The following is a 222,146-nucleotide window of genomic DNA, read 5'->3' as shown; positions in this document are numbered from 1 at the left end:
AGACTCTCCGTCTGGGCTCCATGATATGAGGGGCCACATTGGAAAAGCCACACAGCAAGGAAAGGCAGGTGGCACCTAGGACCCTGAGATAAGCCAGCCAAAAGCCAGCAAAAAAAAAAAAACAGAGGCCCTGGGTCATAAGGCTGCAAGGAGATTGTTTTCTTGAATCACCTGAGGGACCTTGGAAGCAGAGCCTTCCCCAGCTGCCCCTTGGGATGAAAATGTGGCCCAGCTGACACTTTGTTCGCAGCCACGGTAACACCCCCAAGCACAGCAGAAACCGTAAGTTTGTATAAATGTGTGCTGCTGCCAGTGAGGTTTGTGGCAACTTGTTATATCAGGAGAAAGTCAGTACCTTCAGGGCAATAGATTTACCACCTTGTCTAAGTGTAAAAAGGGTGCGGAAATAGCATGGGGTTATTGTGCAGATTAATGAGTAATATATGCAAAGTGCTTAAAACTGTGCTTGGTAAAACATGGTAACTGGCTAAAAAATTGTATCGTTATAGCATGTAATTAATACAAACAAGGACACGATTGTAATCCCCTGTCCTTTGAAAACTGCTTTTTCAGTGAGGCTGCAGCAGCAAAGACAAAGTGAGTGGTGGTCAAGGATTATGTGGTATCTTGTGTATATGAGCTTCCAGGACATCCCGAGTGTGTCTTTGAATTTACCTCAGTAAACGTACAAATGCTGCTAGAGTCTATGTGGCTTCTTGTGTTAGGTTTATTCACTAAAGAGACCTATCCCAGTGTCTCCGGGTTACAATGAAAAGTGGAAAAATACGTATCTATCTTCACTTTACAGACAGGTTAGTTGAACTGTGGAGGAAATGACTTGCCCATGTTATAAACAGAATTGAAATGTAGCGACTGGATGCAAGCTGAGGTCCGCAAACACCACAGGCTACGTGGTACGTGGCACCAGACAGGTTCAGGTAGAGGACTGAGTATAAACAGGCGTCTCCCAGTGCAAATGTCAACACTTGCTTCTTTCTTCGGTCTGCCCCTCTTAACCTGCCAACCATCCATCCCCCTCCCTTGACAGAGACTTTATTTGGGGCCTAGCCAAATGGTGCTTCGGATCACATGCCCTCCCTTGCAGGTAGGCACAACGCAGAAGCAACGGCAGGTGTCTGAGCCCTTGAGTAGCCACAGGCTGGCTGCTATCATGATAGAAAATTAGAATGGGACATGAATTTGGCCCTTTTTCCTGAGTCTTCATTTTTTGGTTTAGCCCCTTCCTGAGTTTTCATGTGCAATGCAGTCCGACCATTAACTTTCTGAGTATTCCTGCCATTGTTTGTCAGTACCTTTCTATTGGAATGACCTTGTGTATTGTATTTAAAATACTGTTCAGATACTTGTAACTACAGTGCCTTTTCAGGAGACTTGGCTCTGGCAGCTCCTGTTACATTGCCCTTTGTTTTGATGCTCACCGTGCATTCAGGAGTGCTTTTTGTTCTGGTCCACAAAAGACACTGTATTTGATTCTTGGCAAATACCACCGAAGAGGTCACTCTCTAATTGAACTTTCACAAATCACCCTCTGCTACTGGCAACCAAATTCACACAGAAACTTTTTCTAAGCCACTGAAGGACGAGATAAGGCAACAAGTTTATCTCTCTCAGTCCATGTTTTACTTTTCATTCCTTATCGACTAAGGGGTTAGGTTTGTTGCTAATGCAAGTGGATTTTCTCGCCTCAGTCTGCGGCTGAGCTGTGAAAACGGCATGTCCTCAGACAGTCAAGGAAACATGATAGAATATATATTTTTTTCTTATTTGTTAATCAGTTTAACTTGTCAGTCTTGATGCCTACAAGTCACATCTCAATTAATGACAGGTATCTGTATGTAATAAATATTTATTTATATCCTTGCATTTGAAGTCTCTGGATTTCTAATGTTCTCTAACCCTGAGACGCCAACATCACTGACAATTTTTTTTACTGTGTTAAAGGATCATGAGAAGAGAATTTTTTTAAACCCACTTAAAAATACTTGATTTAGGGACAGTAAAAAAAGGTGAGCATAAACTTTAGGTCTGTATTAGGGCTGAATATATCTAAATAGTGCCAAAACAATACAATGATGATGATAGCTATACCTTCTTTTAACTTAATATGAATCCAAGTTAGTATGTATTCATTTTTAACGACTGTGTTAGAAAAGCTACATGACAAAAATGTTTTAAGAATCTTTCAAAGACAATGCTCCAGAATAATAAAGATATTTTGAGATAATAGATTTTCCATGAAAAATCTTTCACAATCAGTGTTTTCATGGTATCTTGACTAAGAGTGGGACAGTTCCTTTACACGAGGGAACCTTAAGTCAAGGAGCTTAGTTACACAATTGCGTAAGAAACACAGCACAGGTACCAAACCTAGACTACATCGTATTTGTTTTCTGTTGTGCCTTGTGGTGAACACCGTAGAGACAGCAGGGGCCGTAGACGGGATAAGGACAGGCAGTGTACATAAGCACAGCTACATGGTGGCAAGAGAGTGGGCGCACTCGGGGAAGCTCCACTCTGCTCAATGCCCCACCCCTGCCCCAGGGACCTGTGCACACACCAACTCAGCAACTGCAGAAGTAACAGATGACACAAAATGGGACCTTCAAGACCCAGCTTTAAATCAGGGCAAAGGCTGTCCCCGTGGTTCACTATTTTGAATGTTACCCAAGGATACCATTGTTTAGTAAGTATTTGTGATGCCAGTGGAGTTTCAGTGACATGTAGATGTCTTTAAAAGGATTGTGACCTGGCCCTGGCAGGGTGGCTCAGTTGTCTGGAGCACTGTCTTACACACCAAGGAAGGGGTTGTGGATTCAATCCCTGGTCGGGGTACATGCATAGGTTATGTGTTCGATCCCCAGTCAGGGAGTGTGTGGGAGGCAACCTATTGATGTCTCCCTCTCTCTCCCTCTCTCTCCCCCCCCCCCCCCCGCTTTCGCTCTCTCTCTCTCTCTCTCTAAGTCGGTGAATATATCCTTAGGTGAGGATTAATAAGTATTTTTTAAAAAGGAGAGTGGTATATCTTCTTTCTGTTGCAGTGTGTTTTATTACCTTTTCATCTCAAACTCTAAAAATGTTCTTCTGCTCTGAAAAGTTCTAACCTGGAGAGCTACTTTTATGGAATCTGATAACTGAAAATCTGAATACCCAAATGGGGCTTCTGAAATGCTCTAGCTGAGACAGGAAAGGGAGATAGAAAAGAAGTGGTGTCTCTACATACGCTTTAAAGCAGTGTCTGAGGAGAGCAGAAATATTATCAGAACAATTCCTTCGAGGGTGCCAAGATTTGACTACATAGCTGTGAAGCTTGCTGGTTATGATAAGCTGGCCTCAGACACACAGGAATGAAGAAGAGTTTGTGATCATCACTGAAAGATATAGTCTGTGATTCGAGTTTGATAAACCTCATGAGTTGTCTTTCTTTACGTGAGGGAGGACTAGAAACAAGTTAGAAATATCTACAAATGAACACCCTAGTCTTTCTGCTGCAACGCTGATATGACATGGTTAAAGCAACATTTCATGTAGTGAAGATCCACCATAAATTTCTAACATTTCCTAGATGTCTCCAGTGTCAGACGTTCTTAGGGAAGGAGGCTGCAGATGAAAAACTCAGATGTTATCTGTCTCAAAGGCTGTTCAGAAATGCTATTAGGTATCTTAACCTTTATCCTGAATGGAGTCAAACATTGTTTCCCCTTTATGACCTTAACTCATTTGCATTCCTAAACCCTATTTTCCAACTAAAACTTTCTAATTAGTAACGGCCTGCCTACGGCAACAAGAAGCATATATTGCTGATGGATAACCAGTTAAACCGAGCTCTTTTGCAGGGCTATGTGTACTCCGATTTAGCGTGAAATGCACACCCCATCACCTTTTCCTCCCTGCTCAGGTGGCTCTCCAGGTCTTGTTAGTGAATGCTGCTGGTGCGGTTTTGCAGTTTCTGATAGAATAACAGACCCAAAGACCGTAGCCTGATTTTTCAGTGAGGGGTTGGATAATATGATCTCATTTTTCCCTCTTGTTCTATCCTCTCTCTGAACTTGGCTTCCAGAAACAACTCAGTTGCATTTCAGTCCAAACATATAGCTGAGTTGCTTGACCTTTCTATTCTGCAGAGTCTCTCAGGGCATATCTGGCTATGAGCTACCTCTTTCACAATTCATAGCAACAGACAGGACATGTTCTTATTCACTCCTTTTTCAGCCACTAACTGTTTTGCTCAGCAGGCAGCTATGTTATGGTTGGGAAGTAGCCTTCTAACTGACCTAATATTTATTTAACCAAAAGCCACCCCTGGGGCTAACCTACAGTCAGAACCAGCCTCAATCAAACATTTTCTGTACACCCAGTGTGTATTAAGCTTGTCAAGAACTTGTGATTAGAAACTTCGATAGGGAGGGGCTTATATTCACTCAGGCTCCCTGAATGCCTTCGGGGTTCTCAACTTATAACTGGGACATTCGTGAAATATGGAAAGGAAACAGCAATGCAGTAAATACTGTATGTAGTACAGTTGAAGCTCTAAGCCAAGAACTGTGACACAGGCAAATCCCTTTGGTTAAATTAGTACTTGTAGTACATTTGACTACAAGTAACTTTTTATTTTATAGGGACGAGGTGTAAATAAAACCAAACAAAAATTTTGCTTTTTATTTTTTCATTATTATTTTTTAATCCTCACCCAAGGACATGCTTATTGATTTGAGAGAGAGAAAAACAGCAGTGTGAGAGAACCTAAATACTATCATTCAATGCATTGTTTTTAAGTGGAATAATTATTTCCATTTACCTACAAAGAAACCCAGAAGTTCTGGTAACTGCCCACTGACAGAACTGTATAACGTGTGACAAGCCAGGACGTCAACTTTGTAGTCTCACACATGAGGAAGTGGCTTTCCCATTATGCCATGCAACCTCTGAAAATTCCATAGCCAGAGAAAGTCTATGTAAAAAATAAGCGAATGAAAAGGCATTATAAGTGAGGAAAATGCTGGTTTAACAAATACTGCTGAGTACCTGTTATGCTACGTATCACGCACTGAGCTAAGTGGTTTGCACACATTTCCTCACTTAACAGGAACTATCGGTAACAACAGTTCAGGCAGAATTCACATATCTAAACCTACAAAGCCAACAAGATGCAAATAATTGAAAAGCCTCAGGGCAGTCAAAATAAATGCCAGGATGTACATTTATGTAGTCATTCAACCCATATTTACTGAGCGCTGAGTACACGCCAGCCACTCTAGTAGGCTCCAAGAATGCAGACATGACCCCGCGGGCTGGGAGTTCTGAGTGGAGTGGTTGATGATCATAAAATACAGCCCGTGCACTGAACCTGCTTCACCTTGTCCATCGCAGAGCTCCTTACACGGTCACATGGAATCTCTGTATCTTGGACAAATTCTAACAAGCTCAGTTATGCTGTCCCTTCTTCACAGCCTGGAACATGCAGTGAGGGAGGTCTATTTAGGGCCTGAGAAGCCCCAGTCGAACATCTGGTGGAACAGGACACCGCAGACGCATTCCAATTGCAGGTGAGCGATGGAGGTTGAAGTTATCTAATCAATGGTCTAAAGTTATCTAATCTATTGTGTGAAGATCCATACAAACCCCAGTGAGTTGTAAGTCCTAAGACTGCCTTTGATTTTTGTATTTTTATTTTTGTTGTTGTTCAAGTACAGTTGTCTCCATTTTACCCCCACCACTTCCCCACCCCAGTTGAATTGATGTTTTTATCTATGACACACACACACACACTAAACTAAGGTAAGCTCAGCTACTAAATGAAACAGTGCACTTTAGAAAAGTATATCAAAGTACATAATTAAAACGATTACCTGGAAATTTTTTCTATATTGAATACCTTATTCTATAACAATGTTAAAGAAGATAATATTGGATAATATTGTTAGAACATCAGAGGCAATTGCACACATGAAACAATAAGTCATTCATTTGTCCCTCATTTTAAATCGTGGATCTTTCTGCAAATTATATTGTTGGTATGAATAACATCCTTGGTAATTTTTATATGTTAGTATAGGTTGAAACTCTAAGGAAAAAATTCCAAAATAAACCCAAACAACATAAACTAAACAGCCAGAAAAATCCTCAGAGAGCCAGAGGCTTCCTTCTGCAGGGGTGGGCCACCTGACGTCTCGGAGCAGCTCTCACACTTCTATCTGCTTTCACCCACAACACAGATGGCATTTAAAGAAAATGTGATTGTCAATAAGTGAAGTTCACTATAATGGCATTAGAGCCAGTAAAGATATGGATATTTTACTTTTTCTGCATTTTCCCTTCCTCTCTTCCTTATTAAAAATAAGTCTACCAATAAAATAAGCAAACAAGTTGTTAAGATTTATGAAATTATAATCCACCAGTACCACCATAACCTCATTGTTGGTGGTGTCATACAAGAGAGTAAAATATAAGACGGGTTTGTCTTCTAAGTGAAGTTTACACATGCTTTTGCTAAAACTGCATCGGCCATACAGAGTTCACTACTCTTGGTTTTGTCTTTTTTTTTTTTTTTTTTTTTTTGCTGGAAAGAGCCTCTCAATTTTTCTCTCAGAGATTGTCTTTCTCTGTGCTGACATGGTTTAGTGGGGCTGAAAACCCACTACCTGCCCAGTTTATCCACTTCCAGTGAGTGATCGATCTAGTAAATCAGCATATTTTATTCCCCCTGGAGCCAGGAATGGACAGTTGACCCTCTCAGTACAATGAACCTCAACTCCAGAATTTTTCCAGGATTATTGGAAGGGAAAGGTTTTGTTGTTATTGGTGTTGTTAGGTAATAAGGTAAGCTGTTTTGTGACTTCATGGGGAGAGACTACATGAAAATGAAATCAGCATAAAGGAGAGCAAAGCCAGAAGATAGAGAGAGTTGAGTCCAGATAACACTGTTTTAGCACCTTGGTCAAGCCATGCCTGAAGATGTTGCTCTCTTAAGACTCTTCAGTTATATTAAGTAATAAATTCTTTTTATGTTTAAGCCACCATGAACTGGAATTTCATCATTTAAAATCAATCAAAATTTATAACTTGGCAAGAATGACTTTATACAAAAAAAACATGATTCTGCTTTAATTTCAGGGAAAAATGCATAAACTTTGACTTTATAATGCAATTAGGTATTCTTATTTGTGCGACTCACCTCATAGCACTATAAAATAGATGTGAGGTCATTATTCGTCCTCTCAACATGTTTAATTAATTTACTACGACTAAGGGAATTTACTACACCTAAGAATGTCTTTTGACTTAGCACCATAAAAAAGCAATTGGTCACTACCATTTATGAGAAATCCCAACGCAAAGTACAAGAAAACACTGAATTTAATAAATAGGTAACATCTTCTTGAAATGCATCATATGATACCCCAAATCGAAGAGTTCTTGAATTGGATTTTTTAAATTGAATTTATTGGTGTGACATTGGTTCATAAAACCATACAGATTTCAAGTGTGCAACTCAACAAAATGTCATCTGCACACTGCACCGTGTGCCCGTTGCCCCAGGCAAAGTCTTTTTGCATCCCTATTTATGCCCCTCCTTTGCCTCCCTCCCCATACCCCCACCCCCTTCCCCTCTGGTGATCTCCATACTGTTGTCTGTGTCTATGTGTCATATATATATTTTCTTTTTCTTCCCTTAATCCCTTCACCTTCTTTCACCCAGACCACCAAGCCCCCTGCCCTCTGACAGCTATCTGTCCCACGTAGCCAGGCCTCTGTTTCTACTTTGTTCATCAGTTTATTTTGTTCATTAGATTCCACACATGTAGTCGACCCATGTGAACTTCAAAAGCCAGGAAACAATATGCCTTATTTTACCTTCAAATGTTTCTGGTCAGCTAGTATAAAAATTATGCCATAGAGATGATGCTATTTAATTAACAGCAATATTGGACCAAGTACTATGGTGAATCTTTGTATGGATCATATTATTAGTTACAAGATCCTTGTTGCAGTGCTATTAGGGAGGTAAATACTTATATGTCTGAAAAGGGAGGATTGTGTTCATTTTCCTGCCAAATAACTTGTCCTTCAAGGTTAACAAGGACACTGTAATTAGATGCACTTAAAAGTCATACAATAAATTGTGGTGATCCTATGAGGTAATGAGTTTGATTGTGCAGGGGTGGGGTGTGGAAATTAGCCTTTCCTCTTCTTCCTAAGAAAGGCCCTGTCTGAAAGGGCTTCCTCCTTTCCCACCTCTTTATCAAGTAATGCATAGCCAGCTTTCCCAAATACTTGCAGGTCTAGATTTACTTCCTCTCTGGACAGGAATTAGATGGTTTCTCTGGCAAGTGAACAAGTCAGCTTTGCCTTAGATTGGGCTCTCTTGTGAATTCTAATCAAAAGTTATTTTTCATTATCTCAGGGATTCTTTTCCCTTAGCCTAGTCTCTAACTTTCAACCCACCAAAATCAGTGTGTGTGGGTCCATGCACATGTGTGTGCACAGGCATGTGTATGTGTGCGCATGTGTGTCTGTGTAAAACAAGTAACTACTTCTACATGTATGAGTGGCTCTTTGCCATATCTCACACTGAGCTTCTAGAAGGAAAGCAATTTCACAGGACTAGAAGTTAACTGCAGTGAGGGATGCAGAACATAGCTGGATGAGTCCCCTGATGAATCAACAGAAGAACCTGTGTTTGCCTGGCCAGTGCCAGAGAGAACGTAGACTCTGATGGATATTACTAGTCTCCATTGTATTTAATGAAGTGGGCTTGGGGGGCATAAGACATGGATTCCGTGGTCAGGAAGATATGGTTTTCAATCCAAGCTTAGTGACTTACCAACTGTATGGCCTCAGGGGACTTTCTGAACCTCTGTGCCTTGGTTTCCCTATTGGTAAATGGGAGATAGTAAGTAACATGCTGAAAGGTTTGTTTTCGGTCATGTTGGTGACGTTCTGGGCACGCAGGAGTTCACTGTTAGACTCTGATTGTACCTGGCCGCGGCCGGGGCTCGGGCTCACGTGGTCGGTGCCGGTCTCCTGACTCAGTTCCTCAGTGGCACTGGAAGAGTGACAGGAAACCTGGCACGCTCTTTATTGCACTGCGTACCAGGAACTTGGACTGTGACAGACAACCAAATTCTAAGTGAGACTGGACTGACCAGCTCACTGTGTTCTCCCTCGTTCTCGTACATTCGAGGGTGAGCTCAACCTGAGGGTTAGGGTTCACTTCCCGAATCTCGCCACACCTCTACGCCATTGATTTAAAACTGGGTATTTCCAACCACTTCAATAATCATATGTATGCCGCTGTTTGACCAAACGTCCCCAGTGGAGTGGAAAGAATGACCGTGAGAGGTTTCACCTTATCTCTCACACGACCACCAAATTGGGAGACCTGGAGGGGACTTGGAACCGGACCGCTGCCCTCTGGCTGAAACAGACTCAAAACCTTGGCTTTTTTTTCAGTCTTGATTATCTGGTAAGTGTAATGGTATCATCACCAAAAAAGAATATATACTATTTAAGATCTCTCTAATGATTTTCCCTTCTTTGTATGTGATCTAACTTTTAACTTTTGGAGCCTAAGTCACTTACCTGTAATTCACAGCAGAAGGTCTTCTGAAAGCAACCTTTGGTTTGCTGAATTCTCCGTGTGCTCTGGAGACTTTGTCCTGTCTTTCTTCATCGAGTAAAACGCTATTTGTTAAAGCATTTTAAAAGGATTTGAGTTATTTTCTAGTAGTTTGCATATTCGCTAAGGATAGTCTTTGAAACTGCAGAGCAGAAAAAAATTGAAACACGGGCAAAAGTAGAGGACATAGCATAGTAACTTCAATATTCCCTGAGCCTCTGTCACCCAAGTTCAAAAATCATTAGTTCATGGCCAAGTTTATCTCACCCATATACGTACCTACGCTCCTTCCATAGTCAGACTATGCTGCACTAAATCCTAGACTGTATGTCATTTTATTAATAAATATTTCAGCCTGGCCTGTCTTTCTAAAAGATAGGGTCTCTTTATTATTTTTAATATATTCTTAATACCATGATCACTCCACAAAGAAGAGAGTCATTTCTTAATGTTAGGATCAGCAGTTAGGGTTCAAATTCTAGCAAACTAATCATGCTTTTAACTGCATAAAACTGCAGCTTCTTTCCCCAGGTGTGGTTTCTAGAGATCATCATCGATATCTGTGGTCACCACTGGATGGCCACTCTGCCTGCCTACAACCTTTGGCCACCAAGATGACCCACTTTTACTCAGAACCGGAGTATTCCCTAGGGGCATCATGTCCCAAGGCCCAGGAGAGCTGCCTGCCCTAAGAAACGGGCAGGGTGGGCCCTGCAAATCCATGTACATCCAATGAAATGAACTGGCGGTAGTGGCAAAGGTTGGACTCAGAGAAAGCTTTAGCTTCACCCATTAGTAAACATGTGTTGCAGAGGTGTGAGCAGGGTCCCTAATTATAGATGGAGGAGACCGCATTGCTTACCACTGCTTCCACACAATCTCCTTCCCCTCCCACATGATGCAGCCTAGTGATGGGGGTGGGAGGAGAGAGAGGCTGGGATTAGTATCTGTCATTGTAGAATGTCCTTTCCTATCAACCCTAGTGGGGTCGGGGGAAGCAAGGAAAAAACCCTCCCAGTATGGAAGGGATATGCTATCTCATTCCCCTCTCCTTTTCTCTCTCCAGGTGAGGCTGAGCCTTGAGAACAATGCTGACAGGTGGGCGTGTCCCACTGAGATCCCTGCTCAAGTCTGTCAATTGCACATGTGTAGGCAGGGTATTACCTGAGTCAGGGCTCCTGCATGCATCATTTTCAACAAATGGTGGTGCAGTTCCTGGTGGGAGAGTGATTCACAACTGAGTTCAGTTTATGGTTAAACAATTCTCATTTAAACAATACAAGGCTTTTTTCATAGTTTGTTCTGAGACCCCATTTTCTAAAGCTTCCACCCACGGGACCTGGTTCTAGAGAAACACGTAGGGACTTAATCCCTCTCCAGTATAGTAGACCTTGAAATATTTGAACAGAGATTAAGTTGTTGCCATAGTGTCTTTATCTGTGATGTAATTCAGACATTACCTTGAATTAATCTAAAAGGACAACAGGAATTAAATACTTTTGAAGGAGAAATGAGGACTTTTATTCCTAATTGTGTAGTGATTATTAATTACAGGGAGTCTATTTCTAAAACCACCTAAAAATAGAACCCTGCTAAAAGTAAGTCATTTATAGATCACTTTTAAGTCACTTTTCCTTTCCCAAATACCACTTCCCTAGACAATCACTACATATGACAACTGGACATTGTAAATGTACCTTAAAGAAAATATAACTCTGGGCCCTCTGTATGTCTTCCTTGGAGAAGTGTCTGTTCAAGTCCTTTGCCCATTTTTTAATTGGGTTGTTTGTCTTCCTGGAGTGGAGTCGTGTGAGTTCTTTATATATTTTGGAGATCAGGCTAAGTGAAATAAGCCAGACGGTGAGGGACAAATACCATATGATCTCACCTTTAACTGTAACATAATAAATAGAAGAAAAAAGGAAACAAAATATAACCAGAGACATTGAAGTTAAGAACAATCTAACAGTGGTCAGGGGGGAGTGGGGAGGGGACAGTGAGGAGAGGGGATTACAGGAACTACCATAAAGGACACATGGACAAAATCAAGGGGGAGGGTGGAGGTGGGGGAGGGAGGGTTCAGCTGGGGTGGGATGGAGGGATGGGGAGAAAAGGCACACAACTGTAATTGAATAACAATAAAAAATTAAAATTAAAAAAAGAAAATATAAGGGGACTAAAAGGTAATGGAAAAATACAATAAAGATTAAATAAAATATTTTAAAAAGAAAGAAAATTCTAATTAAAACGTCTCTGTCCACAGAAGAAACCCAGCTGACTTTACTGATAGTCTCAAAGAAACGGCATCCCATTCTTTGCAATTTTACTGTAGAACAGAATCTTGGATCATCTGCTCCAGTAATATATTCAGTTTTGGCCTAGGCTGAGTTCTTCATTTTCAAATTGTTGTCAGCTAAATTCATGCACTGACTTATTCAGAGGCTATTAACAACTAACTCAGTTGCTTTGTTTAGTTCCTAAATCACTTTCCTATTTTTAGATCATTACCATATTTGAGAATAATAGATAACCTTTGATTTCTCCTGCATGTGGCAGCCTCTGGTGCCAGCACTGAGGGCTAATGCAACAACCTCTTGTCCGTGGGATGAAAGTGAGGGGCTGGTGTATGTGTGCCATCTAATTCAAAAATTTTTCTTTTCTGAGAATAGATCCATCTAACAGCTTCAGCTGTGTTGGAAGCCCCTGCCCCTCTCAATGAGGAGCTCCCCGGCGACACCCCCTCCTGCCCCTGGCCTGTGCTCTGTAACTCAAAGCCACCTGCAGCTGGTTGTGTTGCTGTGTGATCGCCAAAGAACTCGTGCCAATGCCCTTACAAGTGAAGCCACGGTGCCTAGCTCTGTTTAATGCCATCCCAAGTGAGTTTGCCAGGAAAAATGATTGACTCACTGAAAGAGGACCTGTATTAAAAGTGGAGGAGAGTATAGAGAATTTATCCAAGAAGGCCCTGATACCTGAATCACTTCAAAATGGATACTTGTATGCCTAACACAGTGTGTTCCTTATATACAGATGGCCAGAGGGAAGGGGAGGGGGGAATGCAATAACAATTAAAAAAATTTTTTTAAAGTTCTTACCACAAACAAAAGGTACCTGTGTAAGTAGGGTGAGGATATGTTAACTGGCCTTATTGTATATCACTCACTTATGTGTATATATTGCACAGTGGTAATCACTTCGCAATATGTACATATATCAAATCACATTGTACACCTTAAATGTTTTATCAATTATATCTCAGTAAAGCTGGGAAAAATGTATTTAAAGACCTATGGGACTGACACATCGTAGCTGTGTACACATCTCAGCTGAACCTTTTTAGATCCTGAAATCAAAGTTCTTTTTATAGAACAGCTTCTCTGCCTCAACAAGATACCTTTGGGACGAAACAGGGGTTCATAATCAAGGGTGATTTTGTCCCCTGGCAGATACTTAGCAGGGTCTGGAGGCATTTTTGGTTGTCACAGATGGAGGGTTGCTACTGGCACCTAGGAGGTGGAGGACAGGGATGCTGCTAAAATCTTACAATGTACAGGACAGCCCCCACCCCATAACAAAGAATGACCTGGCCCAAAATGTCCATGAGCCAAGGTTGAGAAACCCTGAGTTGGAGAGTTTATTTCTAATTGATTTAAATGTCCTTCCTATTGACTTCACCTAATTTACTGATTTAGATAATTTTCTTGAGTCCCAGAAGGACTAAGGTACCTTCTTCCTCTGAGGCCTGAGCTCCCTTTGGTCTAGACACGACGGTGTGGAGGTACAAGGAGCAGCCATAGTTTTGGGGCACAGGATAAACCTTTGTGTCTGAGTAAGGGGCCTGGGATACAGGCCATGATGTAAACCTTTGCAAGGGACTTAGAAGGGGCTGGGGACTGTGCAGTATCTTTGAGTTACTTCTAGAATATTAGTATTATTACCATTGTTCAAGTAGTTTGCTCCTACAACACTGTGCGATATGAAGGGGAGGGGCTTCTGCTCCACTTAGGGGTGGCTCTCGTGAGATGAGAGGCAGAACTTAGAGCCCAGAACCAGATGGCTGGTGACGGGAGATGCAGGGAGCACACCAGGTACTGAGATGTTCAGAAACTGCTAGAAGAGGAAATCCTGTGCTATATGCTGAATGTTTATGTGCCCCCAAACTTTGTGTATTGAGACCTAATCCCCAATGTGATGTTATTTGGACACTGGCCTTTGGGAATGGATTAGGTCATGAAGGTAGAATCCTCATGAGTGGGATTAGGGCCCTGATAAAATAAAGAGAGCCTTCACCCCCTTGCACCACGTGAGGATGCAGTGAAAAATGGCTAAGAACCAGGAAAGGGGTCCATATCTGCTGGCGCCTTGATCTTGGACTTCCAGCCTTTGGAACTGTGAGAAATACATTTCTGTTGTTTATGAGGCACCCAGAATATGGTATTCTGTTACAGCAGCCAGAATCCAAAGGGACTAAGACAAAAAAAGATTGCAAGTCGAAGGGTGAGGGGGTTCTAGCTGCTGTGATTGGCACATTACAGGGGAATGTGTCCTCCTGGGATATTTGAGTTATGTACCAAAATCTGTTTTATAGTAACTAGTGCAAGTATAAAATTTCAGAGCATTTTGGCAGCAAATTTGACATTTTTCATTCACATAAAGCTCTCTTAAATCGCGGGATTTTGCGATGTAGTGCTGTGATGATCATATTAAATTTTTCTTTGGAAGGTCTTGAGGAGGTAACCTTGGATGACGCGTGAGGAGACCGGGTTTTGGGTCTCCTGCTTTCTGTCTGCACAGGGCACCTAAATGAGCTCATCCCCCCCTGGATTTATCCACATCACACACGTATGATTCTTAGGATGATTCTTCAGCCTTGGCCTCCCTGAGGGAACTCATACCTTCTGCCCTCCTTAGTACTATTGGTACTGTTAACAGTGGAAAATTGTAACCCACTCCACCATTCTTCTGACATTGTTTCTGTAAGTGCTGACTCTGATGAATATGTAGCTTATAGATAAATAACATGTTTGTGTAAGAATCCTAGGAACTGACTTCAACAGATACAGACCCCAACCTTCAGGCCTCCCAGCTCTGGGAGATTTGCTGACCTTCAACCGTGGAGCCAGGATAACATGAAGCCAGGATGACTAAACCGGGATGATGCACACCGGACCATCACTTGCCGGAATGGACTGTGCTCTTCTGCACAGAGAGGACTTTGCAAGCCCCTCCCTTGATCTCTGCGTCCTGCCTCCCCTCCCCCTCCTGATAAAAACCTCTCTGCCTGCACTGAGAGAGGGAGATGGACTTTGAGATCTCCCATCTGACAGGTGGCCAGCACCTGAAAATAAACCACTTTATCTTTACATCACCACCTGCCTCACAAGTCCTATGTTCAATTACAGTCTATTCTCACCAACGAGCCGGCTGACTTTGATGAACTCACTTTGAATCTCACCTTTCTTACCCAAAATGAGGGGTATGGAAATTTTAATACTAAGGTAATTTATGGTTCTAATATTCTATATTCTTTTCAGTGTATAAACTGTTACTTCAACCCAGACATGGTTTTACCTACTTGTTTTTATTTGATAAAGTAGAAAAGGTACCTAACTGTCTTCCAGTAAAGTGCTGGCTGTTCCAGTTGACAGGTAACCAGGGTGGGTAGGATGGCTCTTGATATCTCTATCTCTATCTACATCTATATCTCTAATCTATATCTCTATATCTATATCTATCTGTATCTAATCTGTCTGTATGGACTCCATATCTCTATCTGTATCTACATTTGGCTCCTTCGGTTCCAGTCAGGTCACGCTATGTCTATACAACATAAAGTGCATTGGAAATTAATTCCACTCCTCTGCTTTGTCAGGCAGAATCAAGGATGTAGTTTCTGGGTGCTGCCTCAGGCACAGGTTTGGGCAAAATGAAGAATGGGGTGAAACCCTGATCTTTTGTCATTCCCTCCTACTTTGCTATCTCCTTAAGCTTCTTAGTCAGATCCACTATCTGGTTCTAGGGAGCCTGGTCCTCCAGTCTGTGTGCCCTTGGCTCTCCAACTCTCCCTCTTATTCTTCAAAGGAAATGCTGAGCTTGTTGCTAAAAGATTTCTTAATTGTATTTTTCCCCAGAGAAAATGACAGCTGCCTTTTCTCCAATGCACATGTAGCTTTCTTTAGAGCTTTGGCATGTGGACAATGATAGAAATACACTGGCTTACAAATGCCAACACCCAAGGCCATGGCAGGGGTGCAGAATTCATCTACCAGAGCATTTGACACTTGACTCAGGAAAAGGCAACAGCTGAGATAAGCCCTGTGAGAAATGCTTTCTCACGTATGTGGGAGAGCCTGTTCAGAACTGTAAATCAGTAAGACCTCTGTTCTTCTAGCTAATTCTCCCATGGGTGGAGGAAATGGGAATTCTTCCGGCTCATTTGATGGTTGGATGGAAAAATGATAGCATACCAATGATGTGGGAATAATTTTTCACCGTGGAATGGATAAAAGGCCTTTGGTTCCTTGTCCTTAGAAATTTTGCTAATACTGGCAGACCAATTGCACCTAGCTGCAGGTAGGAGGGCAGAGCCATTTGCCAAGGATGTACTTACTCAGAGGTGGTAGGTAATATGCAGAGAGAACACGTTACCAATGAGTCACTATGAAGAAAGTTCTCTGCTCAGGAAGTTACTACAGTTAACCCCAGAGACCTGCCTCAGAGTGACCCCGAATGGATCTGAAATTCTAGACAAGACTCCATGAACCCGAAGACTCATGTAGCCACATTTAACTAGTAGTTTAACCTTCAAAACACAATCCAGACCCCCAAAAAAGAATCTAGAAAAAACTAAAATATGTCAATTGTGTTATTTTGAGACTATTAATGGGGGCAGGTTAAACAGTACTACTTATTAAAATGTACATTGTTCTCTTCAATTATCTAGCTTCTCCAGCCTCTCCCAAGAGTCTCCCTTCCTAATCTAGAATATTTTATGTCCTTGGCAATAATCCTCTTCCTTGAGGCACAAAGGAAAGAGCTGCTTTTTTTACTAGAAAGTGGATTCCATACCACACTCACTCTAAGATTTCTGGCAAGAAATATAAGTAGTAGCCCTGGCTGGGTAGCTCAGTTGGTTAGAGCGTCATCCCAATACATCAAGGTTGTGGGTTCAATTCCTGGTCAAGGCACAGACAAGAATCAACTAGCAAATGCAGAGATAAGTAGAACAACAAATCGATGTCTCTTTCTCTCCCTCTTTCTCTTCCTCCAACCTCTTCCTCTCTCAAATCAAACAATCAATAAAGAAGTGAGTGGTAAATAGTAAATTTGGCCTGGACTTGGCCATCATGTCTTCAGTTTCAGAACCCTATGGCATCATTGTTCCCCTGATTTTTACTGCAGGGATATATATAAACAATATGCAAATTATGTGTTAGGCCAGTGGTTTGCAAATTTATTCAAGAGATAGAATGGCCAGATTTTTCTGGGTAAAAAAAAAAATACTATTTTTCATGGTACTTTTCAGAACACCATGGAAAAATGGACATCGTTAATTCTATTATAGGAGCTAAAGACATTCTTTAGGTTAATAACATAAAATTACAATCTTGAGTATAACTATCCATGAAATAGAAAGTCACCAAATCAACATGGTTAGCTTCGTCCTAGGTTTCCCTCTTTAATATTTATTACTTTTTACTTCCTCTCTTTTTTAGCCTCTAACATTTGATAGCAGAAGTGCGGGGTGGACTGGGCACCAACAGTGTAGCAAAGACAGTGGGAGACAAAGAGGCCTTTGAGAACACTTCATCCTGAAAATTAATTTTTTCCTGAAACTGGGGTAGACAACTGGTATTTTGTTTTAATGATACAATATCTTTTGTACCATTTAAAACGTATCTGAATTGCATGGGAAAATACTTTGATAATCTTCATGCTGAGTTCTGTGGAGGAATGTAAAGGAAGCTTCTATCCAAAAGGTGGAAAATGCAAAGTCTTTTCTTATTCTGCTAGGTTTATGTGTTTCCTTTTTCTAGGTTACTTCTTCTCTACAATGTTGGCCTTTTTTTACTTCATTATTTTCTAATCCTTTTTATTAAGCGGGCACCTTTTAGTGTGTAAATTATGTATGTGCCCTGTAGCTTTTCTTATCTTTGGTAATACCCTTCTTGAAACTCTCTGTTATGCTCTTAATATACCCCCAGTAATTCACACAATATCCTAATTCCCAAAGTGATGGTATTAGGAGATGGGACCTTTGGAAGGTGACTAGGTAATGAAGGTGGATGCTTAGAAATGGGGTGAGTGCCCTTATAAAATAAGCCCTGGAGAAATCCCTCCCCGCTCCTGCTGTGTGCAGACAGTGAAAAGATGGTCATCTGAGAACCAGGGAGTGGGCCTCACCAGACACTCAACCTGTCAGTGTTTTGATCTTGGACTTTCCATTGCTGTTGTTGATATGCCACCTAGTTTATGGCATTTTTGTTATAGCAGCCTGAATGGACTAAGACACACTCCTGACTTCTGGGGCATTACTCTTCACAGTACTCATCCCACATCTTTGATGATGTTGTGGTGGCTTCTTGCCCTTTATCTGTCCCTTGGAGGTCAGTTTCTCCAAAGCTTGCCACCCTTCACCCGTTCTTCCAGGTCCATCTCATCCATTTTTACATTTTTGCTAACATCTCTGCGGTAATGATTCATATATATTCTCCACCCAAATTTGGACCATGCCTTTAACTTTTAGATCCATGTTTCCACTCTCACTCGTTGCCTTCCTCATACATATTGCAATTATTTTATTCATATAATACATATTGAATACTGACAACATGACAAGTGGCACTGTTTTCTCTGCCCTCAAGTTTTCCATGGTTTCTGGGGAGAGAGGGTTGTCTTGCCTGTCCTTTCTAGAAATGTGAAATCCTTGGAAATAGAAATTGTCTTTGTTTTGAGTGTGCCCAGATTCTACCAGTAATTGGCATATTGAAATGCTGAAAATGTGTTCACAGAATTAACCCATGACTCATAGACACTTATGGGCAAAAGGGATCTTACATTCGACTCCTGTCCCAATTAGATGTTTGATTCCCCTCTGAAATATACCAATAATTGGAGCCCTAGTTTCTGCCAGCACCGCAGGGGAACCGTTTGTCATTGGTGTTTACAGATTCTACATAAAATAGCATTCCTAGGTTTCTTCTTTCATAATGAGAAAGAAAGACTGAGCCAAGGAAAATCGGAGGGAAATCCTATGATGTGTGACCAGAGGTAGAAAGAAATGAACATTATACAATGAGGAAGTCGTATAAACAGGTTAGAAAAAGAGACTGAACTCTTCACCTCACATAGCACCCATTTAAGACAGAGGGTCAATAGGTACAGCTGTTTCAGTTTTGCCAATTTTGCCCTCCAGATTAGACACGTGCCTTCCATTTGCTTTAATAGGAGCCATATGTGAGCAGTTGATGGCGGTATTTATCGCTAAGGAAGCAAAGTGCTGAGTTCCTGCCACCCACCCACATCTGTGGCTTTCTAAACCACAAGCAAATGAAAAACAAACTTGCTGCGGGCACGTTAGGAAGCCGTGGAGCCTAGACCAAGCCAACCAGGAAGAACTGGAGTGCGGAGGCTCTGCGCTGGTGGGCGGCTGGCACATCTCAAAGGTCAGGTCTTATATTCACTGTTCACAGGGCGTGTTCTCTTCATTGCTGGCGTCTTTGGGGAAGCATATGAGAGGATATTTCTGAGACTCTCAGATTTGGGAATGAAGCACAAAACTCATGGTTAATTAAGATGTCTATCAATTCACTTATTAAACAAATGCTTCTAGAAATCATCAGCTAGGATATGGTAACCCTTCCTAGAGAACTAGGCTTGAGTTAGGCTTGAGTTTTAAAGAAAAACCTCTTTTCACCATACAGGCAAGGATACTCAGTGCAGCATCTGTTACGATATCTGTAAATTGGATAGTAGTTAGCGGTCAGCAATAGGGGAGTCGATTCATTGCAAAATCTTTATACAATGAAATACGTTTGCAGGATTTAAAGAGAGAAGGTTAAGCCAGTATGTCTCTAATATGAACTTCTTTCCCAAGATGTACTGCTAACTGAGAAAAAAAAAAGCTGCAGAACAATAGGCGTGTTCTATAGACAGAGGGTTCTCTGCACACACGATTCCCTTAAAAGCTTAGTAGGTTTGGGATCTATTTGCTGCCAGTCAACTTTAGTAAAGACAAAGCTTATTCTCTTGTCAAGTCAGTGCACTGGAATTCAGATTCTGGCCCCCTGGCGCTAGAGACAGCGAGCTCAGCACATTTGTTCAGAGATCAGCTTAATATTCTCCAGACTGGCTTCTGTCTCAAGACAGTTACAAAGTCCCACCTCATTTTTCCCTTGCCCCAGCTGGTAGTCCAATGATTGGCTCTTTTGCTTGGGTTTGTGTGTGTGTGTGTGTGTGTGTGTGTGTGTGTTGGTCTCCTCTTTAGATAAAGAGTTCACAGGGTGAGGTGCTTAAAAGAAGCCTGAGGGAGGAAGCAACAGCTTCCTCCTGGTATCTTATCTCCCTCTCCACTTTTAGCCTCAAAATTCCAACTTTATCCGGAGGCAGAGAAGTTTGTGTCTCTAACCCTGCAAGTAAAAAAGGAACAGAATTCAAAACATCTGCCAGTTGTGTACAGAAAGGGTCTTATCAAGGTTTTATTTTCTTCCAGCCATTTCCAGATGGGCTAGCAGGCATAGGAGTTCTTTGTAAAAGAAATTTGTCTCTTGCTGGAACTTAGTGACAGCTGCAAGGAGTAACCAATACATCCCTATATTCTAGGGTTTTTCTGCAAAACTTTCTAATATTCCAGCCTGGTTAGGCACATTATCTATATCCCCACCTTTTAACAGACACTTCCAGTTTCTTAGTAAGGACAGAGGTATCCTTACTCCCACCCACCACATCACAGCTCAGTAATTTGGCATTTGATGGACTCTTACTTACGATACCCCATTTCCGAGTACTGGTTTCTGCGTTAGACACATACCTGTCAGTTTCAAGTGACAAAACCCTAACTCAATACAGTTAAAAATAATTTATCTTCTACTTGTGAAACGGTAGTTTTTCTTGAAGCCCAGCTGGTTTTCACCAAAAGCTCAGGAGGCTTGGGATTAACCTACTTGGAGATGCTGTCACTCCAGGTGCACGTTCTTTCTACCCCTAGGTTCTTTGTCCTTGCAGGTGGCTTCATTCGAAGACTTCTTACACTCACTTTTGGCAGTTAGGGACATATATTTGTAAGGCTGGTAACCTCAGAAGAAGGAGAAAGCCTCTTGTCTAGTAGCATAAGCACCTTGGGGATTGTTCCATCGCCTCCAGTCGGCCCGGCAGAGACACATACTCATCCTGAACAGACCACCATGGACTGCAGGTGGCGGGCCAGGTGGCAAGCTCAGTCCTGAAGACGGGCTCACCTAGTGACACCTGCAACACTTCCAAGGAGGCGGGAGTGATTTTCCCAAGGAAAAATGCTGCTTATCACTAAAATTAAGACATCGGAGGTTCTGGATAGGAAAAATAAAAAATATGGAGGACTGATGAAATATTAAAGTGGACAGAAAGCTGTTTCTAGGAGGCAGGAATGGGTTTATGGACTTGAAAAAGAAGAGGGTAGTGGGAAATTCTGAGTAGGCTGAATCTTTGACAGACAGCGTTTTTGAAAGAACAGGGAGAATATAGAGACACTGATATTCTGCAATATAGCAGTTTAGGGAGACAGTATTTGTAAGCATATTTTGCTATATTCTATGCTACATAATTTTCTCTCTTGCTTTTCAAGAATTATGAATAAAGACACCTTTTGTGAAGGCCTTTTGGAGATACATTTGTCCTGTCTTGTATACACAGGGTCTGGCAGAAGTCAGGCCTGCTTGAGATGGTTGGGAGGGTAATAATATGGGTGTACTAATTTATAGTTTTAATTTGAACATTTCACCTAAAATGTCACACTGTGTGCTTGAGTGTGATATTGTTATGTTACAGAATGACATGCTTGTGATTTTGTAATGAGACAGGGGTGTTATTGGTGCTGGACCCTGTATAATACAGTGCTAATTCTGGTAACTGTGAGAATTTATTGTGCATGAACATAAGATAAAGCAGAAATTTACCTCGCTGCACATTTGAATCCTGAGATAACTGTAAAAACTACCAATGCCTGGGCCCTACCCCTAGTAGTTTTAATATAACTGGTCTGCGGCAGCCCAGTCATCAGCATTTTCTAAAAGCATCTGTAGGCGATTCCAATGTGTTGCTGAAATTGAGAGCCACAACTGCAGAAGTTATGCCCTCAGACATGCAGATGATGGCCAAGGACCAAGAACTGCATTTGTTGAGAACTCATGCAAAAACACCCTCCTGTTATTTAATTAGTTATTCAGTTAGCCGAACTGTAATTATTTTGTTAGAAAGTAACACAGTGTTAGGTAAGTTCTTTTGTTTGGTATGAGGATCCAGGAGTTGACTTGCAAAGTAATTGAACCCAACAAGGTACTTCATGGCCACATTCCCAGATTGCATTTGTAATAGGTGGCAGAGCTGGTGCAGAGCTAAAGGCTGATGTGCAAATACCAAAATCCTCCAGCGGAGGCCTCTGAGACCTACAGGGCAAATCAAAGACTCAGGCGGTGGCCTTACAGCAAAGATGTGTTGGTTTTCTCTATCTGTGGGAAGCTGGACGTGAGTCACTTAGCTCCCCTTTGGCATATGTGATATATTGGAACACTAGTTTCCACGGAGGGTGCTGCCACACACCTACGGGTGAATAGATGAGGTTACTTTGGGCTACAAGCTCAGGTGTTTCACTTCCTTCCACTCTACTTTTCCTTCCCAGTCACTGTAATTCAGTTTGCTGGCTGCCACCCCCCCCCCACACACACACACCGTTGTCTTTCCAGGTTGATTACAGTGTCCTGGGGCTGGGGGAGGGGGGCTGAGGGGTGAGAATTGGGCTCATTGGCAGATACTGTGCTCATTTTTCCTGAAGCTGCTTCCATACCTGCACAGGTAGCCTCCCGTAATGGGATCTGGGGACCAAGTGCACTGTAGCTAATTGCCTGCATTCGGTGTCTGTCGATAGGCAGGACACCTGGTGTGATGACTGAAAGGAGTCACCCGTGAGTATTTTACGTGAGTTTTTTACTTTAAAGAACAAGAGGCTAATGAGAATTACATTAGTGCTGAATTGAAAATGACCATTTTGATGCTGTCATCTCCCAGAAAAACATTTCCTCAGTGCCATGTGGTATTTTTCTCCTTCAAAATGTCATTTCTGAAGGAGAGGGCCACTGGGGTTTCCAAACGGAGGGATTAGAAAGTGACGTTTGATTTGCGTCGTGACGAAGAGGTCTTGGCAGAGCGGAGCATCTGCGGAAAAACAAGTGCTGTGAGAGGCCTGAGAGAGAAGGAGGGAGAGGAAGCCAGAAGGGTGAAATCACTGGCTTTCAGCCACCAAACCCATCCACAATGTCTAAAATGCACTGGCGTCCTTGTAAACAAACAATGCCTTTTAACCCCCCTTTCTGGTTGGTTGAAGTGGAAGGAGCTTTTACTCTTCATAAGATGTGTTTCAGGTTATCTGTTACCGTGGAACAACCCCCCCCCCTGAAATAGCAGCTCAAAACTCCTCACACTCACTCCTTATCCCTGAGAGTGCGGAGACTTGGCTGCGCTTAGCTCGGTGGTTCTGGTTCGGGGTCTCTGATGGGCTCACAGTGCCTCAGTGGCTGGGTGGTGGTGTCTGCTGCCTGGGCCAAGGGCTGCCACAGCGGGGGCCTCTCTGGCCATCTTTCTCTGGGTCAATGTGACCTTTCCAAGTGCTCCCACCAGCCTGGTGGCTTTGGGGTAGCAGGACTTCTTACATGGACTCAAGGCTCCCAATACACGTCTCAAAAGAGAGAGCCAGGGGGCGTCCTTCTTGGTTGCTCTCTTTCTCTGTGGGCATATGCTTCTAGGGAGGCCAGCTGCCATGCTGGGAGCAGTCCTGTGGAGACATCTGCATGCTAAGTAACTGAGGACCATGGGCACAGCTCCCTCAGTGATCCTGGAAGCAGATCCTCCAGCCAGTTAACATGGCAGGTGCCTGCAGCCCTGGCTGATATCTTAACTGCAACCTCATGGGAGACTCTGAGCCATATCCACCCAAGTAAGCCTCCCTCAGATTCTTGACCCTCAGAACCCTAAGGAAATAAATTTTTGTTGTTGTAAGCTGTTGCATTTGGGTTAATTCATCATGCAGCAACTAATACAGCCTCTCTTCAGCCATTCCCCCTCATGTTCCATCTGCAAAGTAGGTTTTCAGTCACTGCAGAGTGAATGAGGAATGAGTGAAGGTGTTATCTTTGACTCTCAAAAACAGCCCACGGCATGTCATAGCACATACTTGCTTTCGTTGTGGGAACCTTATTGCTCTGTATTGAGTGTCTCTCTACAGAACAGAAATTAGCCAAAGCTGTTATTTAATCTTCCACAAATAAGTCATCGGTATATGCACATAAACACACATACACACACATGTGTACCATATATACATATTTATGCACACTGTGCTGCCATATATACTTAGTGTAAGAAAGGTTTCTCTCTCCTAATAAAATAAGTTGGATGGTGTGTGTTGGTCTGCCACAGCCAGATGTTATTTAGGTCCTAGCCTAAGTATGCTACAACGTTATAAAAAACTTTTCTTTATACTGGCAAATTATTTACTAGGCTATTTTGCTATTCATAGTATTAATTTTTTGCCTATTCACTTCTCACCTTTGAAATTCAATTTATTTGGTATTTGGGGGTTATAAAAATATTTTAAAGTAGGCTGATTTTACTACCCAATTACTGGGTTGTGAGTTTTGAATTCTCCCTTAGAGGATATATATTAATGTCTGAAAGTAATTTTTATGCCAGTTGACTCTCTGTTAAATGTATTTATTTTGGACCTCTAGTAACCAAATTTTTCCTTCTATTATTTATGTAGAAATGTGCTAACAATTCAGAGAAACCTAAGGCAAACCAGAAAAAGTGTCTTGCCCAGACTCCTTTTGGGTAACAAGAGGTAAAAAGGTGAATGAAGGTAATTTCTCTAGATACTTCTCACCTGCTAAAATTCTCACCCAGGATTACTATGATTGGGGGTGGGGCATCTTTTTTCCCCCTAGCTCCATTAGAGTTCACCCCTTGCCCTCTCACTTACTCCTTTGCAGAGAAGTGTCTTACCTGATGTGAGTTTGGATGAGGACTTGAGCATGTGTGGCTCAGGCCCTTTCTTTCTTCGCTTAGGAAAGCCTAGATCTGGTCTGCTCTTGGCGATGTGGTCAGCTTAGAGCTAACTACCTTTTGGAGGAGGCCTGAGGTTGGGTAGAGCTACCTAAGACTTGAAGGGTATAGCAAATGCTGCGGATGACCCACCTCTGTCCTCCCAGAGTTCGCCTCTGTAGGCAGAAGGTTGTTTATTACAACACTGGTACTTTCTGTCTGAGTGATCTTCCTTCACAGCAGGCTGCTTGGCCTGTGCACAGATGAGCTGAAGGTGCCCTGGAGTTGATGATCCTAGAGGCAGCTGTAAAACAAGCATGGAGTGGGAGCTTCAGAGACACTAAGTCGAGAGAACTCTCAGAGATGTGTTCTGTGCTTTCTCCCAGAGCTCCCGAAGAGGCTGAGCTCGGGATTTCCACAGAGATCACTGGCTCTAGGGCGTCTTCTTGGCTGGCTTTCCCCACTTCTCTGTCTCACTCCCCACTCTTCTGCTTGGATTAATTTCCAAATAAACAACTTGCAGTCAAATCCCTGTCTTGGGTTCTGCTTTTGGGTGAATCTGTTCAGGGGACACTATTAGGAACTGCTGTCACCTCCCACCTAAGTGACATCCTCCAGCAGCTCATGAGTGATAGAGCTGACTTTTCTGTTCGCCTGAGTCAGTTAGAACGCAGGAGGGTATTACTGGTTTACATTACTTGGGCTCCTTCTCAAATCCCCTTGATTTTGACTTTCCTACCTCTCCTAGTTTCTTCACAATAAACTTTAAAAATATAAAATTAAGCCTTACAAATGAACATTAAGTCCGTTTGACTGACAACCTACTCTTTCTGCCAAAAGACATGAAAATATATATACATACCTATATCCACTCTCTATTTTGTTTATAGTGATAGAGTCTTATTACATGTTTACTCTCCTTAGCTAGAAAATTGAAAAAAAAATGCTTTGACAGTATTGAATGTTTTAATTTTTTTTCTGTTATACAACCACATTCAAATTTGTCTCTTTACCTTTATATGGTAGTCTTTTTTCTTGAAATTGAAAATGTCCTTTATAGAACATGGGTCTTTGTTTATTTTTATTTGCTCTTAGAGCTGAGTCCAACAAATTTACAAATTGGAGGTGAATGTGCAAATGTGGGTACATTGCTGAGCCTCTATCTCTTCATCCATAAAATGGACATGAAAATTTTTTTAACCTGCATAACAGGATTCCTATTCATATCAGATATGGATGAAAGTGTTGTCTTATAAACATAAAATGGTATTCCAATATTGGTTTTTTTTTCCTCAGGAATAATTTTGTTTTTGAAGCAAAGAGAGGCAGCTAGTTCCTAATAATATGACTACTTCAAAAGTACAGGTAAAGCCCCCACAAGAACACATTGACTTCTGAAGTAGACAGATACAAAATTTCCTGGGAGAGGGGAAATCTACTCTAAGCATGGGCAATTTCGGTCCCATATATATGTGAGAGGGAGTTGATTGTTTTTACCTGATCTTTGTGGCAGAGGCAAACCCTAAATAGCAGAACCTTCCCTAAAATTGCCAGTAAGAATCTGAAGCAAGATTATTCTCATAGGGAGTATGGGAGAGCCAGCTAAACGCACTTGGAATGAATCCGTAGCTGTGAGCCTGGAGTAGCTGTCCATGTGCTGATCCCAGGTGGGAACACACCTGACAGTCAAGTTTATGAAAATAATTCTGCCATTTGCTGCATATCTGACCAATAGAAACCACTGTTCCTTCCTCTCAGACATAGCAGTGGTTAACTGAATTAGACATTCTGTGATACTCTGAGAAAAATTGGGAGTTCATTTACTATAGTGTTAATATATTGGATGATATTTGTGAGTTTTTGTATTTAATATTACTGTTACTATTATTTAATTTCAAACATGTCCAGAATGTTGTTTCCTGGTGTAACCAACCAACCAACCAACCACCCCAAAGACTTTTTTTTATTTTCTTGCTTTCACTGACACCTGGTGGCCTCTCATGCTCTGTGGGAAAGGAAGCAGTCTAGGCTGTACTTAGGCTGGTCAGCAACTTGGTGTCTTCTTCTTTTTTTTTTAAATTAAATATGTTATTGTTCTATTACAGTTGTCTTAATTTTCCCCCTTTGCCCCACTCTGCCTAGCCCACTCCCAACCCCGCTCCTGAATAACGTACTGGGTCGCAGAGAGTCCTCACTTGCTCATTCAAGTTGTATTTTCCATCTAGAGGTCCTTGCCATGACCACCTAGCTTCTGCATCACATTTCCAGTGATGAGTTTCACTTGTTTGCTAAGGATTTGCAGTGTTAGGATGTCTATTTCCGCTAAGATAAATTTACTTGCTACTTTCTATGGCTTTTAACCATTTCTCCTCCCATGTGTCTACTGGTTTTTACAGTGGTCTCCCCTTTTCAGCACCAGGGACCAGTTTAATGGAAGACAGTTTTTCCATGGATGGGATGAGAGGGATGGTTTCGGGATGATGCATGCACATTACATTCACGCTTGTCCACACCTCCTGCTGTGTGGCCCACTTCCTAACAGGCCGGGACTGGTACTGGTCCATGGCTCAGGGGTTGGGGACCCCTGCTTTAATAGAATCTCACTGTCGTCCTTTGGGAAAGAAATAGAGGCCAGATGGCCTGTAAGATGTGTCAGACATTCTAGATTGTGATCTGCTTCTGAAGTGCAGACTGTGTGTGTGTGTTTAGGGAGCAGAGGAGTTAGCACTACAGCACTCAGTGTTTACTCCGCCTCTATGTACCTTTGCCTGGGGGGTCATAAAAGAAAGTGTCTTGGAAGGTGAAATTGAGCTGGTACAGAAGTGGCCTATTCCAAGCCTGCTGGCCTTCTAGCATGCCAATTAATTACCTGCCTCCTCCAGTCGGAGCAAATAAGGAAAACTAATTATCCCAAAGCCCAGGGCTCCCTAGGTAAAATCACAGGCTTCTTCCTACCTCTGTCCAAATCTATACCTCAAACTGGCCCTGGAGAGAGTTAAGTATGTAGAGCAGATGTCAGCTGACCATCTACAGGCTGTGTGGAGGATCTCGGGCTGACTTACAGCCTGGTGGCAGCTCAGGGAGGAGAGAGGTGTTCCCATGTGCATAGTATTAAGTAGGAAGAGTATCATAGCCTTAGAATGGTGATGTCTAAAATGGTGCAGGATAACATGAAAATTCAGTCATGGTTAATAGGTACCCCGCAACATTGCTGTCTCTGTGTGAAGTCCCCCATTGTCACCATCCCTGCAGTTTGGAGCATCTGACAGGGTGGGGATAGCCAACAGACAAGAAGATGTATGCATTAATGACTCATTTGGATGCATCGATGATTGGCACTACTTTGCAAAGTGGGGAGAGGTTGAAAAAATTTAGTAACTAATTGTGTAGAAATCCAATAAGGAAGTAGGATGACCTAGTGGGCATTGATACAAGAAGTGCTATTTAGAAATTCAAGGAGAATTTGAGTAAAGTGGGGGAAATGTATATATCTGTTTCCCACAGAAGCTCACGTTTAGGACTAAAATGAGTGTCAAGCCACAAGCTGTCCCTGTGCCCAGCCCTGTGCTAGACTTTTGCTGTGGGAGGACTTCCATCAGCTTTCCCTTTAAAGGATGTATCAGGGTTCTCTAGAGAAGCAGAACCAATACGACATGTATGCAGAGATATATTCGAGGAGATATATTATAGGAATTGTCTCACACAGTTATGGAGGCTGAGAAGTTCCACAATATGTATCTGCAGGCTACATATTGCAGGGCAGGTGGTGATAGGATTCAGTCAAAGTCTAAAGGTGTGAGAATAGGGGGGCTGATGGAGTAACTCCCAGTATGAAGCCTACTGCCTGAGAACTGGGAGGGGAAAAGTGGGTACTGATGAGAGTCCTGGAGTCCAAAGTCCCAAGAATAGGAGCTCCCATGTCGAAAGGTAGGAGAAAATGGATGTCCCAGCCCAAGGAGAGAGTTGGGTTGGGAGAGAGGGAGAAGTAGAAAGAGGGGGAGGTGTGGGAAGAGAGAGAGAGAGAGAATGGATGAATTCCTCCTTTCACTGCTTTTTAGTTCTTTTCAGACCCTCAAGGAATTGGGTGACGCCCATGTGCATTGGTGGGGGCAGATCCTCCTCATGCTGTCTACCGATTCAAGTGCCGATCTCTTGCAGAAACACCCTCACAACCACACCCAGAAACAATATTTTACCAGCTATCTGGGTATTCCATAGCTCAATCAAGTTAAAATATAAAATTAACCATCACCAAGGGCCTCAAAATCCCTGACATTTACCACATAGTTGTTTTTTCCTCCTTTTCATGGGGAACATACAGTTCCTAAGATGGTGGTCATTGTTGATCCTCCTTAACTCACTGTGAAAGAAATTCAACAGAATGCACAGGGGAAAAAGTATACTGATTGTGTGAAATTTATGGATTGATCTCTATTTGTCCAAAAAATTTAGCATGCTCCTTAGTGGTTCTGTAACAGAGATGGCTGTGCCTGTTCATGACTCATAAGTAAGCATTGTGATCAGACAGCACAGTCTGAGGCCCAGGGGGCATCAAAAGGACGGAGCCTTACCCCATCCTTTGAAGCTGTCACCTGGTCAAGGTCACGAGGTTTGGTTGGACTGTGGACTGTATGCAAGCCTAAGGGGTCCTGGGTCAGTGCTCTAGTGGGGAAGACATACCCCATGCTCAGCGTGGGGGTGCAGCTGGTGTGATCTGGGCACTGCTTGGCCCACATTTTGTCAGGCATAAAGGGACAACAAGGACCTTTTGACTGGTCTCTCTAATTGTCCTAAGTTTCCATCTCATTGTGATTAAACAATACAAAGCAAGAGCCTGCCTAGGATGAGGAGATGTCTCTAGTTTTGCAAAGCTCCTAAAGTATTTGGAACAGTTTTGGCAGGTACTGAAAGAAGTGCCCGAGGGATACACGTGAATACTAGCTAATAATACCTGTTCCTACAACAGCCCAAAGTCCATCTTTCCATTGGGCTGATATGATACCTTAAAGGCAGGGACCATGTTTTATTCATCTCGATATCCTTAGCAACTGACACTTCAGAAGCACACAATAAATGAGATAAATGGACAAAAGCTATGATATATGGAGCACCAGCAGTAAATGAGGCGAGAGGGATGGAAGGGGCAACTTACATAAGGACTTAAATGAACCCTGGCTATCATGTCGCTTGATTTTAAAAATAAAAATATTCTTTAGTTGAATGCTTGAGTCTGAAGCTATTACATTAACCTAAAATCCAGCGAGGCATACAAGTGGGGAACTATGGTAATGAGGTTCTGTGAGAATTACGAACTCATCTAACAGGATCGTGCGTATCTAGGACAGAGGAGACTTGCCGATGGCTCTCACTAAGCCTCTCAACATCAGCTGTCCCTGTGAGCCCTAGGTTGGGGTCCGATCATAGAGAATTGCTGCCTGCATTCTCGGAGTGCCCAAAGTGCCAGCTGTCTGTGGTTTTGATTAAAGCAAGATCTCTGTGCCTTACACGCCAGACTTGTAGGCGGCAGAGTTGACTTTCTGCCATGAAACATTAGCTGCCCCGGCTTTCCTGCTGACACCCAGAGGATCATCCCACAGCTGGGACAGGGCCTCAGAGCTGCCCGGGAGCATGGAATTTTTGTTAAAATGTTTTCCTATTAAAATAGCCTAGGCCTTCAGTCCACTCACTGTTCAGGGAGGCACTCATCTCCTTTTGCAAATGTCTCCTAAGAGAGGTATTAAAATGTCATTAGTAAAACGTTGCTAGAGATGGCCACGAGTCTGACGACTTCTTTTGGCTCATGGTTTAAGGAGATAGAAAACATTATCCAGTAGGAGAAGACTTTTGAGCCCTGACTTCCTGGGAAAGAGGAAGAGACAATTGAAATAAAGTTTACTAATGAAACTCAATAAAGGAGAGTTTCTGGTAGCTGTTTAGATATCCTATCAAAAGGGTGTCACAGAAAATTTAGAACTGTCAGATCAATTTATTTTGTGGCTTAGAACTCTTCAGTGACTCTTTATAGTTTCTAGGGTAATGTAAAAACTCTTTAATATGACATTCAAAGCTCTTCAAAATGAGGTTGCTCTCTGGTGTCTTCATGCAGCTTCTTTCATCTGCTTGTTCTCAATCCCACAGACACCTGATACAACTTCACACCTCTCCAGCTTCTTTTCTGCTCTCTGAAACAATCCAGCTTATTTTTTTTTTTAAGATTTTATTTATTTTTAGACAGAGGGAAGAGAGGGAGAAAGAGGCGGAGAAAGAGGCAGAGAACGAGGGAGAGGGGCAATGTGTGGTTGCCTCTCGTGCGCCCCCAACTGGGGACATAGCCTGCAACCCAGGCATGTGCCCTCACTGGGAATTGATCTGGCGACCCTTAGGTTTGCAGGCTGGCACTCAATCCACTGAGCCACACCAGCCAGGGCCCAGCTTGTTTTTTTTCATTGTGGTAAAATACATGTAATAAAAACTTTCGTATTTTAACGTGTAAAATCCAGGGTATTATTTTCATTCATAATTTTGTACTACCATCATCACTACCTAGTTCAGAACTTTCTCATCACTGCACACTAAACCGGTACCCTATAAGTATTCACTCCCCATCTCGCCCTCCCCACACCAGCCCTTGGCTACTGCTGAGCTGCTTTCTGTCTTTATGGATTTACCTGCTCTCAATATTTTATGTAAACCAAATCCAGTTTTATGGCCTTATGTGTCTGGGCTCTTGATCTTTTTCAAGGTTCATCATTCCTTTTGATAGCTAAATATTGCATTGTATAAATTTACCACATTTTGTTTATCCATTCATTCATTATGGGTACTAGGGTTATTTCTTCCTTTAGCCTATTGAGACCTGAATTGCTATGAACATTTGTTTACAAATTTTCTTTTACACACACACACACACACACACACACACACACCCCTTAGGAGCAGAATTTCTGGGTCATAGTGTAATTCTAAGCTTAACTTAGTAAAGAACCACCAAACTATTTCCACAGTGGCTGTGCAAATATCCATTTCCACCAGCAATGAATGAATGAAGGTTCTGGGTTCTCCATATCCTCACCAACATTTGTTATCTTTCATTTTCTTATTATGGCCATCCTAGTGGGTATAAAGTGATTTCTTATTGTTATTTTAATTTGCATTTCCCTAATGACTACTGATGTTAAGCATCATTGTGTGTGCATGATGGCTGGCTGTATATCTTCTGTGCAGAAATGTCTATTCAAGTCCTTTGCCATTTTATTTTGGTTTTTGCATAATTCTTTATTTTTAGAATCAACAGCAAAGACATCCAGAGGACCAAAGGAGAGATGACAGAAACCCCGAAGAACCCCAAATAGAGAAGAAAAAGGGAAAACAGACTAGAAAAAAATGTCAACCTAAAAATCGAGCTCCCCCTTCTTCCCTCCCCATGTAGGTCGAGAGTGACCATGGCCCCATACTCCTCAGTCTTCCCTAGCTTAAAACAAAATGGAACCAACCAACCTCAAAATTGGGCCTTTACAAGTGAACAGGGAAGCTATGGCCTCAGGTAACCACCTCTTAGGGTCTTTGCCCACTTAACACCGTCTACCTTCCCTGTCCCAGGCATTTTGCATGGGGGCTCCATGGCCAAGAGGTTACTATCTATGGGGCTGGGAACTCAACCTTATTGTGTCCACTGTGTCCCTCCTTCAGTAAATGTCCCCCTGCAGAGCCAGCTCTCCTACAGTGGGGGGTGGGGGGAGGTGAAGAAGGACACAGCAAGGGGAGAAGGGGTGGGGCAGGGTGGTCCTTTAAGGGTCCCATCCTGCAGAGCCTCCTGACCACCCTGGCCTGGCCCCTTAGCTCAAGTCTGAATCACTGGTGTCTGAAGAGGAGGAAGATGAAGAGGAGGAGCTAGAGCTGAAAGTGCTGAGGGGTGACACCTCTATTTGCCGAACAGATGACGACTGTGTTTGCTCACTCGCTTTGTTAGGGGGCTTTTTGGTGGAGTTGAGTTGCCCAGTAACTGCTTGTTTAGTTCCCACTTCTTTGCAAAGCCTGTTCCTCCTTCATCTTTCCCACAGGTTCTTAATGGTGTGGGGTTTTTGAGATTTCTTTCAAAGGTAGGAAAGGACGTAGTGCTCAAGCTCTCTAAGTGTGGATAGCTTGAGGTTTCAAAATTGGTCTCAATCTCTTCTGGTTTGAGTCTCGTAAAGAGGCTTGGATTACGTGCACAAATCGGCACAGCTTCTCCCCAGGAAATTTGGTGATGTCCAGGCTCAACTGCCACTTCTCATCCTGATTCATGGGTCTACTTTCTTCCTCCTCCTCTGAATCCTAGCCAGTAGGCAGGGTCGGTGGGGCCATCCCTGTGGCCTTTGTGGGCCATTTGATGCCATTTCCTCCAGAAGGTCCAAAGCCAGGGGGACCTAGTGCAGCACAACTGCCATCCCACTGCCACTTGCTTTCTTGGACTTCTCATGCTGAGAGAGGCAGGCTGCCCAAGGCCCCCTGTCATCTTCATCTACCCCGGCTCAGCCTCTTTGCTTCTCTGCCTTCTGTTTCTTCTTTTTCCCTTTCCACCACCCCCCCCCCCCTGTTCCACTTGGGTATGGATATTGAGACTTGGGACAGGGCAGCCAGTTGTTCATGTCCAGCCCAAAGCTGTTCCTCTAGTTCAGCCAGGAGATGAGCTCTTTCCTCACTAGATGATTCTGAAGATGATTTGGCCAAGCCAGCAGGCCAGGCAATAGAAACTGGTAGTGGCCTTGGTTCCAGTGGTTGATCTGGCATCATGGCATAATGGAACTCAGATACATCCTGTAGCTGTCTTGCCCTGGCCACAACATCTTGGTCTGGGGATTGTACTTGTAGCAGTTGGAGAACATAAGCTGCACAGCACCGGCAAACTGCTGGGCATCCTGGTAATCACAATTCTCCATATTCTTCTTGAGAGTGCTGAGGCTCCCAGGGTGCTTATTTATGTCGTGGTAATCATGCAGACCAGGGGCAGGTGCATCCACTGGCTTATAGAAAGGCCAGGCATAGGCAGCATGCTTCTTAGACAGTAACTCCTTCAAGATGCCATTGCAATGTTCAAGTGTTCTGATAGCTTTCCTTTCTAGCAGCTCTGGTGGTGTTGCTGAGAGTCACCAAGTCTTTGCTTGGGGGCTTAATGGGGTAGCCACTTTCTCTCCACATGGGGGAAGCCATGCTGCCTTAGGCTCAAAACCCGTGGGGTGCTAGCTGGGGAACCAGGAACCAGCATGGCTGCAGGTGTAGGGGTGGTAGTATCTGCTCTGTGCTTTAGCCCCTTTTTCTTGGCAAAGGGCTGGTCTGGGGGAGCTGCAGAGTGCAAGGACTTGAGGAGGAGAGATGAGATGAGTGGTGGGGTGGGAATGTTGAGAACAGCGGTGGTTATCTCAGGAGGGGGAGTATGGAAGGCTGTGTGAGCTACAGAAGAGACTGAAGGCTCCTGATGGGCACTCATGATACTGCCCTGGAGTGCTGCCAGTTTGGCCCCCTTCTTGTGGCTGTTCTTAGGGATGGCCACCACAAATTCTTGCTCCTTTTGTGGCACTGATGCCACTCTGTGCAGGAAGATCTTTTCCAGCGTTTGTGCCATCACCAGTGGGTTTGTTGTAGGTATAACAGTTGGTGAACATGGGATTAAAATCCTGCATAGACTCCAAAGCAGCCCAGTAATGGTTATTTTCAAGGCTCCCTGTAATATACAGTAGCCATGTCCATAGGCTGCTTTGTAATTTTGTGATAATCCAGAGGACCCGGTTGGTGGCACCCACAGGCTGCCGGAAGGACCACGTGGACCACTGAGGTTTCCACTGAGCAGTCCTCACTACTGTGAGCAGTTACTGCAGGGGGCGGTAACCCATGCTGGCTCTTCGGGATTGGATAGCCCCGGGGGGGCGGGGTTTCGGGGGGCGGTGGCGGTTGGCAGGGGTCAGTTATAAGGCTGGCACTGCGGCCATTGTGGGGCTTTCGAATCCTTTTTCCAGGCGCTGCATCCTTGGACTCAGACCCAGTAACTCTGCATGGCCCTCCCCAGAGAGCTTGTTGGGGGGAGTTGGGTTTTGCAGCATCATGACCGAGTGGAAGCCTCGCTACAATCAGTGGTGGCAGGTCCGGGTGGCCTCGGCTTCCCTTACCGAGGTGGCCGGAGTACCCCAGGGAGTGGGGGTGTGAGCTGCCTTTGCCTTCACCCCCCACCCTCCCTCCCACCCACACACTCTCCCTCGCACCCACACACTCACAGCGGACCCCAAACAAAGCAGCCCCTCCACCGCTTCACTGGCAGCTCGGGCTGAGGCAGACCGGCGTGCTCCCCAGGAGGTGGCGGTGAGAGAATGGCGGCGGCTTCTGCACAGGTAAGCGAGCGAGGGGCGAGGAGCGCTTGAAACCTTAGGAAGGCCCCCAGTCCCAGACACCGGGAGCAGTACTGCTCGCCGTGGGCCTGCAAGGATCCCCTCTTCCCGCGGGAACCCACTGGGGCAGGCGATGCCGATGGAGGCAGATGAACACAGAGAGTGGTTTAGGGAGCCGTGGCTTCCATTTTGCGATCCTCTTGAGGGCGGAGTAGCGGGTGTGGGCAGGCTCCGAGGATGGGGCAGAGCCAGGAACAGGGGAGCTTCAGCCCCCAGTACGGTCATAGGCCTAGAGGAAGGCCGTTTCCAAGACGATGGAAGTCCATTGTAATGGCGGTGCCGCGGATCGTAGGCAGAATCCTGCAGCCTGTTCTAGAGGATGCTCCACTCAAGGGCAAAATACTTGGCCGTTTTTAACTGTTCTTCTGTTGTTGCATTGTACGAGTTCTTTCTCTATTCCACATATTAGACCCTTATCAGATAAATGATTTACAAATATTTTCTCCCGTTCTGTGGGGTTTTTTTTCTTGATGTTTCCTTTGATGCCTAAACATTTTCAGTTTTGCTAAAGTACAATTGATCTAATTTTTTTTTCTGTGTGTGGCTTATGCTCTTGGTATCCTATTGCCATATCCAATGTCATGAAGATTTTCCTCTGTTTTTACTTGTTCCTATGTATATTTAAAGTTTTATTGGTAGATGGGTGATGGAATATTTGAATCTTTGATTTTATGAGAATTTCTTTCCTTCCTTCATATATTTTCACATTTTATATAGTTACTTCTGTATTCCCTACATACTGTGGAAAAGGAAAGGAAAGCTGGGAGTGACCTCAGCACAGGGAGTATGAGTCACTCTCTTTTCTCTCCCCTGTGGTTAACAACTAATTGGACATCCACAAGCAAACAAAAGTGCCTCTGCAGGTTGCACCAGGACACCCGGGGGGTTCAGGACACACTGTGATTGTTTCTCCCTCTCTTCTTATAGTTGTTTACATTCAAAATAAAAATTTTAATTTCTTACAAGAAGTAGTAGAACAGCTCTGGGCAAATGCACTATATGAAATTCTATGTCTTCACCAAACATGGGGATTTAAATATAATAACCAGGTCAATAAATAGAAATGGAATAACAAAATATTATTTAAAAAATGGTCAGAATGTTCCTTAAGTAACCCAACTATAATATTTGAGTTGTAAAGATGAACAATAAAAATAATTATAATACACTTATATAGTAAGTTAAAATGACTCCTTAAAATCTTTGCCATGTGTTGTTAACTTACCTTTGTAATCCCTGCGACCTGGATTTAAATCTTCTCTCTGGTGTTTTTTCACTGTAGCAATTTTATTTACTTACCCTCCTTCATATATAGTGCACTTGGTAAGAATATGTGCTTTATTTGACTGTTGTTGAGGTGCAAAACTCCTACTATAACACTTGGTACATAATAAAGCTTCCATAAATTGAAGATACATTTTGTTTTATTGGCCCATAACCACAGGAAATAAGAAGAAAAGCATTCTAGTTTGACAAATTAAAGGTCTCAAGAGCTAGATTCTAGCACCTACTTCAGCAGAGTCGTGGTAATATGCAGAGCAACATTTTGTAATTGTATAGAACTTTCCCATTTAAAATACTTTATAAATATCTTATTTCGTACAAATTCATAGCAATAGCTAACTCATATCCTTTCAAAGTAGAGACAAGTGAGACTCAGAGAAATTCAGTGACTTTTTAATAACTTTCAGTGTACTGGATGTATTTTGACTGCCTATGGTTTGTCTTTATGCTGGAAAATATCCTGCCCTCCAATTCATTGATAGGGTCCTTGTGAAAACTCCCAAGTCTTACATAAATCCCTACTCCTGTCGACAGTGGATTGGTCCAAGAGAGGGAACAAGACTCACATGGAGCCAATAAGAAGTGACCCAGGTTCACAGTGGTCACAACTGATTGGTCCAACAGTGGACATGTGACTTGATCTAAGCTAAAGGGTCCCTTCTCAAGATCCTCTACAGTTGAACCAAGAAAGTGTCTCTCTGATAACAGATCTTTAAAATACATCTAACTTTGGTGCTCTTAGCATCTATGACTTTTGTTGAATGGGTACTGTACTCAATACCAAGGAGAAAAAAATAAGTTAATTATTTCATCTTTACTTATATTTTTTAAAGGGAATCCCTGTCCATTTATTCACAAGATGCAGGTTTTCCACATTCCTGCCTTTGGGTTGCACGGAGTTTGCCAGTATCTTTGTAGTAAGTTCTGCTTTGCTGGAGGTGGTGTGTAAAGCTTTTAAAACTTAGATCCAAAAGAGCCTAAAATGGAGTTTTCCTATACGACTAAATTTGGTGCCCTTTTCACTAGACAGACCACTAATAATCATCACTGTTCTGAAAACATCCCCTTTTGCCATTTTTATGCATTTCATTCTTGGTCCGAAGTAGGAAACAGCTGTAAAGAGGGGCATAAGAATTTTATGCATGCATTCAAAGTGTTATAGTATATAGGAAAGAAAAGATACAAAACAAAGAGGGACAGACCCATGCCCTAAAACTGCTTCAATTCATCCAGCACATACTACATTTTAACTTGTGAAGATTGAATTCCTCAAACTTGCCCAGCTCCATATAACCCCAGCCCATTCCACATGGGTTTTTCAGTTGTTTGTTTGTTTTGCTGCTGTTTAGGATTCCCAACCCCCAGTCTACAGCCTGGACAAGTCTTCACCTAACTAAGTGTTGTTACCCAGGTCTTGGCACAGAGACAGTTTATTCCTGGAAGCCTTCTCTAATCCCCAAGTCTGGGTTCTGTTCATCTCCTCCATGCTCTAAAGCCTTCATAGTAAACCTATCATAACTCTTATTTCCATGCAGTGAAATGACCTGATAAAAGTCCACCAACATAATGTAATCTCAAGAGGGCAATACCTAACCCACTAAATCCTCTGTCTTCAGTATCTTGTGTTTAATGCAGAGTAGACACTCAGCAGATATTCCTAATACTCAGTCTTTGTGAATAAACTGCTTGAGGAGTTTTATGAACATCATATCACCCCCAAACCAGTCTCTGATGAGGAATCTCACCTCCTGATGAAAGCATTTGCACCACTCATTTGTATTGGGATGGACATTAATGGAATATCACTCGAACCCAAAATACCCAAAGTCCTCTTCTGAAGTCCCAAAGAAGTGTTAAAGGTAAATCTCAATGGGCACTGAAATAGGAACTGTCTTAGAAGCATATTTAATTAATTTTATTTATACTGATAATGGAAAATGTGAATTAATATCTATTTTCACCAAATATTGTTCACTGGGGAAATACTTTGCAACAGGTTAAAATTGAACATTTTAACTCTCGGTCATCTAAATAGCCAATTGACTTCTAGATTTTGGCAATACCATTGTAGAGTGTATATTCTCAAAACCAAAATATTTTGCCTGATGTGAGCCAATGTAACTACATAACCAAATCTCTCAGAATATATTAGAAATGACAGTGATGAAATAAGGAAAATAAGTCAGCTAAGGAAATACGTATGCTACTCAAATTCCACCAGCAATTTAAAGGGTATGAAGCTCATGATCCTCTCACTGGAGGACATTAATCTGACATAAACAATAGCACCAGGCCTTTTTCACCATCTTGAAGCCTGTGGAGCTTGCCAGGAACTGGACTTCTACAACACCAAATATGTCTGGAAGGCTGTGGTCCAAGGCCATTTTTGCTGGCTCTAAACAGGGTCTCCAGAACCAGAGGGAGCACACAATTCTTCTTAAAATTGAAGGTGTTTATGCTCGAGATGAAACTGAATTTTGTCTAGGCAAGAGATGTGCTCATGTGTACAAAGCAAAGAACAACACAGTGACTCCTGGTTGTAAACCAAACAGAAGCAGAGTCATCTGGGGAAAGGTAACTTGTGCTCATGGAAACAGTGGATGGCTCATGCTAAATTCCGAAAAACCTTCCTGCTTAAGGCCATTGGACACAGAATCTGTGTAATGCTGTACCCCCTAAGGATTTAAACTTATTGATAAGTAAATAACAGCCCTGACTGGTGTGGCTCTGTTGTGAGCCCTCTGGCAAAGCGAAGGATTCTGGGTTGGGGCACATGGTTCGGTTTGAGGTTCAGTCCCTGGTGGAGATGCAAAGAGGAGCCAGCTGATGAATGTTTCTCTCACACGTCTATGGTTGTAATCCTCTGTTTCTCCCTCCCTTCTCTCTCTGTAATAAGTAAATAAAATCTATTTAAAGAGTAAAAAACAAACAAAAAACAAACAACAGAAAACAAAACCCAATAGCACCAGGAGAGTAACAAGCCTAAACACATGCCTGTCACCAGGACTTAGGTTGAAGGGAGACACAGAGAAAGCCCAATGTTCCAGTTTCTACCAACTGTTCTGATACAGTGTTTTCATACTGTTGCGGCTTTGGCCCTTCTGCACACTCCTCTGTAGTAGAATTGCTTTGGGTTTCTTTGAAGAGCACAAGTCAAATTCCTGTGTTTAGACTGGATGTAGTATTTGAATATGAATATACTTATAGTCCTTAACATGAGAAGAAACTATATATTTCCCTAGAAAAGACCCAGAAGGAAACAGAAAAGAGACAAAAATTTTATCAGGAACAACTATGAAGCCCTAAGCTCAGCGTAGGATTTTATATAATAATCATGTCTTATCAATATGCCAATCTATTTAATATCCTAAATGGACAGATTTCTACAAATATGTGCTTAGTGAAGTTCCCTCAAGAAGAAATGGAAATCATAAGTAGTCCTTAAACCTTTAAAGAAATTACATTAGTAGTTGAAAATCTACCCAGGTAATCCAAATATGTCAAGATGAATTCATATTACAGATGAATTCTACTGAATAATAAAGGAAAAAGCAGTTATAAACAATCCATTTATCAGTTGAGTTGTAACATTTGAGGAATTTTTATTTTTCTAAGGAGATGGTTAGAGGATTCAGTGATTCCAAACAATTATTTAAATGTAGAGGAAAGAGCCCTCACAGCTGCTGCCCCTTCCCCTCAATGAACAAGTCCACATTGGTGTGGCCTCCACACATCCACTCCCGCTGACTCCCACTCCAGCCATGTGCAACCCTGGAGCCTCCCCACAACCTACACATGTGTGGGACACTGACATCAGCCTCACCCAGGATTTCAAGCAGAGAAAAGGGAAAAGCTGCCAAGGCCAGATGTGGCACCACCCAATCCCCCACCCTGTGCCCATGTATGACTCAGACTATCACAAGATGGGATGTAGGTAAACACGACTCCATCCTGGCTCACCTCCTCTCACAACCATAGCAAAAAATTACAACTGAACTACAAAACAACTGTCACCCAGAATCATCAGAATATCGAGCTCTATGGAAGTCCTACAACAAAGGAAGTAAAGAAATCACAACCATCCAGATGGGCAGTATGGGCGGAGATGTGGTGACGCACACCTGGCAGTCCCACAGCCATGTGTGGTAGATAAAAATAGGGAGGGATACCTCAGAAGCAAGGTATACAAGCCCCATATCAGACCACCTAGCCCAGGGTTTCAGTGCCAGGAGATAAGTCCCCAAACTTCTGGCTGTAAAAGCCTGTTGGGGTGGGGCTGAAGAAAGTGCAGGATTCTCAGGTGTCTCCTCTTAAAGGACCCGCAGTGGTCTTAGGACTTATGGAGACTCACTCTCTCTGGGCTCAGCACCGGGCAGCATTTGGAAGGGCACCAGTGGTATAGGGGAAGGAACTGAAGTGTCTGGCATCAGGGCGAGTGCCAGGGGACAGCTTCCTCCTAAAAGTAACTCCAGAGGCCAGGAAGCAGCCATTATCCCTTTTCTGAGCCCTCCCCGACACAGTTCAATAAACCAGCAATACCATATCTGAAGGTACATCTACCTGGTTCACACGGATTACCTCACCCTGACCATTAGCTAAGGCTCTGATCATTCCACCTTACAGGTGCACTTTTCTACATAGGCCATGCTTTTAAGACAGGGAGTACAGGTCTACCTACTACACAGAAACAAACACAGGAAGGCTGCCAAAATAAGACAAAGAAACATGGCCCAAATACCAAAACTCCAGAAAAAGAACTAAACAAAATGGAGATAAACAATCTACCAGATTCAGAGTTCAAAACACTAGTGATAAGAATGCTCTAGGAACTCACTGGGTACTTAGCAGCATAAAAAAAGACCCAGGCAGAAAGCACGAAGTGAAATGAAGAAAAATTTACAGGGAATCATCAGTGGAGTGGATGAAATTGAGAATCAAATCAATGATTTCGAACATAAAGAAGAAAAAAACATTTGATCATAACAGCAAGAAGAAAAAACAATCCCCCAATATAAGGACAGGGTAAAGAGCCTGTGGGACAACTTCAAATGTACCAACATTCAAATCATAGGGTTGCCAGAAGGAGGTGAGAAAGAGCAAGAAAATGAAATCTTATTTGAGAAAATAATCAAAGGAAACTTCCCTAATTTGGGAAACAAAATTGACTTACAAGTCCAGGAAGAACAAAGAGTCCTAATCAAGATGGACACAAAGAGGACACATCATAATTAAAATGCCAAAGCTTAAAGATAAAGAGAGAATTTTAAAAGCAGCAAGAGAAAAGCAGATACTTAACTACAAAGTAGTTCCCTCATACTGTCAGCAGATTCACAAAACAAACTTTGCAGGCCAGAAGGGACTGAAAATGTATAGAAAGTGATGAAAAGCAAGGAGCTACAATCTAGATTACTTTAACCAGTAAAGTTAGCATTTAGAATCAAATGGAGGATAAAGTGCTTCCCAGACAAGGTAAAGCTAGAGGAGTTTATCATCACCAAATCATTATTGTACAAAATGATAAAGGGATTTTAAGAAAAAGAAGAATATCAAACTTATGAATGTTAAAATAGCAATGAATTCACAACTATCAACAATTGATTCTAAAAAACAAGCTAAGCAAATGAGCAGAACAACAACAGAATCATAGATATAGACTATATGGAGGGTTAACAGATGGGTGGAAGGGGAGTAATGGGGTTAAAGGGGCAAAGATTAAGAAGAACCAATTGGTAGGTGAAGAATAGACAAGAGGATGTTAAAAAAAGTATAGGAAATGGAGTGGCCAAAAAACATATATGCATGACCCATGGATATGAACTAATTGGGGGTTTGCCTGAGGGAATGTGGGGTACAGTGTGGGCAGGGATAATGGGACAAAAACTGGGACAATGAAATAGCATCGTAAATAAAATATATTTAAAAAAAGAAATGCTAAAATATAAAAAATATATACAGGGAAGAGAACATCTGGGGGTGTGTGGAAACCCATTGAATGTGCCACTATAGAAGGGGAGAATAAAGCAAGAATGAGTCCAAGCATGAAAAAGCTAAGATCCAGTGCCAATAGCATAAAGCCCAATGGTGAGTTGGAGTCCAGCATCTCCTAGGCTTTCTTTGAGCTGCCTGGGGAAGCTGAACTCGGAACTCAAGGCCCAGCTGTGGGAGCTGAATGTAACAGCACCAAACCCACCATAGGAACTTCAGAATATGTTTTATTTCCAGAAAAATGTCCCCAACACTAACACACACCCTGTGGCCAAGGCTGACTTGTGAGCTCAGCTGGCTCTGCTCTCTCTGCCTGGGTCAAAAAGGAGCCGGGTCACAATGAAGCCCTGGCTATGAAGGAGAGGCCGACATACAAGTTTCCTCATTCCCAGCTGGGAAAGAGATTGGAGAGGAGAGAGGAAAGAGATGTGGCGATATCCTTCAGCGTTGACCATTCCTGGGAGCCCACCCAGGACAATGGTGGAGAGTAGGCTAGTAGGGCAGCAGGACTGCGAGGGTCCAGAGCTCCTCGTAGTAGGTAAGGGCCTCCTGACACCTGTGAGCATCAACAGGGCAGAGATCAGGACTCCCGGAGAGCAGTGTGCCAGGGCTCCACCACCTAAACCAATACCATTGAGACTGGCACCAGTCAAACCAACACCATCTCCACTGGCACCACCTAGACCAGCACCATTTAGACCGGCACCACTGAGAACACCACTGGGGACCAACGTGCCATCCATGACCCAGGTACCTTTCAGGGGCCTTACCCCCAGCGTGGTGCCACTCAAGGCCACCCCTGGCAGGACCGGGCTGCCGACCAGCCAACAGGAGCAGCCATTCTGGATTGTGCGGCAGGCTCCACTTGTGCCAAGACCACCGATATGTAGGGCACAGGACAGAAGTGTTCACTGGGTGAGTGACTGGCGGGCCCCTGACACCAACTCTTTGTCATCTCTCACTCCCAGTGACCTGGAAAATGAAGACCCAGACTCCAGGGGCCAGTTTGCAGAGAACACTTGTATTCATAAGACATCACATCTGCCTCCAATAAATGATTTGGGACCAAAGGAAGCAACAGAGGCAGATTTGCGGGCAGCAGAAAAGTCAAGAAAAGCAAGAGATCCAAGGAAAGGAGTGGGGCCACGTAGGAAGGTGGTTTTCAAGGATGATTTACTTGTCCAGGATGAATCTGAAGTCAGTCAAGCAAAGCCAACCATCAAAAGTGAAAATATGCAGAACAACTGTAGTAAGATCCCACTGAAGAGACAACAACTAGTTCCCACAATTGTGAGACCAGTTGAGCTCCTGGAGAATGAAATTGTGACACCTGAGTTGGAGGAGCTGCTGGAGGCAATAAGGGCAATACCAGAAAAAAAAAAGAGCCACGCCACAATCATGGTAGAAAATATGAGAAGGCAAGAGATGAAAAAGAGAGCCCTGGCCTGGGTGGTAGCACGAGAGAGGGAGGATTCTGCGGTACCCATTGATGAAATACCAGAGAGCCAGAGATTCTTCACACACTGGCTGACCACCAGAAGCAATTACCCCAAAAGCTTGCCAAATCAGACACCACAGCAGGATGAAGAGGGGTACCTGGAGTTTTTAGTCCAAGGGAAGCCAGTACTACAGCCCCATCCTCCAAAGACCCCAAAACCCACTTCCATAGACACCAAGTGAAAGATCAATCCATAGTAGTTCCTAAACTATGGGACCCATAAAAACCAGAACTGGTGGACTTCCAGGTGAGATGGCAGCATACGTAAACATGGCTTGCCTCCTTGCACAACCGCGTCAAAACTACAACTGAAATATAGAAAAACCATTACTCAGAACCATCTGGAATCACATTGAATGGAAGTCTGACAACTAAGGAATTAAAGAAACCACAGGCATCCAAACTGGTAGGAGTGGGCGGAATTGCGGAATTTTTATCCTGAGGAGTCCCAGCCCTACCACCCAGCGTTCCAGTGCCAGGAAGATAATCCCCCATAAATTCTGGCTGCAAAAACCACTGGGGTTTGAGTCAGTAGAAGAAATAGCTGGAGGCCCAAGCAGTTTCCCTTCCAGAAGCCCTGAACGGACTCATTCAGACGTGCTGCACCTGAGCTGCAGCACCGGGGCAGCAGGTTGGAAGGCACCAGCGGTGTGCAGAGAGGAATCCAAGTGTCTGGCATCGAGGTGGGAGCTGGGGGACAAAAGAAGAGAACATGGTCTCAGGTTTATGCATACTTCACGTTCTTGCCTCTGTGTTGCCACTGCTGAGGCCTAGGTTCTCCTTTTCATCTTCTGTCGTCTTCTGTTGCCCATCATGTCCAGACAGAAGGCAGGCAGGGGCCATTGTCCCTTGTTGGAGCCCTCCCCCACAGAACCACAGGTGTGTGCCATAACTGAGACTCCCCTCAACCTGGCTAACTGTTTGCCCCGCCCTGGAGATCCCCTGAGATTCAATCCTACCCAACTTATGGGCCCACCCAAACTGTTAACCCGGTTTTTTCCTTTTGCTTTTGGCTCATGCTTCACAACTTCTCCTACATCCTATCAAATAAACAACAGCTGGCCTCAGTGAGCCCCAGGCCTGGCACTGGGAGCAGGAGCTTAGATTCAGAGCTTGGCTTCACCTGGGAATCTCCAAGCCCAGCACAAGTAGCAGCCATCTCAGATTGCTCTACAGCTCATGCAGGATGTCCTCAGGTAGAGCACAACACGGGAGCTGCCCCACCCAGGAAACCCCAGAGCCTGCGCACTCAGTGGACGGCTACAGACCACGTCAGAGCACCACCCCCCTGCCCCTGCACAGCTCATCCTCCACGGAGGGCAGAGGTTGCTCCACCCAGCAAAGATAATCATTTAGTATCAAAGGGCATATGAAGAGCTTCCCAGAAAAGAAAAACCTAACGGAGTTCATCACCAAACCATTATTATATGAAGAGTTAAAGGGACTTATTGAAGAAAAGGAATATCAAAACTGTGAACAATAAAATGGCAATAATACATGAGGATGTAAAATACAGTACAGGAAATGGAGTAGCCAATGGCTTCTAGGCATGACCCACCGCCATGAACAATGCTCTGGGGATTGCCTCAGGGAGAGTGGGGTGTGGGCAAGAGGGGGGTCAAGGGGAAAGAATTGAAACGACTATAACAGCATAATCAATAAAATATAATTTAAAAGAAAACCAGAATTATTTTCTGGAGCACAAGCCCCTTGTAGTACAGGTTTCCCCCACTAGCTGAGCTGGGATCCCATTAGTATCAGTGTACCAGATGGCATTGTGGTTAGAGGTTGCATTCTGCTTCAGGAGATTTTTTTTGAAGACTCAATGCATTAGCCCATTTCATGATGGATGATTTATTTAAACGCATGACCCAGTAACATTAACTGTGGGGGCGATTGCTGGAGGGAATGGGGAGGAGGAGAGCAAGGGCAGGGGGGATTGGGATAAGTGTAATAGAATAACTGATAAAATACACTAAAACAGTAAAAACTTTACATATTTTAGCACACATTTCTTAGCTCTATGATTTGCAACTATTTTTTCCCACTAGTGGGTTCTCTTTTCAGCTTCTTGTTAGTGTCCTATGAATCACAAAAATTTCTCACTTTGAAGTTCAGCTCACCTTTTTTCCCCAAAATATTGCATTTTTGCTTGTGCTTTCTTTCTGAGCGTGTTTTTGAACCATAGGGAAGGGCCTCAGAGCTGCCGCTCATCTGCCCATGCTGCCTTCATGCTGAGAGGCAGAGACAACTTAGATGTTATGAGCTTGTGTTGTTTTTTTCTTGGTGACTCTAGTAAAGGTTGTAAATACTGTGTATTGTTTGGAAAAAATAGCTCTTAATTTCATATATCTTTTCTATTGTCTTTTCAATTTTATTTCTTTTCAGTCTGGTTTTTACTATTTCCTTTCCTCTGATAACTTGGATTTTGTTGCTCTTTTTGTAGTTCTGTGAGTTGTAGGGTGAGCTTATTTGATCTCACTCTTGTTTCTTGGTGTAGACGTGTATCAAGATGCACTTCCCTCTTCGAACTGCTTTTGCTGTACCCTACACATTTTGCTGTTTTCTTTCCATTTTCAGTGGTCTCAAAATATTTGTTTTCTTTTTCTCTTGATTTCTTCTTTGGCCCATTGGTTTTCAGGAGCATGTTGTTTGATCTCCACATACTGGTGAATTTTACAGTTTTTTCCTGTAATTTATTTCATACCACTGTAGTTAGATGTGATTTCAATGTCCTTAAAATTATTAAGTCTTGCTTTGTGGTCTCACATGTAATCATCTCCCGTCCAATGTTCCATGTGCCCTTGGGAAGAAAGAATGTGTATTCTGTAGTTTTCGGATTGAATGTTGTTCCCTCTATGTCTGTTAGGTCAACCTAGTCTGGCATCTTGAAGGCCAATGTTTCCTCATTGACTTTTCTGTCTGGATAATCCATCCCTTGATGAAAGTGGTGCACAAAATTCCCCTACTATTATTGTGCTGTTCTGTCCCTCTAGGTCTCTTAATATTTGTTTTATATATTTAGGTGCTCCCTTGCTGGATGCATAAATATTTATGGATGTTATAAATCATGTTGGATTGATCTATCATTATGTAATAAGCTTATTTGTCTCTCATACAGTATCTGTCTTCAAGTCTTTTCTGGCATATGAAAGTATAGCTACCACAACTTTTCTCTTTTTTTTGTTTTCCATTTGCATGGATATTCTTTTTCCATCCCTTCACTTCCAGTCTGAGTATATCCTTTCATCTGAAGTAAGTCTTTTGTAGGCACCATATAAATAGGTCTTTGTTTTATTATCCATTCAGCTACTCTATGTCTTACGATTGGAGAATTTAGTCCATTTACGTCTAAAGTGAGTATTGACTGGCATGCGTGAACTGCCATTTTGTTTTGATTTCTCAGTTTTGTGATTCTCTGGTTAATTTCTTCTCTTGCTCTCTTCCTTTGGGATTTGATAATTTTCTGTACTGAGATTCTGTTTTCTGTATCTTTTGTGCATTGAACATAGGTTTGTGCATTGTAGCCTACATAAATCAACGTACAGCTAAAACAGTCTCTTCGAGTTGATAACAACTTAAGTTCAAGAACATATTAAAGCTCCCTATATTTACTTTCCTTGCCAGTGTCTTATGTTTTTGATGTCATGATTTACATCTTTTTAGCTTGCATGTCCATTAACAAATTACTAGTTTGTTACAATTACAAATTACACTTATTTTTACTAATTTGTCTTTTAATCTTCCTGCTAGGTTTACATGTGACTAACCCATCATCTTTTCAAAACTAGATTGTTGTGAATTTTACTCTACACTTACCTTCATGTGTGAGATTCATACTTTCATGTGTTTTCCTATTACTAATTAGGGCATTTTTGTTTCAGTTAAATAGTTCACTTTAACATTTCTTGCAGGTACTGTCTCGAGGTGATTAACTCCTTTAGCTTTTGCTTGTCTGGAATACACTTCCCCTTCCATTCTAAAGGTGAAATTTGCCAGGTAAAGTATTCTTAGTTGGTCGTCTTTTCCCCAAAACTTTGAGTATATCATGTTGCTCCCTTCTGGCCTATGACATCTCTGCTGTAAAATCTGCTGATTGTCTTAAGGAGGAGGGTTTCCTTATACACAACTTTTTTCCCTTGCTGCTTTTAAGATCTTTTCTTAACTTTTGACACTTTAATTATGTGTCTTGATGTGGGTCTCTTTGGGGTCCTCTTTTTGGGTTGCTCTGGGCTTCCTGGTCCTGGATTTTTGTTTCATTTCCCAGGTTAGAGAAGTTTTCACCCATTATTTCTTCAAATAATTTTTCTACCTTTTTCTCTGTCGTTCTTCTGGGAACCCTGTAATGGGAACAGTCTACTTGATGTCATTCTGTGTTTCTTAAGAAATCTTTACTGTTTACAGTTCTTTTCTCTTCCTGCTTCTCTGAAAGTTGAGTTCCACTGCCCTGTTTTTGATGTGACAGATCCTTTCTTTTGCATCATCCAGTCTGCTATTGAGCCCTTTCATTGTATTTTTGTTACTTCAGTTATTGTATTAGTCAGCTCTGCAACTTCCATTTAGTCCTCTTTCCCTTTGTCTTTTTATTAAAATGTTCACTTTGTTTACCTAGGCCCCTCTCCTGCTCAGTGAACATGGTTATGTTCATTACTTTGAATTCTTCATCATAGGAATTATTTATGTGCATTTCATTCAGGTCTTTCACGGAAGTTGTGTCTTGCTTTCTTATTTGGAATATTTTCCTTTGTTTGTTCATTCTCCTGAACTTTCTTTGTTGCTTTCTATGTATTAGCTAAAACAGCCACTTCTCCAAGTCTTAAAGGAGCGGTCCCTTTTGGGAGATACATTATTGTTCAGCGCTGCCCTAAGTCTTGGTTGTCTCTCAAACCTTTGTGGTTGTCCTAGCATCTTGTCATTGTCCCCAAACCTGTCAGTGTCCCGAAGGGTAGGTTTTCAATAAGCACCTAGATTTAGGCTTATTGGAAGCCAGATTGACAGACAGCCTCTTTGAAAGTATGCAAATATACCTGTTTCAGGGGGAAGAATGGGCATTTCTGTTTGCTACTCTGTGCCCTGGGGTGATATCCAGTCACATACTGGTTCTTAGTTTGCTGCTCTTCCATCAATACTGAAAACCTATGCCCTGCTGGCAACCAAAGCCAGGCTTCCATGGGATGGGTGCCCTGGGCAGCAGACACAAAAGTCAAGGCACCATACTTGTTCACAAGTTCTTTTCTCAGAGACACCAATTACCTGGCGTGGGTCAGAGGGAGAGTGTGAAGATGGTGTTCACTGTCCTCCCTAGTGTCTGGAAAGAATTGTAGTTGGCTCATAGATGTATGTTTATTTTGGAGCTGTTTATACACAACGACCCAAGGCAGAGCCCTGAGGTGGAAATTTACCTCCGTTATTGCAGGAGAGGTAAAGCACAAAGAAAAAGACAGGTTTCTTTAGTCTGGCAATTATAGTTTATTAAGGAGAAGTTACATACGTGGCACGTCTTGGATGGTTGCAAGATGAGGTGGGTATCCTTCCTGCTGCTTGGCAGGTGCTAAAGGATTACACGGTATGAGGCAGGATGCATAGGGATTTGGGTGCATATTCCATCTGAGGGAAAATGACTTACATGCTCGCCCGGGGCAGGACAATAGCTTGTCCAAGAAACAGTGTGGCATGCAGCAGAGAGAAGAGGTCAGTTAGTTTCTGGGGGGTGATTTATGGGATGCAATCTCTGTTCTTGCCTGGATCCAGCATTCATGTCCAGCAGTGGTCTCATCATGGAACAGTTTCTCCTCCACTGCCCTTCAGGCCATAATTATAATGATAAGCTGTTAGGCCTCTTCCACAGAAAGACTGGGCACCTTAGTCTGTTGTCTCTCTGCTGTTTCCTGTGGGTGGCAGCCAGTTAAGTACTCTTTCTCTGTTCATTAGAGTCCTGTGGGACCCTCGAGTGTAAGCCTGCTGGCTACCAGAGCCAGGTGATCAAGAGGTGTCCCCTGGGTGGCAGACACAAATTCAGGGCACTGGATGAGTGTGTAAGCTCCTTTCCAAGAGGTATCAGCAACCTAAATCCAGGACCCCTAGCAGTATGGTAATTTAGATGACTGTCCCTCAGGCTGATGCCTTAAGATAAGCAGGTAAACATTTTTCCCAGAAGGTCTGGGCTCTTTTCAGCTGACTGCCCCTGTGCTGGGCCCTGGGGCAAGTGAGTCTGTGTCTGTGAGCCCTCTGAGAGCTGTTTCTCAGTTCACTGTAGCCTGTCCGCCACCTGGACACAAGGCCCATTGGCTTTCAGAACGACGTTTGTGGGCTCATTTCTCATGGGCAAGACCTAAAACTTGGGGTATCTAACGTGGGGTTCAAATCCTTCATTCCTCAGGGAGAAACTCAGGCTTGTAAGCACCCTCCCAAGTGCAAATCATTGTGCTGGGGATGAGGGTTATGGCAAGAGTGTGTCTCAGCCTCTCCCACCCGCTTCCATGTAGGTTAGTTTTGTCATTCACCTGACTTGTAGGAGTTGCTCAGCCAGCTTTGTTGTTTTGCTTCCAGAGGAAAATGTTCCATATGTAGCTGTAGATTTGGTGTGTTCTTGGGAAGTTAGTTTAGAATCCTCCTCTGTTGCCATCTTGACCCTGAGCTCCCATTACTCAGTTTTCTTGAACCCACTAGCCTAGTGGGAAACAAAACAAAACACTTGTAGTTAAGAACTAGAAAAGGAAAACCTATTTACAAGTGCTTTTAACAAATGGAGAAGAGTTAGCCTTACCCCTTTCCTTTCTCTGTCTCGTACCAGAAACAATAACAAGGAAGGTAAAGATTAATTTAAGAAATAAAAATAGAATTTTTCATTTTCCAGATTTTCAAAGTTGGTCTTATATTTAGACTTCGCTTCTTAAAAGTTAACTTTCTTCATAAATTTATGATGTGTTTTTTGCACCATTTTATAAATAAGTATACTTTGAGTTAAAGTTGTTTGAGCTGACTAGTTTACAGCCCATTTCATAATCTCTGTTAGGGGGTACATACCTCTTGTTATTCCTTGTTATAATAACTTGTTTTCCACGCAGAAAATGAATGGTTAAGGGTCACTTGGTACCAAACTTTATTTAAAGTCATGAAAAGTTTATGTGTTTTTTTCATACTTTCGTCAAGTCGGATTACGTCATTAACATTGCTGTTATTTCTGAGATCTCTAGAATAGTTTTTCTCTTTTTAGAGAAATATACCTTAGCCTTTGTTTTTGCCATTGCTTGGTGATCTCACTATCAATTAACTTTTCCACAATTGATTAGTTTGCTTTGAATTGGTTTTAGGTTCCCTGTAATACTGGTAGTTGTTTAGATGAATCTGAACTATAACACAGGCCTAGCATTTGCCAACATGATATCCTTCCCTTCTAGACCACAAGTGTGATAGAGCTTGTGGTTACACACGGGTCCCTCTACAGGGTGTCACAGAGTATTTGGACAGATCCTCTCCCATGAAGAAGTCATTGATGCGTTTGAGAAAGGGAAAGCTTTTGTCAAGTACTGTCATCAACGAAGCATAAATATTTACACAATTCCGGAAGGACAGGACACCAGTCATCCAACCAAATAACAGACTCATGGTGTGCTTTGTTGCTGGTTGCAGTATTACAACTATTTGTCAAAAATTCTCTATCTCACTTTAATACAAAAGAAACAAACCAAATCAGTCTTTGCCAAATACCCCTCTTCTGAGTAAGAATAATTCACTTCCCGATCCTCTTTGCCATCTGTTTTGTAAAATGTTTCTGTGTGGCAGAGATCGGAAAACCAAAAATTGCATTTTAGTCATCCTTGCAGCTAGGGTTCTAGATACAGGCAGGGTTTACCCAATGAGATCCACTCGTGCTATGTGCAGAGGATGGAAGTGGTTGGAAGCCACTAGCCCACTTCATTGCCGTTTGCTGTGGGCAGTCATAGCCAGGACTGCTGGGTCTTTCTGAACGGGCGCTCACTGCCTGGTTGCTGCCCTGGACCCGCCCCGCAGCATTTGCAGAGGTGGCCCAATCCTTCTTACTCCTCCATCATGACAGGAGATGCAGCTCCTCTCATTGGTGAGCTGCTCATTGTTACTCTGAGGGTCATTCCTGGAGGCTATTGCTTCCTTGTTTGGAGTCACTTTCTGCTTCACATAGCTAGATTCCTGTTTCTTGTCACTCTGTCCTGACTGATACTCTCTCAGGAAAGACAGAGAAAAGAGCAGCTGCAGTGTATTTAAGGTAAGTCAGAAAATTTCCATTATAAGTTTGAAAGCATTTCCAAGAAACTAGGCCACTGAAGTTCAAACTTTGTTGTAGGCTTCAGCCCCTTGTGGATGGGTGATAACTGATCAATTGTGCTGATAGGAAGTCTGGCAGGATGTAACAAGAAGAGCCCTGAAAGTCAGGCAGGAATACACAGTCTAGTGGGGTCCCAGTTAGAGCTATAGTTTCCAGACAGATTTGCTAAAGAAAGGGAGAGAAATCAAAGAAGAACCTTAACCCTTAGATAAAGATAAAGGTCCCAGAGTGGTCACTGGAAGATTAGTGTCCCGTGCCTGGGAAGGAAACCCATGCCAAGCTAAAGGGGGCAGACAGACACAAGCGTAGTGTACAGCCTTTGGAAGGCAACAGTCCTGAGGTCTTGCATCGATTTCACTTCCTGACTGTGTAACCTTCAGCATTTTCCCTAGTCTGAGCCTCAGTCTCCACAACCATAAAGTGGAGAGATTAGTACCTTGTTTATAGGGTTGTTTCATTAAAGTATGCAAAGTACCTATAGTGTCTGGCACATAACACATGTTCAAAAGTGGCAATAAACTATTACTTCCTCAGCTTTTTATAGTGAACTCTTGTTCACTATTAAAGAATAAAATATGAGAATTGAAACAGAAGAAAGCAAAATAGGGAAATTGCAAGATAGAGAGCCAGAGGGCCAATGTTGTCTCATAGGCCCCGAGGCACAGGGAAAAGGAGACATTCTCCTGTGGTGACGAGAAAGGAAATAAAGTTTTCTGGAGCCACGAAGAATGTGAGGCAGGGCCCCCCGCTGCATCAGCACTGGGTGACTGTGAAAACACATGGCTGCTCTCAGCGGTGGAGGTGTGCATAGTGGTTTCTGTTATAATTCTTTCTTTTCACTCAAAACTTGCCAAAACCTTTCTTTTGAGGTGAAACGCTCCAGTATTTTTTATGGCTCAAACTGATTATTTGAAGTAGCATTGGAAGACAGTATTGACATATTTGTTATTAGAATGTGAGGAGGTGGGAGAAGAGACACAAAAGCACAAGATGCCGCTGGTATGAAGTTAACCATATTGGATTGCTCACACACCTCATTTAAAAAGTAGCTGCATTTTTTTTTTCATTGAAATTCAGAAAGTGAAAGAGCTTCATGGTGAGGGATTTTATGCTCTTGTTATCATTCTTAGTATGGACGATGCTGAGTAAAACACATGTAATGTGAACTTCCTGAGCATAGCAACTATATTTTCTGCTTACCTGTGCCGGTGCGACTTAGTGTGCGCTGTCTGCGTCCACAGCCTGCACACGTGGTTTCTGCAGCACAAAAACAGCGTGTTAGTTTAATCAGTCGGACTGTTGGTCTTTTCAGTGAAACTCAAGCAACTTGTTTTGCCATGTGAATCAAACTAGTTTGTGTGCAGACAAATCTACAATCTTCTAATTAATTTGCTATCGTTTCAAAAAACCATGTCCAAATAGCATAATATCCATATGATTATCATAAGCTTTTTAAGTGTGAACTCAGCTATACTTTTAGAGTGACTATGTTCCATAGAGTTCGATGTTCATTGGAGCCATTCTTCTATAAGAAAGTCTTCTCTGGTCAGCCAGTGGTAGTGCCACAGGTGGGCACAGGTGATCAGGTTCTTGGTGATCATGGACAAATAATTGAACCGAACAAACAGAGTTTATAGCAGAAAGAGAGAGAGCAGATTTAGTAAGTGATAGAACACTCCACAGAACATGGAGGTCGGCCAACTCCGAGCACAGATTGAACTGAGTGTCTGGAAGGATTATATTCTAATAGGGTGGATCTTTCCTGGGTAGGTTTGGCAGGCTTTTATTGCACATGTACCAGCAGTTGTATTACTTTAAAGCTGCTGCGCTTGTGGTCTCCCATGATTCTCCTTGATTGGCCACTGATGAAGGAGGTCGCACAATGTTAATTTATTGTAATGCTATTATACTGAAGCATAGGTCATGTAGTATCTTCTGTGCAGGTATATTCATGAGTCACCATGATTCAGTGCCTTTCCAGAAATCGGGAACAACTGGTCTTAGAACAGGGTCTCTGTCCTGTATCCATGTCCTTTATCTTAGCCCTGGGGCACCTCCAGAGTTTCCTCCTTCCTGACTATCTCCTGCCTCAACTTCCCCCTGAGAGACATGGTTCTCAAAAATCTTTTTGAGGTTGTTGAAGGGTGAAGATCATTCTTCTGTAACTTCTTCCAGCTTAGATTGTGCGGTCATCCCTGCCCATCAAGAACCACAAAACTCTCACCCTATTCTATCTATAGGTTGAAGAGGAACCCTTGAAGCCACCACAGATACTGTATATTGGTTGGCTTCAACATCACTCTCAGGGATTGGTTGAAAACCTTGGAGCATCATCAGTTTGATATGGAACTGCTTAAGTCCAGAAGATACAAATTAACAAGTAAATTGAACAAAGAACGTCCTAAAAGTAATAAGAGCAGCAATGTTATTAAGAGACCTAGGGGGGGTAATAGTCACATTAAGCTAGGGAACGGGAAGGTCAAGGTATCCCTAATTCCTTGGCCCTGTTGATTATACAGCCATTCTGCCTGTTTATAAATTTTCCTTATGTTGGTTTCAACCATTCTAGAGTTATTTACATAGGTGCAGCAAGTTTTATTGATAACAGCGCATACCCCTTGTACCTGATGTGGAGTTAAAACCTCTAACTTCTGCCTGAGAGTTAGTTTAGAAGCTTCCTCAGTTAGCATGACTGTGGCTGCAACTGCTCTTAGACATGGAGGCCACCTGGTTGCTACAGTGGCTAGTTTTCTAGAGAAATATGCAACCAGTTGAGGTTCATTCCTTAGTCATTGGACTAAGACCCCTAAAGCTATTTCTTGCTTTTCTGCTATGTATAGAGAGAAAGGTATATTTACATTAGGGATGCCTAAGGCTGGGGCCTCAGCTAGGGCCTATTTGATTTTATTGAAAGCTTGATCACATTCCTTTTCCCATATAATGGGTTCAGTGTCTGGCACCTTAGTAGCTTCATATAAAGGTTTGGCAATTAGCTCGAAGTTGGGGATCCAAATCCTACAGAATCCTGCCATTCCTAAAAAGGATTGAAGCTGTGTTTAGTAGCAGGTGGTGTTAACTCAGTAATGGCTTTAATTCTCTCCTGTGATAATTGCCTAGACCCAGGAGTCAAAATATACCCTAAATAACTTACTTCTTGTTTGGTAGTCTGAGCCTTCTTCTTTGATATCCAATATCCTCTTTCAGCTAGGAAATTCAGAGTCTGGGTGGTATTTTGTTCAGAAGCCTCCTTGGTGGTGCTGTGGATTAGTATGTCATCTATATATTGTAAAATGGCACCTCCTTGTAACTGTAGCTCTCTAAGATCCTTTTCTAATACCCTAGCAAAGAGGTGGGGACTGTCCCTGAACCCTTGCAGCCATACGGTCCAAGTGTATTGCTGATGTATCATCGTCTTTGGATCAGTCTATTCAAAAGCAAACAAATACTGAGAGTCAGGATCCAAAGAGATGCAGAAGGCATCTTTCAAATCTAATACTGAATACCACTGAGCATCATCAGGTACCTGTGAGAGCAAGGTTTAAGGGTTAGCTGGTATTGGATGTAAAGGGACTACTGCTTCATTGACTAACCTTAGATCCTGGACTAGCCTATACTCTCCCATGGGTTTTATCACTGGTAACATGGGAGTGTTGCCAGGCGATTGACAAGGAACTATGAGCCCATGTTGTATAAATTTAGTTATGATAGGTTGTAACCCCTTCAGAGCCTCTCATTTAAATAGGATACTGCTTCCTGTGAAGATATTCTGACCTGGGCTTTAATTAGATTTTAACTGGTAATGAATTCTTTCCTCTTCCCAGAATCCCTGATTCCCAAACTAGTGGGTTTACTGCATCCAGAACCAAACTTGGGATTTCCTGCTGGTTTTGGCTACTACTGATTATCATGACCTTGCTTAACTCAAGTGGCTCTTCAGGGAAGAAGATGGTTCTCATATGGGCTAAAAGGTTCTAGCCTATCAGAGGAATAGGGCACTGAGGAACAATCAAAAAGGAGTGTTTGAATATTTGAGTCTCAAATTGGCAAGTGATAGGGAATGTAGAGAAATAGGCCTTAAGTTTTCCTTTGACCCCCATTATCTTAGCTGATTTGGAGGAAAGAGGTCCAGAGTAAGAGTTAAGGACAGGGTAAGTGGCCCCAGTACCAACAAGAAAGTTGATTTTCTTAACTGCCACATCCAGAGTTACCCGGGGCTCCTTGGTAGAAATGAGAATATGAATAAATACAGTAGATACTCAAAATATCTTCAGGAGAAAATATGAATAAAGTTATTAAGACATACAATTGAGGTTATCAAAGATTGGGCCTTTTTCTTAATAATATGTATACAACTTCAAAGGGGTTACTCATTTAGAAAGACTCCTACCCCTGCAACTAAGCTAACACCCAAATATCCCCTCGGCCACTTTAACACCTAGTTCTTGTAAATGTTTTCCTTCCTTCCATGTATTCACACTCATAATCCACCGAGTCTAAGACACACAGCCATGTTTCAGCATCTGGGATTCATCAGGCTGGTTCTGTTAATCAAAGTTCTGGAGATCAGTTCCAGATGTTGCCTAACAAAAGCTACATAAGCATTGTTCACATTTTTAACTACAATCAGAACCAATTTCCCATATCTTGAAAGTAACAATTTGTATAGATAGGAGTTCACTCTGCTATTTTTAAAAATTAACTCTCAACTAATACAGAGATAGGCTGATATATTTGCCATAGAAGGAAATGAATATTTTAAAAAATCAAGAGATATTTTAGAAACCACACATTTAATCACCTTAGCTCAAAGACCCATAGAAAGGAAAGAAAAATTAATACTGTCTAAGTGTCTATATGTGCTGGTATAGGAGAGAAAAATAATTTTCTCCCCTTCTAGGTTTTTGGTCTAGGTTTTCCCCCCTACCTTCTCCATCATAAAGTATAGATTAACAGGAGAAAAACAGAGGTTTAATAGCATGTATACCTCCTGTATCCAGGACATCTGAGTAACTTCTCAAAGTCATCTAACCAATCACCTATAACCTTAAATACCATCTCCAGCTAAAGACAAAAGGAGATGGGGGGATGGGGAGCAACCAGTTAGGGGAGATTATCAAGCAAGGTACAGTAAGGGTAGAGTTGTTATGCAGATTTAAGTTGATGCTTTCTCCATTGACAAGCAATTCTAGGTTGCCATTTTTCTTTTCCTCCCACAGTGAGGGAGACAAACCCAAAAGTGGAGGTTTCCCTTATAAGTGTAAATGTCTCTTACAGAAGGGACAACTTCTGCATTGTTCTCACAGCTTCTCCTGTGTCCGTTTCTTTCTTTCTTTCTTTTTTTGTTTAAATAACCAGCTCAAGATAATCCTTGAGCCAAAGAGGCATGTTTTGGGGTGGCATATTCTGCTTTCTCTACTGGACACCATAATGGGTAATTCCACATGTACTATCTTGTTTAATTGATTTAATTCTTGTAATAACTGAGTATAATAGAAATAATCTCCATTATATACAAGCAAACACAGGCTCTTAAGAGTTTAATTACAATGGTGAAAATCAAATGTTTATTGTCAAAACTGAGATTACAGTCATTTTTCTCACTACAAATTTAGCATTCTTTCCACATGCTGTCTTTTTCTGTAATCTTAGATAATATGGGCCAGAAGGATGAATTTGGGGAAAGGAAAATATTAGTATACCAATCCTGAAATTTGTTTTCCCAAGGAAGTCCATAAATATAAAACCTATGTCCTCTTTTCAGATATAATTAGTATTTCATGTTGTCCATTCTTAATGAAAATGAGTAGTTTAATTATGTGATAGGTAATATAACTGGATTTTCATAAACCTCAAAAAAGTCTGGCAAATAGGGAAAATAAAGTGAATCAATCCAATTCCAGTACTGGTTGCTTTATAATAAGCACATTATAACTCAAAAATGCTTCAGGGTTCTAGAAGAACCCTACGTTCTATCAAAGAAAGGCAAGGTCTAACTCCCTATGTGAGCAGAACTATAGGATATATGTTCCAAATGGTCCTTCTATGGGAATGCAAATTGATCCTGCATAATTATTGAAAGGATAAAGTCAGCCCCATTTGCTATGGTGGCACCATTTGCCTAGCAGGCCTATGACCTTGTTAAACACGACCACCATTTTACTCTTCTGAGCCTAGGTCCCCAAGACTGAAAATTCCTGGAAGTAGGAATAGGACTAACTGCTCCCTACAGCCACAGGCAGAAGATAACACTGGAACAAACTGCAGCCTCAGGTTACAATGCCCCAACAGCCCAGGGGCCACACTAAAGCAACCCCCACCCTTTTTAATCCAATTATAATTCAATAAAAGCTCAAAGATCCCACCCATCAATACTGGTGTATCTCTCCACGGGATGTCCCTCCTTTGTTGGAGAGTGAATAAAACCTTTTTCTCCACACTTTTTTCTCTTTGTGAATTCTTCAAGACCACATCACCAACCACCCTATACTTGCTTTTTTAAAGCCGAGTTGGGCTCAATATAAAATTTAGGAAATCAGACTTCTGGCCAAGATGGAAGTGTTGGTAGACACACTGTGCCTCCTTGCACAACCAAAAGAAAGACAACAAATTTAAAAACCAAAGACAACCAGAAATGACAGAAAATTGAACTGTATGGAAGTCTGACAACCAAGGAGTTACAGAAGAAACATTCTTCCAGGCTGGTAAGAGGGGCAGAGATGGGCAGGGTGGAGAGGGCTCACACAAGGTGGCAGCTTGCGGACTGGGCCATCCTACATCTACATGCAGATAAACTGGGAGGAACAACTAGGGAGCAAGATACACCACAGAACCCAGGGTTCCAGTATGGGGAAATAAAGCCTCAAAGCCTCTGACTTAAAAACTCCTGTGGTGGTTGATGCAGCAGTAGGAGGAACTCCCAGCCTCACAGGAGACTGTGTTGGAGAGACCCACAAGTCTTAAAGCATACACAAACCCACCCACCTGGGCATTGGCAGTAGAAGGGCCCAATTTGATTGTGGGTAGCAGGGGAAGTGACTAAAAACAGGCAGGGAGTGGAGCAAGTGGCACTGTTCCCTCTTGGACTTCTCCCCCACCTCATCACAATGTAGCCAAGTGGGTTGCCCCACCCTGGTGAACACCTAAGACTCCACCACTTACTATGTAACAGGCACCCTAAGACAAAAGAAAAATGGCCCAAATGAAAGAACAGTTCAAAGCTCCAGAAAAAAATAACAACTAAGGAATGAAGAGATAGCCAACCTATCAGATGCACAGTTCAAAACACTGGTTATCAAGATGCTCCAGGAGCTCACTGGGTACTTCAACAGCATAAAAAAGACTCAGGCAGCAATTTGGTTGCATTATGTGAAATAAAGAAAAATCTATAGACCAACAGTGGCGGGAAGGAAATGAGGACTCAGATCAACAGTTTGGAGCAGAAGGAAGAAACATTCAACCAGAACAGAGTGAAGAAACAAGAATTCAAAAAAATGAGAGGCTTAGCAACCTCCAGGACATCTTTAAACGTTCCAACATCCAAATCTTAGGGGTGCCAGAAGGAGAAGGGGAAGACCAAGAATTTGAAAACTTATTTGAAAAAATGATGGAGAACTTCCCCAATCTGGTGAAGGAACTAAGCTGTCAGGAAGTCCAGAAGCTCAGAGAGTCCCAAAGAAGCTGGACCCAAGGAGGAACACACGAAGGCACATCATAATTACATTAGCCAATATTAAAGATAAGGAGAGAATTTTAAAGGCAGCAAGAGAAAAGGAGAGAGTTACCTACAAAGGAGTTCCCATTAGACTATCAGCTGATTTCTCAAAAGAAACCTTGCAGGCAAGAAGGGGCTGGAAAGAAGTATTCAAAGTCATGAAAGGCAAGGGCCTACATCCAAGATTACTCTATCCAGCAAAGCTATCATTTATAATAGAAGGGCAGATAAAGTGCTTCCCAGATAAGGTCAAGTTAAAGGATAATGTCAAGTTCATCATCACCCAGTCCTTATTATATGAAATGTTAAAGGGACTTATCTAAGAAAAAGAAGATCAAAAATATGAACAGTGAAATGACAACAAACTCCTAGCTATTAACAACTAAACCTAAAAATAAAAACAAAAAAAATGAACTAAGCAAACAACTAGGACAAGAACAGAATCACAGAAATGGAGATCGCATTGAGAGTTATGAATGGGGGAGTGGGAGGGGAAAGGGGGAAGGTACAGGGAATAAGTAGCATAAATGGTAGGTAGAAAATATACAGGGGGAGGTTAAGAATAGTATAGGAAATGTAGAAGCTAAAGAACTTATATGTACAACCCATGGACATGAACTAAAGGGGGGAATGCAGGTGGGAGGGGTTGTACAGGGCAGAAGGGAATAAAGGGCAGGGGGGAATGGGACAACTGTAATAGCATAATCAATAAAATATATTTTTTAGAAAACCTAGGAAATCTCCAAAGATGAAGATGTGGAAGAGAGAAAGAAAAAGTGGGGGAAGAAGAGAAAGAACAGTGAAATAAACCCTGAATAGTGCCAGTAAACAAAAGTGTCAAGATTCCCCATATCCAAAGAGGACACTGAGGCCATTCTGCAAAGAGAGAATGCTGAATAAGGAAGGATGCTCCGCACACACTAACGTGGTTGTAGATACATGTCCTTTGGTTTCAGTGATGCCAATCAAATCCTATGTGACAGAAAGCTACACTACATTAGATGTTCAGAATTCTCAAAAATTGTGTAATGAAAATAAATTCACATTTACTTTTTAAAAATCACTTAACAATAAATGAAATGGGCCATGTGGAAGAAAATGGGCTACCTACTAACCTGACAAGCTCAGGGGAGGTCTGCATGGTGACCTTACAAACTCAGAGACCTAAAGTAACCATACAAGAGGGTCTGCAATTAAAACATTCTAACTAATAGCACTCTATGGCAGGTAGTCCTGGCCTAAACTCCCATCTTCCCTGGCAAAAGTCAATCTTTATCTTAATTAAGCCTTTTGTCTTTTTGCATCTCTGATAACATACCTTTGGAATGTCAAAGTAATTTCCTTTTCTAGACCCAGTGGGGCACAAACACTGCACCCAAGGGAGGCTCCAATCTTCTCATTGTAACTGTTATCATGTTAATTGTTGACTATTAATTATCAACAATCATTTAACTATGCTAACAAATCTCTCAGAGTATATTAGAAATGACAGTGATGAAATAAAAAAAATATAACTCAGTTAGGAAATATATATGCTACTCAAATTCCACCAGCAATTTAAAGTGGAAGAAGCTAATGATTATCTCACTGGGTGGCATTAATCTGACATAACCAATAGCACCAGGGGAGAAACAAGCCTAAACATATGCCTGTCACAAGGACATAGGTTGAAGGGAGGCACAGAGAAAGCCTAATGTTCTAGTTTCTACCAACTAGATACAGTTCTGATACAGTATTTTCATCCTATTGTGGGTTTGGCCCTTCTGCATACTCCACTGTAGTAGAATTGCCTTGAGTTTGTTTGAAGAGCACAAGTCAAATTCCTGTGTTTAAAATGGATCTAGTATTTGAATATGAATATAATTATAGCCTTTAGCATGAGAAGAAACTATATATTTTCCTAGAAAAGTCCAGGAAGGAAACAGAAAAGGGACAAAAATTATATCAGGACAAACTATGAAGCCCTAAACTCAGCATAGGATATTATACAAAATAATCATATCTTATTAATATGCCAATCTATTTAATAGCCTAAATAAAATGGACAAATATCTATAAATCTGTACAAAAATTGGGAGGGATACCTCAGACGCCAGGGATGCAAGCCCCATATCAGACCATTTAGCCCAGGGTTCCAGTGCCATGACAGAAGTCTCCATAACCTGTGGCTTTAAAAACCTATGGGGGTGGAACTGCAGAATAAAGTGTGGGATTCTCAGGCATCTCCTCTTAAGGGTCCCACAATGGACTTAGGACTTATGGAGACTCACTCTCTCTGGACTCAGCACCAGGGCAGCTTCTGGAAGGGCATCAGTGGCGTATGGGAAGGAACAAGTACCTGGCATCAGGGCTAGCGTTGGGAGACAGCTTCCTCCTGGAACAAACTCCAGAAGCCAGGTAGCCACCATTATCCCTTTTCTGAGCCCTCTTCCAACTAGATTAACAGCCCAGTGATAACATATCTGAGACTTCATTAACCTGGTTCACACTGGTTGCCCCACCTAGATATTACTTAAGGCTTCGCCCCATCAAACTTATAGGTATGCTTTTGTACATAGGCCATGCTACTAAGACAGGGAGTCAGACAACTCTACCTAATTCATAGAAACACAGGAGATTGCCAAGGTGAGGAGACAAAGAAACATGGCCCAAATAATAGAATAGTACAGAACTCCAGAAAAAGAACTAAACAAAATGGAGATAAGCAGTGTACTATATGCAGTGTTCAAAACACTGGTGATAAAACACTGGTCAAGGAACTCATTGAGTTCTTCAGCAGCATAAGAAAAGACCCAGGCAGAAATAAAGTTTACACTAAGTGAAATAACAAAAGAAAAATGATGGGAATCAACAGTGGAATGAATGAAGCCGAAAATCAAATCAATGATTTGGAACAAAAGGAAGGAAAAAACATTCAATCAGAACAGCAAAAAGAAAAAGGAACCCCCACCCAAAAAGAAGGATAGTGCAAGTAGCTTCTGGGAAAACTCCAAACATATCAACATTGAAATCATAAGAATGCAGGAAAGAGAAAAGAAAGAACAAGAAAATCAAAACTTATTTGAGAAAAAACTCAAAGAAAACTTACCTAATATGGGGAAAGAAATAGACATACAAGTCCAGGAAGAACAGAGAACCCCAATCAAGATGGACACAAACAGAAGCACACCAAGACACATGATATTTAAAAGGCCAAAGCTTAAAGATAAAGAATCTTAAAAGCAGCAAAAGAAAAACACATAGTTACCTACAAAGGAGTTCCCACAAGAGTGTCAGCTGATTTCTCAAAAGAAACTTTGCAGGCTAGAAGGGACCGGCAAGAAGTATTCAGACCGATGAAAGCAAGGATCTACGACCTAGATGACTCTATCCAGCAAAAGTATCATTTAGAATCAAAGGGCTGATAAAGTGCTAGCCAGACAAGGTAAAGCTAAAGGAGTTCATTGTCACCAAGCTATTATTATATAAAATGATAAAGGAACTTATTTAAGTAAAAAGAGATCAAAACTGTGAACATTAAATTGGCAATAAATTCACAAATATAAACAATTGAACCTAAAAAATACCTAAACAACAAGCAGAACAACAACATAATCATAGATGAGGAGATCATGTGAAGGATTATCAGGTGGGAGGGGGAAGGGGGACAATAGTGGAACACGGACAAGGATTAAGAAGTACCAATTGGTAGGTTCAGAATAGAAAGGAGAATGTTAAGAAAAGTATAGGAAATGGAGTAACCAAAGCACTTATATACATGGCTCATGGATATGAACTAAGTGGGGGTTTGCCCAAGGGAGTGGTTGGTATAGTGTGGAGGGGACTAAGGGGGGAAAATTGGAACAACTATAATAGTACAATCAATAAAATATATTTAACAAAAGAAAAAAAGAAACACTAAAACATAAATAAATATACAGGGAAGAGAACATCTGAGTAGTATGGAAAACCCATTGAATGTGCCACTATAGAAGGGGAGAAGAAAGCAAGAATGAGTCCAAGCATGAAAAAGCTAAGATCCAGTGCCAATAGCATAAAGCCCAATGGTGAGTTGGAGTCCAGCATCCCCTAGGCTTCCCTTGAGCTGCATGTGGACTTGGACCTCAAGGCCCAGCTGTGGGAGCTGACTATAACAGCACCAAACCCACCATAGGAACTTCAGAATATGTTTTGTTTCCAGAAAAATGTCCCCAACACTAACACACCCTGTGGCCAAGGCTGACTTGTGAGCTCAGCTGGCTCTGCTCTCTCTGCCTGGGTCAAAAAGGAGCCGGGTCACAATGAAGCCCTGGCTATGAAGGAGAGGCCGACATACAAGTTTCCTCATTCCCAGCTGGGAAAGAGATTGGAGAGGAGAGAGTGAAGAGATGTGGCGATACCCTTCAGTGTCCATCTATCCTGGGAGCCCACCCAGGACAATGGTGGAGAGCAGGCTAGCAGGGCAGCAGGACTGCGAGTGTCCAGAGCTCCTCGTAGTAGGTAAGGGCCTCCTGAGGACACCTGTGAGCAACTGCGGAGTGGGGATCAGGACTCCCAAAGAGCAGCCACTGACTCCAACACCATCTACAGTGGCACCACCCAGACCAACACCAGTGGCACTGGAACCACCAAGACCAGTGCAACTGGGAACCAGCATGCTATCCATGACCCAAGTGCCCCTTGGAGGCCCAACCTGCAGCATGGTGCCACTCAAGGCCACCCCTGGCAAGACTGGGCTGTTGAGAGACATACAGGAACAGCCATGCTGCAGTGTGAGGCATGCTCTGCTTCAGCCCAGACCACCAACATCTGGAGCATGTGTCAACAGCGTTTGTCGGGTGAACTACTGGCGGGCCCCTGACAGCACCTGTCTGTCACCTGTGTCCCCCAGTAACCTGGGAAAAAGTCCAGACTCCAGGAGCCAGTTTGCAGACGATACTTCTTTTCAAATGACATCAGATCTGCCTACAGTAAATGTTTTGGAAGCAAAGAAACCCAGAAAGGTCACCATGGGGGCTGCAAAAAAGACAAGGAAAACAACGGTGCCATGGAAAGGAGTACGGACACCCAGGCTGGTGTTTTTGAAGGATGAATCTCCAGTCAGTCTGGCAAACCAAACCATCAAAATTGAAAGTAAGCCGAAAGACTATATCGAGATCCTACTGAAGAGACGAGAAGAGGCTCCCAAGCACATGAGACTAAGTCAGATCCAGGAGAAGGAAATGATGACGTCTGAGTTGCTGGAGCTGTTGGAGGAAATAAGGGCAGTATATTCAACAAAGAGTGAGTCCAAAACCAAGGTAGAGAACATGAGAAGACAAGCAGAGAGAAGGAGAGCCCAGTACTCAGATTCAATACAGAATAGGGATACTGAGGTGCATGTCCACCAGAGGCCGGAGAGCCAGAGAGTCCACATGGACTTGTGGTACAGTGAAAGCAGCTTTCCCGATATCCTACCGAACCTGAGGCCACAGCAGGAGGAGGAAGAGGAGTACCTGGAGGTTTTAGTCCAAGGGAAGACAGTACTACAGCCCCGTCCTCCAAAGATCCCAAAACCCACTTATATGGGCACCAAATCGAAGATTAATCCACAGTAGATCCTAAACTATCAGTCCCCAAAAAAGCAGAACTGGTGGACTTCCAGTCAAGAGTGCAGCATAGGTAAACATGGCTCACCACCTTGCACGATGACATCAAAATTACAACCGAAATATAGAACAACTGTCTCTCAGAAGCATCAGAAATCAAGGTGAATGGAAGTCTTGACAACTGTGGAATTAAAGAAACCACATCCATCGAGACTGGTAGGACGGTTGGATGCACAGAATAGGCTGGTCTCTAATCCATGTGTGGTGGATAGAAATTTTCGAGGGATATCTCAGGAGTGAGGAGCCCCAGAACCACACCAGGCCTCATAACTCAGGGTTCCTGTGCCAGGAAGATGAGTCCCCACAACCTCTGGGTGCAAAAACCAGTGGGATTGAGTTGATAGAAGAAATACCTGGAGGCCCAAGCATGTGGGTGCTGACCTTGGCCTGTACCACCCAAGAAGGCCCAGAGCCTGTGCACATAGTGGACAGCTACAGAGCACATCAGAACTCCACCCCCCTGCCCCTGCACAGCTGATCCTCCATGGAGGGTGAATGTAGCTCTGCCCAGCAAAGATGATATTTAGAATCCAAGGGAAAACTATGAATCCAAAACTAGGAACAATAAAATGTCAAGAGACAGAATCATGGCTACAGAGAGTGTTTTGATGGTTGCTAGATGGGAGGGGTGGTGGGGTAGTGGGTTAAGAAGAGAGGGAATTAAGTACAAGAGGTAGGTACAGAGGAGCCCTGGGGATATAGAGTATAGGAAATGGAGTAGTCAAAGAACTTAAATGCATGACCCGTGGACGTGAACGATGGTGTGGGGATTGCTTGAGGGAGTGCAGGGTGCTGGGTGGAGGGGGGAAGGGGCAAAATTGGAACCACTATAATAGCATAATCAATAAAATATGATTTAAAAAAATGGAATTACTTTCTGGAGGGCAGGCCCCTTGTAGTACAGGCTTCCCCCCACTGGGTGAATGAACTAGGATCCCTTCTAAATCAGTGTAGCAGCTGGTGTTGGTGTGAGAGGCTGCATTCAGCTTCAGTGAGGTGTTTTTGAAGACTGTCTCATGCATTTGCCCATTTCATGATGGGTGATTTATCATCATGAAATGGGCAAAAACCACTCAGAGTGTTTAGCAGTTTTTGACCAAAACGTCATGACCCGGATGCCCTACCCTCTACTCACCCATTCTTCCCCGGTGTGACATTTTTGTTTTTTGTTTCCGTGGATGAAGAAAGTCCTCAAAGGGAAACGTATGCTGATGGGGAAGAGGTGAAGCAAAACACGGCGGCAGCTGCACAAAAAGGCATCAAAACCAACGAGATCAAAATCTGTTTTGAGTAGTGGAAAAAAGGTCTCAATAGGTGTATTGCATGAAATGAGAGTATTTTCAAGGTGACTGAAGTTTAAACATGTGAGACTAGATACACAGTGTTATATAAATTCTTTTTGGACCCCCTCATTAAACTTGGTTAGGAAGGCTCTTGGATCTTATTGCTACTGTAAAATAGCCAACACAATGTTAGTGTGAAGGATTAGATTCGTTCTACCAGCCAAAATGCCAGGTATTTGTGTGACCATTAATTAGGTTTTTCTGTCATTAGCTCATTTCATTAAAAGAAGTATTAACTCTTGAAAATGTGAAAAAATACACTAATTCTGGAGGTGGCTGAATGCCTTTGCTTTTTTGGAAAACATATGAAAAAATTTTAAATATGTCAACAATGACTTTTTAAAGACTCATGCCATTTATTTCCCTAGCAACACCCTAAATTCTAAGATAAGATTACCTAATGTCAAATGTAGTAAGTACTTTGCTATGTTTTGGTCCCTGTATTAGATTTTCTTATACATGCCATATATTTATGCCTTTTGAAGAGAAGTAGGAATAGTATAGCCTTTTAGGGTAGGATTTTTTTATGATGCATTGATGGTTAACCATTAATACATCATTAATATAATTTTATTGAATTGTGTTTTATTGACATGTAAAATTCCTTTAAATTGGATTAAAGGGTGTGCAGTATTCTCCCCCAGGGAAGAGATGGGTTGGGGTGTGAGGCATGTTTGGTGTTTGAGGTGGGAGTGAGGAACATTTTTCAAGATTTCTCCAACCTTCCTCCAGGCCCAAATTAAAAGAGAAAGAATATTGGATTAAAAAAGCTCTTGCCCTCAGTGCAACTTTAACTTCTAGTTTTAACAATTTTTTTCTGTTAACTATGTAGTTTATTAATAAGCTTTTTGTTATTAAAAAATCTACTTGGATTATTAAAAAAGACTATTAGCAAGTTATGATTAGCATTTAATGGAGAAACCTTGAGATCAGGCATACTGAATTGTGAGTACATGAGTTACTCTAATGTTCCCCCAATGGGTACAAAAGTCAGTCGGTAATGCATACTCACAGAAGTGAATTTGAGGTAACCACTCATGAATTACATTCATATACATATTATTCATTATGTGATATCAATGGTTTTCAATCATGTCTCTTTCAATAAATTCTATGAGATATATGCTGCTAAACTTATTGGTTTAATCTTCCCCTGATGATATGTTTATTGATCTTAGAGAGAGAGGAAAGGAGAGGGGGAGAGAGAGAGTGAAACATCAATGTGAGAGGAAACCTCAATCAGTTGTCTCCCATATGTATCCTAGGCATCTGCCCTGACTGGGGATCCAACCCAAAACCTTTTGGTGTGTGGGATGGTGCTCCAACCAACTGAGCCAACCAGCCAGGGTGCTCCTCAACTTACTTGAACACCATTGATAAAAATAGTAAATATATATTGTGCCTTATAGGGCTGATAAATCTAGAGTTCATATTTTCATGGACTCTGGCTTCATGGACACCGAGACTTTTGTGGAATTGCATGCAAAATTTGACGTGTATGTGTATCCTTCCAGCGAGCATTTTTGTTAGTTTTCAGCATAGTTCAAAAAACATCAAAGAGGAGCACATCCTGAACCAAGCTTGGGTGAATGATAAGCAATGATCTGGTATCTTCTTGTTGCTCTTGGTGGCCTGTGGTTTACAAGGTCATTTACTACATTTTAAATTTACATTTGAAATTATAAGTATGTAGACACCTAAAGATGGGGCCTGATCACCATCTCTGTATAGTTGGAATTTGTAAAATATGAAAACTTTCCAGGAAAAAATAACTAAATCTAGTATATTAATAGTAATCAATTTTAACTAAAATCTAGTATAGAATATTTAACTGACCAATTTATCTGTACATAGAATATTTAAATAACAGTCTCTGCTCATTTAAGCATTATATTTTGGTAAATTTTTGAATGTGGATTCATTTGTGTTTTGGTGATGTTTAATTTATATTGTCTAAGTTAGAGGCTGGGAAACTGTGGCTTTTTAGTAAAATTGGGCCTGTTATCTGTTTTTGAAAATAAAGTTTTATTGGAGCACAGCCACCCCCATTTGTTTAAATATTGTTTGTGGTCCTGTTGCAACGGAGGCCATTTGGCTTGAAAACCCTAAAATATTTACTCTCTGGCTATTTACACAAAAAGTTTGCCAAGTCCCAGCCTAGGGCTTAAAGACAAAATATATCTGTGGTCATATCATTTAAAATACTAAATAGATCTTATTTTATTTCTCTTAGAGCATATTATGGTCTTATTTTATTAAGGCTTTCCAAACATAATGACTGGACATTGCAAAGAAAGAATCTTTAAAGAGCTCGTCCTCTACGAAAGGGAGCATCAGCTAGAATATTAATTCTAGGACTCAAGCTAACATTTATAGTTGTATAAAAGCAGTGTTCTTCAGCTTGTCATATGAACTTGAGTACTTGCTCAGAGGAGCTGGAAAAGAGCTGCTGGTTCGTGAGAAAAGAGTTCCGGGAAGAACTCTGGAGCCTCAGACTTTCGCTTTGCCTTCCATGTACCGCCTGCCACTCTCATGTGGGTACACAGATTCTGCCCTTTAGGGTTAGTTTCCACAGAGCGTGTTCCAGTTAGACCAAGTGGACAGTATGTGTGCACAGGGAGAACATCACACGCTTTCCTGTGAGGTGACACATTACCTTGAAAAGTCCATGTTGCAAATCTTAAATGTAAGGCCTGATATCCTATTGATTTTCCTTTATCTATCTAATCTTGTAATGTATTGTTTTTGAAAGTGTATTCTTCCATCGCAGTTGACATACAATGTTATGTTAGTTGCAGTGTGCAATACATAGTGATTCGACATTTATGTAACTTACAAAGTGATCACCCCAAGAAGGCTAGAATCCATACATAGTTGTTACAGTATTACTGACTATATTTCTTAGGCTGTACTTTACTCCCAGGGGCTGTTTTTATAACTGGCAATTTGTGTTTCTTAACCCTATCCACCTTTTTCATCCATTTCCCCAACTCCCTAAACCCCCTTCAATATGGTGATTATCAGTTTGTTCTCTGTGTGTATGAGTGTGTCTATGAGTTTTGTTTATTTTGTTTTTTAGATACCATATACGAGTGAAATTACAGTATATGATGTATTTCTGAAAAGCATCTCCTATTCCAGTTGGGTCAGTTTCTTCTTGTTTTATCTGCTCTCTTCATTTCCCCCTTCAGCTTTGGGCTGTATCACATAAGACTCAAAATACTGTTGTAAGAACTTGTGTGGGCTGAGAACCAGAGGTCAATCTGTGGGTATAGGCTCCAGCTGTCATAGTGTCTCAGACTGGACAGGGTTGAAATGATTATCAATGTTTTTAAAATAAAAATCTATACTCATGTTAGAAAAAATGGGAAAGGGAAAAAATAAAGCTTATCCATAATATTTCCCTACTTCCTATAGAGTTCCTGATTTTACAATTTTTGTGTATAATCTTTTCAAAAAATTTTCTATGGACATATTTTTAAAATTTAAATTAAATTTTTTTCTATCACCATTCATAGTCCATACCATCTTCTACCTCCACCCACCCACCTCTCCCCCACAATCACCATGCTGTTGTCCTTCTCCATGGACACATTTAAAGAAACAAAAATTAGTGCCATTTGCATGCAAGGACACCCTCGACATTATCACCAGGCTATCTTATCCAGGGACTTTCAGCATTTTTCTGAGTGTGATTCAAAAGTAAGAAAAACATTGTATATTGTGATTTGGAACACATACATTTATACACACATCATAAATACATATACATAAATAAACACGTATATTTAAAACAAAAAAAAATCAAAAAGCAGAATTAACCCTCACTGTATAATGTGTATTTACTTTTTTATCTTATTCTCTTTCATTAAAAGTACTGATGACCAGCTAAGTTGATTTTATGAATGATATGAAGCTGGAAAAAATGGTGAAATTGGGGGGTAAAATAAATATGATGTGAAAAGCATCTTATCAGGCAGAGCAAAAGTCAGTAACGAAAGAGATTTTCCGTGGATACTGTGAGGGTCAACACCCCCACCGTGAACACCCCACCTGTGTCTGGGCTTGCTGTCCATCCGACACTCGTTTTGCTAATAACCTTTTGAACTTTCTAAGATGTGCCTTACTGGGTTTTGCACTTGATTTATCATGAAATGTGCTTTATTCCCTTCAATATAGTTTCTGGCTTTCAAAAATCTATACTGATGATAACCCTTTCACAAAGCCAGCATTATTCCTCAACCTTCTCACTGTTAAGTGGTTATCTTCAACCTGACTCCAGTAACTTTTCTTTGTCCTTACAATGACCTGGAACCGTTTTTGTTAACTGCCATTGTGCCTCTGATTGCAGCCAACCATCCTTCTACCTTCTCCTTCCATGAATGTGGTAATAATCTTCATTGAATCTTCTCTGCTTGACAACCTCTTTCAGCTTAGAATGACTTTAAGGCAATCCTCAAACCCTAAATCAAAGGGACTTGTGTTTGAGCTGTCATGTGCTTGGGCATTTCTGAATTCTAGGAATGGACACTATGCCCCTCTCTGCCACTGCCATCCCCATGAATGCCTTCTGGGAAATGGGCTTCACTGGCCAACAGGGCGTCGTGAAAACGTGACTTCTTTGACTTCAGAACACATTATGCATCGCCTCCTGGGATCAGGAATACTGCCCATTTGTTTTCCCCTTGACAGTGGCCACTCATTTTTGGTCTATGGTATGGAGGCCTAGGGTCTCACAGAGACCTTTATGAACTCCCTCAGGGGCAGGAGGGAGACAGGGCCCAGCGAGAGGGCGCTCCAGAACTCCAAAGCCCCTTCAGTGACACTGCCACACTCTTAATATTATATATGCCTGGCTTCCGTGTAAAACCTACTTTTTAAACTCTACCAGTAACTTCGATAGAATTTCCAATTGTAGAAGACAATGCTAAAAATAAAAAAATACCAAAAAATTATTAAATATGTGAAAAAATTCAGCAAGTAGTATTAAAAAGACATCAAGTCCCATTAGAATACATGTATTGCTCTATTCTCTCTCTGATGGGTGAGTGGTGAGTGATTGGGGCAGTCTCTAAATGATCCCAGAGGGCTTACACTGGCAGGTCTGTTGACCTAACAATAGTTTTGAATTTTATGTAGGCAAGGTAGAGAGCAATCCAGATGTTTCCCTTTTGGTGGCTGCTATTTCCTACTGCAAGTCCAGTGGGATTAGCTTTAAACTTGTGCTTTTCCCTTTATCCTATGCTATTTGTCTGCCAAGTAAACAAAACCCACTGTACCTTCTCCAAACAACCCATCTTTCTTTGGTACCAGCGTCTTCCAACGTGCCTTGGGTTGTTTTCAGATTTGTTGTCTGTGATGGTCCAGCAGAACCAGGACCAAGCCCCTTGGCATGAAATCCTTTTTGGCGAAGGCTTCCGCCAAGCCAGGCAACATAGGGGCTGTGAGTGCAGCTCTGGATGCGGAATGTCTGGATGCCGGTCCCAACACTGCAGCCTGCTAGGTGAGGGTCCTTGGACAAGACAAGACTTTTATGTACTCCACGCTCCTCATCTGTAAAACGCTTTTGGTGTGCAGAGTGCTTGGCACACCGGGTTGTCATAAGGGTTACATACACATGGGACGCCTAGAAAAGTGTGCGGGAATAGTAACTTCTCAAAGAAAGTTAATTTTCTTCTTACGTGAGGCGCCCTGATCGAAGTTAAGATTGAGGTTTTAGTGTATTGTTTAAAACGGTAGAGAAAGTGAAAATAAAACAAACATTCACACATTGTGTGGAAATAAGTATTTTTTATTCAATTACTAATACACGTGAGTATATGATCAGAGGAAAGTGAGTCAACTGGTGTGCCATCTGGCTCTTTGTAAATCACGATATCCACTCCACAGGCGTATTTTTGAGTCTGACATATTCTATATGCATCGAACATTTGAATAAGAAAAATTATTTTTCTTTAATAAAATCAATGGCCTTTTGCACTCACTGACGTCCTCTACTTCATCACACTGGTTCTTCTTCCTCTGCTTGTCATTACGAAGAGCTTTTTCGTGGATTCTACCACCAAGTGCTTTTACACTTAGGGCTATAAAAAGCACAGCATGTTGAGATGGGAAGGAAAAGTGGAGGTGGTCTCGGCCAAGGACCCCCATTTGCTGGGACTTCTACTTCCTCCTAGAAGTGAGGAGTCAGTGCAAGATAATTCTGCTCCTACCAGATTTAAATTTCAAGATTTGGAAAGGGAATGTTTTCCCCTGGCATCTCTTAACCTTTAAACCCCTTTTACTTTAAAATACAGCTCTACTTAGTCACTTTTGTAATATTGGGAGGTTTATTTCTCGGTGTTAATAATTGGCAAACAACTCAATTGGTAAGATTAACATTGGTTTCTGAAAAATATGTTTGACAATTTTATTATTATAAGCACATTAAATTCCAAAGGAAATAATTTCAGAAGTAAAAAGGATTGGGACTTTTGGGTCAAACTGCAGATTTTTTTGTAGTAATCCTGGAGTTTTAAAAATTGCCAGTCAGTTTTCTATCTTGATTATTACTTTAGGTGCTAGTTTTCTTCCACACCTTTTAGTGCAGCCTCCTGTTTACTCTGTAATTATATTAGTGTATGTCTCCCTTTTCTTGAAGCAAAATAACTCGTGTTTTTGTTTCCTAAACCATGTGAGAAATAAAGGCAATTTTAAAAAAACTGGATGGTATTGCCTAACAAAATGTAGCATAATTCTTGGCACATAATATGCATCCACAAAAAGATTTATTGAAAAATCAAACTCACAGAAGCAGAGAGTAGAATGAAGGTTGTCAAGGAACTGGAGAGGTGGCAGGGGGCGGGGGACAGATAGGAAGATGCTGGTCAAGATGTTTAGGGTTTCATTGGCAAAATGAATAAATTCTGGGAATCTCATATACAGCATGGCAACTATAGTTGGTAATATTGTTTGTATACTTGAAATTTCCTAAGGGAGTAGCTCTAAGTGTCCTTACCCCAAACAAAGGACCCCCTGTGAGCCAATACTATGTTACTTGGCTCAGTGGTGGTAATCGTTTCACAATGTCTAGTACATATATTGTGTCAACTCATCATGTTGTACACCTTAAATATGTACAGTTTTTAGTGTTTTAAAAACCTTAATAAAGGTTTTTAACCTTAATAAAGTTGGGAGAAAATTTGTTGATGAATTCAATAATAGGAGACCCGAATGGGGGTGGGGTGGGGGGCAGAGAAAAGCAGCTAAGTTTTCAGAGCTTTTGCTCAGTCTAAGTCCCTGTCTGCCATCTTGAGGGCATAATGAGAATTGCACCAGATTTTATCTAAACCACACCTAGCAGAGCAAGGTCCCTGTATTGAACCTGAAAACCCTGCAGTTTTCTTTTTTTTTTAAAGAACATGAATGGAAACAATTATTTATTAAGATGGAGAGGAGTTTTCATCTGAAATGTGCCAGTTATTGAAACAGTTTTAAACAAAATTCCCAGAAAACGCTGTTTGTCCTGTACTGGGTCTGGTTATAATGGAAGCCCATTGAAGACTCTGTGATGTTTTCTTGACTTCTTCAGTATGCATGGCTCAAATTCTGTTTTATTCAAGTAAGCTGTGTTCCTAAAATATATGATGCTTAGGTTGGAACCACAAATAAAAAAAAAGACTATTGACAATTAAGGAACAGAGGGGAGAAGGTCAGGCAAAGAAACAAAAGGTGCTTTGCATGCGGTCATGACCCTTGGCGTTTTTACCTTGGGTGTGATCACCTAACAGGAAAAGAATAAGCTGGGCTGTGCTGTCGCCAAACAAATCTGAGTATGGCCCCCTTCCTCTTCCTTCTTTGGCCTTCTGCCCCACCACAAATCTGAACCATTCTCTTAATCCTCTTCCCGTACAGAGTCTTTGTTTATAGGCACAGGGGCACAGCGCCCAGCTCTCCATTCACGGTGGGTTCTCTCCGGTGCTGCCTTGAATCTCCCAGCTGCCTGGCACACCACAGGCACTCTCCGTGTGAGGGGTCAGGGGGCAGCACCCATCCCCCAGCCTTCAACATCCTCTGTGAGATGATTGCCTCCTTCACTTTGTTACCCTCTTGCAACCTCTTTTCTCTTTGTTGTCTTTTTGAAAAAGCACAGGTATTTTTCTCTGTAAAAATTGTTTCATTTCAAGTGTGTTGCATTATTCAGTCCCCAGCCCTGTATCTTTCCATCTCCCACTTATTTGCCTCTTCCCTGCACTGCTGTATCCTTCCACATGTCTCAAATTCCAAATCACAGTCGACTTTTCCTCATTGTTGCGCATTGCCGGCCAGATAATGAGAATACTTATGTCATTATGGACATGTTTAGCACATGAGGATTTTCATGGGCATGAATACACGTACAATCTGAGACTGACAAAATCATCAAGACGTGGTGTCTCACCCGAGGAGGAGTTGGTTCTGCGCAGGCAGTTCCCTCAGTGTGGAGTGGACTCCGACAGTTACGGAGATTTCTGCTCACTGAGCAAGTGTCCGACTGTTTTTCTGTTGTTCTGGTTGTTTCTGTTTCTATTTGACAGAGCGCATAGATCTGTGCAAATGCCGAGCCTGCAAATCTCTAACAATCCGCTTGCAAGCTCAAGTTTCCTGTGGGTGGCAAACGTGCTACGTGACAGTAACTGCATACCAGGCATTGCGTGCTCTCATGTGCTAACTCATTTCATCCTTCCAATAGCCCCACGAGGCGAAGACTATCATTTCTGATTTAGAGATGAGACAATTGAAGCTCATAAAATATTTCTTCCACCATAGCCTCTGAGAGCGTTCTCCAAAGCAGGTACCTAGGTAACCGAAGTCCTCAGTGGTAGAGTCAGCATCTGAACACAGACCATTTGGCTCTAGAACCTGGACTCTGTACAAGTGTTATACATAGTTGATTATCAAGATGCCTCTGGCAGGTGAACACCTCCTGGGGCTTCCTTGGCTTCTGGATGATCTAATGATTTAGTATCTCCAGCAACCTAATGTTAATTTGGCAGGGTAGCAGAATGACTGTTAGACATCAGGATGTCGTGTAGAGGCTGTGCACAGCAACCAGCGCGCCAAGTCCAGGTGCTCGGGGAGAACGTTCTCAGGCTGTTTTTGTGGGAAACCCTTCTTCCAAATAGAGCTCTCCTGACTGAAAGATAAGAAACCAAGTGGAAGGAACATTGGAGTTATGAGAAGATTTTACAGTCTCAAGAATGGGAATCTTTCCCTCAAGTCGGAGAGAAAAACCTGACTTCTAAAAATTGTTTAAAACACAAAACAAAAGTAAATTTTATAAATCGTCCACTTGGGTTTTCAATAAAATGCAGGAAAAAGTTACTCTATAAAAGCGATGACTAACACATATATACATGTGTGTATATGTACATGCATGACAAGAAATATGAAAAAGGAGAGGTCTTTGTGCAAGGAAAAATAGGAAAACCTGGTACAAGACCTAAAATGGTGTAGCGTGATTTTCAGCTTTAATAGAAGCAGTGAAGGGCGTAATCAATATTCAGATTTCGAATGAAAGTTTCCGATCAGAAAAAATGAAGAGTGATTAGAATCCCATGCATGGCAGCATACCTGAAGCTTTAGTGACCTAAGACAGAACAGGTGTAAATAAGATAGGATCACCAAGGTGCAAGCACAGTGACGAAGAGACGTGGACATCATCATAACCTGGCGAATTGTTTGTAAGTTTCATAAATAGCATTCTATTTAAAGCGTCCAGATGGGAAAAACAAAACAAAACAAACAGAAGCAGACCAGGGGAATAACAAATGAATATAAATGAAACTGTCTTTTTTACAGTTTACAGCATTAGTGTTAGATTCTAAGGGCACAGCACTTATGCCCTCCTGGAAAAAATTGTGATGCAATTTTTCTTGTTTTTATTTAAAATTTTTATTTTTTTAACCTCTTTATTGAAATATACTTGACATATAACATTGTTTAAATTTAAAGTATGCAAAATGTCACTTTGATGAATTTATATATTGTAGTATGTTTGCCATTGTAATGACATGAACACATCTATCACATTATAGAATGATCATTTTTCTTTCTTCAGTGGTTGGAGTAATTGAGTTCCAGCCTCGGCGCGAGTCTGACGATTACAGTGCAGCAGCGTCGTCTGCATTCACTACACTGTTAGAGCTCTAGGACGGACTGACTTCTCACTGCGAGTTTGTGCTCACGAGCACCATCTGTCCTGTCTCCCCACCACCCATGCCCTGCTACCGCCATCTTACTCTGTTTCTTCAAGTTTGCTTTTCTGTAAGTTTCCACTTATTAGTGATGCCATGCAGTCCTTGTCTTTCTCTGTCCGACTTATTTCATTTAGCATAATGTGTTCAAAGTCCATCCATGTCGTGTGAAATGGCAGGATATCTTTTCTCATGGCTGAATAATATCCCATCGTATATAATATTCCATTGTGTATGTGTATGTGTCTGTGTTTATATATATCAATTAAGTGTGTGTGTATGTGTGTAATGACCTTCTTTGTCCTGGTTATTGTGTTGGCTTAAAGTCTATTTAGTGCTGCACAAGTATGGCTACCCCTGTTTCCTGTGGTTTTCACTGGAATGCCTGGAATATCTTCTTCCATCCCTTCACTTTATAGTCTATAGGTGCCTTTAGAACTGAAATGAATCTCCTGTAGTCAGCATATAGCTGACTTTTTAAAAATTCATCCAGCCACTCTGTGCCTTTTGATTGGTGAACTCAGTCTATTTACAGTTAGAGTGATCACTGATATGTAAGAACTTATCGATGTCATCGTATGGTTTGCCTTCTGGTTGGTTTGTATCTCCACTGCTTCCTTTTCCGTCTGTTTCTGCCTACCTTTGCAAATTGGTTTCTCCTGGTCGTGTGCTCTGTCTCCCCATTTTTTGTACTTTGTAAATCTACTCCAGATTTTTCCTTTGTGGTTACCATGGGGCTTATGATAAAACATCTCACAGATAAAACAGTCCATTTTATGCTTGTAGCAACTTTATTCTCCTATAAAGGCTCCACCCTTTTACCTCTTTTTTCTTTTTTATGTCACAATTTATCTCTTTATGCTCTATATTCATTAGTTATGGTAACTATAGTAATTTTAAGTGTTACTTTCCTTTAAGCTTTGTACTATAGTTAAGTGGCTAACACACCACTCTAACATAGGGTTACAGTTTCTAGTTTATTCTTCACCTTTACCAGAGTGTTGTATACTTTCAGGTATTTTCATGTCACTGATGAGTGTCTTTTCATTTTGGCTTGAAAAACTCCTTTCGGCATTTTTTACAAGGCAGGCCTAGTGGTGGTGAACTTCCTCAGCTTTTGTTTGTTTGGTAAACTGTTTATTTAACTTCATATCTGAAGGATAACTTTGCCAGATAAAGTTTTTTGGCTGACACATCTTATCTTTCAATACTGAATATATATCATTCCACTTTTTCCTGATCTGTAAGGTTTCTGCTGAGAAATTTGCCAATAGCCTAATGGGTGTTTCTTTGTAGGTTATACTCTTTTTTTCCCTTCTTGCTGTTTTTCCAATTCTCCCTCTTAGTTTGACCTTTCACAGTTTGATGTGTCTTGGATAAGGTCATTTTCAATTGAGATAATGGGGTGAACTATTAGTTTTATGGGTGTATGTCCAGTTCCTTCCCCAGGTTTGGGGAGTTCTCAGCTCTATTTCTTTAAATAAACTATCACTCCTCTTCCCTCTTTTCTCCCTTTGGCTTACCAGTTCTTATATTTGTCTTTCTGGTCAAATCCAGTAGCTTTTGCAGGGTTTCTTCACTTTAAAAAAAAGTCTTAGTCTTTTTCCTCTTGTAATTACATCATTTCTGTATTTCTGTCCTTCAAGCCACTTACCCATTCTTCCCTCTGGTCTGCCCTTTAACCCATGCCCTCAATTGCATTCATTTTCTCTTTTATTGGATTCTTCAGCTCCCTAATTTGTTTGATTATTCTTTTTATAATTTCAATCTCTTTGGTAAAGAACTCCTTCTGTTCAATAATTTTATTCCTGAGGTTATTGAATTCTTTCTGAGTTTTTTTTTTGTAGCTCACTGAATTTATCTATTTATCTATTTATCTATGTAACAGCTATTTTGAATTCTTTATAAGTTAGATTACAATTTTCTATGCCTTTGAGTTTGACTGCTGGAGAATTATAGTTTTCTACTTGTGGTACAGTATTTTTTAAATTTTTCATAGTGTTTGAAGGTATGCACTTCTGCTTTTGCATTTGAAGTACAGACCCATCCTTAATTAAAATTGTATGTCTCCTTTGGTTCTTATTCAAGAGGTTGGTATTAGAAGCCTTTCTTTGGTTTTCCAGAAGGTGGCGCTATAGCTCAAGTTTGTGGTTTCTCCTACCAGGGCTGGCTTTCAGACTCCCTGAAGACTGGGTACTGGAGGCCAGCAGCTGAGTGGTGGGGATGTGGGTTCAGCACCTGGGCCCATGGGCCAGGCGAGGGGATCCCCAGGTCTGCCACTCCCACAGGTCTGTGGTTGGCCCTCCTGTTTAAACCCCAAAGCTGCAAGCAGGAAACACATTCCTTCAATACCCATTGACATTATCTGCCCCCTTCCCTATTCTCTCCCTTCAGCCAATGAGAGAGGTTCCTCTTCAGAAATCCAGATGGTGCTGGAGAGAGATGGGTCTTACCAGCTGCACCTACACAGCTGGAACAGCGGGAAGTCGCCACTGTAGCTTTTCATCTCCTCCATGAGAGGGGTCACTACTTTCCACCCCCTTTGCTGACTGGTGGCTGCTGCTGCCAAAAGCCCAGCCACTTGCAGGGTTGCCCTGGGTGGGGTGGAGGGAGGGGGCCTTAGTAAGTTATTCCCTCTCTGCATCCAAACTCATCTTTGTCCCACTCTGATGGCTTGCCAGATTCTCCTTTAGGCAGGCTGGGCTTCCACACATTCTCTCTCTCCCTTGGGTGGCGCCTAATTTTGCACTCTGGAGGTTCCTTTATGTCCTTATTGAGGCAAATGGGGGTGGGGCAGGCGCGTGGACTCCCTTGGATCCACAGTCCCGCTGAGGTCCTCTCTGCCCACTTTTGGACGCATAGGTTGGTAGAAACCTCCTGAGAGTGCTGGCGCAGCACACAGAGGTACTTTTGTTTGCTTGTGGATGTCCAATTAGTTGTTAGCCACAGGGAAGAGAAAAGAGAGTGACTCAGTGCTACCATGTGCTGACGTCACTCCCAGCTTGCCTTTCTTTTTCCACAGCATATAGGGAATACAGAAGTGGTTATACAAAATATGAAAATATATAAAGTAAGGAAAGAAATTCTCATAAAATCAAAGATTCAAATACTCTATCATCACCCATACACCTTTAAAATTTTAAATTAAATATACATTGAAACAGGATATAAATTAATAACTCAAAAAAAAGACAAATTAGTCTATAAAAGAATTAACGTGAAACATTGATGCCAGTGCCAGATGGATTCAAGTCTAAATTCTTGCTGCAAATATAAATGCAAAAATAGTGCAAATTTAAAATGTACCCAAAGAGAATATACAAAATAAACTAATTCATGCCTAAAAAAGACATTTCACATAATTAAGTGGGAGAAAGTCAAAGGAAGAAAAGCATGCTGTTTCTTATGTACATGGGAGAGTCAAGAGGTTCTCTTACATTCTTACTGTTGATAATTGAAGAAAGTGATTTCAAGCACATTTTCAGTTTTGAAAATATTTTAGATAACTTGTAATTGATAAAAGCAGAGAATATACAGCAATAGTCCACAAAGCAAAAGACAGAAACAAGGTAAGTTACAGGGAAAATTATAAACAAGGGACATACTAAAATACACTTAAAAACAAATTTGTCTGTAACTTAATAAACACAGATTACATTTTTATACTTAAAAATAGAAGAAAAACCCAAATATAAATTATACCATTTCCAAGGGACAAAACTAAAATAACAAAATGTAGTAAAGAGTAAAAGAAATGGCAAGGAAATATCAAGAGCATAAAAATTAAAAGCAGTTATGGCAACATCAACATTATGCAAAAGAGGACATATAGGGAAAATTGTTAAGGGAACAGATATATGGATCACTTTCATGAGGGAAATGATCCAAGCGAATGGTGAAATTATCATATATTTGTGTGCAAGGGATCATCTTACCTGAACAGGCGTGAAGTGACAGCACCAGCACACACGGAGACTGCAGATGCCCCTTCCTAGTGCAGTGGGTGCACCCAGCAAGTGTGGGTAATGGGAATGCCGACCACACTGTGTCGCCCGCTGAGAATATAACTCACAGTCAAGTATTCGTGGCATGTTTTTGAAATTTTGTCATTCACAATTGGCCCAGTAGTCCTAAGGGGAAAGTGGGATATAATCCCAAGCAATATTAGGGTAAAGGAGATTTTAGAACTCTAATTGTATTTGTTTTTTATCTCACATGTATGTGTATATAGTGTATATAAATATTTATATACATTAAGTTTTAAAATATATGTATTTTATAAAAACGGAATTATGTCATACAATCATATGTCTGTAAGTGTATACTTTTGGGGAGATAGGCTCAAAGTCTTCACTATCGAGTCATACGAGCTACAAGTTTGGATGCTGCTGCATTCATTTGCAATAGCTTTTTAAAGGGAAAATTGTACAGAATATTCTCTGACTACAAAACAAAGGAGCAAACTTCAAAACCAATCTGCAAAACAAAAAATAACCCACCCCGTCACACATATACACCCTGGAGATTAATATTTGAGGTACAGTCCATGCGTACCGACTTCCTCACTCTGTACAGTGAAAGCACTGAACGCACTGGCTTAAGTGTGCCATATCCTTCACATCCAGTTGGCACGCTTCATAGTAGTTTTGACTTCTCTTGTTATTTACTTCTGTGCTGTATTTACTACTCGACTCATCACTGCTTACCTTCTAGACTCTTTTCGTAGTTTTTATGCTGTAATCCTTGATTTTATTTTCTTCTTGGACTACCTGCCTCCGAGTCTTTCCTGAGTACTGTAGGTTCTCCTTACGACTTAGGAGTACATTGCCCCCTTCAAGTGTCCCTTACCAATCTTTTTTAAATTAAATTTATTGGGGTGACATTGGTTAATAAAATTATATAGGTTTTGAGTGTGTAATTCTGTAGCATGCCATCTATATGTTGCATTGTGTGTTTCTCACCCAATGTCAAATCTTGTATCACCGTATAGTTGGTCCCCTCTGCCCTTTACTACCCTCCCCCCTTACCTCTGGTAACCACCATGCTGTTGTCTGTGTCTGTGCGCTTTTGTTGTGAGTCTTGTTTGTTCATTTGTTACCTTTAGTTTTATATCCCACATTTGAGAAACTAGATGCTTCTTGACTTTTCCTGTCTGACTTACTTTGCTTACTATGATATTCTCAAGGTCCATCCATGTTGTTGCAAATGGCAGATTTCATCTCTTCTTAAGATTGGTATATTCCATTGTATATGTGCACCATATCTTCCTTATCTAGTCCTCTGTTGAAGGACACTTCAGTTGTCTCCATGTCTTGACTACCATGAATAGTGCTGCAATGAACATTAGGGTGCCTGCATCTTTGCAAATAAGTGTTTTCAAATTTTGGAGGTAGATACCCAGAGGAGGAGTTGCTGGGCCATGTGGTAACTACGGTTAATGTCAGTCTTATGTCAACAGTTGGCTCTATTTATAGGAGTCAATTTGGATATCTCATCCTGATCTCCTTTCTAAACCGCTAAAGTGAAATTTCAAACATATATATATATGTATATATATATGGATATATAGATAGATAGATAGATAGATAGATATGGAAGGATTTACTGAGCATATACTATGTGACTGGTACAACTTTATGTGTGCTCACATGTTCTCTCACTTAATCTTTGGAGAAACCTGTAAGGCAGAGTTTCATGATATTTACAGACAAGGAAATGAAGTTTTAAGACATTTAGGTAACTTATCCAGTAGAATAGGGGTGTCAAACTCATTTTCACTGGGGGCCACATCAGCCTTGTGGTTGCCTTCTAAGGGCCGAATGTAATTTTAGGACTGTATACATGTAACTACTCCTTAACAGTTAAATGAGAGCTCGGTGCTGCTGCCGGGTAGAAGCAAGGTACTGGCAGATAAAACAAGGTGGAGGGCTGGATTTGGCCTCGGGGCCTTGTGTTTGCCACCTGTGCAGTAGAATGTCAGAATCTGTATTCAATCTTATTTGGCCTAACTCCAGTGCTCAAGTAAACTGACGAAAACTAAATTTTAACAAAGTCGTCTTTTTGCCCTTTTATCTAGGTAATGACCAAGTTTACTGGGACGAGAAACAAGGAGAATATCGTTGAGTGCTTGCTCTGAAAACCCAGTCCTATGCTGCAGTTTGCAGTTGTGACTAAATTTGTTTCACAACACTAGGTAGACAGTGAAGGAGACATAAAGATCACATAGCAGACAAGTAGCAAATCAGAGAATTGATTGAGTCTTTTTTTTTCATTAAATCACTGTGTCTCCATTAATTACTTAGTCGTAAGTGTGGGATTAAGCTCCTAGTCAGTGCTCAGTTTTCTTATTATAAAAATGAAAAAGTTAGATGTCTGATAACCAAAGCTTCCTTTGGTTTTATTGTTATGAAATTCAGTAGTTCTAAACAAAAGAGTTGATCTCTGAGAAAATTTAGTATGTTAGTAACAGTGCAATTGCACAGCGACTCAGAATTCACCCTCGGCAATCCCACTGTGTCCAACCTTCTTCTTCTCCTGTGGACTCTGTCTCAGTCAATGGCACCATCCTCCTCGGAGCTGACGGACACAAAGACCCACTTGTGTGCCATCCTCACCTCTCCCGTTCACATAGTTGTCTAGTCCTCTCCACTCCTATGTCCATCGTAATTCCCCAAAGCAGCCGCTTCTTCCCGTCCCCATTGGCGCTACCTTCGTCCCAGCACTCCCCACCCCCATCTAGTACAAGATCCATGTTACTGGTGTCTCTGCCGCCACTATTGCCTTTCTGGAATCTATTTTCCATGGGGGACCAGAACTGTCCTTCTAAAATGCAGATCTCTCTGGCTGGTGTGCAGAGCACCGTGGATTGAGCACAGGCTTGTGAACCAAAGCGTCACTGGTTCAATTCCCAGTCAGGGCACATGCCTGGGTTGCGGGCCAGGTCCCAAGTAGGGGGAGCGCAAGAGGCAACCGCACATTGATGTTTCTCTCCCTCTCTTTCTCCCTCCCTTCCCCTCTCTCTATAAATAAATAAATAAATAATCTAAAAAAATAAAATAAAATGCCGATCTCACAATGAAAGCTTTACAGAAAGATTCTACAGCCCTCTGGGTAAAGTCCAATCTTCTCAGCAAGGCAAATAAGACCCAGTGTGATCTGGCCTCTTCTAACTTGTCTAGTCACATTTCTCGTCACTTTCGTCCTGCCTCCAGCAGCACTAAGTTACTTGCAATTTCTGGACTCCAAGTTAACTTGCCTTTGAGTCTCTCTGTAGATACTACTACACTCACTCCTGTGAGCTTCCATGTTATCAGTGTCATCCTGGGCTTACCAATGGCATTTATTACAGTATCTTAAAATTGCCTGTTGTCTGTTTTCCTACTGTGATGTAATTTCCTCTTAGACGGTTGGTGGGTACCAAATCCAGTGCATGGCACACCCAAGATACTTAGTAGTATTGTTGAGAGAATGAAATAATTTAGTCATAGCCCTCTTTTATACCAATTAACCTCTTTATCACTAAAATAGTTGTTCCGGGGGCTCCTTTCCATCCCATTTTGCTTCTTAGGAGCACCGGCTAGGATTAAAGGGAGGACGATGAGGAAAGAGAGGTCAGAGGAGGGAAGGTGATGATGTTTAACAGAAAGAGAGTAGGAAGGGTCAACAGACGCCCCTTCACAGGGTGGACTGAGCCCACTTCCGGCCGGAGGCACGCACTTAGTCATGCTCAGCATTACAGAATGGAGAAAAGCATCAAAACGAAATGCTGAAGATGTGTTTTAGTGTCTATTTAAAGTTTGGGATAAGTTTGCCTTAGGTTATACATTCTAAAGTAAACTTTTCTACCTTTATTTGGTCTTGCGCTTTATTTTCCTCTCACGCAAGTAGCGCCTTCTGTGCTTTAAGCCAGTGATTTTCAACCCACGAGCTGCAAGTTTTAAAACAAGTAACACCTGACCATTTAGTCAGGGGCACTGACCTCTTTTCCTTCAGATTGTCAAATAAAACAATGGCAATAGCCAACACAATATTTATCCAGTGTGAATGAATCAGAATTATACCTATTTTTTGTCAGATGAGCAAAAATAATATTTTTGGTGTGCCACAGAAGTTTAGTAATTAGCTTACACATGCCACGAGATGAAAGCAGTTGAAAGCCGCTGCTCTAAGCATAGCGCTGACTCTCTCATCTATGGCAGTACTACTCCTTAGGGGCAGTCCCGCTGCCCAGCGCTGTTCTGGAAGTCTGTGTGTTGTGTGGCAGGGGCGGGGGGCGGGGTGTTTCGTCACTGTCCCAGCAATCAAAAGGCCCTGCTGGCGCTGAGTGGGTGGGCGCTCAGGAGGATGGGTGTCTGACAGTGCTGACTTTTTGAAGTCCCGCCAGATGTTCACATATGGAAAGAACCTATTTATAACTATGTGAAGGAAGAACCGAATTATCTTTTATGTGCAAGCACAAAATATTTTATGCGGTTTTCACATCACCTGAATTTGCTAGAATGCAACCACTGTCCATGTAGAGAAAGATTTTACTTTGTGTCATTTGGAATTTTACCAAGAGCTGTCGTTGTTCTAAATCTCATCACTGATGACAGGGCTGCTTGTGGTATTTGAGTCCAAATGCAGCACACCTGTGCCAGTCTGCATTTTTGGCTGTTCAGCTTGTTATTCCTTCTAGTGTATTTAATATTGATGTTTGTACTATTTCACTGCAAACTCTTTTGTTTCTGTTTTCCCTTGATATAAGAACTAGGAAGTTCTATGGGTTTTTTTGTTTGTTTTAATTGTATCTGTAGGAAGATTAGATTTTCTATAGATTGTATTTTAGGATGATGAAGTATTAGTGATATAACATTTATTTTAAAAAGTGGGTATTTGAATTAATAGGCTTGAAACCACTGATCGATGAGAGGAGCATAATGATTTAAGAGCAGAGACAACAGAGTCAGTCCTGGGGGTGAATCCATCTCCATTACCTACTTGCTGTGGGAACTGTCAGACGTTTTAACCATTCTGTCTGATATCGTTCCCTCAGCTACAAAATAGCCATCAGGATTGTGGTGATTCTAGAAGATTATACAGCAGAAAGTGCTTAGGTCTATATCTGCAACATAGAAACTGGTAAATATAAGGTATGATTATTATATGCCTTGACTTTTTAAATACTCGTTTCCTCTCTATTTTTGCAGTCATATCTGAAAGCATCTGTTTCATTTTTTTGTTCTCTTCTGTTACTTATTATTCGACTATTAGACTTTCCAAAGTATTTTGATCTTTGAGTATGAAATATAACTCATCAAACTATGTTACTATTCCATACTTTGAAGTGCAAACTGAATCGCTAAAACATATTCCTGAAACACATATGGGATGAAGAAAGGTTATAATCATTACAGGAAATTATTTTATTAGTAATAAATAGTTACAGATTGGAGCTCGTAGATTTACTTGGATGAAAAATGAATTTAAGGTTTGTATCCGAGTCTCTTTTTGGAATGGTGACAAGTGTGAAGATTAATTGGGGGAGAAAAGATGAGAGTACAAGGTTTGATGATGAGATGGCCTTGATTAATCAATTAATTCCTTTGTCTGGCAATTTTAAATCCTAATTCCTTTTTGATGGCAGGAGACAGCCTGTAGATGTTCCCTAGCACTGTCGTGATAATGTTTCAAGCTCAGCTTTTCTGAAAGCAGTTATCACTTTTATACATTACCAGCAGCTCCAGCTAAAGGGTGCAGAAAGGCAAGCCAGAGGTGGCTTGTCAGGGGAAGGGTGGAGGAGCTCAGATAGAGGGAGGAGTGTCCCAGAAGATGATCACGGCTGACAAGGACATGGATGAGGAAGAAAGGGAGTCTGGTTTCCAAGGAGGATCATCAGTGAGGCATCAGATGGCCAAGAAATAGATTTGTTTGGCTCGTGTGATGTTAAAATTGTTTTTAATTGCTAATTTTGAGATTTAGCTTTTTAAAAAAATTCCAGGCAGAAAATTTAGCTTATGCAATTTTGTTAACACATTAAAACATATGTGAATAATCATTATATTCTTTTTTTAAAAAGATTTTATTTACTTTTAGAGAGAGAGGAAGGGAAAAAGAAAGAGAGGGAGAGAAACATCAATGTGTGGGAGACACATCGACCAGTTGCATCTCGCAAGCCCTGTACTGGGGACCTGGCCTACAACCCAGGCATGTGCCCTGACCGGGAATCAAACTGGCGATCTTTCGGTTCACAGGCTGGCGCTCAATCCACTGAGCCACCCCAGCCAGGACTAATCATTATATTCTTTAACTTGGGGAAAAAAAACTGTAAAGTTATTTTAAAAAATTTATGGTCAAAGTACTTTTGAGATTGACATATCCTTGACAACTCGTAATTCCACAGAAAATGGTGTAATTTCAATGACTTTTTAGCATCTAAAATGTCTTACCTTTGCAAAGTACATTCATTACTTGTAAATAGGAATTGTGGTATGGCCTAACCAATAAGAATTTAATCATTACAGTTTATTAATCTGTGAAAGTCCGTATAATGATGCATTTTACTGACAGGAAAATAAGTAACCAGCATTTGTTTAACTCATTGAAAAGTTCAAGTAATTTAGGTTTTCCAGGATTTGATCCTATAGGACAAATATGATATCTTTGACTTTTAGCAAAAGTCCAGTTGCAAGGACCTCTATGGAAGGAAAAGTTACCCAGACATGCTCGCCAAGAATGGTAAGTAGGCATCAGCTCTTTTTCTGGGGAGAGCATTGTTACATCTGAATGCTCGAGATGTGGAAGAATAAATGAGTAGTAGAATTAATGGAATTTGAGGGCTCTAAAAGACAACCTAAGAAGTGGGGTGGACCACATTACTTATCAACCAAACCAGGACGTGTTTCTGCATGAGAACAGATGCTATTGTAACTCTGAGACGACAGGTGTGAACTGGGGCTGTCCTGGGATATACTGTTACTTACCAAGACACCAACTAGGCGAACCTCATGGCACATGTTTGGAAACAAAACCACAGAGATCTGTAATTTAGTGAAGTCACACATTCCGTCAGGCACCGAGGTAGGACGGAAACCCAGCTCTCGGTAAACTGGTATGTATGTCTTTCTCTCCTACCCACACCTTCATTTCCCACTGCCTCTTTTACACACACCTATGCTCGCCTTGCAAAAGAGGCCAAATATTGATCTTTGCAAATATAGAGGAAAGTAAGAAGAAAAGGTAATTTTTACCCTTGGGCTTGTTTTTTGAAGTTGGCCTTTTCCCCCCCTCCCTGCACACATGCAGCAGTAACAGGAACATGGTGAACGAAAGGGCCACGAGAAGGACCCTAGTTGTTAAGCTGTTCATTAGTCAAGCTCGCCATTCGAAGATTGTGTTACTTAACCTACTTCAGTCTTACTGTTCCTTAAATCCCAGTTTCAGGGCATGAGTACCCTTTATTGTTCTTTTCTGTTCTCTCTCTGCTGATACTGGCAAGCTGGTCACTGCCTAGACCCTTATGTAGTGCTTTTCGACACTACGTGCCTTTTATATTTATGTTTGTTTGTTTTCCATAGCTACTATGCAAGTGTTAATGTCAGCCACTACTTAATTCTGCACCTTTCTTTGTAACCTGTTTTACTACATGAACCCTGAAACACCTCAGATCTCCCGGGGGTTCTACAAAACATATAATTTGCATTTATACTTACAGTGCTGAATTTTAGGGGTTCTGAGGGGTCCATCAGTGGACTGAAGCAAGGCTGGGGGCTGTGTGTTGGGGACCTTTCTGAGCCACCATGCACAGTGCGTTCTCATTCCATACACTGGGTGTTTTAAGCCTGGCAGCCTGTGGGCATGACCATGGTGTCATTGTACCACAGGCCAGGCCATCTGCAGTTCCGAGCACATGGGAGAACATGTGGCAAACATTTGATTTTACTTGTCAGCACTTTATGAAAAACAAAAGCGATCTGACCTTAATAGGTTTCATGTTTTTTAAAATAACAAAATTGGTTCCTTAAAATGAATTTTATAAAAATTCCTCAGTTTATAATGATTATGTAGTAGATTTAAAATAAGAATGATGTTATTTTGAATTTAAGTGACCTCAAGAAAATAAGTTTTAGCCAAAAACTACAACTGAGCACAGAGAACTGAAAAATGAGGTCATCGGAGCGCCTACTAGTTGAGCCCTCACCACGCCACAGACACGGTATTATGTGATTCTCAGGTCTTAAAAAATTAATCCTTATAATAACATACTGAAATACACTCCACTCTACACTCCAGATGAGGAGGCTGAGGCTCACAAAGGTTGAGTTTATTGCCCAAGACCACACAGCTAGTAGAGGTGGTGGAACCTGGGGCCAGTATGGGTTCTGCTCTGACCAAGGCATATGCCATGTGCCCTCAGCCAAACACTAGGCCAAAGTCATGTAGTTCAAGCAATACCACATAGTTCCAGCAGAGATTCCTATCAGCTATAGATTGAACTTTCTTTATAATATCAAAAGCTGGCTAGTTTGTGCACTTTTAGTAAGGAGAATCACAGCCATCGTTAGAAATCCATTCCTGCCCAGTCTCCTCCGAGGCCCCCCCCACACACAGAGTGCACAGGCGAGAGGCTTGTGCCCATCATGGCAGTTTGACACATCTGCCCTGGGGGTTCTCTGCTAGCAGATCAGATTTGAAACAAGTGTTTTCTCCGTCAGTGGTGTCTTAACCTATTTGGCAGGTCTCTTCCAGTTGGCAGCTGTGCTGCACTTTCCCTGTTCTTCACTTGCAGCTGTTCACACATTTGGTGCAGAGCCCGTATTAAGAGTCAAACATCCCAAATGTAGCATACAGATGTGACGACAGTGGACATGTCCTTATGTACATACGATAGCAGTAGGCACATGTATGCATGGACTGAAACTTCATTTTAATAGATCATTTGTTACTCTTGTCCCCGTGTCTTTTCCACTGAAGAAGAATGAATTCGGGTACTTGGTGTAGAATATACATATAACCTACATAATAATTGGTCTCCCTCTGTGGTAGACTTTGCTGTTGCTCCCTGACTCCCTCCTCTGCTTTCCTGGACCCACCAGCTGTGTGAGGTCCGTGTCTAGTCCTTGCCAATGGAATATGAGCAGAGGGAAGTATCCACTTTTGGGTTTCCCTGCTTACGGAGTCTCCCCTGATACTCTGCTGCCCTCGGGGTAAGTACCAATCTCTGAATATGGGTTAAAAGGCTTTATGCCTGTCTGCTGTCACCTCTCCATCCTTCTCTCACTGTTTCCTGCCTTGGCCTCTGTCTCGGCCATCTTGCAGCTTCCAGAAAGCACTAAGCTCTTTCTCACCATTTGATCTTCAATTCAAGTGACAGCCATGCCCTCCAAGCAGTCCACTCTGACCCTCGAAGATCGGTTTAGGTTCCCTTCCTAGGCATTTCTGCAGTGCTCTGTGAACTTCCAATTCTAGCACTTACCACATTTCATTGAAGGTTTCTTCTTGCTTGTCTCTGTTTCCCCACTGAACTGTATGCTCTTTAAGGGCAGAAACTAATGTGTCTTCACTTATTCATGTATTTAATATTTATTTCCAATTCTAAGTACTGATCCTTCCCCTGAAAAAGTTACTCCTATTACGCAACTCCCTATTTCTCCCTTTGTTTAGAGAAATTATACTAGAAGACTTCTTGGAATCTTCTTTTTTGTTCTCCTTGACTTCCATGTCTCATCCAAGAGCAAGTCTTATTGGATGTACCTCCTCAATTATGGTCCATCCATTTCACTCCTTTTTCACTACTATGATCTTAGTCCAGTTTCTTGTTTATATTTGAAAATATCATTCTCATTGCTCTACGTACTTCCTCTCTTATTCCCTCTTGGTGAGGTCAAATATATTATTTCTCTACTTAAATCCTGCCAATGACTTCTTATGTTATTTAGAATTCAATGCAAACTCTTTATCAGGCCCCGTGGTCCTGTGTAAGCTGGGCTCCACCTGCTCCTCTGACCTCATCTCACATGCATTTGGTCACTTACCACACACTCCAGCCTTCCTGCTGCTCCTTGAACAGAACAAATTAGTATGATCCAGATGTGTTTGTGCATGTCCCCTCTGCTGCATGAGTAACTCAGTGTGACCCTAAAGAGTGTGTGGGGGCAGGGATAAAGGAGTGATTACCGTGACATGCCTCTTTACTACCTGTTTCTTTTTGCCACATCAGTAAACTGCTCGTAATTAATTTTGTGGCTGTAGATTTTTGTCATGTAAAGAGAGATGGACTAAGTCACTGCACAATGACTTATGAGGTAAGGGATGTCACTGTAGCCAGGGAAAATTCCTCTTCTCCTGGAGTGGAAACTTGCTCATTTGGCAGAGAGTTGATGAGGAAGTAAGTGTACAGAGACAAGTAGCTGAAATTGAAGCTGCTTACTATTTTATATTCTAAGGCTCTCCCCCTGTTCTATCTTTCAACAACATAGCTGGCACTGAAAGTGTAGTGATAACCAGAAAGTAGCTAAGGTGAAACCTTTAAAAATAGTGTAAGAAAAGAAAATCTGGACAGGAATGTGACCATCAAAGGACTGAAAATTGGTACAGATGGGAAATGTTTTTTACCATGAAGCAGGTAAAAATTAAAATAAAAAGTCTTTATAAAGTTAGTTTAATAGTGGCTACCCTGAAATAAATGCTCAAAGTAGAGATAAGACAAAAGAAGGTGATAAAAACATTAATTCAGCAGAACTTAGGAAAGAAACATGAAGAAAAAGAAAAGTCCATCAGAAATGGAAAACAGAAGAATTAGCAAAAAGCAACTGAAGAGTAGCACTGCTGATAATGGAATTGGGGATATGAAAGACAGCTCTGAGGAAATTGAACAAATGAATAAAGAAGATCATAGAGTTAAAAAAGGAATAAAGAGCATGTGCTGGAAAGTCAAAGGAGATAACAGACATATTATTGGCATTTCTTAAGAACAAAGTGGAAAAAATGGAGTGAGAATATATTAAGCCCTGGCCTGTGTGGCTGAGTTGGTTGGAGCATTGAGCTGTAACCAAAGGGTCACCAGTTACATTCCAGGTCAGGTCACATGCCTAGGTTTCAGGTTCAATCCCCAGTTGGGGAGCGTGCAGGAAGCAACTGACCAATATTTCTCTCTCACATTAATGTCTCTTTCGAATGCAAATAAAATAAACCTTAGAAGGAAGAATATATTAAAATATGTAAGCCTACAATTTCCTGCAGCATTGTGGACTAGGTACTCTGTATGTTTCACTGAAAACAACTGAAAAGGCTGGAAAAATATAATAAATGTATTTTCCAGTGCATCACTGAGCTGACAAGAAAATAAATCCAAAACAAAGTGAAAGCAGGAATACTGGGAGCTGAGGGTTTGCCCAGAGGGTGTCTGATACACCCACGTTACCCTGAGCTTGCGATAGTGTGATTTTCAGTATTTTATTGCCACACAGTTTGACACTACAGGAAAAATGCAAGCGCAGCACTGAAAACTCCTTTGTATCATTCTCCCAGAGACCCCATTTACGTTTCGCTAATTGTCTCCGTAGTGCTTCTGAAAGCAGAGGAGCCAGTCCTGGATTATGCATTGCTGCCCTTGTCATGTCTTTCTGTCTTTCACCCAGGAGCAGTGCCTCGGCCCTTGTCTTTCATGTCGCCGACAGTTGTACCGATTCCAGGCCAATCATTCTGTAGAATTCTCATCAATTTAAGTCAGTCTAGTATTTCCTCACCCTCAGTCCCGATTACGTGTTTTTGCCCAAATGTCATCGAATCCTTTGGGTGGCATACGATGTCCATGTGTGCCATTATGGGTTGTGTTAAATGTGACCAATTCATTAAAATGATACCTGCCAGACTTCTCCAAATCTTCCTCCCTTTTCAATAATTATTTTGTGATGAGGTACCTGGAGACTAGACAAAAATCCTGTTTTTTAACTAACTTTCACCACCTAATTTTAGCATCCTTTAATGTCACTTGCTTGAATTACTAGTGTGGTTGTCAAGTGGTAATTTTTCAAATACTAACTAGCCTTTCCTCAGTATTTACTAGTTGGTTTCTATAGTGAGAAGTTTTCTTTCTTTATACTTATTTATTTATGGTAGTATGAACTTTCGTGCTCCAAGTTCATTAGCTAGGATGAGCTAATAGCTAGCTATGGCCCATTGCTATCACTATTTGTTTTTCAATCTATTGAGTCCGTTCCAATGTCTGAATCATAGGGGTGCCAGAAAGAGAAGAGGAAGAGCAAGAAATTGAAAAACTTGAAAAAATAATGCCAAGGAAAACTTCCCCAATCTGGTGAAGGAAATAGACTTCCAGGAAACTCGGAGAGTCCCTAAGAAGTTGGACCCAAGGAGGACACCAAGACACATCATAATTAAATTACTCACTCAAGATTAAAGATAAGGAGAGAATCTTAAAAGCAGCAAGAGAAAAGGAGACAGTTACCCACAAAGGAGTTCCCATAAGACTATCAGCTGATTTCTCAAAATAAACCTTGCAGGCAAGAAGGGGTAGAAAGAAGTATTTGAAGTCATAAAAGGCAAGGACCTACATCCAAGATTACTCTACCCAGCAAAGCTATCATTTAGAATGGAAGGGCAGATAAAATGTTTCCCAGATAAGGTCCAGTTAAAGGAGTTCACCATGATGCCCTTATTATATGAAATGTTAAAGGGACTTATCTAAGAATAGATAAAAACTACGAACAGTAAAATGTCAACAAACTCAAAACTATCAACAACTGAACCTAAAAACAAAATCAAACTAAGCAAACAACTAGAACAGAAACAGAATCACAGAAATGGAGATCACATGGAGGGTTATCCGTGGGGAGGGAGCAGGTGATATGGAGGAAAAAGTACAGGGAATAGGAAGCATAATTGATAGGTACAAAATAGACAGTGGGAGGTTAAAAACAATGTAGGAAATACAGAAAACAAAGAACTTATATGTATGACCCATGGACATGAACAGGTGGTGGTGGGGAAGTACTGGTAGGAGTGTGGAGGTACACAATGGAGGGGGATAAAGGGAAGAAAGAAATGGAACTACAATAGCATAATCAATAAAATATACTTTAAAAAAAGTTAAAAAATAAACATATCACAATTAAGATAATAAACATACTCCATCACCAAAAAAAAAAATCCATTGAGTACCTACCATATTTGGCCATGTATAATGCACACATTTTTGCCCAAATTTTTGAGGGAAAAATAAGGATGCACATTATACATGGATAGTAGTAATCACGTATCTATAAATGATTTTAATTCTTTTATTTATGCTTATGAGTTAAAAGTGTAACTCTGGAAAGCAATAACGATATCCACATGCAAAGTAATACCCTGGAATATGATAATTGGTTTTGTTTGTAAATATAAATAAATTAAAAATTGAATTAAAAAAATTAAAATGAAAGATTTTTTCTTGCAAGTTTGGGCTAAACATGTGGGCATGCATAATACATGGCAAAATACAGTGGTAAACTTGAACAGCAATGAAGAAACTAGGCCTAATGCCCAAAGTAGAGCATTGTATTGGACAGTTGAACATATCTAGTGTCAGCCTGGGAGCAAAACTTTTAAGTGCTACCCACAAGGATATTCCTATTAGCTACTGATGAGAAACGGTTAAATTTTTTAAATACTTTGAGATCTAAATCCCAAGCCCTAAACAAAAGCTTATCCCTCAGTCTTTACTTTTGTGTTTTTCTATTTCCCTCTGAAACTTCAAATCTTTGTACATAATGGAGTTGGATGTATTTGAATTAAAAACCTGCTGGGAGTGAGTTTCTGTTTCTCAGTCTGCGTGTAATTGGATTTCCTTTCTCCGTGGGCTGGTCAAATGGAGTAAAGCTTCTCTATAAGCCAGGCCGAGTGTACACTCCTATCCAGATTTGTGACTGACCAGACAGGCTTTTAACAAGAGTGTTTATCATTTTATTTGGGGGTAGGGCAAGTGTTTGTGCAGAAAGTATGTCTTGAGAATGTTCTCAGTGGAAACTACGTAGTTTCCACTAATGTGCTGCTAACTTACTATGTATCTTTTTCTTTTAATTTTTTATTCCTCCAGTCATGTCCTCCTTATATTTGGAGCTTGTGAGAGTGGCCTTAAGACCATTCTACACCGACACTTTACAATAACTTGTTTCTCTTGTGATACACAGTGCTTTGGCAACTGACACAAAAATGGAGAGTTTGTGTGTTTTTCTCTCCATATCATCCTATCCAGAGAAACAGCGGATGGTCACACAATATGTGTAGCCAATTTCATATCAAATCTCAAGAAAAACAACTTCCATTAGGCTGAGCAAACATCTAGTCAGAAGAGATGTTCTGCCTACCAAAACAATGCACAACCATGTAGTTCATGTAATTGGCTGGAAGAGAGTTTTTAGAAAAGGCTCCTGTGTAAGAAAGAAATGTGATATGGCTAAGGGGTTAAACATTCTAACTTCTGTTTTCTGTGGAGCTTCAAAATCCCCTTTCTGTTCCTTTCTTGAACAAGTTCTTGTTTTTTAAAGTTGATACAGTTCAGCTTCATGTCCTGGTATCTTTCTCCAAATAACCTTAGAAAGAATTTTGATCTCTTACACATTTAAATTACACAACTTTGATGGTTTGATATATGCATGCATTGTGAAATCACCACAGCCAAGCTCATTAACACACCCATCACTTCACATAGTTCTGTCCTCCCTCTTTCCCTCCCTCCCTTCTTCTTTTTTGTTTCCTGTGATGAGAATAGCCAAGATCTACCATCTCGGCAGACTGCAAGGACACGATTGAGCATGGTTAACCACCTCGTGCTGTAGACTAGATCACCAGAACACGCTTACCTGGTGTAACTGAAACTCTGAGCCTTTGACCACCATGCTCTCCATTTCCCCTTCCTTCCAGCCCCTGGAAAACTGCTATTCTACATTTTCTTATTAGCTTAATTTTTTAGATTCCACATATAAGTGAGATCATGCAGCATTTGTCTTTCCGTATCTAGTTTATTTCACTTGATAAAATGTCATCCAGGTTTATCCCTATTATTGCAAGTGCCTGGATTTCCTTCTGTTTAAAAAGGCTGAATATTTCATTGTATGTGTTTATATCCTATTTTTCTTGTGTATTTGTCTGGGATGTGGGGATGGGCATTTCTTTTAGACAACTGAATGTAAAATAGTTGAACATGAGCTGTCCTGTGTGCAGGACTGTGCTGATTCAAAATGGACTTGTTCCTGGTGATTGACTAGCCAGGTAACAGAAACCCCACTACCAGGTTGCAACATTATAGCATGTGTTTTCAGATAACTCGGCACTTTACAGGTGCTCACAGTTTCAGAAAAATCTGAGGGGCACAAATAGATTTATTTTGCTTGAGTATATGAATCCGTGTTGAAGGCATTCTGCAATGACACTGAAGTAATAACAACAATGCCGATGCACAGAGAAGAGTTTCTGAAACTGGAATGTGTGTGCACATTACCTGGGGGATCTTGTTACAAAAGAACCTGATTCAGTATGTTTCTGGTGGGGCCTGAGATTCTGCATTTCTAAATTCCCAGGTGATGTTAATGCTGCCGCCCTAGCACCACACTTTGAGTAAGGGTGGTACAGAGCTTCACGCATTTACATGGAATTCTCAATAGCAGCATGCATTAATCCCTTGCATAGATGAGGAAATAGAGGCTAAGAGAATTTATCTGATACTGCCATGTAGCCATAAGTCTTTTGATTGAGCTTTTTGTTTTTTGTACTATCTTCAACTGAATTTCTCTTATACATAATCATCTTATTCATCTCTTGGATTACAAATTTTGAATATTTGGTTTTCTTGTAGCACCAACTCTTGCCCTTTCCTTGAAAATTTTTTTTATGTTCTTGGTAAATTCTTTTCAAAATGGCACTGTTGAAATGAATCACACACATGTCAGCACTAGGTTTCTAAAATCTGCCGAGCGTGTAATTTGTCCCACCCCTCAGACACACCAGCCCCGCTGCTTTCTGTAACTGACCAGCAGTGTCCCGCGGATACACCCACAGAGCACAGCAGGCTCTGCCAACACGGGCCGAGGGCTGGTCCTCTGCTGAAGGTGAGGTTGGAACCCCACCAGTTTTGTAGATGAAATTCTTTCGGAGGTTTTGAACGTGGGCTGCCAGTAAGAAACCAGATGGGCTTTCCAACACTACTATCACTGGTGTCACCCAGAGCTGGGCCCGTTGCTATGGGGTTGGGCACGGCTTCACATAGGTAGGTGTACCAGGGGGTTGTAATGCATAAGAGTGTAAAATAGATAATGAAACATATGAACTAATATGTAATAGATTAAATGGGGGCTGACAACTATTATTTCAAAATAACTGATACTTAAGCACTTACCCAGAATAATTAAATCACAATTTCTGAGTAGAACCCAAACATGAGTGTTTTTTAAAAGCTGCTGGATGATTTTAATGTGGAACATGTTAGAAAATCACTGCCCCAGTTCATTTTCTGTTGTGGTTTTAAAAGGAGCTATTTTCTTTCTCCCAAGAAGATTAATGAGAATTATCACAAGAGTATTGAGGTTAGCTCTGGTGAAAATGATAACAGTTCTGAAAACGAAAGCAAGAAGGAAAGGGCCCCAGGAAAATGAGGTCAGTTTGTGTATGTTTTAAATCAGTAGTTTCTAAACAAGAATGTGGCAATTATTTGTCAAATAACTGTCAAATAATTCAATTTGTACTAATCTTAATGCATGTTTGTGTTATGTATCTTTCCCATTAGGAGTAATAAAACAAGAATAATTTTAGGATGTAAGGGTAAAGAAATTTTGAGATCTTATATTAGATAAATTGTTAAAGTTAATATCTCATGACTTCTATCTTCAATATTTTCTCCTGTGGTGATTTCCTCTGTGTGAAAGTTCATGCTGCTTTATCATGTGAGCTATTTTAGCTTTATAGATCTCGGGTTCTTAGCAGGTTTAATGTCATGCCTCTTAATATAAAAACAGCAATTATAACAAACTCATGATGTGGTTTTCCTGGATAAAAATGGATTATGACTAAAATTCATTGCTCATGTATACCTCTAGGTTGAATTACAGAAACACTAGGTGGCTATTTTTTATGGGGCAATGAAATATTTTCACACTTCCCTATGGCAAGCAAATAGAGAAGCCTGTTTTAGAGAGGAGCTGAGCTTTAAGTCTGTCTCTCCACAAGTTATTTAGGGAGAAACCCTGTGCCTGCCCAAGCTGAAGGCAAAAAAGACAGTTTAAATCAGCATTTTGCAGGACGTCAAATCTAATAGCACGTTTCTTGAAGTTACGCAGCCTGCTCTCATGAGGTTAGCTAGTCGATTATTGACAAGCAGGCAGCAGATATCTCTGCCTTATTCAGTCTCTTGCCCTTTACCAAGACACTCTATTTGGAAGGAATTGTAACTCTTGTGCGCTTTCAAAGAGTTGAGGCTGGGAGAGGGCAAAGGAGTTCTTCTAAATGATGTATTGTTATTATATTACCACTAAATGCAGATCTCATTATGACATTGCCTCATAGCCAATGGGAGCTGACAAAAAAGAAAATAAAGGACTATCAAAACATGTGGTGGACCTTCGTGGTGAACCATGAGATGCTAAGGTTCCTGATAAGTTTGTGTCATATTGACAGATGTTTTCCCTCAGTTCTTGCCAATCTCTCCCACTCTGTCTCTTATAATTTCTCTCCTCCTGCTCTGTGGTTAAACTAGACTGAATTCCTCCCAGTTCTTGCAAGGGTGTGATATCCTTTTGGCCTCTGAACTTTTGCCCATGTTGCTCCCTTTGCCTAGATCAGCAGTTCTCAGGACCCCTTCACACGTAAAGATTATAGGGGACACCAAAGAGCTTCTGTTGACATGAGTTATGTTATCGTGTCTGTCACACTAGAAATTGAAGCTGAGAAAGTTTTCATTTATTAATTTTCCAGTGTAATGACATAAGCCCATTACGTTATTATAAATAACATTTTTATGAGAAGTAAACAGTATCTTTCAATATGAAAAATTAGTGAAAGAAGTAGCATTGTTTTATGTCTTTTCAAAGTTCTTTAATGTCCACCTTAATTGAAGACAGATAGGTTCTTTCTTTTTCAATTTTATTTTTTAATTACTGTTGACATTCGGTATTACCTTATATTACTTTCAGGTATATAGCACAGTGGTTAGAAAATCATATAATTTACAAAATCTTCTGTTCAGTATGTCACGTAACTATCTGGCATCATGCATAGTTATTATAATGTTATTGCCTATATTCTTTCTCTTGTACTTTACATCCTTGTGACTATTTTGTAATGATCAATTTGTACTTCTTAATCCCTTCACCTTTTTCACCCAGTCTCCCCGCCCCATTTTGTTGATAGTTTCCTTTTCTGTGTAAAACTTTTTAGTTTGATATAGTCCATTTTTCATTTTGTTTCCCTTGCCTAAGTGGGGGAAATGGTGTCAGAAAGAGACTTGGCTTGGGTCAGTGGCTCATATGATGCAGCTTCCAGGCGGTATTTTGTTGAGTTGTACTTGAAACTGCTATGGTTGTGTGAACCAATGTCACCCCAATAAATTCAGTTAAAAAAAAAGATTTGGACGTACACGTAAGTGTTTAGACTTACACATTTAACAAGCATAATATTCCTAACACTTCAGTACTACTTCTAAATACATTTTTCTAAACTAATAAATTTAATAAATCAGACTTAATATTAAAAATAGTACCTACAAATTGATTATTCTGTCTTTTATAACTTTCCAAGTGAAGTCACACTTCTGATACCACTGATGCTATTTTAGGTGAAACCATATGTCTAGTAAATCAATAAAGGGCTCCCATAGCACAGTAGATAATAGTAGAAGCTTTGAGATTTGACAGTCTTAGGTTTCAGTCCCGGCTTTGCCAGTTACTGCCTGTAAAACCTCAAGTGCATTGCATAACTTTTCTATGCCTCAACTTCCCTATCTGTAAAATGCCTGATAAAGGTGGTTATGAGTATTAAACAGGTTCATATCTCTAAAGTACTCAGAAAAATCCCTATTATAGAGAATTACACTGTTTATTAAAATAAATGCAAACATTCTCTAAATTATCAAATTATCAGAAACCTAAAACATTTGATGATTGCACAACTTATTTCTAAACTGAACCTCAAATTATCAATATGCATTTGACCTACTTTTCTGTAGTTGTTTACACAGCTTTTGTAGTTTCAACTTCAGCTACTTACACAGGGGAGAAATGTATTGTCTCATATAATGTAGATTAGTTGTTGAATATTAGTGACTATGATGCAATCACGGATTTGAGTTACTGGCCACAGGTTCGAGGAGCGGGACCTCGGGCCTGTTCTGGGTGTGTGCCTTTCAAAACAGTGTGAGCTGGTGCTGCTGTAAGATCTCTGCTGCTTTGGCAATGCAGAGTCGAATGCCTGTCATTACTGCTGAGATTTAATTTCCTAACCCAATAAATTTAGCTCTTACCCAGTTTTCAACTTCAATCTCTCATTAAATTTTGTCTTTAAGTTTTAATTGCCTGAATGGAAAAGATGGACTTTTCGTGCCCTACATAGACTTTCTTGTTTGGATTAAATGAGTGTCCTTATTGCCTGATAGAATTCTTATCTTTTCCTTATCTTTTTGTACTCTGTAAAGTTCTCATTATTTTATTGACAGCTTCTTCAATTCCTGTGTGCTTCCCCTTTTTATCTATTCCTAGCCAGGCACAAAGGAAACAAATTACACTATTACAAAGTCTGACCAAGGACTGGCAGTCTTTGATTACTGGTCCTCTCTTTGCAAAGCTTTATAACTCTTCTGATGGCCCTTTAAAGTGGAATGCCGTGGGCCATGTGTGTTTCCTTCTGGCAACATCTTTCAAAATCTGAGAGAGGTAGCTAACGCTAAGTGCTAACGCTGAAGAAGTAGCCAATACTAAAGAAATGGCTAGTACTAACCTCCCGCCCCCTTCATTTTACAGAGGAGAACACTGATCCAGAGAGGGTAAATTATTTGATTATAGTGAACATAATAAGTCAAAGGAAGAGAGAGACAACTTTAGTTTGGGGAAAATGGAGGGACAGCTGGACTTTGTGGATCTTTAGTGTTCTGACATTTTCATGGCATAGCTTGAAAAAATTTCATTAATTACTTAAAAGAGTGATTACTTGCAAAATACCCTTTAGAACTCTAATAAGCTTCATTAAAACTCAGTGGTTCTACCTGGTCTGAAAATGCCCTTCCCTTTACAGATGAGAAAACTGATCCAGAGAGGTTAAATGATTTGATTATTGTAAATACACTAAAGTTCTTTTGGAACTTAAGTAAATAAATCTCTTCGAATGGCTCTAAAAGTAAATTAACTTCTAAAGCATTCCTGAGCGTAAATGTGATTAAAGCGACATTTCACCAGGCTGCCTTGTGTTAGTTCCTTTGTTGTATCAGTGAACATGGCACCACAGTCTTTACATCTGTGTCATTCTTTATCGTTTTCTCAGCCCTTCTCCTCTGTCTCCAACAGCACCGGGATTATGTATGTGTTAGTTGCTTGAAGTCAGTCAGTGGCACTGAGAACAGATTTGAGAAACACTGCCTGGATGTGACAACATAGAAAAATATGATTTTCCCAGAGGTATCCCAATTCTTTTTGTCTAGTGGCTTGTTAAAATTAAATTACACTGAAAAGATTAGTTCTTTAGAATTTCATTCATTTATCTAACAAAGATTTATTGACCATGTACTATTTCTAAGGCACATAATGTGGGATGCATTAGTGAAGGAAACATAAAACAAAGATAAAATACCTGTGGCTTCATGGAATTTATATTCTAGTTGGAGAGTAAATGATAAACATACAACGTAAGCAAATTATGTATTAGATGACACTCAGCATTATAGAAAATAGAGCAAGATAAGAGAATCAGAAATTGGAAAGAAGGGTTGAAATTTTAAAGAGTGGTTAAAAACTTCCCCTTTGAGAAGAATGGCATTTGAATGAACAGACAAAGGAGGTGAGGGATTCCTTCATGTGGGCATCTGGGGAAGAATATTAAATTTTATTTGCATTTACCTTGGATTTTTAAATTTAACTTTAGACGTATAATTTATATAGAGTAAAATGCACTCATTATAATCGTAGAGTGTGATTAAATTTGACAAATGGATATTCCATGTTACCAGCGTCCCAGCCCATTCCCACCTTTTACCACTAGTCCCAGATGAGCGCTGATAATTCTACCTCTTCCTATAGCTTAGATTTATTTCCCTAGAGTTTAGTAAAAATGAAATTACTATTAAATATGTATTTCTTTGGGTTCTCCTTCATTTGCTCAGCATAAATTGTTTGTATTTTGCCTTTGTTATTGTATATCTCAGCATCTCATTCCTTTTCATTGCTATGTAAAAGAAGAAAGTTGGATTCTGGTTTTTGTGAAGTTCCATGCTGCAATCAGCCCAAAGCTTTAGCCGGGAACAATAAGAGAACAGGCACAAATCTGAGGTTCTTTCAGAAGCACCCCTTGCTTTGGCTTTTCAGGCACTCAAAACAGTGGGCTAGGACCAGCCTAGTGGAGAGAAAGATGCCCAAGAGAAACATACCTCTCCACCCCTGCCATACACGTCAGAATCATTGGCCAAGTGATTCTGTTGACAGAATGGGAAGTGGGAGAGCCTGCCTGATGGGACAGGAGCACATGGAAGGAACACGAGCCAGTCCACGTGCAGGTGGCATTTGTAAACAACTTTGCCTACACTCTCCTTGATAGGCTTGTATGTCATTGGGAATAGCCTCAGATGGCCGAACAAGGAGGGGTTAGGGATAAATGAGGACTGGAAGGCCAGGCAGTCTATGGTTTCATCCTGTAGAATGTCCAGCTTTTTGGCCCTAGCTTTATTGCTGTGGAGAGGAGTCCACACAGCTCATCACATCACAGCTCCCTTTTAACTTGACAGAGCATCTATTGTACCAGGCAGATAAAATCCGAGAGAGATTCATTTGGATTTAAGCTTTGGGTGGGAACTGGGTTAAATTGTGTTCCCAGCTCATGTTCTACTTACCACATTCTTAGGCTGGATGAAAAACACCCATCCCTTCAAGGCTGACATACAACTGGGTTTTACTTCACATGGCAAGACTGGATTTTTGAACAAGGACCATGTCCCTGGGGGCAGTTATGGCTGAACTTTCATTCACCACAAGTTGTAGAAGAATCTCAGCAGCATAAAAATGCTTAGTGAGACTGTCAGCACTTCTATCAGATTGCAGGTCTTGTCTGAGATTTTTTTGTAGGATGGGTACTTGTTCCTTAGCATTTTTCTCTTGTTCGAGATTATAAAATCAAATGGTGTTCTTCCCTCCTGAAGCAAGGTAGATTCAGTGTTATTTACCTGGTTCTCACTGGCATCAGATGTTGACCCTAATTCAGTTTACTTACAGCGTTAGCTCTCTTAAAAAAAGAATTTCTCTGAGATTTCACATGATGCAGAATATTCCTACTTGGCATGTAAATGTTTATATAATTGTAAAATTTGCTATGTTTTTATCTTATTTTCTTATATTTATCACCACTTTTTAATATTTTAATGAATTGATCTGTGGACAAGGAGACTTGAAACTTGGTGTGACCTCTCGTTTTGAACAGTTTCATATCACTAAGAGTTCCACATAAGGTAGAAATTAGTTAGTTTTGTGGTACCAGTCAATATAATATTGGAAACAGTGCTGCGTTCTGCTTTCGCTTGTTAATAGAATATTTTACCATCATTTCAACACCCATTACGCTGCCATTCTCAGAATCATACATTCTTCCTGCCGTGAAGGACGGGCATAGAAAGTACAGTGAGCTTTTTTTTTTCACTTACAAGTGTGCATCTAGGACCGACGTGTTTTCTTTCTGGGAATTTGGAAGTCAGTTTGGGCATCTGACCAAGGTAACTGAGAATTGTGAGGACCTAAATTCTGAAAGCAGCTGTGTCAGTCAAAGGTCCGGTGGTTCAGCCAATGAAAGGGCAAGTTCTGGGGCTCACTATGCTCCACAGAACTATTTCCCAGAGCTCTGTAGTGTGGAGAATGGCTTCTTTCCAAGCACCCAGCTGCATTGTGACGCCTCAACAAACACCTGGTAGGTGGTAGGGGCCTGTAGCCCCTGTTTGGGCCAAGGTTTTACTGAAAATTGCTAAGACTGGTTGCTGCTTATCTCTCTTGGCTGCCAGCATGACTAGGTATGTTAGGAAGTTGATTTTAATTTATTTTTTTCTCAAGGGATCAAGGTGCCTCATCAGAGGCCAGTTCTTGAGTTGAGCTTATGGTAATTATTAATAATTATGCTGGCAGACAGGTGTAAAGTAAGACTGTTCCAGGTGAACTAGGATGAGAGTTCACCCTAGCTGTAAGGACTTAAGGTGGTTTCATCCAGTGCATTGACCAGGGGAGAAATGTGCTCTGTCATAAGGAGCACCAGTGATGAATCCAAGCCACGCCCATGCAAGGACCTTGTAAACCACAGGCCACCAAGAGCAACACAAGATACCAGATCGTTGCTTATCATTCACCCAAGCTTGGTTCAGGATGTGCTCCTCTTTGATGTTTTTTGAACTATGCTGAAAACTAACAAAAATGCTCTCTGGAAGGATAGACATACATGTCAAATTTTGCATGCAATTCCACAAAAGTCTCGGTGTCCACGAAGCCAGAGTCCATGAAAATATGAATTCTAGATTTATCAGCCCTTATAAGGCACAATATATATTTATTATTTTTATCAATGGTGTTAAAATAAGTTGAGGAGCACCCTGGCTGGTTGGCTTAATTGTTTGGAGCACCATCCCACACACCAAAAAGTTTTGGGTTTGATCCCAGGTCAGGGCACATGCCTAGGATGCATATGGGAGGCAACCAATTGGTTTCTCTCTCACATCGATGTTTTACTCTCTCTCTTTCCCCCTTCCTGTCTCTGTCAGATCAATAAACATATCGTTGGGTGAGCATTAAAACAAATTTAGGAGCATGTAACTCATAGAATTTATTGAAATAGGCATGATTGGAAACCATTGTCTATCACGTAATGAATAATATGTATATGAATATAAATCATGAGTGGTTATCTCAAATTCACTTCTGTGAATATTCATCACTGACTGACTTTTGTACCTATTGGAGGACCATTAAAGCAATTCATATACTCAGAATTCAGTATGCCTGATTTTAAGGTTTCTCCATTAAATGACAATTGTAACTTGCTAATAGTCTTTTTTAATAATCCAAGTAGACTTTTAATAACAAAATTAATGATTGTTATTAATCATTTCTCTTTCTCTTCTAATTTGGGCCTGGAGGAAGGTTGGAGAAATCCCGTAAAATGTTCCTCACTCGCACCCCAAACACCAAACATGCCTCACACCCCAACCCATCTCTTCCCTGGGGGAGAAGTACTGCACATCCTGAAGTCCAACTTAAAGCGTTATTTTATAAAATTGTTAAATTATTTTAAAGTTTTTTGTTAATGACAGTTTAAATCAATCAATGGTTAACTGTCAGTACATAATAAAAAAATACTACCCTAAAAGGCTATATTATTCCTAATTCTATTCAAAAGGCATAAGCATGTGGTACATATAAGAAGAAAATGTAATAGGGGAACTAAAATATAGCACAGTACTTACTACATTTGACATTTAGCAATTTAGAATTATCTTAGAATTTAGGGTGTTGCTAGGGAAATAAATGGCATGAGTCTTTAAAAAGTCATTGTTGACATATTTAAAATTTTTTCATACGTTTTCTGAAAAAAGCAGAGGCATTCAGTCACCTCCACTAATTCTGGAGATATTTTCACATTTTCAAGAGTTGATACTTCCCCTTATTTACTGAAATGATCTAATGAAAGAAAAACCTAATTAAGGGCCACACAAACACCTAGCACTTTGGCTGGTAGAACGAATCTAATCCTTCACACTAACATTGTGTTGGCTATTTTACAGTAACAATAAGATCCAAGAGCCTTCCTAACCAAGTTTATGAGGGGGTCCAAAAAAGACAATTTATACAATACTGTGTACCTGTTCTCACATGTTTAAACTTCAGTCACCTTGAAAATACTCTCATTTCATGCAATACACCTATTGAGACCTTTTTTCCACTATTCAAAACAGATTTTGATCTCGTTGGTTTTGATGCCTTTTTGTGCAGCTGCCGCCGTTTTTTGCTTCACCTCTTCCCCATCAGCATACGTTTCCCTTTGAGGACTTTCTCCATCCATGGAAACAAAAAACAAAAATGTCACACCAGGGAAGAATGGGTAAGTAGAGGGTAGGGCATCCGGGTCATGACGTTTTGGTCAAAAACTGCTAAACAATCTGAGCGGTTTTTGTCCATTTCATGATGATAAATCACCCATCATGAAATGGGCAAATGCATGAGACAGTCTTCAAAAACACCTCACTGAAGCTGAATGCAGCCTCTCACACCAACACCAGCTGCTACACTGATTTAGAAGGGATCCTAGTTCATTCACCCAGTGGGGGGAAGCCTGTACTACAAGGGCCTGCCCTCCAGAAAGTAATTCCATTTTTTAAAATTATATTTTATTGATTATGCTATCACAGGGGTTCCAATTTTACCCTTTGCCCCTTGCACTCCCTCAGGCAATCCCCATACCCATTGTCCCTGTCCGTGGGTCAAGCCTGTAGGTTCTTTGGCTACTCCATTCCCTATACTCTATATTATATCCTGAATGCTCCTCTGTGATTTCTTTGTATTTCTTAATTCCCTCACATCTTCACCCATTACCACCCCCGCCCCCACTCTGGCAACCATCAGAATGCTCTCCATATCCATAATCCTGCCTGTTTTATTTGCTTGCTTCGTTTTTTACATAGAAATGTCGATAGGCATGTATTTATTGCCATTTTATTGTTCACAGTTTGGATCTTTGTCTTAAATAAGTCCCTTTAACACTTCATATAATAACAGTTTTTGCAACCAGAAGGTATGGGGAATTATCTTCCTGGCACAGGAACCCTGAGTTGTGGAGCCTGGTGTGGGCCTGGGACTCCTCACTCCCAAGATATCCCTTATCCACCACAGGTGGGTGTGGGACTGGCCTGTCCCGCACCTCTGACCCTCTCCCAGTCTGGATGGGTGTGGTGTCTTTAATTCCGTAGTTGTGAGACTTCCATTCAACTTGATTTCTGATGGTTCTGAGCGATGGAGGTTCTATATTTTACTTTTAATTTTGATGTTGTTGTGAGAGGAGGCGAGCCATGATTACCTATGCCACCATCTTGCCTGGAGTCCACCCATTCTGCTTTTTTGGGAACTGATAGTTTAGTCCCAAATCTTTGATGGAATAATCTTTGATCTGATGCTCCTGGAAGTGGGTTTTAGGGTCTTTGGAGGATAGGGCTGTATTACTGGCTTCCCTTGGATTAAAAACTTTGGGTACCCCTCTTCCCTCTTCTGTTGTAGCTTCAGATTTACTAAGATATCTGGCAAGCTGCTTCGGGCGGCCCACAAGTCCACATGGAGTCTCTGGCTCTCTGGCCTCTGTTCAATGTACACCTTAGAAAACTGCCTGTGTTGTGCTGTTACCCAGGCCAGGGCTCTCCTTGCTGCCTGTCTTCTCAAGTTTTCTACCATGATCGTGGCCTGGTTCTTTGGCCTCATTGCCGCAAACAGCTCCTTCAGCTCATGTATCATCGTGTCCTTCTCCAGGAGCTGACTCGATCTGACATATTTGGGAGCTAGATGTCTCTCCAGTAGGATCTCACTAATGTTGTTTTGCAGATTTTCACTTTTGATGGTTGGGTTTGCCAGATTGACTCTAGATTCATCTTGGACAGGTAAATAATCCTTGAAAACCACCAGCCTGGGTGTCTCTACTCCTTTCCTTGGCTCTGTTGCTCGACCTGTCTTTTTTGCAGCCCCCATTGCAGCCTTTGCTGGTTCCTCTGTTTGTGAATCATTTATGGCAGGCAGATGTGATGTTATATGAATACAAGTGTCCTCTATAAACTGGCCCCTGGAGTCTGGGTATTCACTTTCGATGTTACTGGGAGTGACAGGGGACAAAGAGGTGGTGTCAGTTGCCCGCCAGTTGCTCACCTGACGAATCTTTCTGGCCCATGTCCCAGATTTTGGAGGTCTGGGCTGAAGCGGAGCCTGCCTTACATTCCGGTATGCCTGCTCCTGTTGGTCGGTCAGCAGCCCAGTCCTGCTGGGGGTGGCCCTTAATAGCACCACGCTGCGGACTGGGCCCCTGACGGGCCTCTGGGTCACAGATGGCATGCTGGTCTTCAGTGACACTATTAGTGGTGGTGCTGGTGTAGATGGTGTTGGTATGAGTAGTGCTGGAGTAAATTGTGTTGTTCTGGGTGGTGCCTCTGTAGATGGTGTTGGTCTGGGTGGTAGATCCCCGGCACACTGTTCTCCAGGAGTCCTGATCCCCACTCTGTTGTTACTCATGGGTGTTCTCAGGAAGCCCTTACCTACTACAAGGAGCTCTGGCCCCTCACAGCCCTGCTGCCCTGCTCGCCTGCTCTCCAACATTGTCCTGGGTGGGCTCACAGGATAGATGGACACTGAAGGATATCGCCACATCTCTTTGCTCTCTCCTCTCCAATCTCCCTCCCAGCTGGGCATGAGGAAACTTATATGTTGGCCTCTCCTTCATAGCCAGGGCTTCATTGTGACCCGGCTCCTTTTTGACCCAGGCAGAGAGAGCAGAGCCAGCTGAGCTCACAAATCAGCCTTGGCCCTAGGGTGTGTGTTAGTGTTGGGGACATTTTTCTGGAAATAAAACATATTCTGAAGTTCCTATGGTGGGTTTGGTGCTGTTACACTCAATTCCCACAGCTGGGCCTTGAATTCCGAGTTCAGCTTCCCCAGGCAGCTCAAGGGGAAGCCTAGGAGATGCTGGACTCCAACTCACCATTGGGCTTTATGCTGTTGGCACTGGATCTTAGCTTTCTTGTGCTCGGACTCATTCTTGCTTTCTCCTCCCCTTCTATAGTGGCACATTCAATGGCTTTCCACACACCCCCAGATGTTCTCTTCCCTGTATATTTATTTATATATTTTTGTGTTTCTTTTTAAAATATATTTTATTGATTATGCTATTACAGTTTTCCCAAGGTTTCCCCCCTTAGCCCTGTCTACACTGTAACCCCCATTCCCTCCAGCAATCTCCCCTTAGTTCATACTCATGGGTCATGCATATAAGATCTTTGGCTACTCCATTTCCTATACTGTTCTTAACATCCTCCTGTTTATTCTGTACCTACCAATTGGTACTTCTTAATCCCTGCACCTATTCCTGTATTATCCCCCTTCCTCCTCCCAGCTAACCCTCCACATGATCTCCATATCTATGATTCTGTTGTTGTTCTCCTTGTTGCTTAGTTTGTTTTTTAGATTAAATTGTTAATAGTTGTCAATTATTGACCTTTTAATGTTAATAGTTTTGAGCTTCTTTTTCTTAAGTCCCTTTATCATTTCATGTAATAATAGCTAGGTGATGATGAACTCCTTTAGCTTTACTATGTCTGGCAAGCACTTTATCTGCCCTTCCATTCTGAATCATAGCTTTGCTGGATAGAGTAATCTTGGATGTTGGGCCTTGCTTTCATCACTTTGAATACTTCTTGCCAGTTCCTTCTAGCCTCAAAGTTCCTTTTGAGAAATCAGCAGACAGTCTCGGGGGAACTACCTTGTAGGTAACTATGTGCTTTTCTATTGCTGCTTTTAAGGTTCTCTCTTTATCTGTAAGCTTTGGCCTTTTAATTATGATGTGTCTTGGTATGGTCCTCTTTGTGTCCATCTTGATTAAGATTCTCTATACTTCCTGGACTTATAAGTCTATTTCCTTCCCTAAATTAGGGAAGTTTTCTTTGATTATCTTCTCAAATATATTTTCATTTTCTTGCTCTTTCTCTTCTTCTGGCACTCTTAGGATTTGAATGTTGCTACGTTTGAAGTTTTCCCAGAGGCTACTTCCCTATCCTTATTTTTTAGGGATTCCTCCTTCTTCTTGCTGCTCTAATTGAATGTTTTCTTTCTTCCTTATGTTCCAAATCATTGATTTGATTCTCAGCTTCATCCACTGCATTGTTTATTCCCTGAAAATTCTTCATTTCACTTAGTGTAACCTTCATTTCTGCCTGGGTCTTTTTTTTGAGCATTCTTATAACCAGTGTTTTGAATTCTGAAGCTGGTAAACTGCTTATCTCCATTGTATTTAGTTCTTTTTCTGGAGTTTTGTTCTGCTCTTTTTTTTGGGCCATGTTTCTTTGTCTCCTCATTTTGGCAGCCTTCCTGTGTTTGTTTCTGTGTGTTAGGTAGAGCTGTTTTGACACCCTGTCTTAGAAGCGTGGCCTATGTAGAAAAATGCATCTGTAAGTTGGGTGGGGTAGAGTCTTAGGTAATGGCCAGGGTGGGGCTACCCGTATGAACCAGGTTGATGGAGTCTCAGATATGGTATTACCAGTCTGCTGATCTGTGTGGGGGAGGGCTCAGAGAAGGGATAATGGCTGCTAGCTGGCCTCTGGAGTTCCTTCTGCTAGGAAGCCACCCCTCAGCCCTCACCCTGATGCCAGGCACTTCAGTTCCTTCCTGTATGTCACTGGCGCTCTTCCAGATGCTGCCCCAGTGCTGAGCCAGAGGCAGTGAGTCTGTGTAAGTCCGAAGTCTGTTGCAGGCCCTTTGAAAGGAGATGCCTAAGAATCCTACACTTTCTTCTGCCTCACCCCCACAGGTTTTTACAGCCAGAAGTTATGGGGAGTTATCTCCTGGCACTGGAACCCTGGGCTGGGTGGTCTGATATGGAGCTTGGATCCCTCACTTCTGAGGAATACTCCTGACCTTTATTCACTACACATGGTTGTGGGACTTCCAGGTGTGCGTCACCATATCTCCACCCCTCCTGCCCCTCTGGATGGTTGTGATTTCTTTACTTCCTTTGTTGTAGGACTTCCATAGAGTGTGATATTTTCATGATTCTGGGTGACAGTTGTTTTGTAGTTCACTTGTAATTTTTTGCTGCTGTTGTGTGAGGAGATGACCAGGATGGAGTCATGTTTACCTACACCTCTCTCCTGTGATAGTCTGAGTCAGGCCAGGGCATGGTGTGGGGGGCGCCGCATCTGGCCTTGGAGGCTTTTCCCTTTTCTCTGCCTGAAGCCCGGGGTGAGGCTGATGTCAGTGTCCTGCACATGTGTAGGCTGTGGGGAGGCTCCAGGTTTGCAAGTGGCTGGAGAGGGAGTCAGTGGGAGTGGATGTGTGGAGGCCACACCAATGTAGACTTGTTCATTGAGGGGAAGGGGCAGCAGCTGTGAGGGCTCTTTCCTCTACATTTAAATAATTGTTTGGAATCACTGAATCCTCTAACCATCTCCTTAGAAAAATGAAAATTCCTCAAATGCTACAACTCAACCGATAAATGGGTAAACTTAGTTTATAACTTTTTTTACTCTATTATCCAGTAGAATTTATCTGTAATATATAATCTTCACATATTCAGATTATCTGGGTAGATTTTCAACTACTAATATAATTTCCTTAATGCTTTAAGGACTATTTATGATTTCCATTTCTTCTTCAGGGATGTACACTAAACACATATTTATAGAAATTTGTCCATTTTATTTAGGCTTTTAAATAGATTGGAATATTAATAAGATATGATTATTATATAAAATCCTATGTTGAGCTTAGGGCTTCATAGTTGTTTCTGGTATAATTTTTGTCCCTTTTCTGTTTCCTTCTTGGTCTTTTCTAGGGAAATATATAGTTTCTTCTCACGTTAAGGGCTATAAGTATATTCATATTCAAATACTATATCCAATCTAAACACAGGAATTTGACTTGTGCTCTTCAAAGAAACCCAAAGCAATTCTACTACAGAGGAGTGTGCAGAAGGGCCAAAGCCGCAACAGTATGAAAACACTGTATCAGAACAGTTGGTAGAAACTGGAACATTGGGCTTTCTCTGTGTCTCCCTTCAACCTAAGTCCTTGTGACAGGCATGTGTTTAGGCTTGTTTCTCCCCTGGTGCTATTGTTTATGTCAGATTAATGTCACCCAGTGAGAGGATCATTAACTTCGTACCCTTTAAATTGCTGGTGGAATTTGAGTAGCATACATATTTCCTTAGCTGACTTATTTTCCTTATTTCATCACTGTCATTTCTAATATATTCTGAGAGATTTGGTTATGTAGTTACATTGACTCACATCAGGCAAAATATTTTGGTTTTGAGAATATACACTCTACAATGGTATTGCCAAAATCTAGAAGTCAATTGGCTATTTAGATGACTGAGAGTTAAAATGTTCAATTTTAACCTGTTGCAAAGTACTTCCCCAGTGAACAAAATTTGGTGAAAATAGATATTAATTCACATTTTCCATTATCAATTATAAATAAAATTAATTAAATATGCTTCTAAGACAGTTCCTATTTCAGTGCCCATTGAGATTTACCTTTAACACTTCTTTGGGACTTCAGAAGGGGACTTTGGGTATTTTGGGTTCGAGTGATATTCCATTAATGTCCATCCCAATACAAATGAGTGGTGCAAATGCTTTCATCAGGAGGTGAGATTCCTCATCAGAGACTGGTTTGGGGGTGATATGATGTTCATAAAACTCCTCAAGCAGTTTATTCACAAAGACTGAGTATTAGGAATATTTGCTGAGTGTCTACTCTGCATTAAACACAAGATACTGAAGACAGAGGATTTAGTGGGTTAGGTATTGCCCTCTTGAGATTACATTATGTTGGTGGACTTTTATCAGGCCATTTCACTGCATGGAAATAAGAGTTATGATAGTTTTACTATGAGGCTTTAGAGCATGGAGGTGATGAACAGAGCCCAGACTTGGGGATTAGAGAAGGCTTCCAGGAATAAACTGTCTCTGTGCCAAGACCTGGGTAACAACACTTAGTTAGGTGAAGACTTGTCCAGGCTGTAGACTGGGGGTTGGGAATCCTAAACAGCAGCAAAACAAGCAAGCAAGCAAACAAATGAAAACCCATGTGGAATGGGCTGGGGTTATATGGAGCTGGGCAAGTTTGAGGAATTCAATCTTCACAAGTTGAATTGTAGTATGTGCTGGATGAATTGAAGCAGTTTTAGGGCATGGATCTGTCCTCTTTGTTTTATTTAATTTCTTTATTATATACTGTAACATAAAATTCTAATGCCCCTCTTTACAGCTGTTTCCTACTTCGGACCAACAATGAAATGCATAAAAATGGCAAAAGGGGATGTTTGCAGAACAGTGATGATTACTAGTGGTCTGTCTAGTGAAAAGGACATGAAATGTAATTGTATACAAAAACTCCATTTGGATCCAAGTTATAAAACTTTACACACCAGCCCTAGCCAAAGCAGAACTTGTTACAAAGATACTGGCATGTCCCGTGCAACCCAAAGACAGGAATGTGGAGAACCTGCATCTCATGAATAAATGCGCAGAGCCTCTCTTACTATATTTTCTCTTTACTTCTGCATTTTTATTTTACTTTCTTTTTTCTGGCTTAGAACAACCATTCTCATTTTACTGAATTCATAGTAGCTTCAAAGTTAGACATATTTTAAAGCTTTGTTATCAGAATTAAGCTTTGTTGTTTGAAGTGCAGAGAATCTTGAGAAGGGACCCTTTGGCTTAAATTGAGTCACAAGTCCACTGTTGGACCAATCAGTTTGACCACTGTGAACCTGGGTCACTTCTTATTGGCTCCATGTGAGTCTTGTTTCCTCCCTTGGACCAATTCACTGTAGCCAAGAGTACGGATTATTGTAAGACTTGGGAGTTCTCACAATAATTAATGAATTGTAGGGCAGGATATTTTCCAGGATAAAGAAAAATCCTAAAAAAAAAAAAAGAAAAAGAAAAACCCTAGGCAGTCAAAATACATTCAGCACAGTCAAAATCATTTAAAAGTCCCTTAATATTTCTGAGTCTCAATTCTCTACTTTGAAAGGGTATGAATTAGCTATTACTATGAAATTGTATCAAATAAGATATTTATGATGTGTTTTAAATGGTAAATTCTATACAATTATAAAATGTTGCTCTGCGTATTACCATGACTGCTGAAGTAGGTGCTAGAATCTAGCTCTTGAGACCTTTAATTTGTGAAACTAGAATGCTTTTCTTCTCTTTCCTATAGGTAAGGGCCAGTAAAAGAAATGTTATCTAATTGATGGAAGCTTTATTATGTACCATGTGTTATGGTAGGAGCTTTGCACCTTCACTGCAGTCAGATAAAGCAGGTATTCTTACTAAGTGCACTATATATGAAGGAGGGGAAGTAGATTAAATTCCTACCATGAATAAACATGAGGGAGAAGATTTAAATCCAGGTCTCAATGTTCACAAAAATAAGCAATGCATGGCTAGGATTATAAGGAGTCATTTTAATTTACTATATAAGTGTGTTATAATTGTTGTTCATCCTAATAATTCAATTATTACAGTTTTGTTACTTAAGTAGTATTCTGAAAATTTTCAAAGTAATATTTTGCTATTGCATTTCTATTTGTTGATCTGGTTATTATATTAAGTCCCCATGTTTAGTGAAGACAGGATTTCACACAATGGATTTTCCAAAAGTTGTTCTACTAGTTTTTTTAAGGACTTAATAATTTAATTTTGAATGGAAAGCTTAATGTTTATAAACACCAGTAAGAATAGAGGGATAAATAATCACAATTTGTCCAGAAATAGTATGCTAACCCCAGGAAGTTTTACAGATATTTCTCAGTAGTGGGTCAACATACTGGTCTCAAGAGTGGAAAGTATATTTGATGAGAAATTATGAGATTTTCTGGGTTCTGACCCAGCTGAACAGAACATATCTTTTCTTTTTAAATTTGTGTCAAGGAGTAGATACTTGGTTCATCTGAGCATGTGTGATTAGCTTACTGAAACTGTGTTCCTAGCGTGAATATTAGAGTCTTCTAATCATCTTTGTAAGGCAAAGCTTTTCAATCTTATTGCAAATACATTTTGATAAGTCTTCTACTTCTATGTGTTTTTAACATAGTGAAGTGTTATAAATCCCAAATTCCATCAAAAGGATGTGCCGTCTTTCTCATCAGTGGGATCTTTTATGATGTTTCAGGTATTTCTGAAAACGCGTGGGAGAGAGACCACTCTCACGAAGTAACACGCGGCAGTCCTCTTTGGTGGCTCGGTGCTGCTACTGTTCACCTCTGTCTTCCAGAGAGCTCCCGTGCAATGCGTTTCATTTTTGGCTTGACAATAGGTCTCCCTTCTGTTAGTCTTATGCATATATACATAATGGTTCTATTTCAAATAGTATATTTCTTTTAAAGCTTAAGTTCCTTGGAAGTTAACCCAAACTTGGGGCTTTACGTAGACATCTAGCAATAGTATTATTTATATATCTGGGAGAACAGTTTCATCCACAATACATTATCACATCATTTTCCCAGAAAGTATTTAGATTTATATGCACATGACTACTTGAGAGTTTTTTATTTGAAAATACTTTCAAAGATGTTATCTTATAAAGTTCGAAGGGAATGTTATGTTATTTCTACTTTGCAGATGGTATAACTAAAATTTTGAGGAATAAAGTAGCTTATTATACAATGTCACATGGCAGATGGAAAAGTAACAGCTCTTCTGGCTCCTTGTCCAGAATACCTTCTGTGATCTCTTTACACACCACTTTCATCTCTGCTATATCATTTGGTTCTTAAAATAACATGGCATGCCAGCAGGAACAGATTTGGTTCTCCACTAGTTTACAGCCTTGGAAATATTTTTGCCCAAGGCTACATCATGAGGAAACTTTTGCTTCCAAGTTCATTTTCATTACAATTTGCTGGCTTTCCAACTTTAATAAGTCCTATATGGACTATTTAAAAATTCTGCAATCTCTTGGCTTAAAAAAATCCCTGTATATTTTCTTGATTTCTTATAATATTTTAAAATATATAGCTTATAAACTAATAAAGCAATACTTTGTGTTGAGTTCCAGCCTGCACTTACCTGACCTGCCTCTCTTAATACACACCAGCAGATGCAGCAGTCTTTTAAGAAAATGTTGTCATTGACATGTGATATTTTACTAGTTTCAAGTATACAACATAGTGATTCAATATTTCTATACCTACAAACTCATCACCTCCATAAGTCCCGTAACCATTTGTCTCACTGTACATGGTAACTACAATATTCATGGCTATATTTCCTATGCTGCATATTACATCCCCAAGACTTCTTTTACAATTATTGCTATAACTGTACTCCTTAATCATCTTTTTCTTTCCTAGTAACCATCAGTTTGCTTTCCATATAGGTGAATTTGTTTCTGTTTTGTTGCTTGTCTTGATTTTTAGATTCTCATATAAATGAACGTGATATTTGTCATTCTCTGATATGATTCAGTTGGCGTAATATTCACTAGGTCCATCCACATTGTTGCAAATGGCAAGATTTCGTTCTTTGTATGGCTGAGAAATATTCCAGTGTGTGTGAGTGTGTGTGTGCGCTGCACCATCTTTATCCATCTATCAATGGACCTAGGTCGCTTCCATATCTTGGCTATTGTAGACAATTCTGCAATGAATATAGGGGTCCATGTATCTTTTCAAATTATTGTTTTCATTTTCTTTGAATAAATACCCAAAGTGGAATTTCTAGGTCATATGGTAGTTCTATTTTTAATTTTTGAGGACTCTCCACATTGGGTCTAATTTAGAAATCCACTAAGAGTGCATCAGGGTTCCCTTTTCTCCACATTATTGCTGATACTTACTTGTTGTCTCTTTGATAATACCTGTTATGACAGGGATGAAGGATAGTTCATTATGGTTTTGATTTGTATTTCCCTAATCAACATCTGTTCTGTGGCCAATAGAGTGAACATGTCTTAAGTGATGTGTGTGAAACAAAATGGGGAAATTCTCTTCATCCCTCTAAGCCAAAATAAAAAAAGTTGTAATTCTTTTCCTTGAAATCTAATTGGCATTAATTTAATAACACCATTATTATCGGTATCTTTCAGAATATCTGCTAATTTGCTAAATGTCCATTAGGAAGCAGTTGAATATTTATCACCAGGACAATGTAGGTATATTCCAATTTCACTAAGAGTAAATCAATAGCAAATGGAATCAGGGCCCCAGTCCCAGTGTTATCCCTAAAAGTTGTGTGACTTTGACAAAGTTGCTTCGCTATCCTAAGGTCTTGTATTAATTTTCCTATTGCTGTCATTACAAATGGCCCAAACTTAGTGGTTCACACACATATTACCTTTTATTTCTGTAGGTCATAAATCTGTCCCAGGTCTCATTGGGTTACAATTAAAGTCTCCATAGGCTGTGTTCCTTTTTAGAGGCTCTAGGCAAGAATCTTGTTTCCTTGCTCATTCAGTTTGTTTAGAGAATTCATTTCCTGACAGTTGCAGAACCGAGATCCCCATTTGCTTGCTGGCTGGCTGTCCACTGGTGGTGGTTCTCAGCTTCTAGAGCTCACCTGCATTCTTGGTTTGTAGGCCCTTTTGTCCTTAAAGCCGGCAATGGCTTGCTTTGTCCTGCCTTCTCTCTCCAGCCTCTTTATCTGTCATCACATCTCTCTGACCTCAGCTGGGAAAGGTTGTCTAATTTTAAGTTTATGTGATTAGAATACGCTCACTTTGATAATCCCAAACAATCTTCGTATCTTAAAATCCAAAACCTTAATTACACCTGCAAAGACCCTTTTACAAAGCTTCTTTGATTCAAGTTTATATCTGCAAATTACTGCTTTTGACTTGAGAGAAATAAGAAATATCAGGAATATTGTGGATCCTGTTTTGGAGGGGATAAAATCTTTTAGTCTCAGTTTAATTGTATTAAAAATAACTTTCTGGAAGAATGGATTCTGTGCCCATTTATGTCAAATATGTAAAATAGATTGTGATTTTTGTTAATTTAATCAGTTACTGCAATGAAAACAATACTCTGTGTAGTATTGAAATGACTGAAAGTCTCACTTTCAAGATGTAAAGCAGCGCCTTACATAATCACATCATCACAACAAGTATAAATGAACAAAAATCATCCCTTGAAAGAAACATCAGGCTAAAAAGAAATGTTAAATAATAAAAAATAAATTGTTGGTCATGTCCCTGGTTTCTGGCACACAGCTCCCTTACAGTCTCCAGAGCGAGGGGAGTGTCTTTGTACGCTAATGCCACGTCCGGCTCCGGCCCCTAGAGAGCTTCAGAATGGGGACGAGTTGCCAGAAAGACAAAGGTGTGAGTAAGGGTTGGAACCTTCAGCCTCATTCCCTGACCTCTGTGTTTTCTTTCTCTCATTTATTTATTGGCATTTATTGAGCCTTCAAATTTCAGTGTATATAATATCAATTTTTTTTATTTCTAAAAATTACATTTTTTCAAGTCTAGCTGCTTATTTCTCATAGTTTTACTATATACGTACTGTAATTGCACTTTTCCTTTGCAAATTTCATGTAGCTATTTTCTAGTAGGTGAAACACTTTCAATATCTGCAATTCTTTCATTTTCAGTCTTTTTATCTTTGCTAATTCTCACATTGTAGCTTATTTTTTTCCTGTTAGATGATCTTTATTTGTAAGTTCATGCTTACTTTCAGTCTGTGGAAGACCTGTGAGCCTACCTGAGGGAAGCTTTCTTCCAAGGACAGTTTGCTTCAGCCTGGACTGGAGGGTGAGTGGGTGGGCTATCCCGGGTACTTCAGGCCCTTCATTCCCAGTTATACATCAGAAGAGGTTATCTCAGACTCAACCTTCTCTCCAGGTGCTATTCCTATAACATCATGGCCTTGGGGCTGTGCCTCTCATGGTCCCTGTTGATTTAGCCCAGTTCCCTGTCCCTCTGGATGCCCAGCTCCAACTCTCTCCTTTAGTCTAGACTCTCTTCCTCTGTGGGCCTGGCTCCTGGATGTTTTCCTCTAATCTTTCAGGGATTCCTGCTTTGTCTTCTGCCTTACCTGTCCCCTGGAAGTCCTGGGATCAGCTGTCTTTTGTTAGTTTGTCTGTTTTGTTTTGGGGGGGTGAGGAATAGGACTCCAGAAACATTTGTGACACAGCTGTGGCTTCTGGACCCTGGGATGTACAACACAAGTGGGAGTCCCAGAAGGCAGCTGTAAAAGTTCATGTACCTGGGCGAGCTGTATTGGAGGAGTTGTATTTTTGAGAAGAAAATGTTGGCAATGACTATTTCACTTACATTTGTAACCTCACATTTAATATCTAATAAAAATAAGCAGCCAGAAATTGGAACAAATTGCAAGGGCAAGAAATATGGTCAAATTTATGTTTCTTCTGTAGAGAGAAAGTTCACATGCTGTTAAGGATATTCTAATTATTAAGGTATTAATTGCTTTAAATATGAACTATTTTCTGTTCTTCCAAGCTGGGTGAATGATCTAGATGAGGAGAATTCACTTTCTGTATAAGGCTGTGATGTGTATATGTGTAACTTTGGAGGAATTCATGTAACATTGTCCAACATATGTAGGTAACATGTGAAGAGATTTTGAGAATTGTAGAATTTTATAATTACAAAGAACCATCTTTATTTAGCCCTGCAAGAAACTAAGTCTAAATAAAGGGAATGCCCTGTTTAAAGATTTATTTATTTTTAGAGAGAGGAGAAAGAAGGAAGAAAGAGAGGGAGAGAAACACCAATCTGTTGCCTCTCACTTGCCCCCCAAAAAGCAACCTTTCCTTTCTGTCTGCAGACCGGCACTCAATCCACTGAGCCACACCGGCCAGGGTGGGAAGACCCTGTTTAACCCTAAAGAACTAGTCAAAGACACAGGCAGTTCAGGACAAAGGTTTGATTTCTAGACCAGTGCTCTTTTCACTGGGACCTGCTGCCAGCCTAGTGGTAGGTGAATATGGCCTTTGGGGACAAACTGAATGGGGGGCAAAGGTCTTTGAATTAAAAAAAACCCCTAAAACTAAAACTGTGGTTGGTTTTATTTAAGCCTTAAACAAAGCACTAATTTGTGAAGAAACATTAGCAATAGCAATTCTTTCTTGAATTATTACTGATTGAACTGTCATGGTGTCTATTGACTAAATCAGTGTATACAAGGAAAACTTGTAGCTTCATTTCTTCTTGGTGTGGTAGAATTTGGCATTCATCTAAAAAATTAAAAGTATGGTTTAATTTTTTGGTGCGCATTTCTATCATTTTATGCTATTGGATGTTGGTGAAAAAATGTAGGGAATGGTATGAATTTTTTCAAGAATGTTAATTACGGAAGGTATTTTTTAATGCTCACACTGTGCCAAGCATGGCCGTACACTGTAAAATTTGTGAATCTTAATCTTTGTGGTTCTAACAACAACTCTGTTAGGTAGGCCCTGTAGAATCTATATTTTAAAGATGAGGAAACAGAGGCAAAAGGAGATTAACCCACTTGCCCTGGGTCAAAAAAGCAGTTAAGAATATGAACAACATGTCTCAATACTAAATTTCCAAAATGAAGTATTTTGCAAATCCTTATACATTTAGGAATGAATAGCAAGGGCTGAGATAACCTTATAAACCTAAAAGATGATTTTGCATGTCAATTTATTAGATGGCTTCTGAGGACCACATTCCCAAGTTCAAGTCTAAGATCTCAAAGATGCACTCAAATTCCTTCATTGCTTTGTTGATCTTTCTTTGCCTGCTTTTTCTAGACTGCTGTTGTTGATGTTCTTCAACAAGGCATGGTTTCACTAGGAACATCACTGACATTTATGTAGGAAGACAAGCAGGGCCAGGAAGCTCTGTAGAGAGCAGGGTACTTTACAGAGGAGTGCCAATGACAATATTATTACTGTATAGTCTCTGTGTGAATACAAATAGAGAACATCTGTAATGAGTTATACTCATGGTACAGTTTTATGGGATTGTCACCAAAAGTGAGGTGCCTAGTCAATGATGCCAGTTATAATAAGAAGAATAGTTTCAGGAAATCAAAATTTTAAACTGTGGAATTGGAGGTGACAATGTAAAAAAATGTTGGTGCCAAGTGATAGTAGAGACTGTCAGATTGAATAGAAGAATGTGATCTTAAATTGAATAAAAGAATATGATCTTGCTTATTCAAAATTCTTTTGCAGTTAAACCAGAATGTTTTCCCAATGTCTAATCCTAAAGAAATTGTAGTGCACACACCACAGAGATCTACAATAACAATCAACCTTTCAGTCTTTATTTTATATTTGATTCAGAAATGCCACATGGAATATTGTAAAGAAACTGGTATAGACTAAATGGATACAGAAGTTTAGTGTAAGAATAAGTCAGTGGAAAAATTTATCATTTGGGATTGGATATTTCCTTGAGTTATAAGGATGAAATTCCAGTCTCAACAGAATGCAGAGGAGGAAGACTCCTGTATTACTGCTATTGTGTTTGTAGGGACAGTGATGGGGACACCGCTAAGAGTGCTCTCTCTCATTTCCTTGTATGTGTTGATCCCGCAGTCTTGACAGATTTCCATGACATGAAAAGTTGTGCTTTTCTTGAATGATTGCTTTTCAATTCTTGGAAAATTATGTATCTGAAAAGTAATCGTTTGTTTCTTTGCTTTGGTCACTAGGAATCTCAAGCTGAATTGCTAAGTGCTTTAGTAACCACATAGCTCTTATTGGGTTTAATAATGTATACAGAGTCCACCTAACAGGCCTGCCTTTGTTCTTTTTTGCACTCATTTCCCAATTTTTGTTTTGGCTCCATTGTGGTGTCTACATTTCTGTAAGCAACTCCAAATCATTTTGAAAGCTCGTAGGGTATAATTACCTGAACAAATGCTGTATATTTTCTTATCAAAACTTGTAAGTATTATAAACAGTGATAAAGAATGAATTATCAACTATGCCAAAATGACATACCAGAAAATGACATGGCATTATTTTCTGAGTATAGATCTCCAAAATATGCACAAGGCCAAAAACAAAGAAATCGTAATGTTTATATTATTCCAGTAATAGCAAGGGAGAAAGAAGGAGATACACGTTTGAAATACCGAACAAATACTAACTATATAGGTGTCACTGAAAAGAATGAGGGCACCAAAGTCACTTATTGCTTGAAATTTAAGCCATGGCTAAGTATTGGAAAAACTTTGGAGATGGGTGAGTTTTGTAATCTATTTTGCTTAATGTAAACCAATTGTATATTATTCTACTTGTTCTTCTCTGTTAACCAGTGAGAGTACTCAAAGGACCAAATTTAATTTGTTGTACACTCACTTTGGCTTATTTAAAGGCCAGTAACATAAATAACAGTGGTGGAATTGTGATTGGAGTCTAGGCAGTTTAACTGTTGACTTCATTTTCTTAATCACTGTTATATTGTTTGTGTCTGTTGGAGTAGATGAAGTTAATGTGCAGTAACAAATGACCTCCTGAACTTAGGAGCTTTAAACCATAAAGTTGATTTCTCATTCATAGGCCAGTGTTCACCATGGGCTCCCTGGGGCTTTGACATCTGTTGTCTTCAGTCTTGGACCTGGGACAATGGGGAAGCTCCTATCAGGGCCATTGCTGGGTCCATAACAGGGAAAGTAGAAACTTGGTGATTCATGCACTGGAACTGAACGCCTCTGCTGGGAGTGTCGTGTGTCACCTCCGATTCCCATCTCTTTGTCTCATCTGGCTAAAACTGTTGTCAACAGAATAAGGATATATATTCTTCCCACAGAGGAGCAGTAAAACTTTGAATGATAATATAATATGAAGTATGACTGCAAACAGTCTTACCTCTTGTGTTTTTTTTTGTTTTGCTTGATTGAGTGTTTGCTGGTACAGCATTCAGTACATAAACTGTATGACTATCTATCTAGTACACACAATACCAGACTATCGTGTCTTACTCCTGACACACATAAATGTCATTTCCTTTTTCCTGTATTGTCTAGATGGGGATGTCAAACTCATTTTCAATGGGGGCCACATCAGCCTTGCTGTTGCCTTCAAAGGGCCGAATGTAATTTTAGGACTGTATACATGTAGCTACTCCTTAACTAGGGACAAAGAGCTCAGCACTGCCTCCGGGTAGAAACAAGGTGCCAGCTGGACGAAACAAGGTGGAGGCATGGATTCGGCCCACAGGCCTTGTGTTTGCCACCTGTGGTCTAGGATGATTACTCTTTTTTTAAAAAAAAGATTTTATTTATTTATTTTTAAAGAGATGGGAAGGAATGGGGGAGGGAGGTGGGTTCAGCAGGGGTGGGGTGGAGGGATGGGGAGAAAAGGCATACAACTGTAATTGAATAACAATAAAAATTAAAAAAAAAAACAAAGTCAAAAAAAAAAGAGATGGGAAGGGATGGAGAAAGAGAGGGAGAGAAACATCAACGTATGAGAGCTACATCGATGGGTTGCCTCTCGCACACCCCCTAACCGGGGACCTGGTCCACAACCCAGGTATGTGCTCCCACCGGGAATGGAACCGGCAACTGTCTTTTTTTTTTTTTTTTTGGTTCACAGGCCAGCGCTCAATCCACTGAGCCACACCAGCCAGGGTGGATGATTACTCTTTGAGATGATGAAACCTAAAGTAAAAGCCTCTCAATATGGCCTGCTTCCTTACAATCTTTTATAAATTGCTTTATAAAATATAAACACAAAGTACATGTGTGACCTTGGAAAAGGCATGAGGCATGGTATACGTTTACCTCGTGCGGTTGTGTTGCGGAGCCAGTCACCTCACTCAGCGTTTTTCTGTAGATTTAGCTGACTTATTGGTCAGCCTTAAGAAGTTCACCTAAAGCAAGTTCCAGTGGAATTAAACTCTCCTGAATTAAAATTTTTATTAAAGCACACATGGTTTTAAAATTAAAAGGCCAAAATATTTCATAAAATATGTTTTGAATTGAATGAACCCAAGACTGTTAGCAATAATTTTAATCCGAATGAAATCAACATGTGTGGCAAAGATTTCTCTATTCTGGTAACAGCAATACATTTGTGCCCCAGTTTTGACTTTAACTTTTATAGAACTCTAACAAATGGGAATACTTCAGTTCTTTAAATCATTTTCTGAATAAAATGAGGAACACGTTGGAGGAAAATAAATGAATGTTATCATTGAATGCTATACATATGATTAGGTTGACTTTTCTCCAGAATAACTATATATTTTCACGTTAGTACCATGCCTAGCATTTTTTTAGCCTTCTTTCTTATGGTGGAAATCTAATGGTTTCTTCTCTTTTAATTGACAGTTCCTGTTTGCAAGGGGCCAAAGCAGAGCATGTAAGATATAAGTGGATGGGGCTGAGAAAGAAATATTGAGGCAGGGAGAGTTGAATGAGACTCTTTCCTTGTGTTTAGGGGGCATATAGGGATGGATGCATGTGCTGGACTAGCGTTACATCCCTAGAAAGAAACCCTATCCCTGAAGCACTGTGTGAATTAATGTTTCAGAAAAGGATACTTTGTTCCATTGATTGATAACCAAGATATATTTGGTTTTTATTCCTGGTCAGTTTTTAACAATGTGACCCAATTTTCCAAACTTGAAACTGCCTATCTTTTATGTGTATGTAGAAAGTGGAAGGTAAAAGGATGCTACACACTTTATTACCTTGAGGTAAGTGAGTGCTTTTGTGAAACTAGATACGGTATTTTAATATTAGTGAGAGGCCTCAATTGATGTCTTTTCCAAGTTCATCTTTTACTATTTTGTCATAGAAAGTGAATGTATAATGAAACTATTTGTGATGTGAACGGTTATCCAGTAATTTTTCTCCTTTGGAGGTATAGACCAATTACATGTTCAATTTCATGGGATTCTGGATGGAGCAACACGTCTCTGGGATTAGGAATGGTCTCACTCTGAGGAATTTTACCAAAATGACATGCCCCATGATGTCAGTGAGGCAGAGGACTCCGCAGGAGTCCCACCCACCTTGTGTGAGGGAGGACTTTCACCTTTTCATGCCCTGGTTCCCATGGTAACTTGGTACATTATTTGCCTTTGGCATTAATAGTGGAATATCATGTTAAATTAGAGCCAGGGGACTCAGCCACAAATGCTTTTTGGTTTCTGATTTATGAGAAATAGCATGATTGAGAGAAAAGAATTTGTAAGTAGCAATTAGAGGAGCAGAGGTAAATAGTTGAACTGAGATTTATTTTGTTCACTTAAGGGCAGTTAATGGTGCATGTAAATGGAAAAGACTTTCCATTCTTAGGCTAGCTGGTACATTCCGTGATTTAATCAAACGAAGCTGAAGTGTGCCTTTTACTTTCTACACAGTCTGACAAAGGTAATTTAGGATGGAGCTTTTAGATGAGTGTCAGCTGCTGCTGCCAGGACTTATGTCTTTATGAAGCAAATACAATTGCAGATGTCTTCTCAGGCTGATTGATAGGCAATAAGAAAGTGAAACAAGAGCCCAATCTCCAGGATAGGAGAAAAAGTTGTGTTTGTTAAATGGGGCAGAAAGATACCTGCTGTCCTCTCGTGATTTGGGGGACTCATTTAGGGCCTCTGCAGAGCTGTCTGTCCTGCAGCACATGAAACCAATACACTGCTGACGGAACTGCTTCATTTGAGCCGGAACATTTTCACTGAACTGTGTATCCCTTAATGCTCCAGAACCAGCTGAACATTTTTGCCTGATTAGAATTATTCGTGTTTCAGGTACGTGTTACATGTTGTTGAGTCAGCTCCGACTGCCGGCCACCCTAAGAGTGAGTGATGTGCACAATGTCCTGTCCTCAACAGCCCTGCTCAGCTGCTGCAGGCTCCACGCCATAGCGTTTCCAGGGTGAGAGGGACCGGTTTAGGAAGGGGCTAAGACCCAACTAAATTACGCATCATGGGAAATTTGTGGGAGGTTTTTGGGGGAAGAGCTCCCGAAAGATGTTCTTCTCATTCTGAGAGGTGTGCTGTATTCATATGAAGCTTGGGAATTGTTAAAAAAAATTCAACAGAGTAAATTTGAAGATCTGATTGGCTCCATTAAGTGGCTTATGAATCAGGCAGCATTTCATGTAGCAAATAGAAGGACCCTCTGAGGAATTGTACAGAATGGAAGATTTTATGGGAAGAAGCATGGGGCAGGGGAGCTATTGACAAAAGAAAGAATTCATTTTGGACAGTGACGTCTTTCTTTGGCGGCGGGGGGGGGGGGCAGAGAGAAGAAAATATGTTGTTATCCTTCAGATTGCCTATGCATTGTATGGGGGATGGAAAAGGTTCATGTGACAGATTACCTTATTAGTGTTTGACCAGAAAATTCCAGACTGGTTGACTAAGATTTTGTTCCTTGGAGAGGTTGCAATGCAGTTAGATCAGGTCTAGGTTTGGTATCATGGGTTTTTAACATGAGTGACACCATTTGGGGCCTGTGGTTTTCTCTTTAACATACTGTTCCAGCATAGGATGGAACTGACCCCAGAGAATCAGAACAGAAGGGAAGAAACTAAGCTCTTGATTCAGTTGCCTAAATAAATTGGCTCTGAAATCTGCCTTAACGGAAATTCTTGGTTATATTACTTCATACATTATTATTGTTTAGGCCAATTTTGGTTGAGTTTTCCAATGTTTGCAACAGAAGTCATCCTAACTGACACCATCGCATTACGCACCTGAGAAGGTGTCACAGACTGTGGAGGCAGGTGTCGGTTTGGCTGTCACAGTTCATTCCCCGTCTTTGCTAGAGTGGCCATGAGTGGAGTGGAGGAAGCGACGTGAGTGGGTAGAAGAATGAATGGGAGATGAGAAAATGAAAAGAGTAAGTTCAATTAGGATAAGCATTTTTGTCTTTTAAGGGTGCATCACCATGTCCCCAACATCTGCAAGTTTGTGGCACCTGGTACACACCCAGCGTGTGCTGAACAGCGGGTGACTGCACAGGCACTCGTGGAAGACTCCTCATTTAAGACGTGTGAGGAGAAGAGGACAGAGAGAGCGTGCTAAAGGAGAGTAAGACTATGTACAAAAATAATTTAAAACTGGAAAAATATTTAGCTTGGCAAAGTCTTAACTAATTAGAAGAAATTCTGGAAAATGGGAAAGACGATAGAAATGGCTGTAAAATATGAAGAATAGACCTAGAAATTTTTGAGAAAGTAGAAGATACAAAGTGAACATCTTATAAGTTTCCAGATTGAAAAAAAATATATATGTAGACTACTTATGAAGGAAGAAAAATGATACTGGATCCTGGAAGCACAAAGATGGTGGACCAGTGGGAGAAAAGGCCTGCAAGATGAGAATACTGTATGATTCCTCAGCTCAGGGAAAAGAAAGATTTGTGGATTTGTCGGGATTTAGAGAATAGGTCAAGAACACACCCCAAATGAAAAATATTCTTGCACAAAACCTTACATCAGAAGAAATCTCAAAATAAGTGGAGAAACAGGAGAAGAAAAAATGGCAAAAAATAAACTTAAAAATTTTTATAAGTAGATGTGAATATGTAAATATGTGCCAATAGATGTCATATGTATGTAAATGATAGTGTTAATGTAACAAGGAATGCATGATTTAAGTGCTAAATTCGAACTGTTAGCTCAGAAGGGACATACAAAAAGGGAAAACTGCTGTTACTAAACGTTTGCCTAAAATCTTAGAAGTTAGGTATTCATGGAGTGGGGTGCAGTAATGAATGGAGAAGCAGTCTACAAAACTCATCACCGAGAAGTAGAAAAGTAAAAGGTTTTAGTGGCCTTATGGGAGTAGGGAAAGGAAACAGAGTAGAGAAATAGTTCATCTCAGTTGGGAGAAATAGTTGTTATTTTGGTTCTAAGATAAATGTTTGATTATGAGTGTTGGAAAAGAAAGGTATGTATTGGTAGAATGAAAAAGTACAGAATTTCAAGTTAGTACAGGGAAAGAGAGAATAACTAGCAAAACGGGAAAAGCAAGAAAAAAAGAATTAGTAAGCAATAACACAGTAAAGATAAATGAATAAACAGATAAGAGGTAAGGAGTAAAAGTATATAAATTGTTACATTACATATGACTTGGATGAATTCTCTTGTTGAAAGATAGAAATGAGAGCTTAGGTTTAAAAGAAATTGGATACATTAAGTTTAATGAAATACTCAAAGTGATAACATTTGAGAATAGAAGGGTGGACAGAGCAAACAAAGGCAAACAAAAACAGAAGAAAGTGGCAATATTACTAGTTGAGGTACAATTTAAGATTAAAACATCAAATATGTGTGTGACCAAAGAATGAGTAATATCTAGGTCAACTTTCTCAGTGAGATTTCCATGTGTAACTGTGACGTGCTTAAAGTATAACAGGAAAATCATTTGTGTAAAACAGGCCCCCAGTCCTAGGTACATGGGTGTCTGTCTGTCTGTGTTTGTGTAATCCTATGATCAGGGGAGAAGGGTGAAGGATGAATATATGGTGCTTAATATCTTTACCTAGAAAGGGCTGGGGCAGGTTGTGCAAGATCAGCTAAAGATGAGGTTGGAGGAAGGAGAATCAGGATTCAGTAACATCTGACCTTCAGCAAATGCATTGGTGCAAATGCTGCCACCGCCAGACCCTTCTACAAACTCCACAGTATGTCTGGGACGTGGATCTAGAAGGAGACCTTGGGGAGTGAGATCAACAAGTGCAGACAGGTTCTATAAAAGGTTGTAGAACTAACCCATAACTACCTGCTTAGGAGGGGAATAAACTCTTCTGTTGGTTGTATATGAGTGTACAATAAAAACCCACAGAGAGTTTACACTAAAAAAATAAAAGTGTAAAAACAAATGCTTGATTCTGATTAATTAAATGTTTAATTTAAACTAATTAAATGTTTGTTTGCGTTGTCTTTTGCGGCTGCTTAGGCCAATACGCAGTAATGTATTCCTACGTTACTGTCCTAGGTGAGTACATATGAAGGAGTGTTAAATTTCCAGAGTCCTGGGGTCACAGGGCTCATTTATGTCACAATGGCTAAGCACAGGAGACCAGAGTACGCCCTGAAGCTTTGGGGCGGTACTCCACCCTTTCACCGACCTTTTCTACTGGCAGACCAGTGTTGGACAGACAGACATACCCATAAAGGTTTTCTTGTTGTTCCCCTGATCCAAAGTAGCTGCTTTGAATATCCTTCAAAGCTCTGGAGTCACCTTTATTTCAGTGACTTAGATTTTAAGTAAAATAAAGTTTAATGTGTAAAATCTTGATAATTCAGAATTTTTCTGTTTCAAGAACCAAGGGGTATAACCATGACTTATATAATTATCAAAGGACATGGGTTTTCCAAACAGAACATAAAAGAATTATCTTGTATGAATAAGCAAAGTAACTTTGTGTTAAGTTTAGATAAATTTGTCAGATGAGATAAATTTTTCTTTCTAGAGCTATAAGAGGAAGCTAGCCAAAATGCTTTCTGTGCTTAAAAGAAAACCCACATATGAATTCATGACTACAAGGATGAGTTCATTAACGGAGGGCTGGATTGATTATAAGGTTGATGTTGGTGAGCACATTTATAACTTTAAGTGTAAATTTAACTTCTGATAAACATTTTTTATTTAAGTAAATGAGTGTAGTTTCCTATAACAAATGTTTCATAAGGTTTGCGGTCATCAAAAGCTTTTCTGTTAAGACTTACATTCCTTTGTGATTAACCAAAGGTTAGTTAAGCAGTTGAATATTAAAGGAGGACCTTTAATCATGCTAATAAGAAGCAGCTTGTATAGATTTAAACTTAAATAAGACAGTTGCTCCTTCTGGCTAATCTCTGTACTGCTGGCTTCCTTAGCTGTCTTCCATTTAGGTTCCACCAGGGAGAGGCTGAGGCAGGGGCAGGGTATGGGAGGCTGGGAGGAGAGTGGGTTGGGGTATTTATTTTCCTAGCTCCCTCCCCATTCTACTGCTACAGGTTGGCTGTCTTTGCCTCTGAAAGACAAAGATGTCCAGTAGCCCTTTTATCTATAGCCCTTTCAGGTTCCGGTAACCACCCTTTCCCTTGTACCCTCTGGCCTGGGTGTGGTCATAATGGTCCCCACTGTGACTCTAGGCTACTACAGGCAGCTGAGAGCTGTGCTTAGGGCCCATTATCAAGCACTCCTCCATCCGTGGTATGATTGTGCCAAATGTTTGCTGTTAGGTGGTTGGTTCAAAACCTCCTTGGGAGCTTCCCGGGTGTAACCTGAAATGGGCCCCTAGGTGCAAGGAGGGAGAGAAACAGGCAGACCACTCCAGGTTGGTAGATAGCAAATTTAACAAGCAAGGGAACTTACAAGGCTTGTCTTGGGCCCCTGCAGCCTGAATAGGTTTCTGCATCTGACCACCAAATCTTAAAAGTTTGTATAGGGGCCTTACCTGGCTTCAGTCATGTACACAGGGGGCCTTCACCAGGTTCAGTTATGTTTATGGGGGGCCTTAACTGGGTTCCATCATGTACATGGGGCGGAGGCTTAACTGGGTTCACTTATGTACCCACTCCAGACTATCTCAAGGCTGTGTCCTCGGAGCAGCCCCTGGGAGTGGGGAAGGTGAAAGAACCCGTGTTCCAAAGACACGAGATGGGGTGGGGAGCTCCTGATTGCCCAAGCCCAGCTTGTAGGTCAAAGGAGAGGTCACATCTTCTTGATGACCTTCCCCAACATAGGCCCCTGACCTTGTACTCTAACCTTCTCTTCTGCAACTTGTTCAGAAGGGCAATTTCCAACACAAGACTTTTTAAAAAAAATTTGTCAACACAATAGTTCTCTTCAAAATCATTCTCAACAAATATAAGTATACCTTACATCTTCACAATCAAGGCCAGCCAAATAAATGAAAGTTTACTAGTCCTAATTTTCATAATTATACCCTGTTTTATAAATTTCTAATCAGGGACCATCCAATTATGATGTGGATACTATGATGTATGCATTTTATCACTATATATGTTCCCAGGTTTACTCCTGTGTCTCTTTAGATAATGGAATTAACATGTTGATATTTTCTGGTGTTGTTAAGAGAATTCTGAGCAGATCTAAGTGACAATGATGTGTCACTTTGTCCTTGTTTCTGAGACTGGCAGGCTCAGCAGTGCCTCTTCAGGGTACAGAAGAGGATGTGTGTGAATCTAAACCTCTCTAGGAGAGGGTTATCTGAGCCTGTGCGCTGTGGGTGGTGGGGGAAAGTGATTCTCTTCGACCATTCATTCATCCAATTAAGAATGCATGAACATGTGGAAGTTTGAATCCCTAGATAGTGAATTCTAGAGAGGTTTTCTTGCTCCAGATACTTAATCTAGCTGATGACAGTGAGGAATTTCTCAAACTGGGAAAACCCTATAGAGCTCGATGGAAGATAACCAACTCCTAATGATGAGCATCCTGACAGCTCAACATGCAAATTGCTGAGGAGGTTTTGTGAATCGTAATCCTCAAATTTGGCTTGCATTTAAGAAAAACTGCTGCCCATACAATACACTGTCTGAACTTTGGTTGCCATGCAGCCTCTTCCTGATGTGAAACAGATGTTGAAAGGTTTCCGGATAAGATTTTTGACCACCTGATTAGTGCAGTGCTGACACCTTTTTCTTGGGGCCCTGCCCAGAGATCAGAAGGAGACAAGATGTCCCACCCCAAGGCCTGGCTGTATTCAGAAGCATCCTGTGAAAGCAATGGTGCAATGAACAGGAGAAATTTGGAACCCCAGGGCAATTTCCCCCTGGGGAGGCGGGGAAATGAGGCCACTTGGAAAGATAATTTAGTGGTTTCTTACAAAACTTAGCATGCTTTTACCATAATCCTGCAATCATACCCCTTGGTATTACCCAAGTATGTTGAAAAGTTGTGTCCACACAAACAGCACACACATGTTTTGTAGCAGCTGTATTCATAATTGCCAAAACTTGGAACCAATCAGGAGTCCCTCAGTAAGTAAATGGATAAGTAAACTGTGGTACATCCAGACAATGGAATATTACTCAACACTGAAGAAATGAGCTGTGAAAAGACATAGAAGAAACTTAAATGCATATTACTAAGGGAGAGAAGCCAATCTGAGAAAAGCTTCCCTATAGCATGATTCCAACTATAGGACATGCTTGAAAAGGTAAAACTACACAGACACTACGAAGATTAGTGGTAGCTAGGGTTTGGGGTGGAAAGGAGGGATGAGCAGATGGAACACAGACTATTTTTAGGACAATAAAACTCTTCCATGTGGTGCTCTAATGGTAGCTACATGTCATTACACATCTGTTAAAACTCACAGACTGCACAAGGCCAAGGTTGAACTATGGTAAGGCTGTGGACCTTGGGTGATAATGATTTGTCCGTGTAGGCTTATTGATTATCACACATGTGTCACTCTGGTGCAGGGTGTCAATAGTGGGGGAGGCTGTGCATGTATGGGGGCAGGGGGCATATGGGAAATCTCTATGCTTTCTGCTCAATTTTTCTGTCAGCCTGAAACTACTTTAAAAAATAGGTCTGTTTAAAAAAAAGAAATGAGGCTCAGATTTCATTGTGAATTGAGTAAATATGTTCAGTGGAGTCTCTGGCTCCCTGGTCACATGTAGAGACTATTAGCACAGACTCTGTTTAAGCCCTAGGACCTTTCCTGACTGTATGCCCTGCTAACAGAGCAGAACATATGCCATTCAGCCATCACGAAGTATACCCCTGTCTTCTCCTGAAGCGTTCCATGTCCATGGGTAGCTGAACTTCCTGATGGTGGAAAGATTAATAAACACCCTCTATCTTTTAAAAAGTTTTCTTTGCTATTAGTGGCACTGGCCTTCTAATTTCTAAAAATACTAAATTATTGCTTGTGGCCTAGAAGCACTTGGGGATGTCTTATTTGTAAAATCCATATTCTACAAGGTGTTTTGTTTTGTTTTTTAACAGGAGAAGAAAGTGAGCTTGTATTCACATCCAAGACCTAAATGAAATATTCTGTGCTGTGATTGTACACCTTTGGAATGCGGAGGTCTTTGGCCAGTGTTTTCTGAAACCCTTAATTTTTTAGTTTGCCAATTGGCTAAGAAAAAATAGCAGGTAGGCACATTTCTGTACATTATTATTTGTAAGGGTTTTGGATATTTCTGCAGAGAAATCGATGACCCTTTGGCAGATAGTAGATAATTAATCCATCATCACATCCCTGCATAAAAGTAAAAGAGTTTTCCAATTTACCAGATGAGGGAACATGACTGCCAGTGGAGGAGAGGCCGACCAAGGTCAGGGCCTGAGGGGAAAGATCAGAGACCTTGTTGTGTGGTCAAGTAGAATAGCTTGGACTACTGTGTACTCACGGTGTTGGCTGCTGCTGCAGTTTCCAAGAAAGATTGGCTTGTCTTGACCTCCTCCTTTCAGAAGTAGATGAATAAATTTGGGACAGAAGTGTTCCAGCATATGGTGTGCATTCTTTCGTCTCTCTTGAAAATTCAGCATGTGCATTTATCACATTAGTGGTAGGAGAAAAAGTCCTAATTACCTTCCAAGTCATCTGATGTATGTCAGGGGGTTGGAGCAGGGCTGGTGGTGCGTTCTTCTTGGCTTGGGCTGTACATGTATCTAGGGGTCCTTGAAATCTAAAAATCACTGCACTATAAGCACCATAAGTAGCTACTGCTCAAATACAGATTTCTAATTTAAACAAATATCTTGCTCAAGCTGCAGAACTCTCAAGAAGGCGGTTATAGCAAATTCCACTTTCAATTTCAATCGTTTGTGGTGGTATGCCTTAATTTTACAAGTTTAAATCTAGATCAAAAAAAATAAAAATACACATCTGTATAACACAAACACACCATGGGCATAATAACAACATCAACAAACCTTGCTAGTCTGAGCTTCAGAGCTTTTCATCCCAGTTCTGTGTGACTGCTACAGTATGAGAAATGTGGACAAATGTCAGCAGTCTACTGGCAGGGGAGCACAGGGGTAACTTTTCACATAGGGTCTGTTTCCCTACTGCAGAATGACGTTGGGGGAAAAGTTTGATAGGTTCTTGACTTAACATCTTTTGTCTCCTGTCCTAGTTCAGACTGAGCCAGTTGTATTGGGAGGAATGGTGGAGCATGGCCCTCTGCTGAATTGCGTCTGATTCTAAAGACCTTATTATGGACTGAATTGTGTGTCCCCCCATTCATATTTTGAAACTTAATCCCTAATATGGTGGCATATGGAGGTGGAACCTTTTGGAGTACTTAGGTCTTAAAGGTGGAGACATCATGATGGGATTAGCACTCTTAAGAGCTCCCTCCTCTTTCCCCTTACGAGGACAAAGCTGGAAGACAGCTGTCTGTGAACAGGAAGTGGGTCCTCACTGGACAGTGAAACTGCCAATCCCCTTCAGCTTAGACTTCCTAGCCACCAGAACTGTGAGAATAAATTTCTGTTTCTATTAGCCTCCCACCCCTGAACCTACAGTATGCAAATTTTATGTAAGCCAGCCTTATCTAAGATGAGTACCAAAGAGTAGGTTGTTTATGGCAACCATAGCAAGAGGCACAAATTAGAAAAGTATAGAGTATGGACTGTATAAATGGTTTTGGATTTTGGAAGCCCATGACTTGAATCTCACCTTTGACCTCAGTTGTTGTATGATTTTGTGCAAGCCTTATTTTTTTTCCTTCTGTAAAATGATTTCAGTAAGGGATAAAGGTAGATAAAACATTTAGCATAGTTGCTGGCCAATAGTGAACATTCAAAGTAGAATGCAATAATAATGATAATTAATACTGGAAATAGATCAACTTGACTTTTGAATCAGAATCCTGTAGTCATTTCTAGAACCTTCTACAAAGTAACAATCTGAATATCTGAGGTGAGGACCTAGACATCTGCATCTTAGAAAGCTCCATAGATGACTTGTAGGTACTGGACGGAAAACTACCCTTTTGGGGTTGGGACATTCTCTCCCAGTTTGGTCTCTGACTATTTGACTCAGACAACTTTATTTAATATTCTGTGCAGCTAAGCTCAGCTCTGCCTCATCTCGAAACGCCACCCTACAGGGAGTAATGAAAGGCTCCTCGGAAGATGGTATTTGGAGGAGAATTGATAGTTAGACTGAGGTAGGACAGTCATTCGTATAGAAGATGTAGTCTATGAAAAGATGGTAAATTTAGGAGTGGTACAACCATGTGATATGTGATGAAGTTGCTTAGGCACAATTGAAAAACAGACTTTTCTGACATTTCAGTATTATTACTAAAATAATTTTATCTAAACTCTACAATTTCCTTGTGTCTTGTGTGTAAGAGGGAATAAAGTAAAATTCCCACCTGGAGTTTGCTGTGCTAACTCTTGCTAGTTGTTAGGGAACAGTGGACATTCAGATATCATGCTCACTGGTGGTTTTAGGGAGCAGTGGTCACTCCTGTTCGCCTGTGAGCAATGTCAGGCACAGGGAGCAGGCCTGCGCCTGAACACCGGTCAGTAAAACACGGCTGTTCTCAGAGCGTCCAAGAAGGGGGCCGGATTTTCAGTCGGTGAACACCATGGAAAAGTAAACACAATCTCAGAGACTGGGGATGTGGCCAAGGATTGGAGTCTTAGGTGAGATTTCTGGAAGTGGAACTTGGGATCCGAAGTCCAATTATAGGAATCTGGGTAGATTTCTTTCTTTTTCTTTTTCTTTTTCTCTTTTTTGTATTTTTTCCATTACACTTTAGTCCCCTCATAACCCCCTCTCCCCAGCAATGAAATAGTCTCAGGAGCACAGCCAAAAGTGCCCCAGAATTAAACAAATACACACCAAATAGTGAACAGGTTGCAAATCGGGAGAAATTTGCCTGGAGGTACCACTTTCTCAAGTTAGGGACTGACTAAATACTATAACTTATGCTTAATTTATCCCTCAGGATAAGGTTTAAATACTCCTTGTTTTGAGAAATCTTGAGACAAGATAAGTCAGTGTAACTGTGGGGAAGGTGGGAAAAATGAAGCCAAAGGCAATGAGAAGAGGGCTACCTCCACTGGAACTTTCCAACTTTGAAATTCCCTAGATGTAATTTGCAAACTATTATTGCAGGTGAATATCACCACCATCTTGTGTTTATGAAGGACTTACTATGTACCAGGATCTGTGCCAAATATTTTTCATGTATCATCTCTTTATTCTGCCCAGCGTCCCTGTCTATAGATATTTTTAACACTAAGAAAATTAATTTTCAGAGAAGTAATGTGCTAAGATCACAGAGTTGTCAGTGGAAGAGCTATAAGTCAAAATGTGATGTGCTTAGTCTACACCTGCTGATTTTAGCCATAATTTGTTCATCTGTGCTAAATCACAACAGTTATTCCTGAAGTAGTTTTTTAAAATTGCTCTCCACTTGTAATTACTCCAGTGTACCCAGAAAGAAATGAAGAGACACAAAAATTCATAAGGATATGCATACACTATTTCTCTCTTGCTCCCAGCGGTCTTTATCATCTTTCTCTCTATATATAATCTATCTAATATATATTATAGTGCCTAAGCAGCATCAGTTGTGAAATTATACAAATACTGAGCTCCTATTCAGTCTTCAACATTTAGTAAGATGGTATAAGAGATTCAGACACATAGGAAACATTTTCCCTGAGCTCAAGGAATCTATAACCCAGTTGGGATGATAAGTTAAAGGCTATAACAATGCAAAGGTCATATGTATCACATGCTATGAGGTCAGGCAAACATAATGCTATAGGAATGCAAAAAGGAAAGGTCCCTTTGATCACTGGAGTTGACTTTGTGGGCAAGGTGCAATTCAGTTAGGCCTTCGTAGTATTCTGTAAAAATCTGCTGACCCAGGTTCAAGGCTTTCTGTCTACAACAGCAGTGTCTAGCCCAGTGCCTAAGGTATAGAAGGAGTCCAGTGTTTTGCATTAAAAGAATAAGCCAAAGAATGTTATCTATGGACCACTTAGCTCCTTTACTTTTTGCAACAGATTTATGTCAGTATTCAAATCATTCCCTTTGTACAACTGTGGTGCATTATTTAAAAGATAATTACATTTTGCCATCAAGCCTTTGAATTCAGTTATCTTCTAATATTTGTATTATTTTAGGGAGTTCTCAAAACAAGTTGGAATTGGGAAAAAAAACAACAACACCACTTTGACCTGGAAAAGGAACTCAAAATGTTTTGAATTAGGCTCATTAAATTGTGCATATCTGTGTTTTTCCACAAGTAGAAGCTTGCAAAATCTTGAAGACAAGCAGTTCTTAGGCTATTGAAAGAGACACAAAATAGAAATATTTCTTTTGTCTTTAGGAAGCCAATATTAGTATGTTATTCTCTATTAATTGCAAATAGCTTAAATCTTCTAGCCTCTATCTCGTAAGGCAGTTGCATTAGTTATTTATTTCTGTATAACAAATTATCTCAAAACTTACCAACTTAAAACAGCATTTATATCTCAGTTTCTGTGGGTCAGGAATTTGTGAACAGCTCTGCTGGGTGGTTCTCGGTCAGTGTCTCTTATAACTTTGCAGTCAGGATGTCAGCCTGGACTGCAGTCATCTGAAAGCTTGTCTCGAGCTGGAGGCTTTACTTCCAAGCTCTATTATGTGTTGATAGGAAGCCTCAGTCTATCCGTTGGTTGGTTGGTTGGAGACCTCAGTTCCTTGCCATGTGAACCTCCCCACAGGGCAGCTCACAACATGGCAGCGGGTCTCCTTCAAAATGAATCATCCAAGAAAAGGTCTTCTTCAAAATGAGTCATCCAAGAAAAAGAGAGAATAAGGTAAAAGCCTACCTTTTTATGACCCAGTCCCTGAAATCTCACACCATCACATTCACTGTGTTCTTTTATCATAAATGAATGACTAAGTCCATCCTGCCCTCAAAGAGCAGGGAAGCAAAGAGGGAGCAGAAGCAGAGTTCGTGGAGATTAGTTTAAAACCACCACAGCCACAGACGTGTTCCTATGTGTCCCAATTCATTGTCATCCTACTTCAGAATAGAAGACATTTTTTTAAAGTGATAGTGTATTTTGACATATATCACCTCTGTACTACAAATGGATTAGAATGATGGCATTGGATTATTTCGAAGGGTATTTTAAGAAACAGATGGACCTGTGAGAAAGTAATTGTTCTCATGACTAAATGAATGTTTAACATGCTGAGTAAAGAATAGTTTTGCTTCATCTGAACAACTAATTTTTACTTTTTGGTCCCTGATGATCTTTACAGTTACCAGGTTTCCTCTTCATGCTATCTGCAAGGAGATTCAAAGTAAAATTTCTGGCCCTATTTTAATGAAATTAAAAATACTTTAGATGTATCTTGATAACTAATTTCATACTGGCTTCCTCCTCTTACCTTAATTTGTTCTTATCCCCATTTTTAACTTTTAGTTTTGTAAATTTATATTACTGCTAAGCATGCAGTTTTGAAATTGTTCTCTTATCCTTTTTGGCCATGACAGGCTATAAATAAGGATGTGTGTGTATGTGTATCCATATTATTCTAAAATACAGCTATTATTTATAAGCACTTCTTATTTATAACTTATTTTACAGATACTATCTGATGTTTACATAGATCCTTTTGATGTAGGAATGATTATGCACATTTACAGATGACACAGCAAGGTTTTAAAAAAGCTAGTAATTGAGTAGGTGACAGAATCAGGATTCAAACCCAAGTCTCTGATTCTAAAGCCTCCCATGCAATGCAGAGCATCCATACGGAAACAGCCAAGACACCTGGCCCCTCTGCCTCAGACTCTAGGTGCAGCTTCTCGACAGTCACTACTGGTCATTCCTGCTCGCCCAGCAGAAATTAAGCTGCTGTCTCTGGGTCACGTGCTTGAACTGAAACCTTCCTTTCTGTTGTATGAGGGGTTTACTTCCCAACTATTTTCTCTTTTGTACATCCCTCACCCCCAAAGCATATAAACCAAACAAGATAGCACTAGTGTAATATAGAGTAAGAATTATTTGGGGGAAGGCACAAACAGCTTTGTGGACTTAGAGTATATGACAGTTCTCTCTGAGGGCTCAGTTTAACTCTGTAATATTTCCTTTCCCGTGTATGTGTTTGGACTTTGGGATTGAGATTAGTATGCCATGTGATATAGTCCTATCACCAAAATAAAACTGTGGCCTTCTTCCAGACTTTGAAACCACTCTGTACAAATTACTAAACCACACAGAATTTCTACCTGTGTTGAGAAACTGGTGACTTAAAATCAATGAGACGGGAGATGCGGTATGTACTTCATTTGATCTGATGGTTGGTGAAGGCAGAGAATCAAGTTTGTAAGACTTAAATTTCCATTTTGCTTTCGATCTTTTTTAAAGTCTAGAGGAATACCGTTTTCACTCTCCAGTTTTCCACATGAGTGGATTTTGGAGTAATCTGTTCAATCATCTGGTGACAGTTGACAGGGCCTGTAGTCCTTGATAGGCGCAAGCAAGCTCTCTGAGCCACTCGCGGTCTGTAATAGTCATGTAACGGCTTGGCCCAGGGCAACTCGGTTTATTCAGTGCTGGATCTGCGTATCGGGTGACTGTGGTGTGTTTCATTTGGCTCACGTAGATGGCGTTCCAAATTAGACCCCGGAAGGTAAGTGTAGATCTGAAACTATTACGCAAAGAATTTGCATTTCTATAGCAGTCATCTCTATGTCTTTGGGATTGGATTCTTTTAGAAGATAGATGTATTAGAATGCTAAAGTATCATACAAGTTGAATATAGTGGTAGAAAATGAGCTTAGGAATTAAAGTAGTATAATTATTAGACTTTATCTAAAATGAAATAATTGCTCTGTCCTCAGACCTCGAAAACAGTAAAAGAAATTGTCTTTTCAGCAAATGACTAGAAAATTCTAAAAAATTCTTAGGGAAGACTTAGGAAAAGCATTGGTGGGATGTTGGGTTTTCTACATTTTTCATGGCTCTAATCCTCTGTTTACACTAGTAATTTCTAAAGAATTGAGCCAAAAAGGATTTTATCTGATATAGAAAAATAATTGAAGCCAAATTGGAATCTATAATTAATCAAATACATCCTTAAATTTCTCTTGTCACTCAAACTAACATTGAAGAAAACCAACAACTATGTATTGAGAATAGCGTAGAGTTTCTGGGATACAAAAAAAACACAATGTCAAAGATTTTGGATATTCATTCATTCATTCATTCATTCGACAATTTTCTGACCCCAACTAACCAGGCAGTGTTCTAGGAACTGGGGATTCAGCAGTGAAAAAAATAAAAAAACAAAGACAAAAATATCTGTTCTCTTGGAGCTTACATTTTAATTAGGGAATAACACTATATATGATGTAAGTAAAACATACAGTTTGTTAGGTAGTGTTACATGAAAACAGCAGGGAGGGATTGGAGAAGTGTTAGGGGTGAGAGATGGGAAGGTTATAGCCAGTGGCCAGACAGGTCTTCAATGAAAAGAGGGCATTTCAGTAGTGGAAAACCAAGTTGAGATGTGTGGGGAAGGTTTTCTCTGCAAGGGAACCGAAGTGCAAATGTCCTGGGGTGACAGCCTTTCTGACTATGGGACAGTGTAGCTGGAGAAAAGTCAGGGAGGGGAAAGCAATAAAAGATGAGTTAGAGAGGCAACAGTTTTGGCTAAGAGGCAGACCCTGTATGTCAGAGTAAGGACCCGGCTGTTACTCTTAAGTCAGGGTTTCCCAACTTGAGCACTTTTGACGGTTTGTTGCAATTGTCCAGTGCGTTGGTTCATGTTTCCCAGCATCTCTGGTCTTCCTTCATCAGATTACAGTAGAACTCCCCCGGGGTGAAAGTAAACAATGTCTCCAGACTCTTCCAAATATTTCCTGGGGTGTGGGGAGCAAAATCACTCCGGAGATCACTGCTTTAAGTACCATGAGAAGCCACTGGAAAGTTTAGAATGGAGGGGTGCACGATCTGGCTGAATATTAGTAAGACCACTCTGGCTGCTATTTTGAATATAAACTTGAGGGAACAAGAAGTTATATAATACAGTCATAGCTCAGTACTTGTCGGCTTCAGAACTCATCAAACCCTGTACTCATCACCTTTTGAGGAGAAAAAAATATTTCAGCACTCGGTGCTTGCTCAAGACTCACCGCACTGGCTAGAACTCGTGTGAATCATGATGCTGTCTTACAGGAGAAAATGCTTCATCGTTTGGTACTCCTTGGTTTCAGCACTCATTGGGAGTTCCAGAGCAAATTAATGACAAGTACCAAGGTAGCACTGTACTCCTGGGATTCAATCGATCCCGAATTTTAACACCGGTTGTTGCCCATGAGAATTCTGTTATCATACTAAGGACCCCTTCTCCCTATATAATAATACCCGATTAACTGAATAGTTAAAGCAAATTCATAGCAATCATAGGAAATCCAAATATGGTATCCCTCCTCTCCATTATACAATAGTAAGTTCAAATTTTTCTAACTAATTATTGGAAAGAAATCTCTTTCAGATTACCAGTGTATCAGTAATCTAACATTAGAAGACTTTGAATTTAACATAAAAATTTTAAAGCTTTTCTATTGCAAAACTGGGCTATAAATATTGTAAAATAAGGCAATTAACATTTTGTATATATTTGTAACAAACATTTTTATTTATATTTGCATAAATAGATTTTATATATTTAACTATATTTCTTATATACTATATAATATACACATGATTAATATCTGAGGATCTGGAATGAGGATCCCTGTGCAGTTTATAGGATCATTTGAACTTCCACTCTGGCTCCAGAGGTTCTCTTATGGGTTTGCTCAGATATCGGGCAAAAGGGAGAAGAGGAGGAGTGAGGTTTGAAAGCAGTGAGGGGTCAAACATCCAAAAGTGAAGTGAGATCACCCTTCCTTATAGTTCATCATCATTCAATTTACATTATAAGAATTAGAACTGACCCAAATATCCAAGGAGAGGATGCGGTAAGCAGTTTTGTAGATCCATGCAATGGAATGCTGTGATAATACAGTGTTTACTTATGTTTTGCACCCTAATTTTATATTCTCCTTTAATGTATATTATGTCTGTAATTTTTTAAAATTTTTATTTATTTATTTATCTTTAGAGAATGGGGTAGGGAAGGAGAAAGAGAAGGAGAGAAACATTAATGTGTGGTTGCCTCTCGTACACCCCCATCTAGGGACCCCGGCCTGCAACCCAGGCACATGCCCTGACTGGGAATCAAACCGGTAACCTTTGGTTTGCAGGCATGCACTCAGCTACTGAACCACACCAGCCAGGGCTATGTCTGTAACTTTTAAAACAAGTTTTTTCTTCATTTTTGTGCAGTTTTTCTTTTTTTGAAACCTTTGGTTTAATGTCATTTCTAGCTATAAGGCCATCCATACAGCTGAGGTGAGAGTAAGCTTTGCTGTGTGTGGCTTGGGTCCTTCTGCCTGTGTGTTGGCCTAGCTTAAAGATGATCTGGATGCCAAAAATGCTCTGTTGTCTGTACACCTTTGTTACATGGTCCACTTAATTCTGATTTACCATGGTTCAGAACATCTTGAATTACTTTTGTATTTACTTTGTAACTTTATAAAATGCCCAAATTTTGGAGGTAGAAAGATAAGATTATTCAGAGTTACTATGGTAAATTACCTCCCCCTCCACTTTTTCAGTACCTTGCCTAGAAAATGATAGCATGTTCATAATAAAATTATTGAATTCTGATGATCAAATAGGGTGAGAATTTGGTCCATGACAAAGATTACTTCCTTAGCAAAGCAAATTATTTGTAAAAGACATGAATATTTCACAGCACAAATGAAGGATATCAAATGAGTCTATTATTAGTTTTTTGAGGAAATTCCACACTGTGTTCCACAGCGGCTGCAACAGTCTGCATTCCCACCAGCAGTGTACTAGGGTCCTTTTTCTCCCCAGCCTCGCCAGCACTAGTTGTTTGTTGATTTGTTTATGATAGCTGTTTTGAAAGGTGTGAGGTGATGTCTCATCATAGTTTTAATTTGCATCTCTCTGATGGCTAGTGATGCTGAGCATCCTTTCATATGTCTCTGGACCCTCTGTATGTCCTGCCCATCAGTAAATGAGTGGATCAAAAAACTGTGGTGCATTTACACAATGGAATACTATGCAGCAGAAAGAAAGAAGGGACCCCTATCCTTTGTAACAGCATGGATGGAACTGGAGAGCATTATGCTAAGTGAAATGCCAAGTGGTGAAAGACAGATACCATATGGTCTCACGTATAAGTGGAACCTAATCAACAAATCAAACAAACTAGCCAAATAGAACCACAGACATGGAAATAAAGAACAAACTGACAGTAACCTTAGGGAGGGAGAAGGGGGATAACTGGGGAAGGACAGGGAAGGGTCAACAAGGAACATGTATAAGGACCCATGGGCAAAGACAACGTGGCGGGGAGGGGAGGATTGAATGTGGGAGGTGGGGGTGGGGAGGGTGGGGAGAGTAATGGGGGAAAATGGGGACAACTGTAACTGGACAACAATAAAAAGTAAAATAAAAAAATTTAAAAATAAATGAGTCTATTAAAAACTACTCTGCATGCTTGAAAACAGCATTGTTTTCTACTGAAAATGAAATACTATATTTTTAAAAATGAAAGCTCATTAAACATTTATGTTAATTCTTTTTAGAGTGGTATTACTAATTTCTTAATCATAAATACTGAAAAAATATATGTTTAAAGGTCATTTTCACAGGTGATCTAAAATTAAGACATCTTTATTATGAAGCATATACTTTCATTATCAGAATTTTAATTAAAGAAGAAGAAAAATGTCTAATGAGTAATACTGTAGAGCCTTCTAAATCTAAAAAAGAAAAGGGTCTATTGGGTTAAGAACTCTTTGACCATAACTGTAGATACTACATTTTAATTATTTTAAAATTGATAATTTATATAGTACATATTTGCCATTCAAACATACTAAACCATAAATCAGAAAAGTTATTCTTCAATTGTCAAATATAAAGAATTTATATAATACAGTTTCCAGAGAGGTGAGTGTCATAGACTGAGAGAAGAAGGCACATTCATTATTTGCCTGTTACCTGCCACGCAACGTGATCCTCACCGTGTTGCTCGTCTATGCCTTGCTTTCCAAAACTGTGCCATTCGACCCACTCTTACTGAGAATGCATCGTACGCCAGCTTTAAGTTAGAGGTCACAGTCTCTTCCTTGATAGAATTTATACCTGTCTGTATAATTTCAGCCTTATTACAAGTCTTCAAAAGAAGTATTTGTAGTTGAATGATAGGCAGAGGCCATCTGCCACTTCATTTTCTCAGCCTCCCTCGTAGCTAAGATGTGGACACTTTGGCCCAGACTACCAATGGGAAGAGAGTGTCCTGGTGAAGCAGAGGCAATGACAAAAAAATCTGTACTTGATCTTGGTTGTCTGGTCCTCCCTGAGACCTGTGCAGCATCCATTATCCTTTAAATGAAGTCTTTTTTTCTACCTTAAAACTCAGCTAGACTTAGTGTCTGTTGCTAGCATGTCAGAATGTAAGTCTTTTAATGTCACTAGTTTTATTTCACCGAGGAGGGAACAGAACCGGAAAAATGTAAGATCTGTTTGTCAGCAAAGCCGCTGCTTTGTTTCATGTGCCACGCTGCAGAGCTGCCTTGGGGTCCAATTTCACCACCTGCTGGAAAATCACTGGCGGCCTCTTGCAGCCTGTCTGCCCTTCTGCAGTGACACCTCTCAAGAGGGAAGGACCTGCTTTCTCACCCTAACTCAGGTTTTGTCTGTGCTGCTGAAACAATCTCCAGTTTGATCCGTTTTGTGAGAGAAACAATACAAAATAACAGCTGTACAAATAACACTGAACATTGTGGAAGCGGCTAGTTGACTTCCTGCATATTTTAATTTTCAGGTCATTGTTTTGCTATCAAGTATGAAATAACGGTTTTCATGTAAAAGCTGATCATTTTCCATTAGAGAGGGCAAGGCTGAAGTGTTCCAGCCCTGGCGCAGGGCTGTGGTAACAGGGCCGTTCCGCGCACACCCCTGCTGTTAGGGAGAACATGCCCTTAAGATTAATGTTTGTTTTGAAGGTAATTAGCCCGATGTTAACCTTACGTGTTTTTGATTAATTGGTTTCACACTGGCGGACTCTGATATGCATGCATGATCTCTGCCGACACAGAAAAGGGACAGCATGGGCGAGTTGGGGCGGGAGGGTGGGGGGAGGACTGGCCGCCCAGTATGGAGTGGGTGGGAGGTCTTTCCCTAAGATTGCCCTCCGTTCTCTTCCTTCTCAGCTGCATCCAAACAAAACTGAGTGCACTTTACACTCGCCGAGGGAAAGTCTGTGCATTGCAGCCCACGTGTGATTTCACGATCTATCACATTCCATGGTCCAACTTATTTCTGACAGCTACAATACCTGTGTGCTTTAACCTTCTCGGTGTGTGTTTTATGACATTTTGATGGTTGTCACATCTCTTTTGTGTACCAAAGTCCTTTTTGAATAAATGCTTAGTTTTTCAGATTCTGCCCTTCCCCCTTTTCCATCCCTGAGTGCCCACTTGGCCTCTGGGGCGGTGTATCTGCCATAGTGGTGTGTGGGGTGGGGCATGGAGGGGTGGCAGGGAAGCTCTCAGGTCTGCATGAAAATCTCAAATTTGTTTCCTGGTTGCTTGTTGGGCTCTGCTTCTCTGTGACTCTTGTCCATGAGGTCACTGTTTCACCTGCCGGCCCTACTGCTAAAGCTGATGGCTGGAGAATGTCTTAAAAGAAGTGGTCACTGCTTTTCTCCTTTTTTCCCCTTCCCTGCTCCTCCCTTCTCTCCCCGCCTTCCCAGCCCTGCCCACCCTTCTCCTGCTTTCCCCTATGAGTCCTGCTTCTCAGAAGGAACCACTTAAATCCTGTCCGCACAGGGTACACGAAGACCTTTGGATGGCCTCCACCTCATATGAGGGCAGCGGCAGGAGTTGTAGAAAGATAAAGTCTGGCCGTCCTCCATTGCACCATTCCATTGCACTACTGTGTGGTGGCCACGCCACGTGGGATCTCTTCCTGCAGGACAGAATGGAAGACCAGGCAAAAGCCCTCTCACTTTGTCCCCCTTCAGTCTATCAAATGTGCCTCCTGCCCCAGCCTAAGATTTTGGCTTAAAATCTTGAGTGAAAAGTAGACTTTTGACCACTCATCAGCACTAAATCTTTTCCTCTTTCTATAGTCTTTGAGGCTTGTAAGAAACTTCTTTCTCCTTCCCAAGATGACATGTGTCTTGCTACCTTCTCTGGATCATAGTAGGTAGTCAAATTGCAACAAAAGATATTGGCTTACTTTAAGAGAAGTTTAAGAAAATGTATGCTCAATGTGTTTCTGCCTTTAGTTCTAGTGAAATTAGATATGGACATAATGTTTCTCTGCACCTTATACTTGTAACTTGATAGCATAGCTTGCACACCATTCTCTTGGTGAAGTATGTATACATAAATGCTTCAAAGAATTTTTTTTAAAAAAAGGGAGACAGGCTTCCATAGTGAAGCCATAGTTACTCGGCTTTCTCTTCCCCATTTCTCCTCCTGTGCCACAGAGGAGACCATTTTTCTTTTGACACAGTTTCTGTTTACATTTTTTTCTCATAATTATCTCTGTATCACTAGATAGTACAGTATCATGGTGAGGAGGGAAGCTGTTAGCCTAAGGAAACTTCTCATTCTCATTCCACCTGGAGACAATATAGAGGTGAGTCCAGGGGTTGTGAGTTGATGCATCGATTGCATCTGCGACGCTGACTCTGTGTAGGTTTATAACCATTTCTTATCGAGAACTCATTACATACTAAATGTATGGGTATGATTAAATTTACTATAGCATTTAAATTAAGCATGTCCAATTGTTTGCAGATGCCTTAAAACATGAAAACCACAACATTTATAATAAAGATTACATATATATATTAGGTATGTGTAACAGATACAATGAATGCATGACTCACGGGATGTGATCAAAGCTTTGTCTCCCAAAGCCCCTTTCAACTTTATCCAGTGGGGGAAGACTTTCCTAGGCTAGCGAATAAGATGGTGATCCCAGCTCAGTAGAGTTGTTGAAGTAACAGGCTGTCCTGAAGTCAATTTATGTCACAAAAGAGTCACAATTCAAAAAGTTAAAAGCATCTGGTCCAAGTTATTAATGAACATTTTAGTCTTTATTAATACATGTCTTCTCACCTTCTCCCACCTAGGGCCTGAGGTATAATGATCACCTACGCTCTTTCTTTCCTATTTTATCCTCCAGTGGATGTTTTCTACCACACCCGTGATGTGGCATCGGGAGAGGGGAGAGGTAATGGGATACAAGCCTAGCTGGATGCCTTAGTACCCTGTGGGCTTAGCACACTTAAAGCCCCTTATTCTATTGTGGTACTTTACATTTGTCTCTTTTGAGAATTCCAGATTAGGGACTTTCTACTTGCTGTCCCCTTGACCCAGATATTGATTGTCTAATCTGACTAGTGACACGAGCCTCCTTCTATCTTATCGCTACAAGATCTCTGCTCCTTCTAGAACTGGACCCGAGGCGACCCCTCACTAGGTCTCACTTTACTGAGGCTATAGGAACTTACCAAATATTTGTTAAGTAGACTTACAGGTGAAAGAGTGCATATCACTTAGATCTTGAGAATGTATGTTCTTGCAAGTTGATGTGATTTCTAAAGGAGCAGAAAGCTAACCAGATAAAGGGAGAATAAAGGAAGCATTTAGAGGGAGCATTTTTATTGCCAAAGGAAGGAATCATTGGTTGGATGGAGAGGAGGCAAAGTAGTGTCTTGGAAGTGAATGAAAATGATACTTTGGAAATATGTGGGAGTTTTTTTTCCCCCAAAGCTAGTCAATAAAAGAACCAATTAAAGTGTCACTAATAATTTTAGCTATGAATAAAATCTGAAAGCTGAAATTAATAATAAGGTATACTTATATAGTCAGTAAAAATAAAAATAATGCTTATCATTTGTTGGAAACTTCATATGTGACAGGCATTATTTAAATGCTTTATGTATATAATCGTGATAATTATACTGCCCCCCTAGGTACTATCATTATTCCTCCTCGTACTTGGGAGACTGAGAATTAGCAAGATTGTGTGAGTTTTCCAAAATCACACCAGTAGTAGGTAGAGGAACGTGAATTTAAACCCCTGCAGTTCAGTTATACTCTATAGCCTCTTCATCATAGCATGTGAGGAGTCAAAACTCCCTCCCATCCCCCCAAACTTATTCTCCCTAAGACCATACAGATGAAGACATCAAGACATGGAGAGCTGAAGAGACTTTCCCTGGGCCACCCAATTTTTGACAGAGCTGGAACTAGAGTCCAGTTCCTCTGTTACCCATTCCAAAGACGATACATCTTGAGCATCAGCAGGAGAAGAAAAAAAGAAAGAAAAATGAAAGAAGTAAAAAGAAAAGGAATGAAATAGAAAAATGGGAAAAAGCTAGGAGAGAAAAAAGTAATTAAGGTAGAGAATAAAACTTGAAAAGATATTCATGATGGGCAGTGGTAGATGCTCTGTATTCTCCTGCTACCTACCTAGAGTACTTGCATCCTATTCAGCTGAACAAATTGTTGCTGAGCTCCCAGTAGTGTCTATTCTTTCCCAAGGTGCTGAAATCTGTGTTGTTTTTACATACTCATGAGCCACGTTGATAATGACCAAGTTGTATGGTCAGGCAGGGGTCATTTAAGATCAGATTATTAAAGGCACAATCAAAAGGAGTCTCCCCTATGGAAACAAATCTGGCATTATCTGTACCTGGGTTGGGGGCAATTAGATGAACATACATTTGGATGCTCTTTTATGTTGGATGGCACTTGATGGTCACACTGATTCCAAGGGCAGCTCCAATCTCATCTTTGTTTGAAGCCACTCTTTTCTGCTTCCGGGTCACCTATGGTGTGACCCCAGGAAGGGTAGGGAGTTAAAGGAGTGAATATTCCTCCCTTTGTAATTTACATATGGGCAGGTAGCTCCTAACTTCTTTTTAGAACTGTTGCAGGAAGTGAAACTTGTCAAAAAAGGTGGCGAAGTTATTGTGCATCCTCTTGATAGGAAGACCTAAATTTAGGGAGTCTCTGTAACCAGGGTGTAGACTAAGGAGAGACAAACCCGCATCACTTCCAGGTGGTCTCTCTTTCTCACAAGCTGGCAGTGATTCAACAGGCCTCTCCTGAACCCTCTGCAGGCAGTTGATGTTAGACAATAGAATGTTTCTCTTGCCAGCAAGACTGAATAGGATGGTGACCCCAGCTCCTGTTTAATTTCTTTATACACGAGCGAGGTGGCGGGCATCGAGGTCCCATCCAGGAGCACAGAGTATCTAGCCATGGCTGATTCTTGCACACCTCTCCATGGGTGGTGGGAGGGAGACAATACAAGCTTAGTCCTGTGACTTTTAAATTTTTATGGAGTTGGCCTTCATTCCTTGTTTGATAATGATGGTCTCGTGATCGTTCAGAGTCTTCATCTGGAAAGTGAGGAGTAGGCCATTTTTAGGTTCTGATTCTACAAATCTGCCTGGGGTCCACTTGAAAGTTTCCCCATTCAGCTCATCTCTATCCACAGCTATATCCCTAAAATCTGAAGAGTCTTCACATGGTATGGTGAAGTGGATGTCAACGCAGTGGGAGCCGAGGAAGATGTACTTTTACTTGTGACATGCACCCTAAATCCATGCTAGGGGTTCTCCCGTGGAAACAGGAGAGCTAAACCTCGCCTTTTAGGGTTAACATATGATGTTTAATTTTTTTAATTTAAATTTTCTATCATTCAAAAATGAGTATATATCATACAGATATCTGGATATCTATTTGTGTGTGTGTCTCTTTAAAAATTGTGAGTGGCAATAATTAATTGTAGCTAAGTAGTGGCTGAACGTTTGATAGAACGTGTCCTCTCCAGGTTGTTATGGGCCCCACATGACACCGTAATTGCCATATATTAGCACATGTAACCTGATATTCTTCTTATAGTCTGAAAGTATCCAAATCAATAATTTTAGCTGTAGTTTCAGTAAAGCTGAATTGATTGCTTCACATGTTCTGTTGAATTTCCATAGGGAATTCAATGACTGGCAAAGAATTGAGTTTGGAGTAGAATTCACATGTAAAGTTAAGCCTTATTGTATATACTTCAAAGAGCTATGAAATAGTCATTTATAAAAAAGGGTGAAACAATGATTTTAGTTGTGAATTGCCACAATAAAAAGCAATAATTATTGCTAAAATATCTTGATTTTTTTCTTTGAAGAACAGTGTCTAAGGACATGTGAGGAATGCCCGACCCCCTATGTTCCAGACACAACCATGGCTCATCTCTCCACCCCCTGCAGCTCTGCTCAACTGTTTCCTTAGCAGTGAAGCCCTTTCTGACCACCCTATTTGAAATTACTGCATGTTTACTGCTTGGCAGACTCTTGTTGCCTTCTCTGCTTTATTTTTCTTCAAAGCACTTATTACCTTTAAAATACCATATTTTAAAAATATTTGTTTATTATTTGTCCTCCATCCTACCTCAACTAGAATGCAATTTCTATGAGGGCATAAATTTACATTGGTTTCGTTCATTCCCATCACCTAGAACTGTGCCTCCAATTTATTGTTTAATCAGTATATTTTAAATGACTAATTGTTAAATGAAGATCCAATATTTGTTTAATGTATAAAGAATGTGTGCCTCCATTTTAATTGATGATCTAAACAAATATTTTCCAAAGTAGACTTTTCTAAGATTTGAAACCTCTGGGGTGGGGGAGTTGGGGGTGATGGGATCAAGCAAAAAAGAAAAAGGACTCATGGACACGGACCACAGTGTGGTGATTGCGGGGTGGATGGGGGGTGGAGGTGGAAGACGATATAAGGTAATGGAAAAAATACCATGAAAATAAATATTAAAAAACTAAAGAAACACAAAGTATTATGAATTCTAAAAAAGAAAGTTGTGAATTATTTAAAAACAAATTAAATCAGTTGTTTTTTAAGGTATTACTTCACATTGTTTAAGATGAAATAGAGTAAGTTATCTCAAGGGGTATTATAGAAGACTTTTGTGTTCCTGTCAGATTTTTTAATGTAGAATTTTTCCAAAGGAGCATGAATACTCCCTTTATGATCAGAAAAAATTCATAAATATATGTCATAGTGATTATTTTAATGTTTGGAATTTGTAATATTTGGACTAAGGACAAATTCTGAAGGTAGTTAACAGATGGGCATCAATTTTACTAATTTAGAGTCATTTGGAATCTCAATATTCCTCATTAATTTTATGCTTCTTTGCTGTGTATTTTCCCAGCCAAAGAGTGAAATTGCTAAACTCAGAAAGCATCCACACCCCAGGAAAACTTGGAGTATTATAAGCTAAAGTAAGCTAGTCAGAATGAAAAGGAAATGGCACATTTAAAATTTTATTTCTCTTTACTTAATTCAGAACTGGGGGGGGTTTCTATCTAAATTGATTTTTGTCGTGCATTTATTTTGTTTTTATCTGTGCATAATATTACTAAGAATATTTCTTAAGGTTTGTTCTGATTTTTATGACTTTCTTTTACTATGTTTATTTTATTAAAGCAAGAGAATGCTTAAGATAACACATATAGTAATTCATATGAAGCCTCTTTAGAAGGAATTCTAAGGTGATTTATAAAAATTGTCTTGGCCCTGGCTGGGTAGCTCAGTTGGCTAGAGCATCATCTTGATATGTCAAGGTTGTGGGTTTGAACCCCGGTCAGGCCACACACAGGAATCAACCGATAAATACATAAATACGTGAAACAACAAATCGACACTCTCTCTTAATCCTTCCTCAGTCTCTTTAAACTCAATTTAAGCAAACTAAAATTGTCTTAACAGTTTTATAAGATAGTTGTGGGGTAAATAGTTCATTTGCTCTAGTCGATGCTTTTAATGTGAACTTATCTCCATTGAACATATGGTGTATTTTAGCTCTTTGATGCATACTTTCTATGACCCACATCCCATTGAAGTAGCTGGGGTAATTTAAAGAATGTGGTAATTTAGCCATAGAATCTTCACAAATAGATGGCAAAAAGCAAAAAAGAGCTCAAATTTCTAAGTTGTTAGATGAATGAGTTTAGCTTTGAGCTCAATTGTAAAAGCCTGTGGAAGATTCTGTTGTATTTATGGCTTCTATATGATGAATATAGAATGATAAAGAACTCTAGTTCTGAAGTCATAGCTTCCATTATAACAATCACAATTTCATATCATTGTAATTGTGAGCTCAATTTCTGTAAGCCTCAGTTTCCTCATCTGTAAAATGGGTGCCATTTGACTATATAATGTACATATATTATACTACCTGTTTGCTTGTACATAAGATCTATGAATTATATATTCATTCTTCTGAAACCATATGGATTAGGTACTAACTCTAACTTTCTGGTATTAAGTCCAGTAACTTAAGAACTCATAACCAGTAAGTGGCAGGGTCTGTGGAAGCCTGACACAGCTTCCTGAATTGCATTCTTCCTCGTGCTAACTGCTTTTATAAAACCTGTGACAGCCTGAGGTAGAGAAATAAAGAGTTGGAAATGGTGAGAGATCAAGAGACAATGAAGATAAGAGGGAGAACAAATATGAGAGAAGTAATAGCTCATGGTCTAAAGATATTTTATTTAAAAATTATTGAAATATATAATTGACATATAACATTATATTAGTTTTAGGTATATGACAGAATGATTTGATATTCATATATATTGCAAAATGATCACCACAATAAATCTACTTAACATTTATCTCCATAGAGAGTTACATTTTTTTTTTCATTTATAAACCCTGGCTGGTGTGGCTCAGTGGATTGAGTGCTGGTCTGCTAACCAAAAAGTCACTGATTCAATTCCCAGGCAGGGCGCATGCCTGGGTTGCAGGCCAGGTCCCTGTTTGGGGGCATGTGAGAGGCAACTGATTTATGTATCTCTCTTTCTCTTTTTCCCTCCCTTCCCCTCTCTCAAAAAATAAATATAATAAAATATCTCTTGGCAATTTTCAAATATAACATACGGTATTATTAACTACAGTCACCTTGCTGTACATTACATCCTGATGACTTTTTAAATTTATATCTGGAAGTATGTACCTCTGACCACCACCTCCCATTTCAACCACCCCCTGGCTCCTGCCTCTGGCAACCGCCAATCTGTTCTCTGTATCCATGAGCTCCAGTTTTCTGTTTGTTATTTGCAATTTTTTTAGATTCTATGTGTAAGGGAAATCATATGGTATTTGTCTTTTTCCATCCAACTTATTTCACTTAGCATAATGCCCTCAAAGTTCATCAATTTTGCAGATGGCAGAATTTCCTTCTTTATTATGACTGAGTAATAGTCCATTGTATATGCATACAAAAACGTCTTTACCCCTTGATGGGCACTTAGGTTGCTTCCATGTCTTGGCTATTGTAAATAATGCCGTGATGACTACGGAGGTGCATATAAGCTTTTGAGTTAGTGTTTTCATTTCTTTTAGATAAATATCCAGAATTGGAATAGGTAGATCATATGGAAGTTCTATTTTTAATTGTTTGAGGAACCTCCATACTCTTTTCCATAGTGGTTGTACCAATTTACTTTTCTATCAACAGTGCACAAGGGTTCCCTTTTCTCCACATTCTTTCCAACACTAGTTATGTGTTGTCCTTTTGATAATAGCCATTCTATCATATAAGGTAAAATCTTAAGGTTTTGATTTGCAATTCCCTGATGATTAGTGATGTTCAGCACCTTTTCATGTACCTGTTAGCTGTCTTTATGCCTTCTTCAGAAAAGTTCATATTCAGATTCTCCGCCCATGTTTTATTTATTTATTTTTGCTATTGAGTTGTATGAGTTCTTTATATATTTTGGATATTAACTCCTTATCAGTTATTTGATTTGCAAATATTTTCTTCCATTTGGTATATTGTCTGTTAATTTTGTTAGTTTCCCCATGCAGAAGCTTTTTAGCTTGTTTTAGTCCCATTTATTGATTTTTACTTCTGCTTCCTTTGCTTTTGGTGTCTGAAGATATTTTATTGATTTGAATAATAGTGTAGTGAGTTCTAATTATGAAAGTGGAGCTGTCATATTTACATTTTGCTTGTCCAAATTTGACTATGAATATCTGTTCAATATTTAAAAAATCATCTATCATTTATCTATCACAGGATGGACTTTATATTAGCTAACTACTTTATTTTTATGTGATGGCCCCAAACAAAAACAAACCAAAGCCAAAAGCACAATTCAATCCCATGCTGGAGACAGAGAGTGCACAAAGTCACATGGTACAGTTTGGTGATTTAATGGTTACTGTGGCTGGTTTTTGACAACCAGCAGTTTTTACCGTATGCACTTATGGTAGAACATAACCCACATGTTAGAGGTGATTTCACTGTAGTATTAATGTAAATGGTTTTTGTGAGCTGGATTAATTTTGCATAATCTAATTCAGAGATTTGTGCCAATGCTTTAAATTCTGCAAAAAGCTTTAATTAGTCCAGAACTGAATCTTTTTTTACAGTGATGTGCTTATAAGTCTTTATATAGTTTGCACACATGTAAATGAAATTATTCATATATGATATTCACAGGTATATAGAGACATTATTATAAATGGTGGTTACTGCTCCCCCAACCTAGAAACTGCAATGTACCTGAAATTTACCCTCTACATTTATAATAAAAACAATACACTACCAACTTGAAAGTGAATTACCCTGGATGACTCAGAAAGCAGAAAAGCCTCCCCATAGCAATGTTTTGAAAGCCTTGGAAGAAATGTGCCATCAAATGCAAATATGTTTTCACTTAAAAAGAAAAAAAGTTCTCTCTGGAAACTGGTTTACATAGGATTTAGAGTTAACATTCCAGTTTTTCAACTGATTGAAACCATTGGCTTTACCAATGTTCTTTGGATTTAGTACCATCTGCTGTTCATTGTTAGGGCATGCAGAATTCCTGGGATTGTATATCCTCCAGCAGATTTCTTTGTTACGGTCCACTTTGTTTAACCTTTATTGGTAGCTCCAGTATTCCTTTTACTGAAGTCTGTGTTTGGTGTAGTTCTTCCATGACCTGAACTACAAATTCCTAATTTTCAAAAAAAAAAAAAAAGCATATGTAAACTGTAATAGCTTAAATTATTCTGACCCTGTTAACCACATTTTACTTTTTTAAAAGACTATTTATTTATTTACTTACTTAATTACTTATAGGGGAAGGGAGGGAGAAAGAGAGAAACATTGATGTGTGGTTGCCTCTTGCATGCCCCAAGTTGGGGACCTGGCCCGCAACCCAGGCGTGTGTCTGGGCTGGGAATCCAACTGGTGACCCTTCGGTCTCCCACCACCCACAGTGGTGTTTCTGGTATTTACATTTCTGGTGTTTAATCCACTGAGCCACACCAGCCAGGGCCCACAGTTTACTTTTTTTATTTTCAGTAACTAGATTTTTCTTTTCTTCTTCTTCTTCTATTTTTTTTTTTGTTCCCTGAACTAAAATCATTTAACTTTGCCGTTATCTGAAGTATTGTTAAGCAGTATTTTACTTCACTAGCTCATGAAATAAAGCCCTCCTATAGTTGCTCACTATAATGGGTTGATTGTATCCTCCACCCCCTTTAAAAAAAACCATGTATTGGAGTCTTAATCTTCTAGTATCTCAGACTATGACCCTTTTTGAAGTTAGGATCTTTACAGAAGTAGTCAAGTTGAAAAAATGGTCATTAGAATGGGCCCTAATCCGATATGGCAGTGTCCTATAAAAAAGGGAAATGGGAAAATGCAGGGAGAACGCCATGTGAAGATTGGAGTTTCACAGCCATAGCCAGGAACTACCAGAGGCTAGGAGAAAGCCTGAAATAGATTTTTCCTTAGCACCTCCAGAGGGACACTGTGATCCCAGATTTCCAGCTTCCAGAACAGTGACATGAGGCTTTCTTTTCTCAGTGTGCAGTACTTTGCTGTAGCAGCCCTAGCAGACTAATCGACTTTCCCACTACTCTGGTTGCTCATTCTGCCTCTTCATGTATCCTCCTGTGTTCCCAAACTCGCCCAATTCTTTGTCTTTTTCATTGTTATTTCTTTATCATGTGCTTCCCTTCCCTGACATCCTTCTATTCAGAATTTGTCTTCCATTTAAAGTCCTGTTGCTCAAATGCCAGATTGTTTATGAAATTTTTTAAACAATAAATTTTTCATTAGAGTAGGGGCATTTTCCCCTTACATCCCATTTTAAGATTTTTAGTTCAATCCCAAGGGGCTAACAGGAGATTGTCTTTTTATAACCCTGGTAGACATCAGGGCCCACGTACTGGGAAGATTTGTTACATGAGTTAATTGGAAGAAGACGTGAGATGTTCACATGGAGACTGATCATCCAGGTGCCGCCGTGCTCTGGGGCAGCTGACGAGATGTCCGATTTATGGGGAGGTGAATGGTGTGTGGTAAAATTCTCCCTGCTGAACGCAAGCTCACTTTCTGGGTATTCCCTTAGTGGCTCTGCCCAAGTGTTAACAGCCACTGCAAAAACATTCTTATATTTTATCTTAGCTCACTTTCTTTTAATACATAGACTTTTTATATGAAATTTGTTTGGGGGTTCCGTGTGATCTAATTTATTTTTTATAAGTCAGTTTTCTCCAGCTCTGTTTGCAGAGAATAACCCATTTCTTTGCCATTGTGCAATGATTGTTTTATCATATATTAAAACCTTAAAATCTTAAAGTGCCAGGAGCATGTTCTTTTGTTGATTGATTTTGGGGTTACATTTATATTATTTTAAATATTGTAACTCCATAATAAATTTGAATATTGTGAAAGGCACATCCCTTTCATTAACATTTCTTGTTTTTAAAACATGTGAACTAGATGTTTATTACTTCAGATAAATTAAAATATATATTTTTTATCTTTGAGTTTAACCTAAACATTTATTATAGTAAAGTGGTGTCTTTATAGTACTTGGCATTCTCCTCATTTAGTGTGTGAATTCTTATCCTTTAGGAAAATTTTGTAATTTTTAAATTTTATTTATTTACTTTTAGATAGAGGGGAAGGGAGGGAAAGAGGGAGAGAAACATCAATGTGTGGTTGCCTCTGACATGGCCCCCACTGGGGACCTGGCGCACAACCCAGGCATGTGCCTGACTGGGAATCGAGCCGGTGACCCTTTGGTTCGCAGCCTGCGCTCAATCCACTGAGCTATACCAGCCAGGGCAAATTTTGTATTTTTATTTACACAATGTATTTCTTATTGAGATTGTTTATAGTTACCTTTATTTTATTATTTTTCCTTCATTATATTAGGGGAGTGATTATTCACTTGGGAACATTTCATTTTTATATACTGTTTCAGTTCTAGTAGCTTTCAGTCAATTCCCTTGAGTTTTATAAATAGAGAATTTTTGAAATAAGAATAATTCTTTATTTTGTTACATCTGTGTTTCCTGATTTGTTTTTTATTATAATTGGCTAGAACTTAGTGAAAAAGAAGAAATGCTATGACTAAAGTGGGCGTCGTGTCTGAATGGAAATTTCCTTAATGGTTGCATTAAACAGGAATGGGTGTTCTTACAGCTTCCTTTCGGTGACTCATCATATGATTATACAGCCTTTCTTATGTGGTTCATTATTTGATGTCTTACATTATTAGATTTTATAAACTTTAAACCTTTATTGCATTACAGATGAAATCTAAATTAGCATTTTCTAAAATTCACAAAATGAAATAAAATATTCTAGAAAATGTCTTCCACATATACACCCTACAACTTTTGTACCTGTTCACCCACTGATGGACACTTAGGCTGCTTCTGTGTCTTGGCTATTGGAAATAATGCTACAGTCACCACAGGGCTGAAGATATCTTTTTGAGTTATTGGGTTTGCTTCCGTCAGATAATTAATCAAAAGTAAAATTGCTGCATCATAGCAGTCTTGCATGATCCTTTGAGTTTCTATGGTATCAGTTATAACTCCTCTTTTGCTTCTGATTTTATTCGAGTCTTCTTTTTTACTTTATTTATTTTTTTATCTAAAATTTTGTCAATTTTGTTTATCTTTAAAAAAACAGCACTTAGTATCATTAACCTTTTTCTTTTTCAATTTCTATTTCCTTTACTTCATCTCTGATCTTTATTTCCTCCTTTCCATTAACTTTGAGCTTCATTTGTCCTATTTTTAAGTTCTTTAAAGAGTAAAGTTAATTTGAGTTTCTCTTTTTCTTTTGATATAGACAGTTATGGCCACAAACTTCCCTCTTAGAACTGCTTTTGGTTTATCATAACTTCTGTATATTGCATTACCATTTCCATTTGTCTTAAGGTAGTTTTTTATTTTTCTTTTGATTTCTTCTTTGACTCATCTGTTCTTCATTATCATATTGTTTAATCTCTGCATATTTGTGAATATACCACTTTGCTCTTGTGATTGACATTTGGTTTCAGCCCATTGTGGCCAGTAAAGATGCTCAAAGAATTGCAGTCTTAAATTTATTAAGACTTGCTTTATGGCCTTATATAAATGTCATGTATCCTGGATAGTGTTCCATGTGTGCACAAGAAGAATGTGTGTGCTGTTGCTTTTGCACGCAATGTTCTATATTAGATCTGTTAACTTCATTTGGTGTAACACATCATTCAAGGCCAATGTTTCCTTACTCATTTCCTGTCTGGATGGTCTACCTATTGATGAAAGTGGGGTATTAAAGTGACCTACTATGATTATAATGCCGTCCGTTTCTCCCTTTAGGTCTCTCAATATTTGCTTCATATATTTAAGTGCTCCTATGTTGTATAAATATTTACAAATGTTATATCCTCTTGCTGGAATGACCCCTTTATCCTTATCTGATGACCTTCTTTGTGTCTTATTAGTCTTTGTCTTAATGACCATTTTGTCTGATGTAAGGATTGCTGCCCCAGCTTTTCTATTCGCATGAAATCCCTTCACGTTCAGTCTGTGTGTGTCCCTATACCTGAAGTGTGTCTCTTGTCGACAGAGTATAGATCTTGTTTTTTTAATCCATTCAGCCACTCTATGTCCTTTCATTGGAGAATCTAGTCCATTTACTTTTAGTAATTATTGATAGGTATGTGCTTATTGCTCTTTTGTTAATTGATTCCTGGCTCTTTTGGAGTTCCTGTCTTTCTCTCTTCTAATCTTGCCCTGCTCCCTTTGATTTGATGATTTTCTTCAGTGGTGTGCTTAGATTCGTTTATCTTTTGTGTGTCTCTGTGGGTTTTTGCTTTGTGGTTATCATGAGACTTACACAAAACAGCTTTTATTTATAATGGTCTATTTTTAGGTGCTTACAACTTGAGTTTGAATGCATTCTAAAGCTGTACATATTTCCCCCTACCATGTTTTATGTTTTTAATGTCATAATTTATATATCTTATCTGGTATATCCATTAACAAATTATTGTACAGTTACTATTTTTGTCTCTAATCTTCATTTTAGCTTCATAAATGATTAATTTACCACCTTTACAACATTAGTTTATTCTCAATTTTACTATATATATACATATATATGTGTATATATGTGTGTGTGTGTATGTATATATGTATATATACCTTTACCAATGAGTTTTATACTTTCACATTTTATTCTGTTACTTATAAGTGCCCTTTTGTTTCAGCTTAAAGAAGTCCTTATTACATCTCTTGTAAGGCTTGCTTAATAGTGAAGAATTCCTTTAGCTTTTGCTTGTCTGGAAAATCTATTTCTCCTTCAATTCTTAATGAAAACTTATTCTTTATTTTTATAAATACTAGCTCAAAATCTTTTTTGTTTCATTTGATGAAATTTGGGATACAAAGTTACTTACTGTATACCTTTGTCATTCTATACCTTTTGATAGGTACTATCATTTTTATTACTCTATAAATTGTCCACATGTTGGTTTTAGGTTTTTCTCTTTGTTCTTATAGGTAGAAAATTGACTTTTAGTTTTCATGGTTGGTCTATGCTTTGTTTTATGTTTCAATGTTTAGCATTTCTATATTATGGTGAATTATAGATCTTAAGTTTTCTGTTTAAATTTGAGGAGCTGATAAATTTTAGTAAATATTCCATGAATATTTCTTTTCTTTCTAGAATAGGAAGTTAGTTATATCTCTTTGTTCAACTTTATTTGTATAAGTAAAAAACACTTATTTTTTCTTCTCTGTTTGCATACTTAATCTGTGAAAGATTACAAGTAATCTGTTAAAATCTTCCAGTTTAAGGTTTTCAGTAATTTCTGCTCATGATTTTGTTTCTGTTTGTGTTTGTGTATCCATCTGACATTAGAGACAAAGGACTGAATGAATAGCACATCTCAGGACACCGTGCAGAATCATCAATGGTTCTTCAGGGTCCTTCTCTTTTATATACATGTTCTTTTTAATTTTCAGTCTCTCCGCCACCTGCCCACTCCACTCAATTAAGCAACCTTTCAAGCTGCCTTGACAGATGTCTTTCTGTTTGCATACATGCTTGTGAAATATGTATTGTGTGTGTTTTATGTATTGCTTGTTTTAATTTTCACAAATGGTATTGTACATTATATCTTCCTCTGTTCTCACTTTTTCCACAAAACACTGTTCTTTATGACTATCAAGGTTGCCATGTATATTGCTTGTAGAATCTGCTGGGTGCTTCACAGTAGAATGTGATGCGTGTGTCTACTATGTTTATCCATTCACTCTCTTACTCAACTCCCTGCAGCAAATATGCATACATTTCCTTACATATTTTCCCTTACGGACTTACTTCTTTGGGATTTAAAGGCAAGAGAAGGATCTGCAGATGGAAGGACGTCAATACACTTAATTAAACCAGGTGGTGGCAGCGTTACCCAAAGGGTTACTCAGTGCATACCCACCAGGCAAGCATGAAGATCCCCATGTCTTAAATCCCAACCGACACTCGGCCTTATCCAGGTTTCAAATTTTCGACAGTTTGAAGGGTGTAAAATGATATCTCATTTTAATTTGCATTTGTAATTATGAATTAGTCTGAGCATGAATTCAAAGGCTGAGGCCTTTTACATCTTATTTTCTGTTATTTTCCTTGTTTTTCAGCCATTGCTTGTTTGGTACTGCTATTCTTTCGTTGTCTTGGTGGCACAGTTTCTTTTGTAGTCTGGACCCAGGGTCAGTAAATTTTGGTCTGTGGATCCACTCTGACTTGCTGCCTGTTTTCATATAGCCAATGTGCTAAAATTGGTGTTTATATTTTGAAGTAATGGAGAAAAATAAAGAAAAGAAGAATATTTGTGACACATAAAAATAACATGAAACCAAACTTTAGTGTACATAAATAAATTTGTATTGAACATGGCCAGGTCATAGATTTGTTATTGAGCATTGCTGGCTTTATGCTCCAGGGGCAGAATGGAGCAGTTCCAAGAGTGTTCATGTGGCCGACAAAGCCTAAAGGATTTACCAGCTGTCCCTTTACAAAAGAATTTTGCTGACATTTGCTCTGAGAGTTTCTGATTGATTTCAGATGTCTGATTGATTTCTTCTCCCAATCTGAAGTCTGTTAATTTTGCCATTTTATTTTCTATCAATAGCCATTATTTTGATATAATTAAATGAATCTCTTTAAATTATTTTTGTCTGATATTCTGTTGTTTTTAGGTTATGTTTAAAAAGTTTATTTCTACTCCTAGGTGGAAAATATGCAAAGGGTTTTTTCCTCACATTTTCTACAGTTAGTTTCATAACTTTTATATGTAGGTATTTTATAAACCATGATTCCATCTTTGAAAATTATATTAATGAATGAGAGCTAATTTTAATTTTCCTCTTATATTGAACTTCCCAATACATTCAATAACATTCCCAAAACTTTGAGCAAACAATCTTTTCTTTCCTTTAATACATTAGTGTATGGTGCCATCTTCATTATGAATTAAGTTCCTATGTGTCCATGGACCTGTCTCAAGCTTTGTCTTTTGATCCATCTCTTTCTCTTGTTGTCCATTTGTCTACTTACTGGTTATTGCAATAATGGGAATGGCAAGTGTTCATCTCTGCTTTTTTAAATATAGGTCCCCTTGGTGATCTGTACACTTCCATTTGTCCTTGTGAATTTTGGGATATGTTTGCTGTTTTTTTAAACATTCCAAATGGATATTTGGGGGGATTCAGTTGAGCTTATAGATGAAATTGGAGAGAACTGGTATCTTTATAATGTTATGTGGACTCATCCACAGTACTATTATATTTTATTTATATTCAGGTAATTATCATATGTTAGTAAAGTTCAACATTTAAAACAATGGAGCTTTACATATTGCTCATAATGATAATTCTCAGGGACTTTAAAAGTTTGTTGCTATTCAAAAGATACCTTTTTAATTGTATTTTCCAGTTGGTTTGGTTAGAGAATGCCACTGGTTTTTGTATATTGATGTTGCCTCTGGCAATCTTGCTGAAGTCTTACTAATTCTTATTGTTTGTTCATTTAGTTCATTTGTCTAAGTAGATAATCATGTTATCTACAAATAATATTTTATATCTTCCCTTCCAAGCCTTATACCTTACTACTATTTCTTCTTCTCCTCCTCCTTCATCATCATCATCATCATTATTTTTATCATACTTTACAATTTTGGCCAGGAGTTCTGATACTATATTAAATGACTCCATTGTTGGTGAACATACTTATCCTTTAAAATGGAATAACTCTTAAAGGTTCCACTAAGTGTGTGATTTATCATCGTTGGGGTTTTGTGTGCATGTGAATGTAAACTTCAGCAAGTGAAGGAGGTTTCTTTCCTTTCTAGTTTGTGACTGAGTTTTTCTCATACATAAATCTGAAAAAATCTCTAATTATTTTTGTTTCTGTGAAGGCAGTTACATTATTTTTTTCCTCATTATGTTGCAAATTACCTTGACATATTTTTCATGAGATATAATTCATTCACCGTAAAATGTATCGGCTTTAAAATGTATCGCTGGGTGGTGGTTAGAATAGCCTCGAAGCTGACACACCGTTGCCTGTGTGTGGTTCTAAACGTCCTCCTCCCCCACAGGAAACCCAGCATCTATTCAGCAGTTACTCTCGCTGCCTGGTGCCCTCAGCCCCGGCAAACACCAAACGCTTCCTGTCTCTACAGATTTGCCTCTTCTGGACATTCATATACCGGTAAACGGATTATACATGTTTGTTTTTTATGTCTGACTTCTTTCACTTAGCATATGCCTCCAAGGTTCATTCATGTTGTAGCATGTATCAGTACTTTATTCTTTTTATGGCTAAATAATATTCCATTGTATGAATGTACCACATTTTGTTTATCTAGGTTTTATTTCATTTATTTATTTATCCTCGCCTGAGGATACATCCACTGACCTTTTAGAGAGAGAAGAAGGGGAAGTCAGAGACAGAGGGACATCAGGGTGACAGAGAAATATCGATCGGTTGCCTTCTGTACCAGCCTCAACCAGGGATCAAACCTGCAATCTAGGCAATGGAACCTGCAACCTTTCAGTGTATGGGGTGCTGCTGCAGCCAACTGAGCCACCCGGCCAGGGCTATCGAGATTTTAAAACGTTATTGTGAAGTTGCTTATAATACTCTGCTGCTTTTGCCTTTGCCTGAGTCATGACCTCTACAGCATTGTTCCCTCCTAGTCCAGGATCTAAACTACAATCATGCATTATACCTAGTTTTTGTTTCTTTAGCCTCCTTTAATCTGGAACTGTTCATTAGCAATTTCTTTGTCAGTCACGACTGGCATTTTGAAGTGTTCAGGTCAGTTATTCTGTAGAATGTCCCCCAACTTCATTTTGTCTGATGTTTCTTTATTATGAGATTCAGGTTACACAGCTGGCATAACAAAGTGCCACAAACTGGGGACTTTGAACAACAAACAAAGATTTATTGTTTCATAGCTCTGTAGCGTAAAAGCCCAAGAAGAAGGTGGTGGCTTCTTCTGGGAGGTGTGAGGGAGAATCTGTTGCATGTTCTCTCCTATATCTGAAGCTTTGTTGGCATTCCTCGGCTTCTGCTGCATCACCCCAATCCCTGTCTGCCTTTAATCTCACATGTTGTTCTCCCTGTGTGTACATCTCTTTATCCAGTTTCCCCTATATAAGGACACTAATCATTGGATTAGGGGCCCAGCCCACTGCAATATGACGTCATTTTAATTAATTTCATCTGCAATGACTGATTTTCAAATAAGATCCTAGTTGACATATTGGTGGTTAGGACTTCAATATGAATTTCCACCTTTTTTTCCCTGTATTTTGGAGGTCGGCACAGTTCAACCCATAACACTAAGTACTGCCAGGTATGTGGAGTGATGCAAACTCTTGGTCACTATTGGTGGGAACATAAATTAGTACTATTGATTTAAAAAGCAATTGGACGATATTATTAAAAGTGATGATTTGTAACTATAAAATTTTACATCTAGATGTTATCATAGAGCCTCTATTACACATGCACATAAGATGGTGTGTTTAAGGGTGCTCACATGAGCATTGATTGAAATGGAGAAAATGGGAGAGTGGGGAAATGCACAAGTGAGAATGGAAGAACCGACACTTCATGTTTCAACAAGAATACCTGTCAGAAACAAGAGCTGAGCAAAAAAGCAAGTTATAGGATGATTCATAGTCTAGAATAACATATTAAATATTTAACTGTACGTGTGGTCGATAGCTATCTGCCATGTAGGAGTAGGGGTATAAATCTGGGATGAGAATTGTACATAGCATCTTTGGGAGGACAGAGGGAAGGTAATAGGATTTCAGAGCCATCAGCTGGGCTGCAATTCTATTTAATGTTTGGCTTTCTTAAAAAAATAATAACCTAAAGAAACTGTAGTATAATGCTAATATTTATTGTATCTGGGCTTGGTCACGTGGGCTTTCATTTTGTTAGCCTCTCTAATTTTCCATATGTTTGAAATATTTTTGTAAGAAAAATATTTTTACAAATCTCAGCAGGGTGAAACAATGTGCTGAGCATAACAAGATAAAATATAGAAGAATTGAATGAAAAAAACCCTAACCTTGAATCAAATAGCAATCCCACCAACTGGATGTATACACAGTAGGGGGCATGTGGGTTAAATGAAGAATTTGTTTAAATATCCATGATTTGATTTGACTACAGTTTCATGTACCAATACTACTAAGGCCTGCCAACACATCTAATTTTTCATAAAGCTGAACAGTGTGAGTGAAATGTCTAAAACAGAAAAATGATAGTAGTGTCTCACCTTGCGTCAGTCAAAACTTATGCTGCTCCGTTTCGTAGAAACCGGACGGTGTTTCGAGAACAATGAGTACAATTATGAGAAGTACTCCAAGTTGTGTCTCATACAGCACCAGCAAATGCTTGGCTTAGGGAGGACAAAGTTCAGGGCGAGCATGGTAACCATCGTTGTTATTGCTTTTCTGTAGAAGAGGGATTTGGCTCATTCGTTGTAGCCTAAAGGGTAGCACAAGAGCCAGGAGCCAAAAAATTGCAGGGAGAATTACAAATGTTGTTTCACCCCAACATAAAGAACTTTCCAACGGGACTGGCCAACTATGACACGGTCTTCCTCAGAAAACGGTAGATTCCTCTCCACTGGAGTTGCTTAAGCAAAGACCATGATTATTTGGTTGTCAACTGTTGGTTGTCTGTTAGGCTAGGAAAGTGATGCCAGACTTTTTGGTTTCATGTACCAGTGAAACTTCAGACAAATAACTGGAGAACCAGCAGAGTTTCTAGCCTACTAATTTGCTAAGGACGATTATTACAGACAGATGAAAAACATACACAGACACTACCTATATCCACTGTTACTTTAACACCAAAATTAATGAAGTACATCATCCCAGAATGTATTTTTTCTTTTCAAGAAAAGGACGTTGGCCACTTTGCAATATTTTTTAAAAATGAATTTAAGTATTTTTGAATAGTGGAAAGTTTTAACATCTTTTGTTTTTAGTATATGGTATTGCAGTTGTTTCCTTGATTAAATATATCAATCCGGGAGTTCACACATATAGTCGTATACTATGAAATGGAACTCAAATATCTAAGCTATCCTCAAAATTTATTTTATTTATAGTCATTGTCAAACATACTGCTTAGCTCAGAGGTGGAAGCAAATTCCAAATGTCACTTCACTTAATTTAGAATATTATAGATGGGCTGAGAAAAGCCAAGGAACAACAGCTAGTATAGTTCTAGACCCCCCCACTGCTCCTTTGTCTTTCTTTTAAGGACAAAGCAGGCCAGGATCTGAGAGTCAAGTCTGCTAGAAGAGAGGAGTAGGGCTACAGGTGCCAAATAATTGCTTACAAGGAAGATCTCCCAGCTCACAAATAGGAAAAGATGCCCCACCAATTGGATGCATACACAGGAGGGGGAATGTGGCTCCAAAGGGCTACTTACAGTGAGGAACTCCAAGGTCAGAAATCAGTAAGACTGTGCTTCCTCACAGATTGGGATGATCCAAGGTACATTTACATTTCTCAGCCTCTGCTGCACTTGATATTTTGGGCAGGAATGCTTTCTTGTCAGGGGCCGTCCCGTGCATTATAGGATGTTTTGTAGCATCCCTGGCCTGTACCCACTGCATGCCAGTAGCACCCCCCACCCCCCGCCCTCGCTCCAGTTGTCTCTGGGCATGCCACATGTTCCCTAGGGGACAAATTGCTCCCAGTTGAGAATCACTTGTTTGGAAAGACTCTTCCCAGCCTGGAAATGTTAGGATCAATCTTCTTGACCTGCACTGACTTGTATAAAAAATGGTTTCTAATAGTAACCCTGGAATCACTCACTTGTTTTTTATCATCTTTAAGCACAAATGAAGATCAGGAAGGGGATGAGGGTGGGCAGTTTTATGAGCCCCCTCCTATTTGGTCAGAGAGCTTTCTTCTTTTGGACATGGATTAAAAATATGTGGGAACAAGTTTCAGCTGCACTTAAGTGTAGGGAAACTGGTGAACCTTTAAATACCGTGGCTGCCCCCTTTGCATTAATCAGTCTTGATGAAGGCTGTGGCCCTTTTATCATGCTGTTCCTTCTTTTTTAAAAAAATTACCTCCAAGTATTTGGGAACTGTTTTTAAATTTTTGTAGTCTGACCAGTACATTTTCATCATCCTCCAAAAGTCATCAAAAAGTTAACTTCATTATTTGGGGGAAAATCCCTACTTACATAGGCAGCTTTTTCCCAAACACATACATATGGCTTCTCTTATTCCAGGTCTGGCTTTCTGCCGGCACCCACAGCAGGACCGATCTGCATCTGCCCTTGAGAAAGGGGTTTGTGACCTGACTTTTGTTTTTGTTTTTCCCGTGTCCTTTTACAGAAATCTGCAACCACACACGGCCCAGATGTAAGGTGCCCCTTCTGTTCATCCTAGTGGAAGATTATACTCTGTATGGAGGGGTGAAAACTGTGTCTGCAAGACACCATTAGGACTTGTGAGAACAGCAAAAGGAATGAAGTGCTATTCCAATTAAATGAATGTTTTCCGGGATTCATTTGTGCAGAGTGAGACAAAGAATAAAGAATGCACACGTTGGAGCAAAGCATTATTTGCATGAAGATACATTATTTGGTGCTAGAAAAAGTAGCTCATGTAAATAATTTTCATGCAGGCTAAAATTCATCTCAGTTTCTCGATAGAGCGGTACCTGGCATCCAGATCCAATGCTTTCCAGAATTTTGACTCTTGCTTGTCCTCAGAATCCTATTTATTCTAATAGGATTCTAAAGAAACCCGAGACACCTATGGCAGATGTATGTTTCCAGATCTGCTGTGGAGAGGTAGCTCAAAGCAGGTACATCTAGCAGCCACAAGTTCCAGGATCTCCTAATCCCATGGATTGGAAATCATCAACTGCTTAGAAAGATGTTGTAATGGGATAAAATTAGAGTGGTGTTCTTTTTTGCTTATGTGTTTTTTGTTTGTGAATAGGGCAAGACTTTCTGTTTCTGATACAGATATTGCCAGAGGCAAAAACAGAAACAAAAAAAATTTTGAAAAACAACATTTAACATTTAAAATCTCCTCTGTGGTCTGATGACTTTTTTTTTTTTTTAATACTTTGGGGTGTTTTAGAATGAGGAATGTGTTTTGGGGAAGGTCAGTGTCACCGAGTTTTGGGTTGACAGAATTCTGCTACGTATTCATTGTCTCAGCCACTTTCCCTAGGAATTATAAATGGTTATGATCTCATCTCTTGCTTTTTTGTTCATACTTTTCCATCAGTAACTATCTCATTATGTATTTGTCTCATTTTGTTGTCGTTGCTTTGCTCACAGTTGTAGGAAGTTTCCCAAGTATGACTTGTGCAAATGTTTGACTTATTTTTTATTCCTCTTCTTCTTTATAGTCTTTTAAGATGCTAACAATTTAATAATCATTGTTTTTATGCTTTTTTCCCTATATTGTTGGTTTCAGGAAAGTTCTTTGCATGACATATAAACTATATATTTTTGCTAAATATGCGGGCTTTTTATCACATCTCTATGAATACCCCAAACACAAATTTCGTTTTCATAGTAACCATACTGTTATCTGATTTTCATTGTCTTTTTCTCTTAGGTTCTTCTTATATGAGCATGGAAACCTTTTCTGCTCTCAAACTGGCCATATGCCCCTTTGATGCAACTGTTACTTCGGGATAGGTGGTTATTGGTAAACTTACCAGATTAGTGACAGTAGCTCCAGGGCTGCTTGGGTAGCCAGGAGCTCAGAGGGAGCACAGAAAAAAGAGAAGGAAGGAGACTGTAGGGCACAGATGGCAAACACAAGGCCCACGGCTGAATCTGGACCTTCACCTTGTTTTATCCGGCCCACTACCTTATCCGGCCTGCTAGCCAGCAGTAGCGCCGAGCTCCTTGCCCCTAGTTAAGGAGTAGTTACATTTATACAGTCCTAAAGTTACATTCAGCCCTTTGAAGGCAACTGTGAGGCTGATGTGGCCCTGATGAAAATTAGTTTGACATCTCTGCTGTAGAGAAAGCGGGATAGGCAATTAGGAAGGGGAAAGTTATGATTCTGATGTCTGCACAAGTAAGATGGGAGGAAATGAATTCTCTTTCTGGTGACACTGGGGGAAGTTAAAGCAAGCGAGTATACATGGGAAAAGCACACAGCTAAGGCAATCAAGGCTCATTAGCATTGGATAAAGTTACAATGAAGACTCCTACAGAGTCAGCCTCTTATATACTAATTGACCCAGCCTCACACCATGAGAAATTTGATAGATTGACAAAAGAGCTGCCTCTAAACAAACTAGGTGATACCTTACATTAATAGAGTTTGATATCATATGTCCTTTTCTGCCTCTCATGCATTCCCAGGAGTGTTGGAAGGTTGGCGTATGGCAAGGTATAAAAGGTCTATAAAATAATTTCACAGACATTCACCTAAGAGGGCACCGACAAAGGTCTCCCACCAAGAACTGTGGCCCGTGAGTGGTTAGTCAGTCTGGGCTCCTGCGTAACCTCCCGTACAAACACGCCTGCAGCACCTGGACGGGGTGCCTGTTTGTGCTCACCTCTGTATCTCTAGCACCCTGAATAATGCTTAGCACATAGTAGGCCTATACTAAATATTGTTGAAGGAAACTGATATTGACATCTTAAATATCTTAGTCAAGGTGATACAGCTCAAGCTAGCAAGTGTTAGAACAAAATTCCAATCCAGATCTATCTGGCACCAAATCCATTCTTTTCTTCTTCTTGTGTTTACTCATACATGCTATAATCTATGTAATGTACCCTTCTTACCATTTTTAGCAAAGCAAATTATGGGGTTCATCAAATAATGCACAAAAGCTCTGATTAAAGTGTTATGTGATATTCAGTACATATAAATAACTGAAACAACTCTATGGGGCATACTAACACCAACACTGGTAAACCCGCTGTTTAGATTAAAAGCCAGAACATTATCAACACGATTGAGTTATGTGTGTATTCCTCCAAAATTTTACTCCTCTACTTCCTTGCTTCTAGAAGTAACTGATTTATTATTCCTTTTCCTTCTAAAACAAAATCTCCATATATGTAGCAATCCCTAAATAAAATAAAAAGCTGTTTGTAAAATTTATAGCATGTGATTAGGTAATCACAATTTAATATGTACATATCATATGTTACATAAATACATAATATGTAATTTTCTTCAATTTACCTATTTTCTCTCAATATTAGTCCTATAATTCATCCATCTTATTGACAGTAGCTATAGTTCATTTTTTTTCACAGCTATATAAATTCTGTGACTATGCCATAATTAATTTATCCATTTTTCTGTCAATAGAATTTTGTTACCTGATGTTTAAAATTATTCCATTATGACCTGACTGGTGTGGCTCAGTTGGTTGGGCATCGTTCTACAAAGCGAAAGGTCTGAGGTTCAGTTCTGGTCAGGGCACATGCCTGGGTTGTGTTCAATCCTGGGCCAGGGTGCCTGTGAGAGGCAACTGATTGATGTTTCTCATATCGATGTTTCTGCCCCTCTTTCCCCTCCCTTCCCCTCTCTCTAAAAATAAATAAGTAAAATCTTAAAAACAAAATTATTCCATCATTTTAATCAATTACTTTTAATTGTACAATTTTTGCACGTACCTTCTGGGACTCACACGCAGGTTTCTCTAGATTTTATTTCTAGCAGTAATATTTCCAGGTTATAGGTAAATTCATGTTAAGATTTACAAAATAATTGTTTTCCAAATTAGATGTTCCAAATTATACACCCCTTGGAGCTTGTATATATTTTTAATCACTCTACTTCCTTTCCAACAATAGATAGTTTCAGAATTTTAATTCTTAAATATAACACAAATAAAATAATATCGTGACCTTAATTTTCACTTCTCTGATTACTATGAGGCTAAGTCATTACTATTTTCTTTCATTTGAAAAGCCTGTTTAGTCATTTGTTAGTTTTTTCATTTTTTTGAGTTGGGGGTGGGGTTTGTCTTTTTCTTGCTGATTCATAAGAGTAATTATACTTGATAGATACTAATCCTATGAATCTAAATGTTGCAAATAGTTTGTATTTTCCTTTCTTTATGATGTCTTTTGATAAATAGAAATTCTTCTTATTAATGTAGTTAAGTTTAGCAATTTTTTTTCATTTAAGGTTAACATTTTCCCTATTTCAAGAGCATAAAAATTATCTTCTATATTTTCTCATAAAAGTTTAAAAAGTTTCCCTTTGGACTTAAGTTTTTAATCTACCTGAAATTTTTATATATGTATCATGTGACCAAAATGTAAATTACATTGTTTATATTATTAGCTTAGGTCCTTCCTCCAGTGATCAGTAACACCGTCTTGGTTGTTGTCAAGTTCTGTTATGTGTAGGTCTATTTCCGGGCTCTCTACTCTATTGAGTATGCTATTCCGGTGGCCAGTTGGTCTCTCCTTGACTTAATTCACACTATGTTCCTGACACAACTTTATAATGAAACTTGGTGTGTGGTCACACAGTCTTGTGTGCCTTATCCTTCTTCAGTTATGCTTTACCCATTATTGGGCCTTTGCTTTCAAATAAATTTTAGAATTAACTCGTCAGGGCCTTTGCTTTTTCAAATAATTTTTTGAATTAACTTGTCAAGTTCCTCAAAACCATGTTAAAGTTTGATTACCTCTTTAAAATTTAAAGTTAAATTTTAAAACTGACATTTTAATGATACTGAGTTATCCCATCCTTGAACATGGTCTATTTCTCTTTTTATATTTATGTTTTAAAAAGTGCTTTCAATAAAGATTTAAGCTTTTCTTCCTTAGCATTTTGCATATCATCTTTTAAACTATATATTTCATTCTATTTATATATTCTTATATTATAAATACATTTTTTTAATTGTCTTCTAAATTTGTAACTGGTGTACATTGGCACATTTTTTTAAATATTGTTATATTCAGTCACCTTGATAAACACCATCTAATATTTTGTTTGTGGATTCTTTGGGTTTCTATGTACATAATCATTTGTTAATAGAGATTTTAGTTTCTTGCCATATTTGTAGTGACTTTTGTCTTACAAACTAGATTGTGGCTACTGAGCATCAGAAATGTAGCTAGTGTGATTGAGAAACTGAATTTTTAACTTCATTTTCTTTAAGGGTAAGTAGCAATGTGTGGCTAATAGAGACTCTATGAGAGGGTGTAGATCTAGTATTTTTATGTCTTTTCTTTACTAACAGAGAAGTTATTAATCATTTAATTATTATTTTCATTTTATTTTTAGTAATGAACTATAGAAATGATCCCCGAAAGTATAGTTTTTCAAAGGCCACCATGTAGATCTCCCCTCAGCTCGTCAGGTTGGTAGGTGGCCCATTTTCTTCCACATGGCCCATTTCATTTATTGTTAAGTGATTTTTAAAAAGTCATTGTGAGTTTATTTTAATTACACAATTTTTGAGAATTCTGAAGTTCTAATGTAGTGTGGCTTTCTGTCACATAGGGTTTGACTGGCGTCCCATCCTGTGGAGCCAAGGGCACGTGTATCTGCAACCACACTAGTGCCTGTGGAGCATCCTTCTTTATTCAGCATTCTCACCTTACAGAATGGCCTCGGGGTCTGCTGAGCCCAGCACTGCTATTCGGATGTGGAAATCTTGACTTTTTAAAAAATATTACTTTATTGTTGTTCAATTACAGTTGTCTGTATTTTCTCCCCACAACTCCCCCCCTTCCCCAGCCAATCCCACTTTCCTCCCTTGCTTGCACCCTCCCCCTTGGTTTTCTCCATGTGTCCTTCATAGTAGTTCCTCAAAACTCTTCTCCCCACTGTCCCCTTTCCCCCTCCCCTCTGGCTATTGTTAAATTGTTCTTAATTTCAATGTCTCTGGTTATATTTTGTTTGCTTTTTTCTTTTGTTTATTATGTTCCACTTAAAGGTGAGATCATATGGTATTTGTCCCTCACCACCTGGCTTATTTCACTTAGCATAATGCTCTCCAGTTCCATCCATGCTGTCGCCAAAGGGTATAAGCTCCTTCTTTCTCTCTGCTGCGTAGAATTCCATTGTGTAAATGTACCATAGTTTTTTGATCCACTCATTTGCTGATGGGCACTTAGGTTGCTTCCAGCACTTGGCTATTGTAAATTGTGCTGCTATGAACATTGGGGTGCATAGGTTCTTTTGGATTGGTGTTTCAGGGTTCTTAGGGTATAATCCCAACAGTGGAATTGCTGGGTCAAAAGGCAGTTCTACTGTTAGTTTTCTGAGGAAATTCCATATTGTTTTCCACAGTGGCTGCACCAATCTGCATTCCCACCAACAGTGCACTAGGGTTCCCTTTTCTCTGCCTCCTCTCCAACACTTGCTTGTTGATTTGTTTATGATGGCCATTCTGACTGGTGTGAGGTGGCATCTCACTGGGGTTTTAATTTGCATCTCTCTGATGGCTAGTGATACTGAGTATCTTTTCATATGTCTCTGGGCCCTCTGTATGTCCTCCTTGGAGAAGTGTCTGTTCAAATCTTTTGCCCATTTTTTAATTGTTTTTTTTTTGTCTTCCTGGAGTGGAGTCATGTGAGTTCTTTATATATTTAGAAGATCAAATCCTTGTCTGAGGTATCATTGGCAAATATGTTTTCCCATATAGTTGGTTCTCTTTTCATTTTAATGCCATTTCTGAAAACTATACAACACTGAAGAAAGAAATTAAGGAAGACACAAACAATTGGAAGCATGTACCATGCTCATGGATTGGAAGAACTAACATCATCAAAAGGGCCATACTACCCAAAACGATTTATAGATTCAATGCAATCCCTATTACAGTACCAATGACATATTTCACAGATATAGAACAAACACTTCAGAAATTTATATGGAACCATAAACAACCCTGAATAGCTGCAGCAATTTTGAGAAAGAAGAACAAAGCAGGAGGAATCACAATACCTGATATCAAACTGTATTACAAGGCCACTGTAATTAAAACAGCCTGGTACTGGCATAAAAACAGGCACATACACCAATGGAACAACAGAACAGAGAGCCCAGAAATAAACTCAAGACTTTATAGTCAATTAATATTTGACAAATGGGGAAGAAGCATAAAATGGAGTAAAAATAGCCTCTTCAACTAATGGTGTTGGGAGATCTGGACAGCTTCATGCACAAAAATGAAACTTAATCACAAACTTACACCACACACAAAAATAAATTCAAGGTGGAAATCTTGACATTTTTATTTGTTCACTGGCACTATTCAGAGTTTATCTCACTGTTCTTTGTCTTCTTACCCACTTTCTCTTTTCCACATCTTCATCTTTGGAGATTTCCTAAATTTTATATTGACCCCAACTCTGCTTTAAAAAAGCAAGTGTGTTATAATTTTTAGGGTGGTTGGTGGCGTGGGCTTGAAGAATTCACAGAGGAAAAAGTGTGGAGAAAAAGGTTTTATTCACTCTCCAACAAAGGAGGGGCATCGTGTGGAGAGATACACCAGTATTGGTGGGTGGGATCTTTGAGCATTTATTGAATTATAATTGGATTAAAAAGGGTGGGGGTTGCTTTAGTGTGGCCCCTGGGCTGTTGGGGCATTGTAACCTGAGGCTGCAGTTTGTTCCAGTGTTATCTTCTGCCTGTGGCTGTAGGGAGCAGTTAGTCCTATTCCTACTTCCAGGAATTTTCAGTCTTGGGGACCTAGGCTCAGAAGAGTAAAATGGTGGTCGTGTTTAACAAGGTCATAGGCCTGCTAGGCAAATGGTGCCACCATAGCAAATGGGGCTGACTTTATCCTTTCAATAATTATGCAGGATCAATTTGCATTCCCATAGAAGGACCATTTAGAACATATATCCTATAGTTCTGCTCACATGGGAAGTTAGACCTTGCCTTTCTTTGATAGAACGTAGGGTTCTTCTAGAACCCTGAAGCATTTCTGAGTTATAATGTGCTTATTATAAAGCATCCAGTACTGGAATTGGATTGATTCACTTTATTTTCCCTATTTGCCAGACTTTTTTGAGGTTTATAAAAATCCGGTTATATTACCTATCACATAATTAAACTACTCATTTTCATTAAGAATGGACAACATGAAATACTAAATTATATCTGAAAAGAGGACATAGGTTTTATATTTATGGACTTCCTTGGGAAAACAAATTTCAGGATTGGTATACTAATATTTTCCTTTCCCCAAATTCATCCTTCTGGCCCATATTATCTAAGATTACAGAAAAAGACAGCATGTGGAAAGAATGCTAAATTTGTAGTGAGAAAAATGACTGTAATCTCAGTTTTGACAATAAACATTTGATTTTCAACATTGTAATTAAACTCTTAAGAGCCTGTGTTTGCTTGTATATAATGGAGATTATTTCTATTATACTCAGTTATTACAAGAATTAAATCAATTAAGCAAGATAGTACATGTGGAATTACCCATTATGGTGTCCAGTAGAGAAAGCAGAATATGCCACCCCAAAACATGCCTCTTTGGCTCAAGGATTATCTTGAGCTGGTTATTTAAACAAAAAAAAAAAGAAAGAAAGAAACGGACACAGGAGAAGCTGTGAGAACAATGCAGAAGTTGTCCCTTCTGTAAGAGACATTTACACTTATAAGGGAAACCTCCACTTTTGGGTTTGTCTCCCTCCCTGTGGGAGGAAAAGAAGAATGGCAACCGAGAATTGCTTGTCAATGGAGAAAGCATCAACTTAAATCTGCATAACAACTCTACCCTTACTGTACCTTGCTTGATAATCTCCCCTAACTGGTTGCTCCCCATCCCCCCATCTCCTTTTGTCTTTAGCTGGAGATGGTATTTAAGGTTATAGGTGATTGGTTAGATGACTTTGAGAAGTTACTCAGATGTCCTGGATACAGGAGGTATACATGCTATTAAACCTCTGTTTTTCTCCTGTTAATCTATACTTTATGATGGAGAAGGTAGGGGGGAAAACCTAGACCAAAACCCTAGAAGGGGAGAAAATTATTTTTCTCTCCTATACCAGCACATATAGACACTTAGACAGTATTAATTTTTCTTTCCTTTCTATGGGTCTTTGAGCTAAGGTGATTAAATGTGTGGTTTCTAAAATATCTCTTGATTTTTTTAAATATTCATTTCCTTCTATGGCAAATATATCAGCCTATCTCTGTATTAGTTGAGAGTTAATTTTTAAAAATAGCAGAGTGAACTCCTATCTATACAAATTGTTACTTTCAAGATATGGGAAGTTGGTTCTGATTGTAGTTAAAAATGTGAACAATGCTTATGTAGCTTTCATTAGGCAACATCTGGAACTGATCTCCAGAACTTTGATTAACAGAACCAGCCTGATGAATCCCAGATGCTGAAACATGGCTGTGTGTCTTAGACTCGGTGGATTATGAGTGTGAATACATGGAAGGAAGGAAAACATTTACAAGAACTAGGTGTCAAAGTGGCCGAGGGGATATTTGGGTGTTAGCTTAGTTGCAGGGGTAGGAGTCTTTCTAAATGAGTAACCCCTTTGAAGTTGTATACATATTATTAAGAAAAAGGCCCAATCTTTGATAACCTCAATTGTATGTCTTAATAACTTTATTCATATTTTCTCCTGCAGATATTTTGAGTATCTACTATATCTATAGTCCTGTGGTTATAGTGCAGGCGGTCCCAGGTAACCAGGTTCTTAGTGATTGTGAACAATGAACTGAACTGAACACACAGAGTTTGTAGCAGAGAGAGTGAGCAGATTTATTAAGTGATAGTGTGCCCCACAGAACATGGGGATGGGACAACTTCGAGCAGAGACTGACCCTCAGGGGCTGGAGGGATTCTATTCTTGTAGGACAGATATCTCCTGGCTAGTTTTGGTGGGCTTTTATTGTGCATGTACACGTAGTTATATTACTTTTAAGCTATAGCACATGCAGTCCCCCATGATTTTCCTTGAGTGCCCACTGTGGGAGGGGGTCCCACAATGCTAATTTATTATAATGCTATTATAATGAAGCAGGGGTTGTGTCGCATCTTCTGCACAGGTGCAGTCACGATTCACCATGAGCCTGTGCTTTTGCAGAAAGTGGGGACAATGGGTCTTAGAACAGGGTCTCTGTCCTGTACTGATGTCCTTTGTCTTAGCCTTGGGGCGCCTCCAGAATTTCCTCACTCGTGACTATCTCCTACCTCAGTTAGAAAGACAAAACACTTGCTGCCTTTGAGCCTATCAGTTCAGTGAAGGAGGCAGGCATGTGGACAGTAATTACAATGAACTGCAATTGCTGAACTGAAGGGCTGAGTACAGACAGTAACCAGGACTGCCAGGGAAGATAGGAAAGTTAAACAGAGAAGATGACAGTGGTGTGGAGGTAAGAAACATCCAAACCTGTAGAGAATTTTTATGTGTTTGTTCCAGCCAAACTGATGACAACTGCCAGGAAGCACAATCTCAACAAGTTGTGAAAATGCTCTGGCGAATGGCAGTTTTACAGCCTAATTGTACATTAGACTCAAAGGAGGAGACCTAAGGGCGGTTGCGTGAAATTCATTGGTGGTAGATTAGGGAAGTGGGAGAAAGCAAAGTGGGGAGAATCTCTGAGATTGAATAAAGAGAAAAATGGAGAGACAGAGACTTCTTTTATGTTGGTGGGTACGGGATCATTAAAAATGAGCATTTACATCACATAGAGGTGGTATTTGGGGAACAAGGTACAATGAGGGGTTCTGAGGCGATTACCACTCTGACATCCCAAGGGTATGTTATCTTAGATGCAAAAGGACAATAGATAGGCTTAATTAAGGTAAAGATTGACTTTTGTCAAGGAAGCTACAGACCTAGATGTGACTACCTGCCATGACTCTCTGTTTAGTTAGGAAATGTTACGTTCAGACCATCCAGTGTGGTCACTTTTGGTCTCTGAGTCAGCAAGGTCCGCCAGCTGGCCTCCCCTGAGCTTGTCAGTTTGGTATGTGGTCCCTTTTTCATCCACCCTGGGCTCAGGATTTTTCTATATTACTGCTACAATCTGCATTCCGCTGTGCTGTTATAATATGTGGGAACACAATCTCCTCTACCTTCTTTTGGCTGGTCTAATAGTCAAATAGACATGGAGCAGATTAGCAAGTAAAAATATCCAGACTTAATACATCCATATGTATGGGAACCCCGCATTCATGAGTTAGAGACCCCACATTCAGGAGCAGTTCGGAGACAGAAAGGGGAACTTGGATATGTAAGGCATCTGGAGCGAGAGATGAGGGAAGGTGCCTTGGCGGCTCATTGCAGAATAAGAAGTGTAGATGTTTAGTAAATAGAAGTTTGTCCCGCCCTATAGATGGGTCAGAAAAGGTCATCGGATCCTCTCCCATTATGGGCAAGGCCCCTAATTCAAGTTCTTCTGGGTTCAAGGGAGGGCAGATGTTTCCTCTGGGCCTGCAGCTCAAGTCCAAACAGTCCGTGTACCACAGAAGCACAGCTTGGGGTGACTATCTCTGGATCCCCCCAATACAACTTTCACATACTTGTATGCTCCAGAGATCATGGGACCTTTTGTTTTGTCATAAAAAATATAATTAAAACAGCCATTTCTGAAACTGTAAAACTAAAGTATTTTGATAATCCAATCTAGTGCCACAGTGGTAAAACCATGATTAAGAATTACATGGACTTCCCATCACTTTGTAAAGCTTCTAGAAACACAAGCAGTTTAGTCTTTCCCACGAATTGTTCTTTTAAGTGAAGGAGTGCCTTTGCCTTTTGCAACCTTCTTCTTGCTCTCATGCATGTCCAATATTGTGCGCAAGGGAAAATAAGAAATGTTTGGAGTTCAAAATTATTTTTGAACACTTTGGGGGAAAAGCTGTGACTGTTTTGTGACATACTTTAGTTCTTATAAAATCTGCTCTATTTTTCCCCAAAGGAATTTTCAACTTGGAGTGAAAAGAGATACCTTCCCCAAAGGAGAAGAATGCAATTGCCCTAATGACAGCAATTTGGGAAAGAACTAAATGTGTTGTTAATGGATGTTAATAGATGCTTTCAGAGGTAGAAGAGGGAGATTAAGTATTGAATATTAACCCGATGACAAGGAGAAGAAGGCTTACTAATTCCTAAAGCAAAGTTTCCAGTACATTTGGCCCATGAGGTTCAACTCCTTTCTTTACTCAGCCCTGACTAACAATTTATAGCTTTTGTTTGGTGTTTAATGTCTCAATACCACCTTTACTAATGCTCAGACAAAAACTGCCCGTTTACCCCTATAACTTCTTTCTCTGAAGTAACAGATATACCTGTTCCCAACTCCAAAGAACCCCCACCAACAGACCTGGGCTGGCCCTTCTTCTTAGTCAGTCCCTTGAGCCTTCAACCCTTCACCCAAGAAATGCCTACTTATCTTTTAAAGCCTGGTTTAAATGTTATTTCCTCAGAAAGGACTCCCCCAGTCCTTCTAGGCTGGGTGAAATGTACTTGCTACATAACCCATGCTACCCTATCCGGTGGTCCTCATCACATCTGTAATTGCAAGCTCAGGGTGTGTCCTTCTCACCTGATTGTATGTTTCAGGAGAGCAGGAACTTTTTGTATCTTTATTCAATGTCCTATCTCTCATTCAGTGTATTCACACAGTCGATACTTGTTAAAAAAATACATTCAAAATCTTTATCACTGTAATACTTTATGCCCTTATAATATCTTACTTGATCTGTCTAGGAAGTATGTCTTCAATACACTGTTCCCTTTGTCTGGACCAATTTTCTCATAAATGACTAACAGGAGAAAAATAAACAGAAATTTAACAACATGTGTACTTCCTGTGTACTTGGAAGGTATCCAGGGAAACTGAGTAAAACTACCCAAAATAGCCTAACCAATCACATTAAATATCATCTCCAGCTAAAGTCAAAAGAAAACATTGAGGAGGGAAGCCATTTATCAGAGGTTATCAGACAAAACATGGCAACAAGGGTAACGTTTGTTATGCAGACTTAATAGTTGCCTTTTCCACAAAGGAGGCAGAGCCATAACTTAAACCCAGATCCAGAGACAGCATGAAAATGGCTACCTCGGACAAAGAGACACTCACTAGCAGGGCCAAGGTGGCTCCCCCCAAGAGATGAGCAAGTTCCTGAAGCACTTCACCATTGTTGGCGATGACTACCATGCCTGGAACGTCAACTACAAGAAATGGGAGAATGAAAAGGAGGAAGAGGAAGAGGAGGAGCAGCTGCCACAAACACCTGCCTCGGGTGAGGAGGGCAGAGCTGCTGTTCCAAATATGGCCCCTGCTTCCCCGCCCAAGCTTTCAGGGCCACACTGAGGAAGCTCTACAGCTCCCACAGGTTTCAGGTCATCATCATTTGGCTGGTCGTTCTGGACACCCTTCTGGTGTTGGCCGAGCTCATCCTGGACCTGAAGATCATCCAGCCGGAAAGAATAACTACACCACCAGGGCGCTCCACTGTGTGAGCATAGTCATCTTGACCATCTTTGTGATGGAGATTGCCTTTAAAATATTTGTTTTCCGCTTGGAATTTTTCCACTGCAAGTTTGAAATCCTGGACTCCATCGTCATCGTGGTTTCATTCGTCCTGGACATCATCCTCCTGTTCCGGGAGCGTGGGTTTGAGGCTCTGGGCCTGCTCATCTGTTCCAACTGTGGCGCGTGGCCAGGATCATCAACAGGATAATTATCTTGGTTAAGACACGCTCCGAACGGCAACTGTTAAGGTTAAAACGGATAAATATACAACTGGCCGCCAAGATCCAACACCTGGAGTTCAGCTGCTCTGAGAAGGAACAGGAGATCAAAAGACTTAACAAGCTGTTGAGACAGCATGGACTGCTTGGTGAGGCGAACTAGAGGCACACCTGCTCCAGTCCACAGAGGAGGCCTGGCCTCTCGGGCTTGTGCCTGTGAACAAGGAAGATGGCCACCCCCCCTGGGGCCATCCGCAGGACAGGTTTGGTTTGATGCTGTTGCCTGACTCCCACCCAGCTTGGATTCTGGAGGGACACAACCTTTCAGAAGGCTCTCTCTCTTCCCCCATGTGGCTGGGAGCTTCCCTTCCCATCCCCACCTGCACTGTGTCACAAATGTATCATAGGCTGTTTTCTCATGTTGAACTTTCCTCTTGCTTGGAAATGTACAACAAAGCTGGACAATTACTAGTTGTATATAAAATTTAATCTCATCAAATGTACAGTTTCCCCAGTTCGCATGGACACTAAGGCATCCTTTCATAGGAGCACTCTGAAAGACAAAAGATAAAGAGGAAGCTATCTTTGCTACAGTGCATTCTAGAAAAGCCTTTTCTATTTCTTAGCTGTTCTAAATGGCTTGTCTTATGGTGGTTTCCCCCAGGGAGACTGTTCTTAGATACCCAGGCCCTTCCTCTGCATCCAGCTGCAGCATCCAGCTTCCAGGTGGCTCCTCCTAGCTCTGCCTCCTGACAACATTTTTCTCAATTACTATACAATTAATGTATAAAATAAACTCTCTTCCCCCACTCCACCCCCCAGAGAAAAAAAAGAAAAAAATGGTTGACTGGACAAGAGTTTCTGTTGATAGAGGGTCATGGCTCTCTCCCTGTACAAAGAGGGAGATACCCTGACATCTCTCTTGGCCCTTATAATCCCTAACAAAAGGGCAACTGCTTCTCTGTTTTCAAAGATTCTCCTGTTTCTCAAAAATAATCAGCCCAAAACAATTCCTATACCAAAGAGGTGCATGCTGGGGCAGCACAGCCTGCTCCCATTCAGCGGCTTCTGCGGGTGGGGCAGGGGGACATGAGCTTCTGCCAACTCACCATCCTGGGCCTGCTGTTACTTTAAATTAAGAGAGAGAAAAGTTCTGCTTTCTTTCTAAGGACCATGGAGCCACCTAGTCACACAAATCTTTGTTAAGTAAAGCAGCTTTTAGTAATTCCAACTGCTTTCTTCTCCAGAGGGTAGAATGATGAGTCAGTGTTTGTGGAGTGGACCCCCACCTCGACTCCCCTAAAAGAGGTGGACCACGTGCATTTTTTCCTGTTTTTCCTGTTTTAAAGTGTCTCTCTCGTTGAGGCAGAAAGGGTAAAGATCCCAACTTTAATCTGTCAGTACCAACCAGATACAGTCCTGTTAGACGAGGCGTTTGCAGACAACGAAGTGTGCATGCTGAAGGCAACCGTTTTCGCCACCCCAAGTGGCTTATGGGTCATTTTGAGTTAAAGACTGTTGAGAATGCGCAGAAACAAACAAACAAACAAACAAAACCTCTCAAAACAGGGCAATTTCCATTTGTAAAGGGGTCTCCCTTTTCAGTATCAGGAAGAGGACTCTTAACAACCCCTATCAGCAGAAAAGGCACCAACTTAAATCTGCATGACAAATAGTACTAAACAGTATTTACCATATTCTCCCTGGTCTCTGTCCCTCAAATGCCTCCCTTGCCCATTTACCTCTGGCTTGAAATAAACCTCAGTTCTAATCACCCCTTTGGGTTACTCATTGTTGGGTGCTACCCTGTGTACATTCAAGATGAAAATATGAATAAACTTCCATTTGTTTTTCTCCTGTTAACCTGTCTTTGGCCAATCTGATTCAGAGCCCCAAGCTAGAGAATCGAAGATGAGTGGAGGAAATTATTTTTTCTCCTCTACAGTGCCATAAAAATTATAGGAAGGTATAAATGTGAGAAGCTCATGGGTGGAAGAAATGACATTTAGGAACCAGAAACCAGGGACCGGGGTCATTATTAAGACAATGGCCTTGGAAGTGTACCTTGCAGTCAGGACTCACTCGAACATGTGGAAGGGTGACAGAGACCTCCAGGTGAAGGTAATAATAGATGTAAAGGCAGAGTGAGGCCAGAGCATGGGGCACGATTGGGGAAGAGAGAACTGGACAGTCACTGCTAGAGACAGGTCCTGGTGTCCTTGACTGCCAAGCCAGGAGACTTGACTTCAGTTGGAAACAAGAATTTTAAGAAGGTTGGGGGTGTAGAAATGATGGGTTCAGCAGTGTGGTTGGAGACTATTAAGATATGAGAAATAGGAGTGGGGTTAAAAGGGGTACAGTGACCAATGGTGCTGGATGTGAGGAGAGAGCAGAGTCAGAGGATCCACCGGCTCCCAGCTCCGGAGGGAAAGATCAGCAGGCATCCTGCTGTGACGACACACCGCAGAGATTCAGAGTCCTCTTCTGCCCCAGGGAGCAATCATTCTTCACATCTTTTCCTAAAGATTTCCGGAGTTTTCTTTCAGAGTTAAAATGTGACTTACACAAAACTACGTCACCTGCTCAAAGGTCTTCTATGAGCTTGCCTTTTGTTCTTTCCCAATAAGCAAGAATTTCCTGTGAGGCACCCATCCTGAGGAATCCTATTTGTCCTTCCTTTACCAATTAGGGAAATAATAGCTCTTAACACTCAGTAGCTGTTAAGAGAGAGGAGCACTTTGTAAGTGGGAGGCGTGGGCTTGTTGCATTTTCTCCTGAGCCCAGCACCCTGAGGAAGGCTGTGCTGCTCTCACGGGGAGAAAGAGTATACATGGTTGAGAGGTCATCAGATTTACCAGTGAGACAAGAACTGCCAGCACGCTGAGTCAGAGCCCAGGATCGGTAGTCAGATCTGGGAGTAAGTGCCTCTTCAGGCGATTACCAGCTGCGAGATCCTGGGTAATTTACTTAGCCTTTCTGAGCTGTAGTTCCCTCAGCCTGGAAATGGGATTACAGGGATCGATCTCATTAAATGAGAAAAGAAATTCTAGTATCTAGCACACCTCCTGCTGAATTTCTTGTTTACTAAATGCCAGACAGTCTCCAAGAGTTTTAGTGCGCTATCTTAGTTTCCATCTCAAAATTTCCCAGGGGTATGTTCTAGCAGTATTTCCATTTTATGGGTGGAAAATTGAAGACTTTTAAAATATTAATTTGTCTACATTACAAAGGTAGTAAAATGGCCAAGCTGGAATTTAAATCTATGTTGGCTGATATTAAATTGATGTTTTTAACCATTATTTCATATTATCTTTGTAAAGTACTTAATGCAGTGTCTAGAATGCAGGCAGTACCAAATATACATTACTATTATTGTTATTATTTAATCTCAAATCAGATTACAGCTTTAATAATGGTATATGTATTCTGCAAACTTTACTTTTAATGGACATAAAGTTTAAGTGAAAATGTCAAGCAGGGCAGACTTAAGTGAAAGCAACAAATTTTAGATATTAATGTAATATGAAATGCAAAATGGATTTTAGAATGGATTGGAGAGTTGAAAGAGAAAAGCGATAAGAAACCCCGAAAACGAGAGCGAAGGAAGGGGCCGGGGGACCCGGAAGGAGTGCCCTCAGGGTGGCGGCACTGCCCCTGCCGCGGTGGATTAGGAAAGCAGGGACTGCAGAGGCCCATCCGCGGGCACGAGGGCCCAGGCTACAGCTAACAGGTGATCGCAGCACCACCGGGGCAGCCTGTAGCCAGCCCTCCTATTGTGCAGACTGACGGGGGGAGACCCGTGGATTCATGTCAGGTGTGTTGGCCACCAGTACGCTGGGAGGGGGCCATGGTAGAAGCCTAGAGGAGAAAATGGTAGAGGTTCCTGCTTAAAATGATGATTTCAGGTTCTGTGGGATTCTGACTAAAGTGCTCCATATCACAACAGTCTATGAAACAGGCAGTAGTTTGAGGGAAATAGTGGACTAGTGCTGCCAGCATGCCAGAGATAAGCCTTAGCTTGTGAAAGGGAGAGCTCAATTGTGTCCACCAGGGGGAACTTGAAGTCATTGGTGAGAACTTCTCCTGAGGACTTGAACTTGCTGTCTTTAAGCAGCACAGGGTTTTAAGTGGGGCTGGCCCTCAAGAGTGGAGTAGACTTTATGGCATTCCCCTGCGGTCCTAGCGGAGTCAATGATCCAAACAGTGCCGGTAACCGGGTACTTAGGGCCCTCACGGAGCGACAGTAGTGCCTTATTTTCCGATTCCTAGTCAGTTCGAATATCTGCGTGAAACTTCATGCTGGACTAAGTCGGACCTCACAGTTGAATCGTATCACCTGCACTGCTTGCTGAATCTCCTGAAGTATCTGGAGCTCATGGCTTCCCCAAGGAGCGTGATACTTCTGAGCCATTGTACTTTTCATATCTTCTGCTGGCTGACCAGAGAAAACTTTCTTATAGAAGAATGGCTTCAATGGAGATCGAACTTTATGGAACATAGTCACTCCTAAAAGTATAGCTGAGTTCACACTTAAAAAGCTTATGATAATCATATAGATATTATGCTATTTGGACATGGTTTTTTGAAATGATAACAAATAAATTAGAAGATTGTAGATTTGTCTGCACACAAACAAGTTGGATTCGCATGGCAAAACAAGTTGCTTGAGTTTCACTGAAAAGACCAACAGTCCGACTGATTAAACTGACACGCTGTTTTTGTGCTGCAGAAACCACGTGTGCAGGCTGTGGACGCAGACAGCGCACACTAAGTCGCGCCGGCACAGGTAAGCAGAAAATATAGTTGCTATGCTCAGGAAGTTCACATTACATGTGTTTTACTCAGTATCGTCCATACTAAGAATGATAACAAGAGCATAAAATCCCTCACCACGAAACTCTTTCACTTTCTGAATTTCAATGAAAAAAAAAATGCAGCTGCTTTTTAAATGCTGTGTGTGGACAATCCAATATGGTTAACTTCATACCAGCGGCATCTTATACTTTTGTATCTCTTCTCCCACCTCCTCACATTCTAATAACAAATATGTCAATACTGTCTTCCAATGCTACTTCAAATAATCAGTTTGAGCCATAAAAAATACTGGAGCGTTTCACCTCAAAAGAAAGGTTTTGGCAAGTTTTGAGAGAAAAGAAAGAATTATAACAGAAACCACTATGCACACCTCCACCGCTGAGAGCAGCCATGTGTTTTCACAGTCACCCAGTGCTGATGCAGCGGGGGGCCCTGCCTCACATTCTTCATGGCTCCAGAAAACTTTATTTCCTTTCTCGTCACCACAGGAGAATGTCTCCTTTTCCCTGTGCCTCGGGGCCTATGAGACAACATTGGCCCTCTGGCTCTCTATCTTGCAATTTCCCTATTTTGCTTTCTTCTGTTTCAATTCTCATATTTTATTCTTTAATAGTGAACAACAGTTCACTATTAAAAGCTGAGGAAGTAATAGTTTATTGCCACTTTTGAACATGTGTTATGTGCCAGACACTATAGGTACTTTGCATACTTTAATGAAACAACCCTATAAACAAGGTACTAATCTCTCCACTTTATGGTTGTGGAGACTGAGGCTCAGACTAGGGAAAATGCTGAAGGTTACACAGTCAGGAAGTGAAATCGATGCAAGACCTCAGGACTGTTGCCTTCCAAAGGCTGCACACTACGCTTGTGTCTGTCTGCCCCCTTTAGCTTGGCATGGGTTTCCTTCCCAGGCACGGGACACTAATCTTCCAGTGACCACTCTGGGACCTTTATCTTTATCTAAGGGTTAAGGTTCTTCTTTGATTTTGCTCCCTTTCTTTAGCAAGTCTGTCTGGAAACTATAGCTCTAACTGGGACCCCACTAGACTGTGTATTCCTGCCTGACTTTCAGGGCTCTTCTTGTTACATCCTGCCAGACTTCCTATCAGCACAATTGATCAGTTATCACCCATCCACAAGGGGCTGAAGCCTACAACAAAGTTTGAACTTCAGTGGCCTAGTTTCTTGGAAATGCTTTCAAACTTATAATGGAAATTTTCTGACTTACCTTAAATACACTGCAGCTGCTCTTTTCTCTGTCTTTCCTGAGAGAGTATCAGTCAGGACAGAGTGACAAGAAACAGGAACCTAGCTATGTGAAGCAGAAAGTGACTCCAAACAAGGAAGCAATAGCCTCCAGGAATGACCGTCAGAGTAACAATGAGCAACTCACAAATGAGAGGAGCTGCGTCTCCTGTCATGATGGAGGAGTAAGAAGGATTGGGCCACCTCTGCAAATGCTGCGGGGCGGGTCCAGGGCAGCAACCAGGCAGTGAGCGCCCATTCAGAAAGACCCAGCCGTCCTGCTGTGACTGCCCACAGCAAACGGCAATGAAGTGGGCTAGTGGCTTCCAACCACTTCCATCCTCTGCACATAGCACGAGTGGATCTCATTGGGTAAACCCTGCCTGTATCTAGAACCCTAGCTGCAAGGATGACTAAAATGCAATTTTTGGTTTTCCGATCTCTGCCACACAGAAACATTTTACAAAACAGATGGCAAAGAGGATCAGGAAGTGAATTATTCTTACTCAGAAGAGGGGTATTTGGCAAAGACTGATTTTCTTTGTTTCTTTTGTATTAAAGTGAGATAGAGAATTTTTGACAAATAGTTGTAATACTGCAACCAGCAACAAAGCACACCATGAGTCTGTTATTTGGTTGGATGACTGGTGTCCTGTCCTTCCGGAATTGTGTAAATATTTATGCTTCGTTGATGACAGTACTTGACAAAAGCTTTTCCTTTCTCAAATGCATCAATGACTTCTTGACTGGAGAGGATCTGTCCAAATACTCTGTGACACCCTGTAGAGGGACCCGTGTGTAAACACAAGCTCTATCACACTTGTGGTCTAGAAGGGAAGGATATCATGTTGGCAAATGCTAGGCCTGTGTTATAGTTCAGATTCATCTAAACAACTACCAGTATTACAGGGAACCTAAAACCAATTCAAAGCAAACTAATCAATTGTGGAAAAGTTAATTGATAGTGAGATCACCAAGCAATGGCAAAAACAAAGGCTAAGGTATATTTCTCTAAAAGAGAAAAACTATTCTAGAGATCTCAGAAATAACAGCAATGTTAATGACGTAATCCAACTTGATGAAAGTATGAAAAAAACACATAAACTTTTCATGACTTTAAATAAAGTTTGGTACTAAGTGACCCTTAACCATTCATTTTGTGTGTGGAAAACAAGTTATTATAACAAGGAATAACAAGAGGTATGTACATCCTAACTGAGATTATGAAATGGGCTGTAAACTAGTCAGCTCAAACAACTTTACCTCAAAGTATACTTACATATAAAATACACAAAAAACACATCATAAATTTATGAAGAAAGTTAACTTTTAAGAAGCAAAGTCTAAATATCATACCAACTTGAAAATCTTGAAAATGAAAAATTCTATTTTTATTTCTTAAATTAATCTTTACCTTCCTTGTTATTGTTTCTGGTACGAGACAGAGAAAGGAAAGGGGTAAGGCTAACTCTTCTCCATTTGTTAAAAGCACTTGTAAATAGGTTTTCCTTTTCTAGTTCTTAACTACAAGTGTTTTGTTTTATTTCCCACTAGGCTAGTGGGTTCAAGAAAACTGAGTAATGGGAGCTCAGGGTCAAGATGGCAACAGAGGAGGATTCTAAACTAACTTCCCAAGAACACGCCAAATCTACAGCTACATATGGAACATTTTCCTCTGGAAGCAAAACAGCAAAGCTGGCTGAGCAACTCCTACAAGTCAGGTGAATGACAAAACTAACCTACATGGAAGCGGGTGGGAGAGGCTGAGACACACTCTTGCCATAACCCTCATCCCCAGCACAATGATTTGCACTTGGGAGGGTGCTTACAAGCCTGAGTTTCTCCCTGAGGAATGAAGGATTTGAACCCCACATTAGATACCCCAACTTTTAGGTCTTGCCCATGAGAAATGAGCCCACAAACGTCGTTTTGAAAGCCAATGGGCCTTGTGTCCAGGTGGCGGACAGGCTACAGTGAACTGAGAAACAGCTCTCAGAGGGCTCACAGACACAGACTCACTTGCCCCAGGGCCCAGCACAGGGGCAGTCAGCTGAAAAGAGCCCAGACCTTCTGGGAAAAATGTTTACCTGCTTATCTTAAGGCATCAGCCTGAGGGACAGTCATCTAAATTACCATACTGCTAGGGGTCCTGGATTTAGGTTGCTGATACCTCTTGGAAAGGAGCTTACACACTCATCCAGTGCCCTGAATTTGTGTCTGCCACCCAGGGGACACCTCTTGATCACCTGGCTCTGGTAGCCAGCAGGCTTACACTCGAGGGTCCCACAGGACTCTAATGAACAGAGAAGGAGTTCTTAACTGGCTGCCACCCACAGGAAACAGCAGAGAGACTAAGGTGCCCAGTCTTTCTGTGGAAGAGGCCTAACAGCTTATCATTATAATTATGGCCTGAAGGGCAGTGGAGGAGAAACTGTTCCATGACGAGACCACTGCTGGACATGAATGCTGGATCAAGGCAAGAACAGAGATTGCATCCCATAAATCACCCCCCAGAAACTAACTGACCTCTTCTCTATGCTGCATGCCACACTGTTTCTTGGACAAGCTATTGTCCTGCCCTGGGCGACCATTTTCCCTCAGATGGAACATGCACCCAAATCCCTATGCATCCTGCCTCGTACCATGTAATCCTTTAGCACCTGCCAAGCAGCAGGAAGGATACCCACCTCATCTTGCAACCATCCAAGATGTGCCTCGTATGTAACTTCTCCTTAATAAACTATTAATTTCCAGGCTAAAGAAACCTGTCTTTTTCTTTGTGCTTTTCCTGTCCTCCAATTACGGAGGTAATTTTCCACCTCAGGGCTCTGCCTTGGGTCGTTGTGTATAAACAGCTCCAAAATAAACATACATCTATGAGCCAACTACAATTCTTTCCAGACACTAGGGAGGACAGTGAACACCATCTTCACACTCTCCCTCTGACCCACGCCAGGTCATTGGTGTCTCTGAGAAAGGAACTTGTGCACAAGTATGGTGCCTTGACTTTTGTGTCTGCTGCCCAGGGCACCCATCCCATGGAAGCCTGGCTCTGGTTGCTGGCAGGGCATGGGTTTTCAGGATTGATGGAAGAGCAGCAAACTAAGAACCAGTATGTGACTGGATATCACCCCAGGGCACAGAGTAGCAAACAGAAATGCCCATTCTTCCCCTGAAACAGGTATATTTGCATACTTTCAAAGAGGCTGTCTGTTGATCTGGCTTCCAATAAGCCTAAATCTAGGTGCTTATTGAAAACCTACCCTTCGGGACACTGACAGGTTTGGGGACAATGACAAGTGCTAGGACAACCACAAAGGTTTGAGAGACAACCAAGACTTAGGGCAGCGTTGAACAATAATGTATCTCCCAAAAGGGACCGCTCCTTTAAGACTTGGGGAAGTGGCTGTTTTAGCTAATACATAGAAAGCAACAAAGAAAGTTCAGGAGAATGAACAAACAAAGGAAAATGTTCCAAATAAGAAAGCAAGACACAACTTCCGTGAAAGACCTGAATGAAATGCACATAAATAATTCCTATGATGAAAAGTTCAAAGTAATGAACATAACCATGTTCACTGAGCAGGAGAGGGGCCTAGGTAAACAAAGTGAACATTTTAATAAAAAGACAAAGGGAAAGAGGACTAAATGGAAGTCACAGAGTTGAAGAATACAATAACTGAAGTAAAAATACAATGAAAGGGCTCAATAGCAGACTGGATGATGCAAAAGAAAGGATCTGTCACATCAAAAACAGGGCAGTGGAACTCAACTTTCAGAGAAGCAGGAAGAGAAAAGAACTGTAAACAGTAAAGATTTCTTAAGAAACACAGAATGACATCAAGTAGACTGTTCCCATTACAGGGTTCCCAGAAGAACGACAGAGAAAAAGGTAGAAAAATTATTTGAAGAAATAATGGGTGAAAACTTCTCTAACCTGGGAAATGAAACAAAAATCCAGGACCAGGAAGCCCAGAGCAACCCAAAAAGAGGACCCCAAAGAGACCCACATCAAGACACATTATAATTAAAGTGTCAAAAGTTAAGAAAAGATCTTAAAAGCAGCAAGGGAAAAAAGTTGTGTATAAGGAAACCCTCCTCCTTAAGACAATCAGCAGATTTTACAGCAGAGATGTCATAGGCCAGAAGGGAGCAACATGATATACTCAAAGTTTTGGGGAAAAGACGGCCAACTAAGGATACTTTACCTGGCAAATTTCACCTTTAGAACGGAAGGGGAAGTGTATTCCAGACAAGCAAAAGCTAAAGGAGTTAATCACCTCGAGACAGTACCTGCAAGAAATGTTAAAGTGAACTATTTAACTGAAACAAAAATGCCCTAATTAGTAATAGGAAAACACATGAAAGTATGAATCTCACACATGAAGGTAAGTGTAGAGTAAAATTCACAACAATCTAGTTTTGAAAAGATGATGGGTTAGTCACATGTAAACCTAGCAGGAAGATTAAAAGACAAATTAGTAAAAATAAGTGTAATTTGTAATTGTAACAAACTAGTAATTTGTTAATGGACATGCAAGCTAAAAAGATGTAAATCATGACATCAAAAACATAAGACACTGGCAAGGAAAGTAAATATAGGGAGCTTTAATATGTTCTTGAACTTAAGTTGTTATCAACTCGAAGAGACTGTTTTAGCTGTAAGTTGATTTATGTAGGCTACAATGCACAAACCTATATTCAATGCACAAAAGATACAGAAAACAGAATCTCAGTACAGAAAATTATCAAATGCCAAAGGAAGAGAGCAAGAGAAGAAATTAACCAGAGAATCACAAAACTGAGAAATCAAAACAAAATGGCAGTTCACGCATGCCAGTCAATACTCACTTTAGACGTAAATGGACTAAATTCTCCAATCGTAAGACATAGAGTAGCTGAATGGATAATAAAACAAAGACCTATTTATATGGTGCCTACAAAAGACTTACTTCAGATGAAAGGATATACTCAGACTGGAAGTGAAGGGATGGAAAAAGAATATCCATGCAAATGGAAAACAAAAAAAAAGAAAAGTTGTGGTAGCTATACTTTCATATGCCAGAAAAGACTTGAAGACAGATACTGTATGAGAGACAAATAAGCTTATTACATAATGATAGATCAATCCAACATGATTTATAACATCCATAAATATTTATGCATCCAGCACAGGAGCACCTAAATATATAAAGCAAATATTAAGAGACCTAGAGGGACAGAACAGCACAATAATAGTAGGGGAATTTTGTGCACCACTTTCATCAAGGGATGGATTATCCAGACAGAAAAATCAATGAGGAAACATTGGCCTTCAAGATGCCAGACTAGGTTGACCTAACAGACATAGAGGGAACATTAAATCCAAAAACGACAGAATACACATTCTTTCTTCCCAAGGGCACATGGAACATTGGACAGGAGATGATTACATGTGAGACCACAAAGCAAGACTTAATAATTTTAAGGACATTGAAATCACATCTGACTACAGTGGTATGAAATAAATTACAGGAAAAAACTGTAAAATTCACCAGTATGTGGAGATCAAACAACATGCTCCTGAAAACCAATGGGCCAAAGAAGAAATCAAGAGAAAAAGAAAACAAATATTTTGAGACCACTGAAAATGGAAAGAAAACATAGCAAAATGTGTAGGGTACAGCAAAAGCAGTTCGAAGAGGGAAGTGCATCTTGATACACGTCTACACCAAGAAACAAGAATGAGATCAAATAAGGTCACCCTACACCTCACAGAACTACAAAAAGAGCAACGAAATCCAAGTTATCAGAAGAAAGGAAATAGTAAAAACCAGACTGAAAAGAAATAAAATTGAAAAGACAATAGAAAAGATATATGAAATTAAGAGCTATTTTTTCCAAACAATACATAATATTTACAACCTTTACTAGAGTCACCAAGAGAAAAAAAAACAACAACATAAGCTCATAACATCTAAGTTGTCTCTGCCTCTCAGCATGAAGGCAGCATGGGCAGATGAGCGGCAGCTCTGAGGCCCTTCCCTATGGTTCAAAAACACGCTCAGAAAGAAAGCACAAGCAAAAATGCAATATTTTGGGGAAAAAAGGTGAGCTGAACTTCAAAGTGAGAAATTTTTGTGATTCATAGAACACTAACAAGAAGCTGAAAAGAGAACCCACTAGTGGGAAAAAATAGTTGCAAATCATAGAGCTAAGAAATGTGTGCTAAAATATGTAAAGTTTTTACTGTTTTAGTATATTTTATCAGTTATTCTATTACACTTATGCCAATTTCCCCCCCATTTGCTCTCCTCCTCCCTATTCCCTCCAGCAATCGCCCCCACAGTTAATGTTACTGGGTCATGAGTTTAAATAAATGATCCATCATGAAATGGGCTAATGCATTGAGTCTTCATAAAAAATCTCACTGAAGCAGAATGCAACCTCTAACCACAATGCCATCTGGTACACTGATACTAATGGGATCCCAGCTCAGCTAGTGGGGGAAACCTGTACTACAAGGGGCCTGTGCTCCAGAAAATAATTCTGGTTTTCTTTTAAATTATATTTTATTGATTATTCTGTTATAGTTGTTTCAATTCTTTCCCCTTGACCCCCCTCTGGCCCGCACCCCACACTCCCTGAGGCAATCCCCAGAGCATTGTTCATGGCGGTGGGTCATGCCTAGAAGCCATTGGCTACTCCATTTCCTGTACTGTATTTTACATCCTCATGTATTATTGCCATTTTATTGTTCACAGTTTTGATGTTCCTTTTCTTCAATAAGTCCCTTTAACACTTCATATAATAATGGTTTGGTGATGATGAACTCCGTTAGGTTTTTCTTTTCTGGGAAGCTCTTCATATGCCCTTTGATACTAAATGATTATCTTTGCTGGGTGGAGCAACCTCTGCTCTCCGTGGAGGATGAGCCGTGCAGGGGCAGGGGCAGTGGTGCTCTGACATGGTCTGTAGCCGACCACTGAGTGCGCAGGCTCTGGGGTTTCCTGGGTGGGGCAGCTCCCGTGTTGTGCTCTACCTGAGGACATCCTGCATGAGCTGTAGAGCAATCTGAGATGGCTGCTACTTGTGCTGGGCTTGGAGATTCACCTGGGAATCTCCCAAGCTCTGAATCTAAGCTCCTGCTCCCAGTGCCAGGCCTGGGGCTCACTGAGGCCAGCTGTTGTTTATTTGATAGGATGTAGGAGAAGTTGTGAAGCATGAGCCAAAAGCAAAAGGAAAAAACCGGGTTAACAGTTTCGGTGGGCCCATAAGTTGGGTAGGATTGAATCTCAGGGGATCTCCAGGGCGGGGCAAACAGTTAGCCAGGTTGAGGGGAGTCTCAGTTATGGCACACACCTGTGGTTCTGTGGGGGAGGGCTCCAACAAGGGACAATGGCCCCTGCCTGCCTTCTGTCTGGACATGATGGGCAACAGAAGACGACAGAAGATGAAAAGGAGAACCTAGGCCTCAGCAGTGGCAACACAGAGGCAAGAACGTGAAGTATGCATAAACCTGAGACCATGTTCTCTTCTTTTGTCCCCCAGCTCCCACCTCGATGCCAGACACTTGGATTCCTCTCTGCACACCGCTGGTGCCTTCCAACCTGCTGCCCCGGTGCTGCAGCTCAGGTGCAGCACGTCCGAATGAGTCCATTCAGGGCTTCTGGAAGGGAAACTGCTTGGGCCTCCAGCTATTTCTTCTACTGACTCAAACCCCAGCGGTTTTTGCAGCCAGAATTTATGGGGGATTATCTTCCTGGCGCTGGAACGCCGGGTGGTAGGGCTGGGACTCCTCAGGATAAAAATTCCGCAACTCCTCCCCCTCCTACCAGTCAGGATGGCTGTGGTTTCTTTAATTCCTTAGTTGTCAGACTTCCATTCAACGTGATTCCAGATGGTTCTGAGTAATGGTTTTTCTATATTTCAGTTGTAGTTTTGACGTGGTTGTGCAAGGAAGCAAGCCATGTTTATGTATGCTGCCATCTCACCTGGAAGTCCACCAGTTCTGGTTTTTATGGGTCCCATAGTTTAGGAACTACTATGGATTGATCTTTGACTTAGTGCCCAGGGAAGTGGGTTTGGGGGTCTTTGGAGGACGGGGCTGTAGTACTGGCTTCCCTTGGACTAAAAACTTGGGTTGATTCTCCTGTGTTATCGGATTTAATGAGATTTTTGGTAAGCTGCTTTTGGTGGTCAGCCAGTGTGCGAAGAATCGCTGGCTCTCTGGTATTTCATCAATGGGTACCGCAGAATCCTCCCTCTCTTGTGCTACCACCCAGGCCAGGGCTCTCTTTTTCATCTCTTGCCTTCTCATATTTTCTACCATGATTGTGGCGTGGCTCTTCTTTTTTTCAGGTATTGCCCTTATTGCCTCCAGCAGCTCCTCCAGCTCATGTGTTCTAATTTCCTCCTCCAGGAGCTCATCTGGTCTCACGATTGTGGGAACTAGTTGTTGTCTCTCCAGTGGGATCTTTCTATAGTTATTCCACAGATTTTCACTTTTGATGGTTGGCTTTGCTTGATTGACTTCAGATTCATCCTGGACAGATAAATCATCCTTGAAAACTACCTTCCTATGTGTCTCCCCTCCTTTCCTTGGCTCTGTTGCTTCTCCTGTCTCTCCTGCCGCCCCCAAATCTGCTTCTGTTGGTTCCTCTGGTTCCAAATCATTTATTGCAGTCGGATAAGCTGTTGTAGGAATACAAGTGTCCTCTGCAAACTGGCCTCTGGAATCTGGGTCTTCATTTTCCAGGTTACTGGGGGTGACAGGATACAAAGAGGTGATGTCCTCAGGGACCTTCTGGTCACTCACCCGACAGACACTTCTGGCCCATGTCCCAGATATTGGTGGCCTGGGGAAAAGAGTAGCCTGCTTCACAATCCAGAATGGCTCTTCCTGTTGGTTGCTAGGCATCCTGGTCGTGCCTGGGGTGGCTTTGAGTGGCACCACTCGGGGGGTCGGACCCCTGAGAGGCCCCTGGGTCATGGATGGTATGGTGGTCCCCAGTGGCGCTCTTCTCAGTGGTGCTGGTCTAAATGGTGTTGTTCTGGGTGGTGGCGGTCTAAATGATGTTGGTCTGGGTGGTGCTGGTTGAAATGGTGTTGGTATTGATGGTACCGTTCTAAATGGTGTTGGTCTTGGTGGTGCTGGTCTAGATGGTGTTTGTCTGGGTGGTGCCAGACCACATGGTGTTGGTCTTAGTGGTGCCAGTCTAAATGGTGTTGGTCTCTGTTGTGCTGCTGTAGATGGTGTTGGTCTGGGGGGTGGTGCCCCAGCACACTGCTCTCCTGGAGTCCTGATCTCCACTCCATTGTCACTCACAGGTGTCCTGAGGAGGCTTTCACCCTCGCTGCCCTGCTGCCCTGGCCGCCTGCTCTCCACCATTGTCCTGGGTGGGCTCCCAGGATAGATGGACACTGAAGGATATCGCCACATCTCTTCACTCTCTCCTCTCCAATCTCTTTCCCAGCTGGGAATGAGGAAACTTGTATGTCGGCCTCTCCTTCATAGCCAGGGCTTCATTGTGACCCGGCTCCTTTTTGACTCAGGCAGAGGGAGCAGAGCCAGCTGAGCTCACAAGCCAGCCTTGGCCCCAGGGTGTTTGTTAGTGTTGGGGATATTTTTCTGGAAACAAAACATATTCTGAAGTTCCTATGGTGGGTTTGGTGCTGTTACACTCAGCTCCCACAGCTGGGCCTTGAGTTCTGAGTTCAGCTTCCCCAGGCAGCTCAAGGGGAAGCCTAGGAGATGCTGGACTCCAACTCACCATTGGGCTTTATGCTCTTGGCACTGATTCTTAGCTTTCTTGTGCTTGGACTCATTCTTGCTTTCTCCTCCCCTTCTATAGTGGCACATTCAATGGCTTTCCACAACCCCCAGAATTCTCTTTCCTATATATTACATATTTCTTTTCCCTTTTTTTGAAAATATATTTTATAGATTATGCTATTGCAGTTGTCACAGTTTTTCCCTTTTCTCCCCTCCATATGGTCTGACAGCCTCCTTCCATCTGACAGCCCCCTTCTCCCTAGTCCATGTCCATGGGTTATGCATTTGGGTTGTTTGGTGACTCCATTTCCTATAGTGTTCTTAACATCCTCCTGCTATTCTGTACCTACCAATTGGTACTTCTTAATACCTGCCCCTTTAAGCCCATAATTCCCCTTCCACCCAACTGATAACTCTCCACATGAACTCCATATGTATGATTCTGTTATTGTTCTGCTTGTTTGCTTAGTTTGTTTTATTAGGTTCATTTGTTGGCACTTATGAATTCATTGCCACTGTAACCTTCATAGTTTTGATCTTCTTTTCATTAAATAAGTCCCTTTAACATTTCATATGATAATGGCTTGGTAATGATGAACACCTTTAGTTTTATATTGTCCCAGAAGCTCTTTATCTGTCCTAGCATTCTGAATGATAGCTTTGCTGCATAGAGTAATCTATGTTGCAGGTGCTAACTTTCATCACTTTGTATACTTGTTGCCACTCCTTTCTAGCCTGCAAAGTTTCTTTTGAAAAATCAGCTGACAGTCTGGGAACTGCTTTGTAGATAACCGTCTGCTTTTCTCTTGCTGCTTTTAAGATTCTCAGTTGATCTTTAAGTGTTGGCATTTTAATTATGATGTGTGTTGGTGTTGTCTTCTTTGTGTCCATCTTGATTAGGACTCATTGTTCTTCCTGGACTTGTATGTGTATTTCCTTCACCAAATTAGGGAAGTTTTCTTTGATATTTTCTCAAATACATTTTCATTTTCTTGCTTTTTCTCTTCTTCTGGCACCCCTATGATTTGAATGTTGGTATGTTGGAAGTTCTCCCAGAGGCTCCTTACCCTATGCTTATTTTGGGGGGTTCTTTTTACTTTTTGCTGTTCTGAATGCTTTTTTCTTCCTTATGTTTGAAATTATTTATTTGGTTCTCAGCTTCATCCACTGCACTGTATATTCCCTGTATTATTCTTACTTTCACTTAGTGTAACCTTCATTTCTGCCTGGGTCTTTTTTTTTTTATGCTGCTGAAATACCCAGTGTGTTCCTAGAGCATTCTTATCACTAGTGTTTTGAACTCTGCATCTGAAAGATTGCTGATCTCCATTTTGTTTTGTTCTTTCTCTGAGGTTCTGTTCTGTTCTTTCACTTGGGCCATGTTTCTTCGTCTCCTCATTTTGGCAGCCTTCCTGTGTTTGTTTCTGTGTGTTAAGTAGAGCTGTTTTGACTCGCTTTCTTAGAAGTGTGGCCTGTGTAGAAAAAGGCATCTGTAAGTTGGGTGGGGTAGAGTCTTAGGTAATGGCCAGGGTGGGGCTACCCATATGAACCAGGTTGATGGAGTCTCAGATATGGTATTACCAGTCTGCTGATCTGTGTGGGGGAGGGCTCAGAGAAGGGATAATGGCTGCTAGCTGGCCTCTGGAGTTCCTTCTGCTAGGAAGCCACCCCTCAGCCCTCACCCTGATGCCAGGCACTTCAGTTCCTTCCCATATCTCACTGGTGCCCTTCTAGATGCTGTTGGTGCTGAGCCCAGAGAGAGTGAGTTTGCATAAGCTCTAAGTCCATTGTGGGCCCTTTAAGAAGAGATACCTGAGAATCCCACACTTTCTTCTGCAGCCCCACTGCCATAGGCTTTTACAGCCAGAAGTTATGGGGAGTTATCTCCTGGCACTGGAACCCTGGGCTGGGTGGTCTTGTATGGGGCTTGGATTCATCACTCTTGAAATATCCCTCCTGATTTTTGTCCTCCACACATGGCTGTTGTGCTGCCACTTCCAAGTCACCCCATCTCTGCACCTCCCACCTGTCTGGATGAATGTGATTTCTTTACTTCCTTGCTTGTTGTACTTCCATACAGCTTTATATTCTGATGATTCTGGGTGACAGTTGTTTTGTAGTTCACTTGTAATTTTTTGCTGCTGTTGTGTGAGGAGATGACCAGGATGGAGTCATGTTTACCTACACCTCTATCCTGTGATAGTCTGAGTCAGGCCAGGGCATGGTGTGGGGGGCACCGCATCTGGCCTTGGAGGCTTTTCCCTTTTCTCTGCCTGAAGCCCGGGGTGAGGCTGACGTCAGTGTCCCGCACATGTGTAGGTTGTGGGGAGGCTCCAGGTTTGCAAGTGGCTGGAGAGGGAGTCAGCGGGAGTGGATGTGTGGAGGCCACACCAATGTGAACTTGTTCATTGAGGAGAAGGGGCAGCAGCTGTGAGTGCTCTTTCCTCTACATTTAAATAATTGTTTGGAATCACTGAATCCTCTAACCATCTCCTTAGAAAAATGAAAATTCCTCAAATGCTACAACTCAACCGATAAATGGGTAAACTTAGTTTATAACTTTTTTTACTCTATTATCCAGTAGAATTTATCTGTAATATATAATCTTCACATATTCAGATTATCTGGGTAGATTTTCAACTACTAATATAATTTCTTTAATGCTTTAAGGACTATTTATGATTTCCATTTCTTCTTCAGGGATGTACACTAAACACATATTTATAGAAATTTGTCCATTTTATTTAGGCTATTAAATAGATTGGAATATTAATAAGGTATGATTATTATATAAAATACTATGCTGAGTTTAGGGCTTCATAGTTGTTCCTGGTATAATTTTTGTCCCTTTTCTGTTTCCTTCTTGGTCTTTTCTAGGGAAATATATAATTTCTTCTCACGTTAAGGGCTATAAGTATATTCATATTCAAATACTAGATCCAGTCTAAACACAGGAATTTGACTTGTGCTCTTCAAAGAAACCCAAAGCAATTCTACTACAGAGGAGTGTGCAGAAGGGCCAAAGCCGCAACAGTATGAAAACACTGTATCAGAACAGTTGGTAGAAACTGGAACATTGGGCTTTCTCTGTGTCTCCCTTCAACCTAAGTCCTTGTGACAGGCATGTGTTTAGGCTTGTTTCTCCCCTAGTGCTATTGTTTATGTCAGATTAATGTCACCCAGTGAGAGGATCATTAACTTCGTACCCTTTAAATTGCTGGTGGAATTTGAGTAGCATACGTATTTCCTTAGCTGACTTATTTTCCTTATTTCATCACTGTCATTTCTAATAAATTCTGAGAGATTTGGTTATATAGTTACATTGACTCACATCAGGCAAAATATTTTGGTTTTGAGAATATACACTCTACAATGGTATTGCCAAAATCTAGAAGTCAATTGGCTATTTAGATGACCGAGAGTTAAAATGTTCAATTTTAACCTGTTGCAAAGTACTTCCCCAGTGAACAAAATTTGGTGAAAATAGATATTAATTCACATTTTCCATTATCAATTATAAATAAAATTAATTAAATATGCTTCTAAGACAGTTCCTGTTTTAGTGCCCATTGAGATTTACCTTTAATACTTTTTTGGGACTTCAGAAGAGGACTTTGGGCATTCTGGGTTCAAGTGATATTCCATTAATGTCCATCCCAATACAAATGAGTGGTGCAAATGCTTTCATGAGGAAGTGAGATTCCTCATCAGAGACTGGTTTGGGGGTGATATGATGTTCATAGAACTCCTCAAGCAGTTTATTCACAAAGACTGAGTATTAGGAATATTTGTTGAGTTTCTGCTGTGCATTAAACACAAAATACTGAAGACAGAGGATTGAGCGGGTTAGGTATTGCCCTCTTGAGATTACATTATGTTGGTGGACTTTTATCAGTCATTTCACTGCACGGAAATAAGAGTTATGATAGTTTTACTATGAGGCTTTAGAGCATGGAGGTGATGAACAGAGCCCAGACTTGGGGATTAGAGAAGGCTTCCAGGAATAAACTGTCTCTGTGCCAAGACCTGGGTAACAACACTTAGTTAGGTGAAGACTTGTCCAGGCTGTAGACTGGGGGTTGGGAGTCCTAAACAGCAGCAAAACAAACAAACAACTGAAAAACCCATGTGGAATGGGCTGGGGTTATATGGAGCTGGGCAAGTTTGAGGAATTCAATCTTCACAAGTTAAAATGTAGTATGTGCTGGATGAATTGAAGCAGTTTTAGGGCATGGATCTGTCCTCTTTGTTTCATTTCTTTATTATATACTGTAACATAAAATTCTAATGCCCCTCTTTACAGCTGTTTCCTACTTCGGACCAACAATGAAATGCATAAAAATGGCAAAAGGGGATGTTTGCAGAACAGTGATGATTACTAGTGGTCTGTCTAGTGAAAAGGACATGAAATGTAATTGTATACAAAATCTCCATTTGGATCCAAGTTATAAAAGCTTTACACACGAGCCCTATCCAAAGCAGAACTTGTTACAAAGATACTGGTGTACCCCGTGAAACCCAAAGACAGGAATGTGGAGAACCTGCATCTCATGAATAAATGGATTCAGGGATATTTGATCTCTTACTCTATTTCATCTTTACCTCTATGTTTTTAGTTTTTTTTTTTGGCTTATAATAACTGTTCTCATTTTACTGAGTTCATAGATGGCAATAGCTCCAAAGTTAGGTGTATTTAAAAGCTCTGTTATCAGAGAGAAACTTTCTTGGCTCCAGTTTAGAGAATCTCAAGAAGGGACACTTTGGCTTAGATTGAGCCACACGTCCACTGTTGGACCAATCAGTTGTGACCACTGTCAACATGGGCTGCTGTTTATGGGATTCATGTGAGTCTTGTTCCCTATCTTGGACCAATCCACTGTAGCCAGGAGTGTGGATTTATAAAAGACTTGGAAGTTCTCACAAGGACCCTATCAATGACTTGGAGGGCAGGATATTTTCCAGGATCAATAAAAATTTTAGGCAGTCAAAATACATCCAGTTATTAGAAAATCACTTAATTTCTCTGAGTCTCATTTGTCTCTACTTTGAAAGGGTATAAATTAGCTATTACTATGAAGTTGAAGCAAATAAGATATTCATGATGTGTTTTAAATGGTAAAGTTCTATACAATTATAAAATGTTACTCTGATTATTACCGTGACTCTACTGAAGTAGGTGGTAGAATCTAGCTCTTGAGACCTTTAATTTATGAAACTAGAATGCTTTTCCTCATTTCCTATTGTTATGGGCCAATAAAAGAAAGGGTATCTTCCATTTATTGATGCTTTATTATGTACTAATTGTTATGGTAGGAGCTTTGCACCTGCACTGCAGTCAGATAAAGCACAAATTCTTACCTAATACACTATTTGTGAAGGAGTGTAAGTAGATTAAATTCCTACAGTGAATAAATACCAGAGAGAAAATTTAAATTCAGGTCTCAGGGATTATAAAGATAAGCAACACTTGGCAAGGATTTTAAGAAGTCATTTTAACTTATTGTATAAGTGTATTATAATTATTATGGTTCATCTTAACTCAAATATTATAGTTGTTACTTAAGTAACATTCTGACATATTAAAAATAATATTTTATTATTCCATTTCTATTTGTCGATCTCGTTATTATATTTAAGTCCCCATGTTTGCTGAAGACATAGGATTTCATACAGTACATTTGCCAAAAGCTGTTCTACTACTTCTTGTAAGAAATTAAAATTTTTATTTTGAATGTAAACAACTATAAGAAGAGAGGGAGAAACAATCACAGTGTGTCCTGAACCCCCCGGGTGTCCTGGTGCAACCTGCAGAGGCACTTTTGTTTGCTTGTGGATGTCCAATTAGTTGTTAACCACAGGGGAGAGAGAGAAAAGAGAGTGACTCATACTCCCTGTGCTGAGGTCACTCCCAGCTTTCCTTTCCTTTTCCACAGTATGTAGGGAATACAGAAGTAACTATATAAAATGTGAAAATATATGAAGGAAGGAAAGAAATTCTCATAAAATCAAAGATTCAAATACTCTATCACCCATCCATCTTTATTTTTAATATATTTTATTGATTATGCTATTTTGGTTGTCCCATTTTCCACTCCTCTATTCCCCTCTGTCCTGTACCCTCCCTACCACCAGAATTCCTCCCACCCCACCTTATTTCATGTCCACGGGTCATACATATAAGTTCTTTGGCTACTACATTTCCTATGCTCTTCTTAACCCCAGCACCAGCTACTTTGTGTCTACCATTTATGCTTCTTATTCCCTGTACCTTTTCCCCCATTCTGCCCCCTACCCCTCCTCACTGATAACCCTCCACGTGATCTCCATTTCTATGATTCTGTTCCTGTTCTAGTTGTTTGCTTAGTTTGTTTTTGTTGTTAGGTTCAGTTGTTGATAGTTGTGAGTTTGTTGTCATTTTACTGTTCATAATTTTTAATCTTCTTTTTCTATATAAGTCCCTTTAACATTTCATATATAAGGGATTGGTGATGATGAACTCCTTTAACTTGGGCTTATCTGGGAAGCACTTTATCTGCCTTTCTATTCCAAATGATGGCTTTGCTGGATAGAGTAATCTTGGATGTAGGTCCTTGCCTTTCATGACTTTGAATACTTCTTTCCAGCCCCTTCTTGCCTGTAAGGTTTCTTTAGAAAAATCAGCTGATAGTCTTATGGGAACTCCTTTGTAGGTAACTGTCTCCTTTTCTCTTGCTGCTTTTAAGATTCTCTCCTTATCTTTAATCTTGGGTAATGTAATTATGATGTGCCTTAGTATGTGCTTCCTTGGGTCCAACTTCTGTGGGACTCTCTGGACTTCCTGGACTTCCTGGAAGTCTATTTTCTTAGCCAAGTTGGGGAATTTTCATTATTTTTTTCAAATAAGTTTTCAATTTCTTGCCCTTCCCACTTCTCGTTCTGGTACCCCTATGATTCGGATATTGAAACGTTTAAAGTTGTCCCAGAGATTCCTAAGCCTCTTCTCATTTTTTGAATTCTTGTTTCTTCATTCTGTCCTGCTTGAATGTTTATTTATTCCTTTTGGTCCAAATCATTGATTTGAGTCCTAGTTTCTTTCCCATCACTGTTGGTTCCCTCTACAAGTTCCTTTATTTCACTTTTCATAGCCTTCACTTTTTCCTCTATTTTGCAACCATACTCAATCATTTCTGTGATCATCCTGATAAACAGTGTTTTGAACTGCATCTGATAGGTTGGCTATCTCTTCATTTCTTATTTCTATTTTCAGAGCTTTGATCTGTTCTTTCATTTGAGCCATATTTTTTGTCTCTATATTCCTGTTACGTTGCAAGGGGCAAAGCCTTAGGTATTAGCCATGGCGGGTCAACCCTTGTCATTGTGTTGTGGTGCTGTATGTGGATGAGGGGTCTGAGAGGGAACAATGCTGCTTGCTCATCTCTCAGTCAGTTTTCAGTCACTTCTGCCACTACCCACAAGCAAATTGGGCCCTTCTGATGCTGATTTCTGGGTGAATGTGTTTGTCTACTTTCTAGGACCCTGTGAGTCTCTTCAACAAACTCTCCTGTGAGGCTGGGAGTATCTCCTGCTGCCACAACCTGCACAGGTTTTTTCAGTCAGAGGTTTTAAGGCTTTATTTCCCTGCATTAGGACCCTGGGTTGTGTGGTCTGTCTCACTCCCCACTTGTTCCTCTTGGTTTATCTACATGCAAATGTGGGATAGTTCAGTCCTCTAGACACCACCTTGCTGCGAGTCCTCTGCACCCCACCTGCCCTCTCCACCCCTCCTACATGTCTGGATGAATGCTTCTTCTGTAACTCCTTGGTTGTGTACTTCCATACAGTTTGATTTTCTGGCAGTTCTGGTTATTTTTTTTTGTTTTTAAATTTGTTGTTGTCCTTCTTTTGGTTGTATGAGGAGGCAAAGTATATCTACCTATGCCTCCATCTTGGCTGGAAGTCTAATATCAATCATTCTTAAACTCTTTCAAAAAATAAAAGAGGAGGAAACACTCCAAACTCATGTTCTGAGGTCAGCATTACCCTGATAACTAACCAGACAGGGATGCCACAATAAAATAACTATGCAGTCCAATATATACATGATGATCACTGACACACAAATCCTCGACAAAGTATTAGCAAATTGAGTTTTACCATACATTAAATAGATCATACATAATGATTAAGAGTGTATTATTCCAGAGATGTAAGAACTGTTCAACATCTGTGAATAAATCAATGTGATATACCACATTAACAAAATGAAGGATAAAAATCATACAATCATCTCAATAAATGATAGAAAGCATCAACAAAATTTAACATCCATTTATCATTTAAAAATATCAACAAAGTGGATATAAAGGGAAGATACCTCAATATGATAATAGCTATATATGACAAGCTCACAACTAACATCATACTCATTGGTGAAAAACTGAAAGCTTTTCTCTACTATTAGCAATAAGACAAGGAATCTCACCCTTGCTACTTATGTATAACAGAACATTGGAAGTCCTAGACAGAGTAATTAGGCAAGAAAAAAAACAGCATCCAAATCAGAAAGGAAGAAGTAAAAATGTAATTGCTTGCAGATTACATATGATATATAAAAAATTGTAAAGATTCCACCAAAGCTGTTAGAACTGATAAACAAATTCAGTAAGGTTGCAGGACACAAAAATCAATAATAAATATCTCTTGCATTGTACATACTAATAATGAAGTACCAGGACAAGAAATTAATTTAAAAATCCATTTACAATTCCATCAATAAGAATAAAATACTTAGGAATAAATTTTACCAAGGAGGCGAAAGACCTGTATACTGAAAACAATGAGACACTGATTCAAAATTGAAGGAGACACAAATAAATTGAAAGATACTCTGTGCTCATGAATTGAAATTCAAGTGTTAAATGTCCGTATTACCCAGAGCAATTTAGATTCAATCCCAGCCTTTTCAAAATTCCCTGGCATTTTTTCACAGAAATAGAACAAACAATTCTAAAATTTGTATGGAAACAAAAAAGACTCCAATAGCCCAAAGCAATTTATTGTACTAAGAAAGAAGAACAAAGTGGGAGATATTACACCTTCTGTTTTCAAACCATATTACAAAGCTGTAGTCAAAGAAACCAGTATGGTATTGGCATAAAAACAGACACATCGTACAAAGAAAGAAACAGAATAGAGAGCCCCAAACAAACCCACACACTGTGGTCAATTACTTTACACAGAGGAGCTCAGGATTTACAATGAGGAAAGGACATTCTGTTCAGCAAATGGTGCTGGGAAACCTGGACAGCCATATGCAAAGTAATTAAAGAGTACTACCACTATCTTATACGACACACAAAATTTAACTCCAAAGGGGTTAAAGACTTGAATATGGGACCCAAAATTATTAATCTCCTTGAAGAAAACACAAAGTAACCTCCTTTACATATGTCTTGCCTATAATTTTTTTTTCATTTGACACCAAAAGCAAAATTAAACAACTGGAGCTAAATCAAACTAAAAACTGCTGTACAGCAAAGAAAACCTTCAACAAAATGAAAAGCTAACCTACCACATGAAAGAAAACATTTACAAGCCATACTTCTGATAAGGGGTTAATATCCAGAAATAAATGTAAATGCATCCAACACAATAACAACAACAACAAATTTATTAAAAAGGATAGGAAAAGACATTTCTTCCAAAAAAGACATATAGATGGCCAACAGGTACATTAAAAGGTGTCAATATCACTAATCATCATGTTAATGCAAATCAAAACTACAATGAGATGTCACCCCACCTCTTAAATGACTATTATCAAAAAGACAGGAAATAACAAATGTTTATGGGCATGTGGAGAAAAGGATACTGTTCACCTCTGATGAGAATGTAAACTGGTATAGCCACTATGGAAAACAGTATGGAGAGGCCTCAAAAAAATAAAAATAGAATTGCCTAGCATCCCACTTCTGGGGATTCATCCGAAGGAAAGAAGAACACTAACTGAAAATGTCTGCCTGTCCATGTCCATCGCAGCGGTGTTCAAGACAGCCAGCATGGAGCAAGCTAAGTGTCTATCGCTAGATGAATGGATAAAAAATGTACTATGTGTAACCCATGAATTATTACTCTGCCATATAAGGAAAGAAATCTTGCCATTTGCACCAACATGGAAGGAAAACACATTATGCTAAGTGAAATAAGTCAGAGAAAGACAAATGCTGTATGATCTTAATTATATCTAAAAACCAAAATCAAAGCCACAGAAAAGTTACCCGAGAAAAGGGTTGGTGATGGGCGAAATGGGTAAAGACTTCAAAATGTATAAATTTTCATTTATAAAATAAAAAAGTCATGGGGATGTAACCTATAGTATGGTGACTATAGTTAATAATATTGTATTTTGTATTTGAAAATTGCTAAGAGAATAGATTTTAAAAGTTCTCATCAGAAAAAAAAATTGTAATGGTAAGGTGAAGTATGTTAACCAGACTTACTACGGTCATCATATCATCATATATACAAGTATCAAATTATTATGTTGTATACCTGAAACTAATGCAGGGTGGGGCAGAAATAGGTTTACAGTTGTCAGTACATGGAACGCAGAGTTTATTCTTATATTATTATTTATTAATTATTATTTTCCATACGAACAACTGTAATCCTACTTTTGTCCCACCCTGTATAATGTTATATTATATAATATCAAATATATCTCAGAAAACATTTTGGGTCCTGGAAATTTCATTTTTAGAAAAGTATATAGCCCTGGCTGGTGTGGTTCAATGGATCAAGTGACGGCCTGAACCAAATAGAACCAAAAGGTCACCAGTTCTATTCCCAGTCAGGGCACATGCCTGGTTTGCAGGCCAGGTTCCCGGTTGGGGGTGTGCGAGCAGCAACTGATGGATGATTCTCTCACCCATCGATGTTCCTCTCCCTCTCCTACTTCCTCCTTTCCCCTCTCTCTGAAAATATTTTTTTAAGTATATCATTTATATAAATATTGATATAATTACTAAGCCTGTTCTAGTTCATTTAATTTCACCACAAACCCATGCATATCATTTCAGCAGATGAATTAACCAATTGTGTATCTCCAGTTCAAGGACAGCCTGTATGAAATCAAAACAGAATCTGAACTCTGGATTTTAAAACATAGTTGCAAAGTTCTTACTATCAGTAATAGCTGACAGAATTACTTATTTTCAGTAGAGTTACAAAGGAAGCTTAGTTTTCTTTTAACAGTTTTCAGGTTACTTTACTCAGATCAGAGCCTGAGAGAAGAATTTAGACACAGATTTTTTAAGAGCGTGCTCTTCAGGCAAAATCTGTAAGAAAGGAAGTAAGTCAGGATAAAGAAGGAGAACAAGAGCAAAAAGGGCAGTAGCCTGTGAGGTGAGGCAGGTGCTGTCAGCTGAGGACAGTTCCCAGGAGAAGGGGGAAGGTATAAGCCTTTAATAGCCACACTCGCAGGAGCCGTGGGCAGGTGCAGTGGCTGGGAAAGGAATGTGGGTTGGAGACCACACCTCTATTGCACTGGGGAAGAAGGAACTACAAGTAGCATAATTCACAACAATCTTAATAGTGGCTTCCCTCTCACCCAAATCCAAGCAGAACTAAGCCTGATAGCAATGGATGGGAAAACGGTTGAGTCTGGATGATCATCTTTGTACCATGGGATCATCAAACTACAGGTGGCTGGAGGACCAGGGCTAGGCCTCCAACAAGAGAAGTCACATCTATATGTTGCCCACGAGCTGTGATAACACCAGATTTAAAGGGTGACCTGAAGTGGTCAGCTTTCTTAGACTATTTGATGTAGGCAGTGCTGAGAGATCATGATGTTATAATATACAAGCTAAAGTTGCAAGGGAAGCAGAAGCTATGAGTAAGCAACAACCATAAAGTAGAAAAAAGGCACCTAGCAAGCACAGATTAAGGAAAACATTTGCTGGAGAAATGTAGCATGGGGGACAAAGTGGAGCCATAAAGGGTAGCTGACTCACATTGGTAGAGCTCCAGAGCAAAGAACTGCAAATTCTGAAGTTACTTTTATTTCATCAGTTGGGGAAAGATTTTACAGCACATGATCAGGAGACACTGCACCGACTAAATTGTCCTCTGCTGAGGGCAATAATGTTTCAGCATGACCTTGTTCTGCCAAACACTGAAATGCAGCTGGCGTGCCTGAAAGTGTAATTGTTCTGTGTCAGACAGACTAGAGAAACCCGGAGGCCAGGGCACAGCCAGAGGGAGAATGGGAGAGAAGGTAGCTTTAGAATATAGATGCCCAAGCAGAACTTGAAAGTTGTTGACAGTGGACTGTGTGATGTAAACTGATTTACTGTGCTTTTTTCTTTTAAGAAGAAGTGTGATTCAACTATGGGGAGAAAGGAATCGGGAATCGTTGACATCTGGACTACCCAATATTATTTGGTAAATGTCCTGAGAAGTGGATAGAGGTGTGCAAAGAATTCTAATAAACTCATAGGAAGAGCACTTGCCAATCATGAAGGAGTTCTAGAGAAGCAGAAGCCAGAGAGAGGTGCAAAGGAGTACAGGTCATTGTTCCAGATAGCAGTAAGAAATGTTGGACTTGATTATTCCTACAGGTTTTGCTACCTCTGAGTCAGTAACTCTTTAGTAGCAATAAAGATCTTCAATATGAGGTCTTGGGCATGCTGATCTCCCCCAGCAGGTAGAGAAAGACGCTTGGGTGGCCTGAGCCAGAGTTTATTTAGTAAGGGGAATCATTTGTACCATGCTATGAAGTTTCTGGAACAGTGATAAGGTAAGGACACTGGAATCTGGTTAGGTTATCACAGTTCATCCCCTCTCCCCTAAGAGAATATTCTATAAGAGGTATTAAATATACAAACTTTTAAGTTGAATAGGATGAAAAACTCGAAGAATTGTAGATCTTCCTTAACATTTGAATTATGAACTGTTTGAGCCAAGAAAACAATTTGCATGGGTGTGTACGTGTGTAAACATACTCATAGATGCACTTTCGGGAGGTTAAGAGAAACTTAGGCGTTCTTTGTGGTTTCTGCATTTGCGATTTGAGTTTAAGGTTTGGTCAGTTGATCCCTGAGGTGCCATTAAAATGATCTCATGGTAATAATGAGCTAAAAAAATACATGGTAACATGAAATAAAACAACAACAAAAATGATGGAATGGGTAGATTGAGGACCAAGTTCATAGCATGATGAGCCTTCCTTGTCTATGGTGGCAGTGTTTGTGTGCCAGTGTGACTGTATTTCTGAGTGTCTAACTCTATGGTAAAAGAACTTTTAACATTAATTCAGCAGAAGTATTTCAGTAATCAGTGACCTACTTAGCTATGAAATCCCTGGGTTGCTTTTGGAAACACTATCTAAAATTGCTACAGAACTTTCCTCCACCCTACCTTCTGGAGCATACCTAAGGGATAATTTTACAGTTTTTTTGGTGCTAATAATGCTAGTCTTAAATACTTAGAGCCCTTAATTATAAATGGAATATTTTCTCTGTTCCCACTGAGTATTGTCAAAAATGAAATACAACCACTACAAGAAAAAGAATTAATCAGATCAGCTCAAGGCTAGAACTTAAGTGAACTTAAAAATCAAAACTGTATGTCCCTAATGTGATAATATATACTTACACAGGGCTTTGTGGTTGATGCCATCAACCACTTTTCCGAATCTTGCCAATGGTATTATTGCCATAAAAATTGGAGAGTTGATTAGTGAGTTACTTAAAACTGTAACCTTAGCCTTTAGAGGATTTATTTAAATCTAATTTAAAAAGAGTTTTTTTAATATTTTAAGAGAAGTTTACTTAGAAATTTAAGATTAGAAAATAGTTTCAAATGAGTTCTGCTGAAACTAGAAGTTGGATATGTGCCTTTTTTCCAAGGTGATTATATTTCCCTTAAGGCCAATTTGTCATTGATAAAACATCTGTCCAAAATCATTCATGTGTATTTTGAGAACCCATGATCCATCAAGCTCCCATTTGGATAGGCCACTATTGTCTTCTAGGTAAAGATGAATGATGACAGGTGGATATAAGATTTTGGGGTTGACATTAAGGATGTCTGTTTTTCTGAAATTGGTAAAATAGCAGGATGGTATTGAGGAGGAGGTGGCTGATGTCTTTGTCAGAAGCACCTCTGGTTCAGTGGTGGCAATAAAACCCATTGGAAATGGGTCTAGGGTAGAATGGGAAAAGGGGTGGGTACAGTAGGTATAGTGAACTGGTTTTTGCTCTAAAGACAATAGCTGATGCGTACTTGTAAGATTAAAGGAATCAATATTCAGGATATTATAACTTGTCTGTGCTCATGAGACTGAGTCAGTAGAGAGGAAGAATTTACAATGCAGGAGAAAGAGGGTGGTTTTCTGGAGTGAGGTCCTTCAGCGAACAAGAATGAAAGCATGCAGTCCAGTATATAAGTAGAACATCTGGTTTCATAAGAAGGGGTGTGTGTGTGTGTGTATATGTGTATACATATGTATGCGTTTTAGACATTGTAACAGGAGAGGTGAATGGCATATGAATAAAATGTGGAGTGTCGATTAATTTGGAGGTGGGGTTATCTAGAAGTTCTCTCTTGATTGTCCATTTCTGCATAAAATAAGGAGCAGAATCATTTACTGAGAATAAGGAAGGGAGATGTTATGGATGGAATTATGTCCTCTCACCAAAGTCATATGTTGAAACCCTGTCACCTAATGTAGGGGCAGAATTTGGAGATGAAGCCTTTGAGACAAAATAGGTTTACATGAGGTCATAAGGATGGTGCCTTCAGGACAGGATTGGTGCCCTTATAAGAGGAAACACCAGGAAGATGGTTCCAGATGGAAGTGAAGGTTCCTGAACTTGCCTTTTCTTATGGACACACTGGGACTGTGACTCATATTGAGCAACTCTCTCTGAAAAGAACTTGAAGACGACCAGAAGAGCTATTCCACAACTAAGGATGAAGAGAAATGGCAACATCAAAATGGGCAGGGGTGGCAGAGACACGTTCTTGTCAGGACCCATACCCCAGCTCAGTAACCCACAAGTGGAGGGATGTCACAAGTGCGCAGCTCCTGAGGAGCCAAGCCCCACAACAGGCGCCCCAGCCCTGAGGAGGCCTGGCATGTCAGGAACACTGACGTGCCAGGTGATGTACCGTGCTTGGAAACATTACATAGTTAAAGTGCAGGAACTCATAAACTAGGAGTCAACCTTTTCATTTCAGGTGGTAGGAACTAGCGGAATAAAACTGTAGTTATAGCTTGCATGTATGCGGCGCTTTGTGTGTGAGGCACCCATGTTGTAAGGGCTACACACATGCCAGCTCATTCAATCATTCCTATAGCCCTCTGAGGTAGGCGCTACTATTCCTCATTTTCAGGCAAGAAAATGGAATCACAGAGATTAAGGACTTGCCCTGAGTCATAGTGGAAGTAACAGGGAAAGTCATGCCAGAGATTAGTAGAGGTCAGAACTTTCACTCTTACCCTCACCTCTTAAATTGCCTCACTGTGATCTGAGCTCTGCTATTTGAGAACCTCACACTGGAAGGTAAGGGCAGGTGACAGTAGGGACTAATACCTACGAGATTCTCTTGTAGGCAGCAGTAGTTCATCCTGTAACTAACTGAATGCATCTGGATTATTGAATATGGAGAAAATCAGCTCCATGAGCTGAGCTAAGGAAGAACAACTGACCTTGGCATTATTCTTGTGGGTTGCTGAATTGATAGAATAAGGCTGACCGAGTGGCTCAGGGACAGACTATCGAGTGAAGCATGTTATGGGGCAAGAATCAAGTCAAAAGTTGTTTAACATCCTGATCCTGAGTGGGGCATTTTAGTGCACACCAGCGTGGTGCTCCTGCAGCTCCTTGTCAATCCAAGCTGGTTTGCCTGACCTGACGGATCAGCAGTCAGAACAGAGAGATGTCTTATTGCTCCAGGCCCACAAATTTGTGTTCTTACAGCCAAACAGTAAGGCAGCAACAGCGTCCAGACCGTGTTCTGCCTCTGGAGAGAAGGAAATGGTTGATGTGTGTGGGTGGGGAGGGAAGGATTTGAAGGATGACTATTTTTCATAAAAGGGGTTGTAAGGTTTTTAAGTCTTTATGTGCATATATGGCTGATATAGAAAATACACTAAAAACTGTAATGGATCCAATTCTTCACAGTAATTCATTCCACCCCTGAGAATCCACCATAATAAACTAATCCCAAATATAGTAAAGAGTTTTCCACACACAGAAGTTCATAGGATCGTCATTAATAATTGTGAAAAACTGGAAACAGAATATCCAATTATAAGGAAAGGATTAAATGGATCATGGTACATTCGCTCATTAAAATATTATTTACCACCAAAAGTCATTACGAAGATTGCATAAAAACATGGGAAATGCAAATGGAATAATGGTAAGTGAGAAGCGTAGGATATAAAATCATATGTACAATTATATTTGTTTTCTATGCTTTTGACACACATTTGTGTCAAAGGCTTAGAAGACAAAACACCAAGACAGAAAAAATAGTTGAAGGTAGCTGGTAGGACAGTTGATGATTTACTCCCTCTGTTCCTACTTGGCTGAGTTTTCAAATGTCTGTTCATAAATGGTTATGAATGAAAAGAATGAAATAGCAGCAGGTTGTACATAAAAATAATGTAAATTTAATCCTTGGAAAGAAAGAGGAACTGTAACATACAAGCCTGAGCCCCTTAAGACCGTCATCATCAAAGCCAGGGAAGGTCCCAACATTTCAAAAGTGTAATTTAATGTTCCCACTTGCAGCTGGTATAAGAATAGCTTTCAGAGTGAAGCTAATAAGAGAACCCAAAATAAGTAAATGTTCTAGATATGTGGCAGAGCTTGATTTGTCTGAATCACTTGATTCAAAAGCTTTGTTTGATTAACCTGCTCGGACGAGCTGGAATTTAACTCGAATCTTTGGTTATATTGTGTCCATCTTGCTTATTCCACTGAAAAAACTAACACCGTGCTGGGAAAGTAGGGGGCGGAGAGAAGTGAGGAGAAATTACAGACAAATGTGTTTTAGATTAGAGACTCTTCTGGACTACGGTTCCAAGGTGAAATTAGCCATTGGCGCGGACACTCCTTTTCAAAACTGTTTATGGTGCAGAAGCGACGGCGTGTGCACGCGCCAGCCTTTCTCAGGTTCTCTCACATTTCCATGTAATCACGTGAACCGGGATTGAGTTAGGAGATGGCAGCCAGGGCTTCTAATTTGTGACCCACTAACACAGTATTGCTTTTACTTTTTAAATTTCTTCTGAGGGATTGGTTGCTTTTAGTGCACAGCTTTTCCAAAATGTTTAAAAGCACATTAAATAGCATTTCTTGGTTATTGCCCTAAAACTAGGGTTTCAGTGTAATTTAAAGAAAAAAGAAACCCCTGCCATTGCAACAGCGTGGTTGGACCTGGAGGCACAAAGGTACGAGCTTCCAGTTATAAAACACGTGTTCGGGGCGGAGACTGTAGTTACTGTACCGTGTGGTATATTCAAAAGTCGCTAAGAGAGTAGATCTTAAAGTTCTCATTAAAAGAAAAAAATGGTAATTACGTGTAGTGATGGATATGAACGAAACTTAATATGGTAATCATTTCACAATATATACATATATCAAATCATTATTTTGTACACCTAAAACTAGTGCAATGTTATATGTCAATTATATCTCAGGAAAAGATAAAAGATTAGAAAAACCAACATAAATAATGCTTTTGGATCTATGAATCTGAATAACACTGATGGACCACAAGGTGCTATATATAATTTTACTTTTGTTAAAAAGTTCTCCTTGCTGTTCTTTTCCCAATGTGGCATTAGTTGCTATTTATTATAAAGATAACAAAAACTATATAAAATAGGTCCTCCTATGTATTTTGGACATTGGCAAACTTCAGAACAGACATACATGATAGATCAGGTCACTACATTTCCCCCTTCTTTCTTTAGTTTTGTATTCCCAGTGAGATAGTTATGTTACAGGAATCTGTGCATTCTGTCTGACGCTACCTACTATTTTTACTTTCAAAGCTGACTGCTGCCTTCAGCGTTGTGCGATGTCTGGCTAGCATCCCGTCTTGGCCGTGTTGGGAGTTGCTTGTGTTATTATACATTATTGCATAGATTTTCTTTCATTGAGTCCAGATATGTTTATACGTGTCTTTCTTGTTCTCAGTTTCTGGGGGTTAATCTGTCCAGCAGTGTTCCGCTCGTTGCAGAAAGGAATCCGGGGAGCCTTGACAGTTGGCTGCAACTGGCATTAAAATGGGGAAAAAAATAACTGAATGAACACTTTGGCGAGAGAACTGCTAACTGACTCAAGGGCGGTTTGAAAAATCTCAAATTAGAAGAACTGTTTTTTTTTTTTTTTTTAATGTGGAGCCCCTTCACATTCTTGCTGAGTATCAGAAGAAAAAAAAGGGTTCAATGATAAGTTCTTAAATGCATAAAACAGTGGATAAGATACCGACATGGGAACTAACTCTATATTTGACCAGCAAAAGCCGCGCAGCGTGGCGAGGTGGCAGGGACAGTAGTTGGTGTCACAAATGGGATGGGGAAGACTGTGTGGTTTGGGATGGGGTGGGGTGGGAGGGCTTAGAGCAGCTTTACAAGAATCATCCCTTTAATCATCTTAAATCCCTTTGAGGTTATAATTCCCATTCTTTAGATGAGGAAACTGAGACAGAAATTGAGGAACTGGGCAGCTTTCAAAGTGCTGAAGGCAATATTTGAAGGGAGTCACCCGACTCAAGATTTGGCCTCTTAACAATTATGTTATGGTGTCTCATAGTAAAACTGGTTACAATGTGGTGCCAGGTGTTCCTCAGCAGGGAGCAGAGGACACAGGCTTCAATCACAGACACTCACTGAGTTGTAGGGTTGGTAGGAGGAAACAAAAGGAACAGAAAAAGGAAAAGACTGGAACTCCAGTTCTGAGCATGTACAATGATTCCTGTTTCTCATTGATTATTACTGTGGAAGGAAAGCAATTGGAATAAAGAGACTTTTCTTTTTAGCTAATTGTTGAATTAAAAAAAAACAACACTTTTTGTCTAATCTGGAATTGATTCTATCTCATTTACCTAAATTGATCTCAGAGGTACTCTTTTCCCCCAGTTAAATGGTTTCACTTTTATTTTTAATCATTCTGGCTATCATTTTCATCATGATAAAAACTTTTATATTTTGTATTATATACATAGCCATCTTCCTTTTTTATAAATATTAATGATAATGTGAAAAGTATAGCAACTTATTAAAAACACAGTCACTGTCACACAAAGAGGTAACTATGAATGGTCTTTTAGTGCATTTCCTTTTAATAGATCTTCCTGCAGCATTTCTAGCACCCATGTGTATGCGTGTTCTGTATGGTGGACTTTCCACTCTGTGTGCAGTTTGGAACTATGCTTTTTCACTGACATGCTAATCATGACATTTCCCCCATCCATAATTCTTGTAAGCATTCTGTTGTTGAACAGACACATAAGTTTGTAATGTCTTTTTAAAAAGGCTTCTTTTGGCACATTACTAATATTTTCTAAATACAACTGTTTGTGTTTGGAATCAAAGATGTTATGAAGACTGTGCAGTCTTTGATGTGCTCACGTGGCAGTAATTGCTCTGGAGAGCGAGCAAGTTTGCCAGCGGAGAAACTCACGCGCTAGAGATGCGTGCTTCCTGCTCTTTGACAGTTCGGTGTCGTTGAGCTTTTTCCCCTGTCAATACACTTTGTCACAGACATCTCTTTAAAAGCAAGCGAAGAAGTGGTGTGCCCCATGCCAATATTTGTATTTTCATTACAGTTGTTTTGGGACTTTTATAGGAAGCAATAAATATAAGACTCTCCAAATAACAATGTGAACTTCAATTTTATTTTAATGACATTTTTTTCCCCACAAAGTGCTTAAGTGTTTAAGTGCTCATGCTTAGGTCAAGTCTATAATATCCAAAAAATAAATTTTATCTTGTTTAACCTGATTTAGTAAAGAGGTATTTAGTCAACAGCACATTATATTTAAGAGAAACCCCTATGTAATAAGTAGATGGCCAATTTTAAAAGTTAAATATGAAAAACTATATCTAGCATTAAGATTGTGCTGAGTAGAATTTATTGTGCTTTGATAATTTATACATGAATATCTTGATTATAAAAGATTTAAATTATACATATCAATTGCTCTTGTTTGTGGGTGTTTTGAAGTTTACTAAGAAAACCCCAAGAATATTAGAGTTGGAAGGGCCTATTAACTTAATGTAGTAAAACCTACTAGAAGACAGGAGTTAAGTAAGTTCAAAGAATACGGAGCCAGAAATAAACTCTAGGATGTCTGACCTCTCATTCATAGATTCATTCCACAATAGCACATCAGTCACTCTCCCTTATGAGGCACAGGCTTGTACAGGAGAATGAGCATTAGGTTAATAAGCTTCTTGTCCAAACATCCTCAGAAGAGTGATGTTACTAAGATGGTGATATAGACTGTTCCTGACTTCACTCCTCCTCACAGGCAGAACAACTGACAACTATTTAAGAACAGCACATCACAGAGAGAACCCCAGAATATTGGGGTGAGGCTGAATCACCCCCATGAACCACAGAGACCAAGATAGACTACATTAGAAGTGTAGGAGGAGTGGCTAAAAGCTAACCACATTGCCCCTCCCCCAGGCCCGTCAGTGCAACACTGCTGAGCCCCTGGTTTCTCCAGTGGAAAAAGAAAGCCTAGGATGAACATCCAGCTCCCTCAACATTGTGGGTTACTTCTTGGGAGCCCCTACTTCACTCTCATTCCATGGGATTGCAGGAGAATCTGCAATGGCTCAATCACTGAGAATCTAATTGTGATAGAGAAGGGGAGAGGGAGGGGCTCACAACAACCAATGTTCAGATCTTGGCAGACAGAGCTCCTATTTGCAGTGCCCAAGCAGTAGTTCAAACCAGTATGCTCCCTCATCTGCAGAGCCAAGATGGTGATCGAGTTTAGGGAACTTGGTGGGGAATACATATGCCTGGTTAAAGTCCTCAAACCAGAGCCTTGCCAGCCCTGGAACTTTGTCCAGTCCACAAAGAGACTTTCTGGTATTGGAGCTGGTTCTTCCTCTTTGCCTAGGCAGGGAAGCTAATTGGTAACACCGCCCATTGCTGAATACAGCCTTCTACCCACCCATCCAAGGAACTTAGAGCACATGGGAAGCTGTGTAGCCCATCCAACAGCCCCTTGTACAGTGTCTCTTGAACAGATAGCAGTCTGTGGCTTTCCCTGTCTGCAGAGCAAAACCAGTAGCCCTGTCTGGCCAGGGAATTCAATAGACAGTCTGTCATGATTTTGGTCCCCTAACAGTGAGCTGGGCTAGCCCTAGGGCCTATTTGCTCCCTTTCCAGGGAAGGAGACTAATTCATAGTCCCACCTCCTGCTGAGAATAGCACCCAGTCCCAACATCTAGGAAGGCTCAGTAGAGAACTCAAGCAACTGAAGAGCCCATCCTACAGCCTTTTTAGGTAGGACAACTAGAGGCCAGTATCAATGATGAATATAGATGTAACAATTCTCAGTAAAATACTAGCAAAATAAATTCAGCAACACATCAAAAGGGTCATTCATGATGTTCAAGTGAGATGTACCCCTGGGATGTCAGGATGGTTCAACCTATGCAAATCAATATACATGATACATTACATTAATAGAATTAAAGAAAAAAGGTATCTCAATAGATGCAGAAAAATCATTTGAGAAAATTCAACATCCATTGATGATAAACTTAGAGAATGAACATACCTCAACATAATAAAGACCATGCATGACAAGCCCGCAGCTGACATCATACTCAATGGTGAATGGTTGAAAGCTTTCCTGCTAAGATTGGGAACAAAGCAAGGGTGCCCACTCTCACCACTCCTATTTAGCATAGTGCTGAAAATCCTGACCGGAGCAATCAGGCGAGAAAAAGAAAAGGCATCAGATTTGGAGAAAGAAGTAAAATGATATCTATTAGCAGATGACATGATTTTATGTATAGAAAATCCAAAAGACTCCCCTCAAACACTTAATGTAATAAAAAATTCAGTAATATTGCAGGATATAAAATTTACAAGAAAAAAACAATAGCATTTCTATATACTAACAAATTTTCTGGGGAAAAATGATCCTATGCATAACAGTATCAAAAACAATAAAATATTTGGGAATAAACTTAACCAAGGAGGTGAATAATCTCTATAATGGAAACTATAAGACATTGATAAAAAAATTAAAGATAACACAAATAAGTGGAAAGGTATCTGTGTACATAGGTCGGATGAATTAGAATAATATTGTTAAATGTCTATATTACCTAAAGACATCTATATATTCAATGTAATCCATATCAAGGTTCCAATGGTGTTTTTTACAAAAGTAGATAAAACAATCCTAAAATTAATATGGGACCACAAAAAAAAATTCCCTAATAGCCAAAGCAATGCTGAGAAAGAACAAAGTATGAGATAACACACTTCCTGATTTCCAGCTATGTTATAAAGCTATACTATTCAACACAGTATAGTACTGACATAAAAACAGACACACTGCCCAATAGAACAGAACTGAGAGCCAAGAAAGAAACCCATTCATACGCAGTCAACTAATATTTGACAAAGGAGCATCGAATACTCTCTGGAGAAAAGACAGTCTCTTCAATAAGTGGTGCTGGGAGAATTGGATATTCACATGTAAAAGAATGAAACTAGGCCCCTATCTTCCCCCACTCACAAAAAATTAGCTTGGAATGGATTAAAGACTTAAATGTAAGACTGGAAACCATAAAAAATTCTTGGAAAAAAAAACAGGAAAAAGCTCTTCGACATGGGTCTTTGCAATAATTTTTGGGATATTGAAGCACAATCAACAAAATAAAAAGTAAGCAAATGAGACTCTATCAGACTAAACTGTTTCTGCACAAAAGAAATGTTCAACAAAGCTGAAAGATAACGCAGAATGGGAAATATATATTTGTAAACCATACATTCAATAAGGGGATAATATTCAAAATATATTTTAAAAATTCATGAAACTCAATAGCAAAAACTCAAATAATCCAATTTAAAGAGGACAAAAGACTTAAATAGAATATCTGGAATATTTTTCTAAAGAAGGTATCCTAATGGCCATTAGGTCCATGAAAAGGTGCTCATCATCACTAATCGTCAGGAAAATACAAATTAAAACACAATGAGATATCCACCTTGCACCTGTTAAAATGGCTGTCGTCAAAAAGATTAACAAATGGTGGAGACAATGTGGAGAAAAGGAAACCCCTGTGTGCTGTTGGTGGGATTGTAAATTGGTACAGCCACTATGGAAAACAGTATGGAGGCTTTTTAAAAAATTAAAACTACAGTTGATCTACCCAATGATCCAACAATCCCACCTCTGGGTCTTTATCCAGAGAAAATTAAAACACTATGTTGAAGAGATATGTGAAACCCCATGTGTTCATCAATGCATGAATGAAGAAGTTATGAAATTATATACATGCACACACAACAGAATAGCATTCAGCCACAAAAAAGGAAATTTGCCATTTGCAACGTGGATGGACCTTGAGGGCGCTATGCTAAGTGAAATAAGTCATACAAAGTCAAATACTGTTTGATCTCACATGTGGAATCTAAATAAATAAATAAATAAATAAATAAATAAATAAATAAATAAAAACCAAACTTATTGCAAAAGAGATCAGATTTATGGTTTTCTGTGGTGGGTAGTAGAGAAAGGGAGAATTGGATGAAGATCATCAAAAGGTAAAAATTTCTAGTTAAGTTAAATTAGTCCTAGAGATGTAATGTACAGCATTGTAATGTACAGCCGTATGGTAAATTGAAAAGAAGGGAGTGTATCCTAGGACTTCACATCAAAAGAAAAAATGCTCCTTTTCTTTTTTTGGTACCTATATGAGATAATGTATGTTAATGAACATTATGATAATCTTTTCCCAATATATGCTCTCCACCTTAAATTATATGGTGCTATACGTTAATTATATCAATAAAACTGGGGGCTGGAATGCTGAGAGAAATGTGTATGGCTATAGTTTTGATAGTATTATCAAACTACTATAATATTCCCCCAGTTGTAAATGCCACGTTTGATAAAATTGGTCTAATAACAGTAGTTCAGAAAAAAACCCACTACCTCATAAGTGTTATAACATTACTCATTCCAGAAACAGTAAACATGTATCTTAGATTCAAAGATGTAATCACATGTGCTTTTGGGGGGCACTTGTTGGCTTTTATACATTTAGGCCCTGTTGAGATACAATTTAAAGAGACCACTTATGAACCTATTCTAGGAGGAGTGCTCTGTGTTATGTGCTACTTTTTAAATCTCTCTGACCCAGGACCGTAACTGTAGTTCCATGTGGGTCCTTCTCATTTACATGCCCTTCCTTAACAATGTCTGAACAGGTTCTTTTACTCAATTCTTTGTAAAATTAACAAAATAATTATTTGAAATTTAAACTCCACTCTTTAAAATATTCAGTTTACATAAGCCAGGCAGAGAAAGACAACACCACATGATTTCACCACATGAATTTCACGTAATTAGATTCTACACTACATGTGGAATCTAAAGAACAAACTAAATGGAAAAACACAAACAGAAACAGACTCAGATACAGAGAACAAACTGAGGATTGCCAGGTGGGAGGGGGGCTCGGGGACTGGGTAAAAAAGGTGAAAGATTAAGAAATACAAATTGATAAGTCACAAAATAGTCATGGGGATGTAAAGTACAGCATAGGGAATTTAGTCAATAATATTGTAATAACTACCTACGGTGCCAGGTGGGTACTAGAACTATTGGGAAGGGGATGGGGATCACTTTAAAAATTATATAAATATCTAACCACTATGGTATACACCTGAAATTAAAATAATATTGAATGTGAACTTTAATTGTACAAAATATTCAATTTACAATTAGCAGTGGTTGAAGACAGTTTTTTCTTGCAGTATTTTTTTAAGTTTTGGATGGCAAATCTGTGGCTCAAGTACCACTCCTTATGGCCCGTCCCCTATGGACAGCCGCTGGGCTAAAATGTGGAGCTTATATGGAATGAAACCCATAAAGCAGAGCTGTAGCAACTGTTAACCTGTGATCTGAATTGTCTCTTCAGCTAAAGACTGTTTATCAACCCTCTTTTGCTGCTGGTGAAGCCCCTAGCTGGGCGTGCTTAGCATAATGTATCAGTCTTGATCTGTTCTAAATCTTTTTTCTTACTCCTGTTTCTGCCTCCAACCCATATGGTTTGCTTCGACATCCTACATCTGCGGCTCATTGAAAGTAGCAAATGTTTGCCTGCCGTTGTTCAAAGCTTAGCTTGTAAGGGACAGATGTCTGAACTCCATGGATTCTGTGAACTGTAAGTCGACTGCTTCTTCTATCCACTACTGCTCAAGTCGAGAGAAAGGGCAGTCTCAGGAAGCTCAGTTCTC

The 222,146-nt window shown here is 40.2% G+C and overlaps 1 long non-coding RNA gene and 3 pseudogenes across 1 annotated transcript; 3 read left to right on the top strand and 1 right to left on the bottom strand.

Moving 5' to 3' along the window:
* Positions 1-19,206: 19,206 nt before the first annotated feature.
* On the top strand, positions 19,207-188,575 carry LOC139441100 (uncharacterized). Its single transcript, XR_011651510.1, has 3 exons — positions 19,207-19,302; positions 185,554-185,610; positions 188,442-188,575. It is a non-coding gene; the product is annotated as an uncharacterized lncRNA (long non-coding RNA).
* Positions 32,761-35,001, bottom strand: LOC112315366 (bromodomain-containing protein 2 pseudogene; annotated as a pseudogene).
* On the top strand, positions 38,983-39,314 carry LOC112315767 (large ribosomal subunit protein eL33 pseudogene; annotated as a pseudogene).
* LOC112315336 (voltage-gated hydrogen channel 1 pseudogene) lies at positions 180,182-180,987 on the top strand (annotated as a pseudogene).
* Positions 188,576-222,146: the final 33,571 nt, after the last annotated feature.

The sequence above is a fragment of the Desmodus rotundus genome, chromosome 8 (assembly GCF_022682495.2).
Source record: "Desmodus rotundus isolate HL8 chromosome 8, HLdesRot8A.1, whole genome shotgun sequence".
Taxonomy (NCBI): domain Eukaryota; kingdom Metazoa; phylum Chordata; class Mammalia; order Chiroptera; family Phyllostomidae; genus Desmodus; species Desmodus rotundus.
The sequence above is the reverse complement of the archived record's forward strand: the minus strand, read 5'-3'. Positions and strand labels throughout refer to the sequence as shown.